Source organism: Aotus nancymaae, unplaced genomic scaffold, assembly GCF_030222135.1.
Source record: "Aotus nancymaae isolate 86718 unplaced genomic scaffold, 86718_ANA_hifiasm-v0.15.2.pri h1tg000039l, whole genome shotgun sequence".
In the NCBI taxonomy this organism is placed as follows: Eukaryota; Metazoa; Chordata; class Mammalia; order Primates; family Aotidae; genus Aotus; species Aotus nancymaae.
The window spans coordinates 5,243,371-5,486,992 of record NW_026988453.1 but is presented as its reverse complement, the minus strand read 5'-3'; the positions used below and the strand labels follow the sequence as shown (position 1 = coordinate 5,486,992).

At 51.7% G+C, this 243,622-nt stretch overlaps 4 protein-coding genes, 1 non-coding gene and 1 pseudogene across 11 annotated transcripts; 3 read left to right on the top strand and 3 right to left on the bottom strand.

The window, feature by feature from the left end:
- Positions 1-825: 825 nt before the first annotated feature.
- Positions 826-129,552, bottom strand: LGR6 (leucine rich repeat containing G protein-coupled receptor 6). Its single transcript, XM_012459476.3, has 18 exons — positions 129,014-129,552; positions 96,619-96,690; positions 93,712-93,783; positions 85,313-85,384; positions 49,284-49,499; positions 43,938-44,009; positions 23,911-23,979; positions 20,301-20,372; positions 19,986-20,057; positions 18,210-18,278; positions 16,881-16,952; positions 15,708-15,773; positions 14,507-14,578; positions 14,021-14,092; positions 12,279-12,404; positions 11,102-11,262; positions 6,138-6,218; positions 826-2,627 (listed from the first exon to the last, which is right to left on the bottom strand). Exons 1-18 carry the CDS (start codon positions 129,214-129,216, stop codon positions 1,372-1,374), a joined length of 2,895 nt encoding a protein of 964 aa, XP_012314899.3. The 5' UTR covers positions 129,217-129,552; the 3' UTR covers positions 826-1,371.
- On the bottom strand, positions 89,650-89,752 carry LOC135268260 (small nucleolar RNA U13). Its single transcript, XR_010336530.1, has one exon. It is a non-coding gene; the product is annotated as a small nucleolar RNA U13 (small nucleolar RNA).
- Positions 125,486-125,600, top strand: LOC135268262 (small nucleolar RNA U13; annotated as a pseudogene).
- A 24,791-nt stretch (positions 129,553-154,343) lies between the features above and the next one.
- PTPN7 (protein tyrosine phosphatase non-receptor type 7) lies at positions 154,344-170,282 on the top strand. Of its 7 annotated transcripts, none has more exons than XM_064360241.1 (10): positions 154,344-154,442; positions 156,305-156,478; positions 157,369-157,570; positions 157,869-157,953; positions 160,122-160,198; positions 161,400-161,537; positions 161,887-161,997; positions 163,148-163,305; positions 165,790-165,903; positions 168,279-170,282. In XM_064360241.1, exons 2-10 carry the CDS (start codon positions 156,357-156,359, stop codon positions 168,370-168,372), a joined length of 1,101 nt encoding a protein of 366 aa, XP_064216311.1. In that variant the 5' UTR covers positions 154,344-154,442; positions 156,305-156,356; the 3' UTR covers positions 168,373-170,282. The 7 variants fall into 7 exon arrangements, with proteins under 7 accessions (XP_064216311.1, XP_064216307.1, XP_064216308.1 ...); XM_064360237.1 differs by lacking the exon at positions 154,344-154,442 and adding an exon at positions 154,805-155,251 and having other exon boundaries at positions 156,343-156,478; positions 157,872-157,953; XM_064360238.1 differs by lacking the exon at positions 154,344-154,442 and adding an exon at positions 154,807-155,251 and having other exon boundaries at positions 156,343-156,478; positions 157,387-157,570; positions 157,872-157,953.
- Positions 170,283-172,227: 1,945 nt separating this feature from the next.
- ARL8A (ADP ribosylation factor like GTPase 8A) lies at positions 172,228-183,468 on the top strand. The gene is made up of 7 exons (XM_021677268.2): positions 172,228-172,515; positions 178,920-179,000; positions 179,278-179,351; positions 180,860-180,953; positions 181,353-181,420; positions 181,651-181,721; positions 182,364-183,468. The coding sequence occupies exons 1-7, from the start codon at positions 172,393-172,395 to the stop codon at positions 182,411-182,413; spliced, it is 561 nt and encodes a 186-aa protein (XP_021532943.1). The 5' UTR covers positions 172,228-172,392; the 3' UTR covers positions 182,414-183,468.
- Positions 183,469-189,110: 5,642 nt separating this feature from the next.
- GPR37L1 (G protein-coupled receptor 37 like 1) lies at positions 189,111-195,188 on the bottom strand. The gene is made up of 2 exons (XM_012459485.2): positions 194,478-195,188; positions 189,111-190,328 (listed from the first exon to the last, which is right to left on the bottom strand). Exons 1-2 carry the CDS (start codon positions 195,105-195,107, stop codon positions 189,516-189,518), a joined length of 1,443 nt encoding a protein of 480 aa, XP_012314908.1. The 5' UTR covers positions 195,108-195,188; the 3' UTR covers positions 189,111-189,515.
- Between the last annotated feature and the right edge of the window lie 48,434 nt (positions 195,189-243,622).

The window sequence follows — 243,622 nt, the reverse complement described above, 5'->3', positions numbered from 1 at the left end:
CTTTAATGTCTGGAAGGATGCCCCTGCTCTCACCTCCTCACTCTCAGATTGAATATGTGTGTATTTGGGGCTGGGTAAGGGGGGCATTCTGGAAATGCTCAGAGACACTTACTTGGTAAACCATGGGTAGAAAGGTCATGAGGGGAGAAGCAGAAGAGTCAGCGGCCTATTTGAGGCACCCAGGGTGCCAGTTATCTACAAAATTCAATACCTATAATACAAATCCCTCCTCTTTTCTGGCTAAGGCCTCCTTGTCCCAAAGAGTAGGCAGGACCTGGCTTGGCAGGAGGTGGCAGGGGACATCTTATGGAGAAACCTAAGAAGGCAACTAAGAGCCAGAGGGAACTCAGACAGCCCTGCCGGGATCCAGGAACCCTACTATCCCTCTTGCAGCAGACAAACTTTCACTGGTGCTTGGGCTTGCTGGGATTGATGGCAGGGTGATAAGAGAACACACAGGGATCCCTTTCTCCCTGCCCCAACTCAGGGGTCTGAGTCTGGAACCACAATGGCAGGCTTCTCCTCATCCATCCCAGCATAGGATAAGAGAAGTGGGAGGTAAAGTGTTGAGAGTCTCTACTGGTGGATAGAATCATCAGTTACCTCTGGCAGTTCATCCTAGGATCAGGGCTTTCAGGAAGTGGTGGCATTTTGTGATGTCAGTGGGTAGCACTAGATGGCACAGAGATGAGCTCCCTGGGAAGGAACAGTGCTAAGTTCTGTCTTGTTAACAGGAAAAAAACAACAACAACAACAACCAAGCAGACAAAAACCTGCACCAAATAATTCAGGGAACTGGGTTATACAACGTTCAATAGACTTTACTACTGCAGGACTTCTCAAGACCTTTATTACACTATCATGCACTATGACTCTCTAAGAAAAAGACATCAGGTGTAATCTCTTCCAAAGCTTATTTTAATAGGAAGTCTTTATGCATGGCATATGTCCAGATTAATGGCACACAGAACACATATTGTATCCTATCCATGAGTCACATGGGAAATCACCTTCCAGGCCTTTCTCTGTGAGGTCTCCCTGTCCACTGTGCCCTGATCAACCCCCCACCACTTCACTCTCTTTACTTCCCTCATTTCTCTTAAGCAGACAAACGTCCAGGTCTCTGGCTCACAGCTTCAGACATGACAAGGCATGAAGGCGAAGCTGAGGAAAGCCAAGCAAAAGCCAGGCCAAGAAGCACTCATGGTGATGGTCACAGGAGAGAGGCGATCAATGGAGCCAGGGACTGGGCCATCCTGCTATGGATCACACTGCTGAGTTTTGGTTGTATTTATTTTAGAAGCAGCCATCGTTCACCGACGGGGAGAGAGGAAAGGGAAGACAGGGGAGAGAAGAGTGGGGAGGGACATTTTACACGTGTGAAGCAAAGGCCAAGCCAGAGGGCCGAAAGCCGCCAACCCCTGACGAGCCTCCACCTGCTGGCTTGGCTCCCTCTGCCCTCAGCAGCAGTTCTCCGTCCACGGAAGATTGGGGGTTCCCAAAGTGGTTCCCCTCCGGCTCTACACAATGGCTGCCCTCCAGCCTGGGGGCCCCTGGCTGCTGACAGGAGAGGAGGGTCACTGAGGGGAAGCCATACGTTTCCAGCCCAGGGGGCCGCCCAGCCTCAGAAGCTTCCAGAATGAGATCCACATCGGAGAAGGCCACCAGGGCCTGGGTAGAATCGCAGGAGCTCTTCTCCAGCTCCCCGGCTGCAGCGTAGGCGAGGGGTCCTGGGGCCCCTGCGCGGGGCCGGAGCCTCCGAAGGTCATCCCGGAAGTGGGGGTTGAAGAGCAGGTAGAGCAGCGGGTTGAGGCAGGCAGGCAGGGGCAGCACCACCAGCAGGACGGACTTGACGGCCTCGGGCGTGACCGGGAAGAGGCCCAGCATGGAGGCGAAGCTGAGGAAGGCCACGGGACAGTAGAGGAGCCCATCTGCGAAGATGAGCCAGGCCACGTGCCGCACCATGGCGCAGTCCCACACGGCCTCAAAGTCGCCCCGCGGCAGGTCACAGTAGAGTTTGATGTAGGCACCGGCCACGACCAGGAAGCAGAAGGAGTTCATCATTACCAGGGCCACGGCGAAGCCCAGGGCTGCGGGCTGGCCCTCAGGCGGCGCGTAGGGCAGGCAGAGTGGGGAGGCCCCGTACTCGCCCACGGAGGCCAGCGGCAGCGCGGCGGCCAGCCCGGCCAGCGCCAGGCAGCCCAGGACCCCTGCTCGAACGCTGCCCAGGGAGGGGGACTTCCCGTAGGCCCGGACGCAGGAGACAGAGACGCTGCACTGCACCGCGGCCAGAGTGAGCAGCAGCACCGACGCCTCCGACCCCAGTACCGCCAGGAAGCCCGTGGCCCGGCAGCCCAGCCCCGTCTCCCAGCGGGCGCCGTACTCAGAGAACTGGCCAAAGGTCAGGGCATCGACCGAGGCTAGAAGGCCACAGGAAATGCCAGTCAAGGTGTTGGCGCCTGCGATTGCACCTACCACAAACTTGACCGGGGGCAGGGGGACAGGCCCGCCGGCGAACACGGTCAGCAGCACCAGTCCATTGCAGAGCACCGAGAGCAACACGATGGCCCACACGGCCAGGCGGATGCCCCAGCTTTCAAAGAGGTGCTCACAGGGCTTGAAGGGGCCTGTAGGAGAGAGGATCCGACATTAACCCTGGGCCAGAGCATGCTGGGACCAGTTCCTGAGGACAAGGTCAGCCTCTGCACTCAGAGAATTTCCAGTCAAAAGGAGATAAGCATGGCCTCTGCCCTCAGAAAACTCGAGGTCTAAGGGAGGCTGACCTGGTTACTGCCCCCAGAGAACTCCCAGTTGGAGGGTCTCTCACCTTAGAGAATCCCATCTGGGGTTGTGGGGCGGAGCAGTGGGACATACGACTCTTCGTCCAAAGAGCTGCAAGTGGGGTAACCCTAACCCTCCTCTCAGTACACTAGAACATAGAATGCATATAGGTCGGGCGTGGTGACTCATGACTCTAATCCCAACACTTCTGGAGGCCAAGGGGCTGGATCGCCTGAGGTCAGGAGTTTGAGACCAGCCTGGCCAACATAGCAAAACCCCATCTCTACTACAAACACAAAAAATTAGCTGGGTGTGGTGGCACACACCTGTAGCCCTAGCTACTTGAGAGGCTGAAGCAGGAGAATCACTAGGGCCTGGGAGCTGAAGGTTGCAGTGAGCCGAGATCGTGTCACTGCACTCCAGCCTGGGTGATAGACCACGACTCTCTCTCAAAAAAAGATAGAAGCACACGCACGGTACAAATTAATATAGTACAAACCCAGACATTGAGCAAATGTTAAGTGAAGGACAGCACTTGAAAGAAAGGAAGTATAGGCTGCCATCAAGGAGTGGAGAGGGTATCAGCTTTGGGAGACATGGCAGGTAGGGACAGAGTGTGAGGGACTGCCCAGACAGCAACCGGTCTATGCCTGAGCCTCTGTTTCTCTCAGTCAGTCCCCCGTAATCCACTAAGGCCCCCACTGTGGGAGAATCCTGACCAAATATTCTACCAGCCTGCCTCTCTTGCTCTGTGAGAGGGGTACACACCACATTTAGTATTTGTCAGTCAATCAGTGTTTGGGAGGTAAAGTGTCTGAAGTCCAGTAAATCAAAATACAGATGACTTCTTTCCAACGTGGGTCCATTCGAGATGGGTGACATCCTGGTGTTTGCCATCCGTCTCCCCAAAGTCTTCCTAAATCACCTTGTAACTTTGGAAATATTATTTCTTCATTTCCTTTGGCTTCAGGCTCTTGTTCTTCAATGTATTTCTAGGTAGCTTTGTGAATTTGAGAGGCTTTTGTGGGAGCTAACTTTTTTTTTTTTTTCTTTTTGAGACAGAGTCTTGCTTTGTCGCCCAGGCTGGAATGCAGTGGCAAGATCTCGGCTCGCTGCAACCTCCGCCTCCCAGGTTCAAGCAATTCTCCTACCTCAGCCTCCCAAGTAGCTGGGATTACAGGCACATATCACCAGCCTGGCTAATTTTTGTATTTATTTAGTAGAGATGGGGTTTCACCATGTTGGCCAGGCTAATCTCAAGCTCCTGACCTCAGGTGATCCACCCACCTCGACCTCCCAAAGTGCTGGGATTACAGATGTGAGCCACCATGCCTGGCCTATGGGAGCTATTTTTAAACCATTTTTTTCTTATTACCAAATAGGTGATAACTGTAGAAAATTTGAAAATGTAACATGGAAAATTAAAATGACATGACACTTCACTTCTCAGAGATAGCTCATTATTTTCATATGTTTCCTTCTGGTCTTTAAAAAACACATACATACATATAGGTTTTTAAATTAAAGGCTGGGCATGGTGGCTCACGCCCGTAATCCCAGTACTCTGAGAGGCTGAGGTGGGCGGATCACGAGGTCAGGAGATTGAGACCATCCTGGCCAACATGGTGAAACCCCATCTCTACAAAAAACAAAACAAAACTAAACTAACTAAATTAAGATTTTGCTGTTACTATCATTTGGATATGGTTTGTCTTCACCAAAACTCATGCTGAAATGGAATCCCCAGTGTGACAGTGTTAGGCGGGGCCTAGTGGGAGGTGTCTGGTCATGGGGGCAGATCCCTCAGGAACAGATTAATGTCCTCCTGTGGGAGTGAGTGAGTTCTCCATCAATCCAGGGAATGGATTAGTTCCCTGAGAGCAGGTTGTTAAAGGGAGCCTGGCCTGTCTCTCACCCTGTGATCTATTTGCACATACCCACTCCCCTTCTGCTTTCCATCACAAGTTGAAGCAGCCCGAGGCCCTCATCAGATGCCCAGTCTTGAACCTTCCAGCCACCAGAATTGTGAGTCAAACAAACCTTTCTTTATAAATTACCTAGCCTCAGGTATTCTGTTATAGCAACACAAAGTGGACTAAGACAGCTGTATATAAGTTTCTCATTCTCTTTAAGTTACATTTTTATCAAGCAGACTTTCCCAAATTTTTTCCCAGAAAATATCTTTATGTTACTCAAAACATATTTTATATACCATAAAACGTACCATAATTATTTGACCACTTGGTATGAGTTACTTTAGAAACAAGCTTAAGTTGGATTTTGTCTTTTGAAACTTCCTCTTTTACCTCATCCCTGCCGATTACTGGTTTTCAGAGGTGAAATTTCGATGGCATTGTGAATGAAGCATGTGTGTTTCCAAGTCAGAAACAGCACCTGCTTCCTCCAGGTTGGGTTAGTGCTCTGGCCCCAAGCTGGCACTAGGGGGCGTGCTGTTGTCACCAAGCGCTGAGAACTCGGGCTGGGCAAGGTCAGGCAACCACTCTATATAGGCTTTAGAGAAGGTAAAGGGAGAAGGCAAAGGTCCTGGGCCAGAAAAAGCTGGAAAACTGGAAAATGGAGGTGAAATGAAATAGAAGAAGCAAACTGTTCATCACTTTCTGTTCATTCTGAAGAGTTCCCATCCTTGCCTAAGTAGCATGGTGCTTGCTGCCTTCTGTGGCCTTGTTAGCATTTTATATGCAAGAGAAGGGATTTCCTCACCCTAAACATCTCAAGTTGAATTACACCAAAGAGAAAGAGAGTTTTCTTACTTGTTTTATTTTTTTACAGCAAGATGGATTTAGGTTAGACTCTAAAGGAGGCGTCCCCAACTGTAAGGGTTAGATGGTGCTATAAGGAGTTACCCAGGGATACTATGGAGTTTTTCTACTGTGCAGAGTTTTAACAGACACTGTAATCTTCCCGGGATGGAGCAGTGAGGGATGGAGAAGGTGACCTTTCAGAGTCCCACCTGGCTCTAGGATTCTGTGGTATGGGTCTTAGACTGAGGGAATACTCAAAAGCAGTCCCACGTGCCACCCTGCGCAGTGGGGGTCGAGGCATTCTTTCCTGCTTCTCTCCTGTGTGACAGTAGTTTTCTCCTGGATGCATAAATGCTAACTGGCTGATTGCTTGACTTCCCCTCCACTCATGCTACTCCCTGCAAGCAGCCACCCAAGGGAAGGAACTCCAGTTCCTTCCCCAGGAATTATGAAAGGAGAGCCCTCCGTCAGCAGGCTGGGAGTCAGGCAAAGAATGTGACTGCAGACATGCCTGGCTGAACTAGTACCCCAACTAGGTGGTTGGGTGCCCCTTCTCCATTCCCCCTCGCCCCCATTCCCCAGACGCCATCTCACCTGGAGTAGGGCTACACTGGACACTGGGGTGCGGCTTTGAGTCCTCCATCTCCAGCTGGAGCTCATCCAGGTCCAGGTCATCTGAGAGGAGAGACAGGAAAGTGATGCAGGACCCTGGGTCTCGGTGTCAGTCAGTCAAGCCCTACCTTTCTCTAAACACCCCTTCCTTTAAGCAGTTGTCCCCTGTAACTCTGCTCAGCACTGCTCATTCCAGCAACCCTGCACATCCATTTCTACCCTTGGGGTAAAGATTTGGTCAGCTTCCCATTACCCACATGTGGATGATCTGCACTGAAAAGTGCACAGCGAACATTTCATCGAGACCTTCTCTTTCTATTAATCAGGGCTCTGTGCCCTATCCAGTCGGCCTTACTCACCAGTGCTGCTTCGAGTTGGAGTGGAAGCTGTTTTAATAATATATGCTAGTGATCACACGTTTCTCTACTCTGGCTGGGCTGTCACTGTAATTTTGTGTCCAGTTGTGAAAACTACACATTAAGAAAAACATCAGTGAGCTGAAATGTGTTCAGATGTGAACTAGGGACGGTGAGAGCGCAGAAGCCATTTGTGAGAGAAACAGTCAAAGCAACTGGGCGGTGTTTAACCTGGAGGAGGCAAGAGTAAGTGGGGATGTGCTGGCTGTTCTCAGAGGGCTGAGGGACCCTTAGGGGTAAAGGAATTAGACTTCTACATGCTGCTTTGCCTCAGAGGGTAGAACCAGGATTAGTGGATGGATTGTAGAGGGAGGCAAATTATGATTCTAACGGAGACATTCTACTTGTAACTACTAACAAGAGTAAGTTCCCACAATTAGAACTGTCCAACAAAGGAACACCCCACCTTCAACAGATGCAGAGTAGGGCCACATCTGCGGAGTGCAATTCGGGCCCTGGGCAAATGTAGAAGAATTTCAGTAAGAGATGGGCCTGCTCTCAAAGAGCCTGTGGAGACTAATAAGGAAGCAAACTGTCATGCTACAATGAGCGGCGCCAGCGAGAAGGTTTATTTACTAGCTAGAAGGGAATAATTTGAATGTTTCTCCCATAAAGAAAAGACAAATATTTAAGGTAAAGAAATATCCCAATTAACGCTGATTTGATCTTTACACATTATATGAATGTATTAAATAATCACACGTGCCCCCAAAATATATACATCTATTATGTATCAATTAGAAAAAAATTTAAGCTAGTAGATTTACTTAACAATAAGGGTTAACATTCCTTGAGTTCTAATTCTGCACCAGGTACTATGCCCACCGAGTCCTCATCTTCATGGTCCCATTAACCTTCACAACAGCCATGTGAGGCAGGTGACAGATAAGGAAACTGAGGCTCATTGAAGTTAAGTGGCTTGCCCACAGACTCACAGCAACAGACCACAATTCAGATGCAGGTTAGTCTGATTACAGAGCCCAGATGTTTTACTGTTATGCCTTCCCAGGCAAGGGACTGATTTATTTTTTTAAAGACAGGGTTTCACCATGTTGGCCAGGCTGGTCTTGAATGCCTGACCTCAGGTGATCCGCCCACCTTGGCCTCCCAAAGTGCTGAGATTGCAGGAGTGAGCCACCACGCCCGGCCGGAACTGATTATTTTGGGAGGTCAGAGGGTAGGGAGGGTTGAGGAGATTTACACATGCATGAGCTGAACATGATTTGTCGCTGATGATCTAAAGCAAGAAGTCCCCAGTGTGAGAGAAAGCACCTTTACATTGAATCAGAGTGTAGCATCAAAGGCGGGACTAGATCATCTTTAACGTTCTTTTCCATTCTAAGCCTAGGCTTTACACTTCCTTTTTCTTTTCTTTTTTTTGAGATGGAATTTCACTCTTGTTGCCCAGGCTGGAGTGCAATGGCGTGATCTCGGCTCACCACAACCTCTGCCTCCCAGGTTCAAGTGATTCTCCTGCCTCAGCTTCCCAAGTAGCTGGGAATACAGGCATGTGTCACCACACCTGGCTAATTTTGTATTTTTACTAGAGACAGGGTTTCTCCATGTTGGTCAGGCTGTTCTCAAACTCCCAACCTCAGGTGATCTGCCCACCTGGGCCTCTCCAAAGTGCTGGGATTACAGGCGTGAGCCACCGCGCCCGGCCTACACTTTTTTTCTTATTCACTATTGCAGTGTTTCTCAAACTAGGTTCTGTGAACTCTAGAGTGTTGCAGGCATGTTGGAGGTCCACAAATTCTATAAGAATTTTGAAATGAGCTGGGCGCGGTGGCTCACGCCTATAGTCCCAGCACTTTGGGAGGCCGAGGCGGGTGGATCACGAGGTCAAGAGATCGAGACCATCCTGGTCAACATGGTGAAACCCCATCTCTACTAAAAATACAAAAAAATTAGCTGGGCATGGTGGCGTGTGCCTGTACTCCCAGCTACTTGGGAGGCTGAGGCAGGAGAATTGCTTGAACCCAGGAGGCAGAGGTTGTGGTGAGCCGAGATCGCGCCATTGCACTCCAGCCTGGTTAACAAGAGCAAAACTACACCTCAAAAAAAAAAAAAAAGAATTTTGAAATGAGAATCTAGAACATTTTATAATCTATAAAGACAAAACATTTTTTTTTTGCAGTGATAATCCATCACTAAAAGACTTTTTAAAGAATAAGATGTTTCTCAAGTCAGACTGGGAAATGTGTCTGAGGACCGAAGCTGGGGAAAGAATGGCTTGTCTTCAAAAGGCAACTGTACAATATTCAGGTTTAAGAGCTGGCTTCCTGTGGGCTCTTCCTCCATCACACAGGGTAACGGATAGGCGACTCTGTTGGTTGCACTTGTTCCGTCTTTGGTTCACAAAGTCTGTTTCCTGTGTGGCTCCTTCCTCTCCACTTAAAGGGTGGACACCGTCAGTTGGGAGTTTTCCCAGGAGGCAGGAAGACTGTGAAGGTGCCCCTGGCCCAGACACCATCAGGGTGGGTAGGAGGCTGAGCTGTGCCCAGAGAGTCCTGGCATTTCCTCCTCTCTCTACCTTTCACTCCCTGCTCTCCAGAACAGAGCTCAGCAATTCTCTCAAATCAAAATGCATGAATGAAACACAAGGGGTGAAACCCGTGGACTCTGTCTGAGGCTGGGAAAGTCACAGCCAAGGTGTTAAGTAACCACTCTTCAAACGAGGAGGAAATAGAATCTGGCTGGAGCAGCAGCTCCTGGCTTTCCTTCTCGAGGCTCATTAGCTCCCACAGGAAGTGGGGGGCCCTGCCCTAGCTCCCGTTACAGGCGGCAGGCAGCCCACGATCTTGACGCCCTGTGGTTCTCCAAGACCTAAGCCCGGTGGAAAGTTTCACCTTGAGGAAGGAAAGTTTCCATTCCTCCCTCCAGCCCCCTGAGGGAGTGTTCAGCAGACATCCGGGAATGTCCCCCGGGGACAGCCGTCTGGGGCCCAGAGCCAGCCAGGCTGCTGGGCTCCTCCTCATCAGGGCTTCACACCCTCCCTAGGGAGGTGCATTAGTATATTGGGAAGAAGGCTCTCAGAGACCCCCAGATTGCCTGCCCACCATTTGCCCTCCAGATACTGTGCCCTGGACTCCACAGCTGCACTCTCCCTGTACATGTACACCAGAAGGCACCAGTCCTCAGTAGTAGCAGTGGGCATACTTCATCATTTATGGAGTCTTTTAGTCTTCCCCAACGGCCTGTGAGCTATGCATTGTCTTTCTCATTTACTTATTTATTTATTTATTTTGAAACAGAGTCTCACTCTGTCACCCAGGCTGGAGTGCAGTGGCATGATCTCAGCTCACTATAACCTCTGCCTGCTGGGCTTAAGCTATTCTTCTGTCTCAGCCTCCTGAGTAGCTGGAACTACAGGTGCATGCCACCACGCCTGGGTCATTTTTTTATCTTGGTAGACATGGGGTTTCACCACTTTGGCCAGGCTGGTCTCGAACTCCTGACCTCAAATGATCCACCCGCCTTGGCCTCCTAAAGTGCTGGAATTACAGGCATGAGCCACTTTGCCCAGCCAAGTATCTTTCTCATTTAAAGGAAATTAAGGCTCAGTATGGTTACATGACTGGTCCAGTGCAATCCGACTGGTAAATGTAGTTGGGTTTGGACCTCAGTTCTGTCTACACTGTCATGAGATGTTTTTCTTACACGTTTATATTTGATTTTTTTTGTTTCTTTTGAAATATTGTGGAGAGTTAGAAATGGAAAAAAAATCCCCCAAAGCAGAGGATCCCTATTCCCTCCCTCCTAATTCTGCTTATGTTCTGCAATACGGGGCAGGGGGAGAGGGAAGCCCTTTTCTCTGCCCTTAGTATCTAAGACACCACTTAGTAAATGATCCCTCAAAACCCACTGGGCCACCTGCCTCCAACACGTGCCTTTTACCCTAACTCTTCCAGAAACAGACAGATGGCCCAAGACAGCCTGCACTGGGATGGCCCTGCTCAGCAAAGCTCTCTTGCAGCTGGTGGCCACTGAAGTCTCACTTTCAGACTCATGGGGCAGACTGGCGGTGCGGGATGGACTTGGATGGCAATAATCCCTACACTGTTCCTTTTGGTTCTAGGACACATTATACAGGGATTTTTTTTCCTGGAAATAGGTTTAATTCAATTGATTTAATTAAATCCTATTGGCTCAGATTGATGAAATAATGGGTCTTCTTCTCTGAGAATACCCTAAGGTTGAAGGAGAAGAAACGTGGACCGCAAGGGGAGGGCTAAGTGAGATGGTGTCAGAGGCACATCGTGAGCTGCAAAGGGCTAGGCAGATACTGCGACATTGCCACAGCCATTATTACGATCCTTTTTTTGTCCCAAAGACCTCTGGGTGTAGTCTTGGAGAGACAAAGTGCAAAGAGGTAGAGTTTCCTCCCAGGTCACAGGCAACTCCTCCCACCTCTGTGGGGCTTCCCTCTGCAGCCGCTGTCAGATGCCCTCTCAGATCCCCAAAGAATCCCCTCTCACTTCCTCTTCACAGCCCACGATCCTCCCCGGCCCAGGGCCCCCAGTCACTCACAGTGATTCTCTGCTTGTCTGGCAAGGAGACCCAGGGGCCTTTTTGAAGACTCCTCATCATCAAGGTGAAGGTCCTCGGCCTCCCACTGCCCAGAGGCCTTGAAGAAGCTGGCACACATCCCATAGGGACAGCACTGGTAGGCATAAGGCACCTCCAGGATCCTGGTGAGGAAGAGGTGGGCAGTTGGGCTGCCTAAGCATCTTTGGGGTCTGAGACCTAAGTCTGATTTAAGAGATCTCCATCCCAGGGGCTGGGCACTCAGTGTCTGTCCTTCAACCCCCAAGTTCCCTGTTCACTGTGCTAGCAGCTTCCTGGGCTTCCTTTGTAAGGCCTTGCAGCCTGACTCCTGATCTGAAGGACTCTGGATGCATTCCTGTCTTTCTTTGTTCCTCTTGGCAAGTGAGATGGGGAGAGAAACGTTCTGCCCATTGTTTAAGGAGTCCTCTCTGCAGGCTCAGAGAGGGGAGAGGCTTCCCCAAGGCCACACAGCACTGCCAGTGCTCTGCTCCTCCTCCCAGGCAGCACCTCCTCTTCTATATTTGAGGAGACAGGGATTCTCCTAGCGATTCTTCACTCTGGCCCTCAATGAGACCTGCACCGTATCCTTCCCCCATCTCTGGGCATATTGGAGCTGGATTTGGTGCCCTCTAAGGGTGAGTGCAGAGGCCCTGAGGGCATCTCATTAGCATGCAGCAGACATGGCTTGGGCCACACAGGCTGCACTACTGCTGCTGCATGGAAGAGGCCTGGATGTCATTAGCACCAGGGCCTGGCTGTGCAGCTTGTTTTCCACTCATCAGTTCCTGAGCTCTGCCCTCATTCCAGGGGCTCAGATGCTGCCCAAGTGAGGACAGATAATCTAGACATGTGGAACCAGGTGAGGTGCAAGGAGGACTAGGGGGTCTGCACATCATCTTACTTCTATCCTCTTGGGTCCCAGTGCCCACTAGGGTTAGTGCTTGGGACAGGGGAAAATGTTACCAAGGAGATAAGGAGGAAGGGAAGGCATGAACCAGATCCCATTTGGTCTGCAGGCAGTCAGGTAAACCCTTCCACTAAATCTGGTCAAACCCTAAGCCTGTAGGCTTTTCTCAGGGTGGGGCTGTCCGACTTTCTCCCTGTCCCTCCAGAGCCTCCAGTTGGCCTACCCAGGTGCTGGGGAAAGCCATTCCCTCACCTCAGTTTCGGGAAACTGTCCTTGGAGAAGGCCTGGGAGAGAGCCAGGTTCCCTTTGAGCTTCAGATGCATCAAGCCCCCAAGTCCAGCCAGGGGCAGTGTGGTCAGCTGGTTGTCCGTCAGGTCCCTAGGACAGTGGATGGTCAGGGTTATTGGCAGTCAGTGGGATTGCTGAGGGGGCAGGGCTGTGCTGAGGATGTGGCCAGTGTGCCTGGGATGGAAGCAAGAGGAGAGGAGCAAAGGACAGAAGAGAAGCTTAGAAGAGAGCATTGAATGCCGAGGGAGGAGGGCAGCCGAGAGTTGCTAGAGGCACCATCTACAGCTTATTCATTCTTTTATTCCCTCGTTCATTCAACACATAACGGTGCCAACTATGTACCAGGGACTGTTCTAACTTAATGCCAAGCTGTCCCAATTTGTAGGTAACAGAGCTCCCTCAACCACAGGTCCTGTGCCCAGGTCTGAGTGCCATCCAGGAGGCCCTGCCTAGCCCCTCTGGGGAACCCTCCTGTTGTTGATCCCATCCCCTGCCTTTCCTCCCATTTTTCTGATGACATAGAGGCCCGAGTCTGGGATTGGACAGAGCCGGCCCTCTGGCTACAAGCAGGGATTGGGTCATCCATTCCATCTTGTAGAGCCTGCTTTGTAGCCAGAGGTGAGGACATGCATGTTCTTCTACTGGAGACGCATTAGAGGAAGCCCAGGGTTCCAAACCAAACACCAAGACCACAGACTGTGCGTCGTGGAAACAGCCCTGGACTGGAAGGCAGGAAACCTGGCGCTGTCACCAACTCGCTGTGTAACCAAGGGGAGACGCAAATCTGCCTGAGCTTCAGTGTCCTCATCTTTCAAAGGGATAAAAATATCCACCCTACCTATCTGGCAGGACTAGAGAAAACAGGAGGGGGAAGACGGAGGTGAGAGTTTTGTGAAGCCATGGCTCCAGCCTGAGGAGGAACTTGTGTGCCCGCTGGGAGTTCTGGCCCTTGGCTTTGAGTAAGCTTCTCCTCCTGGGCCTTGGAGGCCTCACCTGTGAAATGAAGTGGGTGGGGCTAGATGGTCTCTGAGGCCAGGACTGTAGCTGGCCCAAAAGGAGTCTTTGTGTTAACCAGAAAAGGGCCCAGTCTGGGTAGCCTTTAGGACTCACAGCTCGGCAAGGAGGTGGCAGGATGTCAGCTCCCTCTTGGGCAGGAGCCCTTGTGCAGTGAATAACCTGCCCCACAGTACATGGCAGCTGCCACAGAGGCCTCTTTCAGCCCTGACACAATGACCATGCAGCCAACACTGATCACTTTCTGTTTACATCCTATGTAATTTAAAGGACCTGAGGTCCCATGCTGCCCCACAGAATGGCAGCCCTCTACAGCAGTGCTCAAGCAGGGGACCCCTGAGCTCTCTGAGACCCTCCTGTGTGTCAAGGGACTCCAGGCCCAATACATCTTCTTTATTGGTGTATAGAGAGGATGGGGGAAGGACCCAGGCAGGGGGGATGAGGAGGGCTGAGGCTGCCAAAACACTGCAGAACATTAGCAGATGATGTTCCAGAGCTTGCAAGCGGCAAGCTCTCTGTTTATTAGGCCCCACGCTCTGTCAAACGGATTGTCAGAATGACTGATTAGGCTGAGGCCCATCTCCCTGGGATATGCATGTTCCTGCTCTGGGGTGGCCCTCCTGCCCCCGTTGGTCAGCCCATAGTCCCAACTAGCCCCCAGCATCCTGGAGGAGAATGCAGCAGGCACTTACAGCTTGACCAGGGAGCGCAGGGTGGAGAAGGCCTCGGGGTGGATGGACCGGATGGCGTTCCAGCTAAGATCCCTGCAGGCAGAGAGGGTGTGACAGGAGGGGACAGTAACATGTGGAGGACTCACTGTTCCCATTACGGGCTCTTCCTCACATACCCCTGTCTGACCCGGCCCTAGTAACAGCAACCGTAGCCTTTGGGGGAAGGTACCTGCTGCTGCCCAGCTCCTAAGCTGGCTGTGGCCCCAGAAACAGGGACATGGTAGCTTGGCTCTGGAGCCTCAGGGCCTCCTGGGTACCAGCTAGAGAAGTGTGTGTGTGTGTGTGTGTGTGTGTGTGTGTGTGTGCTGGGGGTGGGGGCTATGGAGCTGGGAGGCGATGTGCATGTCACGTCTGCTTAAACTGTACACATGTGCTATGAGAATGAGCATGTCTGGCAGAGGGACATGGTGGCTCCTCCATGGCCCACCCCTGGGTGCAGGTACTCACAGGGCTTGCAGGGAGCTCAGCTGGCTGAAGGTGTCAGCTCCAATTTCCCAGATGCGGTTGTGTTGGAGGCCGCTAGGGCAGCAAGAGAGGCTGGATGAGTCGGCAGGCTCAGACCCTGGCTCCGCTCCATGCCCCCTGAGCACTGGGAGGAAGAAAGGAGAGCCCCCCACTTCTCCTGGCACAGGAAGAAAGAGCCCAGCCCGAGGAAGTCACCAGAATTAAAGGGAGCACAAGGGGATCCGGTTGCCTTGGGTAAGTGGGTCAGGAGACAAAGCCACAAAACCATCCCTGTGGCCCAAAAGGGAGTCAGCTTCCAGTGTTCCCACCGGGTTTGGCTCGCAGCCCAGCCGAACTGGCCCCCACACCTCCCCATCACCATGGGTCCTCCAGACCCTAGCACAGAAGCAGAGCACCGCCCAGCGTGAGTGACTGGCCCGAGCTGGGAAGCAGAGCTCAGTAGACTGGTTGACTGGTTGCCTGAACGGGAGATGGACCCCTGGGCCTCAGCCATGAGGAAGACCCTCCTTCCCTTGGCACCTAGACAAACAGGAGACCCGCATATCCCTACCCTGCCCCAGCCCCAAAAGGCATGACCCTGCCTAGAAGCAGGGGACAGACACAAGGAGGCTCAAGAGGCCGTGCTGGCTTGAGAAAACAGGAGCTGGGTTAACAGAGCTTAAAAGAATTTTTAAAGTGATATTTTCTTTGTGACCTTTGAATCCCAGGCTGCTTCTTCCACTTAGTTTTGTATGTCTGTGTGTAACATGCAAACACATACACACATATGCGTGTGTGTGTTTATGGGGGTATGGAAAAGCAGAGAGCATGTTCCAAAATGCAGGGTGTTCCAACTCCTTACAGCCTTCTCTGGTCCAACCCATGGAGCCCTGATGTGACCCTGTCCCTCCACTGGCCTAATCGCTCCTGCATTTCTGCGTTGCTGTTGATTCATAAGGAGCCACTTTGAGACTCCTTTTGGATAGCAGCTCGTGGGTCTGTCATCTGCTGTGAGTCCTAGGGCTACTGTGCAGGCCTCTGCCAAGCTCTCAGCCCTAAATGCTGGGTTCAACAAACTCAGAAAAGAGGAGGAGGAAATGTCAAAGTGTGCATCGGCCCTTACTGACACCCCAACATGCCTCCCTGCGAGACTTGCTTAGGGTCTGGCTGGCATGCCTTTGCCTCTCCCCGACCCCAGACTCACATTTCCTCCAACTTCTGACACCTGTGCAGGCTGGGCAGCTCCTCAATTTGATTGTGAGACAGTTCCCTGGGGAAGAGAAAGGCCAGGGCTGGGGTGAAGTGGTGGCTATGTGAGGGCTGTGGGGGCAAGGGAACGGGGGGGCTCTGGCCAGGGCTGTGCCTTTCTGTCAAGCAGCCAAAGGCTGTGGGGACCCCACAGCAATGTGGCTGTTGATACGTGTCACACCAGGGCACCAGTCTCCTCAATTCACTCTCTCTGCATTTCCTCCTACTAAGTCCCACTCCTCACTGGGCCTAGATGGGGCTACCTTACCATGTGATGGCCTGAGGGCACCTGGGAGAGTCCTAGGGGAAGAGGAACCAGAAATGAGAGGGGCGTGGTGAGAGTAAAGAGGCAGAGAGTTGGGGAGAGGGGCACTGAGCCAGCCAACAGAGAAGACATCAGATCTCACTGAGGAACGCCAACCCAAGCACCTGCAGTCACCATTTGTGGGACCGGCAGGAAAGATCAGAGTTGAAGGTCCTTAGGGATCATCTGGCCCAACCCCTTCCCTCAGCAGATGAAAAACCTGAGGCCCACAGAGGGGACAGGACGTGCTAAAGGACATACCACCAGTCAGTGGCCAGGCTGAGTCTGGAGCCTGTGTCTCTGGACCCCCAGTCTAGGGCTCTTTCCACACACCGTGTGTTGGTCCACACATCTCAAGCTGCGGGTCTACGGCCCCTGATGAGGAGCCTCGGATTCAAGTTAGAGTCCAAGGAGAGAGGAAAACTCCCCTTGCCTTCAGAGGTCACTTGAGTACCTCCACAGTCCCGAGATCCCAAGAGGGCACTAATTTTCTTGTGTAAATTACAGTAATAACGTCATTTATTGGCATTATGCACTAGGTGCTTTACCTATTTTTTTCAACCTTTACAAACTGACCCATGTTTTATAGACGAGGATATCGAAGCTCAGCGACATTGAAGAGTGAGTCCAAATCAATAAAGCTAGAAAGTGGCAGAGCTGTGCCTCAAACCCAGTCCCTCTGGGGCAGGCTCTTAGCAGGAGCCTACGCCGCCCCACTCTCCAGGAAGGGAAGTGACCAAGTGGGACAGAAGCAGGAGAGGCCTTTTGTGGGACATGGGGGTGGGGGCACAATGCCAAGACTGTAGAATGCTTGTGAGCACTCACAGGACTCGGAGCCTGGGCAGCTGTTGGCACATCCCCGATGGGAGCAGCCGGATGCCTGCACGGGTCAGGGTCCTGCAGGGAGAACAGAGACAGAGCTGGCACCAGGCCCGGGGCCCTGCCATTCCCAGCCACCCGGCTCCAGCTCTGGACCTGATAGTGTCGTGGGATGACGGAGCTAACAAAAGAGAGAAATGGAGGGAGAGACAGGGTGGGGGGTGGGGCTGTGAGGACAGAAATGGGCAGACACTGGCATCTGAGCCCCAAGCTCCCCTGGGCCTGGAGGAGCTGGGGGAAGGGAGCGGAGAGAGAGGGCCACAGCCCAGGGCTCTGCTTGGCTGACAGTCCCAGCATGTCCAGCCCCACTCCAGGCATCCCCATCCTGTCCCTACCCCAGGTCTTATAATGGTCTCAAGCAGCACTGGGCCTGTAGGACAGGGACACAAATCTCTGCTGTAGGGACCTTAAAGATGGGGGATATTCATGGGCAAGGAGTAGACAGAGAAAAACCGTCGTGGGACCATGGGAACCAAGCAGAGAGTTTGGTCCCTGTGCCTCGGAGGAGGGAGAAGAGATAGGAAAGAAGGGAAGAACCAGGCGCTGGTCTAGAGAGGGCTGTGGGGGCAGGTTGGAGTGCCAGCTTGGCTTAGGGCAGTGTGTCCCAGGAAGGACCCAAGGCCAAGGTCATGTCTGGGGAATGACTACTTCCCTCATGGAAAATTTTCCACATGCCAGCGAATCTAGTGGGGAGACCATAGAGGCACAGAGGAGAGTCCCAGTCCCAATGGTGCCATGAATGAGCTTTGTGGTAGGGGGCAGGGCAGCCGACTTCCTGACACTTACTCTGGGTATTTGCTCAATTGTTTCATTTCATTCATTTAAATGTATTGAGGGCCTACTGTGCTTTGATATTCCCTCCCTCTATGCCATAGGATATAATAATAGAAAATACAAGAATGTCTTTGTTGGAATCAAGCTTCAGAAAGGCAAAGAAGATGGGTTTTCACAACCTCCCCTCCATCGCTTCAACCCTCAATGTACCTGTGTCTTGGGATTAGGAGCTCTGAATTCATACCTGAAAAATCCAAGCATGGTAAAGAGAGAAAAGCCAGCCTCCTCCCTGCCATCCCACCTGCCACCTCCTGCCCTTGCCTGTGGGCAGTGCCACATTACAAGGAAGCCATGGGCCCCTGAGGTAGAGCCAGCAGTAGAGGCAGGCTGGATAAGAGGGAAGCAAAGAACCTGGACAGCCTTTCAGGGGCAAGGAGGTGGAAGAGCCCTTGGGGATGCAGCTGGGTGACGGATAGGGTGGAGGAGAGAGAAGTCACTCACAGGATCTCCAGGCTGGTGGTGCCTTTGAGATCTGGAAACTCCTGGATGTCTGTGGCACCATTCAGAGATCTGGAAACAGAGAGAATGAGCTCTGAGGGGTGGGATCAGAGCATCTCAACATGCAGACTCTTAATTCTCTGTTTTGTCTCCCCTCGGGGCCTCCTCCTTGGGGGACAATGTCATCCTTTGCAATCTCCCTCAAGTCAGCCACCCAGGCCCTGGTGGAGTCTGAGCCACGCTTAGCAGGGTCCAACCAGCCATTTGCCTAAGTTTGCTCAGCACACCCTTGCCCAGACAGAACGGGGTAACCTCAGCATTCACCCTTCAGCTTGCAAAAGCCCCACAGGCAAGCAACATGGAAATGGCCTCTGGTTAACAGATGACAGCTTGGGTGCTTCTGGAGAAGCCCTTGGCTGCTGGGTTTTGTTTATTAGAACCTGAGATAGGATCTCCCCTAAATTGTCATCTGATAGAACTTTATTAAAACTATCAGTTCTCTTAAACTGCTTTAGACCGGTGGTTTTCCTTCTCCCCAGCACCTCCTATGTTATTGAGGGCACAGACCCACACGGGGCCTGCATACAACGGCAGTGCAGAAAATTGAGCGTTGTGAAAGGCCCTGAGGAGGCAGTGTGGGGTCCAGAAATGAGCCCAGAATCCGAAATTAAAAGGTTCTGGGTTCATGCCCAAGCAGGGCCTGAGCACCTCATGTTCCGTGTGTAAAATGGACCAATAACACCTACCTCACAGGGTTAGGATGCAGACGAAATGCCGTAATCGACATGAAAGCTAAGCGTGTGCTTTGGAGATGTCGGCTGTGTTACTGTGATGCCACAGGAGGCTGACAGCAATCCCTGGAAGCTTTTTTTTTTTTTTTTTGAGACTGAGTCTTGGCTCACTGTCACCTCTGCCTCCCAGGTTCAAGTGATTCTCTTGCCTCGGTCTCCCAAGTGGCTTAGCTGGAACTACAGGCATGCACCACCACATCCAGCTAATTTTTGTATATATTTTTTTTGAGATGGAGCTTCATTCTTGTTGCCCAAGCTAGAGTGCAATGGCGCGATCTTGGCTCACTGCAACCTCTGCCTCCCGGGTTCAAGCAATTCTCCTGCCTCAGCCTCCCAAGTAGCTGGGATCACAGGTGCCCACCACCATACCCGGCTAATTTTTTGTATTTTTAGTAGAGACAGGGTTTCACCATGTTGGCCAGTGTGGTCTCGAACTCCTGACTTCAAACGATCTACCCACCTCGGCCTCCCAAAGTGCTGGGATTACAGGCGTGAGCCACTGTGCCTGCCTCTATGGAAATTTCTTCAAAAAGAAATGGGACTTGGGCTGGAAATTAGAGAATGAGAGAGGGGAAGTAACAATGGCATAGCAAAGGGCCCAGGGATCTGGGCTCCAAGGCCGCAGGAGAGCCACCCTTGAGAGAACACACCATACTCAAAACTCTTCAGTCATTTCTGAGAAGCTACCATGGGTGGTATAAAACCCAAGAGGCCAAATGAAAGTCCTTGACTATGGAGATGGGCCTTCTTTGTCCCTTTGAGACCTGGGAAGAAGCCACAGGTCAGGGAGGTGGAGGGAGGCTATTAAATTTAGAAAGAGGTGGGAATGGGTCTGAGCAAAGCAGAGGCCTGCAGCCCTGAAGACCATGCCTTGAAGTGGGCTTGCACCTTGCAAGTTAGAGATCTACAGGTGGAAGGCAGGAGAGAGAATGGAGGAGTGAGGAAAGGGGGAGGTTCAGGCTGCAGCAGCCTTCAGAAGACAACTTACAGTGTGTGGAGTTTAGGCAGGTACTGGAATGCCGATCTTCCCACAGACTGGATTGGGTTGTCATAGAAGTGTCTGGAAGAAGAAGGTCCAAACACCTAATTCAGTTTTTCAGACCTTTCTGCTGGAACTAAGGCCAACCTCTGCTTTCTTCTCCTACCAATGTAGGCCCAGGAAGGAACTCGCAGGGAAAGGCAACCCCTCCCATACTTCTGCCTCCCTGCTGTTTTCTGGGGAAGTTCTTCTGGCCTCCCCATCCTCTGTCCTCCTCCCTGAAACACTGTTCAGCATGAAGAGACCAGAGAAAGTAGTACTCACATCGTCTGTAGCAGAGGGTTCCCCATGAAGGCCTTTTCTGGGATGGCCTTGATGTTGTTGTTATGGAACCCCCTGGAAGACACCCGGGAACCAGTGAGGATTTGGAGAAAAGCGTAGGGGGGAAGAGGCATGGAATTCCACGGGGCTTTGGACAGCAAGCTAGACAGCCCATAAGACAAAGAGGCATCGGCCTGGAGATTCCAGGTTCAGATTCAAATACTGCCTGTGTTGCTGGTTTTTTTTCTTTTTTTTTTTCAGACGGGGTCTCTGTTGCCCAGGCTAGAGTGCAATGATGCGATCTTAGCTCACTGCAGTTCAGCCTCAACTTCCTGGGCTCAAGTGACTCTCCTGCCTCAGCCTCCCACATAGCTGGGACTGCAGGCATGTGCCACCATACCTGGCTAATGTTTTGATTTTTTTAATAGAGACAAGATCTCACTTTGTTGCCCAGGCTAGTCTAGAACTCCTGGGCTAAAGTGATCCTCCTGTCTCTGCTTTCCAAAGTGTTGGGTTTACAGGCATGAGCCACGGCACCCAGCCAATTTTTCTTCTTGTTCAATTACACACCCTCCTTTCCCTAACAAATGCGAAAGGAGAGAGGGGTGGAGACCTGGGCTGCAGGTCTCAGGAAGCCTGTGCCAGCAACTTAAGAGCAAGAGGCAGAATTCAGGTCCCAGGAGGGGAATCCTCTCCTTAGCCACTTGTGGTAGGAGCCCTGGTGGGTCCCCACTGAGGAAGCCAAGGGCATATGAGAGGAAAAGGAAGATACAGAAAAAACACAGCTTCCAGGGAATCCCAGGTGAGGGATGCTCCTCAAATGGAGGCTGGCTTGGCCTCAAGGCCCTGAAATAAAGAAACATAGACGTGTCAACATCACGCAGCCAGGGGTACAAGGTGCGAAACGGGACACTGAGTGACTGTGGATGGCACTATGGGAAAATGAGGACTGAGGCACCCAGATGAGGGTCTGACAGTCTGGAAACCAGGAATTATGTGTTTCGTTAGTTGGGAAGAACATTTCAAAATAAATAACACGTTGGACTGAAAAGTACATAACCCGTGCAAAGCAGGCCCCTTTCCTTCCCCACCACCTTTTTTTTTTTTTTTTTTCTGAGATGGAGTCTTGCTCTGTCACCTTGGCTGGAGTACAATGGCGAGATCTCAGCTCATTGCAACCTCTGCCTCCAGGATTCAAGCGATTCTCCTGCCTTGGCCTCCCGAGTAGCTGGGACTACAGAAGTGTGCCACCAAGCGCAGCTAATTTTAGTATTTTTAGTAGAGACGGAGTCTCCCCATGTTGGCCAGGATGGCCTTAATCTCTTGATCTCATGATCCACCCACCTCGGCCTCCCAAAGTGCTGGGATTACAGGTGTGAGCCACCACGCCTGGCCCCTCCCCCCCTTTTTTATTGGCAGTTTCTGGCTTCTCTGTCCCCCCGGCCTCTGCTCACCTCTGTCTTTCTCCTGCCATCCCATCGTGACTTCCAGCTTCACACTGTCTCACTCATAGCTTCACCCTCAGACACCTCCAGCCAGTGCCATCTACCTCGGCCTATTTGTTCATTAATTTATTCCTCTCATCTGCTCATTATGTTTTTCTTAAACTATCCTTGTGTCTAACGTTGGGCCAAGCTCTGAGGGATTTAGACGTTTCTAAGACAGGGGCCCTGTCCTGAAGCAGCTTTCTCTCAATAGATGAGAGAGAAGGAGAGACGGATAGACAGACAGGCAAACCCTGCACCCACACCTTTTTGCCCCTGCTGACTAACTTAGGTCTCTTCTCTCTCCGCTGATGCTTTATAGCTTCCTGGCCCAATGCTTTTGCACATCCTGTTCCCTTTATGCCTTCTTGATCGATCAAATCTCACGCTCCTCTCAGGCCCCAGCTCAAAGGAAAAAAGTTAGACCTTGGTGACTCTGGTAATGGAGAACTTCCAATAGTTTCTCGCTCACACCCTTTTTTTTTCAGATGGAGTCTCACTCTGTCACCCAGGTTGGAGTGCAGTGGTGCAATCTTGGTTCATTGCTGTCTCTGCCTCACAGGTTCAAACCATTCTTGTGCCTCAGCTTTCCAAGTAGCTGGGACTACAGGCGTGCACCACCACGCCTGGCTGATTTTTGTATTTTTAGTAGAGACGAGGTTTCACCATGTTAGCCAGATTGGTCTCAAACTTCTGACCTAAGTGATCCACCTGCCTCGGCCTCCCAAAGTGCTGGGATTACAGGCATAAGCCACCATGCCCAGTCAGACTAGCTGGTCCCGTTGTTCCCTATCTGCCACCTACATCTGGCATTCACCCCTTCAAACTTCTGGATGAGGTGAGGGAGGTGGCATGGGGCTAGTACTGTAGGTCTCAGGTGGTGGTGGTGGTTTGAACTATAAAGATACTAAGCTGGCCAGCCGCAGTGGCTCATGCCTATAACCCCAGCACTTTGGGAGGCTAAGCAGGGTGGATCAGGAGATCCAGACCATCCTGGACAACATGGTGAAACTCTGTCTCCACTAAAAATGCAAAAATTAGCAGGGCATGGTGGTGTGCGCCTGTAGTCCCAGGCTGAGGCAGGAGAATCACTTGAACCTGGGAGACAGAGGTTGCAGTGAGCCGAGATTGAGCCACTGCTCTCCAGCCTGGCGACAGAGTGTGACTCTGTCTCCAAAAGAAAGAAAGAAAGAAATAAAAGATACTAAGCTGCCTGGAGGCTTGGGGCTCCATTCATGAGTCTCCAGGCGCCCCCTTAATCTGGTCCCCCTCTAGCTGTACTGTAGAGCTCTTCTTGTTTCTTGAGAGGGCCCCTCCAGTAAAGCTGCTTCCCACCTGTGCTCCTCCCTCTGCCAGCTCAACTTCCTACCTGGGTCTTTACCTACTGTTTGTTTCTCTGAAATGCCTCTCTGCTCTCCATCACTGCCACCTGAATCCTGATATCCTTTAAGGCTCCTCTCAGGATTAGTACAATGATCTTTCCATGTTACTCTGAGCTCCCACCAGTGTTTTAGCTAATACTCTGTAATTTATGGTTGGGGTTATATACCATTTTGTCCTGTTCCCTGTTTCACCTATGTTACTTTGTGTCTTCAATGAGGCTGAGGATGCCTAGACGGGGCCATGTCAATCTGACCCTTCGTTTGTGTTTATCACTAAACACAGTGCTGGCCACACTGGGTGCTCAGTGAATGCTGAAATAAAATAAGTGGTGGCTTTGGGGAACCAGAGACAACTTTTCAGTCGCTCTGGGGACAAAGTGCTGAGGAGTGACCCTGTAAACCAGCTCCCGGTTCTTTTCCTCATTCTTCTCTGGGCACATCCCAACCAAGGAAGGGGCAGTGCCAGGCCCAGGCTAATAGGAGGTGACTTGTGCCATGGGTTTTCCCAGGCTGGAAGGGCCCAGGGCCATTTCTGCTGTTGACATACCCCCAGGAAGTGCTCAAAGCCAAGCTAATGAGGCCTGGGACTACTTAGAGCTGCACTGGGGCTTGGGGAGCGGGGGCCAGCTACATCTTTTACAAGGACCATGGGAGGTGAGGAGGTGAGAGCATGAGACAGCTCAGGTTGGCTTCAGCCCCTGCCCTTGGGACAGGAGGACACCCACAGAAACAGACAGAGGTGCTTACAGTTCCTGCAGTCTGCCCAGGGTCCGGATGGCCACGGGGAACTCCTGCAGCTCGTTATAATTCAGGTCTCTGGAACAGAAAGCAGAGCAGTCATTAGAGGAAAGGTTTAATGGGGCATGTCAGGGTCCCTGAGACATGGAAACTTGGCTCTGGGCTTGGCCAGGGAGATGGGTTTTCCAATCTGTTGGATCCCACGGCCAATGTCTGGAAACACATTTTTGGAATATTCGTGCTCCGTTCCTATTCCGCAAATCCTCAGGCGTGGAATCTTCCTGGCTGCAGAACTGTTTTGAGGGGGGGAGACATACTTTAGGGGTGTGTATACCTGGAACCATCTCCCTCAGAATAGTCCCTGCCAGCTGAAGAAAGCATCTCAAGCCTTTGGAGACATCAGCAGAGTGGAGGAAGTGGGGAAGTGTGTGATCGTTAACATCTTATAACCAGCACTAGGGATTCCAGAAGGTTCCTCAGGTGACTACCTTCACTATCTGTGGTCTTTGCTGTCATCCCCTATAAAAATGGGGAGTGTGGGCCGGGCACGGTGGGTCACACCTATAATCCCAGCACTTTGGGAGGCCAAGGAGGGTGGATCACGAGGTCAAGAGATTGAGACCATCCTGGTCAACATGGTGAAACCCCGTCTCTACTAAAAAATATAAACATTAGCTGGGCATGGTGGTACACACCTGTAGTCCCAGCTACTCGGGAGGCTGAGGCAGGAGAATTGCTTGAACCCAGGAGGTGGAGGTTGCCGTGAGCTGAGATCGGGCCATTGCACTCCAGCCTGGGTAACAAGAGTGAAACTCTGTCTCAAAAAAAAAAAATGGGGAGTGTTTCTTCTCTTTGGGTGAAGGCACAACAGCTATTTTCTCTTACAGTTTTCTGTACTTTCCTTTTTTTTTTTTTGCAATGAGCATACATCATATGTATAATTAGAAAATGATGAAGGTAATTTAAAAAAGGGGTGGCAACCCAAGTAGGAAAGAATATGGAGAAACAAGCATTCTGATCAATTATTATCAGAATTTAAATGTGTACAACCTTTGATAAACGATTTGACAGCAGCTTTTCAAATTAAAAGATTCACACCCAGGTACTCAAGTCCAGGAATGTATATGGATAGGTACAAGGATACTCAGAAAAACACTGCTCAGGCACTGGGGCAAAATATTGACCCAAAAGGGACCACAGCGTCACTCCATTGACTCTTTTTTTTTTTTTTTTGAGATGCAGTCTTGCTCTGTTGCCCAGGCTGGAGTGTAGTGGCACGATCTCGGCTCACTGCAACCTCCACCTCCTGGGTTCAAGCAATTCTCCTGCCTCAGCCTCCCAAGTAGCTAGGATTACAGGTGCATGCCACCATGCCCCCCTAACTTTTGTATTTTTTTAGTAGAGATGGGGTTTCACTATGCTGGCCAGGCTGGTCTCGAACTCCTGACCTTGTGATCTGCCCACCTCAGCCTCCCAAAGTGCTGGGATTATAGGCATGAGCCACTGAGCCTGGCCTCCATCGACTCTTTTAAGGAAGTTTCTGTGTCTGTGCCTTTCGTGGAGATGACAGGACAAGAGAAAGAAGAGGAATGGAAGAGACTGAGGGCAAGTTTTATTTTCATCAGAAAAGATTTAGAATTGCTTATGGCAAATAGAAAAGAGCCCCAAAGGCGGGGGAGCCCCGAGGAAAGAGGTGAGCATTGGAGTTTTGAGGGAGACAGTAAAGAGTAACTGGGCAGTGGAGAGTGAGAACTACAGGGAGCTTCTGGAAAGTTGTACTCCCTGTTATGAGATGAGGTCCCCTCTCTACCATCCGAGAGCTTCCAAAATTTTAAAGTTGGGCTTTCATTTTACTCAGTAGTCAATGACTTAGCTCCATGTGGAAATGTGACTGATTTGGGGGTGTCTTGATACCTCTCGAATCCTGTTTCTGGGGTCCTCGGGTTTGGCAACAGATGAGGGGAAGACTCAGTTACGTGTCCCTCCCGAGCCTCCCAGGATGACCCCGGCCCACCTCCTCAGCCTTCTAAAGCCACCCCTGCCCTGACAACTTTCATGCCTGTCCAATGCCAGGCAGGGGACCACGTGGAGGCCCTCTAATTACAGAGTGACTTGGCAGGGTCTTGTGGATGAATACCATGTTAACATGGAGATAATGACAGGCTCCTCTGTGTGACAGGGTCATTACACTTAATAGTCCACAGGTAGAGCCAGGAACCCAGCCCAAGGGCCAGAGGGGCAGTGACAAGCGTCTGGCAGCCAGTGAGCTGGATAATTGTCCCTCACCACACACACACACACACACACACACACACACACACACACACACACACACTAATTACCCGATTACCCTCAGACTGCCCTGGTGATCTTGGGTAATTACAGTAGAAAATCCCTTCTGCTTTGCTTCTCTCTGCTTCGTTCTCTAGTGAGTCAGACACCTTTGCCTCTCATATGTCAAACCTTGTTGATTCACTCACAGAGAGGCTCCCACAGGCTGTGTGAGGATGTGGTCAAGCGGAGGCCAGGATGTGTGCAAAGCACTTTGACTGAAACCAGAGGTATTAGAGTTGGAAACGGAGGAATTTTCAAATTGTGGAGTTTCTGGAGTTCTACCAGGGGCTACAGAAAATGCCTAGAAAACCAGGCTGGGAGAGTTGAGGATGGTAGCAGGGATGAAGGCAATGGCCTTTTTTTTTGGTTTTAAATTGTATACATGATTCATTCTCGTATCTCAGTATTTCAAAAGCAGGTGCTCCCCCTTCATCTTGGCGCAGCCCACTAGTTCTCCACTGTTGCCCGAGAACCAGATTTTCCATAAATAATATGGAAGTATCTTTATTGAAAAGTCCTATTTTTTTTTTTTTTTGAGATGGAGTCTTGCTTTCTTGCATGGGCTAGAGTGCAGTGGTAGGATCTCAGCTCACTGCAACCTCTGCCTTCCAGGTTCAAGCGATTCTCCTGCCTCAGCCTCAGGAGTAGCTGGGATTAAAGGCATGCGCCACCACGCCGGGCTAATTTTTGTATTTTCAGTAGAGACAGGGATTCACTATGTTAGGCTGGTCTTGAACTCCTGACCTCAGGTGATCTGCCCGCCTCGGCCTCCAAAAGTGCTGGGATTACAGGCGTGAGCCACTGTGCCCAGCCGAAAAGTCTCAATATTGCATCATTATCTCAAATGTAAAGTATTGCATTGGTCTGGCTTCAGAGACTTTGCTTGCTATTCCATAGGCCTAGAAGGCTTTTCCCCAAATACTCCTATGATTTACTCATTCAATTCATTCAGGTCTCTACCCAAATTATACCTCATCAGAGAGGCCTTCTCTGACTACTCTATCTAAAATAGCATATTCTGTCATTTGCTATTCCCTTATCCAGTGTGATAGATTAAAAGTGACCACAAATCCTTTGTGGCTTCTCTCAAGATGTGACATCTACCTGAGGCTGGAACGGCCTTGTGATTGGCATGGTCTGACAGAATGAGATGGAAGTGATATGGTGTGACTTGGTCCTGGGTCACAGGAGCCCTCACAGCCTCTGCCTTTGCTTTCTTGGAATGCTCCCACAACTATGTAAGAAAGTCCAGGCTAGGCTCTTGAATGATGAGGGCCATGTGGAGAGAGGAGATAAGCTGATAGCCAATACCAAAGCCCCAGACATATGAGTGACCTCCTTCTACCTCTTAGCCCTGGTTAAGCATCCAGATGACTACAACCTCAGGAATGACCCCAGGGGATGACTCCAGCAGAAGAACCGCCCTGATGTGCCAGCAAGGCCATGACTCATGAGAAACAATAAAGTGATATTTTAAGCCACTAAATTTTGGGGTGATTTGTTACGCAGCAATAGAGAATGAGACAGCCTCCATGCTTTTTCTTCACAGAACTTAGTCACCTGACATATATTTGTTTATTTTCTTCCCACCCAATTAGAATGAAAACTCTTTGAAAATTGTTTTCTATTCTAAACACCATAATAATCCTGGCCCATAACAGGAGCTCAACAAATACTTGATGGATGAATCAATGAGGACATCTGAATAAATTGATTAATGAAAATATTAACGGCCTCTTTAGAGAAGCTAGAGTATTTGGGGGAACATCCTTAAGATTTTGAGGTTGATGTCACAAAAGGCACAAGACAGTCCTGAGTGGCTTGCCTGTGGCCACAGAGACCAATGTGACTTTGCATTGAGTCCTTATACAGTTCATTGCACCCATGTCCAGGCAATTAGTTGAGTAGTTCCAGCCCTCCTTGGCAGTTTCTGGTCAGGAATTTTGCAGGAGTGGCCTAACAGACAGTAGCAAAAGATATATGGTAAAAGGCATGTGAACTAGAAGTCTATTTTTGTAGAGAAATGTGAGAGAATAAAAATTGTGCAAAGGTCAAAGAGAATTCTGCAAACTCCATGCCAATGAGGTGGCCGGAATTTTCCCATTTGGACATCTACCCAGATTTAATGACCTGGATAATTGCCAAAGTCCTGCTTCATATAGTGCCATGTAGATGTAATCTCTGGCTCTAATTGTCCAGGGAACATGTCTTTGCAACTCTCTCTGCTCCTGATGAATTCAACTCAGTGCAATGAACATTTGTTGCCTCTTCAAAATACACAAATAATTCTGCTGGGTAAAGTGGAAGGTAGAGAGATGAGTTAAAAAAAAAAAAAAACCACTGCTATCTAGACAAATGCACAAGATGGTGAAATGGGCATCCTTGACATGACTTTGGAGAGCACACAAAGCATCAGGACTTTCACAGACTGCAGTGATCACACACAGCTGTTAAGACCACGAGGGCTTCATGGAAATGTGACATTTGAATCCGGTCTTGATAACACAGCAGGATTTCAATATGACGGGATGCATGGATCAAGCAGAGAGAGCATGAATTTAGAGGAACTGAGTGCTGTGGAGTCGTTTTTGGAAAAGAGCAAACAATATAGCTTGGTTGGGGCAAAGGGCAATATTTGGAGGTAATTCTAGAGGGCTCTCTCCTCTGGACTGTCGTGCACTTCTTATCTGATGTCCCTGCCTCCAAGTCATTTATATGATAACACTGACTGAGCACTGTCTGTGTGCCAGCCACTGAGTAATCTCTTAATCCTCACAACAGCCTCAAGAGGCAGATTCTACTATTATACTCACTTCACAGTTGAGGAAAGTGAGGCAAAGAGAGACTAAATTAGTTACTCAATCACACAATTGATAACTGGCTGTGGCGCATCCACTGTAAGTCAAAGTCTACTCTTTTTTTTCTCTATAGCTGCACTGTCCAATACAATAGCCACCAGCCATGTGTGGCTATTTAAATTAACTACAAATACATAAAATGCAAGATTTGGCTCTCAGTTTCACTAGCCACACTTCAAGTGCTCAGTAGCAACAGGTGGTTAGCAGCTATCATATAAGAAGCACAGATGAAGAACATTTCCATCATCCCAGAAAGTTTTATTGGGCAGTGCTAGCTTATCGTAATAGGAAAAATAGCCAGGAGTGGAGCAAGAGTGGACTTCTCAGCCTCCCTCACGGCAGGTGTGTCAGAAGTGGTGCATACTGCGTCTAGTCCAGGATTTATAAAACAGACAACTTGTCTCCTCACTGGTCTTTCTAGCCTTCCACCAGCTAGAGGCCAAAAACAATGAGGCCCTGGAGGTGGCAAGCTCCCAAGAAGCCTGGTCCCTGACTCATCACATGGACGAGGGCCACCTGCCAAGAAGGCACACTCTCCTTGGACTGTTACATGATCCAGAAATAAACTTCTATTGTGTTAATGCCATTACACATGTTTCGGTCTATATGTCACAGCCATTTAGCCTACCTGAACTAATTCGGTGTCACAGCCAGGATTTGAACCCTGGCAGTTTGAGTCTGAAGCCCACACTCTTAGCTACTACACGTCTGCCAGAAAGATCTTTTTAAAATGCAAAACTGAGTCTGTCCCTCTCCTGTTGAAAAATCTGGAAAGGCTTCCAGAACGAGGGCTTACACACAAAATTCAAATCCCTTAATGAGCCCTGATGCCCTTAACTAATCACTCAGCTTCATCTGCCATTTCCATCCTCCATGGGTTGTTCCATTTTCACACCCTTGTGTAGTTACTTGTGCCCCCCCCATGCCCTCAGCCTGGAATACCCTTTCCCCACATCCTCAGCTGTTGAAATCCTAGTCATCCTTTGAAGTTCAGCTCAAATATACCTTTCTCCCTCAATCCAACCCAATTCCTGTAGTCAGAATGAGTCAGTCACTCTCTCGGAACTTTTCTGGGATTTTCTTCCTCTGCATGCATAGCATTACAATGGTAATGATAGTGGAGGTAATAATAGTAATTACTATGTAATAGTCATGGTTCTAGGTTTTGAACCATCATTAATATATGATTTGCATATATTAATTCATTTAATTGCCATGACAACCCTTTGAGGTAGGTACCATAATGACCTCCATTTTGCAGATGAGAAACTGAGGCACAGAGGGAGATAATCACTTGACCACAGTTCCACAGCTAGTAATAGAAGGGCCGGGATTGAAGCCCAGGCAGTTTGAGTCCAGAGTTGGGTTTTCTGCAAGCATACTGTCTCCTCAATGAGACAGGAAGCTTGCTGAGGTTAGGAAGCACATGGGTTCACTTTTGGATCTCCCACAGCCCAGGCACAAGGCCACACATGTGAATGTTCATTGTTGTAGATGATCATTTGAGTCCTACTGTGCAATGTCTCAAGATGGGGGCTCCTTTGGCCTTGGTAGCTGGCTGCTTCATGGCAGTGTCTTGGCCTTTGGGATTAGACTCTAAGATGCAGGTTCTTGGTCGGCACCAGGCTCAGTCTGAAACTTCCATTGCAGGGTGGTTTATGATACCCTAAACTTCAGCTGGAAAACTCTTTCATGGGTTAATAGACTATTATCTTTAACAGCCCGCAATCAGCCAAAAGCCCAGTAAGAGTTCGTTGTTCTGTCTCCTACTCCCGGGAGCTAGAAGCAGATGGAGAAGGACTGAAGTTAAAGAGAAACCACTTCCAACTCCAGCCAGAGCTCAATCTGGAAGCTGCAGCTGTCCAGAGCTCAGATACCCCTTCATCTGCTCTGCTGTTTCCAGCCAAATCCAATCAAAACAGATGGCAAATCCATGCAATCGGTAAAAGTAGCAGAGAAGGCAACCCATGCCTAAGCTGTTCAAAGACCCACGTGCCCAATTTTCTCTTTTCCATCAGGCTATGCAGAAATGGCCAACTTCAGAGATCTCTGGGGAGCCTCACTGTGGATTCAGATGTAGATTCAAAGGACAGAGCTGGCAGGACTTTACAGTCATCCTGTCCAGTCCCTTCTTTTTATTGATGAGGAAATGGGCTTGGAGAGAGGAGGTAAATTGCTACAAGTCTCAGAGCCATCAAACTCAGGCCTCTTGGCTCCTGGTTTAAAACATTTCCCTATATTCCGCATAGAGTTGGATCCTGGCTAGGCTCTAAATAGCAGGGCTAAGAAAACGTTTTAGGGAGAGAGGATAAATGGAGGTGGAGGACTGGGCTCCTGCAGGAGCTTCTTTTGGTGCTTCCAAGCATGTCAAAGCCAAATAACTATGATTTGAAGGTCAGGTGTCTTTTTGTGTGTTATCTGTGTTAGAGAGAACTCTTGCCTTCTCTGCACCAACAGGATCATCTTGAACAAATCTCTTAATTTTCTTAGCTCATTTCTTCACCTGTAAATGGGAGATGCCCATTGTGTAAGACTGCTCTGTTCACCTGGTCCAGAGACTGGCAAAGAGTAGATGTTCAAATAATACCAATTCCTTTAACCTCTTCTTTTTACTAGACATTAGCTACCAGAACTGACACTTTCATTCTTTAGATGCTACAAAAGTCACCACACAGCTTGGCCCATCCCCTTTTCATAGCAAATCAGAAAGATGAATATCATTAATTGGGCTTCCACTTACATTTTTATTCTCGAGGCTAACATTTGTATTTATTACCGGATTACAGATAAGGGCACACGCGGGAGTATGGGTGAGTCTAGCTCCCCATTGTGAAACGCAAAACACAGAAATTTCTGATAGATTGTAAACTCTGAATTGCCTTTTATCTCCCAAAGGCCTGGAACAAAGGCAAGCCTGCACAATGAATACCTGTCTTAATTGCTTTTCTCATACTGCAGACAGAACCTCTCTCTTAAATATGACTCCTCGTTCTTGGGACAGATGACTGGGTGAGCCAGGAGCCAACCAAAACTTTATGACTAATAGTATTGTTTTACCTTCTAAACAATCTACACAAAAGGCCGCCCGTTAATAAATGCAGCAATGAGTAAAGCTGTCATTAGTTTCCATTGAGAGACACAGATACAACCTCCCTCCTTCCACCTACGTTCTCTTCCTTGCCAGAGAGAAAATTCAGGATCTACCTGAAGCAATAGCAGTGCTGATTTTAATGAAAATGACTGATCTCTGAGATTGAGATTGCTTGTTGCCCTGCCCTAATGAAGAAACCACAGAAACCTAGAATTAGAAGGCAGGTAAAAGGTAATAGTCCATCCTGCCCCCAAGGAGGGATCATCTCTGAGATTCTGGCCCAGTGAGGATCCTGGAACTATGTAAAGGGCAAGGCTCCCACTGACATGCTGAGTGTCTGATGCTGTCTCTGTTGGGTCACTCTGTAGATTAAGTCATCTTTCTTTACCGTCAGCTGGAGTGCCCATCTTCACTTCCCCTCTTGGCCCTCATCCTGTCTGCTGGAAGAGCATAAAATGTGTGTAATCTGCCTTCCAAAGATGATCATTGTACTCTATCAAAGACTTCTCTTCAGTTCTGTGAATCACATTTTGTGACACTTCATATCCTCACTACCCTTCCCAGGAGAGCCTTTGCCACGCTTAAGATATGGCACCCAGAACAAGATCCAGTCCTCTGGATGCGATCAGACCTCTGTGGGCAATACTCCTCTCACCTGGATGTTCGGAGCCCATTAATGCAGGTGACCTGAAGGTTCGGAGGTGCTCCTGACCACAGCAGAATGTGGCCTGATACTCTTTCCCAGTGACTTGGACCCACTGGTCAAAAGCTGGGGTCTTGCAGTTCTGAACAACTGGCCTGTGGGAAGGTGACCTTGCCTGAAGGGAGGACCGAGGGACCATCCCGGTGGGTTCAGTCCATATCCAGGTCATTTCTCCAAGACAGCATGGGACACCTGTGACAGCTCCTGGGCTGTGAGAGGACTAACTGGAGGATACTTACATCTAGGGTTCAGGGGAGAGGTCTGGGCTGGAGACTGCATATCTCGGAATATAGATGTGACTGGGGCTGGGAAGAACCTTAGATGTTAGATAGTCCAATGCCTCCAAGTACAGATGGGAAAACTGAAGCCTGGAGAGGCATAAAGATTTGCCAAGGGCCATAGATCTATTTGTTGAACAAATATTTGTTGAGTACCTTCTCTGTGCCTGGCACTGGGTCAAATGTGCAATACAAATGTGAACAAAATTCATGGAGAGGTAGGAGGTAGGCAGTTAAGTGAGTAAATAAGTTATTAGAATATCAGATTGTGGTGAGTGCTATGGAAAAAATTAAGTAGAAAACAGAGAGTGCTGGGAATGGAGGTTGCAAAGTGGTGACCAGGGAGGACATTTAAATGGAGACATTTGAGCAAAGTCTTGGAGGAGGTGAGGAAGTAAACCATGTGGATAATGGTGGAAAGAACATTCCAGACAAAAGGAACAGGCTCGATGCAGGAACAAACATAGTGTATTCAAGGAGACCATCGTGCCTGGAGTAGATTGAGGAAGGGGTGACACCAGAGAGGCAGCAAGGGGTCGCAGCATCTGAGACCTTGTAGACCAATACAGAATGTTGGCTTTTTTTTTCTGGAGTATGTTGGGGAACCAACCACTGGAGGGTTTGGAACAGAAAAGCAACATGACCTGATTAGTATTTTAAAAGAGTCACTCTGGTGGTTGTGTTGAAAATAGATTGTAGGATGACAAGAATGAGAGCAGAGTGACCAGATAGGAGGCCACTGCAATAACCCAGGAAAGAGAAGGATGGAGGCTTGGAGCATCATGGTAGCAGTGGAAGGGGAGAGAAGTGGTCAGATTCTTAATATATTTGGAAGATGGAGCCAATGGAGTTTGCTGACATCTTGGATATGGGATATGAGAGAAAGAGAGTTGTTCTGGATGATTCCAAGGTTTGGGTCTGAGGACCTGCAGGAGTAAAGTTGCCATCACTGAGCTGGGGAAGACTTCTGGTGGAATGGGTTCAGGGAGAAACTCCAGGGTTCAGTCTGGGTATCTGTTAGATCTCCAGTGAGCACGTTAAGAGGGCCTTGGAATATTTAAACCTGGAGTTCAAGAGATAGGTCTGGGCTGGAGTCATCAGCAAACATTCAAGACCAGATGAGAAGACGGAAGGAGCGAGCGTAAATAAAACTTGAGCCTTGGGACATGCCAAGGTTAAGAGGTTAGCGTGATAAGGTCAGAAATGCTGGGAACAGTGCATTCACGATAAGTTTTAAAGGACTCAGGACTCCTGATCTAGAACCCGTTAGCGTCTGTGATGGCAGGGGCTACACTTTGTTGTTCATAAATGTTTTCCCAGCGCCTGTAACAGTGGCCTGGCATATACTAAAAGCTTAATAAATATTTATGGAATGAGTGAATCTAAAGAAACAGAAGACAAGAGTGGTAATCTTGAATTCTTGCCAGCTCCTCCTTCCTACAGATAGGGGAGGGCCAGACCTGAACTTCGTTTCCTCTCCATGACATCTACTAAGGAATCTGTGGCCAAGCTCCCCGCCCCGCTTAGCCTCCCTTCCTCTCCATTACAGACAGCTGGCTGGGGTGCCTGTGGGAGCGGTCGGCGGAGGGGGTAGAGTTCACAGCAGAAGTTTTGGCCCCGTTGCCAGCAGGGGAGGGAGAGGCAGCAGTGACAGGAGCAGTGACCTTGGCCACCCCCCACACCAGGGCAATGGGAAAGGGAATGTTGTGCTGGGAAGAACTATTAATAACTCATCACGGTCACAGAACGCAACACAAACTCATTGGGCAGCTCAATTTTCTGCCTGTTAAAAGTCATTAGTGGTTCTGCGGGGGAAGCCAGAAAAAAATGTTTTATATGGAACAATAAATTCCTCTATAAGCCACAAAACCCCACAAATTTGCAGCTAATAAACCCACAAATGTAAGATGATTAAGAACTGGCGAGGAAAGAGAGTTCCTCAATTCTTAGCCTCAAGAGGCAGTGTGGTCTGATGGGCTGATGCTGGGCCAAAGGCAGAGAAACCCAAGTTCTAATCCTGGCTCTTAATTAGCTGAGTGCCCTTGGGCAAGTCATCCACTCTTTGTTTCAGTTTCCTCGTCTGTAACACGAGGATGCACAATTCCCGCCTTGTCTTTCTCAACAAGTGGCTGGGGGGATAAATAAGATATGAAATGAGACAGCCTTTGAGAAAATAATATTTCTAATTCTCTTAACTGCAGGGAATTATTATTTGCCCAGTGACTAGTGACTTGCCTTGAGATAAGAAGGCAAATTTGCAAGATTCATCTGGACCTCTGCTCAACCCATTAGCCTGTCCCCAGAGAGCTCTGTCATGGAGTCTCCCAGGATAGCTGCATAGAGGGTTGAATTGTATGTAGCCCACAAAAGATATGTCCAAGCCTGGTACCTGTGAATGTGAGCCTGGTACCTGTGAATGTGAGCCTGGTAACTGTGAATGTGAGCCTGGTACCTGTGAATGTACCCTGGTACCTGTGAATGTGAGACTGGTACCTGTGAATATACCCTGGTACCTGTGAATGTGAGACTGGTACCTGTGAATATACCCTGGTACCTGTGAATGTGAGCCTGGTACCTGTGAATGTGAGCCTGGTACCTGTGAATGTGAGCCTGGTACCTATGAATGTACCCTGGTAGCTGTGAATATACCCTGGTACCTGTGAATGTGAGCCTGGTACCTGTGAATGTACCCTGGTACCTGTGAATGTGAGCCTGGTACCTGTGAATGTACCCTGGTACCTGTGAATATACCCTGGTACCTGTGAATGTGAGCCTGGTACCTGTGAATGTGGGCCTAGTACCTGTGAATGTACCCTGGTAGCTGTGAATATACCCTGGTACCTGTGAATGTGAGCCTGGTACCTGTGAATGTGAGCCTGGTACCTGTGAATGTGAGCCTGGTACCTGTGAATGTACCCTGGTAGCTGTGAATATACCCTGGTACCTGTGAATGTGAGCCTGGTACCTGTGAATGTACCCTGGTACCTGTGAATGTGAGCCTGGTACCTGTGAATGTGAGCCTGGTACCTGTGAATGTGAGCCTGGTACCTGTGAATGTGAGCCTGGTACCTGTGAATGTACCCTGGCACCTGTGAATGTGAGCCTGGTACCTGTGAATGTGAGCCTGGTACCTGTGAATGTACCCTGGTACCTGTGAATGTGAGCCTGGTACCTGTGAATATACTCTGGTACCTGTGAATGTGAGCCTGGTACCTGTGAATGTGAGCCTGGTACCTGTGAATGTGAGCCTGGTACCTGTGAATGTACCCTGGTAGCTGTGAATATACCCTGGTACCTGTGAATGTGAGCCTGGTACCTGTGAATGTACCCTGGTACCTGTGAATGTGAGTCTGGTACCTGTGAATGTACCCTGGTACCTGTGAATATACCCTGGTACCTGTGAATGTGAGCCTGGTACCTGTGAATGTACCCTGGTACCTGTGAATGTGGGCCTGGTACCTGTGAATGTGAGCCTGGTACCTGTGAATGTACCCTGGTACCTGTGAATGTGAGCCTGGTACCTGTGAATGTGAGCCTGGTACCTGTGAATGTACCCTGGCACCTGTGAATGTGAGCCTGGTACCTGTGAATGTGAGCCTGGTACCTATGAATGTACCCTGGTACCTGTGAATGTGAGCCTGGTACCTGTGAATATACCCTGGTACCTGTGAATGTGAGCCTGGTACCTGTGAATGTACCCTGGCACCTGTGAATGTACCCTGGTACCTGTGAATGTGAGACTGGTACCTGTGAATATACCCTGGTACCTGTGAATGTGAGCCTGGTACCTGTGAATGTGAGCCTGGCACCTGTGAATGTACCCTCGTAGCTGTGAATATACCCTGGTACCTGTGAATGTGAGCCTGGTACCTGTGAATGTACCCTGGTACCTGTGAATGTGAGCCTGGTACCTGTGAATGTACCCTGGTATCTGTGAATATACCCTGGTACCTGTGAATGTGAGCCTGGTACCTGTGAATGTACCCTGGTACCTGTGAATGTGAGCCTGGTACCTGTGAATGTGAGCCTGGTACCTGTGAATGTGAGCCTGGTACCTGTGAATGTACCCTGGCACCTGTGAATGTGAGCATGGTACCTGTGAATGTGAGCCTGGTACCTGTGAATGTGAACCTGGTACCTGTGAATGTACCCTGGTACCTGTGAATGTGAGCCTGGTACCTGTGAATGTGAGCCTGGTACCTGTGAATGTACCCTGGCTCCTGTGAATGTGAGCATGGTACCTGTGAATGTGAGCCTAGTACCTGTGAATGTACCCTGGCACCTGTGAATGTGAGCCTGGTACCTGTGAATGTGAGTCTGGTACCTGTGAACGTACCCTGGTACCTGTGAATGTGAGCCTGGTACCTGTGAATGTACCCTGGCACCTGTGAATGTGAGCCTGGTACCTGTGAATGTGAGCCTGGTAACTGTGAACATACCCTGGTACCTGTGAATGTGAGCCTGGTACCTGTGAATGTACCCTGGTACCTGTGAATGTGAGCCTGGTACCTGTGAATGTGAGCCTGGTACCTGTGAATGTACCCTGGCACCTGTGAATGTGAGCATGGTACCTGTGAATGTGAGCCTAGTACCTGTGAATGTACCCTGGCACCTGTGAATGTGAGCCTGGTACCTGTGAATGTGAGCCTGGTACCTGTGAATGTACCCTGGTACCTGTGAATGTGAGCCTGGTACCTGTGAATGTACCCTGGCACCTGTGAATGTGAGCCTGGTACCTGTGAATGTGAGCCTGGTACCTGTGAACATACCCTGGTACCTGTGAATGTGAGCCTGGTACCTGTGAACATACCCTGGTACCTGTGAATGTGAGCCTGGTACCTGTGAATGTGAGCCTGGTACCTGTGAATGTGAGCCTGGTACCTGTGAATGTACCCTGGCACCTGTGAATGTGAGCCTGGTACCTGTGAATGTGAGCCTGGTACCTGTGAATGTACCCTGGCACCTGTGAATGTGAGCGTGGTACCTGTGAATGTGAGCCTGGTACCTGTGAATGTACCCTGGCACCTGTGAATGTGAGCCTGGTACCTGTGAATGTGAGCCTGGTACCTGTGAATGTACCCTGGTATCTGTGAATGTACTCTGGCACCTGCGATTGTGAGCTGATTTGGAAAGAAAGCCCCTGTAGAAGGAATCAAAGATCTCAAGATGAGATCATCCTTGGTTAACAGGGTGGGCCCCAAATCCAATGGCAAATGTTCTTACAAGAAGAGGAGACACACAGAGGAGAGACACAGAGGAAAACGAAAAAGGCAACATGAAGATAGAGTCAGAGACTGGAGTGATGGGTCCACAAGTCAAGGATTGCCACCAGACACCAGAAGTGAGGTGAGAGGCATGACGTGGATTCTGCCTCAAACCCTCCAGAAGGCACCATCTCTGCTAACACCTTGATTTTGGACTTCTGACCTCTAGAACTGTGGGAGAATAAGTTGCTGTTTTCTTTTAAGCCACAAAATTTGTGGTAATTTGTTATGGCAGCCACGGGAAATTAACACAGTAGCCATGCCCTGACTGCCTGGAAATTCCCATCCATCCTACAGAGGAGATGAGACACAGCATGGACCACTGTGAAATGACACTTCTGGGTAACATCCTCCCGGCCACCTTAGGACACATTCCATCCAACATTAAATGGGAGGATAGGAAAGAAAGCCGACATAAGTCAAACACCTATAATATTCCAGGCACCACGTGAAGTCATCTCATTTAATGTGATCCTTGACAACAGTCTTCTCAATTAAAAAAAAATTTTTTGAGAGAGAGAGTCTCACTCTGTCACCAGCCTGGAGTGCAGTGGTGTGATCTCAGTTCACTGCAACCTCCGCCTCCTGCGTTCAGGTGATTCTCCTGCCTCAGCCTCCCGAGTAGCTGGGACTATAGTCATGTGCCAACACATCTGGCTAATTTTTTTTTTGTATTTTTAGTAGAGACAGGGGTTTCACCATGTTGGCCAGGATGGTCTCGACCTCTTGACCTTGTGATCTGCCTGCCTTGGCCTCCCAAAGTGTTGGGATTACAGGTGTGAGCCACCGCGCCCAGCCCTTTGATTGAAAACTATTATCCTCATTTTCTATTTGTGGAAATCAAGGTTCTTGAAAAGTCAGGTGACTTGCACCTGTCACATGCAGGTGGCAGAGCCAGGATTTGACTCTAGGTCTACTGAGTCAAGCCAAATCTTCATTCTACTCTGGGAAGAACCCTGAGCCCTGGAAGGACCTCAGTGGAAGTCCACCTGGTTTCCTGTCCCTGGCCAGAGGCTGATGTCAGGGCCAGGAGGGAGGGGTGGCCAGATACTCTCAGAAGCAAGTCAGAATCAGTTTCCTGTTGGGATTAGTGGTTTCCAAGACACACAGAGAGAGGAACATTTTCTAGCTACAGCCGCTGTTGAAGTGAAAATGTTCTGTGGAAACACATCACCAGGGCATCCGTCCCCAGAGGAGATTTGATGTGGAAGGTACAATTTTGTATTATAAGGCAGAATTCCATAAATTTATTCTCTGCCCTCTTCCCATCCCAGGCCCCTGCGGAATGCTGGTTCTGATTTAGAGAGAGAGCTGGGGCTAGAAGGTTTCTGTTCTCACTATGGCCCCAGGCTCTCCTCCAAAGGGAAGGGTCCAGCCAGCACAGGGCTCCAGTTGAGCCTGATTTGTTTAATGAGGTTATAACAAGGCCCAGGGAGCATCACCCAGGCCCGAGAGAGGTGAGACACTGTCGTTCCTGGGTCCATCCTGGGCCCTGTCCCCTCTGGGTTCTAGCTGAGATTCAGCCGTCAAGTTCCCAGATGTAGAGCATGAGGGTGGGCCCTTTACGATGCAGTTGGGTTTGCTAGACCTTTTTTTTCCTTGCAAAGATTTTATTTTTAAGTATAGCTAGGAGTTCAAGGATCATTAGCTGTCAGGCTAGACTAGCTCCTCATGGCCTCTAGGCACACATTTCCAAATACTGACATAGGAGCACAGGCACCTGGTTTCAGGTCCTGAGACCTCCTGGGAAAACCTTCCTAGAAATGTTCTTTACCATGCTCTCTTATCTCTCAGCCTAGATAACTGGGAAGTCCTGTGATTGATCTAACCTTGAGGGAGCTAGTGCTAAATGAAGCAACGTGTATGGTTTCTAGTGGTTTACCATCACTTACAAACTACAGAAACATGGGCGACTCACCCCCAAATATGTACCTTTGGTCTGATCTGGTAAGTGGAAATACTACTTCACAATCTGGGGGCTAGACCACCTCTGATTCTCAATTTCCCAACAGGCTGTGGGTCATCCTCATTGTGGAAGTAGAAAGGAGCTGTGGATGCAGGATGGAGCATGTCCTATCTGCTTCTGGCTGAGGTTTCTTGGCAAAGTCTGGAATGATGATGATTACATCAGGAGAAATATCCTGGGAGCTTTCTTCCTATGAAGGTCAGACTTTCCCAGAGGGCAGCAAGGTTTCTGCAGGAAGGGGGTGGGGCAGGTGGAGTTGGCACGATTTGTTCTGCTAAGCAAGAGAGAGGTCTTAACAGTGCCCATCCCCTGAACCCTGCACAAATCACTTGGATTTGCTGACCCTTTTGGAGTGAAAGAGAGCATGGTGTATGTCTCTCACGCTTTCTCCCCATCTCTGAGGTAGCCCATTGCGCAGATGAAGGAAGTGAGGCTCACAGAGGTGGGGATACTTCCTCTGGCTGACCCACCTTGCAGAGGCAAAGCTGGGGTTGGAAGCCAAACAGCCTGGTCTCCAGGGCTGAGGGCATCACAGAGGCTGTGTTGCTGCAGGTGCATTTGTGAAGGGCATTTCTGTGCCATGCTGGGTTGTGGGGTGGGGCTGCCTATGTGGAGTGAGGATCATGTAAGGCTTGAAGCATGTGGCACGTGTGCTGCATGTGCACGTGATCGGCTGTGCAGTTCCAGATGCCTGTATGACCACGCGTGTGCATGCCCGCACCTGGCCCCTCCTCCCCAGGTGGTATGGCTGGGGGCCGCTTTCCCCACTTAGAGGAGTCTGCAGAGGAGCCAAACCACAGCTCCAGCCAAACCACAGCTTGGGCCGCAGGGGTTTGATCTTCCCTCTGCTGCCGGAGATGAGAGAGGTCTAAGTGGCAGAGATTTACGGGGCCTGAGGGAGAAATACCCTTCCAGTGAGAAGCTCACATGAAAAGCTCCAGAGTAATAACTGAGGCTGCAGAGCGTGCCAATTATGCAACAATTAAAAGGTTTGACTATCATTTCTTTCTCCTTTTATTCTCCCAGTTACTCCTCCCCCCGCCACATCTGGCTGCCCCTGCAGGCTCCCCAGCAAATGCTCTGGGGAACAGAGGATAAAGAACACACTTTTCCCCTTTTTAATTGGAGATCAAAAGTTGGAAGAAGAACTTACCCCCTCAAGGGCAGGAAGAAAGGGGTATTGTTGAGCTGGAGTCCCTCAGAGGAGGGGATGGGAAAGGAGAAAGGAGTATAGGGCAGGTCCCTGTGCAGCTGGCCAGGGTCTGTAAGAATTTTACAGACATCATCTCATATGACCCACAGGCCAACCCTGTAGGATTAGTACTATCACTGGCATCATGTTTCAGATTAGAAAACGGAGACTCACAGAGGCAAAGGCTTTGACCAAGGTCACACCGCTGGTAGAATTGGCATTGGACCCCAGCCTGTCTGATGCCAAGGGCTTTGCTACCAGGCTCCTAGCCTCGGCTTTCCCATTGGTAAAGTGGGTGCAGGCCCTGGGCTTTGTGTGATGGAACCAAGTGCTCCCGTAGATGAAAGGTACAGTGGGCGCTTAGCGGCAGGATTGCTCTGTAATTCAGCCAGCACCAGCTGAGCCAAATGCCCTGCTCGGCAATCCATTGGCTAATTGAGAAAGAATTAGGCAGTGTGCCCCAAAAGTGAAGAAACAGCAGCTAGTTGGCTTTTTAGAGGTGCCAACCCACAGCCGGTATATGTACCCCCTCCCCAACTGATTTCCCAGCAGAGCTAACAGCGCCCACACTCCAGGGCCCATGGCCTTGGACTCCTGCTCATGCACTGCCCTGCTCATGCATGGCAACTCCAAACACTGCCCTAAAAGCTCTCGTATCTCTTGAGGGAGGGTGGCTGTGGGGGCACAGGCTTTTGCAGGGTAGTGAGCATCTCTTACGTCTAGGATCCCCCCAAACAGCTGGCACATAGCAGGCTTACACAGTTCACATCTGACCCAGACAAAAAAGGACAGCAGGCTGTACCCAAGGGACTTTCATGCATGTTTTCTCGTTAACACACCCTAGGTCCGCTCTGTCTCTAACTGAGGGAGTAACTCTGGGCGGGTCATGCCACCTCCTCGGACATCAGTTTTCTCAGATGTTGATTGAGTGGGTTAGACTGCCCAGAGTTAACTGTCCAGCTGTCTATGACAGCTAGAGAGGGAGGAACACGTAACCCAAGTCACGCACAGTGGCAGGGAGAGGTTCCGATTTTCCTGCCTCCAAGCTGGAGCTTGTCGCCCACACCTCAGCCCTCAGCCTTCTGGAGGGTGAGCATGCCGGCAAAGCTGGGCTGGCTCTGCCATTTCTCCTGCTTCAGGCTGAGCAAATAAAGCAGCCACACTCCTGGGTCTTGTGGCCAGAGGGAAAAAGTGGAGCTTGGGTTCAGCCTCCCCATTCCTTTTCCCTGCACCACCACAAATGCCGTCAGCCCAGGCCTCCTGGGATAGGTTTTGCCCAGTGGTTTTCTCCAATAAGTTGCTTCCCAGGTCACAGTCTGGCTTTCAGCATTTTCTCCTCTGCTGCTTTGGATTCTTGAAAACCCCTCACCTCAGGAGTGATGTCCTGGAGTATATGTGGGTTGGGTGGAGAATAAGGGGGGTTGGTTATGGAGGGTGAGGTGGAGCAAGTGGGGGGCAAGAGAAACGGACCATCCCCTGACACCATGAGCTCTGCCCCAACCTCAGTGGCTCACACTTGGTGACTTGGGGGTCCTTCTCTCCCACTGCCCCTTTCCCAGGCCTGTACCAGGTGGCCGTGGCAGCCAGCTCCCTCATGGGAGCTGAGGGACCCCAGCTGGCAGCGACGGCCACACTTAGCCCAGCCAGTTGTTTGCTCAAGTGGGGCCCACTCAGCCCACTGTGCGGGGGCTGGCAGGACTCCAGAGGAAATGATGGGAGGTTTTGGGTGCATTCTGACCTTAACTGAATTCCAGGATGATGATGTGTGAATAATATGGCTTTTTGAGAGTCAACAGCTTGGGTGCTTTTTATAGTCAGGCTGGAGCACTGAATGGGCCATCTCCCCATTAATCATTTAGCTAGTTAGATCAATTGGCAAACAGTCCCAACATTACTCTGTGGTATTACTCTCCCTTCCGTCAGCAGCCACCCTTACACAGATGTCAAAACTGCCATCAAGTCAGCCCCAGCCCCGCCCCCATGCCTTCTATTCCTGGGGCTTCATATTCTAATTCCTCGAGCTTCTTGCGATTCCCATTTCTGTCCAGAATTTTCATTATTTTAGTGGTTTCTGCCTGCAGGGAGATCCCAAGATCCTACTCCCTCCCTGGGCCATTCTGAACTCCCAGAGGGCACATTCTGACCACTTGAAGGAGGAAGAAATTCATTCTCAGTGATATTCCAGGGAAAGTGCCAGGGAGGGGCATGTGGGTGAACAAGCCCGGGACCAGACCCCAGCATCCCAGGCCTGCTGGCCCTTCCCTCTGTGCGCTCCCCTCACTCCAGGACTCCAGGACTCCAGGCTTTCATCACCAGGCAGACAGAGTTTGACCAAGACCTCAAAACTCACAGTGTCTCCAGATTGTGCAGCCCCTCGAAGCTGTGGGTCCCCAGATGCCGGATGCGGTTGTTATGCAAATGCCTGCACAGGAAGAAAAGACGTATCAGAATGGGCGCCAGTGGCACTGGGGCCCAGGGATGGAAGAGCACACGGTGGCATGAGTGGGAAAGTGGAGGCAGAAGCATGGACAGAATGACCCTAATGGTCCATCCCTTTGTTTCCAGGAACAAAATGACTGGCCAAGACTGACTTCTGAAGCCACAGTCTCCAAGGCTGGATTGACCACAGGCTACCCCGTTTTGATTTCCTATTGAAGGAAAAAGGGCGAGGAGAGCCCCAGGCCAAGGCTAAACCAGGCTCCCCCTAAGCTCTAGGAGACAGGCCTGATGTCAGAGGGGCTCAAGTCTGAGGCTTTTTCTATGGCCGGGCTCTGCAGGACCCAGCCTGCCTGACTCAGTGGCCAGACGTACTTACGGGAGCCAACAGCAAACCGCTGCAGACAACATATAATTAAAGGCGAAGCTTTCTGTTACAACTGGAGAGGGCTGCAGACACGCTCAGAGAAGAGGGAGATTGGTGAGGCAGGAGGAATCAAGGAAGGCTTTATAGAGGTGGTGATCCAGAGCAGGGCCTTGAAGGACAGGTGAACTGAGCAAGCAGAGGGAAGGGCATTCCAGGCAAAGGGGGGCCCAAGGTGATACAACTTGAACAACTGGACAGAGCTATCCAAGCATAAGCCAGAAAAAAACGACATTGCATGGAAATTATGAAAACATGCAACAGGGAAACAGAGAGCAAGAAGAGGAGGCAAAGCTTCAAGGCTAGAAGAAAAGATAACTAGTGAACCAGGTACACAACGAAGTGTATCACAATAGCCTACTGCTACAAAGCAATCCAGTAAAACAGTATTTCAAAGATAAATCTTCTCGAATGAAAGGAAAAATGGCACAGTAGATTAAGGAAATAAGTTGAGGACCAACACTACATCACTAAAAAAAAAACTAGTCAAGGGCCTGGACAGCATTCCTCAGCCTCCTGTCCACTTCACAGGTCACTTCCTGCTAAAAGCCTCTCTCTTCCATCCCATGAGTTGGAGGCAGGTGAAGGACTAAGGGGTAGGCCAGGCATGGTGGCTCATGCCTGTAATCCCAGCACTTTGGGAGGCCAAGGTGGGCGGATCACGATGTCAGGAGTTCAAGACCAGCCTGGCCAACATAGTGAAACCCCAACTCTACTAAAAATACAAAAATTAGCCAGGCATGGTGGCAGGCACCTGTAGTCCCAGCTATTGGGGAGGCTGAGGCAGGAGACTCACTTAAACCCAGGAAGTGGAGGTTGCAGTGAGCAAAGATTGTGCCATTGCACTCCAGCCTGGGTGACACAGCAAGACTCTATCTCAAAAATAAACAAACAAACAAACAAAACTAGTCAATAAATTTAAAGCAAGGGACAGTGTAGACACTGCTAAAAATTGAATTGGTATCAGAGAGAAAACTTGAGATAATCATGGTGACTATGGTTAAATGAGACAAAAACATTAAAACAAAAACTAAATGCTGAAGACATAAAGGTGATTTAACACAAGCATGATTGATGTTTCTGGGGCAGAGAATCCAAAAACGAGACTGAAGATGTATTCAAAGACGTAATACAAAAAATTCCGTAAGATGATGAAAATGGAATCTGCAGCTCAAAAGCATACATTGTTCCAGGATAACTGGATGCTAAATCTTCTATATTGTGACATATTCTAGTTAAACTATTAAATTCAAGAATTTAAAAACATCTTCAGGAGGAAGAAGGAAATCACTGACAAGTGGGAAAAAATCAGGCTGGCTTCTAAGTCGTTGTTCAAATATAAAGTCAAGGGACAGCCTCACCCAACATAGATAGGTAAGGATGGGACTCCCGTGAGCCTGGGGATTTAAAGCTTCTGTCTGTCTTCCCCATTGTTCCCCACCTGCTCCACGAGGTTCCAGTTCAGGAGACAGACTCCTGTCCCCAGGGAGCTTCTGATCCAATGGGGGAAAACTGCCTTCTGGGAGTGATCTCCCCTTACCAAGGAGTTTTAATTCTTCCAATTTCTTTCACACCTATATCCCAGTTGTCATCAAACTCTATCATTCTTCCTGCCTCCTGTTGAAATCCCATCTCCATTTTCCACCCCCTTCTGCTTCCCCCAGTGTATCAGGTCCAGACCATCTCAACTAAACATCCAGCTCCAGGTCTCCAACTCCCTCCCCTAAACCATTCATTCAGCCCTGGTATCTTGGGCACCTCCAAGGGCCCAGTTTGGGGAGGTGTTGGGGCTTATAGTCCAGATTACACACATGACACCGCTGCTGTCCAACTGAGTGCTACCTAGGGGTCCTGCTGGTGCCAGAGCAGTGGTAGTGGCGGGGCATGGGGTTTCACATGTGGCAGAGCAGCCTGATGATGATGAAATTTAAGGCTTTGGGTTTAAGAGAAGCCCCTTCTCCTCCACCTTGCTTGCCTGCTCATACCTCCAGCCAGGCCCCTGTCCACCCCTTGATTTGAACCAAATGTCTTTCTTCCTTCCCATCATATCCAGTCTTCCTCATCTTCCTCCTGGACCTTCCTACAGCTCATCCCATAGTCCCTGGACAGCATTCCTCAGCCTCCTGTCCACTTCACGGGTCACCTCCTGCTAGAAGCCTCTCTCTTTCATCCCATGAGTTGGAGGCAGGTGAAGGACTAAGAGGTAGGCCAGGCGCGGTGACTCATGCCTGTAATCCCAGCACTTTGGGAGGCTAAGGCGGGCAGATCACAGGGTCAAGAGATTGAGGCCATCCTGGCCAACATGGTGAAACCCCGTCTCTACTAAAAATACAAAAATTAGCTTGGTGTGGTGGCGCACGCCTGTAGTCCCAGCTACTTGGGAGGCTGAGGCAGAAGAATTGCTTAAACCCGGGAGGCAGAGGTTGTAGTGAGCCAAGGTTGCGTCACTGCACTCCAGCTAGGCAACAGAGCAAGACTCTGTCTCAAAAAAAAAAAAAAGATTAGGACTAAGGGGTAATGTTTCTGGCCTCTCCCCATGCAAAGGGACCAGTTTTCCTCTATCAGCTTTGTTCCTGCACTAGCAGGTTTTCTTTCCTTAGTTCCTGGTTCCTCATTGTCCTCAGTGGGCCCCTCCCCATCTCTCCTAGATCTATAACAGGCCTGACTTACAAGCCAGTTCCTGGCTCCCGCCCAAACCTTGGAGTCATCCATGACTCCCCTTCTTCTTGGTTTTCTACCCTTTGAAAATCTCTCGATCAGGTCAATGCTTCCTTCAAACAGCCCTCACAGTCATGCCTTCCCTTCCATCCTTTCTGTCACCTCCTTAAACTAACTAGACTTTGATTGATACCAAGAGCCTCTGAACTGACCTTCCTGTCCCCAGCCTGCTTTGGTTCCAATCCAGCCTTCAAATTAATCTTCCTAAACTAGTCCCTTTTAACCCTTGCCTGAAAACCTTCAAGCTTCCCTCCCACATGGGCAGATAGAAGCCAAGCTCCCTGCACTGATGTTGCAAGTCCCAGCATGCACCTTTCCAGCTTCTTCTCCCGAGCTCTGCACAGGACCCTCTGCTTCAGCCAGACTGGTCTGGTCACTGGCAGCCAAACATGCTTACTCTCCCTCCGTGTCTTTAACGCTATCTGCTTGGAACGCCCCCATTCTCTTCACTTCATCTTTCCAGGTCCAGACCCCACCCCGCCTCCCCCAGGAAGCCTCCCTTTCCTCCACCTCAGCCTTCTCACCATACCTGTGTTGCTACAAGTCTGAGTTTGTCATCTGGCTGTGTTAGAATAAGTTACACTATAACATGCATTATTTTTTCCCCATATTTATTCTGCTGTTTCAACTGGACTGAAAACCCCTCGGGGGCAGTGGCTATACCTCAGTTTTTTGAGTTTTCAGTACGCCACATAGGGGCTCAATAAATGCCTGCTTCTGCTCATTCATCTGGGACTAACTATGAAGTTCTTATTTCTCCAGTAATCTTTTTTTTTTTTTGAAATGGGGTTTTGCTCTTGCGGCCCAGGTTGGAGTGCAGTGGCGCCATCTCTGCTCATGGCAACCTCTGCCTTCTGGGTTCAAGTGATTCTCCTGCTTTAGCCGCCCAAGTAGCTGGGATTACCAGCATGCACTACCATGCCTGGCTAATTTTGTATTCTTAGTAGAGATGGGGTTTCTCCATGTTGGTCAGGCTGGTCTCGAACTCCCAACCTCAGGTGATCTGCCCTCCTTGGCCTCCTAAAATATTAGGATTACAGGCGTGAGCCACTGCACCCGGCATTTTTCAGTAATCTTATCCCTCATAGAGGCCTGACCCCATCCCCTCACAATGTCACGGGGCTATCACCAAAGCTAGAACCAATCACCTTGTTCTGTTTACCTCTATAAATATCCCCCACCTCATGACTCCTAGAAGAACAGAGGGTGTGGCATCCTGACACAAGAACGTAGTCCACAAGGATATTCATCTTGGTTCTTCAGCTTCTCAGGACAGGGAATTAGACAAACAAACTGGTGCCTGCCTTTTCTTCGCTCAAATGGAACTAGGCATCATCCATTCCCTGGCTTAGAAAACCATGCCAGATCTCCAAAAGCAGCGGGGTAGGGGTGGGGCAATGTTACCACTCAGTAGAGCCACTAACACGCATGTTCCTAAGCCATGTTCCTGCAGCAATTAGTGTGTAACCCAAAGCAATTATACATGACCTCCAAGCCCTTTTAGTAATTATCCTATGAACTTACCAATCATTCATAGCAATTAGCTGGGAGCTAATTTGCCCTCTAAAGTTCCTACTGGGAAGGCAGAGTTAACTCCAGTCCCCAATTCCTGCCAGGGATGCTATCTCCCAGGTAATTACTGTGATGGGGCTTTGCCGTCTAATTACAAGTGATGGCTTTTCTCTGCTTCTTAAGGCCTGGGAAATGAGATGAATTTACCCCATCCCTGTGCCAAAGCATATGACTGCATCATCTGATTGTCAAATACGATAGGCATTACTTAAGAAATTCTTGATTTATATTCCAATTAGCATGGTATCGTTATTATATCTGCATGGCAAGAAAATAATAGCTTAATTCCTATTTTCTGATTATAATACCCTGACCCTTTAGTGAATCTCAGAGCACTTTTCAAGCTCTCATGTCATTCGATTTCATGATAACCCTACGGGATCAACAGGGAACGGTCATCCTCATCTTTTTCCAAAGGGAGGCCAGAAGATTTAGCAACATGCAGAGAAGAGCAAAGCGAGCCAGGCTCTAATCCAACTCAGGTAAACATGCAGCCCCAGCCCCCAGCAGGACCCCACTGGGGATGGGGAACGGAGCAGCACTCACAGCACCACAAGGCTGGTGAGGTTCTGGAAGGCGTAGTCAGGGATGTGGCTGATGCGGTTGAGGGCCAGGGTCATGGCCTGCAGGGCAGGGAGGTTGTTGAGGGCCCTGACAGGGATCTCCGTGAGCGCATTGTCGTCCAGCCAGAGGTGGCGGAGGGAGGACAGCCCCTCAAAGCTCCTCTCCGGGACCAGGGAGATGAGGTTGGCATCTAGGCGCCTGGTGGAAGAGAGGATGGAGAGGGGTCAGTCCAGGGCAAGATGCAGACCAAGCTTTGGGGCTAGACTGGGCCAGCTAGGCCCTCAACAGGGCCTTTGAGATTCCCTGGGACTAAAGTTGTGACTTGGCCACCAAGTATCCTGTATCGCACCTCTTCAAGTTTCCATATTTGGCTCCATTCCAACCCATAGTTCTTTTTTTTTGAGACAGAGTATCGCTCCGTTGCCCAGGCTGGAATGCAGTGGTGTGACCTCGGCTCACTGCAACCTCCACCTCCCACCATCCCACAGTTCTTGATCCTCTATGCCTCACGTTTCTAAGAATGGCCCCACCTCTTCCTCTCAGACCCAAGGCTGAACCCATAACCTGTTCGTGGATACCCAGTGTTCCCCTTCACATCCATACTCCCACACTTCCAAATCTATGCCATAGTATCCTTACTCTCTGAGTGTGACCTTCACCTTCCTAACCCTTCTGTGACTGTCCAAGACCATATGATGGAGATATTCCCAGCATTGGCAGAGAGAATGCCCTCTGAACCAAACCAAAGAAAACTGCCTCCCCAAAAATGTAAGCCAGTCCCTGTCACCCAACCCTAGCACCACCTGTTCCTTGTCTGTTCAAGGGCCCAGGGGCCAAGGGGCTCCTAATAAAGTCTTGGGGCTTCTCGCTCAGTTGATGACCTCTGGGAGGTTCCTGCATGCCACAGCTGAAGTTCTTGATGAGCTGCCTCTCAGAACAGGTGAACAGATGGTGGGTGATAACCAGCGATTCTAGGGTGACACGAGGACTACTGATGGGAGCCCTAGAAGATCTTGGCAGCCCAGCAAAACAAGGAGACTTTCAACCTTAGCTTTTCACAGATGTGCCCAGGCCATGATAGCCTTTATCAATTTGCTACTGTCTCCGAGTCCCAGGTTGGGACTTGGGCTGAACCTCTATTGCTCTAAGCAGACGGTCTCACAGGGACCAGAAAAACTGACCTGTGACCATGGATCTATTGCTGGACTTTCCTATCTAGGATCAAGGCTTAGCACTGAGCCATGGTCCTCCCACATAGCCGTATGGCATGTAAGCCATGGAAACCCAGCTTATCCACAAAGGCCCTACAGCCCCTCATCCTGAACCCAAAGAACAAGTGATGTGGTCAGTAGGGTGGGATGGGTGATCTTCTTTCATCCCAACAGCACAAGTCCACTTGTAGAAGGTCCAGCAGTGTTTCTGTCTTTTCCCTAAGCATCTCACCAGTGCTTTTCCCTAAGCATCTCACTTCACAGAGAGAGTCTCTGTGAAGACCTCAAGCACCATTGGGAGACACCCCTAGCTCACCAGCAAGGGGGCCGTGGCTGGATGGGCCAACACTGCAGTCTTGGGTGTGAAAGCACATTGACCAGGACACCTCTTGAAAGCCGTAATTAGGAAAGACTTCCCACCCACATCAAACCTGCCATGATGGGACCAATAGCCCTTCAGTGAGTGCCCTCTGCTGGCAAGGCCTGCCACCTTAGACATGGTTCTCTAGTGGTGGCCGTCATACCCTTGATGGTCTGTGGCTGAACCCCCATGGGGAGCTTTGTAGAAATGTGGACTCCCATGGACCATCAGCTCCAGCATCACCTGGAAGCTTGTTCGAAATGCAGAATCTTAGGCCCCACCCCAGACATACTAAATCAGAACCTGGAGTTTAACCTGACATCCAGGTGATTCATTGATTCATCAGCACAATAATGTTTTTAAAGCACTGATCTAGGTTTTCCAGATCTGACGCTTTGGTCTAATGAGCCTGGATGGCCGGAGAAGAGAGGAAGACTGAATGAGGATACAGAAAGCCATTTCCTGCTGTGATTAGTGTTCAGCTGGTCCTGAGAGCCCTTGTTCTTAGATTTGATCATTACTCCAGAAGATGAGGGCTCTACCTCAACCTCCTGCATATATGACCATAGCAGGCACTCCGTTCAGCTGTGAACTCCCAGCACTTAGCATGATGCCTAGTTTGCAGATGGCTCTCAATGTTTTTTAATAAATGAGTGAATAAATGCTCTCTGAATCCTCGGCTTCCAAGCCTCAAACTGATGGCCTGACCAAGCACACAAGTAAGCTAGAGGAGACCAGGACAGCTCCCCTTATCAGGGATGGTCAGGGATCCTGGCTGTCCTGCTTTGACACCCCATTCTATTGTGGTGAGGGCTCTCACCTCCCGTTTTCCCCCATCGGCAGATGCCCACCCAGCAGATGCCCAGACTCTCCTCCTGACCCTGGGAAGGCTCTTTCCATGGGGGCAGCATCTTGGTCCCAGATTTTCCAGAGACCACAGACAGATACCTAAGCACTGAGTCCTGCTTAGGACCACACAGAAGAAGTCACGTTTGAGATGGCCTCTTAAGGGAGGGTAGAATTTCAACAAGGAGAGTTGGGAAGTGGGGTGTCATGAATGAGGGCCTCAAGGGAAGAGAATGCAGGTCCAGGGTGGATGGGGGAAGGGAACACAGATTCCAGATACCCTTAAGAGGTCAAATTGATAAGGCCCAGCAACCCACTGGATTTGGGGGCCAGGGCGGGGCTGGGGCCTGACTCATTTCACAGATCCAGGCCTTGCTTTCTGCTACTGCCTACCTAATGGGTAAATTAACAGACCCAGGAAGCCTGAATCCTGAAGGAGGGCAGCAGAGAAGCTCAGGGCAGAGAACATCTCTACAGTGACAACCATAACACCAGTAATAATCATTGTCTCCATTTATCAAGTCCTTGTCATATGCCAGGTATACAACACCAGGTAGCGTGTCCTATATCTTCTCAAAAATGCCATTGAGGTAGCTCTGATTAGCCCCATTTTACAGAGAGATTAAGACCCCCAAGGCCCCACAGCTAGCAAGCTGCAGAGCTTGAATCTGAACTCAAGTTGTCTAATGTCAGAATTCATGTGCCTCACCACTGTGTGATGCTGGCACCAAGGTGCATGAAGTGGGGTAAGAACCTGTTCACCTAAGACAGCCTGGGACACCAGGGCAGAGATTGTGGCTGAGCTGAGAAGATGGCCATGTACCATGAGGAGGTGCTGGGAGGCAGGCAGGAAGTGGGGCAGGGCAGGGCAAGGGGAAAACTGACTCTGTGAGCTCGGGCGGCACTTGGAAGTCGCCTCTGCTATGATGTGCGTATGCGTGAGTATACACGTTTGCCAGCCACCTGCGTGTTCATGCTCACACATGTCACCTACGGTCCTGATTAGTCCGTCTCCTGCATTTTCTGTAACCCATAGGCAGGAGAGCTTGGGAAGGGCACTTCTGCCAGGCTGGGCACTGGCTCAGCAGCGGACTTCGCTTTCTAAGCCTCTTAGGGAAGGGCTGGATGGGCTGGGCCTCCAGGCCTCTTTCTGCTCTGTCAGGGAGAATCTATCTTCTGTCCTGGCTCATGATACACTGAAGTGGCATGTTGGAGCGGCCGAGGGCTGGGGAGGGGTGGTGTTTGCAGCCCTGCTCCTGGTACTTGGGGACTGGGACACACCAAAGGAGAAAAGGAAGGAAGCAAACTGGCAAAATAAGAAGGTGGAAGGAGCACATGGAAGAAATTGGCCAGGCCTGTGTCTGCATTTGGGGTGAGCAGAGAGTCGGGGCATTTACACTCAGGCCAGGTGTGCTTGGGGGTGGGGCACAGGCCCAGGGCAGCACTGCCAGATACAGCAAATGAAAAAACACGCTGCCCATTTAAATCTAAATTTCAGATAAATAACTATTTTTAGCATAAATATGTCCTGTGTAATATTTGAGACAATGCCCAGTTAAATGTGAATTTCAGATAAGCAAGTGTAAGTTTGAATAAGTCTCATGCAACATTTGTATTTTATCTGTCAGCCCTGACCCAGGGGCTCCTGGGATGTGGAAGGACTGTGGGCTTCTCCATCACACAGATGTAGCCACAGATCCCCTTCTTCAACCTTTTGTGTTGGTCTCCTCAGCTGTATGGTTTGATGACCAGCCCACCCCAGAGACTGTGAGGACAAACACCCACTTAGAGGGAGACTCCAAGAAGTACAGAGGGGAGCGGAGGAGGCAGCAGAAGACAGCGCAGTGCTGGCTTCTATCCAACTTTCTCCTCTCTCCCCTCTCTCTCTCCGTCTCTTCCTTTTTTTTTTTTTTTTCCTTACTGCCCAGGCTGGAGTGCAATGGTGTGATCTCAGCTCACTGCAACCTCTGCCTCCCAGGTTCAAGCGATTCTCCTGCCTCAGCCTCTCGTGTAGCTGGGATGGCAGGCACCTGTGACTACACCTGGCTAATTTTTTTGTATTTTTAGTAGAGATGGGGTTTCACCATGTTTGCTCTAGAATTCCTGACCTCAGGTGATCCACCCACCTCAGCCTCCCAAAGTGCTGGGATTACAGGTGTGAGCCACCGCCACCAGCCTCCCCTCTCTTTTCTTGTTGGACACCTCTTCCCTGTGCCCAGGAACCTCTGACTCTTGGGGACACCTAAGGGTCAGCACCTGGCTATAGAGCAGTCCCTTCTACTATCTCCCCACCCGCTCCCGGTGGAATGAGGTGCTCTCTGGAGACATCCCCCACCCTCTCGAGTCAGGGTTCAGGCTCCCCTGGGATCTCTAGTGCTCTGGGGTAGGTGGGCTCTAGGCTCTCCTGCCATCTGGCAGCCAGCAGAGGAGTAGTGGGGAGCTGAAGGAGTCTCTGAGCAGCCAGCAGAATCCTCTGCTTGGGACTAAAAGACCTTTTTAAACAGCTCCCCGTCGAAGGTGGGAGAGTGATCCTGACAGACTCTGGCTTGGCAGGAAGAAGCGAGCAATTATACCAATTAAGCTCTGGAACAGAATCAACAACCCCCAACAGCGCCTCTCGTTCTCCCACGTGGGCCTGGGCCCCTTGAGTGATTTCTGATTATAATTCTTACCTGCAGTAATGGGGCAGATTAGCAGGGACCTCAAAGGCCAGTTCAGGCTTGCTTAGGCTCTGGGGAAACAGCTTAACCTCTCAAGGGCCAAACTGCTTCTCATACTCCCCCAGCCAAGGGCTGAGGCTGAAGCAGGGAGGGAAGGAGGGATAGGGACCCTTCCCTCCAAGTCCCAAGGGGCAGGTGGTGTGACAGTTGCCTGGTCATAGGACATCCCAGGGAGATGGGGACATGGGGGCCTGGTCCCGATGGACTGAAATGAGATGACGTAACAGGGAGCAAGCGTAGCAGAAGAGCTTTAGGTTAGACAGCAAGAAATGACTCACTGACAGCGACCCAAGACAACAGTGTACACTAAGAATCACACTATATCAGAGCCTGAAGGAGCCTTTGGCTTCATTTGGCTCCTATGAGAAGGCTGAAGCCTAGAGAGATAAAGGGAAATGCCCAAAGGCAGAGGCAGAGCTGGGACTCAAACTCACAGCTTCTTTTCACTCTACCAGTCTGGTTCGCCCAAAGCGAAGGAAGGACAGAGAGACTCACACCTCTCTCAGCTGCAAGAAGCATATTTCCATTTGGAAACCAGGGGTCCTTACAGCCCATAAGGACTAAATCAATTGAACGGACCCTTTCTGGAATTTCTTTCTCTAATCCACCTTATATCCTACCAGCTCTTAGTCAAATACACCATAAAAGGGAAGATTCAGGGGTCTGAGTGGACCTCTAGCTGACCCATGGATGTCATCAAGCATTCATTTAAAAGCAAGCATGCATGCAAAGCTCCATGCTCAGGGCCTCGCCACAGTACCTGCTCCCTGAGCCCAGCTTTCCTCCAGTGACTCACAAACTCGGGTTGCTGAATGTGGTGGGCTTCTCTGCCCAAACTCCCACCCCAGGCTGGCTGCCTTCCTCTCTCCTTGAAGCTGCCCATCACTAAGCCCCTCCTTAATAGGACTGACTACATAATGAGAATGAAAAACCTGTGTTCTAAAATCATTAAGAATCTCGAGCCGGACGCAATGGCTCAAGCCTGTAATCCCAGCACTTTGGGAGACCGAGGTGGGTAGATCACCTGAGGTCAGGAGTTTGAGACCAGCCTGACCTACATGGAGAAACTCCATCTCTACTAAAAATACAAAATTAGCTAGGCGCTGTGGTGCATGCCTGTAATTCCAGCTACTCAGGAGGCTGAGGCAGGAGAGTCGCTTGAACCTAGGATGTGGAGGTTGAGGTGAGCCAAGATCGCACCATTGCAAGCCAGGCACAGTGGCTCATGTCTGTAATCCCAGCACTTTAGGCAAGAGGATCACTTGAGCTCAGGAATTTGAAACCAGCCTAGACATAATAGCAAGACACCCTCTCTAGAATAAATTAAAAAATTAGCTAGGCATGGTGGCACACTCCTGTAGTCCCAGCTACTCAGGAGGCCGAGGCAGGAGGCTTGTTTGATCCCAGAAGTTGAGGCTGCAATGAGCTGTGTTCACGCCACTTCACTCCAGTCTGGGCAACAGAGCAAGACTCTATTTCCAAAACAAACAAACAGACAAAAAATCTCAAGATGGCAATAGAGCACTAAACCAGGTGCAGGTCCCTTCTGCTGTCAGGGCCATGGCAGCCCCACAGGTCGCAGGCCCGTGAGGTCAGCTCTGCTCCCAAACTGAAAAATCCACAATAGCTGTGGGCTCGGCCTTCTCCTGTCCTCATTTCCTAACTGTGTGTGTGAGAGGAAGAAAGAGGTTGGGAGGTGAGCTACCTTGAGGACAGTTCATTTGACACAGGATTACTGAGTGTCTGCTCCTGGCCAACCCCAGGGCTGCTTTTTCATCTCTAAGCCCCCCACCCCTATTTGGCTACATGGCTGACTTTTAGTTGACCACAGGAAGGGAGAGAATAGAGAAAACATGGGCGTCGGGAAGGGGACATCTCAGACTCTGGTTGGAGTAGAAAATGAAGGGCGGAAGGAGAACATTGAAAGTTAAAATAAAAAAAGCAACCACTATGGAAATGGTTATTCTGTGGGGAAAATATTCCACGTGGGAGCCGTTGATTGCCTGGAGGGACCAACAGCCCTGACTGAGAGCCTGCCAGGAAAGGCAAGGGTTCCAGCAGGGAGCAGGCTGGCACCTGCCAAGCAGTGAAGAGATGCCCCCGGGCCTTCCATAGGCGGCAGAGCCCACTCTCCCGCACCAGCACCAGCCGCCAGTGCCATGTGCCAGCCTCTGCATGGAGGGCCATGGGGATCCATTGGGGTGATGGGGCTCCCTGCCCATAGCATATCCTGGCCCTGCTTGGCAAGAGGGCTTGCCCGACTGGGGAACTCGCAGATTCTGTACCCACAGACTCCACTAACTCAGGTACGGGTGCTCATGAGCCTCTACCTTCCCCCAACTGACACCCCCCCAGCCCCTCTCCTGGAGAACACAGCCTGTGTTCTGTGAAGGCTCTTTATGGTCTCCTGAGGACTTCCATAGAGCTCTACTGCCCCCACATCCCTCCCTCACTACCTATCAGGCTGCCTGAAATACCTCTCATTACAGATGGTATCATTCCTTTTGTCTTCAATTCAATAGGATTGGATTAAATCCAATAAACATTCATTGAGTGCCTACTATTACGCCAGCCTTGTGCTCAGTTCTAGGGTTCAAACTTGAATAACACACAGTCTCTTTCCAGAGACGCTCTTAGACTATTCGCTTTGTTGTTTGATAAAACAATATAAAAGCTAAGACTTAGCTTATAAAAGCCTTAGCTTTTTTATTGAGAACGAGCTAATTGCCAGGTGTGCTCAGCATTTGCATATATTATCACATTTAATCTTCACCCCAGCTCTGTGGAGTAGGAACCTTATGCTTCCCATCTTGTGCACAGAAAAGGAGGCTCAGAGGAATGAAGCCACTGGTCTGACTCTAAAGGTACCACTCAATTCAGGCTTCTTGATGAGGCTTCTCCTTATCAAGACTTGAACATCAGAGCTTGTCCTGAAAGGCCCATCCCATCTCATGAAAAGAAGCCTTCTCAGTTAAGGAGTGCAGTCCCAGCCGAGGCCCTTAGGGGGCTGACAACTGGGGCTGTAGGCAGGAAAGGGGGCTAACCCGTGTGTCTGCACTAGAAGTAGTCAGCAAGCCCAGAACCCATGTGACGGACCCCAGAGCCAGCTCCAGGAAGCTCCCCTTCAAGCAGGTACCAGGCATGGACCTACATACAGTCTGAGCAGCTAAGGACTCCCCAAACCCGTCATCCCTCCATCCTGGGTGCTGCATGCCTCTGGTGTCCTCTAAGACAACACTGTTCAACAGAGCTTTCTAAAATGAGAGACATACTCAGCATCCACCCTGTCCAATACAGTAGCCACTAGGCACATGTGGCTATTGAGCTCTTGAAGTGTGACCAGCATGACTGAGGAACCACATTTTAAATTTTGTTTTAATTGACACATGCCATAAGTGGCTACCGTACGGGACGGCACAGTTACAAGAAATTAGCCAGGCTCCACACAAGACTTGAAGGATACAGAGATGAATGAGATTTGGTTCCTGCCCTCAAGTAACTCATAGTCTAGCAATGAAGATTAACAAATAACCAATCGTGACTGTGTGTGTGTGTGTGTGTGTTAGAGAGTGAGAGGAAAAGAGAGTCTGTGTCTAAATATGGAGTGCACCAAGAGTTGAGGGAACGAATTGAAGGGTGTGGGACCTTCAGCCAGGGAGGTAGGGCAAACTTCCTAGAAGGGGTAAAGAGGGGACATTCGTGTTGAGTCTTGAGGAATAACTGAATTTTCACCAAGTAGATGAAGGTAATGAGCATTTCTGGCAAAGAAGGGTGTGCGCAGAGGTACTGACCAAAGAACGACACGGGAGAGGAGAACAACTTGTCTGTGCTTAGAGCAGAGGGTCCTGGGTGAGGCAGGGAGTGAGGGCTCAGGTCAGATGGGAAAGGTAGTAGGGAAGAGAGCGTGCTGGTCCTTGGGGGCTTTATGGATCTGAACTTGAAATTGTAGGCATTGGGAAGTCTGGGTTGAGAAAGACCACCCTGATGGGGTGGGGGTGGGGATGTGAAGGCTGGCAAAGTTCTTGTTCCCTATGATACACAGGGCGCTATGACTTCAGACAAGTTCCTTTCCTCTCTCCAGGATCAGTGTCTTCACCTGCTCAAGGAGGGGTTTGCTTCAAGAGTCCCTATGGCTCTGTCCTTCTAAGAGTCTATGCCTTCTTTGGACAAATTCTCCTGTGCTATGTCCCCGTGTCCCCACGCAGGCCAACTTAGAAACACGTGGTACTGTGCAGAGACACAGAGTAGCCAGCCCCCATCCCCCACCCCGCCAGGCATCTCAAGATGACCACATTCTACCATTTGGATACCATTCTTTTTTTAGAGTGTAGAAGCTGCCTGCTATTGTTTTTCTAAAAAGAATCTGGAAAGTATTATTAGGTAGTCTTTTAGTGGAGAACAGCTTTTTGAGAGAAACTTCTAGAAATGAGACACAGACTTGGAAAACAGGGAGCTTTGGGCCAGAGAGATTGGGATCTGGGAAAGACGGTTGATAGAGGTGGGAGCAGTCAAAGGCCAACTTCGGAGCATCTCTACTCAAGTTACCACTTCGGTGGCTTTTCTCCTCCATTACATGGAAAGACCCCTGAAGACATGGGCTGTGTCCCCCTCTCCCCGAAACTTGCCCACCATGGATATTCAGTCTGTGTTTTTTATTGATCCAGTTGTAGACACTTTCAGTGCTGTTCAGAGGATTGCTTGCTGGGGAGACCACAGCAGTGGAAGTGAGAGCTAAAAGGGACCCCACTTCACTAGGGAGGAAAGAGGACCCTGAGGGACCAAGTGATTTGTCCAATGTCACAGAGTAAAGAGAGGGCAAACCCAGAGAACGCATTGGTTTGGGGTTCAGTGTTCTTTGAGTTCAGTGTTCACTTCTCTTCTATCCCTGCCCTTTTCCTCTTGGGAGAAGAAGGTGTTCATCAATTGCTACCCTCCCTCCACAGTGCCACGGGGAGCCCCCGGAGACACTTCCTGGGCCACTGGTTGAGGAACTATGAAGATGCCGGTCTCTAAGAACCACTCCTGGGTAGTATCCAACACTTGGGGCCCATCCCTTGAGTCCCAGCAGTGCCTCTCCCCATCTGGAACACATGACCAGGCCCTCACAGAGCACACAAACCCTGAAGAGTCCAAAAGTGGCAACGTTTGGGGGTTGGAGCCTGAGCACTCCTGGTGGGACAGTCCCATGGTGACAGCATGGGGAGCTGAGGAGGCCAACTAAGCCACCAGAAGCTGGTGTGAGAACTCCGATTCCCATAGGGGTGGGGTAGGGGTGATGGTGGATGGAGCCTCGAATTAACCTTACCATGCCCACTTACAACTGAGGGGAGAAGGGCAGCTGGGAACTAGAGCAGCACTTTCTCTCCCTCTCCCCACCCAGGGGAAAAGTTTGTTGGAGGAAAGTGATTTCATCAGCTCTGATTTATGCCATCTAATAAGATCCTTCCCCTCACTGTCAGCCTCTCAATAGATCAAAGGTGGGATATTAAAACGAAGGCAATTCCAACTGGTTCTCCAGGCTATGCTAATGCCTCAACTCCCCTTTCCCTCCATCTGTCAGGAGAATTGATGGGTGTGCAAGAACCCTGGGGGGCAGATAAAGTACTTCCTTTGTATACATCAAAGGATGATACCTGAGCATTCCTCCAAGCTATTCCTTGTATTTTATTCGGCAGCAATATATAAAAATAATTACCCACCCTCCAGGAGGGAGGCAGGGAAGTGCCTCTGTGTGTAGCCTTTATGAGCTTCCCCCAAAGGCACAGACCTACAGATCTGGGCAGAAGGCCAGCTTTGTGGGTGACAATCCCGGAATCCTGGGGTGGGAACTACAAAAAGCCATCTCATCCATCCCCCAGCCTCCAGCCATTGAATTGCAGACATCAGGCTGGTTTCTGGGGACCTTCGTGGGCTGTCTGAGATGTGCTTGGGAGCTGGGTTCTGTGGTTGCTTGAGGCCTGGCTGCCTGCCCTAGCAAGGGGTGGCTGTGGTTGGTGGAGGAAGAGGCTGATGGAGATCTTCCTGACTTGACTCTCCAGAAAGGGGGCAGTGATGTCAGAAGCTTGGGGCATAGAATTGACATTCCAGAGTTTTAAAGATACTTAACAGCTGTCCTAGCAGACTTTGTAGTAGCAGGCACCAGGGAAAACCAAGGCACGTATCAGCACTTCTAAAAGCACCATGGAGAAGGGAAAGAAGAAAGGGGAAAAGTCCGTATCATCCCTGGCATCCCACAGGCTTTCAGTCTTTCCCACAATCTATTTTCTCCCTCATTCCAAGAGCTCCCAGGCCCTCTGTGAGCAGTATGAAAATTGGAGAGGTTATACCTGTGTAGTTTCAACCCTCCCCTCCCCAGCCTCCCTATGTCCTGCCTCCACATCCCTCCATCCATCAATTTCTCCGTTCATCCATCCGTCCATCCACTCACACAGACTACGGAATCATCCCTCCGTTGTAATCTTATTTGTTTCTTGTTCAGAATTATCTATGGCTTCTAGTCAACCCCAAACTCTTTGGCTTGGGCTTCGAGATCCCTTCCCTGAAATGACTGTCTCACAAGCCTAATTTCTCAGAAGATCTCCCCCAGTTCTCTATTTCATATGCAAATGTGCCTCTCACTTTACCTCTTTGCCCCACAGTACATGGTTTATTCATCTTTGGATCTTTGTATGGGTTGGTGCCCCTCTTTGAAAGATGTTCCTTCATCCTCTCTTCAAAGCTCTGCTTAAAACTGCTCTTTCTAAAGCCTCCTGACCTAACCTCACATGGTTCTGTTCCCTCCTCTATTCAGCATCTTCCAAGTCCTTACTGATTGGTCGGTAAGTACCCACCGCACCCACACCCTGTGCTGAAGCCATAATCCCTCTGCTGTAGACTAGGGAGGAAATGAAGGAACAAGTCAAACACACTCAAGTTGTTTCAGTTAAAATGGAGGAAAACTTAGCTACCTTCTCATTAAAACACCTATGAAGATATAGAGAGAAAAAACAAACAAACAAAAAGATGCACGCTGGCCGGGCGCGGCGGCTCACGCCTGTAATCCCAACACTTTGGGAGGCCAAGGCAGGCGGATCACCTGAGGTCAGGAGTTTGAGACCAGCCTGGCCAACATGGTGAAACCCTGTCTCTATTAAAAATGCAAAAATTAGCCGGGCGTGGTGGCGGGTGCCTATAGTCCCAGCTACTTGGGAGGTTGAGGCAGGAGAATCGCTTGAACCCAGGAGGCGGAGGTTGTGGTGAGCCGAGATTGTGCCACTGCACTCCAGCCTGGGCAACAGAGTGAGACCCTGTCTCAAAAAAGAAAAAAAAAATGATCATGACTCTGAAAATAATTTACTGAGGGTGTAGTAGAAGTTATTTGACGCCCTCGGTAAGGTACAAGAAATCATGACCTCTCTGAAACAGGAACAAAAGTCCGCAAAAAGAAAAAAAGCTAAGACAGAAGAACAACAGCATAAAATAAAATAAAAGGCAAGTTTCAAAGACAAATTGAAGTGCAAATGCAACTAGGTGAGATATGGGAAGACTGCAGGGGAAGTAAGTTGAAAAAGCAAAATTCAAATTTGCATCATAGGTGATAATGAGTAGACCCGGCACAGCAAAAACCTGAATTAGCAATGGGGAGAACAAACATGAGACACTCTCCTTGAAGTCAGAATAAAAGGACAAAGGGGCGAAAATAATGGAAATAAACATGAGATAGATAGGAAAGAGAACTGAATATGACCTTCAGAATCGTAGGTATTCCAGAGGATTAAACCTAGAGGGAATGAGGCAGAAGCACATGATAGCTGTAATTGAAAGAAAACATTTGAGTTGAAAGAGTAGTATAGATTTAAGATGTTTACTGTGTCTCAAGCAAACTCAGTGGAAAGAATACCTCAACACATTCTGGCAAGCATTTCAGTTGTAAGGACAAAGAAAAAAAAATCTTGTAAGCATTCATAAAGAAAAAATATGCTCTCTTTGAAAGAACAAAATGATAAGGCTGACCTCAGAATTTCCTGGCACACTGCATGTCCATAAATGAAGCCTTATCTACAGGATTCTGAGAAAAATAGATTGTCACCCAATAATTTTATATTGGCCACGAAAAATATATTCTCAACTATATAAAAGATCAGAAATATAATTGTTGTTCTTGGGGGAAAATTACTTGAAAATATACTATAGGCAATCAAGAGAGATAATTTTTAAATGAAGAACTCAAGAATGGGGAATTTGGCAGAGCACAGTGGCTCATTATCTATACTTTGGGAAGCCAAGGCGGGCAGATGTCAGGAGTTCCAGCCTGGCCAACATGGTGAAACTCTGTCTCTACTAAAAATACAAAAACTAGCTGGGTGTAGTGGTGCGTGCCTGTAGTCCTAGCTACTTGTGCGGCTGAGTCAGGAGAATTGCTTGAACCCAGGAGGTGGAGGCTGCAGTGAGCAGAGATTATGCCACTGCACTCCAGCCTGGGCAACAGAGCAAGACTCTGTCTCAAAAAATAAAATAGGCTGGTGCAGTGGCTCACACCTGTAATCCTAACACCTTGGGAAGCCAAGATGGGCAGATCACCTGAGGTCAGGAGTTCGAGATCAGTCTGGCCAACATGGTGAAACTCCGTCTCTACTAAAAATACAAAAATTAGCCAGGCATGGGGGCGCATGCCTGTAATCCAAGCTACTCAGGAGACTGAGGCAGGAGAATGGCTTGAACCCAGGAGGCAGAGGTTGCAGTGAGCTGAGATTGTGCCACTGTACTCCAGCCTGGGCCACAGAGCGAGACTACGTCTCAAATAATAATAATAAAATAATAAGATAATGGCGAATTCTTCTTGGCTTTTACTTCCAGGAAGGATTGGAGTAGTTGTTGTTTTTGCCTCAAACAACTGAAAAACAACAGGTGTGAGACACTGGGCAGCAGGCAGCACAGGACTGTGATCGTGAATTGCTGGGAGACACATGGTGTGAGCCTTATGATTAGCTGAGCTTCTGCCTGGAGAGGGTGTCCATGCTGCAGAACAGAGAGAGGAAACTCAAGCAGAACTTGTGTGCACTCCAAGTCAGGAGACAGCGTGCAGAGTTCAGGGAAGCCAGGGTAGCCAAAATTTGAGGGACAGAGTACCTAAAAGAGAGAGGGAGGGAAACAGGGAGAGAGATGGGAGGAAGGAGAAGGAGAAGGCAGGGAGACGGAGAACAATGGAAACATCAATTAAGCCTTTAAAGAAGTGTAAAACATGACAGACGTGAGACAAAACATCATTTATATCTTTCCAGAATATAACTCATTTTCTCAAAATAATTTAATACATTAGCACAGATGGAAAAGATTTTGATGAAATGGATAGTTTTCAGGAAAAGATAATGCCCAAAACGGACTAAGAAATAGAAAACCAAAGAGCTCAAACACTAAAGAAGAAATTAGAAATATTATCAAAGAATTTTTGCTCTTCGAACACAGGTTCTGGGTCCAGGAAATTTGTCAGTAAAGTTTTCCAAACTTTCAAGTAAAAAATAATTCTCATGCTCTATAAATTGTTCCAGAGATAGAAAAGGCTGGAATGATACTCAATTCATTCTTGGAACTCAGTTTAACCTAATAACAAAAGTGATCAAAGAGAGCACAGAAAACAAACTATAGCCCATTCTCACTTATGAATGTTTTATTAGGCTTTACATATTGTAAGTACAATACTGGCAACAGAATGCAGTAAGAATAATCTACCACCATCAAGATGGGATTATCCAAAGAATACTCTGATGTTAAAATAATGAATTCTATTATAGTAATGGGTTCAGTATATATAACCGTAATATGTACTAAAAACCACTCAGTAACATTCAAAACTTCTAGTTTAAAAAAGTGTAAAATATGGACATAGAGAAATACTTTCTCAACATGGTAAAGTCTGTTATCTCAAAGGATATCCAGTATCATACTTAATGAGAAAATACTGGAGATCTTCCCCTGAAAATCCAGAACAAGATAAATATGTTTATGTCATAATTGCTAATAGTCATTGTCATTGTTCTGACTATTAGAGGCATAATTATTACTTACAAATAATATTAGATAACTATAAATTCCAAGAGAATCAATGGTAAACCTTAAGATTAATAAGAGAATTTAATAAAGTGATCAAATACAAGATGAATGTGTACACCTCAATACTTTCCTAAATTCCAGCAATAAACAGAAGAGACAATGGTGAAAACATCCCCTTTACATTAGAGATAGCCACCAAGGAAAGCTTATAAACAAATGCAACCCAACAAATATCATGGAATAATTCTAACAAGAAATGAGTCATTAATGGAAAAAACAGACTATAAAAAGATTACTGAGATATATGAAAGATGTTCTGAATTAAGAGAAATAATAAATCCTGTAGGGGAAGACTATACTTTTAATTACGTGAAACCTCTACAAATCAACTTATAGACAATGTAATTCCAAGTAAGATCCCAATGGGACATTTTTGGCAGGAAGTGACGGCACCCTCATAAAATAAAACTGAAGTTCATGTCATATAATAAATAGATGAGGAAAATATAACAGAAAAATGAACAGGGACTGCCCCTATTAAATATTAGAAACTTAATAAAAATCCACAAAGAAATTGTATCTAATAAATGAGTGCAGCAAAGCTGCAGGATACAAGATCAATATATATAAATTAATTGGATTTCTGTACACTTGCAATAAGCATTCCAAAAAAAGAAATTAAGAAAATGATTCCATTTAAAATAGCATCAACAAGAACAAAATACTTAGGAATAAATTTAGCTAAAACAGTGCAAAACCTATATTCTGAAAATGACAAAACAATGTTGAAAGAAATTAAAGAACACCTGAATAAATGGGTATATGTCCCGTATTCATGGATTGGAAGACAATATTGTTAAGATGGCAATAGTCGACAAATTGATCTACCGATTCGATGCAACCACTATCACAGTCCCACTGACCTTTTTTCAGAAATTGACAAGCTGATTCTAAAATTTATACAGAAATGCAAGGGAGCAAGAATAGCCAAAATAGGCTGGGCACAGTGGCTCACGCCCGTAATCCCTCCCAACCCCACGGCTACTGCTGTGGTCCAGATCCCCTCCTGCAGTGGTCTTCCAGCTGGCCTCACTCATGGCCCATGGCAGAAGCTCTGAGGTCCAACACTTTGGAAGGATGAGGCAGGCAGATCACGAGGTCAGGAGATCGAGACCATCCTGTCCAACATGGTGAAACCCTGTCTCTACTGAAATACAAAAAATTAGCCAGGAGTGGTGATACGTGCCTGTAGTTCCAGCTACTCTGGTGGCTGAGGCAGGGGAATTGCTTGAACCCGGGAGGTGGAGGTTGCAGCGAGCAGAGATTGTGCCACAGCACTCCAGCCTGGCTACGGAGTAAGACTCCATCTTGGGGGCAAAAAAAAAAAAAAAAGCCAAAACAACCTTGAAAATAACAAAGTAGGAGGACTCACACTTCCCAGTTTCAAAATTTATTACAAAGCCACAGTAATGCAGACCATATAGCACTATATGGTAAGGATAGATATATAGATCAATTGAATAGAATTCAGAGTCCAGAAATAAATTCTTACATTTATGGGCAATTGATGATCAAGAAGAGTGCTAAGACAATTCAACAGGAGAAAACAGCCTTTTTGAAGAATGGCATTTGGGATGACAAAAATATTGTGTTGCAACAAGTGGATACCTACACGCAAAAGAATGTAACTGGACCTCTACCTACACTGTGTATGTGTGAACCATATACAAAATTTAAAATGGTTTAAAGACCTAAAACTATTAAATTCCTAGAAGACAACATAGGCATATATCTTTCTGACCTTGGATTAGGCAATGGTTTCTTAGATATAACACCAAAAGTACAATAAACAAACAAACAAATAAACTAATTGGACTTCATTGAAATTAAAAACTTGTGCTTCAAAGGATATTATAAAGAAAGGGAAAAAGACAAAAGACAGAATGAGAGAAAAACATTTTCAAACCATATATCTGGTAAGAGACATATCTTTAATATATAAAGAACTGTGACAACTCAATAAAAAGACAACCCCATTAGAAAATAGGCAAACGATCTGAAGGGACATTTCTCCGAAGAAGATATACAAATAGCTAATAAGTGCATAAAATGATCCTCAACATCTTTAGTCATCAGGGAAATGCAAATCAAAACCACAATGAAATACCACTTCACATCCACTAGCATGGCTGTAATCAAAAAGACAAAAACAAGTGTTGGCAAGGATGTAGAGAAATTGAAATGACCATACAATACTGGTAGAAATATAAAATGGTGCAGCCACTTTGGGAAAGAGTTTGACAGTGTTTCAAAAAGTTTTACAGAGAGTTACTATATGACCCAGCAATTCCATTCCTAATTGTATACCCAGGATAACTGACAACATATGTTTACATAAAAACTTGTACACAAATGTCTGTAGCAGCATTATTCATAATAACCAAAATGTGGAAACAACCCAAGTATCCATCAACTGATAAAGAGGTAAAATAAAATGTGGTATATCCACACGAAGGAATATGCTTCAGCTATAAAAAGGAATGAAGTGCTGCTACACGTATAAATATATACATGGATGAACCTTGAAACATTATGCTAAGTAAAAAAGAGTCAGCCGTTCAAAGCTACATACTGTATGTTTCCATTTATACAAAATGTTCAGAACAGGCAAATCCAGAGAGACAGAAAGTCGATCACTGGTTGTCAGGGGCTGGGGGAAGGTGAGATGCGGAATGACTGCTAATAAGTAAAGATTTTCTTTTTGGGATGACAAAAATATTCTAGACTTACTGATGACAGTTGCACAACTTGGTAAATATGCTGATAATCACCGAATTGCACACTGTAAAAGAGAGAATTTTATGCTGTGTAAATTGTATCTCAATTTTTTTAAATATGTAAAGCTAAAAGACTTACACTAGTGATGTATTAACTCAGTTTTAAAGAGACAATAAACGAGACACTGACATTATATGTAAAGATTTAATGTATCATAAAGAAAGCATGTGTGTTTGTAAGAGTATGTGTGCTCATAGAGGAAATACACAGAAATGTTAACAAGCATTGTGTCTGGGTGGTAGAATTGTGGGTGATTTTTATTTTCCTCTTTTTATTTTTTGTGTTTTCTAAATTTTCTACAATGAGTCAGAGCAAAAATAAACATGTTTTTAAAAACAAAGTGCGTCAGCGTATAATTAAGTCGCAGGCTGTTGGAGGGATGACCTGAGGGGAACCGGCCAGGGAGTGCTCCATGGAGTCTGCAGCCTGAGCAGGGAAGGGCACTGGGGAGGGAGCTGGAAAGAGATTTATTTGCTTCATTTTACCTGCTCTGTGTCCCAACTTTGCCTGGATTTCCTATCCAATCAGTCACCAGATCCTGGTAATGGAATCTCAAGGCCATGCCCCCTCCTCCTGACCCCACGCTACTGACTGCTGTGGTCCAGATCCCCTCCTGCAGTGGCCATGGCAGAAGCTCTGGGGTCCACTATGGACAACCAGGTCCACCATGCTTCTCTGGGACACACATCTGTCTCCATGAAAACCCTGCGGTGAGCCTCCCTCGCCTGTGAGGCAGTCCTCAGTTTGTCATCGCTGCAGACTTATCTCCTACATGCAGGTCTTCCTTCAAGCGGGCAGGCAGGCGGTACTACAAGCACGGGAAGCTGTGCCCACACCAAACCAAGCTGTCGTTCTCTAAATCAATGTCACACCCATCCCCGTGCCCCCAATTTGCTGCCTGTATGCTTCACTCGGGCTTTTCCGTCCTAGCAAAAGCTGTCTTTTCAACTCTTTTCTCTTTCCTTTTTTTTTTTTTTTTTGGACAGACAGAGTCTCACCATGTTGCCCAGGCTGATCTTCAACTGCTGAGATACTCCTGCCTCAGCCACAGTGCTGGCACTCTCGTCCAGCAAATACTTGCTCCTCCCCTTCCCACAGCACTCTGGACTTTGCATATGCACCTGCTATGTTCTAGCACGTACTATTTGTGAACAGGTCTCGCAACCTTTACTTAGTAACAAACTCACTGAAGGCAGGCACATCAGCGCCTGGCATGGGGAAGGGGTACAACACGGAACCGCAGAAGGCAAACGTAGTGGAAGGAATGACCCACATTCACTCAGGGCAGGGGCAACTCACCACTGGAGGGACCATTCCTGAGGTCGGGGTGGAGGAAGTATCTTTCCCTTTCTGGATAATCTAGTTTCGCAGCAAAGCCTGACTAGAGGCGAGGAACCCCTCGAGTCTGTCCTACCCCAGTTCCTCACAGCCAGAGTTTCTCTGAGCTGCCCAAAGCATCCTGCCTCAGACTCCTTCCCTGGTGGAAAATGATGATGTGGTAGGAGCCAGTTCTGGAGATTAGCCTAATAAGAATAGTAGGACCATCTTGGCCAGATGTGGTGGCTCACGCCTGTAGTCCCAGCACTTTGGGAGGCTGAGGCAGGTGGATCACGAGATCAGGAGTTTGAGACCAGTCTGGCCAACATGGTGAAATATAGCCGGGTGTGCTGGAAGGCATCTGTAATCCCAGCTACTCGGGAGGCTGAGTCAGGAGAGTCGCTTGAACCTGGGAGGCAGATGTTGCAGTGAGCCGAAACTGTGCCACTGCACTCCAGCCTGGGCAACAGAGCGAGAGCAAGACTCTGTCTCAAAAAAAAAGAAAAAAGAATAGTAGAATCATCAGTAGCTATTGTGCACTCAGGATGTACCTGGCATTGTGCTAAGTCTTCCTATACGTCATCTCACGAGTCTTCAAAACAACCGCTTTATTATTCCCAGTTTATAGATCACAAAACTGAGGCTCAGAATGTTGAGACAATTTTGGTTATGATCCTTCATCTAAAAAACGGCACTATTTTCAGAGACCCTAAAATCACACACCACCCTTTCAGCTAAAAGGAGACAGATTATTTCAGCTGCCCAAGTCTGGAGTCCCAGACTGAGCCAGGACTCCAGTGTGCAGGCCCCTGTATCAGGACATCTTCCTGCTGGGTATGTTGAAGCCTTCCATTAAGGGGCATGATGAGAGTGCCCATGCATGCGCCTGACACAATGCTTGGCACGTAGCGAATGCTCCCTAAGGCTTATTTTACTTCTTCCCTTGACTTTCAGGTCTCAGAGCAGTCTGGATACAGTCAGATTCAGGACACTTGTCAGGGAGAGAGAGGAGACAGGAATCATACCCATCTGCCTTGGGCTGGGCAGGGAGCCCTTTCTCAAACTTTTCAGACTTGCCGAAAGGCTACCATTTAGTGTCCAATCCCACAGGTCTGAAGCCAGACCTCCAGGCAGTACCTAAAGGCTATTTATTGTCGGTGCCCTGTTCCTCCCTACAACCTGAATTCTCATCAGGTTCTTCTCCATGCCTCCGGCAGCAGGTAGTTGCTGGCAGGCTCTGTTCCAGCAGGGCATTTGGCTCAGCTGGTGTGGGCTGAATTACAGAGCAATCCTGCCGCTAAGCACCCATGGTGCCTTTCATCTACAGGAGCCCAGGGCCTGCACCCATTTAACAGATGGGAAAGCCAAGGCTAAGAGACAAGAAATTGTTATAAAGAGTGAGGATGCCTGGCTCTGGTAATTTAGTATTCCCCAAGTGTTCCCCTGCAGGCCCAGAGTCAGATGGAATTATTCTAGGGGGGCTTCCTGGAGGAGGTGAGGGCTGCATTGATGCAGGCAGTATAGTCAAGCCTTGGCGGAAAGGTAAAGGAAGGACTTCCTAGTCTGAGAAACAGCTTAAGCCAAGGCATGGAGGTAGAAGGGCAGGCTTGGGGAGGTAGGGGGAGAAGGGGAAGTGGCTTTGCTGGAGTAGGGAGCCGGGTAGAGGGACACCAAGTGAAAAGAGTTATAATTTAAAGGAAGATTTGCCTCAGCTGGTCAGGGGTCTGTGGGCAGTTTCTGATCAGAGGGGTGAGATGACAAAAGTGGTGCCATTTGATGACTTGGAGGAGCCTTGGGCACCCCCTTCACCACACCCCCTCCAACCCATTTCACCTGCACAAGAGGCAGAACTAAGAATTCGGGGACTATTCCTTTGCCTCCAATCTTCCCCTCAGCCCCTTAGCCTGACGCACGCCATCTGGCCCCTCCCTCTTCAGTCCTCCTTCTCCCTCCTCTTCTCTCTCTTTCCCCTTTTCCTCTCACTTTCCCATCTCCTCTTCCTTCCAGGTGGGCTCCCCTCCAGCCCCCACACTCCAGATGTTCTGGGGAGGGGTTTACTCTAAGACCCTTCAGGCCTCCGGTTAGCAGATGTGCAGCAGAGAGGCAGGATAATTGGGCCAGGGGAGGATGCTGGGCTGGGGCTGGGGGCAGAGGCAGCTGCATTGGCCCCAAAGGCCTGGTGGCTCCCCAAGGAGCCCAGCAGCCTCACTCCTGTTCGCTGCGGCTGACAGCAGGAAGGAAAGGCAAGGCAGGTGGGGGAGTTCTGCCCGGGGAATAGAGTCTCCTGGCTCCCCGGCTTCCTCTTCTTCCCTCTGCTGCCCCCCACACTCCAACCTCAAGCTCTGGAAACGGTGAGTGCCCCCACGCAGTCTTCAACGCTGCACCTGTAGCCCCAACCTCTCCATTCCGTCTGAAGGCTCAGGGGCTGCAGGGACATAGATCATCCTCACATAGCAGGTAATTCTAAATAATGTTATTCTTGGCTGCAGAGGACACTGTACGGCTTTTTTAAAATAACAAGTTTACTTTCCCATTCCTGTTTTATTTAGGGTGATCCACATACAAGTGTGTAGGCTCTGACAACACACTGTCAGACAGCGGAGGCCCGAAGCCTCCTTACACACCTTGTCTCTGTGAGTTCACCACACAGAGAGCCCACGCTTGCCATCAGAAGCCAACAACATTGCCTGTATCAGGCCGTCATCCATGGTCGTCTTGTTTTAAACCCCGTGGGTAGCTTTCCTGCTTTTACTCCCCTCTCAGCTCTGTCTGCTATCCCACCTCCCCGAAACGTGACAGGCATGGCCTCAGAAATCAGACATACATAAGTTTAAATTCAAGCTCTAGTTCTTACAGATTGTGTGTTACTGAGCAAATTACTTAACCTCTCTGGTCCTGTTTCCCCATTTATTAAAATGTACAATTATAAGCAAAGATCACTCAGTGCCTACTATGTGCCACATACTGTAGTGGCAATGGAAATCCTGAATTTTACAAAAGGACATCCAGGCTGGACACGGTGGCTCACTTCCGTAATCCCAGCACTGTGGGAGGCCGAGGGGGACAGAACACCTGAGGTCAGGAGTTTGAGACCAGCCTGGCCAATATGGTGAAACCCCGTCTCTACTAAAAAGACAAAAATTAGCCAGGTGTGGTGGTGGGCACCTATAATCCCAGCTACTCAGGAGGCTGAGGCAGGAGAATCGCTTGAACCTGGGAGGCGGAGGTTGCAGTGAGCCAAAATCGCACCACTGCACTCCAGCCTGGGTGACAGAGCGAGACTCTGTCTCAAAAAAAAGAAAGAAAGAAAGAAAGAAAGAAATGCATTAAAGAAGGACTTGCAGTCTCCACCCGCATGGAACTCAGAGTATAGAGGGAAACAGGATGAAATAAGCGAGTAACAGTAGGATTGCAGGCTGTTCTAGGGGTGCAGCACAGAGGCGGCTGAATAAATCAGAAGAGGCCTCCTTCGGAGGAGACGTTCAAACTAAGACCTAAAGGAGGAGTAGGAGGTGGGAAGGATGAGTTAGGCTGGTGAGAAGAACTAGGAGCAGCTCTTCCAGGAGGAGGGAACAGCAAAGCACAGGAGCACGGGCTGCAGGCCCAAGAGAACTGCAAGTTACTCAGTCTGCTACAGCACAGAGTGCGGTGGGCAGGGGTGAGAGATGGGGGGAGCCAGATCGTGGGTTGCCTTGTACATTAGCCAAGGAGTTTGGGCTTTGTCTTCGGGACAATTGGGAGCCAACTGAGAATTTTAAGCAGGGGAGTGACATGATCACATTGTATCTTAAGATCCATCTGGCTGCAATGTGGGGAAAATACTGTGGTAAGTTCCGAGTGGAAGCTGGGGGCCTGTAAGGAGGCTGTCACAGCAGCCCAGGCAGGGGACGATGGCGGGCAGATAATGGCAGCCACCAGGAAGTAAAGAGAAGAGGACCTACTCCAGAGCCATCAGGATGTAGTCACTGGGGCTTGATTGACTGGATGTAGAAGTGGTGAAAGAGTGGAGGATGACACCCAAGTCTCTAAATGATGTTATTTCTTGAAACAGAGAATGTGGAGAAGAAATATGCCTGGAAGACGATGGGTTTACTTTGAGAAATGTTCAGTTTAAAACTCTGTGAGTCATGCAAGTGGAGATTCCAATAGGCCGTTCACTGTGCCAATCTAAGCTAAAGCTAAGACTTGGGAACCATCAGCACACAGGTAGTTACTGAGTCCACGGGCAGATGAGAAACTCCCCAGGGAGAAACTGAGGCACAGATAGAGCAGAGCCCCCAAAGAATTCTGCCATTTATAGGATGGGCAGGGGAAGAGGAGCTTGCAAAGAGGATCGAGGAGTGACTGGAGAGGTAGGAGGGATCTGGGAGAAGGGTTCTCCTTATAGAAGGCATCGGAAGAAAGGACTTTAAGGAGAGAGTGGGCAACATTATCATATGCTGCTATGAGATCAAATGTGAGGGCTGGAAAGCACCTTAACAGAAGGATAAGAATGCTTCACCTGTAGAGGAAGAACTGATGGACAGCACTGGTGTGGACTGTGAAGCAGAGGAGAGAGCGAAGGCAGGAGCGGGCTGCAGTGGAGCCCCGGGGAGTGGGACTGATGGCCCTGCTGCTGAAAGGAGGTCGGCCTGAGGAAGGCGCCTGGTATCTGTCACGTGGGAGATGCTCAAAGATTCTTTCCTCTTTCTCTCCCTTCCAACTGCTGCCTTCTCTCTTCTTTCCTGACTGTGGTGCCTTGGCTCCCAGGAGAACGATGGGGCCAGGGTCACCTCTGCTGATGGTCCTCTGTGGCCTCCAGCCCCAGAAAGGTGCTGGACTCCCCACTCACCAGGCAATAAAGGCGGGACACCCTCCAGAGAAAAAGCGGAATTCTTCCAGGAAATGTGGGGAGGGCAGAGAGAGCCGGACTTGCCCTTTTTCCTTGGGGAAGAGATTGTTTTGTGAGGGGACAGCGATGATGTCCTCTCTGTGGGCTGCCAGGGCCCTGAAGGCACTGCATCCTTTCCGTGACTGCCACCCTACAGCAGCACATCCCACCAAACACCAGGGGCCTCACTCCTCCCTCTCCATAGACCAAACCCCTCCCAGGACCCTCAGAGTCCTCCAGACCAGGCCTTGCTGGAGTTGTTTAAGGGAAGGCAGAGGAAGGAACTGGCTCCAAGTCCCAAAACAGGTGTTAGGGTGGTGAGGGGAGGGAAGCGACTTTGGCGAGAGTCCTCCGGATGGGGTCACATTCCAGAACAACTGATCTTAGAGCCATCTGGTTGAAGTGGTCACAGAGGCTCATAAATAGATCGTCCCCTTCCAGAGCCAAAAAAGCATCTGCAGACCTGCTCTGGGATCCAGCTAGCTGCAGCACCACCACTGATTCCCTGGGCGACACTGGGAAGTCACTTCCCCTCTCAGCTGCTTGGTTTCCTCACCTGTAAAAGAGTCCGTTGGACTGAGTGACCCCCGTGATGTCTTCCAGCCCCGGTATTCTAAGGTCCTGTGGTCTCAGGAGGGCAGCCTCCACCCACGCAGCCTCAGCCGGTGGCCAGGGCAGGAGCTGGGTATGCTTGCCGCCTTTTCCGGTTGCTGTGTGGATTTCTACCCTCCAACAAGTGGCTGGCAGCCACCTGGGCTCCAAAGGCTCATAAACAGATGGAAAATTACTCATAGACTCGAAAAAGATCACGCTTTCCCAGCCCCTGACCCTTCTTCTCTCATCAGGATGGCTGAGGGGCTGGGGAGGAGGGGCCGGCTGTGGCTCCAGGGGAGTGGCTGGTGGAAGGCTGCTGCAGGCCACAGGCGCTGGCTCCACTGTTCCGGGCTGCAGCCTGAGCCTTCTCTTACCTCTCTGGGATTCTCTAAGCAAACTCCCAGAAAACATCACAAAAGGATCAGAGTGAGATGGTCATACATTTTCTCCTGCCCCGAGGCCAGGTGAAGAGAGTGTGACTCTAACATACCTTCCCAAGAAGGTGCTTTAGCCTTTTCCCCTCTGTGTGGTATAGACATCTGGGAAGTTCTTCCCAACATCTAACCTTTATCTCTCCAACTGCGTCGCCCAAGAGGTCATCCAATACCTTTCACTGCCTCCAAACAGGTCCACGACCAAACCAGTTTAAACCTTACATTTCCAGGCCATGTGTACAAGTGATGGCAGAGGTACAAAAAAGGGGTTCTAAGGGATGGGGATTTTCTGCAGAAAGTCCTTAGAGCTTAGGGACAGGCCTATGGACAGTTGATAATGATTGCTGCCCATCTCAGCTGAGGTTGGGAGAGGGCACAGGATGTCCCAGAAGCTCCTGAACAAAAGAAGAGTGATTTCCAATTTTGAATTGCATACTAATCCCCTGAGGGTGGAGGGACGGGTCCTGTTAAAATGCAGAATCTGCATCAGCAGGTCTGAGGTTCTGCACTGCTACTCCCAAGTGATGCTGATACTGCTGGCCCGTGCAGCTCACTTAGTGGCAAGGATCGGAGCCGTGGCTCCCAAACCTCACTCTGCATCAGAATCACCTGGGAAGATTTTTTTAAAAATCCAGATTCTTGGGCCCCAGCCCTGAAGATTCCAGTTCAGGAGGCCTAAGGGGCCTGGGGATCTGCACTTTGTAAGCTTCCCTTGTACTGTGAGGCAGAAAGCTCGGGAACTAGACCTCAAGGGTCCCTCAGCTTTCCTTCTGCATAAAGTCATGGTTAAGAGCATGAATGAGCTTGGTATTCGGATGAACCATTTTACCAAGTGATCAGTTCCCTACATCTTAATTTCCCCATCTGTAAAAAGGGATCACAGGGCCTCCTTTAGAGACTTGTTGCAAGGAATGAGGTAGTCTGCCAAGCATTAGCCCAGAGCCTGGTAGCAGAGTAAGCACTCACCAAACATTAACTACCCATATGATTCTTATTACACACACTGGGCTTCACCTGGTTTTCATCATTTTAGTCAACTCTCTTTTAGCTTTTATATACACGTTTTTACATCATGTTCACTTGCACTGATTTTTCAGTCACAGAAGCTTAAGTGCACAGAATGGGAGAATGTATGAGAGGGGAAGGATGAAGATGGGGTCTGGATAGATCTAATATTCCTGCATCAGACCATGAGCTGCTGAAAAGGCAGAGCCCTTGTTTTATTATTTATCTCAGTATCTCTTGTGGTAGGTATTTCAAGCCTGGATGGACGGACGGATGGATGGATGGATGGATGGAGGAGGTATGAATGGATAGATGAAGGGAGGGAGGGAGGGAGGGAGGGAGGGAGGGATGGTGGATGGATGAATTGATCGATGAAGGGAGGGAGGGAATGAATGGATGGAGGGATGGGGAGGGATGGAGGGATGGAGGGATGGAGGGATGGATGGATGGAGGGATGGAGTATCTGTCCTCTCCCGATGGGGGAGGGATTACCCACCTCCTGGCCCCGCCTGGGGGCTTACTTGCACCTACATCAAAACAGGCCTATCAGTTCCCAACACCCAGGGTTCTCTTGCCTCAGGTCTCTCAGGAATTGCCTGCTTGGGCTCTGTGGGGCTCAGAGGGCAGGAGCGGTCCAGTTAGAGGAGAACATTCTGGCCCAAGAAGGCCCCAGCACCATAGCCAGAGAGGGCCAGCAGGAAGGCTGAGGAGCCCCACAAGTCTAAGCTGAGGTGTCTCCCTTGGGGCCCAAGCCCCGCACTGCTCCTGGGTGGCCCAGCTTGGGCCAACTCTGTCCCAGACCAGCATTTATGGCTGAAAGAATCACCCCCGATCCCCTGGCCCCACCCACCATGAACACTCTCCTAGCATCTCTCAGGAGCCTAATTACCCATGTTCAGACCCTTGTGGACTGCAGGGGGCTGCCCACCCACCCACCCACCCACCTCAGAGCAGCCTCTGCTCCAAACGCACGTGGTAATCAACTCCCGGAACCTTGGGAAGATCCAAATACAGTAGCATATAATCATGGAGCCAAAAATAGCCATGCCAGGGAGGCCATCTGCCACCTCGTGCATCCCTGGGGACCCCTTGGCTGGGCCCTACAACACAGCTGGGCCTTAAAGCCCTCAGGCTGGCAGGCAGGATGTCTGGTGCCAACAGCATTCACTAGATCACCTGCACAGCTTGTAGGCAGATTTGGGGGGTCTTTTCCACAGCAGACTGGCATCTTCAGGATGAGGCCTTAGATCAGAGCACCCCAGACCTCAGGCTTTGTTGCCCCCTTCTCCTGCCAGCTCTGGGCCTCATTTGGCCAGGTGCCCCCATGGCGGGCACAGCTGGCTCACAGCTACTGCTCACTCTAACCCTCCTGTTTTCTTTTTCCTGACTCGAGCCCCAGCTTCTCACCCCCAAGTGCTCTCACAGCATCCAGGCCCATTATCCCTCTTCCCCTTATAGTGGGCGAAATGGAGGCCCCAGAAGATACACAACTCCCAGATCCTGTCAATGGGCCTTATTTAGGAAATAGGTATTAAGGATCTTGGGGTGAGATGGTCAGGATGATCCAGGTAGGCACGAAATCCAAGGATAAGTAACCTTATCGGAGACGACAGAGACACAGAGAGCATGAGGAGAAGGCCACGTGAAGGCAGAAGGCAGGGACTGGAGTGCTGCAGCCACAGGAACGGCAGCAGCCGTGGGAAGCTGGGAGAGGCCAGGAAGGACCCAGCCCTGGAGCCCTCAGAGGGCCCGCAGCCCTGCTGACAGCTTGCTGTAGAACTTCTGGCCTCGGAACTATGAGCACATGCATTTTGGTTGTATGAAACCGCCCATTTTTGACACTTGGTTAAGGCAGCACCAGCATACCACATCCCTTTCTTCTATAACAGCGGCCCTTAATTTTCAGCGTGCATCAGAATCACCTGGGGGGCTTGTTAAGACTCAGGAGGCTAAGCCCACACCCAGAGATTCTGGTTTACTAGGTCTGGGTAGGGCCTGAGAACTTACATTTCTAATAACAGTTTCCACAGTGATGCTGATGCTGCCGGTCTCGGGACCACACTTGGAGAACCGCCGTTCCATAAGCTCTGCTTATAACTTAGTTTTTGATCCTCGTCTTTAGTCCTTCTCCCAAGCACAATTTCCTTGTTGCCCCCCACCCCCGCCATGATGTCTTCCTCCTTTCCTCAGTGCTCAGGAGACCCAAGAGGATGACTCTTTGAGAAAAATCCCCAATGCCATGGACAACTGGCTCCTTCTCCTGGAATCACCCAGGCCTCCCACTTAGGGCCTTGAAGATTTGCTTGCAGGAGGCTGTGAGTGGTGACGTCAGTCATGGCAGGCCCTTCTCCCATCATCATAGGATCCTCCTTAGCTCCACCTCGGCTCCATCCCTCAGGCAAGTCACCTCCCGCTCTGTACCTCCCCTGCAAGTCTGTGTGTAAAATGGGGCTATAATTGCATTGCTATTCCTCACAAGGGAAGACAGAAGAGCCATTTCTGGTGCAAACCTCCTAGAAATGTCCTAATGCTCTTCATAAGAAGATGGTTATTAGGCATGACCAGCCTCATGTGCTCTCTCGTGGACATTTTGGGGTGCTGATCAAGGCCAAGGGTCTCCAGGGCTCAATGCTGATACCACAGTGTTCACATCCCCTAGCTCCCCAGGCAGCCAGAACCATCCCCTCAACCCAGGCTCCCCTTAACTCTAGCATACCTAGGGTAAGGACAGAAATACAGAAATCCAGGATCCTCAGGCATGCCCCAGCAGAGCTCACAACCCAAGGTCAGCTCCAAAGCCCCACTGATGGGTCACTTTTCAGGGCTTGTCATCTCATTCAGCTCCCTCAGAATTGCTCTCAAGAGGCAGCCCAGCACCATGGTTAAATGCACGGACTCTGGGCCAGGCTGCCTGACTTTTGACCCTGGCTCAGCTATAAGTCACTTTATGGTTCTGTGCCTCAGTTTGCTCATCTGTAAAATGGGGATGATAGGGCCCGGCACAGTGGCTCATGCTTGTAATCCCAGCACTTAGGGAGGCCGAGGCAGGCAGATCACCTGAGGTCGGGTGTTTGAGACTAGTCTAACCAACATAGAGAAACCCTGTCTCTACTAAAAATACAACATTAGCCAGGTGTGGTGGTGCATGCCTGTAATCCCAGCTACTCAGGAGGCTAAGGCAGGAGAATCACTTGAACCCAGGAGGCGGAGGTTGAGGTGAGCCATGATCGTGCCACTGCACTTCAGCCTGGTGACAGAGACTCTGTCTCAAAAAAAAAAAAAAAAAAAAAAAAAGTGGGGATGATAAGACAACTAGCAGTAGCCGTCCCAGAGGAGTACTGTGAGGATGAAGGGGGAGAATAAGTGCACTGGCTTGCACATGGAAGGTGCCATCTAAGTGCTGGTTATTGTTATTCACCTGGCCTTGGCCATTAGTCTGGGGGTACAATAGTCCTTTGGTGGAAGGTCAGAGGCATGGGATGAGGGGGGCTTGCCCAGAGATCCCTCACTTTTGGTTCTTCCTGGGAACACCACCAATCCTTCCTAAGACCTCCAGTACTGGACAAAATGGTTCAGCCATTTTCTCCTGGAGCAGCTCAGGCTTTCCTCCTCATCTCAACTCACAGCATTCCCAGGAGACCAGAAGGGTTCAAAAAGGATACCTTCCATTGCACAGTAAGGGAAACAGACCCAGAGAGAGCAAGTACCCAGTAACCATAAACAATTCAAGAGCAGAGCCAGTAACCCCATTAAGAAGTCCCTGTACCTCTACGGCATGACATTCACTTGGGACGCCTGCCTGCCAATCATCCCATTTGACCCTCTCATTTTAGAGATAGAGAACCTTAGGCTCAGAGAGAGGAGGTGACTTGCCATGGCCTCATAGCTGGTTAGTGATACAGCTAGGACTTGAACCCAAGTTTCTGGATCCTAAAGATGATAGCTTTAGGAGATGTACTAAAGGATAGAGGTTAAGAACCTGCTACTTTGGAGTTGGAGCTAAAGTCCCAGCTCTGCTACATCCTAGCTGTGTGACCTCAGGCAAGTTGCTTAACTCCTCTGGGTTTTAGTTGCCTCGTCTATAAAATGGGAATAACAGACTCTATTTTATAGGGCTTTGGGGATTAAATGAGATATATGAATGTGCTTAGCATATCGAAATGTGCTAAGAGGGAGCCCTCGTCCTTCGCGCGTCACCCGGGCCCAGCTGCCTTGCCCGGCCCGCGAGCACACCAGCACACACATCTATCCACCCTGGCTTCTCCATCTCTTTCCTCTCAGCCGGCAACCGATGTGTTTTGGATTGGCTGGCGTGGGCTGAGAGGGTTGGGGTAGTTCAGCCGTGGGTTTCAGTTTGGAATCTGGCACTGCTCTTGATTCATTTCCCCAGCTCTAGACAATGTTTGCCAGTTTCACGTGGCTGTCCTTCGCAATTATGCGTTTCCCCCCTAGAGTATCCAGGCTTGGGCTGTTTGGCTGTTTTCTCCCCTTTATTCTTGCCACTGTGCTTTTCCGACTCTTCTCCTGGGACCAGCTGGAGCTCCCCAGGCCTCAGCCCAGCACAGCCCCCACTTCTTCTTTGCCATGTTCTTCCCCCTTGCCCTGCCTCACCCCCACCCAGCTTCTATTTTCCCCCAGGCTCTGCTGGCTTCCCGTGGTTTCTCTTGGCCTTGGCTCAAGCCTGGCGTGACATGTCTGGCATGACCATTCTCCCCCTCCCACACTGGTCAGGGAGGAAGCAAGTGTATTCAGGGAGGAGGCTCTTGTGGAGCTGGGTGCTGCCAGCCCAGGTGCCAAGCCAAACAGTTTATGCATCACATTCAGCTGAGTACCTGGGCCTAGGATGCCTGGCTGGCCCCCCTTCCCTAGGCCTAGCCCCACTCCTCACTCACCCAAACCTACCTCTTACTGTGCCCCCATCTGGTTCTAGCTGGTGGAAAGTGGACCACAGGACTGAGCCTTCCCTGAGCCTTCAGGAATGTCCACAGGAGTTTGCTCAGGTCCCCAGGTGGGCTTGGTCTCCTCTGGGAACACATCACCCCAGGAGGGCCATGGGCAGGGGATGTATCCTCCACATCCGTCCCTGATCCATTGATTTCCAACAGGGAGGACATTTCCATTTGCTAGTGTTCCTTGGGAAGCAGGAAGTGTCACCCAGTGACAGCCATCAAAAGGCGGCTTCCCCCGTGGCCTTTGGAGCCCAACAACTGGGTGTAAGCCTGCCATCCCCAAACTCACCAGCTCTGACTTTGAAAGAGGCCCTGAACTTGTCTGCCTCTATTTCTTCATCTGATAACAGAGACGGCAATTATTAGAGAGGGGGTTTTGTGAGGAAGAAGTCAGACAGTATTCATAGAACATCTCATGTAGCTTTAGCCTGACCTTGGGCTTTAGACTGAGGTACAATAGTCCCTTGGGGGAAAGTCAGAGATATTGAATGATGGGTCCCTGCTGGCACAGGGACATCCAAAATATTGTCATTTTTTCCCACTGTCTCCTTTCAGCCTAGCCACCTGGGCTTGCTTTTACTGTCACTATCTAAGATGGAGGGACCTGGATAAGGTAGAGCAGCACCTTATCATGGGACCTGGGTGGTGCCTCCCTGAATCTCCCAATTTCCAAATGCTCAGAACATAACACCTACACATGGAATCTTCCAGCTGGATTACAGACCTCCCCTCTTCCCACCAATACACACACACACACACACACACACACATACACACACACACTGATGTCCTGCAGGTCAATTGACCAACCTTCCAGGTTCTCCAGGATACTTGGTCATCCTGCCTGCAGGCACCACAAACTCGATGTGTCCCAAAGTGGCCTCAGCACACCCTCTTTCCCTGCACCCTCCCCAGAGCACTCGCCTTCTTCGGTTCAGTCTGCCTTTACTACTCAGTCAACATGTTCTTTCATATCTTTTTTTTTTCTGAAACAGACTCTTACTCTGTCGCTTAGGCTGCGGTACAGTGGTGCAATCTCTGCTCACTGCAACCTCTGCGTTCTGGCTTCAAGCGATTCTCAGGCCTCACTTGCTACTATGTCCAGCTAATTTTTTGTATTTTTAGCGGAGACGGGGTTTTGTCATATTTGCCAGGCTGGTGTTGAACTCCTGATCTCAAGTGGTCCACCTGCCTCAGCCTCCCAAAGGACTGGGATTACAGACATGAGCCACTGCGCCCGGCCTACATGTTCTTAATAAGCTCTTGCCACGTGCCAGACTCTTGATGACGGTACACCCCGATGTTAAAGCCCGAGAACTGGGTGTCAGCTTAAATTCTCTCCTTCAACGCCCACATCCAGTCAGTATTACTACTACCAATGGCAACTGCAGAAGTAGCAACAAAAGGTGCTGTTCTCATTCTTTTATGTATATTAAATCATTTCATTCTACCCTGTTGAGATACATAGATACTATTATCGCTTCCATTTTACTGACGATGAAGAAATGGAAATGTGGAGGTAGTCTGAAGTAGTCTGCCCAGGGTCTTAGAGGCAGTAAGTGAGTAAGTGAAGCTGAGAGGTGAACTCAAACAATCCGACGCCAGAGTCTCACTGATACGACTTCTAGCTATTTCTAGTCTGTCTGCTTCTCCTTTCACCACTGCCCCGTCTTTCCTTTGGCCACTGCCATGCTGCCTTGGTTTAGGAGTCTCTTCATTGGCGTCCCCAACTTTAGGTTGCCCCCGATAACTGCTGCCAAAGTAATTTTTCAAAGACACAAACCCTATCACCTTGCTCTCCTGCTAAAAGTCGTCCCATGGCTCCCCGCTGTCTTAAGAATAAAGTCCAAATTCTTAGCAAGGCCGACCTACTTTTCAGGTATGACCACTTCTAACTCCAGATCTTCTTTCCCCACTACTGCCCTTCCCACCGGCCCACCACCCCAACACACACACACACACACACACACACACTCACACACACACGGTTCAGCCAGCCAAATTCACTTTCTCTAGAATTTACTTGGTTCCTTCTTAACTTTGTGCCTTTGCAGCATGTGCTGTTCCCTCTGTCTGGAACGTCCTTCCCTGCCTCTTCACCTGATTCTTACTAATCTTTTACAGCTCAACTTTGATTCTGCCACCTCCAAATAATTTGTTAAAAAAAAAAATGGATAGGCCCGGCATGGTGGCTCATGCCTGTAATCCCAGCACTTTGGGAGGCCAAGGCGGTGGATCACGAGGTCACGAGATCGAGACCATCCTGGCCAATATGGTGACACCCCATCTGTACTAAAACTGCAAAAATTAGCTGGGCATGGTGGCGCGTAGTCCCAGCTACTCAGGAGGCTGAGGCAGGAGAATCATTTGAACCCGGGAGGCGGAGGTTGCAGTGAGCTGAGATAGCGCCACTGCACTCCAGCCTGGCAACAGAGCAAGACTCTGTCCCAAAACAAAACAAAACAAAAAGGATCAGGCTGGGCACAGTGGCTCATGCCCGTAATCCCAGCACTGGGAGGCCAAGGCAGGTGGATTTCTTGGACTCAGGTGTTCGAGACCAGCCTGGACAACATGGCAAAAACCCCATCTCTACAAAAAAATACAAAAATTAGTTGGGCATGGTGGTACATGCCTATAGTCCCAGCTATTCGGGAGGCTAAGGTGAGAGGGTGGCTTGAGCCTAGGAGGCAGAGGTTGCAGTGAGTTGAGATCAGGCCACTGCACTCCATCTTGGGTGACAGAACCAGACCCTTTCTAAACAAAAAAGGAGTGGGGTATCAATGACTGGTGAGATAAACAATCTCACAATAGCATCACCGTACATTATAACTGTGTGGAGTCATTTTTTTTTTTTTGCAAATGCCCCTCACATTGGCTATATATTTGATCTTCCCAACACCCTGTGAGGCAGGGAAGATAATTATCCTCCCCTTGAGAAACCAAGGTTCAGAGAGGGTAAATGACACAGTAGTCAGGATCAGAGCCAGGACTTGAAGCCACGTTTTCTGTCACTCAGGCCAATGCTCTTCTTGCAGGATTGCAAGAAGTAAAATCTACGCATCTGCCTTATAACTGGGGGAGTGGGGGACTTGGCCTCTGTCCCCTGCCCTGTTATGCCCAGGCAAAGGAGAATAACAGGGCTGAAAGTGGAAGCTAATGGTCTGGTTCCCCCAGCCTCAAGGGCTGCCCGCTTCCCAGAAAGTGTAGGGAAAATTGTCTGTACTGCCCAAAAGCTCCATGCCTAGTGTGAAAGCAAGACCTTTAGTGGCCCAAGAACTCAAAATATGTGATTCACAATTTTTCTAAAAATAGTAAACTTAATTAACAACCTCAAAAGTGTGAAGAAGTCCAGTGAAAGTCTAATTTCTTCCCCTACGCAGTCCTCTTTGAGGCTGTGGATGAAATGTCAAATTCTCCTCACTCCTCCCTTATTTTTGGCTGTCCCTGCTGCGCTGGTGCCCTAGATAAATGCTTATCTGCCCCTGCAGGTAGGGGGCAAGCACAGGCTTGCCTGGCCTTTGGTCTTCCGACCTTGGCCTCTAGGGGCATACTGGGTTGCCTGGCCCTGTCGAAGGGTGAGGCTGGATGAAGGGAGAAGAGAGGGCTGGGGCCAGACGCCCAGCGCTTATCGGGATGGGGGCAGAAGTTGGGACAGTGTGGGGAGGCAGGTTCTGCCACTGGGGCTGATCGAGCAGCTGAGGGGTGCCAGGGACCAGACACAGAGGCAGGAGGGTAGAGGGCGCCCAGGGAAGGAGTAGGGGAGGAAAGCCCTCACCACAGACAGGTGTGGCACAGCTGCTAGCCAGGACCCCCACAGCTTGCCCTCTGCATATGGTGGAATGGGGCCTAAATATCAGTCATGGAAAAGAAAGTCACCTTTTCCCACCTCCTTCCTCCTTCTACCCACGGAGAAGTCAGAAGTTGTCTGATTTCCACATCCATAGACTGAACAGCGCCAAAGGCTGAGAATATTAGAGGCCTTTGTCTGGACACACTGCATGCCCACTATGACTCAGTTTCCCCCACTAGCTAACTGCCATACCCCAATCCTGCCCCCCAACTTTGACTTCTCCCAAAAGATCTGTTCACTCTCCCATTGGATGACGTTGTACCTAATAATTAAGTTGGGTTCATTAAGCGTGGATGAGGCACCTACTGTGTTCCAGGCCTTGGGCTGTGCACTATGTGGATGAAGCCCAGCACCTGGCCCAGCGGCTCCCACTGGGCTCGGTTACATCACCCTGGAGCACCTGCTCCTGCTTCCACCTTCAGGTGGATCTGGCTTCCATGATGCCCCTGCTGGACAAGAAGGGAACTACAGGGCTCCTTGGAGGGAGGGATCTGTTATGGGTGGCTTGTGAGTCCCTGAGGGCAGTCCCACCCCCAAGTAGAGAAAATGAGTATCTGAGCCCAGCCTCCTTCCCACCCACCACAGAGCCCAGGGGCAAGAGCAGGCTAGGTAGAGAAGACAGCCCCTTCCTGACGCTTCTTTTGGGCGGCAGTCTCCACCCCCGACCCCAGGCTCCAATGGCAGAACGCCAGTCGCCCCAGGACTGCTGCCCTGGTGGCCTCACCTAGGGAGGTCCCATTCTCACAGTCCCCCAGTGGGGCCTGGGAGCCCTCCTCTCCTGAAATACACACAGGAGTGTACACATCCACACGCTGACGACAACAGAAAACCCCGGAGAAGCCAAAGCCAGGAGCGGCATGCTGTCTGGAACATGGACTGGGAGAGGGGGGCCTGCAGAGGGAAGGGAAAGCTGAGGCAGGGGGCCCTGGGCTGTGACTCAGACCCCAGGAAGCTGATGACTCCCAGACTGGCCCTCTAATGACTCACAGCGACTGCAAGCTCGGCAGCTCCCACAGCGCCTCTGCGGGGATTCCTCCCAGCTGGTTGTTCTGCAGCATCCTATGGGGGAAGAGAAAGGGCTTTAAGGACCCACATGGCATGTGGAGCCGGGTGGGGGGTGCCAACTCCTCCCTTGAACCCCCAGCCCCAAGCCAGACCCCTCCTTCCCACCCCAGCCTCAGAGCCCAAGAGAGAGCCTGGCCCAGCTCCCCTGCCTTGTTAGTGCAGAATTAGAGGCTGCTGAGGTCCCCAGGGGGTTGTACATGGGGCAGGGAGGCTCAGTGTGCAGGGAGGGGGGCATCTCAGAGACCCTAGGATGAGGTTGGGGTGAAGAAGACCATGGAGAGGAAGGAGAGAAGACATCCTGAAGTCAGAATACTTGGAATTCTGCTGAAGTTTGGTCAGGAAGGATGTGGGAAAATGTAGGTTCTGTTTCCCTGTCTATTCATCTGAAAGCCTAAAGGTTTCTTTGTGGAAGGGGAGGATGTGGATGAGGGTAAGGCTGCCCTTAGGGTGTCAGGGCCCCAGGCAAATATATGTTTTTGGGAGCCTTTGTCTATAGGAACAATTCGAAGCACCCAAGATGAGTGTATCCACACTATTCTGATGGCCCAGTCTCACCTAATCCCTCAAAGAAGTGCCGTGCCAGCCAGGGAAAGCAATCTGCTCACTGCTGCCCTCCGGGAACCAGGGCCCAAGCCACAGATCCCACAACGACTCCATCGGCAGGAGTCCTGGAGCTCCTTGGGGCACCTGGGAGCCCCATGTGTAGGGTAGAGGGTCAGAGAGCACGCACAAGGGGAGAACTAGGGTCTGGGGCGCCTCTCCAGGTGTCACTGCTGACTCTAGCCAACCCCAGGCATCAGAGGGGTCTTAGAAAGTTTTGAGGATAGCACTCGAAAGTGCAGGGAGTCCCTGAGGCGCAGAGCCCTGAGCAAGAGGAGGAACTGGGTAGAGACATGGGAGGAAACCCTTGGGTAGCAGTTGCCATCTGCACGTTCTTTACCTCCAGGCCTTTAGATCCAGAAATGAGGAGAAGGAGGACTCACAGGGAGTTCATGGAAGAGCTGGGGAAGCAGGAAGGAAGGAAGCCACTGACTGGCCTGGGCACAGTGAGTGAGCCCTACCCTAGGAGATTCAGTCCTCCCTTTATGGTGTATCCATTTGTCTTTCAGAGGGGGAAGCCTTGGCCCACGACCATTCAGGTAATTCCATGCTTCAGGAAGAGTAGCTCATTTTCCGATCCTTTAGTTTAATAATAGCAATGGCTAATGTGCCAGGTCCTGGTCTTAGAACTTGTATGAATTCAGAGTTATCCTTGTTACAACTCCAACAGATAGGAATTATTATCATCCTCATGCTGAGGGTACACACAACTGGTACGTGACAGAGCCAGGCTTTGAACCCAGAGGGTTTGGGTCCAGAGTCTAGACACTTAACCATTACACCACAGTGTCTGTCATACTGGTGGGATACAGCAATGGCCAGAAAATGCTGAGCAGTACGATGATGAGCCTGCGTTTTTATCCATGCCTCCTATGGGACGTCCTGGTCAGAGTCACATGTCATCTCTCTCTTAAACTCCTCTATGGATATGTGAAAATCTCAAATATGAACCCAACCTCAGCATCACAAGAACAAAAGAATGCTGGGCTCACTGTGGGAAAGGGTGGGGATAGGAGGAGCCCTTCATAGAGGCAAGGCTGCAGAAGGGAGGACAAAGAACAAAGACAGACTTTGGGGAGCCCTGGGATTGGGTTCCTCCTTGCCACCCCAATAGTGGGGAAGGGCCTGGCTGCAGGAAGGGGCAGAGCCCAGGGCTGTGAGCAGCTGGGGGGCTCAGCTCCTTCCCATACACACTCTGTGATCCTGCAGGTCTGTTGGCCTCCACTGGCCCCTTCAACCCAGGCTCCACCCAGTGCCAGAGGGACCTTTCCAGTTTCAGAGTTTTGCTTCAGGGTTGGAATTTAAACCTGTGTCTCTTGGGCTTCCTTAAAGTATAGTTGTCACAGGTGCAGGCTCTGAAGTCAGACAGCCCTGATCCGCATCCTAGCTCTATTGCTTTCCAGCTGTGTGACAGTGTGCATGCTACTTAAACACCGTGGGCCTTAGTTTTCTCCTCTGTAAATTGGGGATGATACTGACCTCATGCACTGATTGTGTGGATCAAATAAAATCACCCCTGAAAAGCACTCAATGGCAGTGTCTCACACAGAGGACAAGTTCAATAGCACATTCGCTGATATTATCATTATCATTATTAGTAACTGGTCTCAGTGTTACCACTTACTGGATGACTCGAGTAAGTCACTCCCTTTCCCCTCTCTGGACCTTGATTACTTCATCTTTCAAAGGAAGAGCCTGCCAGAAGGCGCATAAAGCCTCACTCAGTGGTAACATTCCATCCAGGACATTTCCTGGCCTCTGCCCTGCTTAGTGTTTCTACCCTCCTAGCCATCCTGACTTCTATTTTCTTTTTCTTTTTTCTCCTTTTTTTTTTTTTCCTTAAAGACAGGGTTTCACCATGTTGGTCAGGCTGGTCTTGAACTCTCGACCTCAGGTGATCCACTCGCCTTGGCCCATCCTGACTTCTTTCATCTAAAGAGTGGGCCTTCACTTCCCATCTCAGGGGTCTGCCTTGATTCTCATGCAGAAGCCTGAGGGTACTTGGAGGAAGGATACAAGAGAAATACTGGCTAAGAAAGCAGGGGGTCACAGGGTGCTCACAACTCCTCACAGCCTCCCCCAACAGGGGCCAGGGAGGCTCCATCTGGTCACTGCACAGGTGAGTCCCCAGCTCCATGGGGCACCTCAATGCATCTCCATCCACACCACCTCCTAAGATTCCTCCATCCTTTCCTTTATCAAATCCAAGACAGAGATCTAGAAAGATCTTCAAGGTTTCTGAATTGTACCTCCTCCCAATACAGACACTGCAATATCTTCCCAGGACATTTAATTTTCCTTCTAATGTCAGGGAACTCATTGTCTCCTCAGACGATTCATCCCATGCCAGACAGTCTGATTCTCAGAAAGTCCTTTTATTTATGGAATCAGCATCCACCAAACTTGAGGTCAGCATGGCAGTCGCTTTGGCCCTGACCCATTTCCCTTGATGTTCCTGGTCTCATTTCCCAGCCATCATTCTTTTATTGAACTACAACTGGGTTATTAGTTATAAAGGTTGGAAGTGCCTTTAGAAGGAAAAAGCCCTTTGTTTTCCAAGATGAGGAGATGAAGGCTCAGAGAGGGAAGGTAACTTGCCCTAAGTTACAAAGCAAATTAATGGCAGAATCAGGACTAGGACTCAAGTCCTGTCTCTCAGGCCAATGCTTTTGTGACTATATTTTCCTACTTCTCTTCCTAGCCTGGTTCTGCATGGGGAGGCCGTCTATCTAATCCAGTGGTTCTCAGCCCTGGTTGTACATCAGAATCAACAGACAAAGTTTTAACATTTTCTTTTTAGAGATGGGGTCTCAAACTCCTGGGCTCAAGCGATCCTCCTGCCTTAGACTTCCAAAGCATAGGGATTACAGGCATGAGCCACTGCACCGGACCTCTGGGATGATTTTTAAGATCCCAATGCCCAGGTCACACTGAAGCCCAGTTAAATCTCTGGGGCAAAGTCTCGGGAAGGAATATTAGGCATCAGTGGTTTTGCAGGCTCTTAGGTGACTCTAATGTGCAGCCGTTGGTCCGGTAGACGTCTCGTCCCCAGCACTCCTCCCCTCCTCACACATGTGAAGCATCTCTGTGGCCAGAGAGGCATTTGGGGGCAGGAACCATGAATGTCACAGCCAAAAGGTACAAGAGAGTTGATCCACCAGTGCTTTCCAAAGGCTTCTTTAGTTATGTAGAAGTGCTTGGGGCTTACGGGATAGGTAGGTAAGATAGAGCTTGGAGTCGACCATCCTCTTCACTCGCTTTAACCAGAGACTGCCTTCATCTGCTTTATGTATCTGGACTTCTGCACAAAGTGTTTGTTTTCCTTGAGATGGTGTTTTGCTCTTGTTGCCCAGGCTGAAGTGCAATGGTGCAATCTCGGCTCATTGCAACTTCCACCTCCCGGATTTAAGCGATTCTCCTGCCTCAGCTTCCCAAGTAGCTGGGATTATAGGTGTGTGTCACCATGCCCAGATAATTTTGTATTTTTAGTAGAGACAGGGTTTTACCATGTTGGTCAGACTGGTGTTGAACTCCTGACCTCAGGTTATCTGTCCACCTTGGCCTCCCAAAGTGCTGGGATTACAGGTATGAGCCACTGGGCCTGGCCCACAAAATGCTTTTGATGGTATTTTAAGTTTCCTTTTTAAAAAAATTTTTTGTGTAGACGGGTAATGTGCTGATGTCGTAACAAGGTCCAAGGGTGACACATCTCACACATACGTGTAAACACCCGATCATCACATGTACGAACTACACAAGGATCTGTTTTAAGTTTCCACAGCTAAAAATGCTGGAAATTTTATTCTGACTCCACCATTTTAAAAGGTGAGAAAACGGAAGCTCAGAGAGAGGAAATCTGAGGTCCTCCTTGACACCTGTTGTGGGGTCTGGTGAGGCTCTGAGTCTGAGCTCAAGGCTTCTGACTGTATGATACACTTCCTGTCATCCAGTCCCTTGAAGGGATGAGGGCATCAGGCCTTGACTTATGTATGGGGGTAACCCAGAGGGGACAGCCTTCTCCCCCAAGTCAGGCTGGTGAGGCTTGGACAGAGCCCAGCACTCCCAAATGACTAGCATGTCCCTTCGTGGGTCAGTTCAATTCAGTTCATTGACACTAATGGAGCCCAGACTCAGCCAGGCATGTTCACCGCCTAGCCAGGTGGAGAGTAAACACAGTCAATGTCAACCAAAGACAGCTCCATACAGGGTGAAAAGGGCTATGCTAGAGGTCAGCACGGGGAGATTTCCTCAGGGATGGGTCTTGGAGATGCTAACTCTCAATCACTCCTCCGTGACCTAGAGCCAGGGTTTCATACGGGATGGGCCCCAGCTCAGGAAGCAGCAGCTGCCTTCTGAGAGCCTTAGTCTTTATCAAGATGGCATGGGCTAGGAATCCGCAGTCACAGACTTACAGGTATTTGGGGCTCAATCCAGAAGCAAGGCACCTGGGAAAATCTGCCCAGTCTCTTGTGGGCAGGACAGGAGGCAGGTCCTCAGACTGTCAGCTCCAGCTTCCCAGATCTGGGCCTGGTGAGAAGCAGCTGAAGCCCAGCAGAAGCCTTTCTAGATGGGGTCAGGCTAACCTGGCATATGGAGGGAGGAGCTGGTCTGCAGAGGTGGGAAGGTAACCAAGGCTCATGCCTTACCCAGCTCTCTGGGAGGTCAGCTCTGGGGAAAGAAACCTGGGATGGAGTCGGGACAGGAACCTTTTGAGATACAGACTGGAGAGGCCTGACACACACACGCACACACACATCCCCACACCCTCAGGCCACAGGTCAAGATGCAGGAGCTCTGGCCAAAGCTGCTCCTGTGTAAAAACAGGCAGGGGAGGAGCCCTCAGAGGCTCAGGCATTTTCCCACATGCCTAGGGCAAAGGGAAGCAGGCATCCCTTAGGACAGCTCCAGTGCTGAGCCGGGTTGGGGAGACTAGCGGTGGTAAGACTAGCGTCCGGGCCTTGCCAGCTCTACAGGACTGAGACAGCGATGTGAGACTGAAAATTCGCTGCAGGGGCTGACTCTCTTGATCTGAGCCTGGCCAGAGCCTGTGGGTTGAAGACTTGGAGAACTCCCAGAGGAAGAAGAAGATCTTAAGAGTAATATCAGCCGGGTGCTTGGCTCACGCCTGTAATCCCAGCTCTTTGGGAGGCCAAGGCAGGCAGATCACGAGGTCAGGAGTTCGAGACCATCCTGGCCAACATGGCGAAACCCTGTCTCTACTAAAGATACAAAAAAATTAGCCTGGCATGGTGGCACATGCCTGTAATCCCAGCTACTCGGGAGGGTGAGGCAGGAGAATCGTTTGAACCCAGGAGGCAGAGATGGCAGTGAGCTGAGATCATGCCATTGCACTCCAGGCTGGGCAACAGAGCAAGACTCTGTTTTTTTTAAAAAAAGAGTAATATCTCCAGGTCAGGTGGGGATCGGTAGGGGTGTGGGGAGTGGAGGAAAGACATGAGAGAGGGCTTCCGTCACAGTCATTTAAGAAAGGATCAGAGAGGGAATCCTCTTTATTTAATCCTTTGCCGTGGGAGGGAAGGACCAAGGCAGAGTGTCCCACAGGGAGAGCCCAGCTCTGAAATAAGACGAGGCCACTCAGATAAGGGTCCCGGACCCAGAGAGGACTGGGTAGCTGTAATGTGACTGTTTCCTTGTACAAAAATAAGTTATTATCATGGTGCTGCTGCTCTATCTTTCTCGCAGCTCTGAAAAGCCGGCAATGGAAGGAACTACAAGGGAAATTGACATCAGACATCAGAAAGTAATTCATGCCCAGGATGCAGGTGGAATCTTCTGCTTTGAAGCGTGTAAGAGGATAAGTCCCCAAGACCACCCAAACTATCCCTAAGGTAGAGAGGTTCTGCAGGCAAAAGACTGACACAAAGGCTTTGGGGGACCAGGTGATCTTTGAGGATGGGGCAAAATTGGGCTCAATGGCAAAGTGGGGAGCAGATAGCTTGGCTGGCCTCAGCTCCCACTCAGCTTCTGCCCACAACCTCCCCCTCCTGCCCTATTCACTGAGCCAAGGGTGCCATTTGTAGAAAGGGGGGCGGGAGGCCTGTGGTTTCTCCAAAGCTTTGATTTATTGCCTAATGCAGGCAAAGAAGAAAGAGGAGGCTCATCTCTAAGCCGGAGTCTTAGGAGCGGGACGTGAGTCTCACATCTTCTGAAGGCCCAGTAAACAGAGCCCTGCTCTCTAATCCAGGCTGCAGGTCTGAGCCTGCCACTGGGCACAGACACGCCACCAAGCAGGCTGCCTGCACTGCGTGTCTGTTTCAGAATGCCTCCCTGCTCCCCAGGGCAGAGATGTTTATGGGGAGAGAGACACAGAGAGGAGACAGGAAGAAGCAGAACTAAAAGGCAGGGGATAGAGGGACAGAGAGTGGGACATCAAGGTTTGAGACAGAGAAGGAGAAGGGGGAGGCAAGGAGACTGAGGCTGGTGACAGACAGGAGACACCCAAGGACAGAGCAGAGAGTAAGGGAAAAATAGAGACCACAGAGCCCTGGGAGTTAGAGACGCACAGGCAGAGGGGCCAGAGACCAACAACACGGGGAAAGGAGTCAGTGCTTAGATGAGGACTATTGACCTTGACCAGCTGGAAGCCTGGAGCTCATGGGCCAAGCGGGGCAGGGCCACCACTAGCCCATTAGCACCTCTGAGTACATTTTTAAAAGATATCCCTTTCTGGGTGGATGCAGCCCCAAGCCAGAGCACACAACTGGGCTTCACCCCCTTCTCACTCTCTTAACCAGATTCTCTGGTGAAATGAACAACCTGCTCAACTGTACAAAGGAGACCTGCAAGTCAAGTCAGGGGTAAGGAAGCAGCAGAGCTGGGAATGACTCACCACTTTAAGGAAGTCCCAAATGCCCGTTCTATTGCTCCAGCATCAATCCCCAGTATCCTCATTTTCTTCCCAAACCAGACCCTGTGGCAACATACCCTCCCTAGGAACCTCTCTTACCTACCTCAGTCCCTGTGCAGCCACTTCCTCCCAATTCCTCTAACCCCCACTCATCATAAGAACATTAGGAGGCTTGGGGAGGACCGTCTTAGTTGGAACAAGGTGAGTCATGGGCTGGGATTGGAAGAGATCGTGCCTTAGCCTTCCTGTCTCTGAAATGGGCCATCAGTGGAAGCTAGGTGAAATAACAAAAGGTCCTCTCCAACTCTCACTTTCCTTTTGCTTCAGAGGGAAGAGGCAAAGGAGAAGCAGGGAGGAAGCAACCTGAAGACTGAAGGAGTGAGTATGTTTACAGCCAGAATGGAAACTCAGTGCTGCAGCCACAGAGACTAAGGTTGGGTTGCAAGGGGAGGGAGAGGCAAAGAAAAGCCACCTGTATTTCTCCTCTCCAGAAATAGTCTTATCCCTCTTTTGGACTAGAGGTCATGGGGAGAGACCTGTGGGTCTCTAACTGAACTCAGTCCCACAAAAACCTATATCCATGGTCATCATACGCTTTATATTTTTTAAATGTTTCACTTTCTTTTAGTGTGGCCAAATGTAGCAGGTACAATTAAATGTTGGTTTACAAATCATAAAGTTTGTTACAGACAAGGTGAAGCAAAGAAATGAAAATAACAATTGAAACTGAAAGTGAAGATAAGGAAATAATAAGCAAGTCAGTGGTAAACCAAGACTCGGGTTCTAAAACTTTGATTTGCTCACAATTCTCAGTGCCGCAGCTCTGTGTAAAATGAGGTGTGCCTATACTTACAGGATTTTCAGGCTGTAGAGACCAGAGAATGCTTGTCCCGGGATGTGTGAGAGATGGTTCCCAGAGAGACGCCTGGAAATCAGAGACAAGTGTCAGTGATGTTGGTCGGTGACACAAGGAGGTGGTGACCTCCATAAGTCAGTGTCTTGGGATAGGGGAAGGGAGGGTGGTGGTAAGGACTACCATTTATTCATGTGTTTAATACTTCACATGCATTGCCTCAGTTCTCACAATAATCCTGTAAAGTGCCTATTATCCCCAAATTTCAGATGAGGAAACTGAGGCTGGGAGAAGTCGACCACTTCCCTTAGGGGTCACAGAACCAGTCAATGGTAGGACATGGTGTTCTCACCCAGACCTGACTAATTTCAGGGCTCACGGCCACAGTTTCCCCACATCCTCTCCTGTGCTAACCTGATTCCCCACCGCCTGCTCTCAACCGCTGACTGCATTATATGGTGTCATCCATGGAGGGATGAGTACCGGGGGTGTGTCTGTGCCTCTCCGGGCCCTAGACTACACAGCTAACCCTCACTAATCCAGGAGGGCTAGGAAATGGGCTGTTGGAATTCATCTAACATTCTGATCTAATTAAGTGTTTCCATGTTTGTCAGGGAGTGATCACCAATTCTGAAAGGAGCAAATGCAACGAAATACACTCACTGCTGAAAGCTGACTGAGCAGTTTAATGGTGGATGATTCAGAAGACACCGTCTGAGCTCCAAAGTCCCCAGGGACATTATGTGCATCAGTTGCTGCTGAGAGGCTTGGAGATGTGGAGATTATGCTGACATACCTCAGAAGCTATTTTTAAAACATCTATCTCTAATAAAATTCTCTTTATTTGACATTTATTGTTTTAAAAAAAAACTGTGTGGAAAGGCATCGTGACATCTGAGGTCTCCTAGCTTGGGTTCTGCAGGTGGGTATTTGCCATGGAAGAGTCCTTTAGGTGGGGTCTCTAAAATGGGTCCAGCCTGGCACGGTGGCTCATGCCTGTAATCCCAGCACTTTGGGAGGCCGAGGCGGGTGGATCATGAGGTAAGGAGTTCAAGACCAGCCTGGCCAAATGGTGAAACCCTATCTCTACTAAAAATACAAAAATTAGCCAGGCGTGGTGATGGGCACCTGTAATCCCAGCTACTCGGGAAGCTGAGGCAGGGAATTGCTTAAACCTGGGAGAAGGAGGTTTCAGTGAACTGAGATTACGCCACTGCACTTCAGCCTTGGTGACAGAGTGAGACTCTGTCTCAAAAAAAAAAAAAAAGTGGGTCCAGCCCTCTCAGGGAATGGGAGATGGAAAGTCACCTCTACGTTCTCAGGTTGTGTCCGATGTCACCTGCCTGAGCTCCTGGGCCTGTGCTCTTGCTTTGCATTCCCATCTAGGCTGTGTCAACTCCCCCTCAAAAGGCCCCTCCACTGCCTCTTACCCTGTCCACTTCCTTTGAAAACTAGCTTAATTTTCCTCCTCCAGGAAGGCTTTCCTGCCCACTGGCCAGGCCAACCCTGACCACTCCCTTACACAGACTGCCCTGGGTGCCTGAGCCAACAGCTGCCACATTTCCCTGCTGGCTTGCTGGCCACACTGCTCTTCAGCCTCACCTGCATGCTCCCTGTGGGTGGCAGGAAGGCTTTTATCTTGTTTTTCTCCCAGAGCACCTTGAGTTTGCCTTCCACCAGTGGGGGTTCAAAAAGTACTTGGTCTGGAGACCAAGCCATGGCTCTGGGGGTCAAAAATCCAACAGGGGCAGGTTGACTGCATCCTTGGGGAGCACTGTCTAGGCTCGAGGTAGGGAGATCTCTTAGGGGAGTAGTGGGGCCAGAGTAGAGATGAAATTGTGAGTTCGGGGCCAGGAACTCACAGTTTGAGAAGTTTCTTTGTCTATTATTTTGTATTTAAATTCTAAAAGAGCCAGACAAATTCTAAAAGAGCTGTAATACTCAGTTTGAGAAGTTCAAGCAAAATTTCTAGAGCCCCAAGGATCTATGTAGTGTGAAAATAAGAATAAACAGGGCTGGGAGGTGTTGGAAATACAGAGCTAAGATGAAAGCAAAGATTGGGACAGAATGACCTGGCTTCCCAGAGCAGGCAGGCCAGTCACTCTAACCCAGGAGATGATTTAATCACTCTAACCCGGGAGACGATTTAGTCGCTCTAACCCGGGAGACGATTTAGTCGCTCTAACCCGGGAGACGATTTAGTCGCTCTAACCCGGGAGACGATTTACTTATGACCACCCCTAGCACACCTAGCATATAAGGCCAGATTTTAAAATCCTAATCTGAGAGTGACCACTGTGGGCAGGGTAACTTTGTGGAGGAAGTGAGCCTTTACTGTAAGGGAGGGTCTCAGATGTGGATTCTTTAGGCCTTGGGGAACTACAGAAGGCTTTTGAGCTTGTGAGATGCATCTTGAAGGTGTGTAGAGTAATTTAGAATGGAAGGAGGACGTCTGTGAGTTGGGAAGCTGGTTCAACCCCCAGATATGAGGGGACATCTGGAGCAGCAGCAGTGGGAATAGAGGAGCGGGGTGGAGGTAAGAGACATCCCAGAGAAGAACCACCAGGACCTGGGGAGGGGCTGGTAGCTGGACACAGGGGATGACAGCAGGTCAAAGATGACTCCCAGGGAGAAGTGCGGCTATTCATATTAGGAAGGAATGCTGCAAAGAGGAGCTGGTTTCAAAGAGGAATGAAAGCTAGATCTTAGACTCCCTATGCCATGGGACCCAGCATGTCAATTCACACCTGGGGCAGGTATCAGCTGAAGAGCACCCCGCTCTCAAGAACAGTCTTAGCTTCTCAAGTCCCTTTCTCTTCTCTCCACTCCACCTCCTGGGGAGCCCTGGTTCCAGAGACATTAGACATAGCCCACACTCGCCTCCCACCCTGCAAAGCATCTACTCACAGCTCCTCCAAGAAGCGCAGGTGGTGGAAGAGGCCAGGCTGAAGCTCTGTGAGGTTGTTCATGCTGAGGTCCCTGGTGGAGAGAAAATGGGAGAAGGAGCTGTGAACTCCCCACTTGGGCCATCTGGCACGGTCCAGCACCAAACTCCCTCAAGGGACCTCCAGCGTTCCCACAGTACCCCCAAACCAGGCCATCCTGCATTCCCACAGTATCCCCAAACCAGGCCATCCTAACTCCAAAGCCAGTCTGGCAACAGCAGCTGCATTCTCTCTAAGAGCAATAACTGAGCTGGGAGTCAGGTCTCTTCTGGGCCATTTGTGGATTCTCTCTGTATGGTCTCCCACTTTCCCCTCTGCCTTTTACCCTTTCTTTGACACTCCCCTGGGACTGGCTGTGATTGGGATTATGAAGGATACTGGCCTCCCTATAAAGGGAGGAACTAGAGTAAAATTAATAGAATTTCAGAGCAGGAAGGGAGGGATCGCCAAATACAAATAATAGCTCACCCATTCTTTTTACCAGTGGGGAAACTGAGGCCCAGAGATCACTCACATTCCAATCTATGCAGCTGGGTCATTCAGTATTCATGAACTGGGCTCCCCATGGAGGACCATCCTCTGATTCAATCCCAGAGCTAGTGGCATTTCACTGCCCTCTGAGGTGTCTACCAGGCTCTACCTGTTTGCTTCCCTTAGTCCAGGGGTCCCCACCCCAGGGCAGCAGACCAGAACTAGGCTTTGGTCTGTTAGGAGCCAGGCAGTACACGCAGAGGGAGGTGACGGGGCAGGTGAGCATTCCCGCCCGAGCTCCGCCTCTCGTGAGATCAGCCGAGGCAGCGTAAGAGTCTCAGAAGAGCACGAACCCTACTGTGAACTGTGCACTCAAGGGGTCTAGGCTGCATGCTCCTTATGAGAATCTCACTGATGGTATCAATGCCTGATGATATCAAGTGGAACAGTTTCATCCCAAAACCATGCCCCACACTCCACCCCTCGTCCGTGGAAAGATTGTCTTCCACGAGACTGGTCCCTGGTGCCAAATAGGTTGGGAACCACTGCCTTAGTCCACCTGGAAGACATGACCCCTTGGCACAACACAGAAGGTGCCTAGATTCCCAAGTGGTAAGGATCCCAGTCCCTCTACGGATTCACAGCCTCCATCATCTTAAGCTTCCCATATCATCTGACAGACCCTGTGGGTGGTTTCAGTGTCACTGTCCTCTTAGAGGCGCTGAACACAAAATAATCACAATCATTACCCTGGCATTTACTGGAGGCCTACTCTGTGTCAGACACCAGCTAACCTTTATCCAAACAACCTCACAATAACCCCAAATTAGCTTCCATCATTATCTCCATTTTACACTCAAGAAAACAGAGAAAGGAGCACTGAGCTTTGAAGGCAAAAGGCCCTGAGGTCAAATCTCTCCTCCGCAGTTACCCATCAGACCTTGGGCCCCGACTGCTCTAACCGTAGTTGACCTCATCTATAAAAATAGGACAGCACCAAGCTAGGAGGGTCCCCGTAAAGATTAAGTGGGCTAATGTTCACAGACTGCCTAATAAACAGTACAGACACAGTACATATTTGCTTTCCTCCTTCCGCCTTTCCCTCCGTGTCCTGTGGGCAAGCGTCCCAGCCCCACAGGCTGGTAGGAGAGGGGTTTATGCCTTCTCCACAGGTTGGTGGGAGAGGGGTTTGTGTCTTCCCCACAGGCTGGTAGGAGAGGGGTTTGTGCCTTCCCCACAGGTCGGTGGGAGAGGGGTTTGTGCCTTCCCCCACAGGCTGGTAGGAGAGGGGTTTGTGCCTTCCCCACAGGCCGGTGGGAGAGGGGTTTGTGCCTTCCCCCACAGGCTGGTTGGGGTTTATGCCTTCCCCACAGGAGAGGAGTTGGTGCCTTCCCCACAGGCCGGTGGGGCTGGGACACTTGCCCACAGGACACTGAGGGAAAGGTGGAAGGAGGAAAGTAGTGGAGAGGGATCGGTACCTTCCTCTGTGGGTCTCACCCTGTGTTCACATCTTCTTCACAGTTTGTGCCTGGGGGAGCAACAGTGTGTGAGACTGTGTGTATGTGCCTGACGCATGGTTCCATTCTACTTCAAACTCCTAATAGCTGATTCTTGTCTCTGCCCGCCCCCTCCCTGAAGGGGTACAGAGGTGGGTCCAGACGAGACCACCACAAGGCTGGGCACTGCCCCCAAGCCTTCGTGAGGCTTTCTCCTTTCCCTAGGCATGCACTGTCGCCCTCTAACCTCAGTGTCTCCATTTCCCCTCAAGAAATGAGTGTGTTTTCTGTGTGTGCCCAGAAAGGCAGGCTGGGAACGGCCGGGAGAGCTTGTGCTTGAGAATCCTGTTCCAATCTATAAAAAGAATGTTTAGTCTCAAATGTTTTATCTTTGATAAAGCCTGGGCTCTGGACTCCACGTCCTCCAAGGAAGGAAGACATTCCGTGCAGGGTAGAGCCAAGGAACTGGCACGCTGCACCTGGCGCTGGTTCTCGTCTGCCGTTCCCTCCCTGCTCCCTTGCAGAAACAGCAGGGCCACCTCTGGGCTTGCTGTTCTAGAAACAGGGCTCAGGGCCAGGCACAGTGGCTCACGCCTGTAATCCCAGCTCTTTGGGAGGCCGAGGCAGGTGGATCACGAGGTCAAGAGATCGAGACTATCCTGGTCAACATGGTGAAACCCCGTCTCTACTAAAAATACAAAAAATTAGCTGGGCATGGTGGCGCGTGCCTGTAATCCCAGTTACTTGGGAGGCTGAGGCAGGAGAATTGCCTGAACCTAGGAGGAGGAGGTTGCGGTGAGCCGAGATCGCGCCATTGCACTCCAGCCTGGGTAACAAGAGCGAAACTTCGTCTCAAAAAAAAAAAAAAGAAAGAAGAAAAAAAGAAACAGGGCTCAGAAGAAGCTGTAGCTGGTGTGCCACGGCCATAGTTTAAGGTGGGAGAGAGGCAGAACCCAGAGAGTTTGTCTATGGATTTTTTTTTTCAGAGTTTCACTGTTGTCACCCAGGCTGGAGTGCAGTGGTGCAATCTCAGCTCACTGCAACCTTTGCCTCCCAGGTCCAAGAGATTCTCCTGCCTCAGCCTCCCTAGTAGCTGAGATTACAGGTGCTTGCCACCATGCCTGGCTTTTTCTTTGTATTTTTAGTGGAGGCAGGGTTTCACCACGTTGGCCAGGCTGGTCTCAGACTCCTGACCTCAAGTGATCTGCCTGCCCCGGCCTCCCAGAGTGCTGGGGTTACAGGCGTGAGCCACCGCACCCAGACTGTTGATGGATTTTAAGTCAGGGTTTTGTCCTCGGGATGTTTTTAGGTCCCACTCGCCTCAGATTGTGGCTGAAATTCGAAGGGGTGGGAGCACACTGGGCAGCGGCAGGGGACCTCGGGCAGCGCGCACAGAAGCCCACGCTGCAGAGCCTGGGCCGGATCTGACTCCTCCCCCTGGTGTCCCACCCCTGGCTCATTCTCAGCAAAGCAGAAGGCTCGAGGTGCCGCAAAAAAATGATTACCTCTAAATATTTACCCTGCGAATTTCTGGATGTGTCTCGACAGGAACGCAGCGGGAGTTCAAGGAGCACTCAGGGCATGTGACTCAGGCCTCATCACTCAGCTGTCCCTCCAGGGGCCGGGGCTGCAGAGGCTCTGATGTTGCTCCATGGCCCCCACCCCACCCACTCCCTCTGCCCCACCACCCTGACTAGCGGCCTCATTGTTCTCCCCTTCGGTGGAGGGGGCCTGAACCCCCCCACCTGCCCCCACATCCTGCCCCAAAACAACACAAAGCCCAGCTGCAGTGCTCAGTAAAGTGGGTGGGATTGGGCAAGGAGGGTGAATTTCAACTGTTCATGGGTGGGGGGAGCCCCATTCAGGGCTGGCTCTCTCAAAAGGAAAAGGGATGAGGCTGGTGCCGGGGACGGGGAAGGAAGAGGACCGTGCAGAGTTGGAAGAGGGAGGTGAAGCAGGGATTTCAAGGCCGAGAGCCGCCAAGCCAATGCCATGGGCCCTGGGAATGGCTAAGGGCCCTGGCGAGAGGCACAGGGTCCTGCTGGGGAGAGGCTGTGCCTGCACAATGACAGGGAATGAACTGACACACAGAAACTCCAAACACAGAGGCTGCTCTGCCATGTTGGTGGTTCCTACTGACATATGACCGTCCTGGGAGGTCGGCTGTGCAGCTGGTTTCTTGTGCAACTCGGAGAGCACAGCTCAAACCTTCAGGCCATGCCTGGACCCAGGGGAAATAAGAGGGCACCCTGATCCTTGGGTGCTTGGGGTTTGGTTGTAGCTACTACATTCACTCGGCTGCATGAACTTGTAGATATTTACAAGAAGTGGGGGTCGTGGGTTGGGATACCTGGCTCTTGGATGTGCTTGTCTTGTGGGTGCTGGGCATGCATATATCATGTGTGAGGGCACATGTGTGTATCTGTACACACGCATGTACAGCAAGGGGATTGAGATGATGGGTGGTGATCCCATTCTGAAGCCTTCTTCTTGGGAGCCCTCGGGACTCTCAGAGGGGCCTCAACTGGGCACAGCCATGATGGGGTAGGGATGGGAAATGTCTCAGGGAGAGGCTTGCAGGAGGAGAATGGAGAGGAGAGAAGAGACGGGCAGCCCTGGGCATGGGAAGTGGAAGTTTCTGGCTGCACATGAGGAAAATGTTCTCAGAGCTTCATGCTGTGAGGCAACCAGACCACCCAAGGAAGCTGGGTGAGGCGGCGTCACCATGGAGACAGGGAACAGGTTTGATAAGAGAGAGGATGCTGGGGAATGAAGGGGGCAGATAGCAGCTGAAAGGGGCTGGGGTCATAGGAGATCCTCCCCTGAGGCAAATTGGCTCATACCCAAGAGCCTGAGGGGGATTGGGTCTGTTTGAATTTTTCTTATGGGAGGAAGAAGCAGTGAAAGACAAGCCTCCGGGTACCCTGGGGTGGACCTGGGGAAACTATGTCCACCTCCCCTGCTGAAGAAGAGGCCGGAGAGGCAGAACCCCCTTTTCCACTGTCTCCACTGTGGACTCAGGTTGCCCATCTCTGCAGCCAGGAAAAGGCCAGTTATTTTATTTATGTATAGATTTAAGCCATATAACTTGATGATCTGATCTCTGTATACATTGTGAGATAATCAGCACAATCAAACTAAGATAGTCATCACCTCACATAGTGAGTGTGCATGTGCATGAATGCATGTGAGTGTAAGAGTGTGTGTGTGTGTGTGTGTGTGTGTGTGTGAGATAGGAGCAATTAAGATCTACTCTCAGGTAAAGGCCAGCTAGAGTGGCCAGGAGACGAGCCCCTGTCCCCAGGCGTGGCTATGTCGCACAGTCCCCTCCTCTGTGAGGTGTTCCCAGCGCTCCCTGCCCCCATGGTATTTTGCGTATGATCACTCAACAGTGCTTACTGAGCACTTACCATGCACCTAGCACAGCACCTGCCTTTGTTATCCCTCCGCACAACACTCACTAGCTCTGTGACCCTGGTCATGTCACTTCCTGTCTCTAAGCCATTTCCTCACCTGTGATGTTGAAATAATGACAGTAATTACCTCACAAGAATTGTGATGTGGGTGGGGCGCAGTGACTCACACCTGTAATATCAGCACTTTGGGAGGCTGAGGTGGGTGGACCACTTGAGATCAGGAGTTGGAGACCAGCCTGGCCAACATGGTAAAAGCTCATCTCTACTAAAAATGCAAAAATTAGTTGGGCGTGGTGCTGTGCGTCCATAATCCCAGATACTCGGGAGGCTGAGGCAGGAGAATCGCTGGAACTTGAGAGGCAGAGGTTGCAGTGAGCCAAGATCCAGCCACTGCACTCCAGACTGGGTGACAGTGACACTCTGCCTCAAAACAAAACAAAAGAGTTGTAGTGTGAAGTATATGAGTTAATAAATACAAAGCACAGTGTTGTCCGGGCGCGGTGGCTCAAGCCTGTAATCCTAGCACTTTGGGAGGCCAACGGAGGTGAATCACCTCAAGTGATTCAGGAGTTCAAGACCAGCCTGGCCAACGTGGCGAAATGCTGTCTCCACTAAAAATATAAAAATATCAGCCGGGCATGGTGGTGGGCACCTGTAATCCCAGCTACTTGGGAGGCTGAGGCAGGAGAATTGCTTGAACCTCGGAGGCAGAGGTTGCAATGAGCCAATATCGCGCCATTGCACTCCAGCCTGGGCAACAAGAACGAAACTCCTTCTCAAAATAAATAAATAAATAAATAAAGCACAGTGCTCAATAACTATGCCTTGTTATTAATATTCTAATCATCTAACTGAATTATAATTATTAGTATATAATAACACAGATGACTATGTGTTTCTTTAAGACAAGGACTTAACCTTAGTCATCTGTGTGTCCTCCAGTCCTATCAGGGTGCCTGGCAAATGGGGTGCTCAATAAATATTCAAACGAATGCATTACAGACATAGACAGATGATGTTCCCGTGGCCAAGCCTTTACTCTAAGGAAGTTCTTCCTGCTGCCTAGCGTCAATGTCTCCTCCAGCTGCTACGAGGGCCTAACCTCTGTAAAGAACCTACTCCACGCTTAGTTCCAAGCTGGCACCCAATCAATGAAGGCTGTTACTAACAATGCTCACTGTTCTCTGAATTCAGCATCCTCTAGAGAAATTAAAGTGAGTCCTCCAAAGAATCCCTTGGCTCCTGCGGTGGGCTAGCAGCTTTCTCCTGAGCCTTCTCCTCTCAGTCTCTGACCAGGGCCTAACAGGCTGCCCAGACAACCTTCAGCAGCAACCCCTCCCCATGAGGGCCAGGCTGGGCCAGGCACGTATCCTGCCCTGTCAGGAGACAGCTTGGGGGTTGGCAAGGAGCAGGCCAGGCCAGTGTTGAGAGTGCAAAGGTGGGGTTCTCTCCCACTGAAAAGAGCCAGGAGACAGGCTGGCTGCCACTGAGACCATTTGGTGCTCAGAGAACACTTGCTAAATTCTTCTGTCAAAAGAGAGGCAGGTGATGGGGTAGAGGGGAAAGAATACAGAACCTGGAATCAGGGGACCTGGTTCCATTAGACGACTGCTAAGTTCCCTGCCAGCTCTAAAGGTCATGAAGTTGTTTTCCCACTGGCTTCTGTGCGCTGAGCTCAGTGCTGTGTGAGGTGGAGACGAAGCCCAGGGCGAGGTCCGGGCATCAAGGAGCTGACAGTGTTGCCGGGACTGTTTACTCACAAAGGAATGGCGACCCTCCACACATGTACTCCGCTTTGTGGTTTACAAACTGCTCTGCAGCCACCCTCCCAATTAGGTTCTAGACCATGTGCCCAGACTGGAGAGTAAAACGGACACTCTCTGTTGTACTCTGGTGAGGAGGGAAGGCTTCCTGGGCAGAATGAGGTGGGGCATGGACGAGACATGGGCAGCCCACGGAACTGAGTTCAGAGTGGAAAGCACCAGACAGCACCTCATGTCACTTGTGGGGGCTCTGTTGGCATTGTGGATGGGACAGTTCTTCACTGGGCGGGACTTTCCCACTCGCTACAGAGCTTTCGGCATCTCTGGCCTTGCTCATAAGGGCTTATAGCATTTCCCTCTTATTGTGACCATCAAAAACACCCCATGAGCCTGGACAACATTGTGAGACATTGTCCCTATACAAAATTTCAAACTAGCTGGACATGCTGGCACACACCTAGAGTCCCAGCTACTTGGGAGGCTGAGGCAGGAGAATCCCTTGAGCTTGGGAGTTTGAAGCTGCAGTGAGTTAAGATAGTAGCACTTGGCCGGGTGCAGTGGCTCACGCCTGTAATCCTAGCACTTTGGGAGGCCGAGTTGGGTGGATCACCTGAGGTCAGGAGTTCAAGACCAGTCTGGCCATCATGGAGAAACCCCATCTTTAAAAAAAAAAAAAAAAATGCAGCTTAGGCCAGGGGCGGTGGCTCACGCCTATAATCCTAGCACTTTGGGAGGCCGAGGCGGGAGGATCACGAGGTCAAGAGATCGAGACCATCCTGGTCAACATGGTGAAACCCCGTCTCTACTAAATATACAAAAATTAACTGGGCATGGTGGCTCACGCCTGTAATCCCAGTTACTCGGGGAGGCAGGAGAATTGCTTGAACCCAGGAGGCAGAGGTTGTGGTGAGCCGAGATCGCCCCATTGCACTCCAGTCTGGGTAACAACAGCGAAACTCTGCCTCAAAAAAAAAAAAAGTACCACTGCACTCCAGGCTGGATAATAGACTGAGACTTTATCTCTTCAAAGAAAATTTTAAATTAAGGAAAACACCCCCATGCGTTTCCAAACACCCCCTGAATAGCAGGCGCTTTCCTCTACCTACACTCCTTCAATTTGGTAGTGCAGGAAGAGACTCAGAAGAACAGAGTCACCTAAGGACACACGGCAAGTTCAAGAGTGGGTGTGACAAGTAGGTCTCCTAAAACCCCGGGGGAGGTTCTTCCCGCCCCACCAAATTGATGTTAGTTTCTAGCACAGCCTCCCCATTTTAGATGGCACCTTTTTCAGAGATGGCTTGAATACTAGCTGCCATCTCTGAGATTCCAAACACACAAGATGACATAAAGTTCTCTCAAATTTTTTGCAATTTTCATTAATATCCAAAAAAGACAGTGTACTTCCATCAGGAAAAAGTGTGTCTATCTTCACACACACACACACACACACACACGCGAACACAACCTGTTCTCTGGCTTTGCACAAAGTCCACAAAGTCCTGCGTGAGAACAATGCCGTATTTTTAAATAAAAAGCTATTGGTTTATTTTATCCTTTCTTGTCCCCTTTGTTGGTAAAACGAATGTCTCCCAGACAGCCTGGAGTGACAGGAGGGCTTGTGATGGGGGACGGGATGTGGGGGACAATAGTAAAACAGAAGCTGGAGGGGTGCTTAGAGCAGGGGCGGTATTTGTGAGGGGAGAGAGTCCCTGGCAGTTGCTAAGCAAAGGCGAGGCTTGTGGGGCAGGGAGGTGCTGGGCACTCGGAGTATTGCCAGAAGGTGACCCAATTCATTCAGGTGGGGCGGGAGGGATAAAAGCAGGGGAAGGAGACGTTCCGAAAAGTCAGGTGAGAAAAACAAAAAGGTGGTATTTTTTTTTTTTTTTTTGCCCTGGGTTAAAAGACCGTGGAAGTTAGAAGTCAGAGACTGTCCAATGCATCGTGACGTTTCATTGACGTGACATGACGCGCAGCTTCCAAAACCCCGATGACAGAGAAAGAAGGCCAGGGAGGGAAGAGACCCAGAAGAGATCCTTCTCTCTCAAAAATGCTAGATTTGGAAAAACATGGTTTGGCACCACCATAGGAACCAACTTCAGCTTGAAGCGTATTGCTCCGACCTCTTCTTACTGAGAGGGGTTAATCTCACAGCAACAGCATGGCAAGGGTGTGGGCCCCTGCACAGAGCAATGAGATGGAGACAGTTCTGGGGCCAGTCCTCAACCTCAGCACTGCAGGGGAATCCCCTTGGGAGGGAGTTAGGCTGAGGGGACATCTCTGGCTCTCCCTGGCACAGCTGCTAAGCTGGAGTGGCCTGACAAGTCCCTGAATCCCAGTCAGAAGTATTACAGCAGATTAGGTGCAAAGGGCCGCTCCTGCCACAATGTAATTAGTTGTGGCCCTCAGAGAGCCTGGGGAGGCGTTCCCCTGCCGGTGCCCAGAGCCAGGAGCTTTTCGAGAGCAAAGTGTGACACAGGGATTGCATAATGCCTGTGTGTGCTTCTCCTTCAATGACTCCTTCCTCCCTGCCAAGCCATGCCACCCACAGGCAGAGAAGTTAAAGGGACCCAGGCCTCCCAGGCCCAGCTGGGGCCATAGTGTGACCTGAGAACAGCCCAGGAGCATGACAGGGCAGGGCCTCTGGAGAGCAATGAAGATATGAGGAACTGTTTCTGGCCCCCCTCTCTTCTCTACCACCTCTTTGAGAGATAATGCAAGACTTACACTGTCCAGCGCAGTAGCCAATAGCCACTTGTGACTATATTTAAATTCATCAAAAATAAATTTTAAAATGCAATTCCTTAGCTGCACTAGCCACATTTCAGGGCTCAATAGCCACATAAAGCTAGTGGCTATAAAGCTAGTGGACAGCACAGATCCAGAACACATCTATCATCGCAGGGCATTCTACTGGGCAGCATGGAACAGCCTCTGCTGTCAGATGGACCTGTGTTTGATTTCCAGCTCTGCCACTTACTGGCTATATGATTTTGGACAACTATTTCACCACTCTCTGTCTTAGTTTCCACCCTGGTAAAGTGCTTAGGCAGTGCCTAGCACATGGTAAGTAACCAACCAATGTTACCTTTGAGTATCACCACCCAACTCTACCATTTACTGAAGTCCAGTTCAAGTGCCTCCTCCTACAAGAAGCTTCCAACCTTCAACCATTCATTTAGCCATGCAGCCATTTGTCCATTCAACATTTATTGAACACCTAGTATATATCAGGCACTACTCTAGGTGATGAAGCGGCAAAGTCCAATCACGGATGCTCCCTACCGTCAAAGAGCCAAGTTAAGTGGGGACAATGACAAGAAGGTGGACAATTACCAGCCTGAGTGACAAGTGCTGGGACCGGGACTTAAGTGTCACAGGGCTTCCTCAGACTAATCCCTTTGGCCTTTTGACTCTGATCTCTGCGGGTTCAGTCTCAGAGTGAGGCCACGAGAACCTGTCCTCGATTACAAACTGTCATCTCCTAATCCCAGATTGCTCATTCATGCGGCTGGTCTCCCCAAACAGGCTGGGAGCTCCTCCACGGCTCCCAGTTGTCTGTCCTTGTCACAGACACACACAGCTCCAAGACCCATTTTCTACAGCTTCCGAGGGGTGGGCACCCCACATGCAGGCCCTGCACGAGGGATTGAAGAGGGACAGAAGACAGGTTCTGCGGCAGGAGGGAAATGGAATGAATCCAGCACATGAAAACGGCAGTGGCTGTGCATTCAAGGACTTGCCTGCACAATCCTGCTAAGCCTGGGTCTCCCCTGACTCACCAGCATCTCTTCTAGCCCTCATTCTGATCTCCAGCTCCGTCTAGGAGGGCACTGTTTCTGTGTGTGGAGGTATGTGGGTGTGAATTCTATCTTATCAGACTGGAAGCCCCTGAGAAGGACTGAGACATCCCATTAGATCAGACCTCTCCATGCGTAAAAACTGCACTTCCCTCCTGTGCTGGAAATCCCTGAGCTCCCAGCCAGGGCCCCCAGGAGAGGAACTGGGTGGAGCTGGCACAGGTGGGAAGAACTAGGGCTGCACAAGGATTGGGGAGGTGAAGTCAGACCACATCTCTGAGCCTTGTTTGTTTAGCTGAAGCTCCTTGTCCTGCTGCCTTTATTTCATGGATAAACAGGCAGGGTGTGTCTGGGGGTGGAAAACTGGAGAAAGTCCTCTCTATTCAGAGCCCCACCCTCACCACCCCCACCAGCCCCACTAGCCCCATCCCAGATGGAAGCTTTTCTTTTACATCAGAGCACCCTCCTCCCCCTCTCAGCCCAGCAACTCAACTCACCAACACACACACACACCCCGAGGTGACCCTAACACCGTCTACCCCCACCCTAGCCAGAGGATTTTCTAAATTGGATGGGATCCTAGACTCAATTTGAATCTAGGGAGGAAAAGCAGAAGATAAAGTTCAGAGCATATAATAAAAAGAGCTACCTTTGCTGGGTCAGACACGGTGCTAAAGACTTGACTGGCCCATTTTACAGATGAAGTTCAGCAAAATTAAGGTGTCTCGCTACCTAGCCATCTCTCCCGACCCCCACTCCACGTCTTTGCAGTTTATAGAGCTCCTGAACATCCTTGGTTTCATTTAATTCGATCTTTTCAATAGGCCAGGGAGCAAAGCATTATTTATTCCCCTTTTAAATGAAGAAACGGAGATTCGGAAATATCAAGTTACTTTCCTCTGTGTCACAACGTTAAGAAAGTGGCAGCGCGAACCCACGCCGGGTGGTTCAGCGGAGCCCCAGCCGCACGCAAGTATCCGGGAGCGGAGCGGCGGCCCGGGACGCGGGGACCTGCCTCGCGCGCGCGTCCCTGCCCCCCAAACCCCCTGCCCGCACCCCTGCCCCCCCCAGAAAGGGCCCGGAACGGGGGAGGCGGCCTCGGCTCCCGGAACAATGGAGGGGGATTAGTGCCGGCCCGGGTAGCGCCCCACCCGTGGCGTCGGCCTCTGGGTCCCGCTCCCCAAGACTGCGGAGGACCTGTGGAACTTTCCGGTGCTCGGCACCCCTCCCCCAAGCCCACCTGGGCGCACCGCGCCCTGCACTCCTGGCCCGGGGGAGCTTCTTAGCGGCCCTCTCCCTCTGAGCGCCTTCCAGCCCCTGCGGCCTCAAATGCCAGTTCCGGGGTCCAGTGCCCGCCACCCTCCGCGCCGATCCGCTCTCGTTCTGCCGCCTGCGTCTGCCCGTCCCTCTGGATAGCGCCCCACCCATCTACCCGCTTCCTTAATTCCCGAACTGTTTGGTTTATCAGAGCTATAGAAAGACTACATCCGGCCGGGCGCGGTGGCTCACGCCTGTAATCCCAGCAGTTAGGGAGGCCGCGGCAGGCGGAACATGAGGTCAGGAGATCGAGACCATCCTGGCCAACATGGTGAAACCCCGTCTCTTAAAAATACAAAAAATGGCCGGGCGCGGTGGCTCAAGCCTGTAATCCCAGCACTTTGGGAGGCCGAGGCGGGTGGATCACGAGGTCAAGAGATCGAGACCATCCTGGTCAACATGGTGAAACCCCGTCTCTACTAATACAAAAAAAAATTAGCTGGGCACGGTGGCGCGTGCCTGTAATCCCAGCTACTCAGGAGGCTGAGGCAGGAGAATTGCCTGAACCCAGGAGGCGGAGATTGCGGTGAGCCGAGATCGCGCCATTGCGCTCCAGCCTGGGTATCAAGAGCGAAACTCCGTCTCAAAAAAAAAAAAAAAAAAAAAAATACAAAAAATATTAGCCGGGAGTGGTGGTGTGTGCCTGTAATCTCAGCTACTTGGGAGGGAGGCTGAGGCAGGAGAATCGCTTGAACCCGGGAGGCGGAGGTTGCAGTGAGCTGAGATCACACCATTGCACTCCAGCCTGGGCGACAGTCTCAAAAAAAAAAAAAAAAAAAAAAATCCGAAAGATTAGATCCAAGATCTGGATCTAAAATTCCTGCCCAGCAAGAGGTCCTTCCTGATATCTAGCCTCACTCCCTCATGCTGCAGTTGGACTGAATAGAGCTCTCTGCCTTATAGTGAGTGTAGTGCTTAGTGGCTCTGGGATCAGACTGCCAGAGTTTGTATCTTGGCCCTAACACTTAGATATTGGACTAGTTCCTTTCCTCTCCGTGCCTCAGTTTCTGCATCTATTAAATAGTGTCTAATATTCCCCATAAGAGAATGTGGTGAGGTTTAAATGGGAGAATTGTGGCATGGATGTCAGTGGATGTTTCTCTCCTCACCTGCATGCAACCCCCAGAGCCCCGCCTGGTGGAGAAGCAGCTGTAAAGTTAGGAAAGAAGGGCTGGAGAGGCTGCGGGTAGAGGAGGGCGTTCTGGGTCAGCCCTGCCCTTAGGAGGCAGCAGCTGCCGCTTCTCTCTGGTGCCTCCAAGTGAGTGTCACCTGCCTCGCCCCGATCTTCTCATCCTTTGATCTTCTGATCTCTGGCCAGGGTCTCCCAGCCAAAGGCATTCCTGTCTCCCTTGCCTTCTCCAAGGAAAGGCAAAGGGCTGGGCTCCCTCCTTTTGCCCCAAGCTCCTTCCTCCCTCCCCTGTGTTGTATGTGTAACTAAGACTACCAGTCAGGCCCTGGGACGAGGTAACAGCCAGGACCCCTAAGGTGGCAGTGTCTAGGGGGAGGAGAGGACATGGGGAAGGGTTGGACATCGGGGCTGTTTCTGGGCATGGTGCCCTGGGCTGGACCAGACACTGTTGGAAAGGTGCCTTCAGCACAAGTTCCTTACTGCCAGAGCCGGTTTATGCAGAGCCCTGGATGAGCACTGGAGAAAGCGTGTGTGCCCCTGTGGATAAAAAAGAAGGAGAAAGAAATGTCCCCTGCCCCCAGGAAGCTGGGGAGGGGGAGGAGAGATTCAGTCTGAGGAGAGATTCAGAACCACAGATACTGCTGGACAGAGCCTTATACATTAGTGCTGGAGGGATCTCAAGTGCCTGTGGGTCAGGGAGGGCTTCCTGGAGGAAGCTTGGCCTGAGCTGGCCAAGGAGGATATGATTTGCCATCAGAAAGTAGCCTGACTCAGAGCTTTGCAAAAGGGGAAATGAGCTGGGGGTGTTAGAATGGGAGTGAGGGAAAGTGTGGTGGATGAATGGTGGCCCCCCAAAGGTGTGTCTACCTCCTAATGCCTGGAACTGGTGAATATGACCTTACTTGGAAAAAGGGCTTTTGCCGTTGTAGCTAAGTCAGAGATCTTCAGATGAGCGGATCCTCCTGGATTATCTGATTGGGCTCTAAATCTAGTGACAGTTGCCCTTGTGCAGACACACAGAGGTCACACATGGAGAAGAAGGTGAGGTGGAGAGAGAGGCAGAGGTTGGAGTGATGCGGTAACCACCAGAAGCTGGAAGAGGAATGCAGGGGTTCTCCCCTAGGGCCACTGACAGGAGTGTGGCCCTGCTGACATCTTGATCTTGGGTTTCTGTTGTTTTAGGTCACCTAGTTTGCGGTACTTTGTCATGGCAGCCACTGGAAAGTAACTCAGGTAAGTGGGGAGCAGTCAGCAGAGCCTCGGTGTGCTGCTGGTCCTCGAGCCCCTCTTTCCACTGTTACTTCCTCCTGCTCCTCCCTCTGCTCACCCTCCATCACTAGCCCAAGCCAATGACTCATCCCACACTTCTCCACCTATAAAAGTCATTCTCACCCACCTTGAGACTCCCTCGGATCAACTCTGACCCAGCAGTTCCATTCTGGGGACTTGACCAACAAAAACACATCCGTATGCTCACTAGACAACCGAACAAAACTGCTCGTAGAAGTGCTATCTACGATACTCACAACTGGAACACGTCCAGTGCCTATCAACAGTGGAGTGGGTGAACTGCGCTGTATTCACCCATAGCGAATACCATGCAGCAGTGAGGATGAATGAACTATGACCACCAGCAACAACACAGGTGAATCCTCAAACATGGTGAGGCAAAGAAGCCAGGTGCAAAATAATGCCCCGTTTATGATGATGTTCAAAACACAGGCATAGTCACCCATGTTGTTAGAAATCACGGTCGTTGCTATCTTGGTAGGGGTGGGTAGTGACCAGCAGAGGGCATGGGGGTGGAGGCCTTCTGGAAAGCCAATGATGTTTTCTTTCTCGGTCCAGGAGCTGGTTACACAAGTGTATTTGCTCATGGAAATGTATCAAACTGTCCATTTATGATATGTATTCTTTTGTCTCATGAATATAATATTTAGTTTAAAAAAACAAACTCTGGGCCGGGCTCGGTGGGTTATGCCTGTAGTCCCAACATTTTGGAAGGCCAAGGCGGGAGGATCACTGGCGGCCAGGAGTTTGAGACCCGCCTGGCCAACATGGTGAAACCCCATCTCTACAAAATACAAAAATTAGCCGGATGTGGTGGCACACGCCTGTAATCCTGGCTACTTGAGAGGCTGAGTCAGGAGAATCACTTGAACCTGGGAGGCTGGGAAGCAGAGATTGCACTGAACCAAGATCACAGCACTGCGTTCCAGCCTGGGCAACAGAGTGAGACTCTGTCTCAAAAAAACAAACAAATTCTGAAAGTCTTCCATGAACCTCAGGCTTCCTGAGGCCTCCCCTCTAGGTTCCCATGGCATCCTGTGAATGCTTCTCAGCTTTCATGTCACTAAATTGAAATTGGATGTTTATTTCTGTGTATGGTTTTCATCACACTCATCTGTGTATCCCAGCACTTTGCCCAGCCTCTGGCACATAGTAGATGCTCAATAAACACTTGAGATTTGCCTGCAGGCCATGAGCTTTGGTGTTCCCAGACTTCCCTACCAGGGTTTCCTGGCCATTGGCCCCAGCTCCCTGGATCTTCACAGGACTCCACAGTGAGACATATTCCTTCCCACTGCTGCCCCATCCTACCCACTTCCTAAGTGCCCCCACAACTAGCCTATGCTTGTCTCCTGCCTCATGCTTAATGCATAGGATGGTAACTTTCTGACCCACGTCTCTCAATGCAGAATTCAAGTCTTGCTTATCTTGGATCTTCAGAGCCTAGGCAAGTGTCAGGCACACTGTGGAGATTTGAGAACCCACAGCCTTGTCACTAGAGTCCTCTATCCAAGCCTAGGGGTAGGCACATACCTTTGTTCGTCCTAGCTTGTTTAGAATTGGATGAAAATTTTCAAAAGAAGTTTTCTTTAAAAAAAAAATCAAGAGAATGAATAGTAAAGGCAAAAGCTTCTAAGTGGAAGGGTTTCTAGAACAGATGTCTCACTCTAATGAAACCCAAGCCTGGCCACGAGCTGGCTGACTGGCAGCTTAAGAGGCTCCCCAGCGCGGCTCCATCCTCACCACAGCCGTCTGGGTTGGAAGCCACACCTTGGGCTCCTGCCTGCGGTGGAGCCAGGTTAGTGCAACTACCAGGTCTGGAGGGGGCGGCCCTCCCTCCCTCTGTCAGGTAAGTCCATCTGCTCCAGCCTAGGGTTTTTGTTTTTGCTTTTCTGCTCTGTACCTTCCAGCATCGGGCCAGTCATTTGTTCATTCATTCACTCCTTCATTCACTCATTCATCTCTTTGCTCATTCCACCAATATTTTTGAGTGCCCATGTGCAGAGGGCTTGTGCCAGCACTAAGGGTACCAGGGGAGCACGTGTGGTCTCAGCCAGTCCCTTACATCCTAAATGAAACTGATGCTTCCTTGCCTCTTCCAAATACTCCCCACCAGAGCTGCAGGCTTCCGGTCTGAACCCATTTCTTAACCACATCCTTGCAGTAAATCAACAGTGATGTCCATAGGGCTGTTTCTTACAGACCTGGATATAAACCAATGGTGCATCGCCTAAGTACAAGCTAAGAAAAAGCAGTTCTGTAGGAGATGGAGTAGACAGCGGCTGTCCAATGACTCTGCTGATGATCTGACTTATTCCATGAATAAGCTTGAGGCAGTGCTTGGCAAACCCTAAAATGCAGATTCTGACTCAGTAGGTCAGGGGTGAGCCCTGACTTCTGCATTCCTCATATGCTCCCAGATGATGCTGATGCTATGCTACTAGGCTGTGGACCATACTTTGAGTGAAAGGCTTTAGGATATCTAAGGGAGTTGATAGAATAAATCTCCTTTAAGCAATATGCTATAAATATTTTTAAATCAGTTTTTTTTTTTTTCCACTAAGCATTGACCAGGCTGACTCATAGAAATATGCCACTGTGGCCTGGTCTAGACAAAGGTGTCTGTCCAAGGGGCCAACCAGAGGACAAAATCCACCCTGCCCCAGTCATCAACTCTGCCCGCTCCCCACGTGGTAAGGCCACCAGGGGCAAGGGGCACCCTTTTCTATTTTTCACAAAGGTGTTGCCTGGATTAGCTGCAGCCCAGAACCCTGTGGGGCAGGCAGGCTGAGCGGATGTGTGGATTTCTGAGGAGGAGCAGGCAGAGGCCCCCGACCTCCCCAGCAGCAGGCAGGCCCTCTGGGATCCCTGGGGACAGCAGGTGTGGTATCTCCAAGGTCGCCTTCATAGGCCAGGATCACTTCCTCATGGAGAAAGTGACATGGAACCCAGGTCACCCCACTATCGCCTGTGGGGCTAACAAAGAAGGGGTTAGCTTTAGGCTCTCTCCCCTCCGGCCAAAACAAGATGGAAACTCAGGGGAAGAACTTCCCAGTGACCACATCCCCAGGGGGCAAACACTAAGCGAATGGTGGGGTGTAATGACTTGATCTGCCCATCTGGAGTTGCCAGCCCAGGTTAGGGGCAAAGGGCTGGAGTAAGGGGTCGGAAGGGTTCCCCAGGCCAATTTCTGAGCTTCCAAGTCTTCCCCCGTCACTACACTCCCTACCCCTACGGCTCCAGGGCCATTCGTCAGTCAGCGCTGGGCATGCCAGGGTTCCAGGGGTTAGCCCAGGTATTTCCTGACCCCAAGCCCCACCCCCAGCAGGTCCCCTGGGCCCCGCAACATCATGCCTTTGCGCCCCCATGCCAATCTAGATGGTGAAGCTAATACTTTCTGGCAGGTGGAGGCAGGGCAGGCAGAGGGGGGAGGTGGCACCCTGGGTTTCTGCATTCTGAGTAGGGGAGCGGGCAATGAGGCGAGGGCTGGCATGGCGTCGGCTGGCGGGGGGGTGGGCATTCCTCTTTCCTCTGGCTGCACATAGTTAATGGGGGGCCTTGTTCTGACTGGGCACACAGCCCTGGAGGTGCTGGTGGTGGCCATGTCCTGACCCAGCCCCTGGGATCTCAAGTCTCACAGAGTGACAACACTGCAAATCTCAGGGGACCCTGGCACCTCCCTGACATCACAGTCTCCCCATCATTAGCTCACTCATGCCCCTTCTCTCTCTCTCTCTCTCTCTCTCCCACACACACACTCTCTATCCCCTCTCTGCATCTTTATTTATACACCATCGTTTGCCTCTATAATATCCTGGGGTCAGGAATTCTCATCCCACAGGAAACAGACCCAAAGGCATCAGAGGACTTGTCCAAAGGCACTCAACATGTTGGCAGCAAAGACAAAGTTCTAGCCCAGGGTCCCCTGCTCCCACTTCCACCAGGGAACAGACTACAGCTCCAGTTGCTGGAGTCAGGAGGATTGCAGACAAAATTGCAGGAGGGAAACTGGAAGTGCTCCCTTCCTCCAGAGGACTTATGCAGCCCTCACTCCACAGGACACAGAAAAACTGCAGCAGGAGGGTGGGAGATTTGAGGGACGGGCTGAGCCAGCAGGGCTCTGCAGGTGAGCAGGGGGGTTTCCTGCCACTCCTGCCCACGGCTCCTGTCCAGGGTCTCACACAGTGCGTTACTAAGTATTTACCTCCCTAGCTGGACCAGGAACTCTGTTTGTTGTAGTGAAAGTTAGTGTCAGCACCTAGCACAGCTGTGCCTACTACTAAGGGTACGTTCAATACATGTTCATAGGCTGAATAAATGAAAAATAATAGCTAACATCCATTGAACAGTTACCGTGTGCCAGATGCTGGCACTTTCCATGTATTAACTCATTTGACAAGTGCATCATTGTCATCCCTCTATTACAGGTGAGGAAACTAAGGCACAACGAGGGTAAACCTTTCCCCAAGGATTGGTAAAAGGCAGAGACAGAATCTGACTCGGGCGGCAGGGCTCTGGGGTTTGTGCACTCATCCACTCTGCTAGGTTATAGGAAATTGGGAAGGACCCCGACACACACAGGATGCTGACATCTGTGGGGTGGGCCCTCTGCCCTCCCTTCCAAGCAGAATCCCTGCCCACCAGACCCTGACAACTGCCTCATTCCCAGAAACACCGAAACTGTGGTGTGCCCCCGTGTCCACCCCAGCACAGTACAGCCTATAGTCCCTGGCCCCTGCAGATGCCACACTCTCTCCCCTCTAGCCCTGGGGCCACCTCCTGCGCATCTGGGCAAAGGCTGCCTCTTCTCCCCTGTGGCATCCCTGAGAAGGAGAGCCCTTCCTCCCATTCTCTCCTTCCCTAGCCCCTAGGTTAAGGGCAGAATGGGTTACATAATATGCAGGACCAGTCGGGTGTGGTGGCTCACGCCTGTAATCCCAGCACTTTGGGAGGCCGAGACAGGTGGATCACCTGAGGTCAGGAGTTCAAGACCAGCCTGGCCAACATAGCGAAACCCTGTCTCTAGTAAAAATACAAAAATTAGCCAGGCGTGGTGGTGGGAACCTGTAATCCCAGCTACTTGGGCGGCTGGCGCAGAAGAATTGCTTGAACCCGGGAGGTGGAGGTTGCAGTGAGCCGAGATCACGCCATTGCACTCCAGCCTTGTCTCAAAAAGTAAATAAATTAGTTAAATAAATAAAATAATTTGCAGGACCAAGCACAAAATAAAAATATGGGACACCTTGTAATAAAATTATTAAAAATTTTACATAGCTCTCTCACTAATAATCCCAGCACTTTGAGATGCTGAGACAGAAAGATCACTTGAGTCCAGAAGTTCAAGACCAGCCTGGGCAATATAGTGAGACCCCACTATAAATTTTAAGTTTTTTAATAATGAAAAAGTCTTAAAAATTAGCTGGGTGTGGTGGTTTGCACCTGTAGTCCCAGCTACTCGGGAGGCTGAGGTAGGAAGGTCACTTGAGCCCAGTGGATTGAGGCTGCAGTGAGTGGAAATCATGCCACTGAACTCCAGCCTGGGTGACAGTGCAAGATCCTGTCTCAAAAACTAACTAAATACATAAATAAAATGACACACACACACACACACACACACAACCAAAAAAATAACATGGCAACAGCAAAGCAATGACCCAAGCATGGGGCCCGGTGTGACCACGTGGGTGGCATGTCTGTGAAGGGATCCTGGCCACCCAGTCACACATGCTGAAGCAGGTAACTGCACTGGGGGGCCGGGTCCAGGATGGCCTGAGAGGTGAGCTGGTTCCCGGCTCTGACTCCTTTGGGGCCTGAGCTCTCATCTGCCCCAGGTAAGTGTGGGTGGGAACCCAGGTCCTGTCCCAATTCTCATTCTCTCTTGCTTTTGTTCTAGACAATGGTCCCGTTCCTTTCTCGTCTCCTCCCAGTCTCCTAATCTGCTCTGTCCACCACAAAGGCAGGGGATTAGTTTACGGCCCCTTCCTGCCTCAACTCTCACAATTCCTGGACACTTGATCCAGCGTCCCCATCCTCAAACACTCCCAAGCCTGGGTTGCCCCAGATCAGAGCGGAGGGGGAGGAGAAAAGACAAAATACATAGACTAGAACTGTTTACAGCCCTGTCCTGAGCGCCCCCTGCAGGCGGAGACCCATAGTAGGGGTGTGTGTGTGTGTGTGTGTGTTTGTGTTTGAAGGAACTGTATGTGCGCATGAAGGTGTGTGTGTTTGAAGAAGGTGTGTGTGTGTGTTTGAAGGAGGTGTATATGTATATGTTTGAAGGAGGGGTGTGTGTGTGTGTTTGAAGAAGGTGTGTGTGTGTCTGAAGGAGGTGTGTGTATGTCTGAAGGAGGTATGTGTGTGTATGTTTGAAGGAGGTATGTTTGTGTGTGTTTGAAGGAGGTGTGTGTGTATGTGTGTGTTTGAAGGAGGTGTGTGTGTGTCTGAAGGAGGTGTGTGTATATGTGTGTGTTTGAAGGAGGTGTGTGTATGTGTGTGTCTGAAGGAGGTGTGTGTGTATGTGTGTGTTTGAAGGAGGTGTGTGTGTATGTTTGAAGGAGGTGTGTGTGTGTGTGTGTCTGAAGGAGGTGTGTGTATGTTGGAAGGAGGTATGTATGTGTATGTTTAAAGGAGGTGTGTATATGTGAAGGAGGTGTGTGTATGTGTGTGTCTGAAGGAGGTATGTGTGTATGTGTGTGTTTGAAGGAGGTGTGTGTATGTGTGTGTTTGAAGGAGGTGTGTGTGTGCATGTGTGTGTTTGAAGGAGGTGTGTATATGTGAAGGAGGTGTGTGTGTATGTGTATGTTTGAAGGAGGTTTGTGTGTGTGTGTTTGAAGGAGGTATGTGTGTGTTTGAAGGAGGTGTGTATGTGTCTGAAGGTGTGTGTGTATGTGTGTGTTTGAAGGAGGTGTGTGTGTGTCTGTGTCTGAAGGAGGTGTGTGTGTTTGAAGGAGGTGTGTATATGTGTATGTTTGAAGGAGGTGTGTGTATGTGTTTGAAGGAGGTGTGTGTATGTGTTTGAAGCAGGGGTATGTGTGTGTTTGAAGGAAGTGTGTGTGTGTGTGTGTGTGTGTCTGAAGGAGGTGTGTGTGGCATGATCCTGAGAAAAGGAACCACGAGCATGAGCACAGACACGGATCCTGCCTTCAAGAACCTCCCAGTCTGAAGGGGAGGCATGGCCCCTGCCCTAAAAGAGTTCCCCTCTCTTGATGCAAAGAAATACGGCTCCTGTCCACAAAGAACCCTGAATCTGATGAAGTAGAGCATCACAATCAAACAAACATACAGACGGATGGGGACACACACACCCTACAAAGACATAGTGTACGTTACTACCTGATATTTCCACAGGAAATAAAATCACACCCCTCTGTGCTAAACACCCCCAAAGCAGGATCTTGCTTCATGCAACGACTCATCGGGCAAAGATGATTATCGACACTTGACAAACGAGTGTCAACCTTGCTCTTCCCATTCCTCAGCCTGTGGGTTTTCCTTTGCACCACAACCACCTTTCAGGGGCTTCTGCATCAGGGGCATCAGTTAGATACAAGCGTTCCTCCTCTCTGCCCTGCCTGCTGCGGAGTATCTGGCCCCGCCTGGTGTGCTTCTCACTTCCCACAACAGGTCCCAGTTATTTGCACTTGTCTTATCTCTCTCCGAGCCTCCAGGGCATAGGAAAGAGGGCAAGCATTCAATTCACATTTGTCAAATGAACAAATGAGTGAATGAATGAATGAATGAATGCTTCTCACAACAGCCTGGGAGTTCAAGTGGCACTATCATTGGTTATTAACATGGAGCATGAGGAGCACCTCATTAATTAATTTAATAAATATTTAACAGCAGCACCAGTGGGGATGACAGGTACTACCAGAATCCACACAGTGTGCTGACGGCAACCGGGGCTTACGACACTGTACAGAACTGTGCTGTCCTTCTTCATGCAAAGGAACATGGAGCACGTTGGGAGAGGTCCAGAGACCTGGAGAAAAGAATCCTCAGACCTGGTTCACTGGGGAGGCTTCCTTCCTATAGGAGGTGCTAAAAGCGTCTTAGCGGGGGCTGATTTTGGTCTGTTTCTCAGGAGCCAGTGATAACTCAGGTAGGGGGCAATTCACACCTGCAAATCACACAGGAAGTTGGAATAAACCTCCATGTACTAGGCTCCTACTTTCCTGGTTCACTCACATATTCCCCCATACAAAGACATACCTCCTCTGCCCTGCAGGAACCTCTGCAATGCATTGAGCTGGGGGTGCTGCACGGACAGTGACTCCGCACTGCTCTTCTGCTCCTCCCCCTCCAGGAGTCCATCTGGGCTTGGCTTTGGGCCTGGGGACAGCTTCCAAGCCCCTGACACTGGTGCAATGGAAGGCACTCAGCACCTTTCTGCCATCCCGCCTCAGTCGGGACACTCTTGAGGACACTCCCACCCCCTCCAGCACCTCCAAAGGCAAAGGGGAAAGGATGGTGGCAGGGGCAGAGGGTGAGAGGAACTGTGTCCTAGAACCAACCCTCTGGGTCTCACTCTCACCAAGCCCTAGGCAGGCAGAGTCAAATAGGCAAAACGAAGGGCCACTGCAGGCCTGCCTCCACCCCTCCTCCCAAGTGCCTCTCTCAAGGGGAGACCAGATAGATAATAACCATAGCTCCCATAGACTGGGCATTTGCTATGTGCCAAGCACTGTGCCTAATTATAAACATCTTTCTGTATGCCCATTTTGAAACTAAGGAAACAGAAGCTAAGAGAGGTGAAGAAACACACAGACCACAGCCGGTTAGGGCTGCAGCCTAGACTTGAACCCATGTCTGCTTGGCTGCAAACATGCACTCTTTCCTCTATAGCAGTGCTTCCAGGTGTGTGCCCAGATGGGGTCTCCTATCCCCTGGGGTGGCTGGGTATTGCCCAGGGTTACTGGGTGCCTTTGGTCTGAGCGGCCTCATTGGTTTACTGGGGATGCTGAACACCTTGGATTGGGTTTGTGTGCCTGTGTATGTGTGTGTCTATGTTTTTAAAATGTGTGCCCTGAGGGGAGAAGGGCAGAAAGCCCTACTCTAGAACATGCTGCCCGGGAAGGGACAGAACAGGCTGTGGACATGAAGTAAGAAAGCCCCAGTGTGGTTCCTCATTCTTTTTTTTTTTTTTTTTGAGATCGCTCATTACCCAGGCTGGAGTGCAATGGCGCGATCTCGGCTCACCGCAACCTCCGCCTCCTGGGTTCAAGCAATTCTCCTGCCTCAGCCTCCTGAGTAGCTGGGATTACAGGCACGCGCCACCATGCCCAGCTAATTTTTTGTATTAGTAGAGACGGGGTTTCACCATGTTGACCAAGATGGTCTCGATCTCTTGACCTCGTGATCCACCAGCCTCAGCCTCCCAAAGTGCTGGGATTACAGGCTTGAGCCACCGCGCCCGGCCGGTTCCTCATTCTTTCCTGGGCTCATGGCTTTCCCTTCTCCTGTCCCTGAGCTAAATCCTTCTGGTCTTCAGGACTCAAGTTTCTTCTCTCTCCCCTGGGCCTTCCCTGACCACCTCAGTCCTCCTTCTCCCTGAGCACCCATGAGCCTCACCTCTGGTCCACCCTGCATGCTCCCAGGATTATCTGATACAGTGAGTTCACTTTTCATGTGCACCTGGCTGGTCTCTCTCTGACACAGTCACCACCTTGACTGCCTCTCAGAGGTAGGTCCTCAACAGCAGCACTGATGATGATCTCCACATTCAAGGATTCTGTCTCATCCTCCCCAACCAGAGTCCCCAGTTTCTGTGCTAAACCCCAATACCGTCCCCTCCAAGCACCCCCCCATAGATGGGCTCCCAGAAACCACTGCTGGTAGATGGGAGGGAAATGGGGCAAACCACTGATCCTTCTCCAGAAAGACAGGAAATGTAAATAGGCTTTGAGAGGCTGCTTGGCCTGGGATTTTGACATGTCCAGAGTCCTGCTCATTCTGTTGGAGCTTGGAAACCCCTCGGCTGTGGGGCTCTGAGAGGCAGCAGATAAAGTGGGTAGGAGGGAGGCTGCCTGGGCTGAAATCCCCGCACCAGCGACTACTGGCTGGCTGTCTTAGGCAAGCTCCTTAGCACTGAAAAGGCTTGGTTTCCGCATTGGCACGCGGGATAACGCTAGCACCTCTGTCATGGGGTTTATGCAAGATGATGCAGATAAAGTGCTTGAGCACACTTCTCGCCACATGCCAATCATTCAACACATGCTGGTTCTTACTGTTATTGGTAAAGGAAGAGACGGCAGGGTGGTGGTGGCTTCCTATGTATGTCTCTCTGAACCTGTGGGGGGCCATCTAGGCTGGGTCCCAAGAATGAGCGTTTTTGATGAGCTAGTGTCTTTCTGGAAGAAGGTCACAGTCCAGGGAATGAAAACACCAGCCAGGAAGGCACCCTCGCCGTGCTGGAGCACACAGGAGAGGCAGAGAGCTGGGCACAAGATGCTCCCCTAGCCCCAGCCTCAAATTCACAGCTCACAGTTCATCAGAGGGGGCCCCCATCTCCCAGGGAGGGGGAGAATGGAAGGTACCGCGCATAGGCATCCCCTGACTGTTTCTAGAGGAGAAAAAAGATTGTAGTAGAGAAGGGAGGGCTGGGGATGGGACACAAAGGAAACCCCAGCTCTGAAGGTACCTTGCATAGCCGGCCCCAGCCCCCCCACCTGCCAGCCGCCAGCCTGCCCGTGGCCTGCGCTGGCATGGCTCCGGGGGGCACAGTGCCAACCCCTGAGCTCTCCCCCCACCATGTCCTTTCGCTGCTTCCAAAATAACTCTCTGCTCGCTGCCCAAGTTTGGCCTCTCGGGTGTTTTTCTCCTCCTGGGACCTGTTCTCCCATGTCTGAAGGGCGGGAGAAGAGACCTGAATTGTCATTAGGAACTGGCGATCACTCCATTTTTGCCAATGGACTAGTTAGAACCAAGGGGCCCCCATAATTCTGAGAGACCCCCAAGTCAGCAAGTTCATTTCAGTTTGGCTAAAAGAAGTTGCCATTTTCAACATGAGGAAGGGGGATTGGCATTCTCTCCCCTACCCCATCTCCTGCACCTTCCCAAGGTGTCTGAAGCCCCCGGACCCTTGATCTTGGCCTGGTCCCAGTAGTGAGTCTAAGGTCACACAGCCCATTAAGGATGAGCTCAGAGGAGGATCCTCACAGCCCCTCAGGGCCTGTCTCCCCCCACCCCCACAGCCACACTTCCAATCCCAAGTGCCCCATTGAGCTATAGCAGAGAGACTAATTTCAAGGAACTCCATTTCTGGGGAGAAGCTGGACTCTCCAGAGAGTGCTGACGTGGAAGTCCAGATTCTTCCTCTTTGGAGAGTCTCCCACCAGGCGGCAGGCTTAGCCCCAACTCCCCCAGGCATTCCCTGGGAGAAGGATCACTTCCTCCATCATCCCAGCCCAGGAGCACAAGAGCAGAACGGGCTGCTTGAAAGGCCCGTTTCCCTGAAAGTCAGTGCGAGGGGGCTTTATTAGTAAGGAAGAAGGGCGGGAGGGAAGGAAGGGTGATCTGATGTGACTCCACAAGATGAGACTCTGCCATCCTAACTCCCCATCCTGTCACCAGTAGCTCTGCTGGGCCCTTTCCATGATAGCTTACTTGTAGCTGAAGGCATTAAGAAAAACAATATTAATAGTAAACATTTTGTAAGCCCTTATAGCGTAAAAGGCACTTTGCTTTCTTTGCCTCATTTGCTCCTCCTCACAACCCTTCGAGGTAGATATTATTGGTGTTTTCATTTTAAAGATTGAGAAACTGGAACTTTGGAGAGGTTTAGTGATTTGCCCAAAGACACGGCTCATCAACAGTGGAGCTGAGACTCGAGCCCACGCCCAGCAAGGCCTCCCCATTCGGATCCCCTCTCCTGTGCCCTGTCTGTCTCGCCCCTGGGGGGCATGGGTCAGTGCGGGAAGCAGGCTGCAGCGCGTGTGGGGCCATCAGGGTTGAGAACCCATGGAATGGGGGGAAGGCGGGTGGAGTGGGGGCGGGCTGGGGGCCAACTCTGCTCTGAGCCAGGCTTTCTTCTCCTCCGCCAGCCGCCCCACCCAGCCGCGCCCCATGCCCGCTGCTGCCAGAGCCGAGAGGTTTCCTTTTTCTTTTGCCTAGGGCTGTTTCCTGCCTTTCCTTTGAACTGGGGTGTTGGCTCCCCCACACATTCACCCACCTCTGGCGACCCCCCGGGTCTGCCTTCTGATGGGCCCGCCCTACCAGGCTCCACTTTGGAGCAAGGCTGGCACAGGAGAGTCCTAGGGGACCCCATTTCCTGGAGTCACTGTGCCCCTCCTTCACCCTTCTCTTCCCCACCCTGGTCTGGATGCTGCCTGGGTGCTCCCCTTCCCTTCTTCCCTCCCCTCACTGCCTGCTGCTGAGCGGCTCTCCCCGGGAGCTTTCTCTGTTACGCACCAGGAGCAGGAGACTCAACGTGGATTGCTCCCTGCCTCTCCCACTTGCTAGTTTTTCATCCAAAACGTGGCTTCTCCGGACATTGAGGTCCAGAGAAGTTTTGGGACTTGCACAGGGTCTCATAGCAACTGAGAGACTGAAGATTAGAACTCACAAACCCCGAGTTTCCGGAAGGAGGAGTCAAACTCTTAGAATCTATTAGAAAGGGCGACTAAGACTGGGCTGGGGAAGGGTGGCCTTGGAAGTGAGAAATGAGAGCTGGCACCTTGACGCCCCCCTCCCCACCCCAATTCACAGCATATCCTCTCCAAGGCTGGCTCCCCCCTACTAAGGCCACCTGTTTCTCTGCTTCCTCATCTGTAGCCCCTGCAGGGGCCCATCTAGACCACGTAAAGGAGCACTCTGGGGTCTTCCATCAGCTGCTCCCCTCCCCTCCCTGGTTTTTCTAGACTGTACTCAAAAAAAAAAAAAAGAAAAAAAAACAAAACCTAAAATTAGCCGGGAACTGTGGTGAACGCCTGTAATCCCAGCACTTTGGGAGGCCGAGGTTGGTGGATCACCTGAGGTCAGGAGTTCAAGACTGGTCTGACCAACATGGTGAAGCTCCATCTCTACTAAATACAAAAAATTAGCTGGGCATGGTGGAGGGTGCCTTTAATCTCAGCTACTTGGGAGGCTGAGGCAGGAGAATCTCTTGAACCCAGGAGGTGGAGGTTGCAGTGAGCCAAGATTGCGCCATTGCACTCTAGACTGGGCAACAAGAGTGAAACTCTGTCTCAAAAAAAAAAAAAAAAAAGGCAAAAAAACTAAAATTACTCTGGGTTCCCAGTAGAGCTCATTCCATCTTCTTGCCAACCTCTTCCCCCTCTCATAGCCCTCAACTACAAACATCTATCCTATATCTTTCATAGAACAGGCCTGCTCCCCTCCCTCCCATGCTAGCTCCAGGTCTTCCTCCTCCAGGAAGACCTCCATGACTAACATGTCTTGGCCCTGGCCATCCTAATAACAACACTGGCTAACATCTACTGAGCTCTTCCCACAGGCCAGACATCATGCCAAAGCCTTTGCAAACATTATCTCAGTGAATCTACACAGCAACCCTACAAGGTAGACCTTAACCCCATTTACAGATGAGGAAACCAAGTCACAGGAGGGCTGATCAACTGGCCGGGGGTCACATAGCTAGCAGGTCATAGCTTGAACCCTGCTTTCTTGTGGCAAATGCCACAACCCCTTAGTCTCTGCCTTCAGCATCCTGCCTGCATCTCTTTGGCTGTAGACATCCCCTGCAAATTACCCTGCATCTACACACACAGAGAGACACAGAGACACGCACACACACACCATCTAACCTTTCAAATGAGTCCAGTGGTTATCAGTTATCACAGGCAATCCTAAAGAGAGTGAATTCCCAAGAAAGCAATAAGCAATCTGAAGTGCGGATTGCTTGGGGTGGCGGCCCCTCCCTCAGCCCTGGTGGCAGGAGGTGATGAAAATGCGTGCTTGGGCGTGACTGCAAGTGTGTGAGCCTCGGGTCTTTTACAGCTAGCTGTGTGAGGCACCTTTCCTGGCACCATCTGTTTATTGACACTGCTCAGCCTTGGGGGCCCAGAGTAACTACCCAGATCCTTCTACTCAGGAACAGCTCCGGGGATTATCTGCCTCACAAGTTATTTGCTGTCTGTGTATTCCTGTCTCTGCATCATGTGCACGTGATTGATAGAATAGAACAAGAGGTGATCCTTTTGTAGTTCAGAAGCGTGACGATTGGGTTTTCAAACTCATGTGTGAGAAGTGCCTCCTTCCTCAAACCTTGCTATGAAGGTAGCATATTAAGGCACATTTTTTCTTAAAAAAAAAAAAAAAAATTGAACAGGCATCATGCCTTCTCATCACCAGCAGATTGGATGTCCCAGAGCCAGGGGCCCCATCTCGCCATCAGTCTATTCCTGGAACAGGCCCTAGCCAGGGAGAATGTCAAAACCCCAGTGAGTGTCAATGAGCCTCGCTGAGACTACAGTTTAGAAGGAAACTTGAAAAAAGAGACATATGAAGGATTGTGAGGATCTGAAGTCTGTCTTCCCAACCTTGATCAAACAGGGCTGCCATTGAGTCCAAAAGCAGTAATAGTTTTTGGACATGGGTGTCAGGGCAAAGAATACCAGTTGGCTATACAGACGCCCTTCTGGTCTTCCCTAGAACCCAGATGGAGGGAGGCAGAAGCACGTACCTCATGGAAGGTATTGGCTGGAAGGAGAAACATCTCACAGCTGTGGGGTCGGGGAGCGGATGTGAGGTCATTTTTACTGAGACCAGGTCAAGGAATGTGCAAGAAGACTTGCGAGAACTTTCTAGAGCCCATAGTTCCTGGGTGCCTCCTATGGTTCCGTCTATGGCTTCTTCTAAGGGTCTTCCAGTTCTCTCTGGCCTGCTATTTCCTGCATATCCAAGTGTTTTAACATTTTTCATTCTCAACTCTGTGTCAGGGGGACCTAAGTCCCCATCCTCCATCCTGATCCCCAACCTCCAATTTTTACCAACTGGTTGGGCTCCAAGTCCCCAGAACCAGCCAAGTATTGATCAAGAGCTGCCCTGACAGTCACCTCCCCAGCACACACCTCTCTTCCTCCAGCTACAAACCATTCCCTTGAGTTCTACACTCACCCAGTAGGCTCAATTCCCATCCGGTGTGGAGAGGCCTGGTCGCTAACCTCCACCTCCACAGGGCAGCCATAGGAGGCATGATCATACTAGCCACCATTTCAGAGTCACCCTCGGGTGTCAGGCACTGTGCCGGGGACATTCAGGGTACATATTATCTCATTTAATTATCTCAGCAACCCGCTTCCTCCTCTTCATGTACACATGAAGAACCTGAGGCTTAGAGGTATTCAGTGAGTGACTCTCAGTAGGTGGCAGAGCTAGGAAGGAACCAAGGTTTGAGCGGCCCAGACAGAGAGGCACTGCTGGTTATATCATCAGATGCAAATCTGCGCCGTCCTCAGCAAGGACTGGGCTACATGGGGCAGGGCCAGGCTGGGCATCTCCTAACATCACCGAAAAGGGAAAGGAGCCCCCAGACCTCCCTGCCCTGGCTCTTCTCCTAGCCAGCCCTCAACCCCACCTTCAGGGGCCTTTGTGGCAGAGCTGTTCTCCAGAGAGGGCAAAGAAAGAAGATTCCTCCTCTGAGCCACCCTCAGGACAACTGTAGGGACCCTTCATGCACCATCCAGATGGGACCCCTCTGCAGCCCAGGGCAGGGGACACAGTCTTCTGCTACCTCCCTCCAATATTCCAGACCCCACTGCTAAATTCCCCACATCCCCTCAGGACCCATACCCTCTCCAGCTCCCACTCCCTCTCCTCCCTCTGCCACTCTCAGAAGCATCCCCTGAGCTTTGAGAGAGCAGGGAGAGAGGGGCTTTCTCAATCCCCAGGAAGACACAGACCAGCTCAGAAAACCCCACCTCCACTGAACCCAAAATGCAGACTTCCCTGCTCCGAGGAAACTGTGACAAGCTAGTGGGAAAATCTACTGTCAGCATGGAGGGTGGAATGCTTAAATTCCAAAGGTGACACTGTACCTCCTTCCCCAAGTCCTTCTAGAAAAAGGATCATTGTCAAGTCTAGGAAGACTTAATGCTGGGAAAGGATGCTGTACCATCAAGCTCTGGAAGGCCCTATATCCCCTGCCCCTTTAACCCAGGCAAGCAACCTCCCTTTGGCTCGCCCAGAGAAAGGCTCCAGAGAAGTCATGTCTAAACTCTTTAGCCACAGGACCCTGTCTTCAAATGAACCAACGTCATATACTCCCAGGATATAAAACTGCTGAAAGCGGGGCTGGTCTGGGTGTCAGGCTGGGGCCGGAGCCTGCCCTGCTTTGCCAGGTGCTGAGCGCCCGGGTCTGAGCAGCTTGTGCCTTTATTCTCATGACTGCCTCTGCCGTCACCGCTGCACTGTGGAGGATTTCATTTGCCCTTCTGGAAGATGGACCTTATTTTTCCCTTCTCACTCCTTCACCTGTGCCCACAGCCTATGCCTTTTGGAGTGGAGGAGAACATACCAACCTGGGGACAGGGACATTTGGAGAGGCACCCCGTGAAGAGTTGCCATCTGGGACCCTCTACCTCTCACCAGGACACTGCCAGCACTGAGCACCCTTTTAGTTCAACGAATTCTTGCTGGCCCCTATAAAGCCTTGCCCAGCCTCCTCTTCCTCTGAGCTCCCAAGGGCTGGAACGCCGAAGCCATGAAAGGCCTCTTTCAGGCCAGAAGCAGCTCTGGGATTCTAGCCCTCAGCAGAAGGCCCCAGGCTTTCCCACCTGCTCCCAGCACCTCTGAGGTGAGAACCCTGCAGGCTGGGCTGGAGGAGGTTCCCTTTCCCCAGAGCCAGGCTGGGGGTGCAGTGGGTGGCCCGGAACATGCTCTCACACCCTCCTCCTGCCCAGGTGGTGAGCAGCCAGAGCCCCCAACCCTCCAGTTCTGAAGGGACGCTCCTTTGAGCCAGATGGACAGGACAGCTGCCCCCAGTAGGGTCCCCTTCACGCGCCATCTCACCCCAACTCAGACGCTAAAAATGGTTCTCTGGTTTTCAGCCTCAGCGCCTGCCCACAAATTAGTGTCTCCAACTCAGCCTCTTGGGACATGACTTTAGGGAGGACCCTGAGGAAGCCAGGAGGCCCCAGCGAAGGGAGATGGTGCTGGCAGAGTCCCTTTCTGAGGAGACAAGAGTGGATAAGGCCCCCCTCCCAGCTTCTGGGACCCCCCCCCACGAAGGCCACCCAGCCTCGGCGTGACAGCCCTGTTGTCCTCTCCATGGCAGAGGAACAGACATGACTCCCACCCCACTGGGGCACCTCCCCTCACCTCCACCTCCAGTTCCATCTGCTTTGCCCTCAGCCACCGTCCCGGGCACTGCTCTGCTAGAGGAGAAGGCAGCCACAGGAGATGGGGCAACCAGCCCCTCGCCCTCCCGCTCAGGGTTCAGAACCCACCTCGCCTAGCCGGGGCGCCCACGGTGAGCCCATAAGCCTGGAGACCAACGGGGAAACCAAGTCGGGGAAGCCCGGGCTCCCTGCTGGCCTGAGATTTAGTCTCACACTCTTCTCCCCTCCCCAGTCCCGCGGCCCTCAACTTGGAAGGGGGCGAACCCTCCCCGGGATGCCCGCTCCCCAGGGCACCAAGCAAGCAGGTGCCCTGCCGTGGCCAGGACTGGGCGCTAGCGGGCAGCCCGCAGGACCAGGCGGGGACAGGCGGGCAGTACTCACAGGTAAGCCGTCAGGGGGTCCAGGTCCCCCGGTACGGCGGACAGCCCGAGCTCAGAGCAGTCGGCCGACAGCATGATGCCGTCCTCCTGGCAGTGGCAGGGGGCCGGGCAGGCGGCGGGCCCCTCGCCGGGCTGGGGGACGCTCCGGGAGGCGCACAGCGCGGCGCAAAGCCACAGCGCCCGGAGCCCGGGCGGGCTGGGCATCTCGGCGGCCGGGCGACTGGGGCACCTGGCGGGCAGGCGGGCGGGCGCACGGGCGCGGTGGCCGCCGCTGCTCCCTCCCGGTCCCGGCGGGCTGCGCCGTCGGTGGGGACCGCCCCGCGCGCTCTGCTGGGCGTCGGCGGCGGTGGGAGCGCCGGGACGGTGCAGTCACAGAGGGGCAGGCATTGTTGAGTGATCTTCGTTATTCAGTTTCACAGGCTGGGCTTGGCAAGGGAGGGAGACACAGCCGGAGGAGGAGTCAAGGAAACTTTCTACGCTGCGGCGCGCTCCCCTTCCCTCCTTCCCTCGGAGCTGGCAGCAACTTCATCCAGGAACGAAAAAAAAGGGAAGAAAGCAAAGAAACCCAAGCTAGCAAAGCTCAGCCCGTCAGAGACCTGCACTTGTTTGGAAAGGGTCCCCCGGGGCCTCGGCCGCGGGGCTGGGGACCCTCCTGCCTCTCGGGACAGCCACGGGGTCCCATGGGACCCAGAGGAGGCCTCTGAGAGAGACCTGGGGGCTCCCAGGGCCCCTCAGATGCCTCCACCGCGTTTCACACTGGAGGAAACCGAGACCCGAGAGGAGAAACGATTTGTTCAAGGTGACGCGGCTGCTGGGGCAGCCCCAGAGCTGGCACTCACCCGCCCGCCTCGGCCTGCCTCCTGGACGGGAGAGCGGAGTGAGGGGCTGCGCTGGGAGGCGCCAGGCTGCGGAGGGGCTACTGCCCGCTGGGATGACCGGGCCGCGGGCAACCGGGAGCCGTCTCCTCCCTGAGGGGCCGCGCCCTGACTCCGGAGAAACGGGCGTGGACTTCCACCCGCTGAGTGCACCCTGGGTGGAAATGCACTCCTGCAGCCTCCGTCAGGCTTCCGGCCCGGGGACCACCTTGGTCCTCTCTCCCAGGACCTCAGGACGCTGAGGGACTGCGGGCAGCCCAGCTGGTTGTCAGAGCCCGCCTCAAAGTAAGCGGATAGGCGCCACCTGGAGGCCGGGTGCTGCCGCTGCAGCTCAGCCACCCTGAGGCTGGAATCCCACCAGGCGCTGACCTGGCGGCCCCAGAGCCCTGGTGAGCAAGGGGCATGGTGGTTAAAACGGAGGTCAGCCGGGCGCGGTGGCTCAGGCCTGTAATCCCAGCACTTTGGGAGGCCGAGGCGGGTGGATCACGAGGTCAAGAGATCGAGACCATCCTGGTCAACATGGTGAAACCCCATCTCTACTAAAAATACAAAAAATTAGCTGGGCATGGTGGTGCGTGCCTGTAATCCCAGCTACTCAGGAGGCTGAGGCAGGAGAATTGCCTGAACCCAGGAGGCAGAGGTTGCGGTGAGCCGAGATCGTGCCATTGCACTCCAGCCTGGGTAACAAGAAACTCCGTCTCAAAACAACAACAACAACAACAACAAAACGGAGGTCAGCCGGGCGCAGTGGCTCAGGCCTGTAATCCCAGCACCAGAGGTCAGGAGTTTGAGACCATCCTGACCAACATGGAGAAACCCTGTCTCTACAAAAAATTAGCCGGGCATGGTGGCACACGCCTGTAATCCCAGCTACTCCTGAGGCTGAGGCAGGAGAATCTCTTGAACCCTCGAAGCAGAGATTGCAGTGAGCCGAGATCATGCCATTGCACTCCAGCTCTGGGCAACAAGAATGAAACTGTGTCAAAAAACAAACAAAACAAAAAAACTGAGGTCAATCGCTGTTTTCTCCTTAGACCATAGTGAGCTGGCTGTGCTTCGTTCGGGCAGCCTCTTGCTCTCTCTGGTCTCCCCCATGCTGAGTCAAGCCCTAGTCCAGAGCTAGAGTGGGCTGTGGGCCCCCTTCCTTCCATTTTTGCCCTGTCTCCCCATGGTCCAGCCAGAGGGTATACCAGAAACCCTGGACCTCAGAGGCATCCAGGATTTCTTCTGCCCTGTACTTCCACATGCCAGGACCCTCTCATCAATGCCTCTTCACTCTGATAACTTCCCAGGGCTGGAGAGGCTGCACAGCTGGACCAGAAACGAGCAGACCCTGACCCTAGGCCTCCAGCTGGGGCCATGGCACTGAAAGTAGAAGATGAGCCTCCTAGAAAGGCCAGAGCATAGGCCTGTATGGCCACAAAGACCCACAGATAGAGCCACCTCTGCCCTATAGCAAAAGCTACCGCAGGCCAGCCTGTCCTTCCTTCCTTCAGCCACAGCCTCAGCTCCATCTCATCTGCAGCTCCTGCTGCTCCAACGTGAGGTTTTCCCAGGGTAGAAAAGCCATGGTTGAGCCCTGTTGCAACCTCAGCAGCAGCTGCATGAGACAGGCTCGGGCAGCTCAGAGCAGAGTCTCCAGCCTGCCTTTGTGAGGGTCATTAGGGGGCCAAGCCCTTGGCTCCTGATACACATGGCGTATGGAGGACACGGACATTCAGTCCTCCTGGGAGGGCACCAGTCCTTAGTCTTATTCTGGGAAAGCTCCCAATTAAGCAGCCAGCATGACCTCTGTACCCTTCCTCCACCAGGCCTGAGAAGGCCCCTCCCCTGACTTCTGACCCTTGCACATTAGTAGGAACTCAGGTCGGCCCAGGAGCTTTCCCTACTTCCCCATTTGGGGAGATCCAACTCCATTTCAGGGACTCTTGTTCTGGTCTGTCCAGGCTTTCTCTGCATCCTCCCAGGGCCTCCCACCAGGGGCAGTTGGTGTCCAGCATCAGGCGCCGCACCTGGAAACTCGCGGTCTGGCCAGGGAGGCAGGCCAGAGCCCAGGCAGCCACCAGCAATTATGCACACGTGTGCAGTGCAGTCCTAGAGCATGCGAGACGGACAGCTGCCTCCCCACCCTCTTTTCTGGTCTCTGCTTCTCCTCCTGGTTTTTTCTCCATATGCCCTCCCTGCTTTCTCCCCAACCTCCCTCCTATGTGGAGGGGAGGAAGGAGGAGGGAGCGAAGAAGCAGGGAGAACTTGGCAACTCCTCCTGAGGGGTGCCTCCAGCGCCTGCCTTCCAAGTCACAGGGTGGCTCTGGCACCTCCACCCTGGTGGGAGCTGAGGGTGGCTCCTGGGGGCTCTGGCAGGTAGAGAAGAATGGGGATGGCAGGAGAAGGGATGTGGGAAACAGCATAAATCCTGCTGCACACAGGGTGGCGGGCAGAGGACGAACAATTTGGAGCTGTGATTCTGCATCCAAGGCTCAGCACCACAGGAAACTAGACGTGGAGAGGCTGAAGTCTGAGGAAACTAAGAAACTGGAGGATTAGTGGGGAGAGGGTTGCTCCAGGGGAAAAACCAACAGCGCAGGGGCCACAGGTCACCTGGTTCAGCCAGACTCCAGTCCTAGCTTCCATCCCAGCTCCACGTTTGCCCACAAGACCCACATGCTGGGCCCAGGTCCGAGGACGGGCAGACAGGACACACCGAGCCTTGTGCTTGGCCACATGTCTTTATTCCGAGACTCTGCCTCTTCAGAGCACAGGGCCCAGTGGAGGCCGCCCTTCCAGGGAGGCCTGGCCACAGGGACATGTCAGGGCTGGCTGTCCCCATCCAGCAGGGCACAGATCTCTCCTGCTCTGACACTGCACAGTGACCAGTGATGACTCAGGGCAGCCTGTCTGCCAGTGCGCCATTCAGACGGTTGTAGAGGTAGATATACTGCTCCTGGAGATGGACACAGGGGTGGAAGGCTCACCCCGCCTGCCCCAATCTAACAGAAAAAGTGTCCCTTGTGTGTCCGAATCCTAGGACTCAGTCTGGGAGATCGCACAGCGGTTCACAGCGCCACCTGTTGGCTGCCGGGGTGGTGTGGCCTAGAGGCCTGGGCAGAAGCTCCATCATCTCTCCACCCCTTTCCACAGCTGAGGCCCCCACCACGCCCCCAGCCCCGCACGTGGCCTCTGGTCGCCTCTGGTCGCCTCTGGTTGCCTCTCACCAGTGTTGGTGTCATGAGGTCACAGGCCTAAGACTGCTGCAAGGCCACATTAAGACATCCACGGTGCACTCAGACCCTGCCTGCTGCAGCAGCTGCTCCATGGCCAGGAAGGTGCCCAGCTGGGTGGCACCCTTGTTGCAATTGACCTAGAGTTGGATGGGGTACCTAAAGAGGTGTGGCGGGGGTGTCTGGGGATGTGAGAAAACCCAACCTGGGCGCAGGGACTGAGAAGGGACATTGAACGCTTGGTCAGCCAGCCAGCCTGGGCCCTGGTAGGGAGGCAGTAAATTCCCACCGTACTCACTGCTGACTTTCTCCCCTGTTGCTCCCACACCAGCTGCCAGAAGTCCTCCAGCGTTTTCTTGAGAGGCCCCTAAGTGCAATGAATTCCTGTGGGTGGGTGTAGCCCAGGGGTGTAGGGCGCAGAGGTCAGGAACATGTTAACGGGCAATGCTTGGTGCCAAGCACACAGCAGATTGCCGACACCTGACCTCCCGGAGTAAGGATGCTGTGCCCACACCTACATGCGTGCAAACACACTAACATGTGTGCACCCAGAATGCAGACCAGGAGGGCTGACTTCAGAGACACCACCCCAAAGGGACAAGAAAAGCCCCAATGAAAACAAGATTCTGACATGTGATAAATAGTCCATCTAGACCATCCTTTTCACCCATCCAGAGTTACCTTCCTAAAACCAAACTCTATGTTTATTCCATGCTCAAAAATCTCCTATTTATGGCTCCCCATTGTCCACCAAATAGAGTCCAAAGCCCTCAGCCTAACAAGCCCTCCTTCATTCAACCCCAGGCTACCTTTCCATTACGTCTCCCACCGCCCAGCGCCTCCTCACTCACCCCTACGCCCCCCCCCCATACACACACACACTGTCTGTGCATTACTGCCTGGCTGTTTTCTTGCTGCTCCTTCCAGCCAGAAGAATGTCCTTCCCTCTTTCACACTTATCAAAATGTTACTCGTCCTGAGATAAATCAAATGCCCCCTCTTCTAGGAAGCCCTTCTTGATTCCTCAGTGGGCCAAATTTCTCCTTCCTCCACGTGCCCTGAACACAGGGCACATGTTTTTGTATTACACTTTGTTCTTGTATTACAGCACTGGTCACAACGTGTGGTGAGTGTCACGCACATGCCCACATGCTCCTTTGAAGGTGGGGAATGTGGCTAACTCAGCTCTGCCTCCTGCAGGCTGAGCACAGAGCCCAGCACACAGCAGACCCTTGCTAGACACCTGCTGGATTGAGCTAATGCAGCCCAGGCTGGTGATCTCCTAGAAGGCTGCTACAGCTAGCGAAGGCCAGTGTGGCCTGCAAACCAGCCCATCTCCCAATCATATCCCAAATCCCACGGACAGCCTCGCCGGCAGCCCTTACTGGGATGAAGTTGGTGTTGATGTAGTCAGAATGGGGCTCTCCCTCCAGCCGGGTCAGCCTGTCCCTGGAGGGGTCATCTATCTGCAGAGAGTGAAAGCTGTGCATTCAGGGCTGGACATATGAAGCCCCTGCCCCCATGCCAAGCCCTAGCCCTCTGCCACGCTTCCTCTGCTGCCCCCAGCACTCACAGGGTAGCACATGCGGGTAATGGTTCTTGGTGGTGTTGCGAGGGGACTCAGTCTCCAATCTGGGCTGCTCCTTGCCCACCTCCTTCAGTTCCTGCAGGGTTCAAGGGTAGACACTGGTTGCTGAAGTAGACCCATCTTACCCGGTGCCAGGAGAGGGGCAGTGGGGACAAGTGTGCAACTGGGAGTTCCCTCCAGACCTTCAGACAGGTCCCAGGCTTCCCTCCTCTGAGCCCAAGTGTGGTAAAGGCCTTACCTTGAATTCCAAAAAGAAAGCCTGGTGCGCGTGAGCGCTCTTGGCCTCATAGCTCTGCCTGAAGCTGTGGATAGGGATGGGCCGGTGGGTCCTCCTGGTGAGAGGGGGGTCTGCCTGGTGAGAGGGGGAGAGGGTGGTCCCCAGCCTTAGGTTTGCAGAGTCCTGCCCTGCCGTCCCCTGGGTGATGGTACAGAGCAGGGGACCTCCGTCCTGGCAGCACAACCTGATCACCTGGGGGCCTGTTGGAAACGCAGATCCTGAGCTCCGCCGTGGGTGTGGGGCAGTGTGCATGTCCCACGAGCTCCTCCAATGCCCAGCCTGTGCTGCAAACCACCAGAGAGGGGGCGGGGGACATACAGCATGGGGACGTGCACACACACACATGAGTCCCCTCACTCCCTCGCCAGGTCCTGAGGAGGGCTTCTGAGCACAGCCAGTGCCCAGTTCATGTCAGCTCCACGGGAGGCTGAAGTGAGGAAACCCTGTCTCTACATGTTAGCCCGGGAGAAGGTGAGAATGGAGACGTGTGATGGTTAATTTTGTGTCGACTTGGTTGGGTCACAGTGCCCAGATATTCGGTCAAACATTATTCTGGATGTTTCTGTGGAGGTGTTTTTTGTATGAGATTAACATTTAAATTGGTTGACTGGGTAAACTCTAATGTGTCTGGGCCTCATTTAATCAGTCGAAGGCTTTCATAGAACAGACTGACCTCTGAGCAGCAAGGAATCCTGGCAGCAGGCTGCCTCCAGCTGCTTCCCTGAGCCTGTGACCTGCTGGTCTACCCAGATTTCTGGACTCACTGAGCCTCCACAATTATATAAGCCAATTCCTCAACATCTCTCTCTCCCCTTCTCTCGCTCTCCTCTCCTCTCCCTCACCTTCCTGTCCTCTCTCTCTTCCTGCTCTCCTCTCTCCACATACACACCCTGTTGGTTCTGTTCCTCTGGAAAGTCCTGGCTTACGTATGAGTGCATTTGGAGGAGGAAGAGGCCACTTGGGCAGAGAGGAGTCGGGGGCGAGAGGTCCAGACATTGAAAAGGCATTTGGGGAGGTGTGGTGGTGGCTGAGGAAGAAGAATGGGGGTCTGGCAGAGCCTTGCAACCCCCTGACTGGGACATAGTCACAGCACAGTGGGTGGCAGGGGAGCTTCGGCGATGCCACCATGGCCCCACAAGGCAGGAAGAAGCAGGAAAATGCACTCACAGCAGGTTGTAAGCCGTCAGCTCTTGGGAAAATGGATCCTTCCTTACCCTGCAAAGGGTGAGGGGGCAAGTGGGAGGCAGCCCCAGGGGTAGGGAGCTGGCCTGCCCTGATCACAAAGTTCTTCCCAGCCCTCAGCCTTCTCTCCCACTCAGCTCTGCCCCTTCACCACCTCCAGCACAACAGACCCAGCACAGTACAGATACTGAGGACACAGCCCGCCAGGGGGCCTGCCGCTGCTGGCAGGGGCACTGCTGTCGGGGAGACACTGGCCCAGGGCTCTGCGGAGGGAAGGAAGGAGTGGAACATAGCAGCCTTGTCCCACAGACCCTTTGGGGTCATGCGAAGCTCTCCTGGACCTGGGACCCTCTGGGTGAAAGGTACGGTGACAAACCCCTGTACCCTAGAAGTCCCAGATACCAAAGTGAGGCCAGAGATGGCAGCACGGGGGAACATCTGGATGGAAACTGGGAACACCCAGCAACCCCTCCCTGTCCCCAGCTCCTGGGCATGCCCCAAAGACCCCAATCCCTTCTCTGACACCATCAAAAGAAAAGCAAGAGGGTAGAGGCGTGGTTTCCTGGACTTTCTAGAACTGCATTGCTCTATATGGTAGCTACTGAACATTTGAAATATGGAAATTCCAACTTATGATTTGCTATAAGTGCAAAATACACACCAGATAGCAAAGACTTAGTAAGAAAGAAAATAATGTAAAGTATCTCATTAGAAGTGTTTTTGGCCGGCCACAGTGGCTCACGCCTGTAATCCCAACACTTTGGGAGGCCAAGGCAGGTGTATCACTAGAGGTCAGGAGTTCAAGACCAGCCTGGCCAACATAGTGAAACCCCATCTCTACTAAAACTACAAAAATTAGCTATGTATGGTGGCGCACCTGTAATCCCAGCTACTCAGGAGGCTGAGGCAGGAGAATCACTTGAACCTGGGAGGTGGAAGTTGCAGTGAGCTGAGATCACGCCACTGCACTCCAGCCTGGGCAACAGAGCAAGACTCTGTCTCAAAAAAAAAAAGACATTTTAAATTACTAATGTGGCTTGCCTTACATTTCCGTTGGACAGGGCTGTTCTAGAGCCCCGATGACCTGGGAGCATCCGGGTATAGAGGGGCAGAGCGGGAAGGCAGCAGGAGTGTGGACAGCAGCAGACCACAGTGATGCCACAGACTCTCCTGCCTGCACTCGCAGCTCGCCCAGGCCAAGTCTGGTGCCAGGAGCACCTTCGTCACTGGCTCTGGGCCTCCCCACTCTGCTAAGCAGGACATGTTCTCCCAGCAGTCTAAGCTCAGTCCTTCCTGCTACTCATTGGGGATGAGGCTCAAAAGAGGGGTCCCAGCTCTCCTCCCCATCTCTAGGGCCCAGTGCCCACCCTACCTGAGAAGTCTGAGAAGGAGATGATGGTCTCAGAAGGGCTGTAGCTGGCAAAGGCTGCAACGCTGAACCTGGGCAGAGAAACGGGATCTGCTGTTGGGGAAGGGCAGGCAAATAAGGGGAAGCCCCTCCCAGGAATGTGGGTCACGAGCAGTAGACACTCAGACAGTGAGCGCTCCCCCACGGGGGAGTCCAGTGGGTTCTTGGTTTCCATTTCTGGTTGGGCCAGTAAAGCCCCTTCCTCATCCCTCTTGTCTGCTTATCACTAGAGACAGAAACTAAAAACCATGGCCTCAGGCTGCTAAAAGTCTAAAACAAAACAGAACAGAACAGTAACAAAATAAGGCAGGTTGGACAAGCTTGGCAGAGGTCACATATCATGCTATCTGCCACCTTACAGCAAACTCTGTCTTCCTTGCCTGAGAGTAAGAGGAAGCTCTAGAAATAGATACCTGGGCCTGACGCAGTGGCTCACGCCTGCAATCCCAGCACTCTGGGAGGCCAAGGCAGGCAGATCACTTGAGGTCAGGAGTTGGAGACCAGCATGGCCAACATGGCGAAACCCTGACTCTACTAAAAATACAAACATTAGCCAGGCGTGATGACTGTGCCTGTGGTCCCAGCTAGTTGGAAGGCTAAGGCTGAAGAATTGCTTGAACCTGAGAGGCAGAGGTTGCAGTGAGCCGAGACTGGCCACCGCACTCCAGCCTGGGTGACAGAGTAAGACTGTCTCAAAAAAAAAAAAAAAGAAAAAGAAAAAGAAAAAAATAGGTGCTGGATATCCTGGGAACTGCCCTGGCAAGCTGAAACAGAATACACTCCACCTTCCTTTTGGGGGGAAAAAAAACAACTGCGTAACAAATGGGTGTTCCCATTTTTGCCTTATCTGCCGGGAAGCTCAGTCGAAATGCTGTTGGCCTTTATGGACCATCACATGCATTCTGTTTATAAGTCAATCCAGATCTCTTCTTTGTTTACAATCCGAAATGAAGTTTATAACGGCTCATCCCCACTCCCTTCAGCCTGAGCCCTCACCTGTACTTGGAAACTAGCTTGAGTTGCCCATTGCATGTCTCTTTGGTGTGGCCACAGTCCTCTGTACCCACAGGCACCGTCCAGGATCTTGGCACAGCCCAGGGCCCCGGGTAGAAGGGGTTGGGGAGCAGAATGGCCAGGTAGTGGTCATGCCACGTGTGGTTGATGGCTTCCTGGAAGACTCAGTCACTGGGAGAGGAGTGGGACATGGGCAGAGCAGGGTGGGCAGTGGGGCCGAGGCCTCTCTTCCTGCCACAGAGGAGCTACCCTATCTCTCTAGCATGTGCCCACCATTCACATTAGCACTCTCCTCCAGAACATTCCGGTTCTCCTTCCTGCTCCGAGACTGATACCAGCCTCACATATTTCATCTTACCGGTCTCAGTCCCCATCTTACCCTGCCACCTACTCCATGCCACAACTAGGGTCTCCCCATCCCCTCCTGGGCCCAGGACTCATGGGACATGGTGGTGGTGGCAATGATCTGCCTGTCATCCTTGCCAAACATGCCCCACAGGATCATCCTCCCATTTCTGTCCCAGGCTCCAGCTGGGGGGCCAGGGCAAATGCTGTGGGATGCCAGGCTGGGGATGGAGAGGAGGAAAGTGAGGACCTGGCTGGGTGCCTAGCAACCCATCTTCAAAGGCAGGGACCATGCCATCATAGCCCCAGTGACTCTCAGTGCCTGGCAACAAGCCTGGGCTAGGTTCCTGGACTAGGGTACCAGGATATGAGGCTCAAAAGTATGGTATCAAACTAGCAAGATCAAGGCCAGAGGAAAGGGCTGGGCCCTGGGGAACAGGGAAAACCCCAGGCAGCCAGGACCAGAGGAGTGACATCCCCAGGAAGACAGGGAACGGAGGCGGCCCCAGAGGCAGCAGAAGCTGCCTACCCTTGGCAGAAGTGGAGAACACCAGGGTGACCACCCGACTCCACAGACCGTTCCTGCCCGGCACAGAAAGGCTGAGGCCATAGGAAGTGCCAGGCATCAGGTCGGGCAACAGGACTGCATTTCTGGAGTGTTGGCCTGGAACACAAGGTGAGCATTCCCCCCTCCACCAGCTGCTCTGCCACCACCAGACAGGTGCTCACATCCCCGGCGGGCACCGTTCAGTTCAGGGCCAGGCAGGTGGCCTCAGGCTGGCACGGCACATCCTCTACAGGGCCAGGCTCTGTGGGAATCAAAAGGCTCCGCATTGGGTGGGTGTCAGCACACTCCTATGAGCAGGGCTTCTGGACAGGGGCTCTTAAAATCCACAGGCACAGAGGGCTGAGCATTTATGCCCACAGAAAGGGACATCAGCCAGGCAGAAAAACATCTCATTTGGACATGACTGCCCACCTGGAGAATCGTAAGGGACATAACCCAGAGCAGGGTGGGTGCAGCATCCACCTGGAGAGAGTAGGTGGCTCAGAGTTGAGCGAGCGGCACTGCCACCCGGATCGGGCCTGCATCTCAGGGTACCTTCATCCTTCCCCACGCTGACGTCTGCATACCAACAGGCAGCACCAGGTGGTGAGTGGACGCCTTTAGTGATCCCACCTGGCACAGCAGTGACAGGGAGAGGTTGGGTCCAGGTGTGAGGCCCCTCAGGATGAGGTGGGCTTGGCCTGGCACCAAGGGGTGCTCCCAGGAGAGGTGCCTTGCCTCTGAGAGTTGGGCGCGGCACATCCCCTGCCCCACGGGGCTACTGGCCCAGGCCAGGTTGACTGACCACAGCCGCGCTCACATGCATGGGCACCAACAACTCACTGGGCATGCAGAGGGAGGGAGAGAGGGAGGGAGAGCAGTCAGACAGGCCACCGGCCCCAGTCCTCAGAGCCCCATGCATGGTGCCAAGGCTTACTGACCCCATGCAGGGCCCTTGGGTGTGGAGATGGAAAATGGGCTAAAGGGAGCACCATTCAGGGAGGACCCGGGGCTCTCAGAGGCAGCCTTGCCCACCTCTCCCACATTGCTGCCTTCCCCATGCCTCACTCACGGGTCCAGCCAGAGGTGTTAGCTGCTGCAGTGTGGAGAGGCCCAGCCTTCATGACAACTTCTGTCTCGTGTTTTGTGCTTGGAGTCAGACTTAAAAAGCTTGTGCTAGCCACCTTGGCTCCCACAGAGCTGGTGTCTGCCAGGGTGCCTGCCTGGTACAGGGTCTCGGCCCCCGGGGTCATGGACCCAGGATGCCCGGAGCTGGGTGGGACCTTCACTCGTCACATTAACCAGAGGAGGGGCGAGTGGGCCTGCCGGGGGAGCCAAGATATGGAGGATGTGGAGAAGCGGGAGAAAGATCTACACTCAATCTCTGGCTCTCCCCTCCCCAAAAGACCCCTGATTTCTCCCTCCATTCTTGGCCCTATCAAGAAACACCCAGGAGCTAGAGACACTGCTTCAGTATGTCCAGTGAGCCCAGGATCCCACTGGAAAGCAGGGCCCACCATTGACCCCAGGCAGCAGAGTCCAGGCTAAGCCTAAGTTGAACAGATGAACTAATCACTTACTATCGCCACGCCCCTACCCTTCTCATAGGCAGAGCTAGGGTGGGCAGCATGAGCGTTAAATGGTGTCCCTTCTCCCAGCCCCTGCACTAAGGAGTTTTTTTGGTTTTTGAGATGGAGTCTCACTCTGTTGCCCAGGCTAGAGTGCAGTGGTGCGATCTCGGCTCACTGCAACCTCCAGCTCCCAGGTTCAAGTGATTCTCCTGCCCCAACCTCCCAAGTGGCTGGGACTACAGGTGCGTGCCACCATGCCCAGCTAATTTTTGTATTTTTAGTGAGCCACGAGGCCCAGGCAAAGAACTTTTAAAGACCCTTATAGCCAGGCAGATGTGAGCCACTGCTGGACGCAGTGGCTCATGCCTATAATCCCAGGACTTTGGGAGGTCGAGTTGGGTGGATCACCTGAGGTCAGGAGTTCAAGACCAGCCTGGCTAACATGGCAAAACCCCAACTCTACTAAAAATACAAAAATTAGCGAGATGCAGTGGCAGGTGCCGAGAATCCCAGCTACTTGGGAGGCTGAGGATGGAAAATCACTTGAACTTGGGAGGTGGAAGTTGCAGTGAGTTGAGATCATGCCACTGCCTTCTAGCTTGGGAGACAGAGGGAGACTCTGTCTCAAAAATTAAAAAAGATATGAAAGAACATGTTGACTGAGTAGTAAAGGAAGGATCTGGGGGCCCAGGCAGCACCCCTCCACCCTCAGAGCTTGAACCCGCTTAAACCCAGAAGCCACATGAGCCTGGCCCAGAAGTCAACACTCTTCTTTACAAATGGGGACACTGAAGCTCAAAGAGGGCCAAGGTTTGCTCTGGGGGCTCAGCCCCAGCTAGAACCCAGGTCTCCTGACTCCCAGAGTGGCCTCTTTCCAGCTCCCTCCCAGCCTGGACTCCAGGCAGGATCCAGACAACAGTGACAGGAACAGGAGGAGGCTAGAGGGGAGGCCCAGGGCAGGGGTGGGAGGAGCCACATTGCAGAGGGATGTGCTAAGGGCGGGGAAACCCAGCTATCCCTTAGCTCCACCAAGAGCTCTGCAGGCAGAAGGAGCAGGAGGACTCAGGCCATGTGAGAGGGGCCTCCCAATGCAGCTCTATGAGACCCCAGGGCTTCCGGGGAGGAGAAAACCTCACTGCGTGTCCCACACTTGAGTAGAAGCAAGGAACGTGGACGCGGTCACACTGCCTGCCTGAATCCCAACTCCCCACTGTGCTGAGGAACTCTCTGCCTCAGTTTCCTCATCTGTGAAATGAAGAAAACCATAGTAACTACTTCCTAGGCTTGACGTTATGAGACTTAGTAAGAGCACACAGGTAGAAGACCTGGCCGAGTCCCCAGTAAACACTAGCTACTACTGTTATGAATTTTTTTTTTGAGAGGGAGTCTCACTCTGTCACCCAGGCTGGAGTGCAGTTGTGCAATCTCGGCTCTGCAACCTCTACCTCAAGCTAACTTTTGTATTTTCAGTGGAGATGGGGTTTCACCGTGTTGGCCAGGCTGGTCTCGAACTCCTGACCTCAAGTGATCCACCCACCTCGGCCTCCCAAAGTGCCGGGATTACAGGCGTGAGCCACTGCGCCCAGCCTTGCTGTTGTTATGTTTAGCCATTTGAGGCTCACATTACCACCCACCTCCTGACTGTCAGCCATGAGAGAGCATGAGGAATGCCATGCCAAGGGCCTCTGTACAAGTGAGCAAACCCCTTCTAAAAAGGGTCTGCCCATCTTCTAGAAGGCCTAAAGGGCCAGGGCCCTGAGGGAGGTCCCAGTGAGAAGAGGGGGGTACCTAGGGACCGAGAGTACAACCCTAAGCTGGTACATGACCCACCATCAGCCCTGCTGCCTGCCCGCAGACCACAAAGAGGCCAAGTGACCACGCAGCCTCCTGGGAATCCAAGGAGCACGCTAGGGGAGGGCGGCCAGAGGGCACGCACGTGTCCAGCCCATGGCGCTGGTGCTGCTGTTCTGATCCGGCCCCTGCAGTGTGGCCAGCTGCACCAGGAGCTTGGAGCCCAGGGACAGCTGGGCCCAGGAGAAGCTCCAGACCTCTGCAGCCAGTCTCCTCCCTTTCCAGAGCCAGAGGCCTCAGGCTATAAAGCTGCATCTGGAAGCCACCCCTCCCGCTTGGTGGGGGACTCCAGGAAGCCCTCAGGGCAGGAGGCTGGCTGGCAAGGCTCAGCTCAAGTTGGCAGGAGGAGCAGGGACTGGAGGAAGGACTAGGAAGAAACAGATGTGGGGTCACCTGAATCCCCTGCCTCTCCTCCCCGTGAGCTACACCCGTCTCTTCAGTCCCCAAGCAAGCTGCCAGCACTCCCAGCCTAAAACCCCAGCTTCCACAGGGCTCAAAGGCTGCCCCCCTTTCCCTCCCAGGAACCCTCTAAAACAGACGCCTGCCCAGACACCTGCTGCTTCCTCCCTGACTGTCCACCCCTGAGGGCATGGCGCACACCCTCTCACACCTCTTAGGGCTGCTCTGAGCTGGTCTCCAGCTCACCTGCTGACATTCAGTTCCCACAAGGTCTCTGTCTCGGGCCTGTGGGCCTTGGTGCATGCTTAGCCTCCTGCTAAGGCCCTCAGCTGTCCTCCCCAGCCCCAGCAGAGGCCCCTGGGCAGGACCTCACCCTGCTCCCCACCAGCCTGCTCACTCAGCTCACTCTTCTCCAGGAAACCTCCTCTGACTTTTTAAGCAGGTGTCCCAGAAGGGTCTGCCTTCTAGAAGGTGGGCAGACCCTTTTTAGAAGGGGTTTGCTCACTTGTGTAGCGGCCCTGGCCATGACATTCCTCATGCTCTCCCATGACTGACAGCAGGGAGGTGGGTAGCGGTGGGCCATGAGTGGTTAATCATAACAGGTGTGAGTCCTAAAAGATTAGACTGAGCCACATAAAATTCCCAAGATTCGGCTGTTTTAACTTATAGGAATTTCTTTCTCTCTCTCTCTCTCTCTCTCTCTCTCTCTCTCTCTCTCTTTCTTTCTTTCTTTCTTTCTTTCGTGAGGCAGAGTCTTGCTCTGTCATCCAGGCTGGAGCACAGTAGCACAATCTCGGCTCACTGCAACCTCCACCTGCTGGGTTCAAGTGATTCTCCTGCCTCAGCCTCCTGAGTAGCTGGGACTACAGGTGCCTGCCACCACACCCAGCTAATTTTTGTATTTTTAGTAGAGACAGGGTTTCACCATGTTGGCCAGGCTGGTCTCGAACTCCTGACCTTGTGAGCTGCCTACCTCAGCCTCCCAAAGTGCTGGGATTACAGGCGTGAGCCACCGCACCCAGCCACTTATAGGAATTTCATATGGTTCAAGCTAATGCATTATGTACATTCAAATTAGTGCATTAACAGGTATTATGATATATAAAATCATATGCTATATATATGCCATCTTGTTTACTTGTCTTCCTAGACTATTCATCATTTTTGGCCTCAGCAACTGGTTTCATACCAAGAAAATGGGAGTCATTCATTAAATATTTGTGGAATGGATGGACGGATAGATGGATGGATGGATGGATAGTGAATAGACAGTGGGTAGATAACCAACCAGATGGAAGGAGGTAGAAATTGCTTGCAAATAGATTCATGAAAGGCCTCATCTTGTACTCATGGCCTTCTGAGTCAAGAATATGGCACGCAGGCCGGCCACAGTGACTCATGCCTGTAATCCCAGCACTTTGGGAGGCCGAGGTGAGCAGATTGTTTGAGGTCAGGAGTTCCAGACCAGCCTGGCCAACATGGTGAAACCCTGTCTCTACCTAAAAAAAAAATTAGCCAGGCAAGGTTGTAGGTGCCTGTAAGTCTAGCTACTTGGGAGGCTGAGGCAGCAGAATCACTTGAACCCAGGAGTCGAAGGTCACAGGGAGCCGAGATCCCGCCACTGCACTCCAGCCTGGGTGACACAGTAAGATTCTGTCTCAAAAAAAAAAAGGAATATGGCGCACGGAAGTGCAGAGTAGAGGATGCCAGTCCCCCAGACCACTGCCCTGGGCTGGCCTCCCATAGGCTGCAGCCAGGAACTCACAGGTACAGGTGTGGCTCCTCTGGACGCTGGAGCTAAGGTTCTCCACCCAGGCCCACACTGACACAGCATAGCAGGAGCCGGGCACCCGGTTCCTCAGAGTCAGGCTGGAATTGTCCAGGCCCAAGTCAACAAGTCTGCCCAGTGACCTCTGGCTGCCCTCCTGGTGCCAAGCGACCCTGTAGCCTTCCTGCTGTCCTGGTACTGGGGCCCAGCCAATGGCCAGATCAGAGGGGCCACCCTGCTGATAACCTCCAGTGACTGTGGTGCCAGGGGACCTAAAGAGAAGGGCAGTTTGGTGAGGGGTCCATATAGTGCCTGCAGCCCTGTGGTGCCCCCTGCCCAGCTTTTCCGAGCCTCTCCCCTACTCTGACCTCCGTCCCCTGACAAGGCCTTCCAGCTGCAGGGCCAGGGGACACAGTGGCTGGCACTCACTTGTGTGGCCTGTGAGGCTCTGGGTGATGATTCCCAAAGATGGGGCAATTTTCACATGGTAGCAGGCCTCTGGCACCTGCCCATAGAAGGTGATGTGAGTGGTACCAGGTGGCACAGAGATGTTTCCAATGAGACCCAGGCACCCGCACCCTCAGTGTAGAGCAGGGCCTGCCTCCCAGGCTCCTTGGTGGCCTCCAGCCCATTCAGCTGCAGCTTGGCACCACTGCCTTGTCTGGGCTGGGCTGTGGAATTTGGAGGTGAGACAGGTCCCCAAGACTGAGGCCCCCATCTGCCTCTAGAGGCAGATGCTCCAGGGCGGGACCCCACGTGGCTCCCCACCAGCCGGGACTCACCATCCAGCCAGGCACCGGCCTGGGCCCAGGTATCATAGGGCCCCACTAAGACCTTTAGCTCCAGAGCATAGTGCCCAGTGGGCAGGGGCCCTGGGAATGTGGCATTGAGGGCCTCAGGACCCAGAGTGATGTTCTTCTCTACTGGCCCACTTAACCTCAGAGGAAGCCATCCTGGGCACCTGGCCCTACCTTCCAGCTTGCCCAGAGCTTGGCGGGCAGGGGAGTCAATACCAGGTGGAGGGGGGCAGAGGGATCTGTGGAGAAAAGAAAGAAATGTGTGCAGGAAGACCTGTAGCAGAGGGGAGGAAGCCCACTGGTTCTGTGCGGCCTCTCTATGCACTGGCATGCCTTGTCCCAATGTGAGCAGCCACCACATGTTCTGGATGAACACCAGGATCCGGCTGCTACCATCTGACTGTGGACAATAGCAGAAGTAAACACATCAAGTGATCAAATGTGCACCTGCCAGCGTGGTTCTGAGTACTACATGTGGAAACTAACACAGAGAGAAGGTAAACAACCTGTCCAGAGACACACAGCTAGTGGGTGGCAGGAACAAAACTCAGAACGCAGGCAGGCTGCTTTGTCTGCCCTTAACCACGGCACAACGGGGCTTCTCTAAGTAAAAACTCAGTGAAGTTGTGACGAAGTCAATACGGGCATTCAACCCAAGTTCAGGTCGGCTCTTCCTCTCTCTGAACTTCAGCTCCCTCTACCATAAGATGGGGAGAATGTGACTTCCATAGGGCTGTTCTGAGGATTCAATGAAACAATACACAGAAAGTGCTTAGCACAGAGTCCAGCACACAGAAGGGTTCAACTGATAACTATCACCACCATCATCTCCTCAGATAGGTGCCCACCACCAGCCAACTGAGGAGCACTCCCTCTGAGCCTCCAAAGCACCCTCTCCCCTGCCAGTTGTATCCTGGCTACTTGACCCACGAAGAAGAGCTGGGAAGTCTCGGCTGTGTCTCCTTTACCCCAGCACTCACAGGTCCACTCTGTGGCACTGGGCCCCGCTGCACGATGGGGCCCAGCAGCAGCACTGAGCATCAGCTCATGGAAGGGTGCCAGGAGACAGGTGAAGGAAGGTGTGAAGGGAGACTCCTCGTCTGACTATTGCAGTCAGGGTGGTGCCATCTAGGAGGTCTGTGAGCACCAAGTGGAGCCCGGCAGCCCTCTCGGAGCCGTTCCAGGAGGCTTTCCAGGCACTGGTGCCCAGGGTATGCAGTACCAGCTGATCTGGAGACACAGGGGCTAGAGGACGCATGGAGAGAACAAAATCAGGCTCTAGAAAGGCCCTGGGAGCAGGATGCTGGCATGGACGCTGGCACCGGGAGCACAGAAGCCCAGGCACATTGGAACACCACTGCCTATGAGGCTCTGGACTCTCCACCACTCCCAGATTGGCTGCCACCCTGGGCCTTGCCCAAGTGCCCATGTTACCTGTTTACTGGTGGAGTGCCCACCTTACCTGTTTACTGATTTTTGGAGTAAACAAGTGCCCAAAAGTGGTGGAGTGCCCAAGTGCCCACCTTACCTATTTACCGATTTTTGCTTAGAGGTTGCCAGCCCAGGTGGTCACTTCCAAAATACACTCACTACCTGGCAAGAGATTGCCAAAATTGCAGGACAGGGTGCCAGGGGCATGGAGATACTATGTGCCAATGTCTGGGATTGTAGGTGGGAGAGGAGAAGGTGGTGGCCATCCTGCTCCCCAGGGACATCACCCCATGAGGCCTCCAGGCTGGATGGGCTCCTGGGGCTGTGGAGCTGCAGTCCATGGACAGCTGAGGGGGCTGCATCAAAGGGAGAGAGAGACGCCAAGGTCAGGGGCACCGGGGCATCACCCTTCTGCTTGTAGTGCTCCTAAATGGATCACTGAACTAGACACGCTCTACAGAGAAGCTGCCCTCCCTGCCAGCACTCCAGGGCAGCTGCCTTCTGCCCAACCTCAGGCAACACCCCTGCCCCTTCAGCCTGCAGGCCTCAGACCACTGTAGGTAGTGAGGGTGACGGTGACATTCTGCCCACAGGGTCACAGGCCAGTCACTTCCAGCTGGTAGTGACTCCCTGGCACCAGATCCTAGAACTCAAAGCTGGATGCGTGAGTGTGGACCTGGAGCTGCTGCCCTTTGAGAGAGCCAAGGCGGCTCAGATGCATGAGGCAGAGGGCATGGGTGAACCCACCTGGCTCCGGGGCTGCCCAGCTCAGAAAGAGGCTAGTAGGTATCCCCTGGCTGGTGACATTCACTGTCAGTGGTGGGCCTGGGGAAAAGGAGGAGCTTTCAGAACCCACTAACAGCCTTTCTGCCCTACAGAAGAAAGGAAGTCCAAAAAAAAAAAAAAAAAAGCCAGGGTAGAGGCAGGGTCTGGTGTGGAAAAATTCACCCTACAGCCCCGACTCTTCACCCCCAGAACTCCCTCCCCTGCTGAAGACACCTACCTCCACTCTCCCTGCCTGGACTCCCTTCTCTGCTTCTTCCTGCAGGAAGAAAGTAGGCAAAAACCCAGGGAGTTGGACAGGGGCCTCTGGGAAGTCTACTGGAGTGGGAGGGCAAGGCCAGGGTCCAACAGAATGTTCTGCTGCCATGTCTGACAGCCCCACTCACAGCCAAGGGGCATCTCCCGGAGGCATGCCCACTGCACATCTGTTCTCCAGGCAGGCTGAGCAATCTGTCCTCACTTGCTGTGCCTCATGCTGGCCCCGGTGGAAAGGGAGCGGCCTCTCCTCCCTAATGCAGACCAGCTGTGGGGCCTGTGGAGCAGTGGGAGGCCTAGATGTGCCCTGGAGAGTGGGGACCCCATCCGCTGGCCTGCCCCCCATGCCCACCTTATCTCTGTCAAAAATCCCCAGAGCCAGAGCAGGGCAGCAAACAGGATTGGGGGCCTCATTCCAATATCTGCAGAGTAAAGTCGGGAGGCAGCAAGGTGGGGAGCCAGTGCCCCTGGCCCTCTTTGCCCCGCTGGCTGGCAGGCAAGCAGGCAGGCAGGCATGGGTGGGAAGGGCAGAGTTTCAAGCAGAAGCAGGCAGCAGGCAGCAAAAACAAGGGGCTGCCTCTCAGCCCCAGAGCCTGAGACCCCATCTCTCCAGCTTTGGCAAGGCTCTTGAAGGGAGAGAGGTGGACACTGGCTCCGGGCCCAGAAGGTGGAAAGGGACTGTGACTCTCAGGTTGCAGACAGGCCCACCTCTTCCCGATGCCTCCCTACCTCTACCCCACTCCCAGCCGTCAGCTCTCCAGGGAGGAAAGTGTCCTGTGCTCCTGGGGAAGACCAAGAGGAGAGGTGGCTTTGCAAATGGACACATTTGCAGCTGGCTCTCCTATCCCTGGCCCTGGAGGAGGGGCGCAGCGTCTGCTGTCAGCGGGTGCGAGATAGACAGTGTTTCCGTGGGGGTGTGTATGGTCCTGGTGACCCCATGTGGATGCGTGTTCCTGTGTCCTGGGTGGATGGCCAGCTGAGTGTGTGTCTCCTTTTCTATATCCATGTGGCGCCATGCTCTTGGGGACAGAAGCACAGCCTTTGGCCCCTGAGTCACAGCAATTGTAGATCTACAGCCTACCTGGCCCTTGGGCCTCCTCCAGTTCCACCTCACCACTGCCAGATGAGGAAGCTGATAACCAGGGAGGGGAAGAGCCCACGTGTGTGAGCAGAAAAGCTGGACTTGAACCTGGGGGCTTCAGACTCCATAGAGCAGAGATGGCAGACCCTGCTCCAAACCTCCCAAATTGGGGTCCTGTCTGCTGGGCCGCTGGGAATCCTCTGAGGCGCAATTCAAGTACCTAGGACTTTCACTTGCCTTCCTCCACTTCATCTCCTGGATCAGCAATGTTCACCCTGGTTCCCCGGCCCCCTCCCAACCCCCACCTGGCTTTGGGCACTGCAGAAACCCAGGCAAGCCTGTCCTCAAAGATACTGAACTTGAGGCTTTGCTTTACCCCTGACTAGAGCCCGCAAGTCACCTTGAGCTGCTCACCCAGGTGCTCCCACCCACAGACAGCTGAGGATGAGAAGGGACAACAGCAGAAAAGGCTTTGGGCCCTGGGAGTGAAGCCCAGGACTCGAACACACTCAGGAAGTGGCGGGGAGGAGTGGCGGGATGTGTGGAAAACAGACAGGTATAGAAGTCTGAACACCAAGGCAGCCTCAGTGGGAACTGGATTCTCCTGGGCCTGCCCCAGAGGGAGGACAAGCCAGCCTCAGATACCAGCTCAGCCGGGCTCCCTGCTCAGGCCACAGCCAGGGGCTGCTTGCCCCTACCCCGCTCCACCCAGCCCCAAACCTCAGAGCCGCCCACCCGGCCCCTGGATGGGGCCTGGAAACTCAGCACTGCAGACTCAGGAGATTTTCCAGGCTGTGTATGCGCCTGCGCACATGTGCTCTGTTGAAAGGCGGGGGCAGGGTAGGGGAATGTTTGCAACTAGGGAAACTGATGTGAAAGGGAAGAGGTCCCAGGTCCCAGTCTGGACAAGAGGTGGAAGAAACATCGTACCTTCTCATCCCACCCTCATCCCACCTCCCCTGGGGACACCACACTTTGTTCTTTCTGGTACCCTTGATCAGCAACCAAAAAGGGGACAGGTGGGGTGGAGGTGCCCTAATTCGGAATCTAAGGAGAAGAGACGCACAGGACACAGGTCTAAGGACAGGCAGGGGGTGTCAGAACCTGCCCAAGAGTCCCCACAAAAGAGAGGCCTGTGAGGCCCAGCACAGACTCCATAGCTAGTCCTTTGGGCAGAGCCTTGAGGAGGCACCTGGCCTTAAGGGGCACAGCCGCCAGCCCTCAACCCGGCCTAGGGGACTGGGAGACAGGGCTCCTACAGGTTCTGAGAAATGAGCAGCAGGCTCCCCAGCCCAAACCTCTCCATTCAGCAAAAGAAAATGTACCACAAGGGCTGTATCTCCTCCCCCAGCAACCACCCCCACAGACAAACCCACATCCTCTCCCTAGAGAATCCCTGGGGTTCCCCCCACTACCCCAAAGTCTCAGGGCACCTTACTGATTCCTTCTGGAAAGAGCCAGGCAGGAGGCAGAGGAGGGCAGGAGGCAGAGGAGGGCAGGGGGCAGGTCCGGAGTCCTGGCTCCCAAATGTGAACTTGGCCTGGCCTCTTCCTACAACTGTCCCAGGCAGCGCTCTTCTGGCCCCTCTCTGCTCTCCCACAGCCTGAAACCAGGCCTTGGGCAGCTCCCACGCTGGTTGAAGGTAACTGCCGGGCAGCAGAGGAGCGGGGTGGCTCAGAACAGCCAAGCAACCCACTCCCCCTGCTGCCTACACTATGGGGAAGGTGGCCAGGGAGTGGGGGAAGGCCTAGGTTCCCCTGACCAGGTCATGGGAGAGCAAGGGAGGGGCTGGATATGTGTGGATTGACACTGTGCATGTGCATGTGTGCAAACGTGGGCCATGAGGGTGTACACTCCTGTCTGGATGGATGCATGAGTGGGTGTCCAGGGACAACACAGAGCGGGAGGGAGACGGGAGCCCCTGGGAAGAAAAGGCCACATTGTGGAATAGATGTCCATTTGGCTGGCTCTGGGCTTGGAAGAAAGGGAGGGACTCTCTTCTACCCTAAAACCTTCCTGCCAAGGTCCTGAGTTCCAGCCACAGGCAAAGAACCAGGCACTTTCCTAGACCTCCCGGCAGGCTGGCCCTGGCACCCCAGTGCTGAGCAGAGCTGGATTGCTGGTCCTCTTAGCCAGGGGCAAGGGGTATAGGACGTTCCCCTTCACCTAAAAGGTAGCAGGAGTTCCTAGGCCCGGCACAGGGGTGCAGCTTTGAGATAGGGGTACAGGTGTCACTGCGGTCAGCCCGGACCCATCCCATGCCCCTAACAGCACTTCCCTGCCCCGCTCACCATGTCTCCCCTGCTGTCTCCCTGCCTCCTCCAGGATGGGGCTTCCCAGATCCAGTTCTGTCTCCCCCACACAAACAGGAGCAAGCCTGGGCCAGTAAAGTTGGGGCAGAACAAGCCAGCTTAGGCTGGCCTAGGATTCTGGGGGTGGGAAGGATGGAGGAGCAGCCACCCCAGATCCTAGTGCTTCTCCAAAGAGGAGCCGAGGAGGGCAGCTAGGAGGGAGCAGAGCAGGTGAAGTGTGCGGGACCCAGGAGTCCTGGCCCCCAGCAGCTGCCCCTCTCCCCAGGATCCTCCCCTTGGATTATTAGAGGGTGGCGGCCCTTGCCTCTGGGGGCCAACTGCAGCCCAGCAAGGAGCTCCTTATTCACTAGGGGCTGGCAAGGAGCAAAGACTTCTGGGAATTCCAGATTTAATGGCCGCCTTTCCCTGGGGGGCTTCTGATACTGGGGACAGGGAGCTGTGGCTCACAGCCCTGGAACTGGGGGTCACTAGAGGGGGAAACAAGACAGTCAGGACGTGTGTGGCCAGAACTTGGGAGGGCTGAGGGCACCCACCACAGCTTCAGATGGAACAAGGCTGACTCTCATGATGCGTCATGCCCTGTACCAGCCCCACCCCAGCCTGGCCTGGTGGCTTGGGATGTCCCTCTCTGTCCTCCCTGGAGTAAACTGCCCTACCCGGGAATCTGGGGGACCCCCAGGAGTGACTCCTTCCTGAACCTCCTCAGCGCGGGGGTGGAAGTGCCCGGCTTTGGGGAGAAAGTCAGCAGTGAGGGGGAAGAGGGAGTCTGGAGAGCGGTGAGACCCGTGACCTCCTCACCCTGTGCCGCTCCCAGGCTCCCAGGCTCCCAGGCCCACTTCCCCAGCCAGCTCCTCCAGCTCCTCGCTCCTCTGGTCTCTGACTCCCGAGCTCTCCATGAGCAAAGCACTCCACAAGCTGACGAGGGAGGCGCTGCAAACATCCCCCAGGGGAGGGAGGAAGCTGAGGAGGAGACCGAGGCGGAGACCGAGGCTCGGGGTGGCTCAGCGACTTGGCCAAGGTCACACAGCTAATAAGCTACATTTAGACTCACATGCGCAGGTCTTTCTGATTTCTGACTATTACTATACTTTCTCTGGAGTCGAGGGTGGCTAGAACCTAAATCTCAATCCAGGAACACAAATCAATTCCAGAGATGGAAGTTTGAGAGCTGCTGGGACCTTGTGGCCCCAGGGGTGGGAAGGTTCTGGAGGGGAGAGGGAGTCACTCCCAGGAGCCTCCCAGCAGCCCGGATGGGGCAGAGTTCACTCCAGAGAGGGCAGAGAGGGGCGACCCAAGTCACCAGGCCAGGCTGGGGAGGGGCTGGTGCAGGCCGCCCACAACAGATGTCTTGTCCCTTCTGAGGCTGCAGTGGGCACTCTCAGCCCTCACGAGCTCTGGCCACACACCTCCATGGATGTCCAGGCATCCCTAAGCACAGGAGAAGAGAGAGTGGGCAGGAGGCAAAGAGTGACTGTCCCCTCCACCTAGACCCACCCAGAGGGAACGGGGGATCCTTGAGGTCTTGCCTCATGCCCAACCACTACCCCCACCCCCAACTATCTTGCCCATCTCCTGGCTCCCAGTTTCCTTGCTCCTTGCTCCGAAGCTCAGCTTCCAACTGTCCAGCCACTGCCAGGCCTTGGCCTGTGGGGGAGAGGGGTGGGCTCACAGCCAACAGGGCCTGGACCCTGGAAACTTGGGGCCACTAGGCAGACCTGTGTGGGGAGGGCTTTGCCGCTTCCTCCTCCCACCCCTGTGGTGTCCTAGCTTCCTGTTCTTGATAACAATCAACACAGGCCCAGAGCCCGGCCCTCTTTCCAACCCCCACCTGCCCCCTCCCATACCCCCAGGGCCCCTGCTACCCACCAGTGGAAACACTGACTGGTGTAGGGGGTGAGGCAGAGATCAGTCTCCGGGTCACTGCCTGCAAGCACCGTAGGGGCTCTCAGGTTCCTGCTCCTCTCCACTCTGTCCTGAGCACCGGCGCCAACCCCTTTCCCAGCCCTAGTCGGCCTCCTCCTCAGGGAAACCCACCCACTCCGGAGAGGAGCGCAGGCTGCAGGGAAGAAGGCACCAGGGTCCACTGGCCGTGGAGGGACTCAGAAAAGAGCCACCCCTGTCCCCACTGCCAAGAGCAAGGGCAGGTGCTGGGAGGCCTCCTGAGCCTCAGAGGGGCATTCCTATTCTTCATATCAACCCCTCCCCAGGGGGCCAGCAGAAGGCCAGCCCCTCCCGATCACCCCCTCCAGCGTGCCTAAGGCCAGCTCCCCCATCACCCCCTCCAGCGTGCCTAAGGCCGCCCCCCCATCACCCCCTCCAGCGTGCCTAAGGCCGGCCCCTCCGATCACCCCCTCCAGCGTGCCTAAGGCCGGCCCCCCCCATCACCCCCTCCAGCGTGCCTACCCCTGTGCCTATGGTACCTCATTTCTTTTTTGCTGTCACCATTTGACAGCTGAATCAGGGAAGTGGGAGGAAGAAAGAGGACGTGGATTGTGCGTGTTGGGGGCCGGGAAGGGAAGGGTGTTTGAAATATTACAAGGTAAAAGGAGGCATGCAGCGAGCGTGAACCAGCTGGGCTGCTGGCCCGCAAGGAGCCTGCCAAGGCCAGGCAGGGGCAGGGGGCAGAGGAGTCTTGCACTTGGGGGCCACCCCTCAGGTCCCAGGCACCCCAGCAGCGAAGAGGACATGGGAGTCCCCTGCTGTGAGGGCCAGAGACTGTCCGCTGTCTGTAAGTCTTCCAAGCAGATGTCAGGGTTCTGGGAGGAGGCCTGCAGGGGACTGGGGGCCCAGGGGAAGCCCCTCAGATTCCCTCCTACAAGTGGACTCTGCTATCTGCTTCCTCCTGGGCTGGGCTACACTCAGGCATGGGCTATGGAGAGCTGGGCCGTGGCGCAGGGCATGGAGACGACCTTTTTGGCCTGGCCCCAGGCCTTTCCTTCCCATTGTGAGGCACGGATTCTTGCCTCCTCCTTTTCCCCACCCCAAGTCTGTGCCACATCTGCTCTGGGAAGATGTGGTCTGTGCTTGGCCATGAATTCCCAAGGCCTGAAGCAGCAAGGGCTTTGAGGGACAGGGCTGTGGGGCAGAGGCAGAGAAGCAGAAATAAGCCTCTGGCCAAGGTCAAGTTGAGCAGGAGAACCTTGGGTTCTTTGTGGGACAGCACAGAGCTGGGGGTCAGACGAGCTGTGCCCAGCAAGTAGGCAGCGGCTGGATGTGATAAAGACCCAGAGGAGAAACACAGCAGGACGGGAGAGGGTCTGGAAGCCGGAGGAAGCAGGATGGTCAGGAAGGCCTAGCCCCTCACCCATTCCCAGGAAACAGGGACTTGGGATCCAGAAGGGCACAGGCGGGAGGCACCCGACCCCTGGTGGCAGCGGCAGCAGGCACAGGAGGGCAGCATGCAGCTGGGGTGTGCGTGGGTGGCAGCAAGGAGGGGCGGAGGGAGGAAGCTGGCTTCCTGGAGCCTTCTCAGCCCTCAAAGACAGACTGACAGACAGACAGACAGCAAGAGGCAGCCTGGGGGCCACAGCTGCTTCAGTAAGTATCTGAAGGGGGACCGGGAGTCCTGTGGCCCTGGGCGTTGCGAACTCCAGGGATATAAGAAGGCATCTGCAGGAGGGAGTGCGGGAGGGCGAGCGGGGAGCTACAGGGCCTGGCTGGGGAATGGGTGCTCACAGCCCTGATGTCCCCAAGACGGGGGTAAGCATGGAAGCCACAGGGAGCTGCAAGGAGAGCAGAGGCTGAAGGCCCCCTTTCTGCTGCCAGAGACCCTCTCTCCACCACCCACACCTGCGCTGGACCCACCCTGTCCCCTCACCTCCATCCCTGCCGCCTTGCTGACTAATCCACCCCCGCCACCTCGCCCGCTGTGACCCTGGCTCTGGGAGATAGGGACTGCCCCCAAGAGGAGATGGTCCCACCATCTGCAAGCCCCCTGTCTTGTCCCCAGCTGTCGCCTCACCATGCGCTGTCGCTCAAGGGCTTGGTGAGGCCATTTCCTGTGACGGTTACAGAGGCGGGAGGCGGGGGATGGGCAGGAGGAGGAAGGAAACACCCCCAGCCTACCTCCCTGGACAGAGACCCCAGAAGCCAGAAACGGACTTAGGAGTGGAACATCAGCAGTTAGGAGAGGACTCTGCCTGGCTGCCCACCCACCTCCAGCACTGCTGCAGCCGCCATTCCCTGTTGAGGAGAAGGTCCACTGGTTAGCCCCGAGATGGCTTCTGCACACTTTCTCCCTTCCGTCCTAGAGAACACATGTCTTCCATTTCCTCCCTTGCCTTCTCCACTTGGACCTGCTCAGAGCCCTGTGTGGCCTCTCTCCTCTCTCTCTTCCTCCTTTTGGCTTCTTTCCTATCTTCATCCACAATCTCTACCCTTTATCTTGCCGTTACTCTAACCCCAGACTGCCTTCTGCCCTTGGGTCCCACCAAAGAGATCCTGTCCTTCCAGTAGTGAACATGAGGCTACCTCTTGGGGGACAGGAGACGCCCCAGTGAAAACGGAGCGCAAAGCCGGCCTGGGTGTGGAAGCCTCCTTCTGGCTAATCAGGAGGGCCAGGGAACAGCAGCAGAGGGCCCTGTCTTTCAGGCAGACCTCATGGCTGAGTGAGCCTCTCCTGGGCCCAGCACCCCACCCCAGCATGGTCCAGGCCCGTGGAGGGAGCTCCACAGCACAGCCACCGACCGTTTCTTTGGGGGCAGCCATGACCCAGCCTCCGCCTGCCAAAACGCCAGCCAAGAAGCATGTGCGGCTGCAGGAGAGGTGAGATCTTCCCTGGGGGAGGGGTCTTCCCGGCCCTGAGCCCTATTCTGTTCCTCCCTTCCCTCCACCTGCCCCTCCAGCTCTGACAGCAGAGTCCGGAGGACCCTCAATTGTTGACTCCAGTATGGAAAGGAAACCAGTAGTGCTCATTTGCATGTGTTTTGCATGTCTGGAGCACAGAGTTTCTTATCAACCCTGAGCCTGCTCCCTAAATTCCAGGCCAGGCCATTGGCCTTCTTGGTGCTGGATGCACGTCAGAGCCACAGGGCCTTGCTGGGAGTGGGAAGAGGCAGGCAGCTGGAAGGAGCAGTTGAGTTCAAGGCTGCTCTGTCTGGCTGACACAGGGAGGGGGCTGAGCCCGGCATGGTAGCTCATGCCCAGAATCTCAGCACTTTGAGAGGCTGAGGTGGAAGGATCTCTTGAGTCCAGGAATTGGAGACCAGCCTGGGCTAGGAAGAGGGGGGAAAAAAAGGTATACAGCAGGGGCCTGAACCCTAAATTCATTGGGCCTCCAGGTTAAAGGAAAGACAAGGAACGGCCCCCTCAGAGGTGCCTCATACCAGTAATACTTGTAAGAAAAGCAAGTATGGTCAGGCACAGTGGCTCATGCCTGTAACCAGCACATTGGGAAGCCAAGGCAGGAGGATCGCTTGAGCCCAGGAGTTCAAAACCAAAAAAAGAAAAAAATTCTTTTAAATTAGCCCGGCACAGTAGCATGTGCCTGTGGTCCCAGGAGGCTGAGGTGGGAGAATCGCTTCAGTTCAGGAGTTTGAGGCTGCTATGAGCCATAATAGTGCCATCACACTCCAGCCTGGGCAACAGAGAGAGACCCTATCCCTAAAAGAAAAGATAAAAAGCAAAGCAAATACGATTGGGTGCTCACTAGGCAGTGTGGGCTGTGCCTGCAGGCGGGGCTCCAATGTGGCTCTGATGCTGGATGTTCGGTCCCTGGGGGCCGTAGAACCCATCTGCTCCGTGAACACTCCCCGGGAGGTCACCCTACACTTTCTGCGCACTGCTGGACACCCCCTTACCCGCTGGGCCCTTCAGTGCCAGCCACCCAGCCCCAAGCAACTGGAAGAAGAATTCTTGGTAAGAAATTGAGGTCCCCTCCGAATTGCTCTGCTCTGTATCAGAGGCAGCCAGCTGGAGCCATTCTCTCACAGGGGCCGTGGGCCTGTCTCCTCTTTGGACCCCTTAGGAAAGAGAACTCTAGGGCTGGGGGAGGGGGCTCCCCCTGGGCTTCCCCTTCTGCCCCACCCCATCTAGGCCTACATATTAATATCAAGAAGGAACAACCAGAGCCCAGTTGTTCTAGAAAAGAATAGAAGAGGAAAAAAGGAGGCTAGGAAGGGAAGTCAGCTGCTCACCCATTTCCTCCCCCTACCAGAAGATCCCTTCAAACTTTGTCAGCCCCGAAGACCTGGACATCCCTGGCCATGCCTCCAAGGACCGATACAAGACCATCTTGCCAAGTAAGAACTGCAGCTGGGATGAAGGGAGTTGGGTACAGGCCCTGGGGCTGGAGAACCTCAGAAGGCAAGGTACACGGTTTCAGCCAGGGAAGGATGACCTTACTTGGGGCATCTTCTCTCAGCAGAGAAAGGGGGAAGAAGGAGCAGGAATCACAACAGCAGCAGTAATAATGTTTGCAGATGTGCACCCTGGGCCAGGCCCTGCTCTCAGTGCTTTATATTCACCAATTTCTCATAACGATCCCATGAAGTTGGTACTGTGATATTATGATGACCATTTTACAAATCTCCGTGTCTTCACACTAAGGCACAGAGAAGTTGAATGTCTTACCTAAGATATTCAACTTAGCTACTTGCACCAAACCCTCTTCCTCATTTTCCTCTCTCATGGGAAATGCCCAGCCAAGGCTTGCAGTGGAAGAAGGACCACTAGGAGGGCTCCCAGAGAGAGGGCTTTGAGAAAGTCAGATGGAGGAGGCAGGGTAACAGCCAGCAAGAGAGCAGTGGTGTGGGTGAGGATGGAGGATACTGGGCTAGGAGGGGGTGACCCTGCAAGCTGACAGACGCAGGACCAGCACCTTCTATTTTTCAGAGGCAGGCATGAGGCCCTGGAGGCTCTCTCTCCTTCCCCCACTCCCCCTACAGGGAAGCTACTCCCAGCTTGAGGCTTTAGCTCTGGAGCACACGAGTCCTGCCTCCTGCTAACCCTCCTGGAGTGCCCTCTGCCTGCATGGGCGGATCAAGGAGCTATTAGTGCTATTCCAAGCCACGGGGAGGAGTAGCCCTTGTTCTTGGCCTAATTCTAATCAGCACTGCAGCCACCAGAAAAGGGAAAAATCCCTTTGCCTGAGATTCCTGTGGTCCCCAGGACACCCTCTGTCCATAACCAGGCTGGTATGAGCAGAGCGAGAGTCTCTTCTCCTTTCCTCACAAGCCGTCTTCTTCATTCATGTTTGGGCATGGATGAAGAAATGAAATTTAGAGAAATCTTTCCCCTTAGAGGCAGAGGCCAAATGCCTCACGGCTGAGTGGGATTTGAGTCCTAGTACCACTTCACGGCTGTGTGATATCTGGCAAGTTGCTCATCTGAATCCCGTATTCACCGTTAGAAAACAATTCTTCTTCCTCTACATCTCTTTTTCCATTCCTATTGGCATAATCTTATTCTAAACCCGTACTGATCTCAAGGATAGAATCACTATATCTATTAGAATATTATATATTTATTAGGCCAGGTGTGGTGGCTCATGCCTGTAACCCCAGCACTTTGGGAGGCCAAGGCAGGTGGATCACCTGAGGTCAGGAGTTCGAGACCAGCCTGGCCAACATGGTGAAACTCCATCTCTACTAAAAATTTAAAAATTAGCTGGGCGTGGTGTTGGGTGCCTGTAATCACAGCTACTTGGGAGGCTGAGGCAGGAGAATTGCTTGAATCTGAGAGGTGGAGGTTGCAGTGAGCCAATATCGTGCCATTGCACTCCAGCCTGGGTGATAGAGCAAGACTCTGTCTAAAAAAAAAAGAATATTATGTCTAATATTCCATCTTCCCATTTGGTCTCTGCTGCTCCATTCCCTTTCTTCTCTAGTTCATCCTATACAGCACCACTCAGTTAACCTTCCCAAGCTATTCCTTTGATCACATCACTATCCTGCTCAGAAACATTCTATAGCTCCCTACTGTCTGCATATAAAATACTTCAGTGGGGGCCAAACATGGTGGCTCACACCTGTAATCTTAGCACTTTGGGAGATCGAGATGGGAGAATTGCTTGAGACTAGAAACTTAAGACCAGCCAGGGCAACAAAGTGAAACCATGTCTCTACAAAAAACATAAATGAATGAATGAATGAATAAATAAATAAATAAATTAGCCAGATGTGGTGGCATGTGCCTGTAGTCCCAGCTATGTGGAAAGAAGTATCACTTGAGCCCAGGAGTTAGAGGCTGCAGTAAGCTGTGATTGCACCACTGCACGCCAGCCTAGGCAACAGAGTGAGACCCTGTCTTTAAAAACAACAACGGTTTCAGTGGGGTATCAGGCCACCTGCTATACACAAGGTGCCGTGACTGTGATGAGCACAGAAAGTCTCCTCCTTCTGCCCCTGCTGGAGTCTGTGTTAGTTGGTCACCTTTTGACCTCTGACCTCTGCTGATTTTTATTTCCTAGATCCCCAGAGCCGTGTCTGTCTAGGCCGGGCACAGAGCCAGGAGGACGGAGATTACATCAATGCCAACTATATCCGAGTGAGTGGTCTGCTGCAGTGGTGGGTGGGGGATGGGGGAACTCTCAGACGTCTGAGAATATCTTCCAGCTGTGGCTGGTGGATCAGGTGCCTGCATTTCCCGCCCTCCCTGCTCCAGCTCACCTCTGTCATAGACCTACTAAGCTGGGCTGGCACTGAACAGGCCCCAATTCACCAACCTAGATAACGGAGCAGGTGTTAAAAATATCTGGAGAGACCACTGAGTCTCCCTAATCTCCCCATCAGCCTTCCCGAGCCGCCATCTAGACTTAGCAGGAAATTAGCATTGTTGAGCCCAATCTCCAGCTGCTTGAGAGCTCACAGCTCCCGAGACCTGCATAGGTGATGCCAGCACTAATGGAACCTCCCTCCCCTCTTACCTTAAGTGCCCCTCAAGTAGCCCCTCTTATGTGAAGAAGGTTGATTGACATCAAGATATAGGAAACTCTAGGCCAGATAGGTGCTCCATGCCAGCTCCTCACTGCTGTGGGCCCAAAGGAGATGTAAAAGCAGTGCCCTCTAGTGGCTCAATGTGGATAAGACAGCAGTCAGGGGTGCAGGGAGGCGATAAACCTCTTAGCTCGGAAGCCGTGGGGACACATGATCTTCCATTTGCTGGCCAATAGCAAATCAACTGCAGTCAGGATTTCACCATCATTTGAGGAGCAGGAAGCTGAGGATCCTGGAGGCGAGAAAATCAGGTTAGGGAGAGTGTGCTGCATTTTGCTATTAATTTTATAGAAAAGTAACAAGTTAATGTGAAACTGTCACTGAACAAATATTAAACACTGTTTAGGTATTTTATGCTAGAAGAAAGCGGCAGGGGAGGAAGGGAACAAACATCTGCAGAGCACTTGCTATCAGCTAGACTCTCAATGTATCTTACTGAATTTAATCCACTCTATGTTATGATAGACATTATTATACCCAATTTACAGATGATACAACTGAGGCTTACAGAGGCTAGGTAACTGGCTCATAGTGGCACAGCCAGGAAACTGAAGAACAGGGATCTGATCCTTACTCCAGAACCTGAATCCTTTCCACCATGTGGCTTCTGAATGTGCGTGTTCATGCACGTGTGTGTCTACACGTGTGGTTCACAGCTTCAGGCTGACCCCAGCACCTGAGGCATCCAGGATCTCCCCAGAGCTCTGCTCTCACTGCTCCCCACCCCTTCCCCTGTGCTTCCACCTCCCCAGGGCTATGACGGGAAGGAGAAGGTCTACATTGCCACCCAGGGCCCCATGCCCAACACTGTGTCGGACTTCTGGGAGATGGTGTGGCAAGAGGACGTGTCTCTCATTGTCATGCTCACTCAGCTCCGAGAGGGCAAGGAGGTAGGAGTAGAGTCACAGTTCTTGATGAACCCAGAAAGTGCTATGCTCACCCGACTCCCCAACCCCTACCCAGGGCAGCTCAGGACCAGAGCCTTCCCTGGAATCCAGCCCCAGTCCACACCTCTCAGAAAGTTCCCTGAGATAGACCCAGGGGGGCTGTCCATGGCCAAAATATGGGATACAGTGAGCACTCTGCCTGCAGGTATTAAGCTCAGAAGAGCCAGGCCCCCTGTTGATGACCACCCATCCAGTAGGGATGGAAGATGGGGAGGAGACACCAGCCCCTCTCTGCTGCCCCGTTCCCTGCTCCAGCTGACCTTCTTCTGACTCCCAGCTCTCTCCCTCCTAGAAATGTGTCCACTACTGGCCCACAGAAGAGGAAGCCTATGGACCCTTTCAGATCCGCATCCAGGACATGAAAGAGTGCCCAGAATACACTGTGCGGCAGCTCACCATCCAGGTACCACCCCCGGGGCCAGGCCCAGTGGGAAGTTGGGCCGCCCACAGCATCTCTGGAACTCAGGCCGGCTCTTCGCTAAGAGCCAAGGGTTTGCTCATCTAAACCATCTTAAACCCACATCTATAGAAGAAAGAGAAACTTGAGCACTGTCCTCAGCCTCTAGTCTAATAGGGCAAAGCCAACAAGCCAATAGGAACCACCAGGAAGTACCACCCGTCTGTGTGAATGGTCAGGCGAGGAGAGCAGGATCCAGGAGTCATGCCAAGGGAAGGAGAGGAGGTTGAAGGAGATGTGGAAGGCCGGGCGCGGTGGCTCACGCCTGTAATCCCAGCACTTTGGGAGCCTGAGGCGGGCGGATCACGAGGTCAGGAGTTCGAGACCAGCCAGGCCAACATGATGAAACCTCATCTCTAGTAAAAATTATAGCTACCTGGGGGTGCTAAGACAGGATAGTCACTTGAACCCAGGAGGCAGAGGTTGCAGTGAGCTGAGATCATGCCACTGCACTCTAGCCTGGGTGACAGAGTGAGACTATGTCTTAAAAAAAAAAAAAAAGGTGAGGCACAGTGGCTCACGCCTGTAGTCCCAGCACTTTGGGAGGCTGAGGTGGGCAGATCACCTGAGGTCAGGAGTTCGAGACCAGTCTGGCCAGCATGGTGAAACCCCATCTCTAAAAATAAAAATAATTTAAAAAAAGAAAGAAAGAAAGAGATGTGGAATAACATATACACAAGGGCTTTTAAAATGCCTTCTATTATTTTCTGTTGTTTTATATTTTTGAAAGCATTTCTCCATCAATTCATTCTCCTCCAAACATCCCGGCAAGTAAACCAGTCAGATAACACTGTCCCCATTTTCCAGGTGACGAAAATGACATTAAGGGACTTGCCCAAAGTCGTGTGCTTATTAGAAGCAGAGCCAGGACTTGAATTTGGGTCTCTCCCAGGACAATGCTTCTTCCCAGCATTTTGGAGGGGGAAGTGGTGGAGAATGATGAGCAGGAAGATCGCAACCTAGCCTGCTTTGAGTAGACGATCCCGGCCCACCCCCATAGGGTAATTCCAGCCCTTGCCCTCCTCAGGCACCAGAGAAGAAGGTAGACAGTGCCCTCCACCCTGACCCTGGTTCCCATGCCTTGTCTCCAACCCAGTACCAGGAAGAGTGCCGGTCAGTAAAGCACATCCTCTTCTCGGCCTGGCCCGACCACCAGACACCAGAATCAGCTGGGCCCCTGCTGCGCCTAGTGGCAGAGGTGGAGGAGAGCCCCGAAGCAGCCGCCCGCCCCGGGCCCATCGTGGTCCACTGCAGGTGTGTGGCCTCCCTCCCACCGCAGCCTGGGTACTGCGCGCCCCTCCCCTGGCCCCTGGGTCTCTCCTGGGGAAGGGTCTGAGCAGAAAAGCATCAGGTAAGCCTAGTTCTTACTTGGACATGACTTGCAAGGCCATTCAGCAAGGGCTTTATTTTTTTCACCTCCTTCATGCAGAACCCAGACATCTGGGCTACACCCAGACCCCATCCACAGCGGGGATAGAAGATCAGGAAGGTCCCAGTCAGCTGCAGGAGGACATAAACAGGATTCCAGCTGTTGGGGAATTCATTTACTCATTCAACAAATATGTATTGAAAACCTATTATTGGCCAGGCCTGGTGGCTCACGCCTATTATCTCAGTACTTTGGGAGGCCAAGAAGGGCAGATCACCTGAGATTAGGAGTTTGAGACCAGTCTGGCCAACATGGTGAAATCCCGTCTCTACTAAAATATGCAAAAATTAGCCAGGCGTGGTTGTGCACACTTGTAATCTCAACTACTTAGGAGGCTGAGGCAAGAGAATTACTTGAACCCTGGAGGCAGAGGTTGAATCTTGGAGGTGGAGGTGAACAGAGATTGTGTCCCTGCATTCCAGCCGGGGTGACAGAGCAAGACTCCATATCAAAAAAAAAAAGAAAAGAAAAACTGTTATCATCAGGCACAGTGTTAGATGCTAAAGAGACAACTGTGAACGAAGCAGTTTACTTTCTTCCCAGACAGGTTTAAAGGCTGGTGAGAAAGAAGCCAGATTAGGCCACAGTAGCTCAAGCCTGTAATCCCAGCACCGGGAAGGCAGAGGTGGGTGGATCACCTGAGGTCAGGAGTTCGAGACCAGCCTGGCCAACATGGTGAAACCCCGTATCTACTAAAAATACAAAAATTAGCCAAGCATGGTGGCACACACCTGTAATTCCAGCTACTTGGGAGGCTGAGGCAGGAGAAACGCTTAAATCTGGGAGGTGGAGGTTGCAGTGAGCCGAGATCACACCACTGCACTCCAGCCTGGGCAACAGAGCAAGATTCCGTCTCAAAAACAAAAAGAAGGCAGATTAAACAATTAAATACCACACAATGTGATGAGGCCGTGATGGGGATATTATGGGGGGCATAGAACAAAGTCTCCTAAGCCAGACTTTGACCAAAGAAAGTTTTCCAAGAGAAAGGCCATCTAAGCCAAGCTAAGACTTGAAAGGTGAATTAGCCAAGTGAAGAGAGGGAAGGGAACACATTCCAGGTGGGGGGAACACGTTCCAGGTGGGTGGAACAGCGTATGCTAGGGCCCAGAGAAGAAATGTGAAAATGGATAACTGCTGAGGGCAGGGTTACGGGCTGGGCCCGGAGGTTATGTGTGGTAATGATGAGAGATGGATTTGGAAGGCCAGTGAAGGTCAGATGTTAAGGAGACTTGTAGGACTGGCTAAGACGCTTGGATTTGCCATTTTAAAAGAACACTTTGGCTACAGTGTGAAAAATGGATTGGGTGAAGTGAGAGGGTGTTGTGGGGGACGAGACTAAAGAAAGAGACCATTTGGAAGTGCATATCCTAAAGAACACAGAGCACAGAGGCAAAAGCACCACAGAGGGGCCTCCCAGCCCACCCGCAGGCAGTGCTGAGACGTGCTGGGAGTTCATTAGGGGCTCACACAAGAGGAAGGGGAGCCCTGGGAGCCTCTTTATTTCAAAATAGAGAGGGCATGGTGGAGGAGAGCAGAGCAGAGAGAAGACTGTGGGAGGGCGCCGAGGTGGGAAACAGAGGGGCTGGGCGTGGGCTATGTGAAAGATGAGTCTGAGGTGGCTGGGGGCTGTGGCTCACTCCTGTAATCTCAGCATTTTGAGAGGCTGAGATGGGCGGATCACAAGGTCAAGAGCTGGAGGCCAGCCTGACCAACATGGTGAAACCCTGTCCACTAAAAATGCAAAAAAATTAGCCAGGCGTGGTAGCAGGCGCCTGTAATCCCAGCTACTAGGGAGGCTGAGGCAGGGGAATTGATTGAACCAGGGAGGTGGAGGTTGCAGTGAGCCGAGATCACACCACTGCACTCCAGCCAGGGTGACAGACAAAGACTCCATCTAAAAAAAAAAAGATAAGTCTGAGCTGAGTCGAAGTCAAGGTTAGATAAGGAGGGCTTGAGGGTCAGCACGTTCACAAGTGGAGAACTGTCCATTGGAAACCGCTGTAGCCTCTCAGCAGAAGGGAAATCGTCAAAACGTCCGCAGGGACCAGGAGGTGCCCCTGTTAGGACAGGCTTACAGTGAGGCAGGTTAAGAAATGTAAACTCCTCCCGGGCCAGTTACAACCTGCCTCCAGCAGGGTCCCCAAGGGGACTGGAATCTGGAGTACTGCTACCTTCCCCCATCTCCAGAGCCCCATTCCCAAAACACAGTACCTGCAGGTCCCACTTCTTTCTCCGTAGTTTGGGGCTCTGGCTCCCATATTCCCTGTCTCCCATGACCTCCCTGTTTCCTCCCTGGCTATATCCAGTGCAGGGATTGGCCGGACGGGCTGCTTCATCGCCACACGAATTGGCTGTCAACAGCTGAAGGCCCGAGGGGAAGTGGACATTCTGGGCATTGTGTGCCAACTGCGGCTAGACAGGTGGGTCTGTGGACGTAAACAAGGCCAGCAATGTTAACAGGGGGCGTCGGTACCTCTGGGCCCCAGAGCCCTGCTTGACCCATCACCATCAAGCACTCCTGCAAGAAAAGAAGAAACCCTTTCTGCTTAGAGCTGTTTATTTTGCAGCTAGCAACCGGGAAAAAATATCTATCTGGATGGCTGGACACGGTGGCTCACTCCTGTAATCCAGCACTTTGAGAGGCTGAGGCAGGTGGATCACCTGAGGTCAGGAGTTCAAGATCAGCCTAGCCAACATGGTGAAATTCCATCTCTACTAAAAATATAAAACTTAGCTGGGCGTGGTAGCGGGCACCTGTAATCCCAGCTAATCGAGAGGCTGAAGCAGGACAGTCGCTTGAACCCAGGAGGTGAAGGTTGCAGTGAGCCAAGCTTGTGCCATTGTACTCCAGCCTGGGCAACAGAGCGAGACTCAAAAAAAAAGAGAGTATCTATCTGGAATGTTGGCTTGGAGGCCTGGAATTAAACATGTCACTCTATGGATTTACCCTGGGCATTCAATCTTACCCCCAAGCCCCCAAGTTCCCTACTCAGAGGAAAGTTAGCACGTGGGGTGTGTTTAATCCAAGATATGAGGCAGCAGCAATTAGTGCAAAGAAGCTCACTAGGTGGAGACAGAGCCAGCATTCAGATTCGGACTTCTGTCTCACTGAGATGTCAGCTCACTAGGTGGAGACAGAGCCAGCATTCAGATTCGGACTTCTGTCTCACTGAGATGTCACTAGATTTCTCTGAGCCCCCATTTCTATTTCTTTCTTTCTTTCTTCTTCTTTTTTTTTTTTAATAACAGAGATGGGGTCTTACTATGTTGCCCAGACTAGTCTTGAACTCCTGGGCTCAATAATGCCTCCTTGGCTTCACAAAGTGCTGGGATTACAAGCTTAAGCCACTGTCCCTGGCCCCTACTTCTTTATCGAGAGAGAGATAATGGCTCCCTCCCCCAGAGAACTGTTGTAAGAAATGAATTAACTTATATGAAAGTGTTTTGGAAATGAAAACTACCATACAAATGTGTAGAATCATTTTTACTTTTAAGATTATTGGAAAGAAAGAAACTTGCTGGGTGCGGTGGCTCATGCCTGTAATCCCAGCACTTTGGGAGGTTCAGGCGGGCAGATCGTGAGGTCAGGAGTTCGAGACCAGCCTGACCCACATGGTGAAACACCATCTCCACTAAAAAACAAAAATTAGCTGGGTATGGTGGCATGCACCTGTAATCCCAGCTACTCAGGAGGCTGAGGCAGGAGATTCCCTTTAACCTGGGAGGCAGAGGTTGTAGTGAGCCAACATCACGCCACTGCACCCCAGCCTGATGACAGAGTGAGACTCCATCTGACAAAAAAAAAGAAAGAAAAAAAGAAAGAAAAGATGAATTAAGTTGCTGGGTGCAGTGGCTCACACCTGTAATCCCAGCACTTTGGGAGGCAGAGGCAGGTGGATCACCTGAGGTCGGGAGTTTGAAACCAGCCTGACCAACATGGAGAAACCCCGTCTCTACTAAAAATGCAAAAAATTAGCCAGACGTGGTGGCACATGCCTGTAATCCCAGCTACTTGGGTGACTGAGGCAGGAGAATCACTTGAACCCAGGAGGCAGAGGTTGCAGTGAGCCAAAATCGTGCCACTGCACTCCAGCCTGGGCCACAAGAGCAAAACTCTGTCTCAAAAAAAAAAAAAAAAAAAAAAAAGAAGGAAACTTGAGGCTCAGGAGTATTCCTGGCCTGACCCCCAAGGCTTCAGAGGTCTGGTTTTGTCCCAGGAGCTGAGTGGATTAGGGAAGACCAAGTGTTAACATGGGGCATCACCCTCAGCACACCAAGTCACGTGTAAGGGTCAGAGGACTTCTCTCAAAGCAGATCTGAGGGGCAGCAAGGAGGAGTAGCAAGTAGGAAAGATGAATATAGGTGGCTCATGCCTGTAATCCCAGCACTTTGGGAGGCTGAGACGGGCAGATCACTTGAGGTCAGGAGTTCAAGACCACCCTGGGCAACATGGCGAAACCCCATCTCTACTAAAAACACAAAAATTAGCTGGGCATGGTGGCACATGCCTGTAATCCCAGCTACTCAGGAGATTGAGGCAGGAGAATCACTTGACCCAGGAGGGAGAGCTTGCAGTGAGCTGAGATCATATCACTGCACTCCAGCCTGGGCAACAGAGTGAGACTTCATCTCAAAAAAAGAAAAGAAAAGGAAAAATGAATATAGGTAGAGGAGTTGGCATGTTCTTTGAGAAAGTCAGGACTTTCCCAGTAGGACCACGAGGATGTTTGGCTGGAGCTGTTCAGCTAGCACCCTGACCCTCCTTCACTCACGGTCTGTGTGTTTCTCCTTGCAGAGGGGGGATGATCCAGACGGCAGAGCAGTACCAGTTCCTGCACCACACTTTGGCCCTGTATGCAGGCCAGCTGCCCGAGGAACCCAGCCCCTGACCCCTGCCACCCTCTAACGGCCCAGGTGCCCACCTCCCTCAAGCCTGGGAAGGTGGGTCTGGGGAAAGTGGGCCGAGTGATCTGGGAGTACCCTATGGGTGAGTGTGGGAAAGGAGTGTCTCCTTAGCGGCGCTTGCAGTCACAGGAAGCAGCGTCAGCAAGGACAAGGGGCCAGATTCCAGGTCTTCACCACTGGCCACTCCTCTGCTTCCTCTGTTGGCCCCAGATGGACAGTAGGGGGAACCCTCAATGTCTCTCTGAACTTAAAGACAGGAAGCCCAGGTGTCCTGGTCTTCTCTATGACACTCTTTGTGAGCTTTAGTTTCCTATTCTATAACATGAACATTAAGTGCTTAGCTGCCATAAGGGAAAAGCAATAAGAGAAGTTTCTAGAAGCCATTGCAGCTGTATCCCCTTCCTGGGGCTGACAAAAGGGTGATTCCAAGATCATCCTTCACCTGAGGCCCTGCCCAAGCACAGGCCAGATGCAAGAGTGGGGAAAAGTCTGGTCCTGATCTCCAAGTTTCAACATCCTAGCAGTGACTCTGCTCCCTGACCACACATCGGAAGGGCTGGACAACCACGATCAAAAGAAAGAACAAGGACTGAGGTTACCCTTGCCTCCACCCATGTGTCCTGAGAGTAGGCTACAGAGGTGACCAGGCCTGGCAGTTGAAATCTGGAAGAGGGAACATGCGAGGCTACTCAGAGGCAAAGAGGGCTGCTCCTGCCTCTGTGGTTGCTGGCCACTCCCAGCAACTACTCTTAGGGAGGCTCTCAGCAGTCTCTGTTCTGCTTCTATGGCTCAGATAATACCCTGGGTATGTGGGAAGACAAAAGAAAGAGGGGGCTGGGCGCGGTGGCTCATGCCTGTAATCCCAGCACTTTGGGAGGCCAAGGCGGGCAGATCACCTGAGGTCAGGTGATTAGAAAAAATTAGCCTGGCGTGGTGGTAAGTGCCTGTAATCCCAGCTACTCAGGAGGCTAAGGCAGGAGAATCACTTGAACCCGGGAGGTGGAGGTTGCAGTGAGCCGAGATCGCACCACTGCACTGCAGCCTGGGTGACAAGAGTGAAACTCCATCTCAAAAGAAAGAAAAGAAAGGAGGAGGCAAGGGGAGAAGAGGAGGCAAAGTGCCCGGTCTGGTTTTAGAAAACCAACCACGGCAGGCCACGGCCCTCTCTACCCTGCATTTGCGGAGTACACCTGGAGAGCTCGGTTGTTTCCAAAAACAATCAGGGTCATAACCAACCATGCAAACATGGAGGCTGGACAGAATCGGGACCCCTCACCATCTACCCCAGAGAACTAACGCCCCTCATCCATCTCAGCATCAACACAATTTCCAGGGCACCTCAGGTCTATCTCAGGACTGAACTCCACACCTCAGGATTCGTCCTCCCTGAATCTGATACAGGCTGCCCATCCTGAGATGGGGATGAAGGTAAGATACCGCATCACCCGGCACGCCGCCCCTGAGAGCTGCCTTGGTTGCTAGCAGTTCTCTGCGGAAACCCTAAGGAGCTGGATCTGGAGAACAGCTGGGCTTCCTCACTCAGGACTTCTCTCCTGAAGAACATGCAGTGCTGAAACTGAGGATGATTTCCCTAATGCTTCTGCTTGGCCTTACGGAGGAGCTCCTCCTTCCTTACAGGCCTGGGGTGGACTCGCCCGCACCTCCACCTCTCGAGCCCTGTGACAGGCACGACTCTATGCCAATGAGGCGAGGTGGGGGGCTCTCAAGTGCCTGATCCTCCCCTGGACTCAGAGCCAGCCTGTGGGAAGCAACACCACAGCCCCACAGGCCCTCCCTGGCACTGTCACCCCAACACCATCTCAGAGCTCAGAGGGTACAAGCTCCAGAACAGTAACCAAGTGGGAAAATAAAGACTTCTCGGATGACTGATTCACTCCTTCTTTCCATCTTCTTTTCGGGCCTCTGGGGCCTCTTTATAGCATGAGAGAGCGTAAGACTCTGCAGACCAGGGACAGGCAGGCTACAAATCTTTGCCCTTGGGATATGCACTTTTCTAGCACTTCCAAGGACATACAATAAGGTGAAACCAAAGTCAATTTAGGAAGTGAGACAGCAGCAGACCTCATAGTCTGCTTAGGCAGATGTAACAATTCACACTACCGTAAACCAGGTGGCTTCTAAACAACAGAAATGTATTGCTCACAGTTCTGGAGGCTGGGAAGCCTGGGATCCACGCCCTTGAGGACTGGTGTCTGGCTCCTAGGCAGCCTTCCTTCTGTCCTTGAATGGTGAAAAGGTTGTGGGCTGGTGTTCTTCCCCGCTACTTCACCGGCCCCCTTTATAAGGCTCTACCCTCATGACTTAATCACTTCCCAGTACCATCACCTTAGGGATTAGGACTTCAACCTATGAATTTTGGGGGACACATTCAGCCCATAGCCTTTATCTTAGGAGCTAGGGAGGGACTTACAGAGGTTGGAAGGATGGTGATTAATAAACTAGAATATTGGTGGGGGGCTGTGGCTCACGCCTGTAATCCCAGCACTTTGGGAGGGCGAGGTAGACAGATTGCTTGAGCTCAGGGCTTTGAACCCAGCCTGGACAACATGGCAATAACCCGTCTCTACAAAATATACAAAAATTAGGCGGGCATGGTGGCGCATATCTGTAGTCCCCCAGCTACTCAGGAGGCTGAGGTGGGAGAATCACCTCAGCCTGAGGAGGTGGAGGTTGCAGTGAGTCGAGATTGCGCCACTGCTCTGCAGCCTGGGTGACACAGCGAAACCTTGTCAAAAAAAAAACAAAAACCAAAAACAGAAACTCCAGAATATTATGCTAGCCCAAGACCTTGTGATTCTTCTGCTTTGGTAACTTTGACTATTTGGGTTCATCTAACTCCAGTTGATTGGACAGATATGATGGATACTGATAGTTTATCCACTTTTGACTACAGATTACATGTGACTACATTTGAAAACCAAACCCCAACAGGCAGCCAGCATAGGCTGGGGACTGCCGGAAGCCTGGGCCTGGGGGACAGCCAGCTGGGGTTGTCAGCCTGCCTGCGCAGACCTTATGGGTGGTTCCTGCAAGGAGGGTGGCGGGAGGGGGGCATCTTTACAGGCACTCCACACCCACTATCACTTCTCCTCCTGAAGAATACTCTGCTTGTCACCAAAACAGGCCAACATGTTCCTTTGTCACAGATGTTCCTCACTGGAAACCCCCCCACCCCAGGACTGTATCTGTTTCGGGATCTTGGGGATGCTGGTAAAAATCGGTATCAAGTTCAAGCGTCCGTTTCACTTGGGGTCAGAGGCTTCCTAACAAGTGTTCGGGGTAAATTGTGATGAACAAAACAAGATGGAGTATGAAAAGACCCAAATACTGTTGTCTCTCTGCACTGGGTGCATTTTGAGAGGATGGGACTCTACCCAGGGATGTTCAGAGGCAAGGGTTCAGGAACAAAAAAACCTCCATCTGCGTCCCTGTCGTAGGGATCTCATCTTCGTGTCCTGGAAAGTGGATGACCCACCCTCCTTCGACCTGAAAAGGCTTCTGCTTAACTGGGACCTCACCCACCTCGAGCCCACCACCCTTTAAGAAAGGGAGTGCCAGTCCGGGCGCGGCAGCCGGGGACAGGAGAGAAATAAATTAGACCCCATTCCCCAAGCGCCCCTCGACGCCAGTTGCCAGTCAACCCCCGCCGGTGAAGCTGCAGGTTCCCCGCCCACCCCACCTGCGGGTGCGGCCCCTGGCCCCCGGCTCCGGCGAGGGAGGAGCGCGCGCTCGGGTGCGAGCAGGACACGGCCCGGCCGCGCGGGAGGGCGGCGGCGGCGGCGGCGGAGGAGGAGGGCGCTGAAGCCACACCCATCGGCGAGCCGATTCCGGGGCAGCGAGTCGTCCGCCGCCGCGCTCGAGCCTCCGCCCGCACCGAGCCGCGGGACCCGGGACGTACTGGGGAGGGGCCGCTCCGGGCCGCAGCGCGAGGGCAGCGAGGGGCGGCGGGGACCCGGCACCGGGCGGGGCCGGCGGCAGCGACCATGATCGCTTTGTTCAACAAGCTGCTGGACTGGTTCAAGGCCCTGTTCTGGAAGGAGGAGATGGAGCTCACGCTGGTCGGGCTTCAGTACTCGGGCAAGACCACCTTCGTCAACGTGATCGCGGTACGAGGGCGCCGGGCGCGGGGTCCCCGGGCTCGGGCCGCGCGTCGGGCCTGTCTCCGCCCGCGCCGCGCCCTGCTGAGCCGGGGTCGCCGCCTGGCATGGCCGGGCACGGCCGGGCGCCGGGCGGGGGAGGAGCCGGCCCCGAGCGCTTGGGGCCTAGTACGGCCCGCGCCGTGGGGGACCCGGCGGCGCGCGACCCGCTCTCCCACTCGGGCGGGTACTGCACGGCTGGGGGCAGGGGAAGGGGGGCGAACAGACAGGGCCAGTGCCATGGGGCAGGCGGCACGGAGGGGCTCTCGAGGCAGGAGGGACCCGCCGCCGGCGGAGGCGGGCCCCCTCTAGTCCCCGCGCACGGGGGCATGACAGGGCGAAAGTGCCCAGGCCTTCCTGTCCCGCGGGCTGAGGGTCAGGGGTAGGCACCGCCGAGTGGCTTGGGAAGGGGTCCGGGGCAAGCCCAGCCCCACCCAGAGGGCTTAACCCCTCCTTGCCGGAAGAGGAAGCCCCTGGCCTATTGAGGGGGAGGGGAGGTATCCCCGGGGGTAGAGGAGTCAGCTGAGGCCCTTGGCTGCAGCCCAGACTCCTCCCCAACCTCTCCCCGACCCGCAGTGTCTGTCGGGGGTCCAGGGAGGATGGCATGGTAACGGGAGTTTGGAGACTCTGTCCTACTCGGAAGTTGCGGGAGGAGGTGCTCCCGACAGGAGAGGATGGGGGGGCAGGGGCACTGCCCGCTGGGGCCCGGGGAGAGTGGCTCGAAGGGCTGTGGGTAGTCAACACTGAAGTGGGTGATTGTAAGAGTCTTTCAGTGCCAGGCGAGTGGTGGGGAAGGAGTTAAAATCTCTCTCAAAAAAAGGGGAAGATGAGCTCCATGGGTGTGAGCTGAGGCTGCAGTAATGGCTGCGGCCTGCCTGTCAGAGCCAGGCTAGACAGGGCTTGTGGGTCGAAGAAGCATGGGATAGGGGCTGGGGATGTCCAGGGACCTGACCCCAGTCCCAAAGCTGAGGTTGCCAACAACTGTGAGTTGGCCAGATAGTAACCAAAGATACTGATAAGAGAGGTCAGCAGAGGACTGTGTCCGGCCGGCCCAGGTACCCCCAGCTGCCCGTGTTGTTGCCCTGCCTTGTAGAAGATGGGCCTCTGGACAGGTCTTAGCATCTCCGAAGGTAGGGGACGTCACTTCACTGGACCTGAGGCATGAAGGCAGATGGAAGGCTCCGGGGCAGGCACCCCATGGTTGTACAATTGAGCACTGGCTTCCTTTCCCAAACATGCTCTGCCAGTGACCTCTGCCCTTCCTCGACCCAGCGTCTCCTGGCTCCTGGCCTAACAGGGCAGCGTCTTCAGGCCGATGCTGCGGTTTTGGCACAATGGTTTTTGGAGCTAGTGCTCCTGGGCTCTGTCTGCCCAGGCTCTGCCCTTGAGGTCAGAGACCCTCTGGTTAAACTTGGCATTGACTATGGCTCTTGGGTTCCCAGAGCAGTCACACAACACCTGGACTCCCACCTGACTCTGCAGGCCTCGGTGGCTCGGCTGCTAGGCGTTTAGGTCGGGGAAAGGCAGTGGGGCCTAGGTATCTCCTCGTTCCCCGGGGTGTTATTACACTGTGCTCTGAGACAGGGACCCACAGGTACCCAGGTGGGTTCGGTTTCTGGGTCTGCAGTTGAGCCTTTGACAGGAGGGTCCCTCTAGACCAGCATCATATCCAGAGAGTTGGAGACTATAGCAGGCCAGAAACAGAACCTGAGTCCCAAATTCCCCTGCCAGAGACAAGAGTTTCTGTGATGTACAGGAAAAGTCCCCCATCTCCAGCCCACATGTTCCCCATTTTTATGTTGAATTTGCCACTTCTGCTGGTACATTCTAAAAGAGCAGACAAGCTAAATTCTCTTCTTTAAAGAGGCTTCCCAAGGAAAACTACCCCGTGTGGGCTGCAGTTGGAATTCCAGTGTCCCGGTCCCTCCAGTGTTTTCAGATCCTCTGGGACTGCCACACTGGCATTCCTGCCCACCCCGCGTAGAATCACAGTTGAGTGTCTTCCAGAAAGAAGCCCAGTTGGGACCCCTGGGCTCTGTTCCCATGCCTACCACTGAATTTCTGAATTACCTTTGCCTGTTCATTTGGCCTCTGTTTGTCTCAGATCTTTCCTCATTGGGTTTTTTTCTACTCACCCTATGAGGTCTGGCTGTAAATAGAAATTGAGTTTAGTGTGTCTAGCTGCTCAGCAGGTTAATGTGAACTGGAAAGAAATTATATACAATGCTTCTAAGAACCTAAGACATCGCCAGGCACAGTAGCTCACGCCTGTAATCCCAGCACTTTGGGAGGCCAAGGCGGGCGGATCACCTGAGGCTAGGAGTTTGAGACCAGCCTGGCCAACGTGGCGAAACCCTGTCTCTACTAAAAATACAAAAATTAGCCTGGCATGGTGGCGGCTGCCTGTAATCCCAGCTACTTGAGAGGCTGAGGCAGGAGAATCGCTTGAACTCAGGAGGCGGAGGTTCAGTGAGCTGAGATTGCGCCACCATTGCACTCCAGCCTGAGCAATAAGAGCGAAACTCCATCTCAAAAACAAAAAGAACCCAAAACATCATTTGAGTTCTGAAAAAGTTGTGATGCTAGAAAAGTGGGAGATGTTTTGTCCTAGGGAAACAATAGGGTCATTCTCAAATATTTAAAAGTCTCAAAGACTGTCCTATGAAATAACTAGTCTTGGAGTGCTCAAGGGGACTTAGGAACAATTGGTGGACATTCTAGGAATGATGATTTTTTTTTTTTTTTTTTTTTTTTGAGATGGAGTCTCACTCTATCTCCCAGGCTGGAGTGCAGTGGTGCAATCTCGGCTCACTGCAACCTCCACCTCCCAGGCTCAAGCGATTCTCCTGCCTCAGCCTCCCAAGTAGCTAGGATTACAGGCATATGCCACCAAACCCAGCTAATTTTTGTATTTTTAGGAGAGATGGGGCTTTGACATGTTGGCCAGGCTGGTCTCGAACTCCTGACCTCAGGTGATCTGCCTTCCTTAGCCTCCCAAAGTGCTGGGATTAGAGGTGTGAGCCACCATGCCTGGCTAGATTTTTAACTCAATATAAAGAACTTTCTGAAGAGGCCGGGCACGGTGGCTCACGCCTGTAATCCCAGCACTTTGGGAGGCCGAGGCGGGTGGATCACGAGGTCAAGAGATCGAGACCATCCTGGTCAACATGGTGAAACCCCGTCTCTACTAAAAATATAAAAAATTGGCTGGGCATGGTGATGCGTGCCTGTAATCCCAGCTACTCAGGAGGCTGGGACAGGAGAATTGCCTGAGCCCAGGAGGCGGAGGTTGCGGTGAGCCAAGATCATGCCATTGCACTCCAGCCTGGGTAACAAGAGCGAAACTCTGTCTCAAAAAAAAAAAAAGAACTTTCTGAGAGTTGGAACTGACCGAAGAGGGAATGGGGCAAGTCTGAGACAAGAGGTTGGGCTGCATGACTTCAGGTTACTTCCAACCTTAAATGAGGAGCTTGTGAGACAGGGAGGCATTAGTAGGGAAATTAAGTCATAATCTGATTCCACCTTAGCTCTGATTCACAGCTGAGCAGGACCTACTGGTGCTGGGGAGCCTGGCTCCTTGAAGGCCCTCCTAGCATTCCCCTCTGCCAACATAACATTCTGCCAGGCTGGGCTTCTCGTTTACTCGGTAGCCTGTGGATCTTCTAGTTGCCAAAGAGCAGAGATGGTTCCCCGTGCCACATCGACACCATTTCCAAGCACTTTGTGAGTCTTAGTTACAGTTCCTAGGAGACCGAAACCCTTCTCCCCAATTTTACGTTCAGAAACCCTGAGGCCCAGAGAAGTTCAAGTTTCTTATCCGAGCTCCCCATGGCATGAGTGATAAACAAGAACGGGGCCTCCTTCCTCACACTCGATGTTCTTAACCAGCACGGATGGGGATGGGGTAGACTACTGCCTGCTGCCGGGGTCTGGGTAATTACAGCACAATTAATTCTCCCTGCTTAGCCAGGAGAAGCCACTCCCTCTTCCTCAGTGGTTCCTACCTTTGGGGGCTCTCAGACCTTTCTGATATCTGAGAGAAGTTAGAGACCCTTTCTCCAGAAAAAAAGTACATACAAACAAAACTTCGCACACACAGATTGTGTACAATTTCAGGGGCCCAACTGTGGACCTCAGGTTGGAAACCGCTGCTCTACCCCGTCACTGGGTGTCAGTCCTGGGTACTCAATTCTTACATCATCCTAGGGCCCTGATGAATGGGTGGTTTCTGCAGATACACGGGAATCGAAGCACTATTCAGATGGGACATGAGGGGTCTTCATGTGGACTTGGAGGCACCAAATAAGTCGATCATCTCCTATACCTTGGCTAATGGTCAGAGCCCCTGATCTCTTTATGTAACCCAAGGCAAAGTATTCCTGCCAGCTGGTGGGAGAAAAAGGCAAGGTAGCCAGGCACACTGGCTCATGCCTGTAATCCCAGCACTTTGGGAGGCCAAGGTGGGTGTATCACCTGAGGTCAGGAGTTCAAGATCAGCCTGGTCAACATGGTGAAACCCCATCTCAACTAAAAATACAAAAATTAGCCAGGCATGATGGCGGGTACCTGTAATCCCAGCTACTCGGGAGGCTGAGTGGGGGAGAATCGCTTGAGCCTGGGAGGCGGAAGTTAGAGTGAGCCAAGATCACGCCATTGCACTCCATCCTAGGCGATAAAGTGAGACTCTATCTCAAAACAAAAAAAAGGGAGGGGGAGGATGGTAAAGGAACAGGGCTTGGCCGGGCACCATGGCTCACTCCTGTAATCCCAGCACTTTGGGAGGCCCAGGCAGGCAGATCAGGAGTTCGAGACCATCCTGGCCAATATGGTAAAACCCTGTCTCTACTAAAAATACAAAAATTAGCTGGCTGTGGTGGCACATGCCTGTGGTCTCAGCTACTGGGGAGGCTGAGGCAGGAGACTCACTTGAGCCCGGGAGATGGAGGCTGCAGTGAGCCGAGATCGCCCCATTGCACTCCAGCCTGGGTGACAGAGCGAGACTCTGTCTCAAAAAACAACAGAAAAGGAACAGGGCTGTCACCCTCAGGTTCAAAGTTGAGTGAGCCCCATCTCTTTAGCCTGCTTCCAGGGGATAAGCACAAGTGTCCTACCTGTGAACATGAAGATAGGACCTGGGAGGGAGTTGGGTCTGGTCTCATTTGAAGCCTGTAGCTCATTTAGAAGAATCCAGAAATCTTAGAGACAATACAGCATGGGTTTTGGGGATGGAGTTACAGTCAGGGCCCCCCCGTATTCAGCAAACATTTACTAATGCTGTTACTATAGACTCCCCCGGAAGTGTTCCTTCTAGTGAGAAGACACGTACAGAAGTAAGCAGGCAATATAGAGTGTGGGTTATCCTTCCCCACAATCGCAGTGCGGTACAAGTAAACCAAACCGTGGAGAATCCAGAAATTGCTTGGCATCCCTCAAAACTGGCCATTTTGAGGGATGGCCAATTACTCTGCCCCAAAAAGCTTGACTTTTTAGTTTGAAAATACATCTGCTTTCTTTGAGATCCTCCTTAACTATTAGAACACGACTTGCTTGGAGTTCTCTTCCTGGGAGGTAATTTCTGTTAAAACACACGCTCTGAATGAAGAGACCCGCCCCCCCCCAAACAGGCATTGTGTGAGCAACGTGGCTGTTATTCACCGGGCTGTGGGTGGGCTGAGTCCTAAAAGAGAGTCAGAGGAGGGCGGTGGGTTAGGACTTGGTTTTGTAGGCTGGAGTAAGCAGTGGAAAGTTACAGAAGTTACAGTTTAGGGTGAGTTTTTTGCAAGCTGGGAGGGGGTCGTAGGGTCTGGAGTCACGAGGTTGACCAAGGTCGGTTACAAAGTCCAATGGCCTTATCAATTGGGGCCTGAATAAGAAACAACAGAAGAACGTCTCAGGTTAGTTAGGCGTCGCAGGGGTTGATTGTTCTGCTTTTCAGGATCTTCCAGTTACCTCGGGTTTTTTAATTCTGGAAGGCCCTCCAGAGGTGTACGTGAGGGTCACGGGGGTCGGGGGTCGTCATAGCGTCCATGGTACCATCAGTCAGCCAAAAGACCGTACAATTTCTTCTTCCTCTCCACTGGAGAGAAAGTGGCATCAGTTACTACAGAGTGATGTAGGTTAGACTTGAGGAAGAACGTTCCCCCATCTAGGCAGAGAGATGGAGATCGATAAAAGCAGGCTCTTCTCAGGGCATCCCCAGGTGTAGGTGGGACCCGTAGGTTGGCTATATCCCGTCCTGCCTGAAAGCAAGGGACATCACGGTGGGAAGTCTCGGAAGCTCCGGCCTGGCGTCCGCACGGCTCTCGCAGCCTCCTGGTCTGCAGCTGGGGCCTGTGGATTTTTGCACCGTTTCCCATTCTGAGTCTTCTTTCCAGTCAGGACAGTTCAACGAGGACATGATCCCCACTGTGGGTTTCAACATGCGCAAAATCACCAAAGGGAATGTGACCATCAAGGTGAGAGCCCAGAGGCTGGGCGGGGGGAGGGGGGCTGCAGAGGACTGTGTGTGTGTTGGGGAGGGCAGCCAAGGCCCCTGGGAGGAGTGAGCTAAAGGAGGGCAGAGGCCAGGGTCTCCCTGCTGAGGAGCTGGGAAAAGAGAGCTGTGAACTCTCTTTCCAGGGGAGAACTGGAGGCAGAGGAGAGTAGGGCAGGATAGGAGGGGACATTTGGGACCCAAGACGGGTTGTGGTGGCCTGCCCACTACTGAGGCTATGTCACCCTCTTATTGCTCAGCTCTGGGACATTGGGGGACAGCCGCGCTTCCGCAGCATGTGGGAACGCTACTGCCGAGGAGTGAGCGCCATCGTGTAAGTACGTGGGAGGCGGCGCCGGTCTCCAGCCTGACCTGGCTCCCCCAGCCCTGCTTCCTTCGAGGATCTCAGAAGCGCAGGGCTGTGTTAGACGTGATCCTTGCTTCATGACACAGTGTCGGTGCATAGCCTGCCTTTATTTTGCGTGCTGCTTGTTTCTTAGTGGACAATTGCCCTGGGCACTCACTACCCAATCTGAGAAGCAGACTATCAACCAGCCAGATGCACCTGTGCGTCCTCTTCGTTGACTCCCCCAACCTAAAGTCACCACTGTCTTGAATTTTGTGTGGTTTAAATGTTTCATTCTCTTGCTTTTTAAAAACAAGGCTTTTGGCTGAGCATGGTGCCACACACCTGTAGTCCCAGCTACTTGGGAGGCTGAGGCAGGAGGATTGCTTGAGCCCAGGAGTTTAAGGCCAGCCTAGGCAACATAGCAAGATCCTATCTTTAATAAAATAAAATGAAATAAATTTTAAACATTGAAAAATGGTGGGAGGCCAAGGCAAGCAAATCACTTGAGATCAGGAGTTCAAAACCAACCTGGGCAACATGGCAAAACCTTATCTCTACAAAAGTACAAAAATTAGCTGGGCCTGGTGGCACGCACCTCTAGTCCCGGCTATTCAGACAACTGAAGTGAGAGGATCTCTTGAGTCCAGGAAGTCGAGGCTGCAGTGAAGTGTAATCCCACCACTGCACTTCAGCCTGGGTGACAGAGTGAGAACTTGCCTCAAAAAATGATAATAAGAGGCCGGACATGGTGGCTCATGCCTGTAATCCCAGCACTTTAGGAGGCCAAGGCGGGTGGATCACAAGGTCAGGAGTTTGAAACCAGCCTGACCCCCGTCTCTACTAAAAATACAAAAATTAGCCAGGGGTGGTGGTGAGTACCTATAATCCCAGCTACTCAGGAGGCTGAGGCAGGAGAATCACTTGAACCCTGGAGGCAGAGGTTGCAGTGAGCTGAGATCGCCCCACTGCACTCCAGCCTGGGTGACAGAGTGAGACTCTGCCTCAAAATAATAATAATAATTTATTATATATATGTATATATGCTCAAACAATAGATTCTTCAGAATAAACAATAAGTTACTTTTTAACCTGATAACAAAAAGTATATTGCTAAACGAAATATTCTGGATTTTCCTTTGCTTTTTTTCACTCTAACCTTATTTAGTCTTTCCATGAAAACGTAAGTGGGTCACTTTGAGAGGGACTTACAGCTAATCCCAAAGGGCCCACGCTTTTCCACATGAGTAACGGCTTCCCCAGAGTAGCACTTGGAAGCTAACGGCAGGCCCCAGGAATCCCTGCAGCTGTTCGCTCCCATAGACTCAGAAACATTCTCAGAGTACCTGCCTTGAGCCAGGCAAGGTAGCCCATGGGTCCCAAGGTGACAAGCTGCCACAGATGCTCTCACCTTCAAGCAGCAGCTCCTTCTCTTCCTTGCACCACCTCAGCCTGTGATGTCAACATGCTTGTCCCCACCCTGCCTTGGTCTCCAGGTACATGGTGGATGCTGCTGACCAGGAGAAGATTGAGGCCTCTAAGAACGAGCTTCACAACCTACTGGACAAACCTCAGCTGCAGGGCATCCCGGTCAGCGGGCCTGAGGGAGCGGGATGGGGAGGGAGACCGGCTGGGAAGTCACTGGGAGCAGGTAAAAATCAGGCATGGCGGCTGGGCGTGATGGCTCATGCCTGTAAGCACTTTGGGAGGCTGAGGTGGATGGATCAGAAGGTCAGCAGTTCAAGACCAGCCTGGCCAAGATGGTGAAACCCCGTGGCAGGTGCCTGTAATCCCAGCTACTCAGGATGCTAAGGCAGAGAATTGCTTGAACCTGGGAGGTGGAGGTTGCAGTGAGCTGAGATCGTGCCACTGCACTCCAGCCTGGGTGAGGGACGCAGAGAGGAAACGGGACTCAGGAGGCCAGCTTACCACCCAGACAACCTGGGCACGGCTGCCCTAGACCTCATCCTCACCCTCCCTTCTCCGTAGGTCCTAGTCCTGGGTAACAAGCGAGACCTCCCGGGAGCATTGGATGAGAAGGAGCTGATTGAGAAAATGTGAGTTGGGTGGCTCTTTCTGCTCTCCCAATTCCCCAACTTGCAGACCGACAGCTTAGGCTTGCTGCTGTTCTCAGGATTAGCCACACGGTGGCAGCAGAGCCCACCTTTTCAGGAGCCTCACCCTCCCTGTTGTAGCCTCTTGCGTAAGAAAAAGGCCCTGCTGTCCCCTAGCCCCAGACCCCCTGGGCGATCGTAGCTTCAGCCGACTCTGCTCTGGTTTCCCCCAGGAATCTGTCTGCCATCCAGGACCGAGAGATCTGCTGCTACTCCATCTCCTGCAAAGAAAAGGACAACATTGGTGCGTGGGATTGGGGAAAGGGAGAGGGGAGAGGCCTTACTGGGTGTTTTCGTGGCTCTCAAAAGTTCTGGCTCCACACGTTCCTTTAAGTCCAAACTCTGTGGCTCTCGGGTAGAAAAGGCAGAATCGGTAGAATCGGGCAGCCCAGATTCTGAGCACTGTCCCAGCTCCTCCCCAGGCAGTTGTGTGATCTTGGGCAAATTCATCCCCACTCTGGGCTTTCCCTCCTCACTTCTAAGATTTCAGAGTTGGACGCGGTGACTCTCAGGCCCCTGCTGGCTCTGACATGCTGTGGCTCTGTCTCTCTCCCAGCGCCAGGTCCCACCACCACCGTTCAGAGCTGTGTGGCGCTTGCCAGCTCTGGACTTCTTGTTTGTTTGTTTTTGAGAAAGGGTCTTGCTCTGTCAGCCAGGCTGGAGTTCAGTGGCGCCATCATAGCTCACTGCAGCCTCCAACTCCATTCCTGGGTTCAAGCGATCCTCCCACCTGAGCTTCCCACATAGCTGGGACTCCAGGTGTGCGCCACCGGTCTGGCACCTCTGGACTTCTGATGCCCTTTCGTTTGCTGGCTTGGGCCTCTCTGCCGCCCCAGCATGGCCAGCACTTGCAGGGCTTATAAGCCGTTCTCTTCTCCCCCCTCAGACATCACCCTACAGTGGCTTATTCAACACTCAAAGTCACGGAGAAGCTGAGACTGCAGCCCTTCTCCCTCAGACCAGGGACCGTCATCGTCTAAACCTGGAGCCGAGCTCCCCGCCCACCCCCTTCGTCCCCCTAAGCCCACCCCTCCTCACCCAGTGTGAGGCGGGCCCTCTGGGGACCCCAGAGTCCTGTTCTGCTGAGGTTTCAACTCCTGTTTTTATTGTAAAATAAATTGCCCCCTATTCTGGCCCCCTAACTTCTCACCCTTCCCCTCACCTTTGTCCCTTCACCCAGCCCTGCCGCCCTCCCAGCAGCCCTGGGCCACAGCCCCCGCCCCTGGCTCTTCCCCGGTTGCTCCTGTACCTCCCTTTCCAACACTCTCTGTTATTGTCCTGTGTGTACAGTATATATATGTATATATATTTTAATTTTTTAATTTAAGCAAAGACTAAAATCAACCATTTGATGCTGCAGGGGCCTTTCAGGATCTGGGAGGGGGCAGTCTGGAGGAAGGAGGGAGACGCAGGTGTACTTGGGGCAAGTTCAGATCAGGAGAGGTAGAGGCTGGCACCCGGGGCAGGTACCAGCCTGGGCACTGGTGGCCGCCCCCCATCCCGTGTGTTTCCACCGCCCAATCTGGCTTGTCCCGGCAGTGCTTGAATGCCACAGGCTGGCAGGGGCCTCCAGAGGCCCCTCCCCTCGACTCCCAGCCTGGGTAGGGCCACCAGGTACGACCAGGTACCAGAGACCACCAGGCGCACGGGGCAGAAAGCCAGCGTCCGTGCCCCAGCAGCCCCCTCCTGCCTGTCCCTGGCTCCCAGCTCCCGCCCCTCCCAAGGGCCCCCACCTCCACGGCCCACTTCATTTTCTGTTCTCATTTTGCAGAGTTGCACAAGGAGAGAACTCAGCATGGGGGGGTTGGTTTTTTGGGTTCTGTTTGTTTATTTGTTTAATTTAATGATTTGTAAAGTGATGTTCCTCTTCCTTTTTTACACTTTTCAGCTCATATTTAACCTCTGTTTGGAAAATGATTCTTGTAACTGTACATTTTTTTGCCTCCTAATAACAATGACAAGAACAAAAATAAATGACCAATTTTGTGTTGGGGGGGTGTATGGTGCCAGTTACTTTTCTGCAGTTGGCATGAGTTGCCCGGCAGGCCCACAGGGCCACCAGCACACCCCCGCACGCTGGTCACCAACAGAGCCATGGGGCGTGAGCACGTGCCCACCCTGGAGCACAATGGCACTGCACAAACGGCCTCCCACACGTGCATCGGGCTCTCACACTGCCTCCTCGTTCTCTTCAGATTTCCATGTAGTCCCAGCTTTGAGCTAGCAGCTGCCACGTGGGGCTGCAGATCTCTGTTGAGGGAACTGCCCAGGGCTGGGTCAGGAGGCAGTGGCACAGGCTGGGTGCTGTTTCGTATGGGAACTAAGCTGCACTCTTCTTACACCCAGTTCAGGCCTCAGCCCCTCTTTCCGAGGCCCTGGATCTCACCGGCAGCCAGGGTTGGGCCAGAACCAGAACCCTGTCCCTCCGGCCACCAGTCCCTACCCCAGAACCAGTTAACTGTGCTCCAGGGGTAGGGCTGGGCCCAGAGCCTGGGGGATCCTCACCGCCTTTGCTGCCTCTCAGTTAGTGCCAATGCTGTGTGTTTCCCAGTAGGAGCCCTGCTCTCACTCCTCTGCTGGATCTGAGTCCTCCCCCGACTTTACCGTCAGAGCTGGTCCTCCCTCGGCACTGTTCACAGCTGCTGCCTCAGAGCGTGGTAGCCCTGCCGAGGCCATCTTGACCCAGTTTCATAGTAAGCCCCACCTCCTCCCGCTTTTCCTCCCTCGGCCTCTCCTTCACCCTGGAAAATGGAGCACGCCCTGCAGAACACCCCAGCTCTTCTCACCCCTCGCATTTCAGGAAAAAAGGAGCGAATTGTCCCTTAGTCCTGAGATTGGGGATCTTGACTCCCAGTTCTGGGCGCCCCCAGCCCCTCACCTTCATTGGTGCACAGGGCTTCCTCCTGGAGGCAGTCATCAGAACTGTCAGAGGAGCCCTGCCTGTAAAGGCAGTTCCCCACTGCCGCAGAGTTGGAGGAAAGAATGGAGGGAATTTGGCATCTGAAGCTAAGTGATTCTAGGGTGCCTCCCAACTCTGAAGGAAACGGGACATACTCTCCTGGCTAAGGAGGTTGAAGGGGGGCCTGGGCTCTGTCGCCTGCCCTCTCCTGGCTGCAAACGTGGCTGGGTTTGCCCTGGGCCTGGGATCCCGGGAGAGGACCAGCAATCTCACTCCTCTGGGGCTGTTTCCAGGCTCAGCTGCCCTTCTCAGGTCCTGTTATCCTCCCTGAGGGTTGAGGTTTGAGATAAGACAGCTGGTTACCAGGAAGCAAGCGAGTATCATCCTTCCACAGTGCCTGCAGGCAGCAGGGGCCAATATGACTTAAAGAATTTGGTCGTATTCTTTTCGGACTTAGCCCACCTGCACCCGGGTGAATAAACAGCCATGTTGCTCACACAAAACCTATTTGGGTGGTCTCATCATTCAAAGCGCACTTTTTTTTTTTTTTTTAAAAGATGGGGTTTCACCATGTTGGTCAGGCTGATCTTGAACTCCCGACCTCAGGTGATCCGTCTGCCTTGGCCTCCAAAGTGCTTGGGATTACAGGCATGAGCCACTATGCCCAGCTAAAGCGCACTTTTTAAACATTTGGTGCCGAAGCCCAGGACGGGGGAACTCCTCGGGAGACCAAACCCCTGTCCCTGTTCTTGTGCTCCCTCCATAAAGAGATCTACCTACTGACCTGGGGTCATCAGACCAGCCCACAGATGCACACCACCGGCCGTTTTGGTAAGCAGTCTCTCTTTTTTGCTTTCCCATTCTTCTGTCTTTTCCTTTCCACGTCTTCTCCCTTTCAGTTTCGTCCTTTTTCCACCACAAAGACAAGGAATTTTTTTTTTTTTTTTGAGACAGAGTTTCGCTCTTGTTGCCCAGGCAGGAGTGCAATGGCGCGATCTCGGCTCACTGCAACCTCTGCTTCCTGGGTTCAGGCAATTCTCCTACCTCAACCTCCTGAGTAGCTGGGATCATAGGCACGCGCCACCATGCTCAGCTAATTTTTTGTATTTTTAGTAGAGACGGGGTTTCACCATGTTGACCAGGATGATCTCGATCTCTTGACCTCGTGATCCACACACCTTGGCCTCCCAAAGTGCTAGGATTACAGGCGTGAGCCACTGCGCCCAGCCCCAAAGACAAGGAATTTTTAAAAGTTTAAAAAAAAAAAAGAATTTGTCCAGGGGCTGGGTGCAGTGGCTCGTGCATGTAATCTCAGCATTTTGGGAGGCCGAGGTAGGTGAATCACTTGAATCCCAGAGTTCAAGACTAGCCTGGACAACATAGTAAGACCCTATCTCTACAAATAATAAAAAATTATCCAGGTGTGGCGATGCATGCCTTGTAGTTCCAGCTACTCAGGAAGCTGAGGCAGGACTGCTTGAGCCCAGGAGTTCAAAGCCAGCCTGGGCAACATAGTGAGACCTCTCAACTCTTTAAAAAAAAAAAAGAAACAAAAAAAACTGTTAAAGTTGAACGGGGAACAGATCATGAGTATAAGTAAATTGTCATGTTTGGGGCCCTTTGATGCTGAAACCCAGCTGCATTTAAGAATCCCCTGGCCAGCTGGGCCTGGTGGCTCACACTGTAATCCCAGCACTTTGGGAGGCCGAAGCAGGCAGATCATGAGGTCAAGAGATTGAGACCATCCTGGCCAATATGGTGAAACCCCGTCTCTACTAATCATACAAAAATATTAGCTGGGAGTAGTGGTGCATACCTGTAGTTCCAGCTACTTAGGAGGCTGAGGCAGGAGAATCGCTTGAACCCAGGAGGCAGAGGTTGCAGTGAGCCAAGATCGCGCCACTGCACTCCAGCCTGGTGATAGAGTGAGACTTTGTCTCAAAAAAAAAAAAAAAATCCTCTGGCCAAGCCTGCTCCATAACACTAGAGAACTGAATTCCTTGCTGGGCATGGTGGCTCATGCCTGTAATCCCAGCACTTGGGAGGCTAAGGCAGGTGGATAATGAGGTCAGGAGTTCGAGACCAGCCTGACCAACATGGTGAAACCCTGTCTCTACTAAAAATACAAAAATTAGCCTGGCATGGTGACACATGCCTGTAATCCCAGCTACTCAGGAGGCTGAGGCAGAAGAATTGCTTGAACCTGGGAGGCAGAGGTTGCAGTGAGCTGAGATCGCACCACTGCACTCCAGCCTGGGCAGCAGAGTGAAACTCAATCTCAAAAAAAAAAAAAAGGAATTCCCAAAGGGGAGGAAGAAAAAAGGTTCAGGCGCTTGATGTATCTTGTCTCATTAAATGACCATAATCCTCTGTGAAGGACAGGTTATTCCCATTTTACAGATGAGGAAGCTGAGACTGCATTTAAGTAACTGCACGCAGCTTCCAGGACAGGTGCTGAGAAGGTGACTCACAAGTGGAGCAGGGAGAGGGACCCAGTAGATTCGGGCTCCCCTCGCCCCTGTAACCTGGCATCAGGGTCTGAGGGCTGGTCTGAAGTCTGCCTTGGGTGAGCATGTCATCGGCACCTCAGAGCATCCCAGCTCAAGTCCATTGCCCACCATGTGCCAACCCTGCCCCCCAAGCCTGGGACCCCTAAGCAACAAACCCTACATTGTTCCCCCAGCTGGCCCAGGCTGCGGGGACAGTGGCTCTTTCCCAAGGCCGCTGGCCTGCTGACTGATTCAGCAAGCCATTCACGTTGGCAGGCCTGGGAGGCGGCGGAGGCAGAGCCTTGGAGCCACCATCTCTGCCCCTTCCTCTCTGAGCCGGCCAACCAGCTCCAGGAGGGAGAGGCGGAGGGCACCCTTTGTGGATGAGGCCCCCTAAACAGGATGCTGAGGGGTCTGCCTCCCCTGCCCTCTCTCCCCCTGTCCTGGACTTCACCTCAGTTCACCCGGCCCCTTCCTGCATCCCTTAGGAAGCTGGTGGTGCCTCCGGGCCAGGGGGTGGGTGGGTGGAGAAGGAGTTGGGGAAACGTGGAGGAAACAGTCCCTGGGAGCTTCAGCGCGGCAGGCCCGCCTTTGGTCCCCTCTCCAACCTGCTCCCCAACTCATCTGAAGTCTCTACAGACAGAGCTGGGGGCTTCAGTCACCGTGGCAACAGGTCTGCTGAGAAATGGGTGGGTGTCACTCCCCACACAAAGGCTGTGCGCATGGCAGCACCATCACCTAGCAACGGCCTCCCTCTCTCTTGGCGGCATCACCCGCCCTGGGGGTGGGTGCCAGGGAGAGAGAACAAGGCTGTTAAGATCCCCAGGAGAGGGGGAGGGAAGCTTGGGTACAGGGCAGGCTGAGGCCAAGGGGTGTGGGTGGGTGGACAGAGAAGAATGGAGCCCCGGGCGCTCGGAACCCCCACCCCTCCCTGTCCCTGGGCTCCGGGGATCCTTCCTGAGGCCCCGTGTAGATGCTGTAGGTAAGCCTGGTGGGCAGAAGTCTGGTGGGACGCAGGAGTGAGCTTCAGACAGGGGCGGTGCTTCTGAGGAAAGCTGAGCTCCCAGGCAGGGCCTGGCTGAGGCATCACTTCTGGTTGATGCTGTGACAGCTTCTCAGGGACCCACAAGGCTAAGGGTGCTCTCTGGAAGGGCCCAGAGGTGGGGCTAGGGGAAGTAAGTGGGACTTCAAGGGCCAGACCCCTCAGGCGGAGCTGCATGAAGGATCTGCTGGGGATGGCAGGAGCTCTGCAGGGAAGGCTGGTGCGGTGGGGGCTGGGTGGGGGCAGGCCAGGGCAGGCAGCTGGATGGTCTACAGGCAAAACAGTCTGTTCTAAGAAACTGAACAAGAGCAGTTCTCAGAGTGACAAAGGCTGGGAAGCCCTGGGGCTCACAGAGGGAAGACCACTGGCCTCCCTCCAAGGGGGGCTTTGTGGAGAGAGGGCATAGCAGAGATGAGGGCTCCAGAGGAGATACTTTGCAGGCTTTTGACTTCCCAGGGACCATGGGGTTTAGGCCAGAGTGAGGACTTAGGCCCCCCAGCTCCCCAAGCCCTCCATCCTCTCTGTCCCTCAAAAGCCATAAAACCCTTGGAGTCCCCATGGCCGCAGGACTGTGCTGACCATCAGCCACAGACAGGCCAGGTCAGGAGAAATTCCCCAAGGCACTGCCAGGCCTTGTGCATCTGGGCTCTGCCAGGATGTGGCACAAGAAGGTGGATGGGCGGAGGGATAGCTCGACCTAGTTTATTGTTTCACAAGAAGGGCCTCCTATGGGAAAGCACCTAACCAGGGGGTTGGGACAGGGCAACCAGGGGATCCCAAAGAAACGAGGAGGAAGGAGAGAGAAATCCTCTGGAAGAAAAGAAGGCGCCAGTAGGAGGAGGCGTCCAGGGCTGGAACAGATCCGGTCCAGAGGAGAGTGTGCTGAGGCCAGGAGTGGTGGCTCACACCTCCAATCCCAGCACTTTGGGAGGCCGAGGCAGGAGGATCGCTCGAGGTCAGGAGTTCAACACCTGCCTGGCCAACATGGTGAAACCCCGTCTCTTCTACAAATACAAAAATTGGCCGGGCGTGGTGGTGCACACCTGTAATCTCAGCTATTCGGGAGGCTGAGGCCAGAGAATTGCTTGAACCCAGGGGGCAGAGGTTGTAGTGAGCTGAGATCGGGCCATTGCACTCCAGCCTGGGTGACAGAGCAAGACTCCATCTCCAAAAAAAAAAAAAAGAAAGTGTGCTGAGCCACATTGGGCTGGCCCCCAAGGAGCCCCTGTTTCAAGATGGGGCCCCAGGTTGGGAGGAGGGCACATCTAAAGTATGGTCGGGCTCCAAGGCAGATGGAGGGAAGAGAGGCTGGACCCAAGGGAGGGCAGGCGACGTTCTGGCTCCCAGCTGCTGGGACTCAGAGTTCTGGGCAGTTCTAAGGACCTAGAAGCATCACCACCCACCAGTGGAAAGGACAGGGTTGGAAGGCCCCGCAAGGGACAGCAAAGGCTCCGTGTGGGGAGGGGCTTTGGCACCCCCAAACCTCGACAAGAGGAACCAAGTCCATCTCTAGACAGCAAGACAGGCAGCAAAGCAAGACCTATGGGGAAAGAACAGCAGACACCGGCGGGGTGGCGGCCCCCCTCCCGCCCCACCCCTGCCGAGGCCTCAGCAAGGCGTGCCCAGGGGCAGGAGCGGCGGTGACTCCCTGGGCTTGTGGAAGTAGATGGAAGAGGACACCTCGGTCTTGAGCTTGTTGTCCGAGCTGCCGGCGGCCGAGGCCTCCGGAGCCCCACACTCCTCGCAGCAGCAGCAGCAGCAGCAGTCCAGGAAGGCCTGGCCCAGAGGCCTGCAGATGCAGAGGAGCAGCACCGGGGTGATGGCGCCCTTGAAGAAGGCGGAGAACTGGTTGATGAGGCCCAGGAGATCCAGGGTCTGGCGGGTCAGCTCGGTGGAGAGGTAGGCCACCACGATGTTGCAGACGTTCTCCGGGAGGGTGCAGAAGGCGTAGACCACGGTCAGGCCCACCACGGTGCTGTTGAGCTGGCTCTCACACTGCTCGTGCTTGCTGGCCCTGCACTCCGGCTTCCTCCCTGGAGGGCCTCTCACCCTCCACGTCACCAGCTGACAGGTGACTGTGAAGAGGATGGGCAGGCAGAAGTAGCAGCCGAAATACCACCACATGCGGGCGTTCTGGTAGGTCATCACCAGTGAGTACAGGGACTCGGGCAGGCTGGCTGAGGGTTTCATGATGCACGAGTCCAGGGTGCCTATGGTGGGGGCGGGCTCCTGTGCCAGCTGCCACAGCAGGAGCTCGGGCACGGCCAGCGTCATGGAGCCCACCCAGATGACGGCCAGCTTGGCCAGGATGGACTGGCACCGCTCGATGGGCCTCACCTTGGGCAGGGTGCTGGTGGCCACGTGGAAGCGGTCAATGCCCAGGGCACAGAGACTGAAGGTCGTGACTCCCAGAGAGGAGACCTGTGGGCAAGGATGTGGAGGAAGAGAGAAGCACTTGGTCAAAACCTATGGGGACAAGGAAGGACACCTGGCTTCTGGCTCAGTTAGACCATGAATTGAGTGATAAGCATAGAAATTATGATAATGGGCCAGGCGCGGTGGCTCACGTCTGTAATTCCATCACTTTGAGAGGCCAAGGCCGGCAGATCATTTGAGCCCAGGAGTTTGAGGCCAGCCTGGGCAACATGACGGAACCCAGCCTCTACTAAAAATACAAAAAAATAGCCCATCATGCTGATGTATGGCTGTAGTCCCAACTACTCAGGAGGCTGAGGTAGGAGGATGGCTTGAGCCCAGGAGGTCAAGGCTGCAGTGAGCAGAGATTGCGACACTGCACTCCAGCCTGGGTGACAGAACAAGACCCCGTGGAAGGAAAAAGGAAGGAAGGAAGGAGGGAAGGAAGGAAGGAGGGAAGGAAGGAAGGAAGGAAGGAAGGAAACGAGACCCTGTGGAAGGAAAAAGGAAGGAAGGAGGGAAGGAAGGGAGGGAAGGAAAACAGTTACGACTCCATTTAATGAGCATTTCCTATGGGTCAGGCACCTTACGTGTCATCACATTCCCAATCAACCACCTTACAGTTGAAACTCAGGCTCAGGCAGGAGCAGTGACTTGCCCAGGACCACGCTGCTGAAGAATAGCGGAGCTGAGGTTCGCACACGCGCCTGCCTCCTTTCCCCTTGTTCTTCGCCTCTCTGGCTGGGGGATGAATGGCCTGGCTCCCACAGACCCTGATGCTCTCTGACAGACTTTGAAAAATCATCTCCAAGGAATAACCAAGATAAAGACATAGAAGTGCTGGATCTTTGCAGGTCCTTTCACTTCCTGCACCCCATTATGTGCATGGATGGAGTGAATGGTCTTTGGGAACATGGCTTGCACATGTGCGCGCACGTGCGCGTGCACACACACACACACACACACACACTGCTGCTCCTGGCCCTGTCCAGAGAAGCCCAGGGCCTGTCTGTGTGGGGAAGCAGCCCCCCTCTGAGCAGCCTGTGCCCACCATGCTCGAACACTATTCATCAAGCACAAGGAAAACCGCCCCTTGAGCCAAGAGGAAGCAGCCCGCGCGGCAGGGGAAGAGAGTGCCAAAGAGCAGGAAGGAAGAGGAGACCCTCCCGGGTCGCCAGACGCTGCCGGCCACACTCAGGGATTGTGCTCAGATCCCCCTCCTGTCCAAATTGTTCCCTGTTCTGGCTGGGGGAACACAATCCCCGGCTTTTAGCACAGCCATTAAGTGTCCTTTGTGAGAACCCCAACCCCCTCTCTTGGCCGGCGAGCCCAGGCCTGCGGAGGCACAGCCTTCAGGCTTGAGTAGAAACACCATTCTCTCTCCTTTTTTTTTTTTTGAGACAGAGTCTTGCTCTGTCACCAAGGCTGGAGTGTAGTGCCATGATCTCGGCTCACTGCAACCCTGCCTCCCGGGTTCAAGAGATTCTCCTGAGTAGCTGGGACCACAGGTGTGCGCCACCACGCCAGCTAATTTTTGTACTTTTAGTAGAAACAGAGTTTCACCATGTTGGCCAGGATGGCCTCTATCTCCTGACCTCATGATCCGTCTGCCTCGGCCTCCCAAAGTGCTGGGATTACAGGCGTGAGCCACCATGCCTGGCCTTCTCCTTCTCTTTTACATCTCAAAAATATCTCAAGTTTTATTCCAAGCTGCCTTCTCCTGCTCCCTCCTCAGCACCATCCTGAGATCCTCCCTATAAAAGGGTGTTGCTGGGCCTGGTGGCTCACACCTGTAATCCCAGCACTTTGGGAGGCCAAGGCAGGCTGATTGCTTGAGCTCGGGGGTTGGCGACCAGCCTGGGCAACATAGTGAAACCCTGTCTCTACCAAAAATATAAAAGTTAGCCAGGCATGATAGTGCGTGCTGTGGTCGCAGCTACTTGGGAGGTTGAGGTAGGAGGACTGTTTGAACCTGGGAGGTGGAGGTTGCAGTGAGCTGAGATCACACCACTGCATTCCAGCCTCAGCGACAGAGTGAGACTCCATCTCAAAAAAAGAAAAAGAGTGTTGTCTCCCTCCTCCCATCCTACCACCCAGCCTGGAAGGATCCACTCTGCCAGCCTATGGATCATCTCTGTCCTCCGGGAGGTATGGAGGGGCTGGCCCAGGAGGACATATTACATACGTTGGGACCCACAGTCAGGCAGGGCCAGGTGTGTTCATTGACCTACCAGCCACATGCAAGCAAGAGGTCATGTGTGTCTGTCCTTTTCCCCTTCTCTTCTATATCACGCCCAAATCAAAACCACCCTCTACTGATTTTAATTCTAAGCACTTTATAGACATTACCCATTTAATCCCTTAAAAATTCACCCAGATAACTATTATAATTATTGTTATTATCCCCAATTTACCGATGAGGAAACTGAGATTTAGGCAGTTAAAGTAATTTACCAAATCACGCAGCTAGTGATGGGGAAAACCCAGTTTCTAATCTAGTTGGCTCAATTTCAGGGTCCTGCATCTAAGCACGCACAGCTCACCTGGGGCGTGAGCACAAGACGGTAACTGAGACGCAAAGGCTGTCTCCAGCTGCAGGGCCTTCTTTCAGGGTGGAGTATCTTTGGACCACTGTCAGTCTCCCTGGGTTGGCAAGGACAGGAAAGGACTATACCCACTGCTGAGACTCAGAGTCCGTCCAACTGTGACATCATCTCTGTTACATGGTGAGGTGGGGACAGACCTTGGAAGAGGACCTGTGTCCGTCTGCCTGATCCTGAGCCCTTCTCCGGCCAGGCAAGTCCCCCTTGTCATGCAGCATCATTCACAAAGGAACACCAGCTTCACAGGGAGGCCACAGTCACTCCATTACCCTCCATGCAGACAAAATTTGAAAGACTGTTTGCTTATTTTGTCTTAGAGAGTGGCCTTGCTGTATCTTGCATAAATGCCCATGTGGGTATGTTTCTGCAGTGTTTTAAGTTGTCTCTCTATGCGCTACATATCCTCTGACATCCATGGACTTATAGTAGCAGCTCCCAGAAGTGAGAGCATAGTGATATACTTTAGAACTGTGGTACAGGCCGGGCACGGTGGCTCGCACCTATAATCCCAGCACTTTGGGAGGCCGAGGCGGGTGGATCACGAGGTCAAGAGATCGAGACCATCCTGGTCAACATGGTGAAAACCCGTCTCTACTAAAAATACAAAAAAATTAGCTGGGCATGGTGGTGCACGCCTGTAATCCCAGCTACTCAGGAGGCTGAGGCAGGAGAATTGCCTGAACCCAGGAGGCGGAGGTTGCGGTGAGCCGAGATCGTGCCATTGCACTCCAGCCTGGGTAAAAAGAGCGAAAACTCCGTCTCAAAAAAAAAAAAAAAGAACTGTGGTACAAGCCAGCTGGAAGGCCCATCTGGATTACCCCCTGGTTGGGAAATGAAATTGGAGAGGTAATGCAACCTGCCCAGTGATGCCCAGTATGTCAGTGGCAGAGCTGAGATTAGAGCCCCCTACTAGCTCCAGTGCCCAGAACCAGGTATTCCCCAGAGAGGATCTAGGAGGTTCCCGGTGGAAATGACAACGGTGACAACGAGAATCCCAGCAGGGAGGGAAGAACAGAAGGGTCTTTTGCTTCTGGTTCTTGTATTCTCGGGGAGTGGATGCTGACTTGATCCAGAGGGCTGTGTGGGAAATCTGGCTCTCCTTTCAAGCACTCCTTCGGGAGGCAGGAGACTGAGGAGCAGCGGCAGGGGGTACAGAGGGAGGAAGAGGAGTTGCAAAAAGGACAGCAGGATCTCGGTCAGGTCACGGGTGGGGCGGAGGAGGAGGGCTGAGGAAAGGGAGGGCAGCTTTGGGTCTGGAGAAAGTGGGAGAGACCTGTCTTGAGGTTGCTCCCGCGGCAGGAGATCAGGCTGGGGCTGGAACTCAGGGGCCACACACACCCTCCGGTCACCCTGGCCTGCTTAGCTCTGCGAGCAACCAGAAACCAATACCGTATTTGTCTCTTTCTCCAAGGTAGGGGAAAAGCAAGTCAGAGCTCCAAGCTCTGGGGTTTTGCACACCCAGAAATTCCACTTCCAAGGGCCTGATGGAGACTTTGAACCCCTCCCCTGGATGGCAGCTTCCCAGCTGAGCTCAAGCGGAACATACACTCACCTCCATGAAGGGCACGGCCCGACAGGAAACATCACCCAGTAGCCTCTGCTTGGTGATCTCATTGAAGATGACAATAGGGAGGCAGAAAAAGAGGACCAGAAAATCCCAGAGGGCCAGGCTGGCGAGGATGGAGTTCCAGGCGCTCTTCAGGTAGTAGCTGTGCCACACGATGCACATGACCGACAGATTGCCCACGATACCCACTGCAAACACCACCAGCGCCAGGAGCATGACGGCGTAGGCACTGTAGGAGCTCTCGGTCACCGGATATAGGGGGTTCTGGATCTGCAGCCTCCGCCCCGGTGCCCCCGTCAGATTGCCCCTCAGCTCCTGCCCGCTGCCTGGGGTGCCCCCATCCTTGTCGGGGTTAGGGCTGGTGGCCACCAAGGGCTTGGTGGGCTGCAGGCCAGCAGGGTGAATGGGCCGGGGGTACTCTGCCCACTCCTCAGGCACATACTGCTGCACGCCCTTGCCCTCCTCATCCTCAGTGCCCCTCTTGGATCGGCTCTGCTGTTCCTGGGTCTCAGCTCTGTGCCTCCCCAGGTGCAGGGGGGTACCCCCAGAGACCCTGCTTGGCCCCACAGCCAAAATCACAGCAAGAGAGACAGCCAGGGGCCACGGCCACCGCATGGCTGGACGAGCAGGAGGCAGCCACCCCAGAAAGAGCAGGTGAGTGCAGGGGGCCCAAGAGCTGGGCTCCAGAGAGGCAGCTGGCCGGCTGGGTCCGCCTCCAGTCAGGCGTCTGGCATCGCCCGCCCTCCCTCCCAGCCTCCGGCCACGGGCCTGGGCAGGGCCCTCTGCTGGACACACAGCACTCTTTGCTGCCCTCACACGTCTCATTGTCCACGACTCCCCTTCTCAGGGCCCATAGCTTGTCAGGCTGTGAGGGCCTAAGAGGGCACCTGCTCCAGGCCCCTGAGACCAAGGAGGAAATGTGGCCTGCCCAGGACGACACAGGGAGGTGGGGCAGAATGGGAACTGGGGTGCAGGTCTCCTGATTCTAAGGCAGCTCCTCCATTCAAAACTCTGCAATAACCACCACTGTCACTTACTGAACACTTACTAAGTCCTCACGCTCAGCTGGTTTCTCGATTAACCCTCGACTAATCTCTGATTACGAATCTGAGGTTTGTAGAAGCCGGTCACTTGCCACACAGTTGATACGAGGCAGAGCAAGGCTCAGAACCCAGATCTCACTCCAGAGCCTTCTAATTTTTTTTTCTTTTTTCTTTTTTTTTGAGATGTAGTTTCACTCTTGTTGCCCAGGCTGGAGTGCAATGGCGCAATCTCAGCTCACTGCAACCTCTGCCTACCGGGTTCTAGTGATTCTCCTGCCTCAGCCTCCTGAGTAGCTGGAATTACGGGCACCTGCCACCATACCTGGCTAATTTTTGTATTTTTAGTAGAGATGATGTTTCATCATGTTGGCTAGGGTAGTCTCAAACTCCTGATCTTAGGTGATCTGCCTGCCTCAACCTCCCAAAGTGTTGGGATTACAAACATGAGCCACTGCACCCGACCTAAAACACCATATTCTGAGCCAGACACAAGATCCGTGGACATTTGCAATAACACATCTTTACCCACTACATGCTGTGTTCCAGACATTCAGAATACAAAAATGTAGCTGGGTGCGGTGGCACATGCCTGTAATCCCAGCACTTTGGGAGGCTGAGGAGGGCGGATCACAAGGTCAGGAGTTTGAGACCAGCCTGGCCAACATGGGGAAACCCCGTCTCTACTAAAAATATAAAACTTAGCCGGGGGCAGTGGTGGGCGCCTCTAATCCCAGCTACTCGGGAGGCTGAGGCAGGTGTATCACTTGAACCCAGGAGTTGGAGGTTGCAGTGAGCTGAGATCGCACCATTGCACTCCAGCCTGGGCAACAGAGCAAGATTCTGACAAAAAAAAAAAACAAAAATGTAGATCTCTGCCACCAAAGAGCTTTCGGTACAGAGAAGGAAATACATGTGTAAATTCAGCAACAGATCAAGACTCTGTCTCAAAAAAAAAGCCTGGGTGAAGTGGCTCATGCCAGTAATCCCAGCACTTTAGGCGGATCACAAGGTCAGGAGGTCAAGACCAGCCTGGCCAACATGGTGAAACCCTGTCTCTACTAAAAATACAAAAAAAAAAAAAAAAAATTAGCCAGGCGTGGTGACACATACCTGTAATCCCAGCTAGTCAGGAGGCTGAGGCAGGAGAATTGCTTGAACCTCGGTGGCGGAGGGTGCAGTGACCTGAGATCACGCCACTGCACTGCAGCTTGGGCAACAGCAAGACTTCATCAAGAAAGGAGAGGGGAGGGGAGGGGAGGGGAGGGGAGGGAAGGGGAGGGGAGGGAAGGGGAGGGAAGGGGAGGGGAGGGAGAAAGGAAAGGAGAAAGAAAGAAAAAGAAAGGAAGGGGCCGGGCGTGGTGGCTCACGCCTGTAATCCCAGCACTTTGGGAGGCTGAGGCGGGTGGATCACTTGAGGTCAGGAGTTTGAGACCAGCCTGACCAACATAGTGAAACCTTGTCTGCATTTATGAAAAAAATTTATAAAAAAAAAGAAAAGAAGGAAGGGAGGAAGAGAGGAAGGGAAGAAAGAAGGAAGGGAGGGAGGGAGGGAGGGAGGGAGGAAACCTACCACCTTCTGCCTTGTGGTGTGGCTGTTGGGTATTCAGGTAACTAGAATCATCCATCATCTCCAGCATCACCACTCACCAAGTGCCACACTCTGTGCTAAATGCTTGCTATAATGATCACTTAATCTTTATATTATTACCCCAGACTCTAAAAGGTAAAGCAACTTTCCCAAGTGAATGACAGCTGAGATCCAAATGCAGGTTTGTTCAACCCCAAAGCTGAAACTGTTTTTTTTTTTTTTTTTGGAGACAGGATCTGGCTCTGTCATCCAGGTTAGAGTGCAGTGGCATGATCTAAGTTCACTGCAACCTCTGCCTCCTAGGCTTAAACAATCCTCCCGGGTAGCTGGGACCACAGGCATGCACCATCACACCTGGCTAATTTTTGTATTTTTAGTGAGACAGGGTTTTTGCCATGCTGCCCAGGCTGCTCTCAAATTCCTAAGCTCAAGTGATTTACCCGCCTCAGCCTTCCAAAGTTCTGGGATTACAGGCGTGAGCCACCTCACCCATCCCAAGGCTGAAACTCTTAACCACTCTTTTGTGTGACTTCACAGAATCTTAACACAGGAAGAGATGCTAGAGAAAATTCACACCAACCTTCTTCTTTTTCAGGAGTGGAAACAAGTCCTGAGAAGCCAAGTGACCAGGCCAGGCACTCAGCAGTCCTGTCTCTGCTGTGGGATCGTCAGTGCTCCACGGGCACGTGCCAACACAGTGTAGACCCAAGCCCAGGGCTGGTACGTAGAGAGCAGAGTAAATGTTAGTTCCCTCCTCTTTAAAAAAAAAAAAAATTAAGAGACAGAGTCCTGCTCTATTGCCAAGGCTAGAGCGAAGTGACATGATCATACTCACTGCAGCCTTGAACTCCTGGGATCAAGCAATCCTTCCACCTCAGCCTCCCACGCTGGGACTACAGGTGCACACCACTCTGCCTGACCTTCTGCTTCTTACTTTTTCTTTTTCTTTTATCCCCCTCCACCCAGCTTTTTTTTTTTCTTTTTCTTTTTTCTACTTCTTATCTTATTTTATTTTAGAGACAGGGTCTTGCTCTGTCACCCAGACTGGAGTACAGCAGCAGGATCTTGGCTCACTGCAGCCTCCGCTCCTCCTGGGCTCAATTGATCCTCCCATCTCAGCCTCCCAAGTAGCTGGGCCCACACATGCCACCATGCCCAGCTTTTTTTTTTTTTTTTTTTTTTGGTAGAGATAGGATCTCCCTCTATTGCCCAGGCTGGTCTAGAACTCCTGGGCTCAAGCAGTCTGCCCACCTCAGTGGGATTACAGGCGTGAGCCACCTCGCCCGGCCTCTTTATGCTCATGAATACGCCTCTGTCGAAACTTACATTTTGCCTCACGCAGAGTAGGTGCTCAACAAACACTGAATACCTGAAAGGGTGCCCCTTGTCCCAGTCTCTGTGAGGATGGTTGGAATGTCAGAGGCCACTAGGTGGAACCAAATGTCCACTGATGGAACTTAAGGGCCTGGCCTCAGACCTTCACCCCACGTGACCCTAACCAATCCCACTCTGCCCACGTCCCGCCCATAGACGTTCTGTGGCTGTCTGAGGAGGCCATCTGAAAAGAGATGACAGGGGACAGGGTGGGTCCCCAGGGGCTGAGACTAAAGGCATGGTGGACGTGCCTACTCTTCCCCTCCAGCCCTCTGGAGGGTGCCAATCGTGGGTCCCCCAAAAGTCCTTTTCTCCTACTTCTAGTTCTTTTTACCTTAGGAAGATTCCTCTCTCTGGACCAAGCTGGAGGCATCTGCCCTATTCAGAAGCCTGCCAGGCAGAGATGGAAGACTCTCCTAGGCCTTGGGAGTGTCTCTCCATGATCCCAGGAATTCCCCATTTCTCTCCCTGGGAGTTTCCCCAGTGCTGGCTACAGAAAAGGTACTTAGTTGTGACAGGTTGGGAAGGAGGCACTGAGGTGGCACTGAGGTCATCTGGGCTGGTGTGGAAGCGCCACCCATGAAAAAAATACGAGCAAATGTTGTACTGAGCAGATTCCATGCGCCATGCGTTCTCCAGCCAAGAGCACATTCTGGAATCAGAGAGCCTGGATTTAACCCTTGGCTCTGCCATTTATTGGCTGTGTATGTGACTTTGGTCAAGTATGTAACCTCTGTCCCTCGGTTGCCTCATCTGTAATGTGAAAATAGCAACAGGCTTGTTGTGAAGATTAAGATTAAATGCTTGGCAAGGTGACTCTCCCCTGTAATCCCAGCACTTTGGGAGGCCGAGGCAGGAGGCTCACTTGAGCTCAGGAGTTCAAGACCAGTCTGGGCAACATGGCAAGACCCTGTGTCTACAAAAAAAATACAAAAATTAGCTGGGCACGGCTGGTGCATGGCTATAAGCCCATCAACTCAGGAAACTGAGGTGGGAGGATCACCTGAGCCCAGGAGATCAAGGCTGCAGTGAACCATGATTGTGGCATTGCACACCAGCCTGGGCAACAAAGCAAGACCCTGCCTCAAAATAAATAAGTAAGATTAAATGATGCCAGGCATGGTGACATACACCTGTAGTCCCAGCTACTTGAGAGGCTGGGGCAGGAGGATCCTTTAAGGCCAGTGGTTTGAGACTGTAGTGTACTGTGATCTTGCCTATGAATATCCAGTGCACTCCAGCCTTGCAATAGCAAGACACCAACTTTAAAAAAGAAGATTAAATGAGTTCATCTATGGAAGTCATTAGAATAATATCCGGCGCATGATAAACACTGTATACATGTTAGCTACTGGCTGGAATTCATTTGTTTGATTCTCACAGAAACCTTATAACGTAGGGTACTATTTTTTTCTTTCTTTTTTTTTTCTTTTGAGATGGAGTTTCATTCAGCCTCCTAGGCTGGAGTGCAATGGCATGATCTCAGCTCACTGCAATCTCCGCCTTTCAGGTACAAGAGATTATCCAGCCTCAGCCTCTGGAGTAGATGGGATTACAGACACGCGTCACCACGTACGGCTAATTTTTTTGTATTTCTTTTTAGTAGAGACATGTTTCACAATGTTGGCCAGGCTGGTCTCAAACTCCTGACCTAAGGAGATCCGCCCTCCTCTGCCTCCCAAACTGCTGGGATTACAGGCGTGAGCCACCACACCCGGCCCAGGTAGGGTACTATTATACCTACCTGTTTTATAGATTTGGAAATTAACAAGCAGAAGGCAGCCAAAGAGGCAGGGAGGGCAAATTCTGAGACAAGCTCTTTCCCCTGCCCGGGTTCCAGTCTGAACAGGAACACGGATCTGGCCTATACTGGACGTGGAGTAAGGCTTGGGGAGCGTAGACAGTCTGATCCTGCTGGATCTCACTGCGTCACTCTCCTCCAAGCTCTGGACCCCTGGCCCCAAGTGGCACTTAGGTCCTGCTCTGGGGGACAGATGAAGGGCCACTAGTGGGAAAATACACTTCTAAAAGTCAGGAGATCTAGGACTGAGTCCCAGCTCTGCTACCAGCTAGCCCTGTGATTTCAGGAATACAGTCAATTCAGTCATTTTAAAAATATTTGTTGAGCACCTACTATGTGCCAGGCATTGTCCTAGACATTTGGGAAACAGAGTGAACAACACAGCATGACCTCTGCCCTCATGAAATTCATATTTGAGGCTGGGCATGGTGGCTCATGCCTGTAATCTTAGCACTTTGGGAGGCCAAGGTGGGTGGATCACCTGAGGTAAGGAGTTCGAGACCAGCCTGGCCAACATGGTGAAACCTTGTCTCTACTAAAAACAGAAAAATTAGCCGGGCATGGTGGCTCATGCCTGTAATCCTGGCTACTTGGGAGACTGAGGCAGGAGAATCACTTGAACTCAGGAGGCAGAGGTTGCAGTGAGCCGAGATGGCGCCATTCCATTCTACTCCCACCTAGGCTACAGAGTGAGACTCCATCTCAAAAAAAAAAGAAAGAAAAGAAAAGAAATTCACATTCGAGTGAAGGAAGCAGTTACGAAAAAGCCAGATTCCAAGGAGTATAGCTATAAATTGTGGTGAAGTCATGAGATCATGAAACCTCTCTATCCTTCCATTTTCCCCTCAGTAAAAGGTAAGGGGTTTGCTTGTGGGTCTGAAGTCTCCCAAGCATGCTATGGTAATAAAATGCAGTCATTTCAAAGGCATTTTTAAAAGGTAATGTGGACTGCTAGATACTGTAAATCAGTGGCTTTTTATTGGATTATCAGGATCAGAAACACCTGGAAACTGATTTGAAATGCACATTCTCAAGCCTCACCCTAGACCTGCTAGATCAGAAACAGGGTGGGCCCAGCTTCTATGTGTTTTTCTAGCAAGTCCTCGGGGGATTCTGATGAAGGCTAGACTTTGAGAACTACTATACAAGGTATTCCCACTGTATGCAAATGGTGGAGGATGGGGATGGAGGCATGCTTGTAGGAGGGGACAGAAAGAGGAACCTGTGCCCTGGGAGCCCCAAGATCAGGGGTCCACTGAACTTCAGGTGAGCACATCCTGTGTCTCCCTATCTTGGTCCTCAGTGCCTGGCGTTCAGTAGATGCTTGATACACGTGTTTCAGGGAAAAAAAAAAAAGTAAATGGTAAGTAGAAACGAAAAACTGCTCAAAACTCCTACCTGTTACATGATGCCAAAATCTCCTTAATTAGGGTGGGCAGAAATTTCTGGCTTCCTCAACAAAAGTAACACTTAACAACTTTCGAGGTGGGCGGTGGGTGGAGGCTCACTCCTGTAATCCCAGCACTTTGGAAGGTGGGCAGATCACCTGAGGTTAGGAGTCCAGTCTGACCAATATGTTGAAACCTGTCTCTACCAAAAATACAAAATTAGCCAATGGGAGGCTGAGGCAGGAGAATTGCTTGAACCTGGGAGGCAGAGGTTGCAGTGAGCCAAGACCTCACCATTGCACTCCAGCCTGGGCGACAGAGTGAGACTCCGTCTCAAAAACAAACAAACAAAAACTTTGAAGATGGTCAGTAGAAAGCCTTTCAACCATCTTCTGCTCCTGCCCCAAGATGCCCCTTTCCTCAGGGGATCTGTTGCTGTGACCTTCCCCAGCCACGGCAGCCAGCTCCCCACATGCATGTTCCCAGAACATCTCACCATCTTTCCTCCCTGGCCTTACAGCACAGCTAAGGCAAGGCTGGAATGTTCAGATGCAATAAAATCCTCAAGAATGCTAAAGAGATAATAGCATAGTTGGTTATAAGGAGCCCAGGGATCCGGCCGACAAGCTGTGATCCTACCTCCCAGATCCCAGAGCCCCCTCATCGTATCTCCTAGCTGGCACCCAGTGCTAGGAGCGCCCTATAAACACCTACTCTCTTCCAAGTCCACACCAAGAGAATGGGTGGAAAGAGGTCCTCTTCTGCTTACTAGGACTGATCTCTAGGTTAGTTTCTCAGTAAGGACCCTTTCAACATCAGAGTAACTGCAAGGACTGGCCTCTCAGGGCCCAACTGGCTGCCCCATCAGAACAAAACCCCAAGCATTTATGAGACACAGGCTGTGGGAGGACAGAAAGCCAGGTTGGTATTTGTTTAACAAATGTGTACCGAAAGCCTTTCAAGTGGCAGACATATCATTGCCACCCAGAAGCATTTGTTATTAACCCCTTCTTTGACAGAGCTCACTACTTTCAAGACAGCCCATTCCAATGTTTAGATGGCTGTAATAATGCAGAACTTGCTCCCTTATCAGAAATGTGACTCAAGGAAAATCCACCCATTGCTTCTGATTCTGTCCCCTGGAAGAGACAACACACACACACACACACACACACACGCACAGGATCCAGGTGCAAGACACAGTCAAGCAGGCATAACACTGGCCACAGCAACAGGTGTAAGTGTGTGAGGATGGCAGCACACAGGAACCAGACAGGCTTGGGTGGGTCCAAGAAGGCTTCCTGAGAAGTCTTAGAAGGGGTTTCAGCCCGGCGCTGTGGCTCACACCTGTAATTCCAGCACTTTCGGAGGCTGAGGCGGGCGGATCATGAGGTCAAGAGATCGAGACCATCCTGGCCAACATGGTAAAACCCCGTCTCTACTAAAAATACAAAAATTAGCCGGGCATGGTGGTGCGTGCCTGTAGTCCCAGCTACTCGGGAGACTGAGACAGGAGAATCACTTGAACCTGGGAGGCAAAGATTGCCATAAGCTGAGATCGTGCCAATGTACTCCAGCCTAGGCAACAGAGCAAGACTCTGTCTCAAAAAAAAAAGCGGTGGGGGGCGGTTTCTTCACGAGCAGAATTTGAGTGGAAGTGGGAGAGTTAGTTTGGCAGAAAGGAGGTGGGGCAGAAGTTCCAGGCAGGAAGGGAGCTGGTGGGGAGGAAAGACCGACTTCAGGAAGAGCCAGCGGCTGGGTGGAGCCCAGCATCACTCAGTGAAGCAGAGAGTCTGGTCCCTGCAATCACAGGACCAGGCAGTGGAGCCAGGGCAGGAGTGGGGTGAGGCTGGAGGAGCCTGGGAAACCCCACAGGGCACCCTGCATCCTCTCATATCTCCCTTCCCCATTGATTCCAGGCACATTGGGCCGTCCCCTACAGATGCCTGTACCAGATTCTCATCCTTAGCAGCTGGAGGGGCAGGCTGGAGGGCCCCCTGGAGTGTAGAACTTGGTTCTGAAGCCCCGAGGCAGGTGGAGAGGGATGGGATAGAAACCTTACATGGGGAAAGCCAAGTCCCAAGCTGTAGCTGTGATGGGTTTGGCTGCAGCGAGAGGCAAGTGTGGAAAGCTGCCATGGTTCCTGTTGAGGTGACTGTTTGGGAGACGGAGCAAGCCCTAAACATAGAGTGGTCTCAGGTCCTGCCTCCAAGCTGTCCGGCCCCCTCCCCAAGCCCTTGCCCCCAGGTCCTGGCACTGCTGCCATCCCCACCCCACCCCACACAACCACGGGGCAGCAAAGCCACAACAAGCAGATTATTCATTGCCAGGTGCCCTAGCCATGTCCTTTCTGCCTTCTTGCCCTGATGTCCTGACATAAGCTGCCAGAGAGCTCAGCACGAAAGAATGCAGGGCAGAGCCAAAGAGGAGGGGTTAACCCTTCCCTAAACCAGATCTGCCTGGACAGCTTTCAGGGGGCCAGCTGAGTGGGTGGGGAGGGAAAGGATGGTTGAACTTAAACCTCCGAGTCTCTCTAAGCCTAAGAGGAACACCTTCTCCCTGACCCTCTCTGGAGTTGATGGGTCGTCCTAGACACATGAAATTGGATCCACAGAAATCCACATTCCTTCACTTCCCAGCTGTGTGGCCATGGGCAAGTCACTTAAAGTGTCTTTTTCTCAGTTTTTCTTTTTTGTTTTTTGAGACAGGGACTCATTCTCTCCCAGGCTGGAGTGCAGTGGCGTGAACATAGCTCACTGCAGCCTCCAACTCCTGGGCTCAAATCATCCTGCCTCCACTGGGATTATAGGACCATGCCCGGCAGAGCTCAGTTTTCTTTTTTCTTTTCTCTTTTTTTTTTTTTTTTTGAGACAGAGTTCAGCTCTTGTTACCCAGGCTGGAGTGCAATGGCGCCATCTCGGCTCACCGCAACCTCCGCCTCCTGGGTTCGGGCAATTCTCCTGCCTCACTCTCCTGAGTAGCTGGGATTACAGGCACGCACCACCGTGCCCAGCTAATATTTTTTTGTATTTTTAGTAGAGATGGGGTTTCACCATGTTGACCAGGATGGTCTCGATCCCTTGACCTCGTGATCCACCTGACTCGGCCTCCCAAAGTGCTGGGATTACAGGCGTGAGCCACCGCACCCGGCTCTTTTTTCTTTATTTTAAAATAAAATTACTTTAAAATAGGCTGGGTGCAATGGCTCATGCCTGTAATTCCAGCACTTTGGGAGGCTGAGGCAGACGAATCACTTAAGATCAGGAGTTCAAGACCAGCCTGACCAACATGGTGAAACCCTGTCTCTACTAAAACTACAAAATTAGCTGGGCATGGTGGTGCATGCCTGTAATCCCAGCTACTCGGGAGGCTGAAGCAGGAGAATAGCTTGTACCTGGGAGGCGGAGGTTGCAGTGAGCTGAGATCACACCATTTCACTCCAGCCTGGGCAATAAGAACAAAACTCTGTCTCAAAAAAAAGACAGAGACCCCACCCCAGCTCTTGGCTCTGGAACAGAGTCCAGCCTCTTCCCTAGAACAGGCAAGGCCAAGCTGGCTTCCCAACATCTTGAGTGAGACTTGATTTATGCACAAATGAAATGATTTCCAGCCATGGGCAAAAGTCCTCCTACCTCTGGCTGTCCTTGGCTGTAGGGGTCAGATCTTGCCCCCTCTGAATCTTCCTGGGATTCATTCTGTTTCCCTCCTACATAAACCAGCACGGAAGTCCTGTGAGTCTGCAGGGGCAGGGTTTGCCTGTTTTGGGGCCTGTGACCTTGGGGGCTGAGGGAGGCCCTTTGCTGAAGCCACCCTACATACCTGACGTGAGAACAACCTGAAGGGGCCTGGGTACCTGGTTCCTGTGTGTCTCCCCTGCATCTGGAAAGCTTGAAAATGTCAGGGTTACACTGAAAGAAGTTTCGGATTCCACATCTCCCTCTGTTGAGGTACCTCTGGCACAGAGCACTGAAATGCTAGTTCAGCTAGCACCTAGATGTTAGTTCATAGACCCTGCAACTCCCAGGCTGGGGGGCGGTCTCAGCCTGCTGCCCTCCAGCCTGGTAATGTGGCTCTGACTCAAAGGGCTGCAGGACCTTAGGCCATGCTGCCACGATCACAGGCATCCCAGAGACCCTGGAATCATAGGCACTGGAGGGCTCTGGAGGGCTGAGCAGTCAGGATGTGGCCAGGTCAGGGTATGGCCAAGTCAAGGTGATCCACGTGTGGCTGGGAAATATACCCAAAGGGCACATCCCGCTGACCTGTGGTCAGCAGCCTGAGAGCATCATTGCCCATACAGGGAACACTGTCCGTCTAGGCTGGCAGGAGAAGGCCCTAAAGATAAGGCAGTTAAGCGGAGTGAGGCAGCTCATGCCTGTAATCCCAGCACTTTGGGAGGCCGAGGCGAGTGGGTCATGAGGTCAGAAGTTCAAGACCAGCCTTGCCAAGATGGTGAGACCCCATCTCTACTAAAAATAAGAAAATGAGCCAGGCACAGTGGCAGGCACCTGTAATCCCAGCTACTTGGGAGGCTGAGGCAGGAGAATTGGCTGAACCCAGGCGTCAGAGGTTGCAGTGAGCCAAGATCATGCCACTGCACTCCAGCCTGGGCGACAGAGTGAGGCTCCGTCTCAAAAAAAAAAAAAAAAAAAGGCAGTTGAACTAACTAGTTGAACAAGCTGGTTGAGCTAGTGCCTATGAACTAGCAGTTTTCCCTCACAGTCGACAGAAGATCCCTGTTCTGCCAGCCCTGGCGCAGGACCTGGGGTAGGAAGGTTGGAGGACATACAAGCACAGTGCCCCTTTCCCAGGTCTTCCTCTGGGCATGCCTGATCCACCGTGGCCAGCTGGGGGGCACTCCCCTGCAGGAAATCCTCCAGGGTGGGACCACGGGGCCAGTGTTTGACCTGGCTCCTGGAACTCTAGCAAGATGCCCTTGCCAACAATAATAAGCACTGAGCCCTCCTCTGGATGGAGAAACCCTCCCTCTAGGCCCAGCTCTCGTCCATAAAATGGGACTCTGCTAGGGCACTCTCAGTCCCCTCCAAGCACCAGTATTCCCAGAGAAACCTAGAAAGCATGCCCAGTCAATGGTTTTGTTTGGTTTTTTGCTTGTTTTTGCAGAGGATGAGGGAACATGTCTGGACCACTGTTGGCCTAACAGTTCATAGAGAGCTGCCACTGCGCACTGGAAAGGTATATTTAGGTCTCTTGAGACATCCTGGACCTTTTCTCTTTTGCCAATTTCTGACCCAGGAAGGTGGAGGGCAATAGAGATGGTGGTGACCTTGGCAGAGGCAGGAAGGAGCTGGGCTGGCAGGTAGATTTTCATCTGTGCAGGTGTGAGTTTATGCATTTGTGTCTGTCTCTGAGCTCAGTATAGATCAGCATGCATCTCCCTCCATATTAGAGTTACAGAGCTCTCCATTTACAGCTGTAAAAGAGATTTATATTTCTTTCTAGAATGGTTGGGGCAGGGGTGTGGTTCAACAGATGGCTAGCAGGTTACAGGTGTGTCTGGCTGAAAAAGGTATCTGGCCCAGGGCGTCCTGATTGGCTGTCAGTGAGTCACAGCGGTTGGATTCTTGGAACGGAGCTAATGGGCTGTCATGGAGTTGGGGTCATGCCCTACCTTATCTTTAGGGCCTCTCCTGCCAGCCTAGACGGACAATGTTCCCTGTATGGGCAATGACGCTCACAGGCTGCTGACTGCGGGTCAGTGGGACGTGCCCTTTAGGTATATTTCCCAGCAGTGTGTGGTTCACCTTGACCTGGCCACACCCTGACTGCTCAGCCCTCCAGAGCCCCATGGCTGGCATCCTATGGGGGAGTGATTCCAGGGGTCAGTTGGCTGTGACCTGGCAAAGTCACAAAGGTATTTCCTCAGTTCTGGAAGTGCCATCCGAACTGACTGGCAACACGAAAGTGTTTGTGGGCAAACACTGTAGAAACCAACTCTGGATTCTGTGAAAGGCCTCTGGGGAGACAGGCAGGGAAGTGTTGCCATGGTAACCGGCATCTGGGGGTCTGAGCAGAGAGCAGAAGAGAGGCAGGCAGAAGGGGTCCCTGCCTTGGCTTTCCGATGCAAGGAATCCTTGAACGTGCAGGCTATGGGAGTGGTCTGCCTCCCAGCCTCAAGTCACATGTACACACAGGACTCTTCACTTCTCCTTGGCCTTTCATGGATGTGACTTCATACCCTTTCAGGAGGCGGGACCCAGACAGTTATTCGGGGTTAGAGATGGGCAAAGCAAGGCCTCCAGGAGCATACACACTGCCCAAGGTCACAAGGCAGAGACCAGAAGGAACCCAGTAGACACAGGGACACCTGGCCAAACTAGGTGCAGTACCCTCCCATCCTCCATTAGAGTCCCAGGGACCACTCAGCTCAGGGTAGTGGGAGGAGCTGGCATAATCTTCTTGGCTCAGGGCTATAACTTCGGAGAAGTTCAAACAGCCACATATTTCCCCATCCTCCTCCTCCCACCTGTCTGTCCACCTGAGTAGAATACAATTTCTGCATCTGAGCAGTGTGGGGTCAATTGAAAAATTGACAATTTCTGCAGTGTGGGGGCAATTTGAGCAGTGTGGGGGCAGTTGAGCTGGGGAGACTTTGGCAGGCCCCTTACCAGCTCCCTGGGGCTGCCAGGCTGCCTGTTGGTGCCCTGAACTCCCGGCTCTTGCCCGCCCAGGCTGGCACAGTTGTCATCCAGGGTGCCTGGGCAGAGAGCCAGAGGGAATTTTCCACCTGCCTGCTTTTGTTGTCTGCTCTATGGTCTGAAGCCTGAGCCAGGGGAGGGGCAGAACCCGGGTATCTGCAGGAGGGCTCCGAGGTTGTCTTGGGCTGCCTCACACGGGAATTGCCAACCTTCCCATGTTCCACGACCCGACAGGGTTTCTTTTTCTCCATGGGGAAGATGTGGAAGCTAGTGGGGATAGGGGAAAGTTGGGCACTGGGGTGGGGATGCCCACCTGGGTAACCACAGAGTGCCAGGGTTAGAAGGAGCCTGCGCTCATCCAACTGAGCCCCTACCTTGTAGAGATGGAGACACTGAGGCACCTCCTTTTACAGATGGGGATAAGAGGGCAGGGGACATGGCCAAGGTCACAAAGGGAGGGTAGTTGCCCAGCTATGACTCAAAGCTGCTTTCCAGACTCACAACCCAGTGTCTGCCACCAAACCTTCCAGTCTCCCCACACCTTCACTTTTCCATTCTGGGCTGAATCAGGCTACACGTCTCACAGTCCAACCTCTCCCACACTCTGTCCTCTCTTCGCACAGGATGTGTGGGCCAGGGCCTTCCCTCCACACCTCCTCAATGTGAGCAGCAGCTCCCGTGGTCCCCACCGCCTTCAGGGGACCCTCCCCTCCTGGGACTGGCAGAGCTCTGCGTGGGGTCCTCAGGCTGAGGGCGGGGTCTGGGCTGCTCTAGGAGCAGTGGGTGAATGAAGACAAGCCCATTGGAGGACAGACAAGAGGCAGGCGGCTGAGCTCAGCAGCTGGACCAGGGTGGCGGGCTCAATTGGAGCTGTTTTGTGCTCTCCAAGTGCCTCACCTCTCTACAGAGCTCCAGCCCCTATGCTGGCCTTGGGCCACCTGTGGGGGTGGGGTCAGGCCGTGCCCCAGCATTGCCAGGCCCCAGAGCCTTATACCTCTCCCTCCTGCGATGAGGTGACCCAGGTGCACCTGCTGGGGCTGCGGCGGGGTGGGGAACAGCAAATGAGAGGCCCTGGGCAGGGGTGGGGTGAGGCTGAAACTGGGTGCCTGGAGCTGGAGGAGTCATGTCCTCACTCAGGGACCTCCAGGGATAAGAGAGTGAGTGAAAGATTCAGGGAGAACAGGTTAGGGACAAGACAGGGCCAACTCAGGTCCCTCCCACCCTGCCCCGCTCTCCTATCTGGGCTTCTTGAAAGGGTCCTCAGAAGTCTCTCCTCTAACCTCTTCTTTTTATTGAATTAGGAGATTGTGCCCCAGAGATGGCCCAGAGAGGACAAGTGACCTGTTGGGGACACAAAGCATGTTGGTAGCCTCAGGTCTCCTGAGCCAGTCATGGGCTCAAATCCCAGAGCCAAACACAGAACTCCAACAAGCTTTTCCTGCCCACTGGTTTGGAGAGAAATCTGTAATTACAATCATGGCTAAAATGCAGTCCAGTCCCTGAGCTGCCCTGGGGATAGGAGGGACCTGCAGCTCCTCCACCTCCCTGACGTCAGCCGGTGTCACCAATCCCCGGAAGCCCTGCCCAGTGGTGTGACATCACAGGGCTGGGCCAGCTTTGCTGGAAGGGGCTCCACCCTAGAGAGGAGGGTGGAGGGATTCCGGTCTGGGTCTGTTGCTATTGTACATTGCGGCCTGCAACCTAAGTGCAGGGGTTATCGAAACCCGAGGGCCTCTCTGCTGCCCACCTCCCACTCCCTCTGAGACCCGGGATTTCTGGGGCTGCCACGGGAGTCTGAGTCAGCTCTCAGGGCCAACTTATGAATAACATCAAGTTAGGCCTTCCCTGACTACGAGTAGCATTGTGGTTAAGAAGGTGGAATTTAGATAATTCAGAGTGTCAGGTCATCCTAGCAAATCTCAGCTCCTCACTAGTCAGCTGTAAGACCTGGGCTGGTTCCTGACCTCACTGAGCCTCTTCTGTAATTTGGGTGTGAGATTACCTATCTCACAGGATTGTTTTGAAGATTAAATGAAGTGACCTGTGCATCACTTGGGCACAATGCCTGGCATGCAGCAAAATGGTATAAATATTACAGAAGAGTACTCCACTGGGCGTGGTGGCTCACACCTGTAATCCCAGCACTTTGGGAGGCTGAGGCGGGCAGGTCACTTGAGGTCAGGAGTCTGAGACCAGCCTGGCCAACACGGTGAAACCCCGCCTCTACTAAAAAAACAAAAATTAGCTGGGCATGGTGGCATGTGCCTGTAATACCAGATACTTGAGAGGCTGAGGCATGAGAACCCCTTGAACCCAGGAGGCGGAGGTTTCAGTGAGCCGAGATCGCGCTACTGCTCTCCAGCCTGGGCGACAGAGCGAGACTGTCTCAAAAAATAAAAAAGAACTCTAATAGTAATAACCAAGGTTTGAAACCTTGCACTTACATCACAGAAGAGGAGTGTAGGGCACTTCTTGGCTTTATCTGTCCATTTAACAAACTTTCTGAAGACCAGTGAGGAAGCATCCTTCACCGTGACAATGGAAGTGATGGGCTCTTCTTACAGAAATAGAGGGTGCAGGACAGGATTAAGAAGAAGGACAGATGGCCAGGCACGGTGGCTCATGCCGGTAATCCCAGCGCTTTGGGAGGCCAAGGCAGGCTGATCACAAGATCAGAAGTTTGAGACCAGCCTGGCCAATGTGGTGAAACACCATCTCTACTAAAAATACAAAAAAATTAGCCAGGCGTGGTGGCAGGCACCTGTAATCTCAGCTACTCAGGAGGCTGAGGCAGGAGAATCACTTGAACCCGGGAGGCGGAGGTTACAGTGAGCTGAGACCATGCCACTGCACTCCAGCCTGGGCAACAAGAGTGAGACTCTGTCTCAAAAAAAAAAAAAAAAAAAAAAGAGGGACAGAAAGAGACAGGAACTTTCCAGTTACTCCAAAACCAAATGTACCTCCTTCTGTCTGTGCCTCTGCATAGGCAGGTTTTTTTGGACTAGAACTCTTTGCTATTCACTCCAAACCTCTTTTTTTTTTTTTTTTTTTTGAGATGGAGTTTCGCTCTTGTTGCACAGGCTAGAGTGCAATGGCATAATCTTGGCTCACTGCAGACTCCGCCTCCCAGGTTCAAGCAATTCTCCTGCCTCAGCCTCCCAAGTAGCTAGGATTACAAGCGTGCGCCACCACACCTGACTAATTTTTTTTAGTAGAGACAGGGTTTCACCATGTTGGCCAGGCTGGTCTCGAACTCCTGAGCTCAAGTGATCTGTCCACTTTGGTCTCCCAAAGTGCTGGGATTACAGGCGTGAGCCGCTGTGCCTGGCCACCAAATCTCTTCTTTATCAGCAGATATCTACTCCTCCTTCAGAGTCCAACTCAGGATTCACCTTCCCTGAGCAGCAAGTCAGCGCCAACACCCCACTCAGGACTGGGTGATATGACCCTCCTATGCATTCCCATGGGATTCTGCTTCCTCTTTCCTGCTGTTTATCTTAGCATTTTTTTTTTTAATTGTGGTTTGTTTGTTTGTTTTGAGAGAGAGTGTCATGCTTGTTGCCCAGGCTGGAGTGCAATGGCGTGATCTCGGCTCATCACAATCTCCGCTTCCCAGGTTCAAGCAATTCTCTTGCCTCAGCCTCCCCAGTAGCTGGGATTACAGGTGCCCGGCACCACAACCAGCTAATTTTTTATTTTTAGTAGAGACGGGGTTTCATCATGTTGGTCCGGCTGGTCTTGAACTCCCGACCTCAGGTGATCCACCCGCCTCGGCCTCCCAAAGTGCTGGAATTACAGACATGAGCCACTGTTCCTGGCCTATCTTAGCATTTTGCACACTCTTTTATGATGAATGGTCTCTTCCCTAGGCCAGGAACCTCTTGCTATCTGGAATTCCCAGGAGAGGTAAGAGTAAACTTTTGTGGAATGAATGCATGAAAGAAACGGACTCTTGCTGTGACAGATGTTTCCCTGGGTTCTGTGCCAATGCAAGGGGCCTGACTGACCATACATCCTAAAGTCCCCAGGATAGCCAGGGTTTATGCTGTTGTCCTGTTATGATTATTGAGAGCACTCCCTTTTCCTGCCAGAATGTCCAGGTTCGAAGGACAAATTTTATAGTCACCCTTCTGTCAGAGAACCCTGGAGGAAACCCAGTTTCACCAACAGAAGGTTTCTTGTTACTTTTTTTTTAAGACGGAGTTTCGCTCTTGTTACCCAGGCTGGAGTGCAATGGCACGATCTTGGCTCACCGAAACCTCCACCTCCTGGGTTCAGGCAATTCTCCTGCCTCAGCCTCCTGAGTAGCTGGGACTACAGGCATGCGCCACCATGTCCAGCTAATTTTTGCATTTTTTAGTAGAGACGGAGTTTCACGATGTTGACTAGGATGATCTCAATCTCTTGACCTCGTGATCCACCCGCCTCAGCATCCTAAAGTGCTGGGATTATAGGCTTGAGCCACTGCACCTGGCATTTTTTTTTTTTTTTTTAAGACAGAGTCTCACTCTGTTGTCCAGGCTGGAGTGCAGTGGTGTGATCTTGGTTCACTGCAACCTCTGCCTCCTGGGTTCAGGTGATCCTCCCACCCCAGCCTCTCAAGTAGCTGGGACCACAGGTGCATGCCACCGCGCCTGGCTAATTTTTTAATTTTTTTGTAGTGACGGGATTTTGCCATGTTGCCCAGTTTGGTCTCAAACTCCTGGCCTCAAGAGATCCTCCCGCCTCGGTCTCCCAAAGTGCTGGGATTACTGGCACAAGCCACTGCGTCTGGCCTTCTTTTTACTTCTTAATTATTTCCTTTTGCCATCCCTTTGTTCATTTTCCCAGCTGTGTTAAGAGCTATGGATGGAATACCTTGGCTCAGCCTGGCCTGGGTTTGAGGGGAATGGGCAACAATAAAGAGACCTGTGGCCGGGCGTAGTGGCTCACACCTGTAATCCCAAAACTTTGGGAGGCAGAGGTGGGTGGATCACTTGAGGTCAGGAGTTCAAGGCCAGCCTGGCCAACATGCCGAAACTGTCTCTACTAAAAATACAAAAATTAGCTGGGCATGGTGGCAGGCACCTGTAATCCCAGCTACTTGGGAGGCTGAGGCAGGAAAGTCGATAGAATCTGGGAGGTGGAGGTTGCAGTGAGCTGAGATCATGCCATTGCACTCCAGCCTGGGTGACAGAGTGAGACTCCCTCTAAAAAAAAAAAGACAAAGAAACCCGTGGGGAGAGGGCCCCAAGGGATGTTGCAGCGCAGCAGTACCTCCTAAGACGAAAGGTCCCCTGCTAGGAAATTCAGGGGCTGCCTAAGGAAGCTGAAAGAAAAGGCACTGCAGGTAAAAAGAAGAATTCAATAGGTCCAGCTAGTAGGTAAGGAGGAAATTGCCATACAATCAAGCTCTTTGAGTCTAAATCCTCCTGAGGCCTCAGCAGGGCCAGCCTACCTCTAACCTGTGAGACTGCCAAGCCCCAAGGCACCCACAGTAAAGCTCTGGAGACCTAAGAATCCTCCTCCCAGATGCAGGCAAACCTGATCCCTGCGCCAGCCAGACCCCAAGGACAGTGCAGGTTTACCCTTGCCCCTGGCACCCTCTCGGGGATGGGGCTGGCTCTGTTTCTCTACAGCCCCCAGCTGGGATTTCAATGCAGCGTATGGGGAGGTGGGAAGAGGAGGTCTGAAAGAGACAGGAGAGAGAGAGGGAGCGAGAGCAAGAGCTAGAGAGAGAGAGAGAGAGAGAGAGAGAGGGAGGGAGTGAGAGCGAGAGCGAGAGCGAGAGAGAGAGAGAGAGCGAGAGCGAGAGAAAGAGAGAGAGAGAGAGAGAGAGAGAAGAGGGTGAGACTGAGACTGGGTAACCATGGCAACCAGTTAAGAAGTCTGGAACAGATCTTGAGGAGGCATCCAGCCAACACCTCATTCAATTTATTCAGCAAACATTTATTAAGCCTCACAGGGTGCCTGCCAGGCACTGGGCTAGGCCCTAGGGATACAGAAACAAAAAAACAGCCCCGCCCTGTGGAAGCCCACAGGCTTCCGGAGGAGGCCAATGAGCAAATAGATGCTGTTAAGGACTGGCAGGGATGCTGGGCTGGAGGGAGGCCAGGAGTGTTGCTGGGGCCAAGGGAGTGCCTAAATCCAGAGGTCTGGTACCCAGACGAGGGTGGGGGTGCTCAGACACACAACCGACCCCTGACCTCAGGCCTGAAGAGGTGTAGAATCAGTCAGACCAAAGCAGGAAATAGACAGGTTTAAGGAGGGGAGAAGCACCTCAGGCCCAGGGAGAAAGAAGCTCTATGCTGAGGGAGACAGGAAGAGCGTGGAATTTGCTGAACCTTGAGTATTTTAGTGTGCCTTCTTAAGAAAAATTATCCAGAATTTGGAAATTAGACCAAAAAATGTCAGCATGGTCTTTCAAAATCATTCTAAAAATTAGCCGGTGTGCTGTCAGCTGGAAGAGACAGGAGGCAGGAAGATTGCTTGAGCTGGGGAGGTGGAAGCTGCAGTGAGCTGAGATCCACCTCTGCACTCCGGTCTGGATGACAGATTATGCCTGCAATCCCAGCACTTTGGGAGGGCAACCAGCCTGGGCAACATAGTGAAACCTCATCTTTACTAAAATAAAAAATTAGCTGGGTGTGGTGTTGTGCACCTGTGGTCCCACCTTGGGAGGCTGAGGCAGGAGGATCACTTGAGTCCAGGAGGTCAAGGCTGCAGTGAGCCAGGATCATGCCACTGTACTCCAGCCTGGGTGACAGAGTAAGACTGTTTGACTGTTTAATTACTGAATAGAGCCCTATAGACCTCTGTAAATTTGATGTTAACTGGTAGGAAATTGATAGGTTGCAAATTAAAAATTTTTTTTTTTTTTTTTTTTTTTTGAGACGGAGTTTCGCTCTCGTTACCCAGGCTGGAGTGCAATGGCGTGATCTCGGCTCACTGCACCTCCGCCTCCTGGGTTCAGGCAATTCTCCTGCCTCAGCCTCCTGAGTAGCTGGGATTACAGGCACACGCCACCATGCCCAGCTAATTTTTTGTATTTTTAGTAGAGATGGGGTTTCACCGTGTTGACCAGGATGGTCTCGATCTCTTGACCTCGTGATCCACCCGCCTCGGCCTCCCAAAGTGCTGGGATTACAGGCTTGAGCCACCGCGCCCGGCCAAAAAATTTTTTTTTAAGGGTCAGGGTCTCACTCCGTTGCCCAGGCTGCTGGAGTGCAGTGGCACAATACAGCTCACTGTAGCCTTGACCTCCTGGGCTCAAGTGATCCTCCTACCTCTGGAGTAGCTAGGACCACAGCTGTGAGTCACTATGCCTGACTAATTTTTAAATTTTTTTGTAGAGACAGGGTCTTACCATGTTGCCCAGGCTGTTCTTGAACTCCTGACCACAAGTGAACCTCCTGTCTCAGCCTCCCAAAGTGCTTGGATTATAGGTATGAGCCACCATGCCAGGACAAATTAAATAAATTTTTGATGTGGCCCACTATTTATGTAGGAGACATGCTTTTAAGTTTTTGAAAATATAGGCTGGGCACAATGGCTCACACCTGTAATCCAAGCATTTTGGGAGGCTGAGGCGAGCGGATTGTTTGAGTCCAGGAGTTTAAGACCAGCCTGGGCAACATGGCGAAACCTAATCTCTATTGTTTAAAAATAAATAAATAGGCCAGGTGCGGTGGCTTACACCTGTAATCCTAGCACTTCGGGAGGTCTAGGTGAGTGGATCACCTGAGGTCAGGAGTTCAAGACCAGCCTGGCCATCATGGTGAAACCCCATCTTTTAAAAAAATAAATAAATAGGGCCGGGCGCGGTGGCTCACGCCTGTAATCCCAGGTCTTTGGGAGGCCGAGGCAGGTGGATCATGAGGTCAAAAGATCAAGACCATCCTGGTCAACATGGTGAAACCCCGTCCCTACTAAAAATAAAAAAAAACTTAGCTGGGCATGGTGGCGTGTGCCTGTAATCCCAGCTACTCAGGAGGCTGAGGCAGGAGAATTGCCTGAACCCAGGAGGCGGAGGTTGCGGTGAGCCGAGATGGCGCCATTGCACTCCAGCCTGGGTAACAAGAGTGAAAACTCCGTCTCAAAAAAATAAAAATAAAAATAAATAAATAAAACAAATTACACAGTCAGTTCTCTATATCCATGGGTTCTGTATCTATGACTTCAATCAATTTTGGATTGAAAATATTGGGGGAGGCCAGGCACAGTGGCTCATGCCTGTAGCCAGCACTTTGGGAAGCTGAGGCAGGTGGATCACCTGAGGTCAGGAGTTTGAGACCAGCCTGGCCAACATGGTGAAACCCTGTCTCTACTAGAAATACACAAATTAGCTGGGCGTGGTGGCGGTCGCCTGAAATCCCAGCTACTGGAAAGGCTGAGGCAGGAGAATCGCTTGTACTTGGGAGGCAGAGGCTGCAGTGAGCTGAGATCGCGCCACTGCATTCCAGCATGGATGACAAGAGTAAACTCCATCTCAAAAAAAAAAAAAAAAAATTAGCTGGGCATGGTAGCACATACTTGGGAGGCTGAGGCACGAGAATTGCTTGAACCTGGGAAGTGGAGGTTGCAGGGAGCCAAAATGGCACCACTGCACTCTAGCCTGGGTGACAGAGCAAGACTCTGCTGCAAAAGAAAGGAAAAAAAAAATAGTGGGAAAAAATGGAAAGCTGCATCTGTACTGAACATGCAGACTTTTTTCTTGTCGTTATTTCCTAAACAATATGGTATAACACCTATCTACATAGCACTTACATTATATTAGGTATTATAAGTAATCTAGAGATTTACATATACGAGAGCTCTACAAAAAATAAAAAATTGGAGCACACCTGTAGTCCCAGTTTCTTGGGCTATCAGGGTGGGAGGGTCACTTGAGCCCAGGAGGTCAAGGCTGCAGTGAGCTGGAATCATGCTACTCTAGCCTGGGCAAGAGATCTTGTTTCAAAAAAGTAAAAACAAGAAAAAACAAACAAATAAAAGTATATGAGGCGCCGTGACTCACGCCGGCGATCCCAGCACTTTGGGAGGCCGAGGGGGCAGATCACCTGAGGTCAGAGATCAGCCTGCCCAGCATGGCAAAACCCCATCTCTACTAAAATACAAAAATTAGCCAGGCGTGGCGGCTCACACCTATAATCCCAGCTACTCGGGAGGCTGAGGCAGGAGAATCGCTTGAACCCAGATTGTGCCACTGCACTCCAGCCTGGGCAACAGAGCAAGACTCTGTCTCAAAAAAAAAAAGTATATGAGAGAATATGTGTATGTCCCGTCCCATTTATGCAAATACTACACCACTTTATATGAGATACCAGAGAATCTGTAGATTTGGGTATCCTTGGGGGTGGAGGGGTCCTGGAACTAGGCCCCCACAGATACTAAAAGACAACTATTCTTTGATGGAGTGTGTATGAGGTCATGATGGGAAAAGAGGGCTTTGTATGTCACCTTACAATAAAGGGAAGAGGGTGCAGTGCTGTGCCCCTGTAGTCCCAGCTACTCAGAATGCTGAGGCAGGAGGATCACTTGAGTCCAGGAGTTGGTGTCCAGCCTAGGCAACATACAGTGAAACCCTGCCTCAAAAACAAAAACAAAAAAACAAAAATAGAGGTAGAATGTATGTTTAACTTTATAGGAAATTTAAAAACTGTTAATTTTTTTTTTTTGAGATGGAGTTTCGTTCTCGTTCCCCAGGTTGGATTGCAATGGTGTGATCTCGGTTCACCGCAACCTCTGCCTCCAGCTTCAAGCGATTCTCCTGCCTCATCCTGAGTAGCTGGGATTACAAGCTTGCACCACCACACCTGGCTAATTTTGTTTTTGTTTTTGTTTTTGTTTTGAGGAGACGGAATTTTGATCTTGTTGCCCAGGCTGGAGTGCAATGGCATGTTCTCGACTCACCGAAACCTCCACCTTCCAGGTTCAAGCAATTCTCCTGCCTCAGCCTCCCAAGTAGCTGTGATTATAGGCGTAAGCCACCACGCCTGGCCTTAATTTTGTATTTTTAGTGGAGACAGGGTTTCGCCATGTTGGTCAGGCTGATCTCAAACTCCTGACCTCAGGTGATCCGCCTGCCTTGGCCTCCCAAAATGCTGGGATTACAGACGTGAGCCACCACGCCTGGCTAAGAAACTGTTTTGTAGGTTTTTTTTGGGTGTTTTGAGACAGGATCCTGCTCTGTCACCTGGGCTGGATTACAGTGATGTGATCATGGCTTACTGCAGCCTCAACCTCCTAGGGCTCAGGCAGTCCTCCTGCCTCAGTCTACTGTGTAGCTGGGACCAAAGACATGCGCCACCACACCTGGCTAGTTTTTTTTTTTTTTTTTTGTATGGGCAGGTTCTCACTGTGTTTCTCAGGCTAATCTTGAACTCCTGGGCTCAAGTCATCCTCTTGCCTCAGCCTATGAGAACAGAAACCTAAATACACTTCTATGTTTCACATGATAACTGGGGCAGTTCTCATCCCATAGAAGGCAGGATAACCCTTGTTGATGCTTGGGTTGCTCCTCACCTGCCCCCAGACTATTTTGGTTTATCGAGGGCATAAGAGGCTACGAGGGAGCCCTGGATGTCTGGGTATAAGGCCTGGTGTCTGCCTGAACGGTGGCTCAGTGGGTGGCCACTGAGGATGGAGTCTCCACCACCTGGGTTTGCTTGAAAATGGGACTCTTGGCCGGGCACGGTGGCTCACGCCTGTAATCCCAGCACTTTGGGAGGCTGAGGCGGGTGGATCAAGAGGTCAAGAGATCGAAACCATCCTAGCCAACATGGTGAAACTCTGTCTCTACTAAAAATGCAAAAATTAGCCGGGTGTGGTGGTGTTTGCCTGTAGTCCCAGCTGCTCGGGAAGCTGAGGCAGGAGAATCACTTGAACCCGAAGGTGGAAGTTGCAATGAGCCGAGATTGCGCCACTGCACTCCAGCATGGCAACAGAGCAAGACTTTGTCTCAAAAAAAAAAAAGTGACTCTCGGCCAGGTGAGGAGGCTCACACCTGTAATCTCAGCACTTTGGAAGGCTGAGGTGGCAAATCACCTGAGGTCAGGAACTCGAGACCAGGCTGGCCAACATGGCGAAACCCGTCTCTACCAAAAAAACAAAAATTATCCAGGTGCAGTGGCAGGTGCCTGTAATTCCAGTCACTAGGGAAGCTGAGACATAAGAATTGATTGAACCCAAGAGGTGGAGGCTGAAGTGAGCCAAGATCACGCCATTGCATGCCAGCCTGGACAACAGAGTGAGACTGTCTCAAAAAAAAAGAAAGAGAGAGAGAGAAGACTCTCAGTTCCACCTTGCAAAGAAGGAAGGAAGGGAGGGAGGGAGGGACGGAGGGAGGGAGACTCTCAGCTCCACCTTGCCCAAAGCCTTTGGGCCCAAACGTGGCATGGTAGCAGGGGTGGTTGCAGTAGGGCTTGCCTTCGTGCTCGGCAAACCCCAGCGTGGCCCCCAGCATCTATACACGTTTCTCACGCTTCAGGAAGGGCTGATGCTAGTCCTTGCCCAAGGAGGTCACTCGCTTGGCAGTTTCTCTCCTTGTTGCACTTGGGACACTTGGATTGGTGGTACCTCATCGACTGAGGTGGGAGAGGGCTGTAGGCTTGAGACTCACTTTGGGGTCTTTAAAATAAAGGATTTTATTATTGTCATCATTTTTTGAGATGGAGTCTCGCTCTGTCATCCAGGCTGGAGTACAGTGGTGTGACCTTAGCTCATTGCAACCTCTACCTCCCAGGTTCAAGCAATTCTCCTGCCTCAGCCTCCTGTGTAGCTGGGATTACAGGTGCGCGCCACCACGCATGGCTAATTTTTGTATTTTTAGTAGAGACAGGGTTTCACCATGTTGGTCAGGCTGGTCTCAAACTCCTGACCTTGTGATCCGCCAGCCTCAGCCTCCCAAAGTGCTGGGATTACAGGCGTGAGCAACGGCGCCCTGCCAAAATAAAGGATGTAAACCTTTAAACCTTCTCTGAGCTGTTCAGCGTGCTGCTGCTCCTGATGATGATGATGACGATAAGGAACATTTATTTGGCATTTACTAGGTACCAACACTGTTCTAAATGTTTCCATATATTAACTCTTTTAACTCAGTCTTCGACTGCCTTTCACAGTAAGTACCATTATAATAATTCCCATTTTACAGGTGAGGTAACTAGGGATCACAGAGACTACAAACTTGCCCAAAGTTCTATTACAAACTAGCGAGGAGCAAAGACCAAATTCAAGCGCAGGCCGCCCATCCTGAGGGCCTTCTCCCAACCACTGGCCTGTATATCAGTGGTTCTCGAACTTTTTAGTCTCAGGGCCCCTTTAAATCTTAAAAGTTATTGAAGACACCAAAAATCTTCGGTTTATGTGGGTTACGCCTGTTGCTATTTATCAAATTAGAAGTTAAAACTGGCCAGGAGTGGTGGTTTTTCCCTGTAATCCCAACACTCTAGGAGGCCAAGGCAGGTGGATCACTTGAGTCCAGGAGTTTGAGGCCACCCTGGACAATATAGGGAGACCTTCATCTCTACAAAAAAATTAAAAATTAGCTGGGCGTGATGGACCACACCTGTGGTCCCAGCTACTTGAGAGTCTGAGGTTAGGTTGGAGGGTCACTTGAGCCCAGGAGTTTGAGGCTGCAGTGAGCTATGATGGCACCACTGCAGTCCAGACTGGGCAACAGGTGAGAACCCTTATAAAAAAAAAAAAAAAAAGGTGGGGGGCGGATAACAAGCCACATGGGATAGAAGAGGCAGTATGGGTTTTTTTGGTTGTGTTTTTGAGACAGTCTCACTCTGTCACCCATGCTGGAGTCACAATCTTGGCTCACTGCAACCTCCATGAGGCAATATGAAAAAGACAAGGAGTGGGACTGGGCTCACCTCCTGCCTTAACCGTTTATGGCCCCTGTAGTAAAGTGCTTTCCTATGCTTAAGGAAAGGATTAACAGTAAGAAATCGGCTGGGCAAGGTGGCGAGGTGGCTCATGCCTGTAATCCCAGCACTTTGGGAGGCCGAGGTGGGTGGATCACGAGGTTAGGAGTTCAAGACTCAGCCTGGCCAAAATGGTGAAACACCGTCTCTACAAAAAAATAAATAAAAAACAAGAAATGCATTATATATTAACACAACTTACTTTTTTAAATTAAAAAACTGCATTTTCCAAAAGCAGAAAAACTTAGTGAGGAAAATGGCATTGTTTGTGCTTTTTCCAAATCTCTTTAATATCTGGCTTAATAGAAGACAGCTGGATTCTTGTATCTTCTTCAGCATTCAATCTGTTGTGATATGTTGTTTTGGTTGATATATATGAATAAAATCCAGTCTCACACAGAAGTTTAAACAGTGAGGAGTATTTCAGGCCAGGTGCCATAGCTCACGCCTGTAATCCCAGCACTTTAAGAGACTGAGGTGGGTGGATCACAAGGTCAGGAGTTTGAGACCAGCCTGGCCAATATGGTGAAACCCCATCTCTACTAAAAATAAAAAAAGTAGCTAGGCGTAGTAGCGTGTTTCTGTAATCCCAGCTACTCAGGAGACTGAGGCAGAAGAATTGGTAGAACCCGGGAGGCAGAGGTTGCAGTAAGCCAAGATCGTACCACTGCACTCCAGCCTGAGTGACAGAGCGAGACTCCGTCTCAAAAAAAAAAAAAAAAAAAAAAAGTGAGGAGTAGTATTTATTTATTTATTTATTTTTTATTTTATTTATTTATTTCTTTGAGACAGAGTCTTGCTCTGTTGCCAGGCACCAGGCTGGAGTGTCATGGTGCGATCTCGGCTCACTGCAACCTCCGCCTCCTGGATTCAAGCAATTTTTCTGCCTTAGCCTCCTGAGTAGCTAGGATTACAGGCACGCACCACCACACCTGGCTAATTTCGTAATTTTAATAGAGACAGGGTTTCTTCATGTTGGTCAGGCTGGTCTCAAACTCCTGACCTCAGGTGACCTGCCAGCCTTGGCTTCCCAAAGTGCTGGGATTACAGGTGTGACCCACCATGCCTGGCCAAGTGAGGAGTATTTTAATAGCCTTTTTTTTTTTTTTGAGACAGGGTCACCCTCTGTCACCCAGGCTGGGGTACAGTGGCACAATCTTGGCCCACTGCAACTTCTGCTTCCCTGGCTCAAGCAATCCTCCCACCTCAGCCCCCTGAGTAGCTGGGACCACAGGCACGCACTATATGCCTGGCTAATTTTTGTGTTTTTTGTAGAGATGGGGTCTCACCATGTTGCCCAGTCTGGTCTTGAACTCCTGGGCTTAAGCAATCCTCCCACCTCAGCCTGGGATTACCAGCAAGAGCTGCCACACCCAGCGGAAATAGAATTCTTAGAGGTTAGTAGCAATGTAGACTCTGAAACTGTATCAATGAACTTTTTGTACTCTGTAACATTAAAATCCATTGTTCCTTCATTTTGTAGGAAACTTTTAGGGGGTGATGGACATGTTCACTGTTTTTACTGCGGTGTTAGTTTCATGGGTGTATACATATGTCAAAACTTATCAAACTGTACACTCTAAATACATACAGTTTATTGTCTATCATTATTACTCAATAAAGATGTTTTTAAAAAACAATCCTAAGAACCAGATTGTCCTGACCTATTCAGAGAAGCAGCATGGCATGAAGGAAAATATGTGAGTTTTGGAAAACAACTGCCCTGGGTTTGCCTGGCACTTCTTAGCTATTCTTCACTGGGTTTGCCTGGCACTTCTTAGCTATTCTTCACTGGGTTTGCCTGGCACTTCTTAGCTATTCTTCACTGGGTTTGCCTGGCACTTCTTAGCTATTCTTCACTGGGTTTGCCTGGCACTTCTTAGCTATTCTTCACTGGGTTTGCCTGGCACTTCTTAGCTATTCTTCACTGGGTTTGCCTGGCACTTCTTAGCTATTCTTCACTGGGTTTGCCTGGCACTTCTTAGCTATTCTTCACTGGGTTTGCCTGGCACTTCTTAGCTATTCTTCACTGGGTTTGCCTGGCACTTCTTAGCTATTCTTCACTGGGTTTGCCTGGCACTTCTTAGCTATTCTTCAATGCCCAAGAATGAGCTTGGGCATTGTCCATTAATTCACTCATTTCACATGTGTCAAATACCATGAGTCTCTACGAGGTGGGTCTTAAGCAGTGAACAAGGCACAATCCTCAGTCGAGGAGCTTATGGTCTGACTGGGGAGACAAGCAATGACAAGACAGAGTGGCAGAGAGCTCTGTGGAAATAGCTGGGAGGGGCAACTAATCAGAGGGTTGTGATCAGGGAATGCTTCCTGGAAGAGGTGCCATCTCAGCGAAAACTTCCCTAGGCATAGGGTAGAAATTCATCAGGCAAAGACAGGGAAAATGAACTTTCCCAGCAGAGGGAATGTGATGGCAAAGGCCCAGAAACACAGAGAGTGCTCCAGCAAGGTCACAGGAGAGTGAAGATAGCAGGTGGGGTCGGGGGGACGATGCCAAGAGAAACCTGCAGTCGACCCTGAAGGGCCTTGTCTAGGCCTATCCTGAAAACAATGGAGAGGCCCTGAAGGGTCTTCAGGAGTGATGAGATCAGAGGTATGCTTCAGAAAGCTGACTCTGCTGCAGTGTGGAGAATACATTAGAGGGGATGGGGACTGGAAGGGCAGAGGTGCTGGGAATAGTACCTGAAGGGATGAGTTGAACATATAAGGAGTTTTCATGGATCACAAATTTTATTATTATTATTTGAGACAGAGTTTCACTCTTGCTGCCCAGGCTGGAGTGCAATGGTGGAGTGCGGTGATCTTGGCTCACCACAGCCTCCGCCTCCCAGGTTTAAGTGATTCTCCTGCCTCAGCCTCCCAAGTAGCTGGGGACAACGGGCATGCACCATCATGCTGATTTTTGTATTTTTAGTAGAGACGGGGCTTCACCATGTTGGCCAAGCTGGCCTCAAACTCCCAACCTCAGGTGATCCACCTACCTCAACCTCCCAAAATGCTGGGATTACAGGCGTGAACCACCTCACCTGGCACCTCAGCAACTTTAAAACTTTTTTTTTTTAAGAGACATAGTCTCACTATGTTGTCTAGGCTAGCCTCGAACTCCTGGGCTCAAGTCATCATTTCACCTTCGCCTCCTGAAGTGCTGGGATTATAGGTGTGAGCCACCGTGCCCAGCCAGGACTTATGTATGGTCTTTAAAGGAACTCTAGACCACGTGAGAAAGTTACTCCTCTCTGGGACTCGGTTTTCTTTTTTCTTTTTGGACCTGAAGAAAGATGGGACTCAGTTTTCTTCTTTGTAAAATGGGTATAGTAATATGTAACTTATTAGGTTGTTGCAAATTTTATAAATGAAATTAAGACTGAGGCAGGAGGATCACTTGAGCCCAGGAGTTTGAGACCAGCCTGGGCAACATAGGGAGATCCCATCTCTACGAAAAACAAAATAAAATGAAACAACTGGTTAGGCATCATGGCTCATGCCTGTGCTTCCAGCTCCTCAGGAGGCCGAGGCGGGAAGATCATTTGAGCCCAGGAGTTCGAGCCTGCATCGAATTATGATGAGACCACTGCAGTCCATCCCAGGCAATAAAATGAGACCCTATCTCAAAACACTAAATAAATAAATAAAATTAAAAATAAATAAAAATAGGAATAAAGTTAAAATAAGGCACTTAACTGAGTGTCTAGCCCAAGGTATGTTTTCAGTACAATGGCTCCTTTTTTTTTTTTTTTTTTTTGAGACGGAGTCTTGCTGTTGTCCAGGCTGGAGTTCAGTGGCGTGGTCTCGGCTCACTGCAACCTCCGCCTCCCAGGTTCAAGTGATTGTCCTGCCTCAGCCTCCAAAGTAGCAGGATTACAGGTGCCTGCCACCATGACTGGCTAATTCTTGGTATTTTTAGTAGAGACGGGGTTTCACCATGTTGGCTAGGTTGGTCTCGAACTCCTGACCTAATGATCAGCCCGCCTCAGCCTCCTAAAATCCTGGGATTACAGGTGTGAACCACCACACCCAACTGGCTGCTATGTTTTGTTGTGGTTATAATTTAGTCCCTTTGAGGCTGGGCGAGATGTCTCGCACCTGTAATCCCAGCACTTTGGGAGGCCGAGGTGGGTGGATCACCTGACCTCAGGAGTTCGAAACCAGCCTGGCCAACATGGAGAAACCCCGTCTCTACTAAAAATACAAAATTAGCCAGGCGTGGTGGCGCATGCCTGTATTCCCAGCTACATGGGAGGCTGAGGCAGGAGAATCAACTTGAATCTGGGAGGTGGAGGTTGCAGTGAGCCAAGATCACACCACTGCACTCCAGCCTGGGCAACAGAGCAAGACTCCGTCTCAACAAAAAAAAAATTTTAGTCCCTTTGAGGAGGCTGAGGCATGGATGAGCGATGATGTGAAGGTCAGGTCCTGGTGCTTGAGACACCTCTGGGTCCCGCCCAGGTCTCACTCTCCTCACCTTCTCTCCCTTCACTACAATTGGCCTTCTCAAGAAATGTGGCTCAGCCGGCACCATGGCTCACACCTGTAATCTCAGCACTCTGGGTGGTCAAGGTGGGTGGATCACAAGGTCAAGAGTTCTAGACCAGCTGGCCAAGATGGTGAAACCCTGTCTCTACTAAAAATACAAAAAATAGCTGGGCTTGGTGGCACATGCCTGTAGTCCCAGCTGCTTAGGAAGCTGAAGCATGGCCAGGCGTGGTGGCTCACGTCTGTAATCCTAGCACTTTGGGTGGCCGAGTTGGGTGGATCACCTGAGGTCAAGAGTTCAAGACCAGCCTGGTCAACATGGTGAAACCCCATCTTTGAAAATAAAAATAATAATAATAATAATAAAGAAGCTGAAGCAGGAGAACTATTTGAACCTGGCAGGTGGAGGCTGCAGTGAGCCAAGATCGTGCCACTGCACTCCAGCCTGGGTGACAGAGTGAGACTCCATGCCCACCCCACTCCACCCCTCAAAAAAAGAAATGTGGCTCTTACCTTCTCGTAGGGTCCAGGCATTCTGTTTCTCTCCATTTAGGGAAAATAGAAAGTCTCCTGTCACCAGACAGAAGGTACTCTCCTGAGGAGAGCATCCCTTGAATCCGATTGCTCAGAGCCCAGGGCACCCGTATGGTCCTGTCACACTCTGATTCCTTCCTCAGTATCTCTGACCCATTAAAGTCCCTGCTTACCCCTGCCCTCATCTCTCAGCCTCCAGCAAAGCAAAACCCTGGCCAGATGACTTCCCAAGGGCAGCAGAAGCTGGACACAAAGTCCTTGGGCAGCCTTCACCATGGTGACAAGCTGGAGGCAACTGGCCCAGAGAAGGCAGATGTCTCAGCCTATCTCCCCGACCCCTTCCTGCCCCTCTGTGCTGTCTTCCTAGCTGCTTCTTTCCTTCTGCTCTCCCTGTGCCCCTCACTGGCTCTCTAGATCCCCTTTCACTTGTTCACATCGCTTTCTGAAAAGAGGCAGTAGATATGAACATGACTTCTAAAATTTGGAAAGCTGGTAATGGTTTTACACACACCTGCACACACACGTATTCTTCATCTCCTCCCATCCTTTCCTCTCTGTCTCTGTTCCTGCCTATTTTTTTGGACTGACTACCCTCTTCTTCATTTCTCACCCTCTCTGTTCCCTCTCCTCTTCCCAGATCTGTTTCAGGCTATTGGCTCCTCCCTTTGGCAAGACTGGAGTGATCTGAGCTCCCCTCTTGCCATCTTCAGGAATGAGATGCCTGAGTAGCCCAGGATGCCGTCAAGGGACACAGCAGTCTCCTTTGAAGCCACAGACTGGACCTTGAATCCCATCCCATCTGTCTGATCAGTCACCAATGCTCCTCATGCCTCAGTTTCCTTATCAATAAAATGATGTGTTGTGATGACGAGTACATATGTAGATTTCAGCTCATATGAAATCATAGGTACGCCATAAAGAGAATTCCATAGTATGACAGCTGACTTCCCCAAAACTCATCTGTTCTCTCCCACTGCCTACTCTATCTGGGCCCTCAGTCTGAGATCAAGAGCCCACTCATACACTCCTCATGGCCCCCAGCCCTGGACTCCACCAGTTGCCTTCCAGAGAAACCTCCCTCCCCCATACACACCCTTGCTCCCTCTGCCAGGGTAGCAGCCAGCCACAGCCGGCATGAGCAGGACTGGGTTGGGAACATCTCCAGCCCCCTGCATAGCCCAGGGTCAGTTTCAAGCCCTTCTGGGATGGGAGGAGGCTCAGGGTGGGGCTGCCAAAGTCAACATAGCCTGTATCCACGGGCAGGGACCGGTTTGGCACCTGCAGGCCTGGTTTCCAGCTCACATGCTTAGATCTTGACCTCTCCTGGGGTGAACTGGAGTTTTGCTCCCTCCAGTTTTCCAGTCCAACATGTCTCTGTCTCTGCCCTGCAGTCTGGTCATTGCTCTTCAGGACCACAGACCCTCCTGCCATTCCCCACCCCAAACTCCAGACTAGCCCCTAAAGAGCTTCTGCCCTCACACCCTCTAAACTTACACCTAAAATAGAAACTACCTATCACGTAACACAACTGATGGTTACATTAACATGACTTTGCTAGTCTTCTGTCTTCATTAGCATAACTTTATTCCAGTAATCTCCGCCCAGGTAAAAGACCTTATCGTTCACTATAGGAACTTCCCCCAAAGCCCATTAACTCTTCAATGGAAGCATCGACATTGAGCTTGCTTCCTAATATTCTTTGAATCCCTTGTCTCAGAAATCCTGGCCCAGGCTGGTTGTCACCCAGGCTGGAGTGCAGTGGCATGATCTCGGCTCACTGCAACCTCTCTCTTCCAGGTTCAAGCAATTCTCCTGTCTCAGCCTCCCGAGTAGCTGGGACTACAGGCATGTGCCACTACGCCCGGCTAATTTTTATATTTTTAGTAGAGAAAGGATTTTGCCATATCGGCCAGGCTGGTCTTGAACTCCTGACCTCGTGATCAGCCAGCCTCAGCCTCCTAAAGTGCTGGGATTACAGGCATGAGCCACCGCACCCAGCCTAGGGGCTGGATCTAACTAACAAATGGGTGAGGGGTACAGCTGGGATGGCCAGAAGTCCCCCATCAATCCAGACTTCTCTCCCTTGCAGGAAAGGGGAGCAAAGCAAAGACCTCACCCTCTCCAACAGTATTTGTTTTGCAAACTCTGAGAGCACCCTATGCTCAGATCCCTGGGAAGCTGTGAGGGGTGGGAGGAGGAGGTGGAGGCAGCTCCACATGGGACACACGCTGCTGTGTCCAGACTTACCACCTCCTCCTTATCCCAATGTGCCCCCTTCCTCATTCCTACTTCCAAATGCTCTCCAAGTTCTAACTCCCACTCTGCACAGCAAATCCTGCTTCCTACCCTGCTGCCTGTTGGATAGATGCAGAAACCTGGCAACGAGGAGCCAGCCCTTCCCCAAATGTAGGGAGGGGCACTAGATAGCCCAAAGTTGGCCTCAACAAGGATAAAACTGCATGCATTTTGAGCGTGAGGCTGGAGCAATTCAGAAAAAAGCCCCCCTTTCACCCCTGTCGGAGCCCCGTGTGCCCCTAGGGCCAGCAGCGGGATGTCATTAATGCCCTTTGCCCATCACGGGCAAGCTTGATGGGAGCCAGGCAGCTGCCTCACCCAGCACTGCCCTGCCCCTACCCCCTTCCCTACCCAGGGCGGGGCTGTCCTTCCTCTCCCCGAGTGCCTCCCGGGGCTCAGGACCCAGGGCTATACAAAGAGTTCTTTGTCTGTGTTGGAAACAATTGTTCTCCCCTTTATGGAAACATGGGCTGTGTCTCATAATCAAGCCTTCAGAGGCAGGATCAAAGTGCACTGCAGCTTGGGTGCTGGGGATTATGGAGTAGTCCTCAGAGCCACTGACAACCTGTCATCTGCTCCTAATCTTTACCTGTTCTAAACCCACTGAGAACACCATTTCTTCTCTGGGCTGGGCCTGTGTGTACCCTTGGAGAAGGAAGGGAGCTGGCGGGGACAGGAGGAGGACAGGGTGGGTCTCCCCCTCCTGACACCCAGGGCTCAGGTTACAGCCCCTGACAACACAGCATTGGGTGTGAACGTGCAGAGAGGCACTACTTGGTGAGAAAGGGAGGTGCCTGGATTGGCCCAGGGCCACCCCCCATCTCCAGGATCTTCAGTCGGGGGGAACCACCCCTCGGACTCCCAGGGGCCTCTTCTCCCTATTTGCTTTGGCATGGAGTGACTCTCTGCCCAGAGACACACGGGACCGGATCCCTGTTCTGCCCACAGCTCTCTAGCCCTCTGCTTGTCACCACCCAGCCCCTTCCCACCTCCCGATTCCTCCCTCTCCCCCGTCCACCTTGTGGCCCTCCCCACCGTCCCCTGCATAAGCCACACTGGAAAGACTGGGTGACCCCACTCCCACGTGGGCCTTCCCTTCTCCATCCCGGCCACATAACCAGGCCTGGAGGCTGAAAACATGCAGGCTCCAGACCACAAACAACTTCTTTGCCGCCACAAACATATCCCATACACCTTTTCCAGAACCCAACAAAAACAAGTGCTCCATCACTCACCTGGAGATGAGAACCAAGTCTGTCCTCCCAGGTCGGAGCCTCTCTGGGCGAGTGCTGCAATCAGAGCACCAAAATCACATTATCAGAGCTGGAAAAGCTCTTACGGACAGACTGAAGGGCTTGTGAGCCTGCTCCTCTCAGTCACACACGAAGTTTTGTCTACCAACTCATTATTCTGGAGAGATCTGCAGATTCTGTTGGTATTTCAAACAATTTAAGAATCATCTGGCCAGTCGCGGTGGCTCATGCCTGTAATCCCAGCACTTTGGGAAGCTGAGGTGGGCTGATCACCTGAGGTCAGGCGTTGGAGACCAGACTGGCCAACATGGTGAAATCCCCCGTCTCTACTAAAAATACAAAAGTTAACGGGGCATGGTAGCACACACCTATAATCCCAGCTACTCGGGAGGCTGACACTGGAAAATCACTTGAACCCAGGAGGCGGAGGTTGCAGTGAGCCCAGATCAAGCCGTTGTACTCCAGCTTGGGCGACAGGAGGGAAACTCCATCTCAAAAAAAAAAAAAAATCACCCATCTAGTCCAATCTATACCCTTTCACAGATGAGGAGACTGAGGCTCCGAGTGAGAAAACTTTCGTTAGGTCTCCTAACCCCCAGGCCACAGACGGATCCCTGCTCTTTCCTGTGTGGCTTGTCTCCCTGCCAGCGGTCACCTACAGGGGTTCCTGGCTTTTTGCAAAGATCACCGTTAATTCGAATGTCTGGGAGACCCAGTCCTTTCCTAGAGGAAGCTTACAATTAAGCAGAGATGGAATAGATAACAGCAGACAGGCCAGTGGTGTTTGAAGGTGGCTGACCAGGCACTGTGGCTCCCTCCTGTAATCCCAGCACTTTGGGAGGCCGAGACAGGCGGATCACTTGAGGTCAGGAGTTTGACACCAGCTTGGCCAACGTGGTGAAACCCCATCTCTACTAAAAATAGAAAAATTAGCCAGGCAGGGTGGCGTGCGCCTGTAATGCCAGCTGCTCGGGAGGCTGAGGCAGTAGAATCACTTGAACCTGGGAGGTGGAGGTTGCAGTGAGCCCAGATCACACCACTGCACTCCAGCCTGGGACACAGAGCAAGACTTCATCTCAAAAAAAGAGAAAACTAGTCCTCCCAAAAAGGCAAGCCAGGCACCTCTGTCCTACCTTCAGGCCTGGGCATGTGGGGTCAAGGCTGGCCCTCAGACCAAGCATGAACAGAACCCCTGGCTGGGCTTTGGTGTGCATCCTGCCCCAAGGAAATTAGTGTTCTGTTCAAGAAACAGGACACAAGGCCCCCCCACAGCAGCCAGAGGGTTCAAACCCTCCATGGCTCCACACCATACATGTAAAACCCAAAGTCCTACAAAGGCCCTGTGATATCTGCCCCTGCCCTAGTCCTCATCTCTGCCCCATACCCTGGGCTCTGTTCCATCTGCATAGGCCCCTTCACTTTTTCTCATGGGAGCCAAAGGTTCCAGCTGCTGGCCCTTACAAAGGCAGAAAGGTGTGATCCCTTTTCTCACCCACCAGAAGGAGGTTAACAAGAGACAATATAACAGATTTATTTAATCAAAGTTTTGTTTTGTTTTGTTTGAGACAGTCTCTCTCTGTCACCCAGGCTGGAGTGCAGTGGCACGATCTCAGTTCACTGCAACCTCCGCCTCCTGGATTCAAGCAATTCTCCTGTCTCAGCTTCCTAAGTAGCTGGGACTACAGGCATGTGCCACCCTGCCCATCTAATTTTTGTATTTTAGTAGAGATGGGGTTTCGCCATGTTGGCCAGGCTGGTCTCAAACTCCTGACCTCAGGTGATCCACCTGCCTCAGCCTCCCAAAGTGCTGGGATTGCAGGCGTGAGCCACTGAGCCCAGCCCAAAGTTTGTTTTCCTCACTCTGTAGCCCAGGCTAGAGTGCAGTGGTGGGAACTTGGCTCACTGAAGCCTGACCTCCCGGGCTCAAACGATTCACCCACTTCAACCTCCCAGTTAGCTGGGACTACAGGTGCGCACCACCATGCCTGTCTAATTTTTTAAAATTTATTTTTCATAGAGAAAGTGTCTCACAATGTTGCCCAGGCTGGTTCAAGCAATCCTTCCACCCAGCCTCCCAAAGTGCTGGGATTAAAGTGTGAGCCAGTGGGCCTGGCCTATTTAGTCAGAGTTTTATGTATTCACAACCAGCCTGGGTAACGTAGGGAGAACTTGTCTCAATAAAATTTTTTAAAAAGGTTTTTTTTTTTTTGCAACAGAGTCTTGTTCTGTTGCCAGGCTGGAGTGCAGTGGCGCAATCTTGGCTCACTGCAACCTCCGCCTCCTGGGTTCAATTGATTCTTCCACCTCAGCCTCCCGAGTAGCTGAGACCACAGGGGAGTGCCACCACACCCGGCTAATTTTTGTATTTTTAGTAGAGACGGGGTTTCACCATGTTGGCCAGGATGGTCTCAATCTCTTGACTTTGTGATCCACCTGCCTCGGCTTCCCAAAGTGCTGGGATTATAAGCATGAGCCACCGCACCCAGCCTAAATTTTTAAAAAAGTTTTATGTGACATGGAAGCCTTCAGAAGTAAGGACCCAAAGACCCAGGAAAACTGTCTGAGTTTATGCTTAGGGCTGATGAGGAATGGCAGCTATGTAGAAAAGTGATTGGACGGCCCGGCATGGGGGCTCACACCTGTAATCCAGCACTTTGGGGGGCCAAGGCAGGAGGATCACAAGGTCAGGAGTTCAAGACCAGCCTGGCCAATATAGTGAAACACGATCTCTATTAAAAATACAAAAATTGGTGGCACATGCCTGTAGTCCCAGCTACTCGGGAGGCTGAGGCAGGCGAATTGCTTGAACTCAGGAGGCAGAGGTTGCAGTGAGCCGAGATCATGACATTGCACTCCAGCCTGGGTAACAAGAGCAAAAATCTGTCTCAGAAAAAAAAAAAAAAAAAAAAATTACCCGGGCATGGTGGTGCACACCTGTAATCCCAGCTACTCAGGAGGCTGAGGCAGGAGAATCACTTGAACCCGGGAGGTGGAGGTTGCAGTGAGCCCAGATCATGCCACTGCACTCCAGCCTGGGCAAAAAGAGCAAAACTTCACTCAAAAACAAAAAAAAAAAGAAAAGAAAAGAAATGTGATTGGACAAAGGGGTATGATCTAATCAGTGACTGAGAGGGGAAACGCAGCAAGGCCTGTCTGCTTGATTCTTCTTGGCTTCTCTGTGTAGCATTTCTTCCTTTCTTTTCTTTTTTGAGATGGAGTCTCACTCTGTTGACCAGGTTGGAATGCAGTGGAGTGATCTCGGTTCACTACAACCTCCACCTCCCGGGTTCAAGCGATCCTGTGACCTCAGTCTCCTGAGTAGCTGGGATTACAGGTGCCTGCTACCATGCCCAGCTGATTTTTGTATTTTAGTAGAGATGGGGTTTCAACTTGTTGGCCAGCCTGGTCTCAAACTCCTGATCTCAAGAGATCCCCTGCCTCGGCCTCCCAAAGTGCTGGGATTACAGGCGTAAGCCACCATGCCCAGACTGTAGCATTTCTTCTTCCTAGGTCTGAGGAAGGAGCCCCCTGGGATGAGGGTCTTTAAGGGAGAAGGGAGAGGGGAGAACATGACCTGTCTAGGTTTTGCTTTCTGGGAGAGGGGTTCTAGTTTCTATGGCCTTGGGGAAGAGGAATTCTGGTTTCTATGACTTGTTTTGAAAGAGAAAGAACGGCAAGACAGCAGGGCAGAAGGTCAGAGAGACTCTGCTTTTGAGGCCTTCCCATCTCCTTTAGTTCAAAGTACTCAGCATACCTTACTTTGGGGAACTGTGTTCTGAGCCCTGCCTGGAAGTCTCTTCTCTGAGATGGTTCCGTGGCTCTGTCCTCAGGCCAGTGCTGAAACCTTCTCTTAACCCAGACATGTGGGAGGAGCCCACATCGAAGCCTACCCTCACCCCAGTTTCATCTCCATCCTTTTCTTTCTTCTGTTTTACTTTTCTTCAGGGAACATATCAGCACCTGACATAATTGTGTGTTTCATTATTGCTAATTGTATTTTTTTTAAGTTATGTATGTATGTATTTATTTTTTAGACTAAGCCTCGCTCTGTCACCCAGCCTTAAGTGCAGTGGCGTGCTCCCAGGCCCAAGCGATCCTCCCGCTTCAGCCTCCCGAGTACCTGGGACTGCCGGCAGGCACCACCACGCCTAGCTAATTTTTGTATTTTTTGTAGAGACAAGGCTTCGCTATGTTCCCCAGGCTGGGAGGACAGGCTTTTTGTCTGTTTTGTTCTCTGCTATATCGTCGGTGTCTACAACAGCACACAGTAGGAACTCAATAAATATTTCAATGATTATTGTTGAAAGAATATGGGAAAAGAGGGCCAGGCATGGTGGCTCATGCCTGTAATCCTAACATTTTGGGAGGCTTAGGCGGAGAATTGCTCGAGCCCAGAAGTTCCAGACCAGCCTGCAACATGGTGAAAGCCTGTCTCCACAAAAAATACAAAAATTTGGGTGTGGTGTCCAAACTACTGGGAAGGCTGATGGGGGAGGATCACTTGAGTATGGGAGGTTGAGGCTGCAGTGAGCTGTGATGGTGCCAATGCACTCCAGCTTGGGTGACAGAGTAAGACCCTGCCTCAAAAAAAAGACTATAGGAGGCTAGGTGTGGTGGCTCACACCTGTAATCCCAGTACTTTGGGAGGCCAAGGCGGGCAGATTACATGAGGCCAGGAGTTTGAGATCAGCCTGGCCAATGTGGTGAAACCTCATCTCTACTAAAAATACAAAAATTAGCCAGGCATGGTGGTGCATGTCTGTAATTCCAGCTACTCAGGAGGCTGAGGCAGGAGAATCACTTGAACCCACGAGGCAGAGGTTGCAGTGAGCCAAGATCATGCCACTTCACTCCAGCCTAGGCGACAGAGTGACACTCTATCTCTCAAAAAAAAAAAAAAAAAAAAGACTACAGGAAAAGGAATATTAGATAAAACACGTGACTCCAATTTCCCCATATGGAAAATGGGAAGGATTAAACTGGATCTAAGATTCCATCTGTCCCCAGGAGTCAGGCAGGCTGAGCTGGGGTGGCCTGGGTGGGCATGGAGGTGGGGCTGAAAGGGACAGTTTGCTCAGAGGCTTCAGAACAAGTCTGTATGCGGCTGGCGGGGTGGGGCAGGGTGTGGAGTGAGGGGCGATGGAAGGACTTTGCTAAGGAGCAATCCAGAAGATTTCAAAATTCCCTGAATGAGATGGGGTCCTTGTGAGGGCAGCTTCTGGTCAGGGCATGCAGCCCTTCAAGTAAACAGCAGTGCCTCAGCAGACAGCATATCCCTGCCTACCACGCAACCAAAGATTTAGGCATCTGGATTCTCCCTTTTCCCTCAGTCCCTACATCTGACCAACTTTCAAACCTGCAATTCTTCCCACTCACCTGTCACAGTTGTTATCTTTAACAATACTAACATTTGGCGGGCGTGGTGGCTCACGCCTGTAATCCCAGCACTCTGGGAGGGCGAGGCCAGCGGATCACCTGAGGTCAGGAGTTTGAGACCAGACTGACCAACATGGAGAAACCCCGTCTCTACTAAAAATACAAAATTAGCCAGGCACGGTGGCATATGCCTGTAATCCCAGCTACTCGGGAGGCTGAGGCAGGAGAATCGCTTGAACTTGGTGGGTGGAGGTTGCAGTGAGCAGTGATCTCACCATTCCACTCCAGCCTGAGCAACAAGAGAGAGACTCTGTCTCAAATAAAAGATAAAAACCATTAACTTTTGCAGAGCACTTCCCACAGGCCATAGCCTGTCTGACCCTTCCAACCCAGTAAAGCAGGCCATCCCTCCAGCTCCTTCCCTTGAGGACCCGTTGCTGCTGGAAGGCCCGTCCAGCATCATTCAGGTCTCAGGCTAAATGTCACTTCCTTGGAGTGGGCTTCTATTACCACACCGTGTCACCCTCTAGCAATCGTCCTATTTTAATTCCCCACAGAGCACTTGACACTCCCTGTGGCTTCTCTGGTTTGCTGTCTGACTCCTCCATTTGAGCGGAAGTCCCACAGGGGCAGAGTCTGCCTCCTTCACCTCAGCATCCTTCACCTGGGGCAGCACCAGGGCTCTGTGAAGACAGGTGAAGAGAAACCCCATTTTATAGCTATGAAAACAGAAACACAGAGGCTAAGCGGCTGGTCCAAGGTCTAACAGCCAGTGTCAGAGCCAGGATCCATACTCCCACGCTGTGCCTCCTGCTCACCATGCTTGTCTCTCTGCCCCTGCTGCCACTCAGCAGCCAAAGTGAGTTTTTCCTTTTTTTTTTTTTTTTTTGAGACGGAGTCCTGTTCTGTTGCCAGGTTAGAGTGCAGTGGCGCGATCTCGGCTCATTGCAACCTCCGCCTCCTGGGTTCCAGCGATTCTCCTGCCTCAGCCTCCCGAGTAGCTAGGATTATAGGCACACGCCACCACACCTGCCTAATTTTTGTATTTATTTATTTTTTGAGATGGAGTCTCACTCTTGTTGCCCAGGCTTGAATGCAGTGGCATGATTTCCGCTCACTGCAGCCTCAGCTGCTTGGGTTCAAGCAATTTTCCTGCCTCCGCCTCCCAAGTAGCTGAGAATACAGGTGCACGCTACCATGCTCGGTTAATTTATGTAGTTTTAGTAGAGACGGGATTTCACCATGTTGGCCAGGATGGTCTCAAACTCCTGACCTCAGGTGATCTGCACGCCTTGGCCTACCAAAGTGCTGGAATTACAGGCATGAGCCACCGCGCCTGGCCCAAAGTAAATTTTCAAAATGTAGATCAGATTCCTTTTGACTCATCTTCCCGTGGCTTCCTTTTCTGCATATCGTCACGTCCAGACTTCTTATCAAGGTGTATCTGACTGTCTGCATCAGGCCTCTGCCCACCCTCATCTTCTCTCCAGCTTCTTTTTGACCCCCAGACAGATCATGCTCACTCCTGCCCAGGGCCTTTGCACTAGGTCTCTCCTCCCCAGGAAGGTTTTGGCTTGGCTCATTCTTATCCCCCAGGTCTTCGTACGAAGGCCATCCTGACCACTCTAAAGCCAGCTATGCTCTCCCCATAGTCCCTCTCCACCACAGCCCTCTTAGCCTTTCCTCCATTGCACTCAGCACCCACTACAATTATTGACTTATTGTTTCTCCCCGGCCACCCAGAACACAGCCCAGTGAGAGTAGAGGCCATGCCTGGTGGCTTCCTCAGTGTGTCTCCAGTGCCCAGAACCGTGCCTGGCACAAAGTGGGCACTCATACAATATTTATTAAATGGCCAGGTGCGGTGGCTCATGCCTGTAATCCTAGCACTTTGGGAGGCTGAGGTGGGTGGACTGCCTGAGGTCAGGAGTTCGAAACCAGCCTGGCCATGATCGTGAAACCCCATCTTTAAAAATATATATATATTTATTAAATGGATGGATGTAGGAGTGAATGTGTTTGGGAAAAAGGCCCAATGGGCAGGAAAGGAATGAGGCTGGAAAGGCAGGGCTGGCTGCCCAGGCACAGACCTCAGGAGAGATGCTCAGACTAACGTTAAGAGACCCATGACACAGGCTCCTGGCGGTGCTGGGACTGACTTGAGAGCACAGTGCTGGTTATGACTATAAACTGGTGAAAGGCAAACAGGGGAGACTGGTGAGCTTAACCCAGTGCATCTCACTCCTCTTATCAAATTTCTCTGAAGCTGTTATCTCTCTGGACTTCAAACAGCTGCCTCTTATCTTCAGCCCAGCCCAAGCAGTTATCAGGTTCTAGAATAACAGCTTTCCAGGCTGCTAGGAGCAGAGCCCAGTGGCAGGTCTCCACCCTGGCGTGGGGAAGGCCCAAGTGTGTCTTCCTTGCACTCAGCAGGGCCTATTCACTCCCAGTCCCCAGAGTCCCTCCTCACAGCACAGGAAGGGCAGGAGATAGGCTGAAACTCAATGAAGCCACTTTGGGTAGGGGTAGAGCTAAAAAAAATTTTTTTTTTTTTTTTCGTGAGATGGAGTCTCTCTCTGTTGCCCAGACTGGAGTTCAGTGGTATGGCTCACTGCAACCTCCACCTCCTGGGTTCAAGCGATTCTTCTGTCTCAGCCTCCCGGGTATCTGGGACTACAGGTGTGTGCCACTAAAATTAGACCATCTTAGACCATCTAATTTTTGTATTTTTAGTAGAGACGGGGTTTCACCATGATGGCCAGGATGGTCTCGATCTCTTGACCTTGTGATACACCCACCACAGCCTCCCAAAGTGCTGGGATTACAGGTGTGAGCCACCGTGCCCCGCCAAAACATTTCTTTCTACTCACAGTTCCAGCTGCTCTCACCAACCTGTTAAGGGACAGGTCCTATGTCTCCTCTTATCACCTGAGGCATGGGTTAAAGTCTTAAATGGGATCCCTGGGACCCCAAAATATGACCCAGATGTCAGGCCTCCTTTGAGAATATCCCAGTCCACAGCATTCTTCAGTGCACGAAGTTTACCGGAGAGAAGTAGGCCCTTCTAAGTGCCTTGGTCTAAGGGATCACTCCTTAGCCACCCAGGACCAAGTCACCCTCAGAACTTTGAAGCCAGATGGGTGAGAGGGAGACTGAGTCACTCTGCAGGACAGACCAGGCCCTTGGATTCTGCGCCTCACCATCCCAGCAGGACACAGAGCTCCAGCAAAGTCCAGGAGGCCACAGGCTGACATCCACTTGGCCTCACTTCATACCAGGTGGTGCACTGGCCCAGGCCCCATTGACAGGGGACAGCCAGGGCCCTCCCTACACTTTGGGGCAGGGGCAGGAGACAGGGCAGGACAGCGGGCACAGCATGACATGCCCTGAAGGACTTGTGCCAGCTGCCTCCTGTTGCTGCCCTCCCTCTGTTAGCTGTAGAGATGTGTGTACGTCTGAGTAATGGGAAGCCTTCCTAAGGCATCGTTAGAAGCTGGCCAGACCCCTCACTTCCTTGCTTCATTCCACCTTGAAACAGGAGGTGCCAATAAGGAAAAGAAAGCACATGCAAAAATGGCATTAGGAACAGCATGTCACCACTATGCAGAGCACTTTATCAGTTAACGACGGCCAGAGACGGGCAGAGAGGGGAGCTTGGACTTGACCCTAGGGACAAAGGGAGGCTGTGGTGGAGCTTTAAGTAGGGGATGGACAGCATCAGATTTGCAGGTTTTAAAGACTCTGGCTGGAATGAGTGGGGAGGAGCCACAGACAGGAGGGACAGACTTGCAGGAGGAGCTGTCAGCAGTGCAGGAGAGAAACTGACCATTTGAGAGAGTCCACAGTACGGATGTGTTTCCTCAATACAAAGACACTGGTTTGGCCAGGTGCGGTGGCTCACACCTGTAGTCCCAGCAATTTGGGAGATCAAGGCAGGCGGGTCACGTGAACCCAGGAGTTCGAGACCAGCCTGGACAACATGGCGAAACCCTGTCTCAACTAAAAATACAAAACTTAGCCGGACGCAGTGGTGCACGCCTGCAGTCCCAGCTATTTGGGAGGCTGAGGTGGTAGGATCACTTGAGTCCAGGAGGCAGAGGTTGCAGTGAGCCAAGATTGTGCTACTGTACTCCAGCCTGGGTGACAGAGTGAAACCATCTCGAAAAAAAAAAGGCACTGGTTTGAGACTAGCATGGGCAACGTAGTGAGACCCTGTCTCTAAAAATGATTAAAAATTATCTGGGCATGGTGGTGCCCATCTGTAGTCCCAACCACTTGGGAGGCTGAGGTAGGAGGATTGCTTGAACACAGGAGGTTGAAGCTCCAGTGAGCTGTTACTGTGCCACTGCACTCCAGCCTGAGCAACTGAGAAAGACTCTGTCTCAAAAAAGAAAAAAAAAAAAGACACTCAAAGCCAAATGCCAAGCTTGTGGTAGCTCATCTGGAGTTTTTTTTTTTTTTTTTTTTTTTTGAGATGAAGTTTTGCTCTGTCGCCAGGCTGGAGTGCAGTGGTGTGATCTCAGCTCACTGCAACCTCTGCTCCTGGATTTAAGCAATTCTCCTGCCTCAGCCTCCCGCATAGCTGGGACTACAGGCACATGCCACCACGCCTGACTAATCTTTTGTATTTTAATAGAGAAAGGATTTCACTATGTTGGCCAGGATGGTCTTGATCTCCCAACCTCGTGACCCTCCCACCTCGGCCTCCCAAAGTGCTGGGATTACAGGCGTGAGCCACAGCGCCTGGCCCAGAAGTTTTTAAATGTTTCTGAAAAAGTCTTCATCCTCCAAAAGGCTGGGAAGTCCTCCATGTATAGGTAACACCCAAGCCCCTTCCTCAGGCCTCCTAAGCCTTCCAAGATGGGGCCCAGCCTTGTTCTCCAATGCCGTGCCCCTGTTTGCACCCCAGTGTCCAGCCTGAGGCCCAGTGCCCTCCGCCCAGGTAACCACGGTGGCCCATGCCTCCAAGCCACTGTGCAGGCTGTCATTGCTGCAAAGCTTTCCCCACTCCCTCCTGTGTCTTGTTCAACGCTCAGCACGGCACCTGGCCTGTGGTAAAGCTTTCAATCAATATATGTTTTACACACAGCAGAGGTAATCACTCCCTCTTTACCTCCACGCAGAGTACACACCTCTAATGTCGGACTTAGGTTGCTCAGCAATAGCCTGTTTACTTGACATCCCCACCCAGACTGCGAGCTCTTTGAGAGCTGGGGTGCATTCATCTTTGTGTCCTCACTGCCTGGCACACAGTAGGTGCTCAACAAAAGCTTGTTGAATGACTGTGTAACACCCATCTAAACCTTCCCTAATCACTTCTGAGAAGCCATAGTACACCTATGGCATCTCTTATGTCTCTCTCACCACACTCCTCTGTAGCCCAGCAGTTAATCCAGGTACCTCAGACAAGTCCAGGTCCAAATCCTGGCTGCACACTTGATGATGACCTAGCACATCCCTTCAGCCTCAGTTTCCATTTGGTGCCCATATTCCATTAGGGAAGTGGAAGAATGCAATCAGGTCGTTCCTGGCAAGAGTTTGGCAAATGTCAAATAAATGCAAACTTTGTTATTCTGGCCTCACCCACAGTTTTCTCATTCCCAGAATCCTGAAGCCGGCCGTTTAGTGCCCCAGAGACCTTGCCCTTAGAGAGTTAAGATGCCCTAGGCGTGGCCAAAAACAAGAAGTTCCAAAGTGAAGATAACATTTTTAAAAACGGGTAGAATGGAAGAATGAGTAGTAAGAAAAGGAAGGCTGGGCTGGGCGCGGTGGCTCACACCTGCAATCCCAGCACTTTGGGAGGCTGAGGTGGGCAGATCATGAGATCAGGAGATCGAGACCAGCCTGACCAACATGGTGAAACCCAGTCTTTACTAAAAATACAAAAATTATCTGGGCGTGGTGGTGGGTGCCTATAATCCCAGCTACTCGGGAGGCTGAGGCAGGAGAATTGCTTGAACCCGGGAGGGGGAGGTTGCAGTGAGCCGAGGTCACGCCATTGCACTCCAGCCTGGGTAACAAGAGCGAAACTCCGTCTCAAAAAAAAAAAAAGAGAAAGAAAAAAGAAAAGGCTGGCCAGGGTGGCGACAGAATCAGGAGGGACCTTGAGGCTGCCTGGGAGTGCCTGCGTGTATTGGTGTGGCAGGGCCAACCGTCACGGTCCAGCACCCGCCCAGCATCTGCGTTCTGCTGCAGCTCTTCTGGCCCAGGCTGGCGACAGCTTCTTCCCACATCGCTCAAGGGCTCTCCGTCCTCAGCTCCCTGGCTCTCCCAACGAACCTGCTGTGAATTTCTTGGGGTTGCTTTCCAGTTAGGGACTGAGAGGACTTGGACGTGAGGGACAAAACTGTCATCAGGAACCCAGACTGGCCTCCTAGAAATATGCCATTCCCTGGGCCTCATCATTCCTTTCTTCTTCTTCTTCTTTTTTTTGAGACTGAGTCTCACTCTGTCGCCCAGGCTGGAGTGCAATGGCATGATCTCGGCTCACTGCAACCTTCACCTTCTGGGTTTAAGCAGTTCTCCTGTCTCAGTCTCCCGAGTAGCTGGGATTACAGGTGGACACCACCATGCTCGGCTAATTTTTTTGTTTGCTTGTTTTTTGGGTTTTTTTTTTTTTTTTTTGTGAGAACTCTTGCTCTGTCACCCAGGGTGGAGTACAATGGTGTGATTTTGGCTCACTGCAACCTCCACCTCCCAGGTTAGAGCAATTCTCCTGCCTTAGCCTCTCAAGTAGCTGGGGCTACAGGGACGCACCACCATGACTGACTAATTTCTTTTGTATTTTTAGTAGAGATGGGGTTTCACCATGTTGGCCAGGCTGGTCTTAAACTGCTGACCTCAGGTGATCTGCCCTCTTTGGCCTCTCAAAGTGCTGGGATTACAGGTGTGAGCCACCGAGTTTAGCCTCAATTTTTGTATTTTTAGTACAGATGGGATTTTGCCATGTTGGCCAGGCTGGTCTCAAACTCCTGACCTCAGGTGATTTGCCTGCCTCGGCCTCTCAGCAGGCTGGGATTACAGGCGTGAGCTACCACACCTGGCCCGTAATTCTTTATTTGTAAATTGGGATAGCAATTTCTATCTCATAGAATTTTTTTTTTTTTTTTTTTGAGACAGAGTTTCACTCGTTACCCAGGCTGGAGTGCAATGGCGCGATCTCGGCTCACTGCAACCTCTGCCTCCCAGGTTCAAGATATTCTCCTGCCTCAGCTTCCAGAGTAGCTGATACTACAGCCACACCTGGCTAGTTTTGTATTTTTAATAGAGACGGGGTTTCACCATGTTGGCCAGGCTGGTCTCAAACTCCTGACCTCAAGTGATCCACCCGCCTTGGCCTCCCAAAGTGCTGGGATTACAGGCATGAGCCACTGCACCCAGCCTTTGTTGTAGAATTTTAATGTTAAATTAGATCGTGTTAGGTTGGTCATATAATTTATTATCCAAACCAGGATACATTTGAGAGTGAAAGGAGGCCACTGTCTACATTTACACTGGAACAATAGGTCCAAGCCAGGACTGTCCCAGGCGAACAGGGAGGTAAGGTCACCTTGGGTTCTGCATATTCGTGCCTCACCTTAGTGGTAGCAGCAACAGCAGCCACTCATTGGCTCTTCCACTGTGTGGTGTGTGCTTCTAAGTGCTTTGCCTCATTCGATCCTTACAAATAATAGAAGTACCTAGGCCGGGTGCAGTGGCTCACGCCTGCAATCCCAGCACTTTGGGAGGCCAAGGGGGGCTGATCACAAGGTCAGGAGTTCCAGACCAGCCTGGCCAACATGGTGAAACACCTTCTCTACTAAAAACACAAAAAATAGCTGGCTGTGGTGGTGCGCGCCTATACTCCCAGCTACTCAGGAGGCTGAGGCAGGACAATCACTTGAACCTGGAAGGCAGAGGTTGCAGTGAGCTGAGATCACACCACTGCACTCCAGCCTGGCGACAGAGCGAGACTCTGTCTCAAAAAAACAAAAACAAACACCCCCTCCACACACAAACAAATAATAGAAGTATCTATTTTACAGGCGGATATCCACCACTTTATAAGTGAATAACAATAGGCATACAACATTAAGTAACAGGGTGTTTTTTTTTTAAGTCTAGTCAAGTGAAACAGTGGGATGTAACTAGTTGTGATCAATTAGTTGTAAACACCAAGTAATACATCTTGGGTCACCCAGCTGGTAATGACAGTAGAGACGGAATCCGGAGTCTCATGTGCAGGATTACCAGACCATGCTGGCGTTGGTCAAAGCTGCTGCTCCTCCTGAGTAAGCCATCCCACTTGGGCTCCCAGGAGTCGGTCTCTCAGCCCTGGCTGAGCAGGTTTCTCCCTCAGGCGTGTCCGTCATGCCAGAGGCCCCTCCTCGCTGTCTAAGCCATCGTTGGTGTCTCCTGCAGTACAAGCCTGTCTGCTGCGC

Coding starts and splice junctions, on each gene's coding strand:
- LGR6 (XM_012459476.3), bottom strand. CDS start 129,216: ATGCCCAGCCCGCCCGGGCTCCGGGCGCTGTGGCTTTGCGCCGCGCTG. Junction 12,405..14,020: donor CTGCGCTCCCTGGTCAAGCT/GTAAGTGCCTGC, acceptor CCACTGTCCTAG/GGACCTGACGGACAACCAGC. Junction 11,263..12,278: donor GACAGTTTCCCGAAACTGAG/GTGAGGGAATGG, acceptor CTTCCTCACCAG/GATCCTGGAGGTGCCTTATG.
- PTPN7 (XM_064360236.1), top strand. CDS start 155,113: ATGCAGCTGGGGTGTGCGTGGGTGGCAGCAAGGAGGGGCGGAGGGAGG. Junction 157,571..157,868: donor AACTGGAAGAAGAATTCTTG/GTAAGAAATTGA, acceptor TCCCCCTACCAG/AAGATCCCTTCAAACTTTGT. Junction 157,954..160,121: donor ATACAAGACCATCTTGCCAA/GTAAGAACTGCA, acceptor TTTATTTCCTAG/ATCCCCAGAGCCGTGTCTGT.
- ARL8A (XM_021677268.2), top strand. CDS start 172,393: ATGATCGCTTTGTTCAACAAGCTGCTGGACTGGTTCAAGGCCCTGTTC. Junction 180,954..181,352: donor CTCAGCTGCAGGGCATCCCG/GTCAGCGGGCCT, acceptor CCTTCTCCGTAG/GTCCTAGTCCTGGGTAACAA. Junction 181,722..182,363: donor CAAAGAAAAGGACAACATTG/GTGCGTGGGATT, acceptor CTCCCCCCTCAG/ACATCACCCTACAGTGGCTT.
- GPR37L1 (XM_012459485.2), bottom strand. CDS start 195,107: ATGCGGTGGCCGTGGCCCCTGGCTGTCTCTCTTGCTGTGATTTTGGCT. Junction 190,329..194,477: donor GGGCCGTGCCCTTCATGGAG/GTGAGTGTATGT, acceptor CCTTGCCCACAG/GTCTCCTCTCTGGGAGTCAC.